This window comes from Aulonocara sp. 'chitande type north' Nkhata Bay, linkage group LG20, assembly GCF_057382095.1.
Source record: "Aulonocara sp. 'chitande type north' Nkhata Bay isolate Kocher_YH1m ecotype deep benthic linkage group LG20, A_spYH_male_GT1.1, whole genome shotgun sequence".
Classification (NCBI taxonomy): Eukaryota; Metazoa; Chordata; class Actinopteri; order Cichliformes; family Cichlidae; genus Aulonocara; species Aulonocara sp. 'chitande type north' Nkhata Bay.
Genome location: NC_141363.1, coordinates 37,138,855 through 37,385,738, shown reverse-complemented (window position 1 = coordinate 37,385,738; position 246,884 = coordinate 37,138,855). Strand labels below are relative to the sequence as shown.

The 246,884-nt window shown below is 40.2% G+C and overlaps 7 protein-coding genes and 1 long non-coding RNA gene across 24 annotated transcripts; 6 read left to right on the top strand and 2 right to left on the bottom strand.

Moving 5' to 3' along the window:
• Positions 1–15,401: 15,401 nt before the first annotated feature.
• Positions 15,402–32,403, top strand: asxl1 (ASXL transcriptional regulator 1). Of its 2 annotated transcripts, XM_086276451.1 has the most exons (10): positions 15,402–15,736; positions 15,912–16,029; positions 16,326–16,527; positions 20,780–20,940; positions 25,941–26,025; positions 26,429–26,595; positions 26,967–27,063; positions 27,888–27,993; positions 28,200–29,163; positions 29,317–32,403. In XM_086276451.1, the coding sequence occupies exons 2-10, from the start codon at positions 15,943–15,945 to the stop codon at positions 31,942–31,944; spliced, it is 4,497 nt and encodes a 1,498-aa protein (XP_086132577.1). In that variant the 5' UTR covers positions 15,402–15,736; positions 15,912–15,942; the 3' UTR covers positions 31,945–32,403. The 2 variants fall into 2 exon arrangements, with proteins under 2 accessions (XP_086132577.1, XP_086132576.1); XM_086276450.1 differs by having other exon boundaries at positions 15,402–16,029.
• Positions 32,404–35,096: 2,693 nt separating this feature from the next.
• On the bottom strand, positions 35,097–136,154 carry LOC147306232 (myelin transcription factor 1-like). 7 transcript variants are annotated; one of them, XM_086278749.1, is made up of 22 exons: positions 135,905–136,150; positions 134,459–134,513; positions 133,340–133,373; positions 133,140–133,208; positions 128,868–129,100; positions 125,495–126,556; positions 125,301–125,420; positions 124,555–124,645; positions 124,126–124,239; positions 123,825–124,042; positions 120,769–120,971; positions 120,413–120,628; positions 113,790–113,938; positions 104,379–104,441; positions 62,045–62,113; positions 61,728–61,790; positions 61,229–61,312; positions 60,530–60,751; positions 43,005–43,096; positions 42,602–42,705; positions 38,201–38,344; positions 35,097–36,191 (listed from the first exon to the last, which is right to left on the bottom strand). In XM_086278749.1, exons 2-22 carry the CDS (start codon positions 134,511–134,513, stop codon positions 36,051–36,053), a joined length of 3,546 nt encoding a protein of 1,181 aa, XP_086134875.1. In that variant the 5' UTR covers positions 135,905–136,150; the 3' UTR covers positions 35,097–36,050. The 7 variants fall into 7 exon arrangements, 6 of the variants coding, with proteins under 6 accessions (XP_086134875.1, XP_086134871.1, XP_086134873.1 ...); XM_086278745.1 differs by having other exon boundaries at positions 35,097–36,194; positions 135,905–136,144; XM_086278747.1 differs by having other exon boundaries at positions 35,097–36,194; positions 133,140–133,205; positions 135,905–136,143.
• Positions 57,693–60,405, top strand: LOC147306233 (uncharacterized). Its single transcript, XR_015126736.1, has 3 exons — positions 57,693–57,905; positions 58,055–58,105; positions 60,269–60,405. It is a non-coding gene; the product is annotated as an uncharacterized LOC147306233 (long non-coding RNA).
• Positions 136,155–138,382: 2,228 nt separating the features above from the next.
• LOC147306231 (protein-serine O-palmitoleoyltransferase porcupine-like) lies at positions 138,383–166,760 on the top strand. 4 transcript variants are annotated; one of them, XM_086276908.1, is made up of 14 exons: positions 138,442–138,511; positions 139,532–139,700; positions 140,508–140,644; positions 142,266–142,458; positions 150,569–150,612; positions 151,764–151,945; positions 152,031–152,161; positions 153,489–153,614; positions 154,112–154,212; positions 158,884–158,960; positions 159,606–159,669; positions 160,801–160,886; positions 162,387–162,497; positions 164,751–166,760. In XM_086276908.1, coding segments are annotated over exons 2-14 (1,356 nt in total). In that variant the 5' UTR covers positions 138,442–138,511; positions 139,532–139,698; the 3' UTR covers positions 164,853–166,760. The 4 variants fall into 4 exon arrangements, with proteins under 4 accessions (XP_086133037.1, XP_086133034.1, XP_086133038.1 ...); XM_086276910.1 differs by lacking the exon at positions 138,442–138,511 and adding an exon at positions 138,534–138,637; XM_086276911.1 differs by lacking the exon at positions 139,532–139,700 and having other exon boundaries at positions 138,383–138,511; positions 164,751–166,759.
• A 639-nt stretch (positions 166,761–167,399) lies between these two features.
• LOC147306230 (organic solute transporter subunit alpha) lies at positions 167,400–172,997 on the top strand. 3 transcript variants are annotated; one of them, XM_086278590.1, is made up of 8 exons: positions 167,400–168,129; positions 168,224–168,318; positions 168,983–169,134; positions 169,269–169,342; positions 169,430–169,585; positions 169,897–170,008; positions 170,624–170,876; positions 171,405–172,997. In XM_086278590.1, exons 2-8 carry the CDS (start codon positions 168,252–168,254, stop codon positions 171,842–171,844), a joined length of 1,254 nt encoding a protein of 417 aa, XP_086134716.1. In that variant the 5' UTR covers positions 167,400–168,129; positions 168,224–168,251; the 3' UTR covers positions 171,845–172,997. The 3 variants fall into 3 exon arrangements, with proteins under 3 accessions (XP_086134716.1, XP_086134714.1, XP_086134715.1); XM_086278588.1 differs by having other exon boundaries at positions 168,224–169,134; XM_086278589.1 differs by having other exon boundaries at positions 167,400–168,318.
• Positions 172,998–174,858: 1,861 nt separating this feature from the next.
• On the top strand, positions 174,859–191,604 carry LOC147306229 (histone-lysine N-methyltransferase SUV39H1-like). 2 transcript variants are annotated; one of them, XM_086276333.1, is made up of 6 exons: positions 174,859–174,942; positions 179,290–179,435; positions 181,243–181,902; positions 187,251–187,397; positions 187,621–187,750; positions 188,478–191,604. In XM_086276333.1, the coding sequence occupies exons 1-6, from the start codon at positions 174,924–174,926 to the stop codon at positions 188,609–188,611; spliced, it is 1,236 nt and encodes a 411-aa protein (XP_086132459.1). In that variant the 5' UTR covers positions 174,859–174,923; the 3' UTR covers positions 188,612–191,604. The 2 variants fall into 2 exon arrangements, with proteins under 2 accessions (XP_086132459.1, XP_086132460.1); XM_086276334.1 differs by lacking the exon at positions 174,859–174,942 and adding an exon at positions 179,076–179,193.
• On the bottom strand, positions 182,855–207,782 carry gpr173 (G protein-coupled receptor 173). The gene is made up of 3 exons (XM_086276335.1): positions 207,062–207,782; positions 206,920–206,990; positions 182,855–200,572 (listed from the first exon to the last, which is right to left on the bottom strand). Exon 3 carries the CDS (start codon positions 200,447–200,449, stop codon positions 199,265–199,267), a length of 1,185 nt encoding a protein of 394 aa, XP_086132461.1. The 5' UTR covers positions 200,450–200,572; positions 206,920–206,990; positions 207,062–207,782; the 3' UTR covers positions 182,855–199,264.
• A 14,947-nt stretch (positions 207,783–222,729) lies between these two features.
• foxp3b (forkhead box P3b) lies at positions 222,730–246,634 on the top strand. 4 transcript variants are annotated; one of them, XM_086278366.1, is made up of 14 exons: positions 222,730–222,955; positions 223,234–223,393; positions 231,711–231,823; positions 232,284–232,322; positions 234,956–235,046; positions 235,489–235,657; positions 241,015–241,107; positions 241,743–241,830; positions 242,245–242,313; positions 242,434–242,587; positions 242,862–242,938; positions 243,797–243,898; positions 244,110–244,231; positions 246,369–246,634. In XM_086278366.1, the coding sequence occupies exons 3-14, from the start codon at positions 231,713–231,715 to the stop codon at positions 246,424–246,426; spliced, it is 1,173 nt and encodes a 390-aa protein (XP_086134492.1). In that variant the 5' UTR covers positions 222,730–222,955; positions 223,234–223,393; positions 231,711–231,712; the 3' UTR covers positions 246,427–246,634. The 4 variants fall into 4 exon arrangements, with proteins under 4 accessions (XP_086134492.1, XP_086134490.1, XP_086134493.1 ...); XM_086278364.1 differs by having other exon boundaries at positions 244,110–246,634; XM_086278367.1 differs by lacking the exon at positions 232,284–232,322 and having other exon boundaries at positions 244,110–246,634.
• Positions 246,635–246,884: the final 250 nt, after the last annotated feature.

The window sequence follows — 246,884 nt, the reverse complement described above, 5'->3', positions numbered from 1 at the left end:
TCCTGAAACAGTGGGGGTTGATACCCTAAGGAGGCTTTAAAGGGAGACATAGCTGTAGCAGAGGAGGTAATGAGTTATGTGCATATTCCACCCAAGGAAGATAAGGTGACCAAGCAGCAGAGGGTGGTTTTCAGTTCTTTATTAAGGCATTCTGTTTGACTGTTAGTTTGTGGGTGATAACCTGAGGTGAGGTAGGGTTTATCTCCAAGAGCGGAGCAGAAAGTTTTCCACACCTGTGATGTGAATTGAGGGCCTGAACACCTGTTCCATTATGATTCAGGCAGTCTCTGTGGTTGTGGCAAGCTTATCTAATGCTATGAAATGCGCAGCCTTGGAAAATCTGTCAATGACGGTGAGGATGGTAGTCTTTCCTCATGAGACAAGTAGCCCTGTGACAAAGTCTAATGCTATTTGCGACCAAGGCCAGTGAGGCGTAACCAAGGGCTGCAACAGACCCGTGCGGTGCTGAGTGGAGTTTTTATAGTATGCGCAGGTAGTGCAGGCTGCCACATAATCCCTGGCATCCTCGTCAACAGTGTCCCACCAGAAGTATCTCCTAATTAAGGAAGGGGTCCTACCTCTTCCTGGATGACATGAGAACATGGCTGTGTGGACCCAGTTCATTGCCACGGGGTGTGCAGCTGCTGCAACATTGTGCCAATTTGCTGGGGACCAGAATGTTGGCAAAGGACTGGCCCTAACCCAGTGTCTAAAGCAGGGCTAGGCAACCTTTCTGATGGCGAGTGTCATTTTATAATTTCCTCAGAGGTCAGTGTGCCATATGATTGCATTAGCAATAAATTTAATAACGCTCTATATTAACAGTTACACACTATATAGAACCACTTTCTAGAATTATATTTGTTCGCAGATGTTGGCAGCTATCAGCGAATAGTTATCAGCTATTTTGAAACAAAAAAAGACACTTTTTATCCATAACAAATAAACTAATTATTTTACATACTAATAATAATGTATAATAATAATAATAAACTAAGCCAATATGGCATGTTTGTTAATACAGAGACACACATGTTAATATGATCTCTGGTCTCCCACTCAGAGACACAGGTCTCCGAGTGTCCAGCATTCAGACAGCTACCTGAGGACACTCATGTGAGAGAAAATCGTGATCCGCCCACGATTATCCCCGAACGTACCTGTGGGTGGAGCCTTTTATACATTTGGAGCAGGAAGCTAGGAGTTGATCAGACGAGCTACAATAAAAACATTTGCAGATGCAAAATCACTGTTCCCGTTCCTCGGGTGAGAGCTGGGACCGGCCAGATTACTTAGGTTATGTGGCTGTATTGCAATAGTGGTTTGCAGATGTGTTCTCCTCCGAGCCCGGATGTGCAAAATCTCATAGAGTGGTATTTTAAAACGCAGCCTGGTGTAACAGTGTGTTCCCTGCCTTACAGGTTACCTGAGGATAAGAGTCAAATTATTCGGAGAGAATTGGCCAAAATGCTGAAAATGGGGGTAATAGAGGAGTCGGACACCGCATGGTGTAGCCCCATAGTTCTTGTAGTACAGAAAGATGGGTCTATATGAGTCCGTGTTGACTACTGCAAGGTGAATGAGGTGTCACAGTTTGATGCCTATCCCATGCCCCGGGTTGATGAGCTCCTGGACCAGTTTTACTAAACTGGATTTGACCAAGAACAACTGGCAGTTCCCCTTCTCTGCAGAGTCCAAGGATAAAGCAGCCTTCTCCACTCCATACGGTTTGTACCAGTTGTCCCAGCCATTTTCCAGCAACTCATGAACTGGGTGCTGCCTCCACATGGTGCATATGTGGCCACCTACTAAGATGACGGTGTCATTCTACCAGGACTGCAGTTGGTGGCTGCAGTCCTGGTGACCCTGAGGCAGGCAGGGCTCACGACCCACCAAAAAAAGTGCGGTTGGACGCAGGAAGGTACAGTATCTGGTGTACCTCTTGGGAGGAAGGCAGGCCCGCCCTTAGATGGCTAAAACAGCACCCATTGCATCCTGCCTACATCCCAAGACCAAAAAAGAGCTCTCTTCTCCTCCTTAGCCACCTTTTGACCCTCTGTTTGGATAATGCCCCTCCAGTGGAGGGTGTAGTGGGAGGAGCAGTGGTGTCAGGGGAGGCTGATCCACTCACCTGACCTCATCGTGTCTAACCCATTTGAGATGGATGCAAGGACCTGAGGGAACAGGTGTGTGTGATGTGCAGCAGAGGAGGAAGCAGCTGAAAAACTGCTGCAAAGAGAAATTCAGCAAATACAGTAAAGTCATTCACCATACAACGCTATATGCGTGGGTCATTGTTTTATCACAGTGTATTTAAACCCTTTGTTTGTCTGTATTCTTTGTTGCGTCATCCCTCATGATTCCCGATGTGTGCCCTTCTGTTCTGTGATTTGGAGGTTCTGTGCTGGCCTCCAAAGTCCACCAGGTTCAAATCAAACTTCTAGAGGTGTCACGCCTCTGCCCCCACCAGGCTGGCTGTGGCACTAAACTGGATTTGCATGCCAAATGAAGAAATATGGTAGTGATCAGCATGAGTTTTTTTTTAATGCAATTAAAATAATTTTTTTATTATATGCAATTTTTTTTCCAGCTTAACCAGTCATGTTTTCCTCCACTTTCAATAAATGTATCATCTATATAAGCAAGTTGTCACAGGGTACATATGCATTAAACAATAATGTTTTCATGTGGTACTTGTGAAGTTTTTTATTGTCAATACAATTATCAAAGTATCAGTGGTCATTTTTATTATTTGATAGATCAACTTTTTTTTTTGTCTAAAAGCACGTTTAAAAAAATATTCCCTACAATGTCACATCCTCAAATAACAAATTCTTCCCTAATCGATCATTGGTTATTTAATCACAGATCCAATGAATTTAAGTGCTCACTTGTTTGTGCTGGCATTTGCCCATTTTTTTTTATTGATATGATTGAATTAGCATTCAAAAACAACAACAAAAAACCCCTAAGTCTCTTTACTTGGAAACATTCCTCAGATATTCTCGTCCATGCTGACATGACAGCATCACATAATTATTGTAAAGTTATTGGCTGCATCCATGATGTAGATCTCCGATTCAACCACATCTCAAAGGTGCTCTAATGGGATTTAGATCTACAGACCGTGGAGACCAATGGAGTACAGTGAACTAATTTTCATGTTCAACCCAGAGGAGAGTGAATGTACAGAGGGCAGCAGCCCCTCTTCACTAACCCCACAGTCATGTGCAAATGCTGTTTGTTGACTTCAGCTCAGCATTCAATATGATTATGCTGCATAAGCTATTGAGCATCACCACCCCCATATGTAACTAGCTGATGGACTCCCTCATTAATAGACCTATGTTTGTGACAGTGGGAAACAGAAGCTTTAGCAGCACCATCTCTCTCTCCATCAGCTCCCCTCAGGCTGTGTCCTGAGTCCACAGTTGTATGTGTTGCGTTGCATATGCTTCTAATCTCATCATCAAGTGTGTAGATGTCACAGTGGTGACAACAGTGGTGGGTCTCATTAAGGACAAGACATCACCACGAACTGTTCTCCCTGCTACCCTCTGGAAGGAGGTTTTGCAGCATCAGGATGAGGATAGACAAATTCAGCAAGTTTAATTCCCCAAGACATTAGACTCTTAATGACACACAAATAGCCCCCAAACTGCACCCCTCTCTCCAAATATGCACAAGGCACATTCCTTGAATTACTCCATGACTGTATACTTAAGGCAGTTGTTCTCTGCTGCTATTATTGCTGTGAAATATATTTATTTCATAATATTGTGTACGGTTTTACATACTAATAATAATGTATAATAATAATGTACCGGTACATTATACCTTGAAATTTACATGTATTTACATTATTTGTTTTGTGCAGTCCAATGACAAGTAAACGCCATGAACTTCTATATTGTGTGTATGTTCTAAATAACAATAAGGTGGCTATTCTATTCTATTCTATCTACTTCAAGATTTGACATGTTGTGCATTCGGAGGTACTCATCTGCAGACTTTGGTTGTAAGAATTAGTTCTTTGAGTTAATGCTATCTTCCCATCAGCTTCAAGCAGTCTGGCTGTCTCTATTGACCGCTGGCATCAACAAGGCATTTTCATCCAGAGAGCTGCTGGTCTGGGTAAAACCCTTGGCCGCGCAAGAAAATTATAACAGATCAGCAGTTTCTGAAAGAATCAGACCAGCCTGTCTAGTACCAAGAAGCATGCCACGTTCAAAGTCACTTAAATCATATTTCTTCCTCATTCTGATGCTCATGTGGAGCTTCAGTAGGTCCTCTTGACCCTGTCGATATGCCTAAATGCATTGAGTTACTGATTAGCAATGCGTGTATATGAGTCTTTGGTACGCCTAATGAACTGGCTACTGAGTGTATATGCACAGTGCAGCAGTGAAGAGGCCAGTTAGGAGCATCTTTCACAAAAAGCTGTGTACATATATTTCTGAGGTATAGGTACAGTATTCTGAAGTACTCTAATACAGCACCCTTGTACCAACTGAGTATCTGTTACATCTTTAATGACTTACCATGGTCCAAAATTAAATCTTAGTGTCCTAATTGTCTTGATTCCGATGTGTATTCATTTGGCTGGAGTTATCTGTTATTTGCAGACACATTTTAACTGAAATAAATAACTGAAACCATATTGAATTAATGATGAAAGGTTATCAATTCACCCTGAATTAAAGATTATTCTGTTCATATGAGCTCCATTACTACGTGCGAGCTTAACTCTGAAAATATCAGATAGTTTGCATGCAAAATCTGGTTAATTGCAGGATATGAAAGCGGAGGGCAGGGCTTGTTTTGTTGCATTCCTGCGGACGGTTTGACCTTTGACCTGGTTGTTGCATTCCAGAGAGGCTTGTCCTGCAGCAGCACAGTCATCCCTTTGGTCCACACGGCTTCTATGCTAGAAAGACTATGTATGTTGAGCTAATTAAGACCGAGTAGCGATTCTGAGAGACTCGCAGACACCGCAGCGTTCAGCCGAGCTAAAAGGAAGCTCTTGACTGGCATCTGCACAGTTATCCCATAGCTTAGTTAGCATTTTTGCTAAACAACTAAACCGCCATCGTATTTTGAGGTTGCTTTGTAGACACACAGCGACTAGCCGCAAACACCAGCGCAGAGGAAATGAAGGACAAACAAAAGAGAAAGAAGGAGCGGACCTGGGCTGAGGCTGCTCGCATGGTAATCTCATTTTTTAATGTATTCAGCTACATGCAAAATATATGTGGTTTAATGTGAATTGATGGGTCTAGATGTGTGGGTTTCGTTATTCTGCTCACGACTACAGCCTGGTTTCTGCTGTAGTATCAGCTAGCTATTGGCACTGTGGCGTTACTCTAACAACTTAAATACAGCCAGAAGGGTTGTGTTTAATATATATGGAAGAACGTAGCTACATTTTCCATCTTTTCCCGTTTCTTTCTGCTATTGACACAAAAAGCTACGTGACGCAGTATGCTAACGCTGGCTAGCATGCTATCGTGCACGTCTCCTGTTTTGAGCTCTTTGTTTGCTAGGGAGCTAGCTTGCTAGCTTTACGCTTATTACCATTCCAGCAACTTGAGTAAAAAACTAAATTAAAATAAAATAAAGAAGAAGAAGAAAAGCTAGGTAAACTCTAATGCAGGTTTACTACCCAATGTACCTCCATATCACTGAATCTGTTAAACCCAAATGTGCACGTTAATGTAGTGCACATTTGGTTCAATGCCGTGAATGTTGTTGACGATAATGCACGCTAACGTTAGCAAAGCTAACAGCTAAGGTTAACCACTAACTCAGCTTTAATTGGAATCCGCGTTAGTGCTGAATGGTGTCTTGTGTAAAGAGCCGTCCGGTACAGCAGGCTAAACGCTACAACGAGCAGAAACAACGTCGGACAGAAACCAAATATTAGTCCCATTATATAGCTACAAATTACACGTTAGGCACTAGCAGGATCTGGGTTGGGTTGGTTATGGTACATGTAATACGTGCACATGAAACAATGGAAATACACAGCTGTGAAACTGGTCGCATGGCAGATAAGGCATATTCATGATTGTAGATTTGGGGTGAAGCTCAGACCGGCTAAGTTAAATGGCTTCGCTAGCTGTGTTTTGGCAAACTAGGCCTTCTTCTTTACTCCTCAAAGCCGGAACATAACATGTGGTGGGCAAAACATTAGAAACAGCGCCCTCAATACTCATGTCCATTTCACCAGTACTGGAAACTGAAATGTCAGGAACAGATCAGTGTTAACGGTGTGTTGATAGTGCCTGTCTAAAGGAGTCTTTTTCAGAAGTTTAGATTGTGGGACTCAGTGGACAGGTTTGATTTACTAGCTGGATTAAAGTAGTCAGAAGTGTATGCAAAAACCTCACACTGTTGACTACATGTTTAAACATATTTTCTCAGGTAAAAGTATGAGAAATGTTCACACTCTTCATCAGGAAATAATCCTTTTCAGAGATGAAAACTGTGAAAATGGTTTGGTTTGGTCTTCCTCTAGGATATTTGCCTCTGTGCAGCAGCAAGCAAGTTGTTTAGCCCATTATGCTAATCCTGAAGCCTTTGTTACTTAGTGTTTATAGCGTTTGGCATTTTAGTGCATCTTTGTAGATATGTTGTCATACTGTACACTTTTACGGACATCTGAGTTGATGTTGGATCATTCAAAACCATTGCAGTGTTTTCTTGGCCATCATGCCTTAGTTATACTGCAGTTTGTGGAGAAACAATGCTGCAGTACTCTGATTTGTTCTTGGTTCACATAACTGCTGCTGAGGTGTTTCTAAACAACAAATCACAAGGCGCTCAGCAATGTGCTTTTTGTTTTGATGGTCTCTTATCTTTTTCATCTGTCCTTCAGGGTTCCTTGTCCAGACTAGTTGAGGAAACTTGAAGCTGTGCGGTGTGGCAGTGATTGACATGTGCAGGCACATTTTATGGATAGCTGGATTTCATTGGCTTTGTTTTTTTTTTTTTGGGGGGGGGGGGGGGGGGGTGGTGGGGGGTGGGGGGTGCACATGTTTTCATTGCTTGTCTCGCCTGTGTCTGATGAAGATTTTCACATCACAACCTGTGTTGTGCCACACAATGTTTGTGGCATGTCGGTTGGCCGTGCACCTCTTGATTTTTGTAACATGGTGTGTTGCGCATGGCCGGCGCTGCTGGGTTGAAGACACAAGTGTATGATTGTGCCGCCATTTTAATGATAAACCTGCATATAAGCTCAGCGACATGCTGACACACAGAGGGAATGTTGCAGTTGTATGAAAACTTGAGTTTGTGCAAAGAACTTTGCAAAAAAAACCCCCACTTGGCAAAGTCTTGGCTTCTGGTTTTGACCACTTCTCCTCCTTATCAGCACATATCATGCGATATTGTCATTTAGGAGACCACTGCAGCGGCTTCTTGCGCCTTAACAGCAAGTATAAATGACTGCACCTGTGTTTAGATGGCATGGTGTGGAGTGAAGCGACCACTGCGGAGGGCATGTTGGCAGCTCTAGAAGGCATTCACAGCTGATGCTTCACATTACTTTTTAAGCTTTTGCCCATTTTTTTTTTTTTTTTTTTTTTTTCAGTCGGTTCCCTGATCTGAAACAAAGATTGAAGTTTTTTCTATAAAACAGTATAAAGTATTTCTAACTAGGGCTGGGCCATATCATACCGTTCACGGTAATACCGGTATAATGTTGGGCAAAGATAAGAAAATGAAATATCGCAATAGAATATGGGTAAAACACGCATGTGCAGTGCCTTTGTTTTCATACGCACATGTCGGAAAAAGCATGGCGGCGACGGAGAATGAGGAGGGCGAAAGCAGATCGTTGAATGAAACAGATGAACCAGAATTGGTTTGTAAAAATGCTGCAAATTCAGTGGTGTGGAACTGGTTTGGCTTTCGTCCGTCAGATACACAACAAAGCACTATTTTTGGTAGAGCATGCTAGCGGGCCATCGTTATTACCATGTTTTTTGGAAAATACGGCACATTTAAAATCAATCCTTTCATTTTTCTGAAAATCAACAGGGCCCTTATAATCCCGTGCGCCTTATGTATGAATTCTGGTTGTTTTTACTGACCTTGAAACGAGTTTATGTCGTACACGGCGCTCGAAAATCTGTCAAATGTTTTAGTATGACTTTGCTAAGCTACGAACCCGCACCGCTTGATGGATTGTCGGAGCATTACGGCTGTCGTAGGCAGGAGCCTCGCAAAGTGTTACGTACTGTGCTTCAACATAATATTACCGTATTGTGTGTGTATAACTTCTTTTTAAGTTTTGTGGATATTATACTGTCAGCAAGGATTTTGCATTTGCACTGTTAAATTTTTATATAACTTTAATGCACATAAAAAACAGCTGCTTGTTCAAGTGAAAATACATTGATGGGGTTTTTTGCGCTAATAAAGTTGTGGAGTTGCAAAGTATTTTGTCTAGTGTCAATTATATATTTTCAAATGTATATTGTGATAAATATTTTTGGTTATAGCGCCCTGCTCTATTTCTAACTGTGGATTTCCAGTATCTGATATTTAGGACTTGCAAACTTGTGGCGAGTTTATAAGCCAAGCCAAGTCAAGTTCTGGACGGTAAGAAGACTGAGATTAGAGACCAGTCGTGGTAGTGCCCCACACCCAGCGTATTCACCTCCTCAAAGCAGTCAGCAGGAGAGGCAGTGTAGAATCATCGCAACGATTCTCTCTATCACTGTTAGCTTTGTAGCTTTGAAAAATAAAGATTCACCATTAAATACTTAAAGTACACTGAAGCCTAGCCTGAACATTGGTGAGGATCTGCCAGACAATCACAGATATTCTGCACACTCAGAATATTAGAATGGGATTTGCAGAAAATCTGCAATTTAAGATGAGAAATACCCTAAACAGATACTAATTGTTTCATTTCAATTCATCAGATTTACAAAGGGGAAAATAAAGCTCTGAACTGACCATTGTGTTATTCTCTAAGAGTTTGATGGGCAACATCTTTTTGTTAATCAAAATTATACAACTTTTCAGGAAACTTTAGTTTTCCAAACAATATATTTTTAGAGTGTCTTTTCATTTCTACTTACTGGAAGCTGGAAAAATGTTTTTGGTGCATGTAATAGACAGAAGCAAAAAGTTATGGGTGTATATAAAGCAAACTAAAACAAAGATCAATTGTCAGTATTTTGATTAATTACTCAACACATTAGTCTTGTGATTTCATTTTTGTTTTTTCCCCTTTCTAAAAACCCGAAGACAGCCCAGCTGTCTAGTTGTGTCAGTGCATTTAAATTTAAAACCTTTATAAGAATTATATGTTACTGTTCTCTGTGATAAGTCTCTGATGCATGTTTTTCATATAGAAAATGTTCACTACGTGCGTCATCTTGGTCAAATTTCTGAATTGATTACATTTTCAGAGTCAAATGAGGATTCGTCTAAGTTTCTGGAGGGCACAGGTGCTGTGTGTGGAGGAAGTCTAGGCTTTTAGGTGATCGTTTGGAGCTCATCATCTATTCCCTTTTTCAAGAATTTATTTTCTCATAAGCCTCACGGTCAGCTGTGATTTAACTGGGCTACTTAAATCTTTAGTTTTGAATAATTCTGAAAGAATAACTACAAATTGACCAACATCCTAGCAACATGAAGGCTACATGACAGAATTGCACGCTCAATACAGGAAATCTCTCATTCTCTAGTACAACATAACCACTTTCGTGTGCTATCCTCCTTTAACGCTAAAACATCTAGGCGTGGCCTTTTGTCAGTGTCCACGCTGCTCCGCCTAAGTCTGCAGCTTCAGCTCCACAGCTTTGCTGCTCAGACCTAAAACTATTTGACTCTGGGTTTCCTTCTTTATTTGCTTGGATTAGTTCTACACACCCTGGACTATTTCTCAGTTCAGCTACGTTTAACCCATTACGTCAAAGCTAATTACCTTACTTCTTAGGCAGTTGCTCTTGACTTTACACAAGTTTAATTTGAGTAAACAGCTTTAGATTCCTCGGTAGTCTTTGTACATTTGCACCCTGATCATTGAAAAGCTCAGAAATGAGCGTACTTGCTATAAAACTTTAGGATGCTGTTCTTATCCTTACATACGTGTGTGTGTCTGTGTGATAAAGATATTTATATCTAATGTAAATTGCACCCAAAATGTCTTTTTGTGTTAGTTTACCTGTTTTGTTTTGCAGCATGACGGACTAAATCTGAATTTAATTTTGTGCTGTTATACAACATAAAATGAATCTATAATTTTATTTATATAATGCCAAATCACAGCAACAGTCACCTCAAGACCTTTTATATTGTAAGGCGAAGACCATATAATAATGCTAACCTTGTATTTAGTAGGGGTGCAACTAGGGCTGAACAATTATGGAAAATAATCTAATTGCGATTTTTTTGCCTCAATATTGCGATTGCGATGCGATATGCGATTATTTTTTAAGGTCTTTGTCTTCTGTATTATTAAACAAAGACAAGCAATACATCATATAGTATGGCCAATACTATATTACATTAATTTTAAACTGTTCTTTCCTGGAAGACAGACCTCTGTTATGATGACATGAGGTGATGCATGAATTGATGACTGACATTTTTATTTAACTTCTTCAATCACAACAGTATATTTGAACATACACAATAGTTTATTTTTAGCTTACAAACATCTGAGCATAAAGTGCTGGCAAGGAACCCTGGTGTAAACATTAAAATGAAAGTCAGTACAATGTGCAGATTGCAGAAATATACATAAAAAAAATCAGTGGCTTTACCACACTCAGTTTTTCGACATCTGTGAACTACTAGACAGTCATTCAATTAAAAAAATAATATTAAATAAATAAAACTAATAAATAAAAAATACACACATCTTACTGATCTCTGCAGTCAGTAACATTACACATAAAGTGCAAACATAATAGCAATTGTATAAACACACACACAAACACGCCTTTAAAATTTAAAGGCGTGAAATTGGACGGTCTAGCCTTCTGATTAGCGTCACCGCTGTCTCGGTGGAGTTTAATAAACTCGGCCGTCTGCTTCTTGCTATCTAAAATATAACCAGACACTGGTGTAAATTCTCGACTGTCTCATACTTCTGTTTAATAAGTTTTCTGTTTGACGTTTAGTCAGCTGTGTGAAAACCAAGGAGGAACCCACCCGGGGGATTAATAAAGTTTTATTTTATCTAATCTAATAACTTTAATCTCAGCCAAACCGATTTACTCACGAACAAACAAAACACTGAAAAAAGCCCAACAATAACATTTTTAGGTTGTCTAAGTGACTTATATATTACGTTTAACCCGAGCAGCGAAACTCCGCGGTGATCTGAAAATGATGTGCCGGGAGTTGTGCCGTTCTCGGCCGCATCAGTAACCCTCGAGCTCCCGGCTAGCTGTCGAGCTGGTGGGTAGCAGACGCCTCTGAAAACGTCGAAGCACTTTTGCAAATATGGGATATCTTGATAAACCGAGCAGATATTTGATGTTTACACAACTACTTTCTCGCCTGAAAATATGTTAAAAGTTTATTTTGTGACCCAGAAAGATTAGTATGAGTAATTTTAAAACTTAGTAGCGGCCGCCATTGCTGGAAACTGGAGTTTGGCTGGGCCGCGCTATGAATTCTGGGATATGGTAGTAATTTGGACAGCCTTCGGCGCGTCGCTGTGACGTAATCGGTCTACAAATGCGGCCTCAGGAGGATGCAGCCCATGAATTGTATAATATAATCGCAGTATAATCGCAGCCTTTGCGGTTAGAAAATTGCACTTGATCATGTCGCGATATTATCGCAAATGCGATATATCGTTCAGCCCTAGGTGCAACGATACACAAAATTCACGGTTTGGTTCGATACTTTTTGTCACGGTTCGATATTTTTTCGATACAAAAAAATGTTCATGCCTTTTTAATTTGTCATTTATTAAAATTATAAATATATATTTTAACTCAAAAGTACAGTTTTTAAATTTAACCCTAACCCTTGTGCGTGTTTTTTATTTTGACAGCGAATGCGCACCTGCGGACCACTTATGTGCAGCCCTGGTTATTTAGCTCATCATATCACAGCCACAGAAATTATTTTGTCCATGAAACCATAAAGCTGCACTTTCTTTTTGCCTTATAGTCTGATTTGTCATAACTTTTCTGTTTTGTGGTAAGCTTTTCTTTGGCTGTCACTTCTTCACCCTGACCTGTCTTATTTGGCTCAGCAGAACTAAAATATATATCCTGCTGCTTTTACACACGCACTCACATACAGTGGGGCAAAAAAGTATTTAGTCAGCCACCGATTGTGCAAGTTCCCCCACTTAAAATGATGACAGAGGTCAGTAATTTGCACCAGAGGTACACTTCAACTGTGAGAGACAGAATGTGAAAAAAAAATCCATGAATTCACATGGTAGGATTTGTAAAGAATTTATTCGTAAATTAGGGTGGAAAATAAGTATTTGGTCACCTCAAACAAGGAAAATCTCTGGCTCTCACAGACCTGTAACGTCTTCTGTAAGAAGCTTTTCTGTCCCCCAATCGTTACCTGTATGAATGGCACCTGTTTGAACTCATCATCTGTATAAAAGACACCTGTCCACAGCCTCAAACAGTCAGACTCCAAACGCCGCCAAGACCAAAGAGCTTTCGAAGGACACCAGGAAAAGTATTGTAGACCTGCACCAGACTGGGAAGAGTGAATCTACAATAGGCAAGCAGCTTGGTGTGAAAAAATCAACTGTGGGAGCAATCATCAGAAAATGGAAGACATACAAAACCACTGATAATCTCCCTCGATCTGGGGCTCCACGCAAGATCTCATCCCGTGGGGTCAAAATGATCATGAGAACGGTGAGCAAAGATCCCAGAACCACACGGGGGGACCTGGTGAATGACCTGCAGAGAGCTGGGACCAAAGTAACAAAGGTCACCATCAGTAACACACTACAACGGCAGGGAATCAAATCCCGCAGTGCCAGACGTGTTCCGCTGCTGAAGCCAGTGCATGTCCAGGCCCGTCTGAAGTTTGCCAGAGAGCACATGGATGATACAGCAGAGGATTGGGAGAATGTCATGTGGTCAGATGAAACCAAAGTAGAACTTTTTGGTATAAACTCAACTCGTCGTGTTTGGAGGAAGAAGAATACTGAGTTGCATCCCAAGAACACCATACCTACTGTGAAGCATGGGGGTGGAAACATCATGCTATGGGGCTGTTTTTCTGCCAAGGGGACAGGACGACTGATCCGTGTTAAGGACAGAATGAATGGGGCCATGTATCGTGAGATTTTGAGCCAAAACCTCCTTCCATCAGTGAGAACTTTGAAGATGAAATGAGGCTGGGTCTTCCAACATGACAATGATCCAAAACACACCGCCCGGGCAACAAAGGAGTGGCTCCGTAAGAAGCATTTGAAAGTCCTGGAGTGGCCTAGCCAGTCTCCAGACCTCAACCCCATAGAAAATCTGTGGCGGGAGTTGAAAGTCCGTGTTGCTTGGCGACAACCCCAAAACATCACTGCTCTCGAGAAGATCTGCATGGAGGAATGGGCCAAAATACCAGCTACTGTGTGTGCAAACCTGGTAAAGACCTATAGTAAACATTTGACCTCTGTTATTGCCAACAAAGGTTATGTTACAAAGTATTGAGTTGTATTTTTGTTATTGACCAAATACTTATTTTCCACCCTGATTTACGAATAAATTCTTTACAAATCCTACCATGTGGATTCATGGATTTTTTTTTTCACATTCTGTCTCTCACAGTTGAAGTGTACCTCTGGTGCAAATTACTGACCTCTGTCATCATTTTAGGTGGGGGAACTTGCACAATCGGTGGCTGACTAAATACTTTTTTGCCCCACTGTAAGCTCAGCGATTCTCTGTGCGATCAACCTCTCACATGTTTAAGCTTGCTGCGGGAGATTTCACTTGTCATGTTTGCGTAGTAAGCTAACGATTGATAAGACGATGTCAGAGGAATTGGTGCGCAAATTATCATCACTCACCAATCAGTGCTGTCGCTCTCTATACACAGTTCGCGCGATTGCAAAGTGAAAGCAAAAAAACAAGCGCAAATTCAAACGCGACTTCAATATGTCACTTATTGACAGTGGCTCACCGATGCCAATGACATAATTACCCAGCTACATTTCCGAAAGAATGCAAAAGCATTGACATATATTTTTCCTTCCTACAATAGCCCGACGGGCAGGGCAGAGATAGATTTTGGTAGCCCGACTGGAAAAATTGCTAGCCCCAAGACGTCGGGCTAGCGATATTGCGAGCCCTGTATCTGATTGAGGAATCACTCATCTTTGGAAAAGAGAGTTTATTACAGAGAAATGTCTCTTTCCAAAATAAAAGCTATACTATACGCTTCTTCTGGGCTATATTCTCAGCAGCATATTAAACATATCAGGTCCCCATAAGGAGAATCATGTGCTAACGGCTGTCTAAATGACTCGGGTAAAGTTTGTAGCATGCGTGCTTGTTGTTTTTGTCTGCTTCCACTTGTCTTTGCACTAGGATGATGTCGGCGTAAATGTGCAGTCATATTAGTTGTGTTCCCACTAGTGCTTTCAGCGTTAATCTCGTTGAAATGACCATAACGCCACAACACGGCAAATCTCCGTTAACGAGCTACCGCCGATCGCCCCGTGCGTGGGGCTAGACAGCCAACACGTTAACGAGCTAACTGCGCTAACACACTAGTTCCCACCCATGTAATTAAGCATTGCGTGGCACATCCAACATACCGTTTTACTTTAGTCCATGACTCGCTTACCTTCAGGGTCATACGTCACATGAAAACCAAAATAATTCCAAACGCCAGATCTGAATGAGGGTGGGGGAGGTTCAATTTGCCATGTTGCAATGAGAGCTTAACTTGCCCTGCGCTCTTCCTTCTGACGATGCGGTCTGTGTTGAGCGCTCAGTGGATCTGCGCTTGACAGTGCAGCCTAGGCGGAGTAGTCGAACGCAGCTTCACTGAGCGCTCAACACAGACTGCATCGTCAGAAGGAAAGTTGATAAAATAAATTACAAATTTTGTATTGTTCAATACATATGTGTACCGAACCGAAAGCACTGTATCGAACGGTTCAATATCGACACGAATATCGTTGCACCCCTAGCATTTAGGTATTTTCTTAGTGGAGTGTTTGACAGTTTGTTTTCTTAAAATCTTTTACAGGTTTTAGAAAACTTTTCAGATGCACCCATGACTCCTAAACAAATTCTGCATGTCATCCAGACCAAGGGGCTGAAGGAGATGAGGTCAGAAACACGCACACTCATGCACACACACAAAAATTTGCAAGCTGATAATAATAATAGCAGGCTGCAAATGTATGCACACACTCACCTGAGAATAACAGATGAGGATCTATGATAAAGTGCAGTGACAGTGACAACTATTTGTCCATTATTTATCCTGATTGAAAAAGCCATATTTATAAGTAGTAGTGTAATCTTAGATGAAGTACTGATTGATAGATGACAAACTATATGTGGTGCTGAAGTTGTAGTAGTAGTTTTTTCTAAAACATTGTGGTTTACAAATTCACAGAATTTTAACCTTATATATTTTTAATGCTCTTATTCTGTTTTTAGCAGGAAATGAACTGATCACGTATTAGCTGAAATGTCACTGTGTTTATAAATTAAGTTTTTTTCCCCCTCTTTACATGGACGGTTTGGCCTGCTGCTGATCTAAACAGAAGGTATGTTGGTCAATACATATTATTGTATATGTTACACATTGATATGCATTTTTTTACAATTGGGTGTTCGTGAAACGTCATGGTGGCACACCAAGTTTTCGATTGTTTGCCATGAAGTACGAAGCTGCTGTAACTGGAAGTGTGTGTGTGTGTGTGTGTGTGTACATGTGTACAGTGGTACAGCTCCTTTGGCCTGCCTGGTCACCATGCTGCATTCCCAAGTGAGAGGGGATCGAGTCAAGAACAGCATCTTCTTCAAGCTACCTGGACGAATGAGTCTTTTTACTCTCAAGGTACTGAATCAACAATTCCCAAAATAATATTCTCCCAAATTCCGATGCAACTCTCAGCTTGTGTTCGTTATATTCACAGTGGTGAATCTTTGCTACAAAAGTACTTGCTCACTGACTTATTACTAAATATTTGTACTAGTAGCTCCTGAAGTGCTCCACTTTTTTCCTAAACACCTGATGTTTTGATTGTTTAAAATTCTTCTTTGCACTGTTGGATTTGACAGCGTACATTATGCCTGCGGAGAATACTGTTATTAAGAAGGGCATCGCCTACTCTGCACTCTTTTGCTCTGTAGAAAAACGCTCCCCAGTGGACAAAGGCAACCTCGGAGTCAGAGACACCATCAGAGCTGGCTGGGGGTACGACACCCCCAGCTTCCAGCAGCAGCACCCCGGCAGCAGGCTCAGCCGTGGCCCCAGTTGGTCCCACTGAGGCCACTGAACAGGAGAGCTGCGACTCCACTGAGACTACTGCTGCTGCCAGTGTGGACAATGATGGTAACATCATTAAGCCATGTGCTGGTCACCTCTTAGTGTGCATACCACATCCAGGGCTCTAGACTAACTTTTTGCCATGGGCGTACCGGTACGCCTAACTTTAAAAAGTTAGGCGTTCGGCACAAAAGTTAGGCGCACACAAATTTTATAATTTATACAATAGAATGTGTTTTTCTGGATACACTGTGCTTTTTCAGCTTTCAAAGATTGATGACACCGTGTCAGAGCACTGGCTATGAATTTCAGAAGGATCAGGCCTTAACTTAACAGAAAAGTTAGCAATAGTTCTTTTCCTATTACAGCTACATCCACTTCTGTCGTGCCTAGGCTGCTCACTAGGGCTGGGTATCATCACTGATTTCTATAATCCATTCGATTCGATTCAACTTAGCCTCAGACAGTCAGAAATATTATAATTCTGATCATTTATCAGTACTGACTTCATCAGAATTGTGAACATCACAGCAGATGCCTTTGTGTGAAAGTAACTGAGAATAAAACAGAAAAACATGAAGGAGATTTTCCTGGTCTGGCTTTTTATAGCAGATAACCTTAAAAATATTCTACAATGTTCTGCATATAAAGTTTAAATTTCTTCAGTATTGAATAACAGAAAAAATGGACTTTCTTGTCCGAGGTCATTTAAGTGAAGAAAAGAAAAAGACAGCAGCCACAGCGCTGTAAACAACGGTAGACTGGTGGGTAATAAATGAATAATACAGAAAACAGAGATTGGAGACAGGAAACTGTTCTTGAAGTACAGAGAGAGATAGAGAGAGAGCTAGCTGTGCATGAAGCATTTTAATAGTGCATTTTAATAGTCGTGGAAGCAAAACAGCAAAATTCATGACGACATTGATCAAATGTGAAGCGCAGTTTGCTGCTTCTTTTGCTGCTGGCTCGGTGAATTTTGGTTGGAGAGACAAAACCTGCAGCTCAGAATCAGCGCAAAAAGACGTAAACACAGCGCGGACCGGACGCATCAGCATCGCTAAGCTCCGACAGCGTGTCCGTCTACGGGCCGTCGGGTGAGAAAGCCGAGAAAGACAAAGCTGATTCTGATGCGTCGGGTCCGCTCTGTGTTTACGTCTTTGTGTGGAATCCGTGTACCTGGGGCCTGTTCTTCGTACCGCGCTAAGTGAGTTAGCTGGATGAGATTGTTGACGATTTCGCGTGATCCTGGATCGTTCGGTTCCCCGAAGCCCATCCGGGACTTGCTGTCATAGCAACAGAGCCGTAAGCGTAAACCCGCTGGGGAGCAGGTTTACTTTATGTAAACAGGATTAGATCGCGGCCACGCAGGTATGCCCGCGTCATTCATACGAAAGCAACAGCGATATTCCACCACTGTTTCACCATAAATAAATAACATCAATGTAACTAAAGACAATGCAGCACCTGATCCTTTTATTGATGTCACACAGATACATACAGGTCATTCCCTAAAAAAGGGAAATGTACTATTAACATTCTATTACATGTATGTGATTATTACAGATGTAATTCATATTTCAGAGTAGTAATTGTAAATTACTTTGTGTAATCAAGATGAGAGACCACGGCTATAAAAGCGAAGGTGGATTTGGGAAGTCTGTCACAGCCATGTCCTGTCCGTTTACGCGAGCAACCCATTGCGGAAGGTGCAAGATTGATAAGGAGAGTCCTCAGAATTCAGCGTATATTGCGGGACAGACAGGATCCTTTAGCTCAGCGCGACAGTGTGCTCATAGAGAGATATCGATTTTCCCGTGAGGGTATTATTTACTTAACCAACTTGTTGACGAGGGGGTGCAGGACCACCACCTGTCTTTTTTTTTGCTCTGCCCTTTTCTTGGTTGCTGTTATAAACAAACAGATTATTCCAGGGTCTCTTTCCAAGAGACTAAAAGCAATATAAGTGATAAATATTACCATTCTGTAGAATATTCTTATATTTCACTTTTACCTGTTCCCATGTTCTAGTGGGTCCTGTCGTGGCTCTAATGTGAAAGAGGATAAAATATAACATATTATAATATAATGTAATGTAATATAATATTGGATAATATAGTGTGATATAATAAATCTACCCTACCGCCTACTGGTGTTGGCCAGAGGGGCCGATGGCGCGATATGGCAGCCTGGCTTCTGTCAGTCTGCCCCAGGGCAGCTGTGGCTACAACTGTAGCTGCTTCCACCAGTGTGTGAATGTGAGAGTGACTGAATAGTGGCATTGTAAAGCGCTTTGGGTGCCTTGAAAAGCGCTATATAAATCCACTCCATTATTATTGTTATTATTAAATTACTTACGAGTTTAATTTGTCAGCAACTTCCTGCCAGCCCTCTCTCCTTGCTTGTGCAGCCTTTGCAGTGTTCCCTTGCGTTCTGATTAAACTCTGAAACTCCTGAAATCCCTCACTCAAGAGTTCTTGCTCTGCTGCCCAAAAATACCGAGCCGAGCGCGCTCCGTCGACATTTTCGCCGACCAATCAGAGGGTTGCCGATCAATGTTTCTACTATCGATGCGTAGCCCCTTTTACGACACCCAGTGATGTCACATTACTGCATCCAGCTGTACTAATCGTCAACAGCAGGTGTGTTCGGGGAACCGGATTAGCGAGCTCACGGTTAGCGCGATGGTTTGGTCTTGGATGTTTCATTTGATCTTGGATGTAGTAAGCGACGTACGAAGCACAGGGCCCTGCTCTCATTTGCTGTTTGGTTGTTGTTGAAATGGTTTTGTGAGCTTTAATCTGAGAATCTGGCGTTTCTGGCAAAACACAGTTATATTTAAAAGTCGATTCAGGATTTAATGAATTGATATGGCTTTATTCAAGCTACTCACCTCCCACTTCCACCTGCACTTTCAACTGGACCACGGCCAATCAGAGAGGTCCCGCCCTGACCATCTCTGATTGGTTTAGTCCACGATAGGGGCATAATGTGTGTCTGTTGTTGACCACAGGGAAGGTTGCAGATTTATTTATTTATTTATTTATTTATTTTTGGCTACCTGTTCAGGTAGCCAAAAAAAAAAAAAAAAAAAAAGTTGGTCGCACAGGTGCAACCAATTTTTTTTTTTTTTTTTTTTTTTTTTTTTTTTTTTTTGCAGTCACACCACTGAAAAATTTGGTCGCATTTGCGACCAAATTGGTCGCACTCTAGAGCCCTGACATCCCTTTGTCTTTTCCTTAATGATGCTATGCAGTCATTCTGTTAGTCTAGTTGTTTGCAGCTCCACCTCAGCAGTGGTGCTTTGCTAGTCAGAGAGCTAAAACAAAAGGTAAACAGTAAATGATGGCAGGATAGTGTCCTGTATACTGAACTGCATATCAGTAAGACGTACCAATTTAGCACATTTATATTCTCAGATGTGTTCGTTACATTGAATTAATTAGGATGTCCGAGTCTGATGTGGCCTTACAGATAAAAAGTGTCTGTCACTCCAGACCAGACCATGTAAATCATGAAGATGACTTGATTCCTTGGCCCCTGTTATGCAGCAGCCAGCAGTAAACACAAGCCCAATGTTTTCCATCAATCAATAAAAACTTTGTTTTATAAATATGGGGGAGTCTGGGCAGTGGGCTACCAGAACTTAAATAATTTTGCACATTTATCATGTAAAAACACTGACATGCACTGTTATATTAAGTTATATTAAGATCTGTCAGGGATTAAATGTGTAGTTACAGTTCTTTTCTTTTTTTTCTTTTTTCTGTCTTATCTCCTGGTCAGTATTACTCTGTGATGCAGTGCCTGTCCTCTGTTTGTTTTCCTGGGGCATTCAAACTATTTGAAACAGACATTTCTGTTACTCAGTCTCATTGTTTCTGATATTTTGTAATCAAAGCTGAGAAATGTAAATGAAATGAGAATCCCCTTTGAGGCTCAGTGCAATAACACTTCCCAGAGAACTGCATGTGGGTTGACTTGATTCATTTATAAATGTGCATAAGAGTCAAAACCACAAGATCTGTTGACAGAACTGTACAAAGACGCTTTTATGTACTTTATTTATTTTAAAGTAACCATTTTACTAGACTGAAAACAATAATGGTGTCATTAATAGAGATTAAGGTCAAATTTGTCAATATTGGGTAGAAGCCACAAATAAGCTTGAGTTTGGGTAGAAGCCATTTCATCGTCTTAGTTAAGACGTAAAAAATGTAAGTTCTTTGCTACTTGCGGCTGCACTCCCACCTTGTAAATGTTAAGTGTATCTGCTGTTTGCAAACATGTGGAATAGTGATTATTTTTCTTTGGCTTGAAGCTTCGGTTGATGAGAGTTCATCCAGCGCCTCCTGCTCCGTGGAGCTACAGGCTCCCAGCAGCCAGCCTCAGACTCGCCTCAGCAGGTCAGCAGGACAGCAGGGTCGCACTGACACACAGCAGACCCAGCACGCGCAGACCAGACTGAGCCGCTCAAGACAGGTAGGGCCCTGCATGACACTATTTGTGGCTCCATGTCTAAAAAGAAATGTGATGTGTTTACTAGTCACACTTTTTAAGCAGTCTGCAATGTCATGCTGTACGGTACTTATACTGTGCTGCTGCCTAATTGTGTGTAACATAGATATACAACACTTCATTCAGTCATTTCAGAATCATTTTTTATATAGCAGAATTAAAAGTAATGTATATAATTTAGCTAAGAAGGTAGACCAGTTTATCTACTAAACAAAAGCCTGGTGGTGTGATTCCAGTCTGCATACCAAATCCAAAGCCTTGAGCAAGGTACTAACCCCAAGGTACTATCAAGAGTGTAAATGTTGGCTAGAAAAAGTTGGTGTGAAGCATGTTGTGTGAAGAGTGCTCAGCTAGAATAGAAAAGCACTATATAGGAAATGCTCCTTTTACCGTTTGGCTTATTTTGCAAAAAATTAAAAACATTTAAAACTGTTGAGTAGGGCTGCCACAAACGATTATTTTGATAGTAGACTAGTCACCGATTATTTTTGTGATTAGTCAACTAATCAGATCATGCATCCATTGGACGTTAAACACACAGCTTATTGCACCAGCATGCGTCTGCTCTTATATGACTATCATTACATTAAACACTTCAAGCTGTAAGCTATGTGCTAACTAAAAATAAAGACAAGATGATAGTTTATTAAAGTTTTAATGAAATTTGCAGATGGTCTCGGTGGAGTTTAATAAACTCGGCCGTCTGTTCTTTCTATGTAAAATATAACAGGACACTGGAGTAAACTCTCGACCATCTCACACTTCTGTTTAATCAGTTCTTATATATCATGTTTAACCTGAGTAGCGAAAGACTGCGGGGGGTTTGAAAATGATGTGCCAGGAGTTCGCTGTTCTCGCCAGCTCTAGTGAGCCTTGAACCCTCTAGCTATCGAGCTGGTGGATAACAGACGTCTCTGAAAACATCGGAGCACTTTTACAAATATGTGATGTCTTGATAAACCGGGCAGATATTTCTGTCTTCGAATTTTGACATGCTTCGCTGCATCCCTGTAATGTAATTGGCCTACAAATGCGGCCTCTGAAGGATGCTGCCGCTGAATTTTCTTCTTATTCGGGGTTTAACGGCAGCTGGTATCCCTGGACATGCAGTGCTGCCATCTTCTGTTTCAGTCCGTTATTACACTCTTAAATCCTACTACTTATTCATGCGTCTTTCGGGATCTTACAAAGCTTCAAACGACGCGTCGATTATGAAATTACCGTATTTCCCGGACTACAAAGCGCACCTAAATATTAGCCGCACAAGCTAAAATCAGGGGAAAATCCTGATGTGTACATACATTAGCCGCACCTGACTAAAAGCCGCAGGTGTTTCAATGTTGACTTATCATATGTAAGAGAATATGCACAAAGGGAATTGTCAGGAAAGAGATGGCTGTTTGGAGACATCACTTTTAGTAATATTTTGAAAAACAAGTTATGGGTACATATTTGCACATGTAGTACATAACAGTAGCCTACAGCACACCAGAAAAATAGATTCGGACTACCTTTTAGGCTCAGGTGCAGTGACACAGCTTTAACAAGAAGAAAAGTCAGTCATTCACCACCATCTTTCTCTTCTTCCTGCGCACTAAAACCACCAAAGTCCTCTTCTCCAGTGTCGGATACAAACAGGCTCAGGATGGCTTCGTCATCCACTCTCCGCTTCTCTCCCTCGTTGTCACTTTCAAAACCAAAGAAATCCTCATTGTCAGTGTCAGAGTCGAACACCCTCAGAAGGGCCGTGGCGGTGTCCTCCTCACCATCATGCAGCAGTCCAGCCCTTCAAAATCCGTTGGTGATCGTGGATGTTTTCACACTTTTCCACGCTGTCAGAATCCACCGGTGGAGTTGGGCATAACTTGCTTTTCGCAAGTTTATCGCCGCTCATCATCCACGCCTCCCGCTGAACGCGTACCGCTACTTTGAAGTTTGTTTTTCGCGCTACTTCGTACAGCACTACGTTGCCTGGCGGACGGACATCAAATTCAAATTCAAATTTTATTTGTCACGTACACAGTCATACACAGTACGATATGTAGTGAAATGCTTGGACAACTGCTCGTGACCTAAAGAAAACAAAAAAGGAAAGGCTATGAATAAGATAGGAAATAAATATGAAAAATTAAAAAGGGTAAATTTAACTAGGAAGGAATAAAATATAAATTAAGGTTAAAAATGAAATAACTGTACAACACAAATTAGAATGAAGGGTAAATTTAACTGGGAAGAATAAGATAAAATATATAAATTAAAGTTGAAAATAAAATAACTGTACAACAAAATACACAATACACAATATAGAACTATATAAGAATGTATGAAGAAATCTAAATATAAATAAATATATACACAATAACAGCAGCTGTACAAGTATTAACTGGAAATGTAGAATATAGTGACCAGTGTTGTGCAAAACCAAAGTCCAGAAAGTCCAGTGTGTGTGTGTGTGTAAGAACCATATGTGTGGGTCAGTACTGTGTGGTGGTGTGATTGAGAGACCGTATCGCCTGCGGGAAGAAGCTCCTCCTCAGTCTCTCTGTGTTGGTCTTCAGGGAGCGGAATCGCTTTCCTGACCTCAACAGAGAGAACAGTCTGTTGTTGGGATGGCTGAGGTCCTTCACGATCTTCCTGGCCTTGGTCCAGCACCGCCTGCTGTAGATTGAGTGCAGGTCAGGGAGCTCGGAGCGGATGGTGCGCTCAGCTGACCGCACAACCCTCTGTAGAGCTCGTCTGTCCTGCATGGTGCTGTTCCCGAACCAGGTTAAGATGTTTCCCGCCAGGATGCTCTCTATGGTGCACGAGTAAAAGTTCCTGAGCACCTTGGAGGGCAGTTGGAAGTCTCTCAAGCGTCTGAGGTGGTAGAGACGCTGTCGGGCCTTTTTCACCACGGTGTTGATGTGACAGGACCATGACAGGTCCTGCGTGATGTGAACTCCGAGGTATTTGAAGCTGTCCACTCTCTCCACTGGGCACTCGTTGATGACGGGGGTCTGGTAGTTCCTCTCCTGCTTAGTGCTGAAGTCCACTATCAGCTCCTTTGTCTTACTGACGTTTAGAAGGAGGTTGTTCCTCTGGCACCAGTTCTCCAGATTCCTAATCTCCTTCACGTAGGCACATGTGACTAACATACCACTCTTGAACCCCGATCCTTCCGCCAGGCAACGTAGTGCCGTACAACAGCGGAACACACAAAACAAATCGTCTTACGATATGACAAAAATCATGGACAATCCATAGAAAAGCCGCACCTGACTAAAAGCCGCAGGGTTCAAAGCTTGTGCAAAAAGTAGCGGCTTATAGCCCGACAATTACGGTAGTCGTTAACGATTTTAATACTCGACGTAATCGCGACTAGTCGACTAATTGTGGCAGCCCTGCTGTTGAGCATACTTCTTACTGTGTTACGTAATTGAGGTTAGTTTTATTTTAATTTTAGTTTTATTTCTATAGTTCACAACACCAGTTTTCTCAGCAGTCTGAGAACGAAATGCTCTTTTGGGGTGATGCGGTACTATGAGGGCTATGATCAAACTTGACCATTTAGTTTTTTGAGATGACAGATTATATTTATATCATCAGAGTTTATTTAATTCTGCGTTTAGCAGGGAGCCGATAGAACTGATGTAATGTGCCAGAGCTATAGTCCGCCTCACTGTTGCGACTGAATCTCTTGAAGGCTTTTCACTCAGCTTTTAGAACAGTCCTACATCAACGTTCAACTATAAAATGAAACATTTCAAGAATTCTCCATTTAGACAAGGAAACATACCAGTCAAAAGTTTGGACACACATTCTCATTTAATGGTTTTTCTTTATTTTTACTTTACTTCTCCTTGCTACATTGAAAACACATACTGGAGACATCAAATACATGAAGCAAGATATATGGAGTTATGTAGCAAAGGTTCCTCAAAGTAGCTGCCCTTTGCTTTGTTGACAGTGCTGCAAACCCTCGGCCTTCTCTCAGTGAGCTTCATGATGTCGTCACCTGAAATGGTTTCACTTCACAGGTGTGCCTTGTCAGGGTTCATTGTTTGTTGAATTTCTAAGACCTTGAATCCGCAGTTGAAAAAACCATCAAGCGTTATGATGAAACTGGCTCACATGAGGACTGTCCCATGAAAGAAAGACCCAGAGTCACCTCTGCTGCTGAGGATTAAAATTCATCAGAGTCACCAGCCTCAGAAATCACAAGTTAACAACAGCTCAGATTAGAGCCCAGATAAATGCCAAACAGAGCTCCAGTAGCAGACTGGAACGTCTTTTTTTGTTTACTACATAATTCCATATGTGTTCATTCATAATCTTGATGCCTTCAGTGAGAATATGCAGTGCGATATGTGAAATTTTTCCAACCGACAATCGTCAGTCCATTAACCGAGGATAGGCAACATATTCACGCAGGTGACTTTTTGATGGAAGAGCAATTAATTTTTTATCTGTTGTTTGGTCGAGTGTGTAAGACAGATAAATACTGGAACGGCATGTAAACATGGTTCCCTCCCCATCATTGTGTGGGGTGTTTTATTTTTTTATTTATTTTTTTTTATTTAAATAAAATATTTTTTTTTCTTACCATAGGCTACTGCCTTTCTTTCTTTCTGTTATGAGTTTGAGTATTATTATTTATTTTTTCCGTTAACTGCTTCTCTTGGCTTCCACCAACATTATTAGCCAACTTACTCATGGGCAAATAAATAAACCGCTCTTGTAAAAACGATCGGTGAAAGGCTCAGCCTATTGTCAATGGTCGATATATTAGTGTAATCGCCCAACCTTAGTAAATAGTCATGAACATAAAGAAAAAACATTAGATGAGAAGGTGCGCTCACAAAGTGGGCTTTAATAAGCCAAACTAAATCAAATGTGACTTACTAAGTAGTCAGGTACAAGCGAACAGTTACATTATTCCACTAGTAACAGCACTTCTGCATATGTCTGCCGTTTGTTTTCTACAGTCAGGAAGGCAGAGGAAGAAAGCTGTTATGATGCCTCGCGTCGTCCTCACCCCTCTTAAGGTGAATGGAGAGCATGTCCCCTCAGGTAAGAGCCTCTCTTGAATTCTCACACAGAATCAAGAAAAACACCCATTGCAAAAGTTGGAATACAGACTGTTGGCCATCCTGATCCAAGAGATATCAGTGTTATTGAAATTCATACTCATTGCCAACAGAATCATGTAAAATATACTGAAAAAAATTCAAGGTTTGATTCACCAGCCATCATATGCTGGATTGTACCAGTGTACCGGTCATAAATGTATGCATGAAGAGTCATATTTTTAAACTTGTTGATTTGTTGTTACACACCAGGGCTGGTACCTGGAAGCTTGTGCTAAGAAAGGTGTTTATGAGCAGTGCATGACTTTGTTGCTTTGCAGCTGAACTACAGCATCTGTCTACATCATCTTGAGTTAAAAGTTTTCTGGGGGGTTTGTCATGAATAGGTCCCATGAAGCGGAGTCGGGGAGGGGTGGATGTAGACTTTGAAACGCCAGGCTCCATCCTGGTCAACACCAACATCAGAGCTCTCATCAATACGCGGACATTCTTAGCTTTCCCGGTACACTCACAACAGCAGCTGCTGCAGCTGCTGCCTGAGGTGGACCGACAAGTAAGCGGTCTTTCTATTCTTTATTCCAGTTTATGTTTACTGTAATATTATATGTGCCAATATCTAGCACAGGGCAAATGAGAAACGAATTAAACTGATATTTTTAACACTTACTGCAGGGAGGAAGAAAAAAAGACAATTTTGAGCTTGTCGATTTTTGATGTACAGCAGTAATTTCAGTAGTGCGCAGTGGTGTGCCTGCTCTGCTACAGACTTTTTGTATTCTTGGAATAATGAAATTTTAAATTCCTTATACAGTTATTTTATATGTGTACTTAAACGTTTTTAGTGTTGTACTTAGGGCACCAAACACTCAACTGTGTACTCATCACTTGACTTGTTGTCTCACGTCATTTTGTCTCTGGTTGTAGATTGGACCTGATGGCATGGCCAGACTGAGCAGTTCAGCTCTTAACAATGAATTTTTTACTCACGCCTCCCAGAGCTGGAAAGAGAGGCTGGGTGATGGTAAGTTTCTGGTCATTCATAGACAGATTGCCATGCTTTACTGACTTCATCACTGTTCTTCAATAGGGTTTGACATAATCAGTGGCCCAATGCCCCAGAGCCAGTAAAACAAGATTGTTAGGCAAGTTGTTGGCCATCTGCTGTTTGCTCCAGTGGCCGTGTTTCCACCTATTGCAATTCCACAACTTCCTGTCTAAAAGGAATCCTCACTCACACGTAGTTTCTTCTTCAATTTAGTATGAAAGAAATAGAGACTTCTTAGTGACTGTGAAAACAGGATAAAAGATCTTCAATGAATTTATACGCTGTATACAACATACCTCATTCACCTGTTCATAAAATACTTTTTCTGTGCCTGAGCATTTTGGATCTAACATTCACACACTTTCTTATTTCACTGAAGGCATGCAAATCAGTTGGTGTTTGGTTCATATTCTGTCTCTCTCCATTTAAATGAAACTACCATAAAAATTAGAGACTGTTCATTTCTACAGACATGAGCAAACTTACAAATTCAGCGGGGGATCAGATCATTATTTCCCCCACCGTGTGAATATACAAAATTAGAGATAGAAAATTAAACTACCTAGCAGTTTATACGGTATTTAAATGCCCGTGAAAATCTGCAAATCACTTTTCACTAATTGAGGCCATTTTATGTGCATAAAAATTCCCTCAAGCATGACTTTAGTGAATAGGTCTATTGAGGTTTATGGTTAAAAAAAAAAAAAAAAAAAGTTGAGATTTTCTGAAGCATTCCTATGACTACTAACACCTTTTTGACTAAAAATGCTAAATCCTTGACAAGTGTTTGATCTGTTTAGGTGAGTTCACCCATGAGATGCAAGTGCGTTTCCGACAGGAAATGGAGAAAGAGAAGAAGGTAGAGGTGTGGAAGGAGAAGTTTTTTGAAGAGTATCATGGGCAAAAGTAAGAGCCAAATCATTTCATCTAAATTTAATGTATTGTTCACGTTTCAGTATTATTGCTAGACATGTAGTATCCTTTTAACTGAAAATGTTTATATTTCTGCCCATACTGTTACATGTAATTGAGACATCAGCCTACAATAGCTTACATGTTATGTTCAGTCTGGTATTCACTGTGTGCTAAATTGTGTTGCTGTGTACTTGTAGGTCTGGCCTAACACAAGAAGAGTCACTAAAGCTTACCATGAGTGAAGCCAGCGAAGTTGCAGCTAGTGTGCTAGACAGTGATGTGACTGTGGTGGCAACCGGTGCCCCCAAAAGACGCAGCGTAGGTCGGCGGAGGCGAGATGGTAGGATGAGGAGACGTACGCGAGCTGACCTGCGCCGGAGGGCTCGCAGAACCATCTGCAAGACCACTCCATCCCTGCAGTCTGCAGAAGCAGCTGAGGCCAATGCAGCTGTGGATATTTCAGCAGTTTCTGTTGGCTCTCCCATGTCCGAAAACACAGTGGTTCAGGGAGAGGTAGTGCTGCAGACCGACTGTGGGGTGGAGCTCCCAGATGAGAGTGGTTTTACAGAGCCAAAGCCTTCTCCCATTCCAGAGCCAGTCACATTGCCACCCCCCACACCTGTTCCAACTCCCAGCCCCAGCCCAGCTTCAACCAGCGCTAATGAAGAGCATGAAGTCACTGCTCGCTTGCTCCCCGAAGAGAGTGCACCTGTGTTGGCTTCCACCACTTCTCCATCCTCGTCCTCGTCCTCCTCCTCTTCATCTGCCTCTTCACCTGTTTCTTCACCATCTTCACCTTCTGATAGACAGGGGACATTTGTTGGAGTCCTGGACTCTTCTTCATCCTCCTCAGCCTCCTCAAGTGCTGCAGTTGCTGCAGATCCCCTGGACGATACCGCTTCTGTGATCACCTCCATCACAGGAGGAACTGCCACCAGCAGCCGTGAGAGCAGCCCATCTGTTAGTCCAGCTGCCACCCCTCTGCCCAGCACCCAGCTGAAAGAACAGAAGAGAAGGCCAGATGAGACTGAAGCCTTTTCTAGCTTCCCCGAAAAGAGGCCACGGCTTGACGACCGTCAGTCCTTTCGTACCACAATTGACAGTGTGTGTTCAGAAAAGCCGCAGCCGACAACAGAAGAACCCAAGGTGCCACCTATCCGGGTAAGTGTTAGTGAAATAATCCAGAAAGGTCCAGGATTACTTTCTGTCACACACAGTTCTTGGTGCACAAAGACAAGTAGTCTGTATAGATGAATGGATAGCTGCTTGTTATCAGATAAATTTTGACTTGCTGTCCCTGTGTTTGTTTCTCAGATTCAACTGTCCAGAATCAAACCTCCCTGGGTCAAAGGGCACCCCACCTACCAGATCTGTCCCCGGATCGTGCCGCCCGGCGAAGGCTCGCGCCGGTCGGGGACAGGGGGTGCGCGCACCTTGGCGGACATCAAAGCCCGTGCACAACAAGCCCGTGCCCAGCGCGAGGCCGCTGCTGCTGTTGCAGCCTCTGCCGACGGGACAAGCCCGGCCAGGGTCAGGCTGCGGCCTGGTGCTGGGCTACCGGATAGCAGCAATGGAAGACGATCGCGAGAGCATCCAGGACCTATCGAGCCCGGAGGAGGAGGAGGAGGTGGAGAAGAAGAAAGTGAAAATGGAAATGAAACAAGGGGAAGTAGTGGGATGGAAGAGCAGGGATCGTCTTCAGGCACTAATTCGTCTGGAACACAACTACAGCTTCTTAATGTAGAGCCTACATCTGAGCCTTCCCCTTCATTGTCCACTACCTCAACCTCCATGTCCTTGGAGCCCCCACAGACGCCAAGTCCTCAGCAAGCGGAACCAGTTGGGGGGGCAGATGGACAGTTAATTGAAGCAACCACAGCTAGTATCCAGAGCTCCTCCAACGGACTCACAGATGGGGCTGCCTCACTTTCTTCAGAGCCTGATGTGTCTGAGTCACCAGCCATGCAGTCTGCCAGAGAAAGCCAGGTAGTTGAAACTGGTGGCAGTGCCCCTACAGAGAGCGCAACTGTTGGTTGTGAAAAACCTTCATTAGCACAAACCTCTATCCCAGATTCCCTTCCGAGGTTTGGGGCTCAGGGTGTGGATGTTATTCAGACGCTGGCCAGTTCTTGTCATGCCAAGGACCAGGAGCAAGGGAAGGAGGCTGGATTGGGTAGTGTTATCCAGCATGGTTCTCACCATGTTGACCCCCAGGAGGCATTCTCCCGTACAGCCACTGAGAGACAGCGATCAGATGGATCTTCACCCCAACATGTGGATTCCTCTAGTGCTGAGAAAGATGAGGCTGGCACATATAGCGACTCAACAGAAACCGCTTCAGACTGTGAGAATGAAAGCCAGGAGGAAGAGCAGCAGCCTGGCCACGAATGGTGTCCTCAATTGAACACTCAGAGAAATGGCCAGCTGGTGATTTGTAGCCCTCCTCAGAAACAACAACCGGTCATCCAGACCCACATGACTAGCCGCCACGGCCAGACCGTCATTCAGCCTTGCTTCCCCAGCAGCATGACTCAGCCACAACACAGCCGTATCCATTCACAAGACTCTAATGCTCTGTCTGCACCCCTGCCACAAGGGCTAAGGGACACAACTGTTGTTAAAACTGAGTCTGGAGATGACTGTAGAGACTCCAGACTGAGCTCTGAAGAGGAGTGTCGTGGAGCTTTAAAGTCTCCTGCCACTCACTCAAATGCTGCATCTGCCTCCAAAAGACTGGCCAGTTCAGTCAGACTTGTGTCCAGTGTGGAGGCCAACAACCCTTTGGTCACTCAGTTACTTCAGGGCAGCCTGCCTCTGGAAAAAGTTCTACCCTTACACTCTGCCAACAGACTGGAGATTAGCAGATTACCAGGAACCCTGCCCAGGCCACCAGCAGCAAGAACCCCAGGGACTCGTAACAGGCCTGAAGTTTCAGCCAAATCTTCAAGCCCAGAGCTGACTACTCCAGTCCAGATCCATAAGTCCCCAACATCCCGCCCAGTTTCCTGTCTGATGGAAGCCCCAGCTGTACCGCAGTATCAGTCCTCCCAGGCCCCTGGAGCTGTTCCAGTCATCACCCCTCTGCCACCTTCCTCCAGCGGTTTATTGTCCTCCAGAGGTAAGCAAGACCTCATGCCTGGGTCTGCTGTGGAGTCTGCAGTTATCAAAGAGTCTCATGGTCAGCAGCCTTCCCAGGGAGCCACTCCAGACAGGCCTCAGTCAGCCCATCGGACCATGTGCAATGGACCCTCTCCTCCTCACGCAGACCCCTGCCCAACAGAGGTGATACCTTGTATTAAGATTAACTGGCGTCCCCCACAATCTCAGCTTCCTCACTCTCTGCAACAACCCCCGTCTCCTGCACCTACTGTAAAGAACGAAGTTGGTGCACGACCCTCTTGTCAAGCTATTGCCAAATCCTCACTCAGTGTACCCTTAAGTGTTACCAAAAAGGAACCTGGGAACTCTGTCGATGGCTATCTAAGCGGCGGGGCAATAGAAGGACTCATCAACATGGAGTTTACTTTGGCCAGGATGGCAAAGAAAGATCACAGCAAAGCTCCCTACTCCTCTGGCTCTCCCTCTTCTTCCTGTTCTCCCTCACCCTCCGCTCCCTCCCTTCCCTTCCATCTTTATGGGAAGCTCCCCAAGCAGGGTGGAGGAGTTGGAGGGGTAAGCTACACAGCCAATGTTTCAGTGATGGACAACAGCAGTTTCTCCCGGAGCATGGCAGACAGTGTGCTGCAGCTGCACCCCCGCTTGGGTCCCAGCCAGACTACCCTCAGCATTCAGGCCTTTACTGACAGTACGGCAGAGGAAGTGGCACTCAAGTGCTCGTGCCGCCTCAAAGCCATGATCATGTGCCAAGGCTGTGGTGCCTTCTGCCATGATGATTGCATCGGGCCCTCCAAACTCTGTGTGTCATGTCTGGTGGTCAGATAGTATGCTGAAGTTTCAGTGCACTGTAGAACTGCTGTTTGTATAGTGTGAGCAGCAGGGCCGCAGCTTTCAGAGTGTTGCCAGAAACCTAAGTATGGTAGAGAACACAGGAGAAGCCAGATGGTCAACATTTGCCTTGTAAAATATGACTGGTCTGTATTGTTGCAGATTTCCTGTTTTTGTTTGAGCTGTACTGATTGTTATTGTTGTTGTTGTTATTATTATTAATTATTATTATTATTATCATTATTATTATTATTGTGCATTGGGGCATGATTGATTGTAAATTGTGCCTTTTTTTTTCTCCTCAAAAACATTTACCTCATCTTATCTTGCTCCACCTGTTATCATTTGGTGGCCATCATTTTTTTTTGGTCCCGTTTGTCAGTCAACGGGGAATTACTGTTGTCTCTGCGCAAAGAAGTATTTTTTTAACCATTAAAATGAGTAAATGACATTGTATCACCAGTTTGTTTTTTTTGACTCATTTTATGATTCCGTTGAGTTCTAGTTTGTAGTTACAGTTAATTACCAAGAACAAATAAAGTGAACGTTATGTGCTGTTAAAATTTGAATCCTTGATAACTTTCAGAGTTTTTACCAGCAATGGGGACTGTGTTAAAATACTGCACCTGCCACGTGGCAGGAGCAGCACAGGACTGGCTGGAAGAACACAATGATTTCAGGGTATCCACGGGATGTGCCGGAACAAGCCAGAGACCGGATGCAACCAACTGCACCCTAAGGATCTGCTGCCAGCATGAAATGGGACCCTGTGCCTTGAAGTGTCAGAGCTGATTGGTGATATGAGACAGAATTTGTATTCATTTTTGTATTTTTTTTTCGCGTTAAAATAAATTGTAGGCACAGAAACTGATAAATCAGTCAGACTGTATCAGTATAAACAGCTATACACACATTTCAGTAGCTAAAGGATAACCAAGGAGTCTGCTTCATACTCCAGAGTTGGTGGTGGGTTTCTACACCGTTCTGTGCTGGGATCTGTATAATGTACTTTCTGCACTGTACATGGCCCCTAAGGTAGTGTTATTAGAAATGTTATGAGAGAACAGTGCATATGTTTTCTTTGCTATGCACATTATCCACACAATCCTGGACACTTGTTCAAGGCATCTTTCAAAGTCAAAGACCTGGAAGCATTATATCTAATGAAACAGACTATAGCATGTAGTTAAGGCTACAGTAGGTGACCCTGAATCCTCCCGTAATTGTGCTGTGGCTGCTGGGGTTTCCCATCATGTACTGAGTGTTTCTTCTTCACTCACCATGTCTTTGTACACCACTCTGCATTGAATTACTAGTTATTAATCTCTGGCTCTCTTTCAGTGTGTGTCTTTGTCCTGTCTTCTGTCCCGCACTCCCTACCAGTCACAGCAAATGGTTGCCCCTCCCTGAGCCTGGTTCTCTAAAAGTTTTTTTCCTGTTTAAAGGGGAGTTTTTTCATCGCACTTTTGACAAGTGCTTTCTTACAGGGGGCCGTTTGATTGTTTTCTCTAGTATTGTTATTGTAAGGTCTCTATCTTACAATATAAAGCACCGCAAGGCAACTGTTGTTGTGATTTGGTGCTATATAAATAAAATTTATATCAGATGGATCTGTATGTTTGATTTGGATTTTATTCCAGATAGTGTTCCTGATGCAATTTACCTGAGGATTGGGACCACTAGCTTGTGATCGCATGGGGTCAGGTTTTTGTATCTAGAATAAAATTTAAAATCCTTCTTTCGTAGGATATGATGAAACCTGATATCTTAAAGACCTTTTAGTACTGTATTACCCCGACAGAGCACTTGCTTCCTCAAATTTCTAAAAGTAGAATGTGAGGCAGAACCTTCAGCTACCAGGCTCCCAGTTTGGTTTTGGCTGAAACCCTTGCTACTTTGAAAGTCACTTGGTTATGCACAGGCACTGTGGTGGACTTTCCTTGTTGCGCTGAACATTTCTTCTCCTTTCACCTCTATTTAATCCTGATGGTTATATATGTCACTACCACACGTCATTAATGTTTGTCTCCTCTCTCTCCTTGTGTTTTGGTCTTGCATCTCTTTCCTTTTGTTTTTCTCTTAACCCACCAAAGTAGTGACAGGCTGCCCCTCTTTGAGTCTGGTTCTGCAGAAAGTCTGTTCATGTTCAAATAAAACAACAACAGAAAACAGTTATTCCTTCCCATTGTTACAAAGTGCTGCTCATGGAAGTTTTTCCGATTGTTGGGGTATCTCTCTTATATTGTATATAGTATAAAGCATCTTGAGGTGACGGTTGTTGTGAAGTGATAATGTATGAATAAAAATAAACTGAACTGAATACAAGAGAATATTGGAAGTATACTAGAATTAGTCAAGGAGCTTGGAAAGAAAAGCGTCTGGACTTTTAAGTTGCTTGAAGATGTTTCAGCTCTCATCCAAGAAGCTTCTTCAGTTCTAGGGTCAAATGGTGGAGAGTCCCAGATTTAAGCCCTATGGGAGTGTCCCCAAGAGGCTCATGGAGCCCCTTATTGATCCTCTACCTACCGGTAATCAGACGAGAGATAGATGGCAAACTGTGTTGTAAGCTGCCCCCTCTTCAAAGGTGGTTGTTCACAGTGGACATAGATGGCTTCTTTCACACCACCTGTTTTCTCTGTCCAAAATATGAACATTGGCATTCTTGAAAGAGTGGCCTTTGTCCTTTAGATGCAGATGGACTGCCAAGTCTTGTCCCATCAAGGTGGCTCTTCTATGTTGTGTCATGCATTTATGAAATGGATGTTTGGCCTCTCCAATGTAGAGGTCTGAGCGTTCTTCGCTATAGAGGATCAATAGGGGGTCCATGTCCCTCTTGGGGTACACTCCCATAGAGCTTAAATCTGAGACTCCACCATTTGACCTTAGAACTGAAGAAGCTTCTTGGATGAGAGCTGAAACATCTTCAAGCAAGTAAAAAGTCCAGACGCTTTTCTTTCAAAGTTCCTTAGAGTACAATGACTTGGATGACTGAGAACCTTCACAGACATATACTAGAATTACACAAAACCTTGACCACACAGGCAGTTCTAACACTGATTGTGGTTTTCCAGAACCTTTAAGAGGTTTTAGCAGTAAAAGACTGTTTTACTGCTAAAAGACCTGGAAGCATACACTCAGTCCAGTCCATATTCATTTTGGGTTGACCTTTATTTCAAGAGCAAACATAAAGACTAATCCATACACAGCCATCATTAACACATAGACAGTACAAAATAAATATTCACCATCACTTTGTTCATCATTACCAGATAAATACTGAAATATGTGCAGCTCAATTTTCCCAGTGTATTGCAATGTACTCAAAATAGCTTGTGGAAAAAAGAAAACTCATATAAACAGAAGCACAAAAGATTTTTTAGAAAATTATTAAAAAACTTTCTGTTACAAAATATTTGCACTTAAAAAGATCCCAGTGTTTTAAATAAATAATAAGATATATAAAACAATTCATAGTTGATATCTTAAAATATTTCCTCTTTGTTAAGCGGTGCAGAGGAAATGACTCCCTTCTCTTAGTTTCCGGTTAAAATCTTCTCAGGTAGCACTTTGAAATAAAATGAAATCAATAATGAATAATAAATAGTCAACATAAAAATATTACCGCAGACATGAATAAATAAGTTATTAAACCAACATTTGCAGTCGACTTAAATAGATACACAGCAATAGTAACAATGAATCTACAAACTAGTCCTGGAAGTGCAACATCACTATGCTCATATAGAATACTATCAACATTACTGAGTGGAGATGGGAAATGTTCACTAACTAAGAATCTGCTCAGCTCAGGCGGGATACTGCACTCCTTTGTTCTGTTCTCTCTGTGCCTGTCTGTGTATACCTTGAGGTGCCGTTGCTTATGGCAACAGTTTGCTTTCAGTGTGCCTTGACACGCTTTACATCCACACATCTGTTCACGCTCACACCTTTATAAAGCAACATGCAAACAGGAAACAAATGCAAAGAACAGAGGACAAAACTCCAATGAGAAAAACTCATGATACAGAGTATCTAAAGGGTTTGGAAAAAAAGATTGGTGGCGTCACCGTGATGCCCTGCCACCTGTCATCCTCCAGTTTCTCTTACACCTCGATGCCCTTTACTGCCTGATTGATGGACTCTAGCAGAGCCCGGTTCTCGGGGTTCTGGTAGCAGTCTTTGTTGGTAAACATGTGGGTCAGGGTGTCCACATAGCTGTCAAAGTTCTGCTCTGATAGTGGCTCCTGCTAAAGACACGCACGTCAAGAGAATAAAAAGGTGTAACACCCAAAACAGTGCTAGTACACAATACTACTCACATGTTTTATCTCTTAAATGTACAGTGGGGCAAAAAAGTATTTAGTCAGCCACCGATTGTGCGAGTTCCCCCACTTAAAATGATGACAGAGGTCAGTAATTTGCACCAGAGGTACACTTCAACTGTGAGAGCTAGAATGTGAAAAAAAAATCCATGAATTCACATGGTAGGATTTGTAAAGAATTTATTCATAAATTAGGGTGGAAAATAAGTATTTGGTCACCTCAAACAAGGAAAATCTCTGGCTCTCACAGACCTGTAACGTCTTCTGTAAGAAGCTTTTCTGTCCCCCAATCGTTACCTGTATGAATGGCACCTGTTTGAACTCATCATCTGTATAAAAGACACCTGTCCACAGCCTCAAACAGTCAGACTCCAAACTCCGCCATGGCCAAGACCAAAGAGCTTTCGAAGGACACCAGGAAAAGTATTGTAGACCTGCACCAGACTGGGAAGAGTGAATCTACAATAGGCAAGCAGCTTGGTGTGAAAAAAATCAACTATGGGAGCAATCATCAGAAAATGGAAGACATACAAGACCACTGATAATCTCCCTCGATCTGGGGCTCCACGCAAGATCTCATCCCGTGGGGTCAAAATGAGAACGGTGAGCAAAGATCCCAGAACCACACGGGGGGACCTGGTGAATGACCTGCAGAGAGCTGGGACCAAAGTAACAAAGGTCACCATCAGTAACACACTACAACGGCAGGGAATCAAATCCCGCAGTGCCAGACGTGTTCCGCTGCTGAAGCCAGTGCATGTCCAGGCCCGTCTGAAGTTTGCCAGAGAGCACATGGATGATACAGCAGAGGATTGGGAGAATGTCATGTGGTCAGATGAAACCAAAGTAGAACTTTTTGGTCGTGTTTGGAGGAAGAAGAATACTGAGTTGCATCCCAAGAACACCATACCTACTATGAAGCATGGGGGTGGAAACATCATGCTATGGGGCTGTTTTTCTGCCAAGGGGACAGGACGACTGATCCATGTTAAGGACAGAATGAATGGGGCCATGTATCGCGAGATTTTGAGCCAAAACCTCCTTCCATCAGTGAGAACTTTGAAGATGAAACGAGGCTGGGTCTTCCAACATGACAATGATCCAAAACACACCGCCCGGGCAACAAAGGAGTGGCTCCGTAAGAAGCATTTGAAAGTCCTGGAGTGGCCTAGCCAGTCTCCAGACCTCAACCCCATAGAAAATCTGTGGCGGGAGTTGAAAGTCCGTGTTGCTCGGCGACAGCCCCAAAACATCACTGCTCTCGAGAAGATCTGCATGGAGGAATGGGCCAAAATACCAGCTACTGTGTGTGCAAACCTGGTAAAGACCTATAGTAAACGTTTGACCTCTGTTATTGCCAACAAAGGTTATGTTACAAAGTATTGAGTTGTATTTTTGTTATTGACCAAATACTTATTTTCCACCCTGATTTACGAATAAATTCTTTACAAATCCTACCATGTGGATTCATGGATATTTTTTTTTTCACATTCTGTCTCTCACAGTTGAAGTGTACCTCTGGTGCAAATTACTGACCTCTGTCATCATTTTAGGTGGGGGAACTTGCACAATCGGTGGCTGACTAAATACTTTTTTGCCCCACTGTATGCTATCATTAGTTTTCTTTGAGAGAGACACTTGCATGGGGTTTAAGTTATCAGCTGCTTTAAGCTGACTGTTCTGTTGTACTATGAAGCTATGCTGTAAAAAATATTCATCGCACAGGGTTGCTTACTGACAAACATTTGATTTGGGTAAAAATGCTAATTTGGAAAAAATGAAAGAAAGGCTATTTGATCTTACTCTATAAATCTTTTCAGACTAAAGTCTTCAAGGGGTTGAACCCAAGTTGAATTTCAAGTGAAATGTTTAAAGCTGCTGAAATGAGGAAGATGCTCAGGTCTCTTTTCTTAAAAAGCAGTAATGCTTACCATGGTAGGCAGGCTGATGTTGGCTAGGCTCCGGATCAAAGCCTGACTAAGGCCAGATAGCTCCAGGAACAAGGCCTCATTCCTTTCTTCTATCTGTTTGTTCTCCTCCTCCATGCTCTTCAGGTTCTTCTCCATAGAAGAAATCTAAAGCAGAGAAGGACGCAACACATTCTTGAAGTAGCACCACCGACAGCTCGAAAACTACAAACTCAATTCCAAAACTACTGGGATGCTTGTAAAATAGAAATGAAAACAGAATGTAATGACTGGCATAAACCCATATGTTATTCACAGCATATTCATAGCTTCTTTGTTGGTTGAATGGATGGAAATGTGTTTACAGACAGTGAAACTGGGTCCGCTGTCATAGACCGGCGAGCCTGGAAGTCATTCTTGCGAATGCCTGTTTTGTGGGTGCCGGGAAAAGCGGTGTTCAAAGACATTTTTCTGGTGCTCAGTGTGAGCTGTGACAGCGTTTAAAATGCAGTTTTCTTGAAATTATGCAAGGACCTCCCCATGGTTCTCTCATCCAATTATTTTCAACTCCTGTCACCCAATCAAAGAAGAAGTAGTGCAAACAACACAAATTCATCACCTGCTAAGTGACTGCTTATGTTTATCTGTTCTGTACCAATCCTTGTCACAGTTTTTACTTGTATACTAATCCCACTATGCATTTTGATGTCTTTAAAGCATAATCAAGCAAACAAACGACAGAATGCTCTGGTGATCTTAACTTTTATCAAAATACAGTTTTGCTCCATTTAAAGTAATGCCACTGTATAATAACCCTCAATTTTAATAATATTATTCACAGCGCCTCAAGAATATTTTTGCCCTTTCAACATGCATGTGTAAAAACCTGATATGCAGTTTGGAATTAGACCTTTATGTATATATATGTACTCACATGTTAACTAAACAAAAGAGTTTGAATTTAGAGATGCCATGTGTTTGTTTGGATGTTTTCTGAACTATGATGTCAATAAGTAATTTAAAGAACAGAAAATGGGGTGGCTGTAGCTCAGGAGGGAGAGCAGGCCATCTGCTGATCAGAAGGTTGGTGTTTTGATCCCTGGCTCCCCTTACTCTGCACGCCAAATATCCTTGGGCAAGATATCAACCCCAAGTTGCTTTAATTAAAATTGCATTCATCGAAGTGAGAATGTGTGTGAATGGTAGTTAGTAAGCATGCTTGTGTAAATGGGTGTGAATGGGTGAATGTGTCATGTTGTATAAAGCGCTTTGAGTACTCTGGGAGAGTAGAAAAGCGCTATGTAAGAATCAGTCCATGTAACATTTACTATTAAACTGGAGATGCCCTTCTCAGTGTTATCAGAGTACTCTGGAAGTCTTACATGAATTTAGAACTTAATACCAGAGGGTGTGACATAACAGCATTGTATGTCACATAACTAGCAGACCTGTAATGTCCTGAAGTTATAAAAAGAAATAATCCACGTACCTTGGTTGTGGCTTCTTTCTGATACCTGTAGATACAAATCGGCTACAGTGTGTATTATCGTGACAAAAGTATAACACACTCTATGCTCCAATGTGATGTGGTGGAGGAATACAAATACCTGGACACCCATATACACAACAGAGTGAACTAGTGTAGTATTCAGCTCATTCACCAACCTTACTCATAAACCAAAATAGGACAGAAGTAACAACGCAGGCTTTGGTAAATGTACCTCTCGGAAAAAAGAAGTCTTGATAAGGCAAGACATTCCATTGTTTTCCCAACGGTCATATAAGTGAATTCTGCATGGATTCATTAAAAACAAACAAACAAAGCCTTGTCAAGATTTTAAGGTTGGCAGTGTAGTGGACATTAGCAAAACTGTATTTTGATAAAAGTTAAGGTCTCCAAAGCATTCTGTCACTTGTTTGCTTGATTATGCTTTAAAGACATCAAAATGCATAGTGGGATTAGTATACAAGTAAAAACTGTGACAAGGATTGGCACAGAACAGATAAACATAAGAAATCACTTGGCAGCAAGGTGATGAATTAGGGTGGTCTGCACTTCTTCTTTGACTTTGTGACAGGAGTTGAAAATAATTGGATGAGCGAGCCATGGGAGGGCCCTGCAACCTTCTGCATTTTAAACGGCGTCATAGCTGGCACTGAGTACTGGGGAAAAAATTTTTTTTTTCTGTCCCCGAGAATCCTGAAGTGAATGGCACTGTTTCTGAGCCATGGCACGGGCGCCAGGGCAGGAGTGCTGGGAGTGAGTGCAGCCAGGACACCTGAAGTGGGAGTGTCTGCTGATTGAGGTGGGACAGGTGTTCCGCATCACTGGGGCTCCGGCACCCTCCCCGGTCCCTGAGGGACATACAGCATCCTCGTAAGGAGTCAAGTCTTTATTGAGTGAGTTGTGACACTCGCACAGAAGAGTGTCTTTGCGTCCACTGCCATAAATGGAGGTCCCGTTTGAGCCTGTTGGCATGGATCTGGCCATTTCACTGGATGCAGTTATCACTTTGTCTTAGTTCTAGTGGTTTATGCAACGTGATACCCAGAAGTAGTGCCACTGCGCACTGCAAAGAGAGTGGTGCAGGTGCTGCTTTTTCAGGTCATTTCAGTCTGTAAAATCCATGATTTGTAAGTTCATTCATGAGAATGAACATAGTTGGGATCGCTGGTTAGACCCTCTGTTGATTGTAGGCCTCCATGGAATTTTCTCCCTTCGAGTTACTGTTCTGCAGGAAGCTACAGGGCTGCTCAACCTAATCAAATAAAACTGGGAGGAAGGTCTGAGTCCCGCTAAAAATCCAATCCATTATTATTATTATTATTATTATTATTATAAAAACGACATTCAGTATGTCCTGGACTTGTGAGCAAAGCTGCATACTTTGGTGTGATCATTTTGAGAGAATTTGCACCAGGCCCAGGAGCGGCAGCAGTGCCAGTACAACAGACAGGCTAGACTTTGGCAAATTTTCACCTGGAGATAAAGTGCTTGTTTTGCTTCCTTCTTCTCGCTTGAAATTACTTGCCAATGGGCAAGGACCCTTCATGGTCACACGGCGAGTGGGGGACGTTGACTATAAAGTGATACGGTCGAACAGGGGAGGTGCCACTCAAACTTGTCACCTCAACCTCCTTAAAGCGTGAAGAGAGGCTGAAACTGATTCTCTGGTGAGCCTGGTAAAAGAGAGAGATGAGTTGGAGCTGGAGGTACCAAATTCCACCATTCCCGCCTCCCTCCATTGTGATAACCATCTCACATAGTCCCAGAAAATGGATGTTGCAGCATTGCAACAGTGTTTTGCAGATTGTTCTCCCTGCTGCCTAGCTGTATGACTCTCATAGAGCACCATTTTGAAACACAGTCTGGCGTGATGGTGCATTTACAGCCCTACAGGTTGCCTGAACATAAGCGACAAATTGTTCAGAAAGAATCGGCTGAAATGCTGAAAATGGGAGTGACAGAACAGTTGCACAGTGCTTGTTGTAGGCCCATAGTTCTGGTTGTGAAGAAAGATGGGTCTATACGGTTCTGTGTCTATTACTGCAAGGGGAACAAAGTGTCATGGCTTGATGCCTACCCCATGTCCTGGGTCGACGAGCTCCTGGACTGCTTAGGCAGGCCAGTGTTATTTTTCATGACACTGGATTTAACCAAGAGGTACTGGCAGATTCCCTTGTCTGCAGAATCCAAGGAAAAGACAGTATTCTCCACTCCGTACAGTTTGTACCAATTCATCACACTTCTGTTCGGCTTGTTCAGAGCTCCGGACACAGTACTGTGGTAACACCTGGGCGAACGGAAAGCATTGTGTGTGCCAGAAACGTTAAATAAAAACTAACCAAACAGTTACAGAATGCTGTGTGGGTAAGAGTCTTTCACATATAGATGACATATTGAAAGATTTGCAATTTTACACAGAGGAACATTATTCTGGAATTGTTTCATAATTGAAAACAGATTTTTGCACAAGGTAACACTCTGTCTCTAAGATGCTCTGATTACACACAGTCATGTTACCAACCTGTGGCCAACTATTCAAATTAAGTGCAAAATGTTCCTGCAGCTGTTCTTTTCTTTCTTTTTTTTTTTTTTTTTAGTAATAATTGCTTTTCCAGCCTTTACATAGTAAAATGTCTCAGCTTAAACATCTGATATGCTTTCTGTGTTCGGGTCTGTAAAATTTGCAGAGATTCACATTTTTTTTAATGCTTTACACGGTGGCTCAACTTTTTAAGAACTTGGACTGTATAAATTATGATGTTTCCTTGGTTGTTATGGAGTTGAATGTTTTACCAGTGTTGGTAGCTGCGTAGGAAGACTGACCAATACACCATATCTGGGTGTAATGTCACATGGCAATATCTGGAATAGAACATGGGGTCCTGCTGGCTGTGCAGTGACTGAAAAGCTGCACTCACCTGAGTGTGCAGGTTTATCATGTCGGCCTCCATCTCTGAGTTGGACTCATTCAGCTCGTTGATTTCCTTATTGAGCTGCTTGATATCTTCATCATTGTCCAGCACTGAGCAAGATCAGAAATTCACTATTAGCAAAATGAATGTGAAGACACCTAATAGTCCTGCTTTGGTAGCCTGTTATTTGGATTACACTCAGCATTTAAACTATCTGATTGTAATCTGATTGTTGGGGTTTTCTCTCTGTTATAGTAGTAGTTTTACAATATAAAGTACCTTGGGGCAACTGTTGTTTTGCTTTAGTGCTATATAAATAAAATGTAACTCTCATTGGGAAGTATAGGAGCAAAAACAAATGTAACACAGGCATAATTTTGAGCAGAGAGGAAACATCACGGTTTCTTACCATCACTGGCTCTGAACTTTGCAGTGATATACTCATCTCCAGGGAACTTGGCTCTTTTCTTGTTGGCTGATGCTCTGGGACAACCTGACAGACTGAGAGAAGCAGCTGATGAGGATCAAGAGCTCTTACATTCTCACACAAGGCTGAAATAGTGGACACATGGATAAGAAGGGACACACACACACACACACACACACACACACACACACACACACACACACGTCTTGAGCAACCCCTCATTTTTTCAGATTTTGCCAGAAAAATGGAAAATAGGTTTTTATTTAAATGTACAAACATACATGAAAATACAGCAAAAATAGAATTTGTACATTTCAAATGAGCTTTATTGTAAATATTTTGCATGGCCACCTTCATTATTTGTCAAAGAACAATTCAAAAAACCCTCATGGAACTGAGTTCTTGGGGCTGGTTAACCTTAAATTGTGGCCCACCATTGGATCCAGCCCTGGGGTCCATGGGGCCTGTGCGGGCACAGCACACAAAAATAACAGTTTTGCCGCCCTGTGGATCCACCACCCATGGATGCAAGCACTGTGGTTGGGTGCAATGTTTCTCTATAGAGACTTCAGTGCCCACAATGAAGTCTCGTTGGAGTTACCTGGTGAGGGATGATTGAGAGAAACAGCTTGCTTGATCTAATCCAGTGGTGTTTTGTTATTGGAAATCTGTGCTAGGCATGGGTTGGTGAAAACAAATGCCATGTTCAAGCATAACATTGAACTTACCAGAGCACCTTAGGTTAATGATGGACATTGTTATTAGATTATCTGATATGAGGCCATATATCAAATCAAAATATTATATATATATATACATATACATATACACACACATATATATATATATACATATATGTATATATATATATATATATGTATATATATATATATATATATATATATATATATTGTTGCATCTTCAAAAAATAAAAATACAATAACTGAGCCTTATCGTTGCACTGGTTTACTGAACCTTACTTTCAGGGCATGTACAGAACATGAGCATCCATTTTCTACTGCCTCCTACAGGACACACTCTTCTTCCACTTCCTTACACATTAATGTAACACAGAACTAATACTGCCTCTCCTGGCATTACCATTGTAACAACACATTCATTCTGTTTCTTTCAGAAGATTAACAGGAATTTAGGATGTAGGTATCTATGAATAATAACTATTATGTATACTCATATATTTATATAACCACTTATTTCTTGCGATACCACATCTCCTCCCCCCTTAAGTCAACAACTCCCTTGACTTACAAAATAACTGTTTATCTAAAGAATGCTTAACAAACAATCAACATGTAATTAAGGTAACCATACAACCATACAACTGTACATAGGTTTCCATGTTTCTCTTTTTTTTTTTTTTTTTTCTAATCAGATCAGAGCGCATTGTTGCTCTATTTCTGGAAGATCTCACACTACCTAACAAAGTCCTTTAAAGTCTCTGGTGGACGTCTCTCTCTCTGGGAAGGTCGCAACACGGGTGTCCCTGAGGAGTCTCCGGGAGCTGGAGTCTCCGGAGCATAAGGCAACTCCATTGCCGGAGGTTGTGGCGATGTGTCCAACTCTGATGGCAAGCAGCACTCAGGCACTGATTCTTTGTCAAGCAATGGCTCCACCTCCCTGTCTGGTGTACTGGGAACAGTGTCAGCCACTCTTGCTCTCACCTGATCCACATGCTGCTTCACAGTTTGACCTGATCCAATGGTAACAATGTAAGACACTGGACCCGATGCTCTCACGATGACTGCGGGAATCCACTTCGGGCCATAGGAGTAGTTTCTGATGAAGACCTTGTCTCCTGGTGTGAAACTTCTCAGTCTTTTCTTGGTGTCATGATTTTCTTTCTGTTTCGATTGTTTGTGCTGCACTTTTGTTTTCACATCAGGCATGAGCAAGTCCAAAACTGATCTGAGTCTCCGTGACATCATCAACTCTGCAGGTGATAAACCAGTAGTGGCATGCGGTGTGATGCGATAACTGAACAGAAATCGGGACAGTCTGGTTTGCAAGGTATCACCTTTGACTTTCTTCATCCCCTCCTTAAAGGTCTGGACCGCCCTCTCAGCCAGCCCATTTGAAGAAGGGTGGAAAGGTGCTGATCTTACATGGTCAATTCCATTCTGCTTCATGAATGACTCAAATTCAGCACTTGTGAAACATGTTCCGTTGTCTGAAACTAACATTTTAGGTAGTCCAAACACACTGAAACTCTGGCGCAGTTTCTCTATAGTTACCTGTGATGTAGAGGATTTCACAGGGTAAATGTCCATCCACTTGGAATGAGCATCCACAATGATTAGAAACATCTCCCCGAGGAAAGGCCCTGCATAGTCCACATGGATTCTGGACCATGGTGACTCCGGCCACTCCCAAGGGTGTAATGGTGCAGTAGGTGGTGACTTGGAGTGTTTCTGACACTCCTCACATGCCTGCACTTCTCTTTCAATGTTCTCATCCATCCCTGGCCACCATACATACGACCTTGCCAAGCCTTTCATCTTCGACATGCCTGTATGAGTCTGGTGCAGGAGTTTCAATATTTTGTCTCGGCCTTTGGTGGGAATAATTACTCGGGCTCCCCAGAGCACGCAACCATCCCTCACACTCAGTTCCAGCTTTCTCTGTCGATACGGCTTTAAACAGGTGTCGGTCTCAGTTGGCCAGCCTTTTAAGGTGTACTCGTGGACTTGCGACAACAAGACATCCTTAGCTGTCCATCGTTTGATCTGTGCAGTGTCCACTAATGTGTCATCCAGTACATCCATCATCAAAACCTGCTCAGCCATCTCTCGCTCAGGTGCTGAGTCTGGTACCGGCAACCGGCTGAGCGCATCCGCGTTTTCATGATGTTTTCCTGGCTTGTACCTGATGTTGTACTCGTAAGCACTCAATGTCACGGCCCATCTTTGTACTCTTGGTGAGCCCATCTGAGGTATAGGCTTCTTTTCATTGAACAGTGAGATTAAGGGTTTATGATCTGTGTAAATCGTGAAAACTCGGCCATACAAGTATTTGTGAAATTTCTTGATGCCAAATATCACAGCTAGACCTTCTTTGTCAAGCTGAGAATACTTTTTCTCAGCAGGAGAGAGTGTGTGTGACATGAACCCCAAAGGTCTCTCGCTTCCATCCTCCATCTTATGTGACAATACGGCACCTACGCCATATGGGGATGCATCACATGAGAGAACCAACTCACGGTCAGCAGAATAATGAACTAACACCTCTGCTGAGTTCAACAGGTTCTTAGATTTCTGGAATGCTTCCTCTTGTCTCTTTTGCCATGTCCACCGTACCTCGTGTCTCAAAAGTTCATGTAAGGGTGCCAACCGGGTTGCCAGGTTTGGAAGGAATTTGTTGTAGTAATTTAGCAAACCTAAGTATGCTTTCAGTTCAGTGACATTTGTGGGGGTAGGTGCGTCCATGATTGCTTTAACTTTCTTTTCCACTGGGTGGAGCCCCTGGGCGTCCACTATGTGCCCCAAGTACTCCACTTTCTCTTGCATGAAGGCACACTTGCACCTCTTTAACCTCAACCCAGCTTCCTCCAACCGGGTCAACACCTCATCCAGGTTCTGTAGATGGCTTACTTCATCCACTCCAGTCACTAAGATGTCATCTAAATACACTGCTACATGAGGTATCCCCTTCAAAAGACTTTCCATGGTCCTCTGGAATATTGCTGGAGCAGAGGCCACTCCAAAAGGCAATCTGTTATACGTGAACAGCCCCCGAGATGTGTTTACTGTCACGTACTTTTTCGATTCGTCATCCAAGAGGATTTGCTGGTAAGCGTGGCTCATGTCTAATTTTGAGAACTGCTTACCCCCGGACAGTGTGGCAAACAAGTCCTCCATTCTGGGTATGGGGTACTGCTCCAGTGAAGCCACGGTATTTACAGTAAGCTTGTAATCCCCACACAGTCTTATTGTCCCTGTGGGCTTCAGGAGTGGCACTACTGGTGCCGCCCATTCAGCATATTTCACTGGCGAGATGATGCCTTCTTTCAACAGTCGGTCTATTTCCTCGTCGACTTTTGCTCGCATAGCAAAGGGGACAGAACGCGGACGGAAGAAGCGTGGGGTGGCATCACTTTTCACATGAATAGCAGCTTTCATTCCTTTCAGGGTGCCCAACTCCTCTTTGAACACATTTTCATGTTTACTTAACACTTGCTGAAGTGTTTTCTCTGTTGTTTTGACTTGGTGCAGCTTTCTGTTGTTAGGACTGTTTTTCATTTCACCCCAGTCCAATTTAATTTCCTCGAGCCAAGCTCGACCTAGCAAGCTGGGGCCGTCGCCTTCGACCACCACCAGGGGCAGATGTTTTTTCTGCTGCTTGTATTTGACGCTGACTCGTGTTGCACCAATCACCTTAACAGGATCCCCTGTATAAGTTTCGAGCTTGATTTTGATGGGCTGCAGGCTGGGGGGCTTGCTGTCTTTCCCTGTTTCTCTGAATGTTGCTTCGTTCATGACTGTTAGGCAACATCCAGTGTCTATTTCAAAGTTCACCTTTTTTCCATCAATTTGCATATCCACAGTGTAGGGGTCTACTCTTCTTAAGTGTACCGCACTGCCACGCCCTAACTTGAACAGTTTTCTTTTGTGCCCTTGACTGCACTTGACACAGTTCAACATAAAAGAGTCATCTTCAGAGCTATCAGTTTTGTTGTTATCTGCTTTCTCGCCCACATTGTGAGTACTGTAGTGTGAACTCTGCTTTTTTTCTTTCTTTACATATGTCGATCCATACTTTTTCTGGTTCAGTTTAGTCTTGCTTTTACAAGCTCTAGCTATGTGTCCCATTTTACCACAAGCATGACATTTTTCTTGTTTGTACTTACAGTCTGCTGCTGTGTCCTTGGTTCCTTTGCAACGATAACACTCTTTATTTTCTGCTTTAAAGGTACGACTCTCCTGTTGTCCTCTAGCGAGACTGAAACATTTTTGCTGACGCCCCTGAGGTCTGCAGATCCTGTGCATTTTTATTTGCAGTCTCCATGGCTACTGCAATTGACAGAGCCTTGTCAAAAGTGAGATCTATTTCTGACAAGAGACGTCTCTGAATTCGGTCATCCTTAATTCCGCAGACGATCCTATCTCTCAACATCTGTTGTAACGTGTTGCCATAGTTACAATCCTGTGCCAGGCGACGCAGCTCCACTACATATTCCATGACGGTTTCATTCGGCTTGCACAATTTCACTGGGCTTCGGATCGAAGTGATTTTTCATCAGAAGCACCAGCTCTTGGAAGGTTTTGTCTTTGGGCTTGGCCGGGCTGAGAAGGTTTCGCATCAAGCTGTACGTCGCTGCTCCGACGACACTTATTAATATCGCTCTTTGTTTCTCTGCATCGTCGATCCCGTTAGCTGCGAAAAACTGCTCGAGTATTTCCGTGTACTCATCCCAAGTCTGATTCTTTGGATCGAACGCTACTAGCGTACCAATTGTAGCCATTTCCGCTTCGAGGTCACTGCCTTCTATTTCCAGCCGAAAACTTTTGCATTCTTTGAAAAGCTAGCCAAACCTGTAGCCGACTCCATCACTTTATTTTCTTCTCTTTTCTTTCAGTCCGATCGCCCAAACTCCTTCCCCCTAAACGTCCTCGTCGCCAAAAAGATGTTGCATCTTCAAAAAATAAAAATACAATAACTGAGCCTTACACCGGGGTATTGTTGCACTGGTTTACTGAACCTTACTTTCAGGGCATGTACAGAACATGAGCATCCATTTTCTACTGCCTCCTACAGGACACACTCTTCTTCCACTTCCTTACACATTAATGTAACACAGAACTAATACTGCCTCTCCTGGCATTACCATTGTAACAACACATTCATTCTGTTTCTTTCAGAAGATTAACAGGAACTTAGGATGTAGGTATCTATGAATAATAACTATTATGTATACTCATATATTTATATAACCACTTATTTCTTGCGATACCATATATATATATATATATATATATATATATATTAGGGGTGCAACGATATTCGTATCGATATTGAACCGTTCGATACAGTGCTTTCGGTTCGGTACGCATATGTATCGAACAATACAACATTTGTAATTTATTTTATCAACTTTTCTTCTGTCTATGCTGTCTGTGTGGAGCGCTCAGTGAATCTGCGTTCGACTACTCCGCCTAGGCTGCACTGTCGAGCGCAGATCCACTGAGCGCTCCACACAGACAGCATAGACAGAAGGAAGAGCGCAGGGCACCTCCCCCACCCTCATTCAGATCTGGCGTTTGGAATTATTTTGGTTTTCATGTGACGTATGACCCTGAAGGTAAGCGAGTCATGGACTAAAGTAAAACAGTATGTTGGATGTGCCATGCAATGCTCAATTACATGGGTGGGAACTAGAGATGGCACGATACCACTTTTTTATGTCCGATACCGATACCGATATCATAAATTTGGATATCTGCCGATACCGATATGAATCCGATATAGTGTTTTTTAATCAACAAAACTGTTTTTTAAATATCTTGCTGCATTTTGTATAAGTTCATACTCAAGTTTAAAACAACAACTACACTAAAGCTATTCTGTTATACCTGTATGCAAAAAAATATATTTCATAGTTCAGCAATACTGATCAATCTAATAAACTTAAACCTACACCATCCTCCCTATTCTGGTATTTTAAAGAGTACTTAGCATAAATATTAAGCAACCTAACTAATAGGGTTCCAACTCCCAGCAACAACAAAAATAAATAAATAAAAAATAGGGAACCACCCCTCACGCTCCACCTCATGATGCTTAATCGACGTAATCAACCTTAATTTGATGCAGTGTGAAAAAAAATGCACAGAAATCAATTATTTTTCAAGAAATATTAAATAGATTCAACATCTTTCTTCAACAAAATTGCAGACTGCACAGACCTTCCCAAAGGAAAAAGTACTATAGCTTACTAGGGTATATATATTAGACTTAATAGTTACTATATACAGTAATTGACTTCTATTCATTTTACATCAAATTAAAACTTTGGGTGTCAGATAATTATTTATTAAAAGCTAGACATTTTAAATGAGAATAAGAAAGAAAAGTATGTCTTTGTGCCCCCTTTTCCCTGTTAATGCCCTATCGGCCCCCCTGGCTAAACTTTGCTAGATCCGCCCCTGCACAGTTACCAGCGTCAGCTACGTAGAAAAAGATCCTGGAGTAGAAAGTAATATTAAATACATTCTAACAACAGCTTATCAAGCTTAAACGTGCTGCTGTTGTTCAGCCGCTGGTTTCCTCTTTCTGGTGCAAAGTGGGCCAAAAGCAAACTAGAGACACGGACTCGCGACAGAAAAGCCGATCAGCTGATCATTAAGCAGTTTCATGATTGAAGTAGCAGCAGGAGAGGCAGTCGCTTGTTAAGCTTAACGCAGGAATCCTTTACAAACATTCAGAGATGGACTTACACACTTGCTTTACTTCTCTCGGGATAACTTTGTCGGAGATGAAATGCCGGGTTGCTAGCGAAGCTCCACATGCTATCCAGACCACCAACAGGTCCCGCATGCCACAGCCGCTCTATCACGTGATGCATACTGCTCCGACGTGCTAACGTTCTGAGGTGAGTTACGGCGTGTTGCAAGTTTTGTGAGGCGTTTTCGTGATATTTAATGGATCGGATTACATTTTTTATTTTTCTCCGATATCCGATCCAGTAATTTAGGTCAGTATCGGACCGATACCGATACGTAATATCGGATCGGTCCATCTCTAGTGGGAACTAGTGTGTTAGCGCAGTTAGCTCGTTAACGTGTTGGCCGTCTAGCCCCATGCACAGGGCGATCGGCGGTAGCTCGTTAACGGAGATTTGCCATGTTGTGGCGTTAAGGTCATTTCAACGAGATTAACCTGAAAGCACTAGTGGGAACACAACGAATATGACTGCACATTTACGCCGACATCATCCTAGTGCAAAGACAAAAACAACAAGCATGCTACTAACTTTAGCCGAGTCATTTAGACAGCTGTTAGCACATGATTCTCCTTATGCTGCTGAGAATATAGCCCAGAAGAAGCGGATAGTATAGCTTTTATTTTGGAAAGAGACATTTCTCTGTAATAAACTCTCTTTTCCAAAGATGAGTGATTCCTCAATCAGATACAGGGCTTGCAATATCGCTAGCCCGACGTCCTGGGGCTAGCGATTTTTTTCAGTCGGGCTACCAAAATCTATCTCTTCCCTGCCCGTCGGGCTATTGTAGGAAGGAAAAATATATGTCAATGCTTTTGCATTCTTTCGGAAATGTAGCTGGGTAATTATGTCATTGGCATCGGTGAGCCACTGTCAATATGTGACATATTGAAATCGCGTTTGAATTTGCGCTTGTTTTTTTGCTTTCACTTTGCAATCGTGCGAACTGTGTATAGAGAGCGACAGCACTGATCTGTGAGTGATGATAATTTGCGCACCAATTCCTCTGACATCGTCTTATTAATTGTTAGCTTACTATGCAAACATGACAAGTGAAATCTCCTGCAGCAAGCTTAAACGTGAGAGGTTGATCGCGCAGAGAATCGCTGAGCTTATGTGAGTGCGTGTGTAAAAGCAGCAGGATATATATTTGACTACGATGACCTGGATGACTGAGAACCTTCACAGACAGATATATATTTTAGTTCTGCTGAGCCAAATAAGACAGGTCAGGGTGAAGAAGTGACAGCCAAAGAAAAGCTTACCACAAAACGGAGAAGTTATGACAAATCAGACTATAAGGCAAAAAGAAAGTGCAGCTTTATGGTTTCATGGACAAAAGAATTTCTGTGGCTGTGATATGATGAGCTAAATAACCAGGGCTGCACATAAGTGGTCCGCAGGTGCGCATTCGCTGTCAAAATAAAAAACACGCACAAGGGTTAGGGTTAAATTTAAAAACTGTACTTTTGAGTTAAAATATATATTTATAATTTTAATAAATGACAAATTAAAAAGGCATGAACATTTTTTTGTATCGAAAAAATATCGAACCGTGACACCAAAGTATCGAACCGAACCGAACCGTGAATTTTGTGTATCGTTGCACCCCTAATATATATATACACATACACATATACACACACATATATATATATATATATATATATATATATATATATATACACACACATATATACATATATATATATATATATATATATATATATATATATATATATATACACACACACACACACACACATATATATATATACACACACACACACACACACACACACACACACACATATATATATATATACACACACACACACACACACACACACACACACACATATATATATATATACACACACACACACACACACATATATAAATATATATATATATATATATATATATATATATATATAGCCTGGTATATACACTCAACAAAAATATAAACGCAACACCTTTGTTACTGCTCCCATTCCCCATGGGATGGACGTAGAGACCTAAAATTCATTCCAGATACACAATATAACCATCCCTCCCAAACAGTGGTCACAAATCAGTCCAAATGTGTGGTAGTGGGCACATCTGCTATATTGAGATAATCCATCCCACCTCACAGGTGTGCCACATCAGGATGCTGATCTGACATCATGAGTAGTGCACAGGTGTACCTCAGACTGCCCACAACAAAAGGCCACCCTGGAATGTGCAGTTTTGTCTCACAGCAAAATGCCACAGATGCCACAAGCAATGAGGGAGCGTGCAATTGGCATGCTGACAGCAGGAATGTCAACCAGATCTGTCGCCCGTGCATTGAATGTTCATTTCTCAACCATAAGCCGTCTCCACAGGCGTTTCAGAGAATATGGCAGCACATCCAACCGGCCTCACAACCGCAGACCTCGTGTAACCACACCAGCCCAGGACCTCCACATCCAGCAGGTTCACCTCCAAGATCGTCTGAGACCAGCCACCCAGACAGCTGCTGGAACAATTGGTTTGCACAACCAAACAATTTCTGCACAAACTGTCAGAAACCGTCTCAGGAACGCTCAACTGCATGTCCGTCGTCCTCATCGGAGTCTTGACCTGACTCCAGCTCGTCGCCGTAACAGACTTGTGTGGGCAAATGCTCACATTCGATGGCGTCTGGCACGTTGGAGAGGTGTGCGCTTCACGGATGAATCATGGTTCACATTGTTCAGGGCAGATGGCAGCTGAGAATGTCCCAGTTCTTGCATGGCCAGCATACTCACCGGACATGTCACCCATTGAGCATGTTCGGGATGTGCTTGACCGGCGTATACGACAGCGTGTACCAGTTCCCACGAATATCCAACAACCTCGCACAGCCATTGAAGTGGAGTGGACCAACATTCCACAGGCCACAATTGACAATCTGATAGACTCCATGCGACGATGTGTTGCACTGCATGAGGCAAATGGTGGTCACACCAGATACTGACCGGTTCTGGGTCCCCAGACCCCCAATAGCGCAAAAAACTGCACATTCCAGGGTGGCCTTTTGTTGTGGGCAGTCTGAGGTACACCTGTGCACTACTCATGATGTCAGATCAGCATCCTGATGTGGCACACCTGTGAGGTGGGATGGATTATCTCAATATAGCAGATGTGCCCACTACCACACATTTGGACTGATTTGTGACCACTGTTTGGGAGGGATGGTTATATTGTGTATCTGGAATGAATTTTAGGTCTCTACGTCCATCCCATGGGGAATGGGAGCAGTAACAAAGGTGTTGCGTTTATATTTTTGTTGAGTGTATATATATATATACCAGGCTATACAGCAATGACATTGGAATGTCGTTCGGACTGGAGAAGTGTAGTCGGATGGTAACAAAGAGAGGGAAGGTAGTCAGAACTGAGGGGATTGAACTACCAGAAGGCAACATTGCAGACATAGAGGACAGTTACAAGAACCTGGGGATCCCGCAGGCGAATGGGAACCATGAAGAGGCCGCTAGAAAAGCTGCAACCACCAAGTACCTGCAGAGGGTCAGGCAAGTCCTGAGGAGTCAGCTGAATGGTAAGAACAAGATCCGGGCCATCAACACGTACGCCCTGCCCGTGATCAGGTACCCTGCTGGGGTAATAGGCTGGCCAAAGGAGGAGATAGAAGCCACTGACATAAAGACAAGAAAGCTCCTTACCATGCATGGAGGGTTTCACCCCAAGTCCAGCACCCTGAGGCTGTACGCTAAGCGGAAGGAAGGGGGCCGGGGACTGGTGAGTGTCAGCACCACAGTCCAGGATGAGACAACGAACATCCAAGAATACATTGGGAAGATGGCCCCAACTGATCGAGTGCTCAGTGAATACCTCAGGCAGCAGAAACCCAAGAAAGAGGAGGGAGACGAGGAACCATCATGGAAGGACAGGCCCCTGCACGGTATGTACCACCGGCAGATAGAGGAGGTGGCTGATATCCAGAAATCCTACCAGTGGCTGGACAAAGCTGGACTGAAAGACAGCACAGAGGCACTAATCATGGCAGCACAGGAACAAGCTCTGAGCACAAGATCCATAGAGGCTGGGGTCTATCACACCAGGCAAGACCCCAGGTGCAGGCTGTGTAAAGATGCCCCAGAGACAATCCAGCACATAACAGCAGGGTGCAAGATGCTAGCAGGCAAGGCATACATGGAACGCCATAACCAAGTGGCTGGCATAGTGTACAGGAACATCTGTGCCGAGTATAACCTGGAAGTCCCGAGGTCAAAATGGGAGATGCCCCCAAGGGTGGTGGAGAATGACCGAGCTAAGATCCTGTGGGACTTCCAGATACAGACGGACAAAATGGTGGTGGCTAACCAACCGGACATAGTGGTGGTAGACAAACAGAAGAAGACGGCCGTAGTGATCGATGTAGCGGTTCCGAATGACAGCAACATCAGGAAGAAGGAACATGAGAAGCTGGAGAAATACCAAGGGCTCAAAGAAGAGCTCGAGAGGATGTGGAGGGTGAAGGTAACGGTGGTCCCCGTGGTAATCGGAGCACTAGGTGCGGTGACTCCCAAGCTAGGCGAGTGGCTCCAGCAGATCCCGGGAACAACATCGGAGATCTCTGTCCAGAAGAGCGCAGTCCTGGGAACAGCTAAGATACTGCGCAGGACCCTCAAGCTCCCAGGCCTCTGGTAGAGGACCCGAGCTTGAAGGATAAACCGCCCGCAGGGGCGTGCTGGGTGTTTATATATATATATATATATATATATATATACATATATCTTGTTCACTCAGCTGAAAAGGTGAACCGAGTTGTAAAATGTTCACCACATCGAAGTAAACTGAGTCAGATGGTGCCCAAGACCGCTGGACATACCTGGAAAACCCAAACAAGTAGTGATGATAAACTGGGTGACTGATAGAGGCCCATGTCTGTCGAATCTTTAACTCCCACATCTGAAAGGATTTCTTTTGCATCCCAGGGGAGGGTGGGGTAAATAAAGTCATAATGGGCCATGTTCAGGACCAATTCGGAGACATCCAGCTCATCTGTACCTGTCACGGCAGTGGGACCAGGGGTGTTCTGAAGCAGTAGAGCAGTATCAGAGCACCAAAAGGGCTGTGGCTTTGGCAATTGTAGAATCATGGGTGTGAGCACCATGTTTGGATGATATTCACCCTCGCATCTCAACATTGACACTGACATTGTGGGGCTGTCAAATTTAACAAACAAATGTAACAAATCTAAGCATGTTTTCAGCAGGTGTTGGATTCAACCCCTTGTCTCTAACGTTCTATCGACAGGATTGCAAGGCATTTCCAGGTTGAGAAGGGTGTGGAAGAGAAGAGTGCAATCTTCAGCATGCACTGGTGCAGTTTGCAACAGAGTATGAAATGTCTGGGATGAGAGTCAGCACACCCAAGAGTCTGAGGCCATGGTTCTTTGCCAGAAAAAGAGTGGAATGGTCTCTCTGGGTCGAAGGTGAGAGGCTTCCTTAATCAAGGGAGTTCAAGTGTCTTATTCATGAGTAATGAGTAACGGAGTACAGGTTGGACTGGCAGATTGGTGTGGCATCAGCTGTAATGTGAGCATTGTACTGGATTGCCATAGTGAAGAGGGAGCTGAGCTGAAAGGCAAAGCATTCAATTTACCAGTCCCTCTACATCACAACCCTTACCGTTGGTTATGAAATCTGGGTAATGGCTGTTTGCAAGAGTTTCCTCTGTAGGATGGCTGGGTTCGGCTTTAGACGAAGGTTAGGGAGCTCAGACATCCAGAAAGATTTCAGAAGAAAGCTGCTTCTGCATGTGAAAAAGAGCCTGGGCACCTCCTTTTGGAAATGTTCCAGGCACACCTAACTTGGAAGAGACCAGATCTCCAACCCTACTGGCTGAAATGTACCACCAAACCATGACAGAGCTCCAGTTTTTTTTTTTTTTTTTTAATACAACTCCCTGTAAACAACTACTATTATACATTTCACCTGACCTTTTCTGAAAATATTTTTTTATAATTCCAAATTTGAACTTATTACTTCATAAGACCTATTGCCTCTGATTGCCTCACCTTGAGGCAACAACTGTTGCCTCAAGGTGCTTTATATTGTAAGGTAGCCCCTACAATAATACAACAGAGAAAACCCCAACAATCATCTATGAGCAAGAGCTTTGGCCTAATCTTCAAAGTGGAGATAGTGTCTCTCTTGAATCGAAATGGAAAGCCGGTTCCACAGAAGAGAGGCCTGAAAACTGACAGGAGGTTCTGCCTCTGATTTTTCTTTTAAATACTCTAGGAACAACAAGTAAGCCTGCAGTGCAAGAGCAAAGTGCTCTAAATGGGGTGATATGGTACTACAAGGTCATTAAGATAAGATGGGGCCTGATTATTTAAGACCTTGTATGTGAGGAGCCAATGAAGAGGAGCCAATATAGGATAAATCTGCTCTCTCTTTCTAGTCCCTGTCAGTATTCTTGCTGCAGCATTTTGGATTAACTGACGGCTTTTCAGGGAGTTTTTAGGACATCCTGATAATAATGAATTACAGTAGTCCAGCCTGGAAGTAAAACATGCATGAAATAGTTTTTCAGCATCACTCTGAGACAGGATATTTCCAATTTTAGAGATATAGTACAAATAAAGCAGTCCTACACATTTGTTTAATATGTGCATTGAAGGACATATCCTGGTCAAAAATGACTCCAAGGTTCCTCATAGCGTTACTGGAGGCCAAGGTAATGCCATCCAGAAGAGCAGTGGGGACAGTACATCTTGTTATTTTCAATTGAATTAAATTTTAATCATACAGTGCTAAATCATAACAACCGTTACTTCAAGATTCTTTGTATTATTGTAGTCTTTACCTTACAATGTAGAGTAAAGCAGAGAAAACCCAAACAATCAGAAGCCCACGATGAACAAGCACTTGGAAACAGTGGAAAGGAAAAACTCCCCTCTACAGGAAGAAACCTATAGATCAGTTGTGGGTGGTGGGAGGGAGTCGTAGGCTTTCTTGTAGTCAATGCAGGTGGTGCTCAGGTTAGTCTGCCTGGTCTTAGGGTCCTGGTGTACTGCTCTGTTTAACAGAAGCTGGTCATTTGATCCTCTGGTGTTGTTTTCAATGCCCAGTGCTCATGTAATGATTCATGTGCTTAATCAGCTTGGTTGCTATGATACTTGAGAGGAGCTACCATGTTGTGAAAAAGCAGGCAGTTGGCTAGTAGTTCAACAGTGTTATACCCTTGTGGAGCTCCTTCATGATCGCTATTGCTCTGCCTTGTGTTAGTCAGTCCAGATGAGTACCTGCTTTTAGCAGCCTATTTAGTTGTGCCACCAGGCAATCATTGAATGAATGTCTTTAGCTTCTTCAGCCAGTAGGCATTGTTAGGACCTGGTGCTCTCCAGCTCTTCTTTCTGGAGTTTTTGGATGCCGGCCTTTGTGAAGGTGACTGATTCTTGTTCTGGGAGGTTATTTTGGTCTGCTCTTAGTCCATGATATTGATATTGTGTGACACCTTTCTTATACATATTCCTCCAGTACTGCTCAGTCACAGCTCTGTGTGGGTCTGATCTTCTACTACTGTTTCTTTGCAGTGGGAGTACACCTTTTCTGTGATGCATCTCTTCAGCCTAGTGGCCAAAGCTGTGAGCCTTTTTTGATGGTTTCAAGAACTTTATTTATAGATATCTTGTTGTATTTCTTATTTGTCCAGGACCTGTCTCTTACGATGCCCTTTTCACCTCTGTTAGCCGACTAACATCCTTCTAGTCTTCCCTGAGTTTGCTTTCTAGCCTTCTTCTTTTTTCTACATGCATTTTTAATCTTATATCCAAGTGTGGCAGTGGCATATATGAGCTTACTGGTGTCTGTGATGCTGGTATTAGAGATGGTGAGCAGAGCTCTGTTCTCTGTGAGGATCTCCTCTGATGAGACTCAGGGAGCCGGGAGAGTTGTGCTCTTGGTTGTGTGGCTACATTAAGTCTGCCCACAATCTTCATCCTCAGCCCAGTAGATGCATCATCTACAGTTACACTGCTCTCTGCCTGAGTTAGCTCATCATATTTATATGGTTAACTGTTCCCATTGTGCTGTAGTCTCGGGATCTCGCAGCTTTGATGGTAGCCTCCGCTTATTGATGTTCTTGCAATGAGCTACAGTGGGGCAAAAAAGTATTTAGTCAGCCACCGATTGTGCAAGTTCCCCCACCTAAAATGATGACAGAGGTCAGTAATTTGCACCAGAGGTACACTTCAACTGTGAGAGACAGAATGTGAAAAAAAAAAAAATCCATGAATCCACATGGTAGGATTTGTAAAGAATTTATTCGTAAATCAGGGTGGAAAATAAGTATTTGGTCAATAACAAAAATACAACTCAATACTTTGTAACATAACCTTTGTTGGCAATAACAGAGGTCAAACGTTTACTATAGGTCTTTACCAGGTTTGCACACACAGTAGCTGGTATTTTGGCCCATTCCTCCATGCAGATCTTCTCGAGAGCAGTGATGTTTTGGGGCTGTCGCCGAGCAACACGGACTTTCAACTCCCGCCACAGATTTTCTATGGGGTTGAGGTCTGGAGACTGGCTAGGCCACTCCAGGACTTTCAAATGCTTCTTACGGAGCCACTCCTTTGTTGCCCGGGCGGTGTGTTTTGGATCATTGTCATGTTGGAAGACCCAGCCTCGTTTCATCTTCAAAGTTCTCACTGATGGAAGGAGGTTTTGGCTCAAAATCTCACGATACATGGCCCCATTCATTCTGTCCTTAACACGGATCAGTCGTCCTGTCCCCTTGGCAGAAAAACAGCCCCATAGCATGATGTTTCCACCCCCATGCTTCACAGTAGGTATGGTGTTCTTGGGATGCAACTCAGTATTCTTCTTCCTCCAAACACGACGAGTTGAGTTTATACCAAAAAGTTCTACTTTGGTTTCATCTGACCACATGACATTCTCCCAATCCTCTGCTGTATCATCCATGTGCTCTCTGGCAAACTTCAGACGGGCCTGGACATGCACTGGCTTTAGCAGCGGAACACGTCTGGCACTGCGGGATTTGATTCCCTGCCGTTGTAGTGTGTTACTGATGGTGACCTTTGTTACTTTGGTCCCAGCTCTCTGCAGGTCATTCACCAGGTCCCCCCGTGTGGTTCTGGGATCTTTGCTCACCGTTCTCATGATCATTTTGACCCCACGGGATGAGATCTTGCGTGGAGCCCCAGATCGAGGGAGATTATCAGTGGTCTTGTATGTCTTCCATTTTCTGATGATTGCTCCCACAGTTGATTTTTTTCACACCAAGCTGCTTGCCTATTGTAGATTCACTCTTCCCAGTCTGGTGCAGGTCTACAATACTTTTCCTGGTGTCCTTCGAAAGCTCTTTGGTCTTGGCCATGGCGGAGTTTGGAGTCTGACTGTTTGAGGCTGTGGACAGGTGTCTTTTATACAGATGATGAGTTCAAACAGGTGCCATTCATACAGGTAACGATTGGGGGACAGAAAAGCTTCTTACAGAAGACGTTACAGGTCTGTGAGAGCCAGAGATTTTCCTTGTTTGAGGTGACCAAATACTTATTTTCCACCCTAATTTACGAATAAATTCTTTACAAATCCTACCATGTGGATTCATGGATTTTTTTTTTCACATTCTGTCTCTCACAGTTGAAGTGTACCTCTGGTGCAAATTACTGACCTCTGTCATCATTTTAGGTGGGGGAACTTGCACAATCGGTGGCTGACTAAATACTTTTTTGCCCCACTGTACCGTCTGACTATCTTTTGACTTTCATTCCTCTTCTCTCCAGAGCATACCTCCACCTTCTTCCTACGGTCACTACAGATCACATCAAATGTTATCTGCAAACAACATGGTCCACAGAGACTCCTGCTTCAGCTCATCTGTCAGCCTGTCCAAGTACAGAAATCTGCTGTGTGTGTGTGTGTGTGTGTGTGTGTGTGTATATATATATATATATATATATATATGTATTTATATGTACATAAACCAAAATAAATCAGAAGTTTGGTTAAAACCACTATTAATGATGCACTGATATTCAGGGTACCTGCGATGTGTCAAGAAGCTGCCGTTAGCATGACCAGAACCGTCACAGCCTGGTGTTGGGCAAGATGGGCCCTCGGTCTTGAAGGCCTTCCAAGAGAAGGGTGTGCCATTTAGAAGACCTTCCTTCTGCCGGCGTGCTGCTAGTGGACATCCATAAGCACTGCGATGAGTGGCGTACTTCCCACTGATGTGGCCCAGGCTATCACAGCCAGGAACAGGACATCTGTAGCCAGGCAGAAAACACTGTCAGGCTAGTTTGGCTTAGGCTAACACAAGACATTTTAAATTTGGTACATGAATTTAGACAATGGCCTCTGAATGGGTTAAAGTAGACAAATGTGTCATTTATCCCATTTGTCCAATCATTGAAATCCTTTCCATTTTTCTACAGGAAAGAATAAAGGCATAGTTTTAAAATAAGTAAGATATTATCCTCTTCACAGGGTCAGTGTGCTGTCCTGTGACAGCCCTGAAGGCGGTGTAAGAACTAAAACTCCATCATTCATCTGAATCATCATAATTCATCTTCTGATACTTAATATCTTGGAAATTAGATTTTTAATCTCAATGAGATTTTTTACCTGGATAAATAAAGGATTAATAATAAAAAAACAATATCTATAATACATTTCTTTTGAGCCAAAGTAAACCAAATTATAATCTAACACACACATGGTGCTAATGAGCTATTGTTGCAAACCTGAGCAGCTCAGAATCTTCTTTGTCATCCTTGGTAGGGGTTGATTTGACTCCACTTTTCTTGGCTCGGGGGCATCCAGACAAACTGGCACAGAGGAAGAAAGTGGACCACACAGAAAAGACAAAGCTTTGCTTAAACACAGGCTAAATAAAATTCTTTAAAAGAATAACCTCAAAAAGTAAAAAAGTCATTTGAATATTTTGAAACATGTAAGCTAATATGGGTGAAGCTGATTCTGTTTAATGCGCATTTTAACAGTTTACAAGGACTCAGTACATTTACAGTGAGTTTATGTGAACATTATATTCTGTTAGCTTAATGTTTGTCACTCAATGTCAGCTTCTGTCTTAGTGAGACTGGTGGACTGTGTAAGCAGTAGGGACCAAGAAAATAAGTCTACACACAGACTTTTTTTTATTATTGCCAAAGTGTGACATAAACACACTGAGTAACTGATGTAGTCTGTAACGAATATGTGATTGGGGAGGCAAACTCTCACCTGCGATGTGAAGCATAGTTTCCAGTGATGTGGCCTGATCCGTCACAACCTGGAGTTGGACACCTGAGACAAACACACACACACACGCACGCACACGCACACACGTGCACTTATTCAATTTGCAAATTTAAATTATTAGCACATTGCTGGCAAAAATGATTTTTTTCCACCAGATTACTTAGAATCAATTTTTTTTGTTTCCAATTTTTGATATATTGTATTATATCAAAAATATTAGTATTTTATATTAGTTTAAAAAGGAGAGCAAGGACAGAGCTGTAGCTGTGGAGGTGAGAGACGGGAGAAAGCACACATACTTTAGTTCTGCTGTGTGGGCAGCCATGAGGGTCCGAAGTGATTTATCAGCAAGAGGACAGCCTGACAGACTGAAAGATAGGTTAGAGAGAGAATGTCAGAACACCAGACAGATCAGAATGTCTGAGTATGAGTGAAGGAAAGAGCCAGAACCTGAACTAGACTTCAGAGCCAGGACAGAATTGAGCAGGATACACAGCAAGGACAGAAATGGTATTATTTTAAATTCAAGTAGTGTCATTGTTAGCTTCCCCTAAATATGTTCTTTGGCATAACCAGAGTCATCTACTCTGAATGGTGTAAGTTGTAAATGTAACAGTCTACTGTTTGCTGAAACATCTGAAAGGTCTCGTTTGTTCAAATGAAGAGAGAATGAAGGGAAATCCTCAAATGTTTCACTGCGTATCCTCTACATATAGTAACCATGTATTAGTTTTCAAAGGAGCTTGCAAAGAAAAGCGTCTGGACTTCTTTAAGTTGCTTGAAGACGTTTCACCTCTCATCCGAGAAGCTTCTTCAGTTCTAAGGTAAAATGGTGGGGAGTCCCAGATTTAAACCTAGTGGGAGTATCCCCCCAAAGAGGGACAAAAGGACCCCCTGATGATCCTCTAATCGCCTGAACCAAAGTGTGAAAATGGGTGTCGGTCCCAATCAGCCAGGGTTTCGGGTGAGCTCATTGTGAAACCTGGCCCCACTTTATCATGCGAATTGCTGAGGTCAGATGGCCCGGGATGTGAGTGTTCGTTAAGGCGTCTGGGGAGGGAACTCAAAACTGGATTATAGATGGCAGACAGTTGGTGTCGTAAACCACCGCCTCTGTTCAAAGATGGTCGCTCACAGTGGAACTTAGAACTGAAGAAGCTTCTCGGATGAGAGGTGAAACGTCTTCAAGCAACTTAAAGAAGTCCAGACGGTTTTCTTTGCAAGCTCCTTTGACTACGATGACCCGGATGACTGAGAACCTCCACAGACATGTATTAGTTTGTTTTCAAAGGAGCTTGCAAAGAAAAGCGTCTGGACTTCTTTAAGTTATTTGAAGACGTTTCACCTCTCATCCGAGAAGCTTCTTCAGTTCTAAGGTCAAATGGTGGAGAGTCCCAGATATAAACCTAGTGGGAGTATCCCCCCACAGAGGGACAAAAGGACCCCCTGATGATCCTCTAATCACCTGAGACAAGGTGTGAAACTGGGTGTGGGTCCCAATCAGCCAGAGTTTCGGGTGAGTTCATTGTGAAACCTGGCCCCACCTTATCATGCGAATTCCTGAGATCAGATGGCCCAGGATGTGAGTGGGCGTTAAGGCGTCTGGGAAGGGATCTCAAAACTGGATTATAGATGGCAGAGAGTTGGTGTCGTAAACCACCGCCTCTGTTCAAAGATGGTCGCTCACAGTGGACATAGGTGGCTTCTTTCACTCCTCTTTCAAAACCATCTGTCCTCTCTGTCCAAAATGTGAACATTGGCATCCTCGAAAGAGTGTCCTTTATCCTTAAGATGCAGATGGACTGCTGAGTCTTGTCCTGTGGAGGTGGCTCTTCTGTGTTGTGCCATGAGCTTGTGAAGTGGCTGTTTGGTCTCTCCAATGTAGAGGTCTGAGCATTCCTCGCTGCACTGTACAGCATACACCACATTGTTAAGTCTGTGTTTTGGCGTTTTGTCTTTCGGGTGAACCAGTTTTTGTCTGAGCGTGTTGCTGGGTCTGAAATACACTGGGATGTCGTGCTTGGAGAAAACTCTCCTGAGTTTTTCTGATACACCGGCTACATAGGGGATGACAATGTTGTTGCGTCTGTCCTTCTTATCCTCCCTCGCTGGTGTCTGATCTTCTTTTCTGTGCCTCTTTGCTGACTTTAAGAACGCCCATTTAGGATAGCCGCATGTTTTGAATGCTTCCTTTACATGTGTGTGTTCCTTCTTTTTTCCTTCAGGCTTAGAGGGAACATGTTCTGCCCGGTGGTGTAGGGTCCTAATTACTCCAAGTTTGTGTTCCAGAGGGTGATGGGAGTCGAACAGGAGGTACTGGTCCGTGTGTGTGGGCTTCCGGTAAACTTTGATGTTGAGGTTGCCGTTCTCTTCAATGTGCACAGCGCAGTCCAGGAAAGGCAAACAGTTGTCCTTTGTGTCTTCCCTGGTGAACTTGATGTTTTTATCCACAGAGTTAATGTGCGCAGTGAAGGATTCCACTTCTTGTGTCTTGATTTTGACCCAGGTTTCACAATGAACTCACCCGAAACTCTGGCTGATTGGGACCCACACCCAGTTTCACACCTTGTCTCAGGTGATTAGAGGATCATCAGGGGGTCCTTTTGTCCCTCTGTGGGGGGATACTCCCACTAGGTTTATATCTGGGACTCTCCACCATTTGACCTTAGAACTGAAGAAGCTTCTCGGATGAGAGGTGAAACGTCTTCAAGTAACTTAAAGAAGTCCAGACGCTTTTCTTTGCAAGCTCCTTTGACTACGATGACCTGGATGACTGAGAACCTTCACAGACATATTAGTTTGTTTCATTACGTGAGGTCAGGTGTGAGAGGTCCCAGTTGTCTGTGCTAATGTGCTGGACAAATACTGAAGCAATGAAGATACAAATTTTACACGAGCCATTTCATTACAACTGAAGAAACTTTTTCAATGTGTGTACCATGCTACCCCTGCCCCCCCCCCCCCCCCCCCGAGACCCCACCCACAAAATGGGAATCTATGTAAAACCTAAATAAATAACAATAAAATTCCAAAGCTATAAACAATTTGAAAAAATGTCTTTAGCTGAGAGCTGTTAGAAAAACTAGTTTTAGTTATTTGCAAAAAAAGGAGATAAGAAATAGAAATCTCTTAAAAGTTACACTTAGTGACACTTTTCATTTCACAATTCAAACATTTTCAGTGTGGTGCTAGATTGCAGCCAAGTATGTGGTTTAGTATTGTCTTGCTGACATAAACAAGGCTTTCCCTAAACCTAGCAAACATACCTGTGTGGGGTCACAGTGGGTAGATGTGGGTGAACTGTGAGACTGTGTTGGCTGGGTTTTAAAATCTATTATGGTTGGGTAGGCTAGCCCAAGTGTTCCCCATAGTGAAATTTTGCCCATTTGTGTCCCCCAGAAGGAATTCTGTGGGCACTTAACTGTGTGGACCATGTGTGGGCACACCCCGTTTAGTGAGTGATAAGCATTGGTTTTGTCCTGCTCACACAGCCCCTCAGTTCATGGGCACATTTGCTGGTATATTATTTATAATACAAAAGTAAAGGTGTTTCATATCTTCTCTAAAATAGATGAAAACATGAAATGATAGAACATGTTTAATTACAATGTCAGAAATATAAGACTGAGAGAAGATGACTGATTTAAAACCTCAGTAAAATTAAAGTTATACTTGCTCTAATTGATATACTGCAAAAGAGCTCAACAAGTAAAATATATTAGGCCAGTATCTGAGCATGCTGTAGATCTGTTGCAGGTCTACAGTGGGACACACTGTGGGCCATTCTCTTGTTAGTGTGGGCAGCTCACAGTCAGCCCACATTATGGGCTGTCCCACTGAGGCCCCGCACTGTTGGACCAAGATATGGTTTGCATTTCATGCTTGAACTGGACCCCTGATCAGCCTACTATGGGCCTTAGTAGGGTAGTGAAATGTAAGCCCCGTGGGTCTATTCCTAGTGGCTTTACACAGCCTCAAGGGGGCATGCTGTCATCATCTGGATTGCAGCATATGATCCTAAAAACTTGTATATATCATCTGGCATATTGCTCTCTTTCTCGCACTTTCTCTCATAAAATTGTATAAAAGCAGATCAGAGTCTGGTCAGAGGTTGAATAGACAGGTCATTATTTAGCACTTTTCTTCTTTATCTGAGCACTCAAAGTGCTTTACACAACCTGCCTCAGTCACCCATACACAAGCACTTTTTTCTATGCAAGTGCTTTCTATCTACCACCTACAGGGTGCAATGGCATTACTTCAGGACTGTTTTGGATGAAGTGATTAGAGCATGTTGTATAATATGTGATACATGTGCCCTACACACTATCTTATGGCACTTGGAGAAAAAGATGAGTTAAGCCAGGATTCTGCTTATCATTTTCTCTTTAGTTTTTAGTGCAATCATCCCACAGCTCTCTCTCTGACTGGATTGAACACCTTACTCTCAAATTGGATTTTGGACTTATTGTCATGATCCTGGGTTTTTTGGCCCAGCATTTTGAGTTTTCTTGCGTTTTGATATTATTTTGGATTCTAATTTATATTTAAGTCCACTTTGTTATTCTAAGGATTTATTCTACAGTACCTAGGTTATTCTGTTTAGCCTTTTGATTATTAGATTCCCCCTTGTGTCTTTGCCCTCTGTGTGTCTGTGTTTATCTATGTTGTGAGTCTTTGTGTCTTGCTTCACTCATGTTTCATTCTGCTCCCCCTTGCCTGTCATATTATCCATGTTTCCCTAGTCATGTCTCTGTTTGTCTGTCTGCACCTCTCTGAGTGTGTTCCCATTATTTCCTGTTTTACTTTGGTAGTCTCCTACACCATGTTTTGCTTGCCTCTCTTACTTTGAAGCTACCTTGTCTCATGTGTAATGTTTAACTGTACATGCTCCATCTCATTGTGTGTAATTTGCCCCAGCTGTGTTCCCCACGAGTTTCCTGTTCCCTCGTAATTCCCTGTATATTTAAGCCTTTTGTTTTCTTCTGTCCAGCGTGGTGATCTCTCTCATTCCTGGCTGTGTGAGTCTCTATGTGTTAGTTTATAGATGTACCAGTATAGTTTTGTGTTATTTCCCCTTTCAGCAAATAAATCTGTCCTATCTTGTTCAAGCTGCACCACAGTGGTGCACCTTGTCAGCTCGTTGGTATGTTGACTGGTTAACTGACAGCAAGGCTCTGCGACTTTTGAACTGAGGATGGATGGTAAGGATGGATGTTAATGCCTTTCTGGAGACCATTTTCAAGGACACAGTAAGATGTATGCCCTCTGCACTGGGAGACACACCTCATACCCCCATCATTAAAAAAATCAGCACCACCCAGAATTTACAATAGCTTATTTCCACAGACAATAAGACTGTTAAACTCACTGTGATATGCAGAACAAAGCCACTTTTGGAAATAGGTATAGTGAAAATGCCAACATTTTATCACTATTTAATCAAAACACCCACAATGAATAGCAAAATAATTGTTTTACCAAAATTTTAAATCCCTCACACAAAATGCTATTTCTATTTTGTTTGAAGTAATTATTTTATCAGCAGTTTCTCAGTTCTTTTTTTTTTTTTTTTTTTCTTGTTCAGTGAGAGAAATCTCACTCATTATGTTTTAGGTTTGAATAAGTGCATTAAAGTCAGGTTCAGTGTTTGAGGTGGAAATAAGAAGGACACTCACATCAACAGCAAGGTCCGCCTTCCCTTCTGCACCTGAGAGCTCAAGGATGTCCTTGCCTTCCTTTTCACAAAACTAGCACTGACTTACAATAACACCTCCTGTCACGATCCTGGGTCTCTGACCCAGCGTTTTCAGTTTACGTTTTGAGTTCTTAAGTTATTCCTTTATTATGTTGAGTAATTGGATTATCTTTTGGTTGCCTTTAGTTTATTTATGTTTCACTTAGGTCTTCTGTGTTAGTCTGTCATGTTTCTTGTCTTCTTGTCCATGTTGTGAAGTTGTATTGTCATGTCTGCTTTCCACTTTGTTTCCTGTTTTATTTTGATAGTCTCGGTCCTATGTCAGTGTGGTCCGCTTTGCTTCCTTTGTCTCAATTAGTGTCAGCTGTTTCCCCATGTGTTTCCACTTCCACTAATCACCCTTGTGTGTATTTAGTATGTGTATTTCTCTCAGGTTGTCTGTTGTTCACGTCATGTTCTCCACACCATGTTTCTAAGTTTCATGTCCAGGTTTTTAATGTTGTTTGTTTTGTTCACCCAGTTTAGGTTAATGTTAGTTTTGCTTCAGTTTGCCTTGCCCTTTGTTTATACCCTTTAACAGCCTCATTAAACATCTCGCTTTTTGTTAATATTCAAGTTTTCTTTCACATTCTTTGTCTGCATTTTGGGTCCTCTTTGCAAATTCATACAGTGTGCTGCCGCATACTGTGACACCTCCTGGTATATAGCACAATGCAAAAACACCAATTTCAGTTCTGGTTTGGACAGCCAATCATAAAACCTGCCGGTTTGTTCCATTTCAGGCCAGGCCTATCTAAGCAGGCAGTCACTTCTATAAAAAAAAAATCACTATATTTGTGGTCACTTTCACTCTTTAATTGTTTCAGTGTACAAAGATGGAATATCGGGCCTATGTCATAGACATTGCAGCTTTAGTCCAGAGACAAGGAGAAAAGGTCTAGCAAAGATTCAAATGTCTGTTCCCACTCTGCATGAGACCAATTGTTGTACTTTTTTGTGTGTTTAACTTCATAATGTTCATTCAAACTGGAATCCTTAAACACAGCTATCTGCTCTCCATAAACTAAGCAGATGGCTTTACCTGACGTCAGTAAATAAGTACTAAGAAGCTCATGTTTACATTCTTCATAAATGTTTTATTTAATGTGAGCTGATAACTTTGAAGGCCAGCTTCTTTCATAAAACTCTGTTCCAACGCATTTAAAGTGAAGCTGCATTCGCTTGTACAGGAAAAACAAACAGTCTCCTTCAAAATAACAATAAAGTTGTATTGTGTGGTGGCTGGAATATGACAAACTATTTGATCTCATGTGGACTGGCCACATGTTGGATGTGCCACAGATGCTGTACAATGTCCAGGTATGTTTCAAATCATTTCATTCTTACACCTTCACTGCTTACTCAAAAAGTAGGTCCATATTATCCAAACATCAGTGACACAGGGTTCAAAACTGGTCTAACGCATTCTAGGACAAGTGGCAGAAACATTCTGTTCCCACTACAACCTCACAGAAGTGGACATCGGAGCAGCCAACCTTAAACAAAGAAATGTGATGCTTGTCAAGTATTGATGAAAAAGAACCAGCTGGCCTGTAGTCGTTATCACTTACTGTATCCTCCAATAAAGACAGATTGGTATGGAATGTGCGAGTCACCAGGAAAGAGGGACCAAAGCTATATGTCAGCCGTGGGAATGAGATGGCCTTGCACACTATTCTCCCAATGACTGAAATGTATTTTAACTTAAAACTTGTTATATAACTATGGGAAACCTCTTCTGTTTGTTTATAAGGAAACCCATTAGCTTCCACAACAGTGGTTGCTAATCTTCCTGGGGCCAAAACCATCAAATACAATCAAATAAAATATTACACAATAAAGTGGATACCAAATATCTGCATAATTTGGCTCTTATATCCACAGTAAATGTTTACAATTAAGAAAATATAAGCATATAAATATCAATGACACTGAAATAAAATACACAAATTTCCATTACAAATGACATTGCCCTCTTACAATATTTACAATGAATTAAAAGCTGCCTAAATAGGCTTATAAGTGATTTTTAAAATTATGAATAGAAGCCAATTCTCTAAGTGCATAAGGCAACTTATTCCACTGAAAAGATGCTCTAAATATAACAGAGGTTTTCAAAAAGTTGCGTTTAACTCGAGGAGTTACTAAATTGCAGTTTGTTGAAAATCGTGTACTATGATTATGTATTTCATCTGGATATTGCAACTGAGCAGAAAAAAATATGGTGTGTTTAACAGTATTGCTTTTTTTAAAAAAAAAAATACAAGTAAGCCATCGTATAATTCAGCTTGTACAGAAAGCCAAGAAAGTTTATCATGCATTTTATCGATATTTGTATAGTATGAACACTTTAACACTAATCTGGCCGCCTTGTTCTGGACTAACTGAAGTCTGTTCAGAGCTGACTCACTGTTACCACTTCATTGTATCCTAGATGAACATGTTCATTTGTTACTTAGACAAAGTTTACTTCTTTGATTCCACCTTCTTGCATGATTTGGGATATGCATGTTTGCAAATTTGTTGCTGTTCAATAATGTCATCAGTAAGTCCACAGTAAGAGTGTTGCTGTTGAGGGAAAGCAAACAATGTTCTTCATGATTGATGCACCTTCTTCAGCTTGAAATTGTCTTTTAAAGCACTGTTGGTATGTAATCTAAAATCTGAGTTTTGCTTCTGTCAATGAAGAATAAAAAAAATTGGCACAGAGTTTAGTAAAGAAAAAAACGAGCGAGTATTTTCTATGTGTCTTGTGATTATTCATTTTTAAGACATGAGAATGGAGGCTAGAATCTTTTCCAGCTGTCATAGGATGAGAAGGCAGGGTACACCCTTGTCATGACTTTATTCCAAGGCTCTCACGGCAATACAGACAGCAATTCATGCTGATATTTATAGATCTGGCCAATAGGAAGAACATGCCCACACAAGAAACCAGCAGGTGGATATTTCCTCAGTTTTGCCCAAGTTCACCTGGTCTAAGTATAGAGAGGCAACCTGAACCCTTCTGTCATTGTGCTTATTCTGAGGAGAGGAAGAGTTTGGTCTGTCTGCTGACTTCAGCCAGGTATTGGATGTAGAGGGCAGTATAAGTAAATACAGTATTTTGGTAATAATGTGTGAGAAGTTTGAATGCTTTGCTTTTCCTGCAGTGAACACAGCTATAGACACACACTAGGAAAGTCACAGGACTGGATGCCATAAAAGTAATGTGTCAGCAGAGATGGGCAGTAACGTGTAATCCGATTACTTTTTTCAAGTAACGCGTAAAGTAAGGGATTACTATTGCAAATTAGATTACTGTTACTTTCCCATAAGCACGCTGTGTTACTGCATTACTAAACCGTGATTTTGTTTGTAAGAGTGTCTCATGACAACGAGCGTGTGATGTCCGTGGCAGCAACAGACGTGTGTAGATCAACAATGGATAATATGGAGGACGGGAGAGAGTACGACCATGCAGCTTTTAAAGCTTGGAAGTACTCACATTACTTTGAGTTTGATTCCGTAAAAAGGGTAAAATTAAACTTCAAATCTGAGCAAGCACTGAGCACGCTGCCACGGGAATGTGAAATTCACAGAGAAACCCCCAAATCCCTCCACTGACATGACCACTGCGGTGGCAAACCTCCACCAGTCCCACTCCTGCTAAACAGGTGAAAGTAGATTTAAGAGTGGCATGACTTAGTGCTGCTGAATCTTTGATTTGAGTTTTTTCTTTTGCTGTGCATTACTTGGATCTATTTGAAAGAGTGAGTGTACACACATTATTTTATTTTATATGCTGAATATGCAGAAAACAGGTTTAACTGTTAAACAATTTTCTTCAAGTCAAAGACAGTTACATATAATAAAATGTTTGCTCGATGCAATGTGCATAAAGTTAAAAGATTAAAACTAATAAAACAATTTTTAAAAAGAGGCTTTTCCATTTGATTCAATTTTATATGATGGATTATGCAGAAAAATGGGCTGAAAGGTCTATTGCTTTATTAGTGTGAATGCTTGAAAAGCATTCACAGTATTGTTATTCTAATCTTTATTATTATTATTATTAGTGTGAATGCTTGAAAAGCATTCACAGTATTGTTCTTCTAATCTTTATTAGTGTGAATGCTTGAAAAGCATTCACAGTATTGTTCTTCTAATCTTTATTATTCCATTTTATTAGTGTGAATGCTTGAAAAGCATTCACAGTATTGTTCTTCTAATCTTTATTATTAGTGTGAATGCTTGAAAAGCATTCACAGTATTGTTATTCTAATCTTTATTATTATTATTATTATATTTTATTTTTCCGTACGTTTTTTGTAATCCTATAACTTCAAAACCGTTCAACTTAGAAAAACCATTCAAACACCGTTAGATTCCTATTCTTTTGAACAACACTGCTTCTATTTTTCATATTTTTAACATTTATATTTTTAATTTTATTCAACTTTTTTCAACAAAAATTTATAATGTATTTCAATGGGGAGACCCTTCAAATCCTCATTCAACTTACTCATTTTTAAACTCTTACTACTTCCACATACATTGACATAGAGCCACCATTCAAACTTTAAAACGAAGACAAGACATTCAACTATTCAACTTGTATTTATCTTTTCAATATCTATTATACTTTTTCTTCAGTTCCAGTTTAAGTTTCATGATGTTTTTTCACCCGTTTCAGAGTTTATAATGGGTGTGTATGGGACGGAATGTTGGGGCTAGAGTGAGACAGCTCAACTGCTAGAGTGAGAGGAGCAAAAAAATTAATCTTAAAATCTTTTTTAAAACTGCTGCTGTGTCCACAGCGTTTGCTCTACAGGTATGATTTTACCCTCAAAACGTAGCCATGGCTGTCCTCTTTCATCCAATGTGTTTACTATTGTCCTAGGTGTTATGGTTCTTTCGTAAATGTCACCAATGCACAGCCTCCTCCCTCCAACTCTTCCATAGACTCTAATGTTAAAATGGCTCAGAAGGTTCGTTTGAAAATCAGAAGAGCATGGTGTCTTTACACTGTCACCACGTCCATATAATAAGCTCCACAGGCATGAAAACTGAGAATTAGGTAGACTAGACATTGCTGTCGCTCACGGTGAAAGAATTTTGTCAATACGACTTTTACTTTTCATTTGGGAACGATTTGTTTCGGCCTGACTTTTCTGTTCATTTTAAGCAGCAAAAGTGAGGCGCATGTCTGTGTACGTGTGTATGGAGCCCTTGGGTGCAGTCACTATAGCAACCAGGCTCACACCTGCCTGCTTAACGAGCTCTGCCTGCCACTGTACCAAGATTCATCTTAAGCACTTCTCTTTCAACTGCTGCTGTGTCCACAGTGTTACAGCCATCATTTTACCCTCAAAACGTCGCTATTATTGTTCTCTTTCCAACACCGTATCTTTCAAAGCTCAGGCATTTAAACTTTTTAAACTGTGTGGATCAAAGTGGAGGGATCACATTTGAGTCATTCAGTGATTCAAAGAATATGACCTTTTAATATTCATTCAGATGTTTTCTGACTCTAAATGTTCTTTTCTCATTTCTTAGGGTTTTCTAATTTACATTTAAAACATTTTCAGTTTTTTTCCAACTCCTTCTTCTGTGTAACCTTCAGCTTTTAGCAGTTCAGGACCTTTGTTTTCAGGTTAAATTCGGTTTTTTTTTTTTATCTCATTCAAGATTTTTAACTTAAATTCAGTAATTGATTCATTTCAGTGCATACATTCAGATTCAAGCATTCACACTGCAGTTTCTTCAGAAAATGCACTTTCTAGTTATTCTATTTTATTATTATTATCTATTCCGTACGTTTTTTGTAATCCTACTCCTTCAAAACCGTTCAACTTAGAAAAACCATTCAAACACCGTTAGATTCCTATTCTTTTGGACAACACTGCTTCTATTTTTCATATTTTTAACATTTATATTTTTAATTTTATTCAACTTTATTCAACAAAAATTTATAATGTATTTCAATGGGGAGACCCTTCAAATCCTCATTCAACTTACTCATTTTTAAACTCTTACTACTTCCACATACATTGACATAGAGCCACCATTCAAACTTTAAAACGAAGACAAGACATTCAACTATTCAACTTGTATTTATCTTTTCAATATCTATTATACTTTTTCTTCAGTTCCAGTTTAAGTTTCATGATGTTTTTTCACCCGTTTCAGAGTTTATAATGGGTGTGTATGGGACGGAATGTTGGGGCTAGAGTGAGGCAGCTCAACTGCTAGAGTGAGAGGAGCAAAAAAATTAATCTTAAAATATTTTTTAAAACTGCTGCTGTGTCCACAGCGTTTGCTCTACAGCCACCATTTTACCCTCAAAACGTAGCCATGGCTGTCCTCTTTCATCCAATGTGTTTACTATTGTCCTAGGTGTTACGGTTCTTTCATAAATGTCACCAATGCACAGCCTCCTCCTTCCAACTCTTCCATAGACTCTAATGTTAAAATGGCTCAGAAGGTTCGTTTGAAAATCAGAAGAGCATGGTGTCTTTCCACTGTCACCACGTCCATATAATAAGCTCCACAGGCATGAAAACTGAGAATTAGGTAGACTAGACATGGCTGTCGCTCACGGTGAAAGAATTTTGTCAGTACGACATGTACTTTTCATTTGGGAGCGATTTGTTTCGGCCTGACTTTTCTGTTCATTTTAAGCAGCAAAAGTGAGGTGCATGTCTGTGTACGTGTGTATGGAGCCATTGGGTGCAGTCACTATAGCAACCAGGCTCACACCTGCCTGCTTAACGAGCTCTGCCTGCCACTCTGCCAAGAATTCATCTTAAACACTTCTCTTTCAACTGCTGCTGTGTCCACAGTGTTAAAGCCATCATTTTACCCTCAAAACGTCGCCATCGTTGTTCTCTTTCCAACATCTTGTCTTTCAAAGCTCAGAGATGTAAACTTTTTAAACTGTGTGGATCCAAGTGGAGGGATCACATTTTAGTCATTCAGTGATTCAAAAAATATGACCTTTTAATATTCTTTCAGATGTTTTCTGACTCTAAATGTTCTTTTCTCATTTCTTAGGTTTTTCTAATTTACAATTAAAACATTTTCAGCTTTTTTCCAACTTCTTCTTCTGTGTAACCTTCAGCTTTTAGCAGTTCAGCACCTTTGTTTTCAGGTTAAATTGGTTTTTTTTTTTGTTGTTTTTTTTAAATCTCATTCAATATTTTTAACTCAAAATTCAGCAATTAATTCATTTCAGTGCATACATTCAGATTCAAGCATTCACACTGCAGTTTCTTCAGAAAATGCACTTTCTAGTTATTATTATCTATTCCGTACGTTTTTTGAAAGCCTACTCCTTCAAAACCATTCAACTTAGAAAAACCATTCAAACATCGTTAGATTCCTATTCTTTTGGACATGATTGCTTGTATTTTTCTCATTTTTAACATTTATATTTTTAATTTTATTCAACTTTATTCAACAAAAATTTCCCATGTATTTCAATGGGGAGACCCTTCAAATTCTCATTCAACTTACTCATTTTTAAACTCTTACTACTTCAACATACGTTCACATAGAGCCACCATTCAAACTTTAAAACGAAGACAAGACATTCAACTATTCAACTTGTATTTATCTTTTCAATATCTATTATACTTTTTCTTCAGTTCCAGTTTAAGTTTCATGATGTTTTTTCACCCGTTTCAGAGTTTATAATGGGTGTGTATGGGACGGAATGTTGGGGCTAGAGTGAGGCAGCTCAACTGCTAGAGTGAGAGGAGCAAAAAAAATAATCTTAAAATCTTTTTTAAAACTGCTGCTGTGTCCGCAGCGTTTGCTCTACAGGTATGATTTTACCCTCAAAACGTAGCCATGGCTGTCCTCTTTCATCCAATGTGTTTACTATTGTACTAGGTGTTATGGTTCTTTCATAAATGTCACCAATGCACAGCCTCCTCCCTCCAACTCTTCCATAGACTCTAATGTTAAAATGGCTCAGAAGGTTCGTTTGAAAATCAGAAGAGCATGGTGTCTTTCCACTGTCACCACGTCCATATAATAAACTCCACAGACATGAAAACTGAGAATTTGGTAGACTAGACATTGCTGTCGCTCACAGTGAAAGAATTTTGTCAATACGACTTTTACTTTTCATTTGGGAACGATTTGTTTCGGCCTGACTTTTCTGTTCATTTTAAGCAGCAAAAGTGAGGTGCATGTCTGTGTCCGTGTGTATGGAGCCATTGGGTGCGGTCACTATAGCAACCAGGCTCACACCTGCCTGCTTAACGAGCTCTCTCTGCCACTCTGCCAAAATTAATCTTAAACACTTCTCTTTCAACTGCTGCTGTGTCCACAGTGTTACAGCCATCATTTTACCCTCAAAACGTCGCCATCGTTGTTCTTTTTCCAACATCTTGTCTTTCAAAGCTCAGAGATGTCAACTTTTTAAACTGTGTGGGTCCAAGTGGAGGGATCACATTTTAGTCATTCAGTGATTCAAAGAATATGACCTTTTAATATTCTTTCAGATGTTTTCTGACTCTAAATGTTCTTTTCTCATTTCTTAGGTTTTTCTAATTTACAATTAAAACATTTTCAGCTTTTTTCCAACTTCTTCTTCTGTGTAACCTTCAGCTTTTAGCAGTTCAGCACTTTTGTTTTCAGGTTAAATTCGGGTTTTTTTTTATTTTATCTCATTCAAAATTTTTAACTTAAATTCAGTAATTATTTCATTTCAATGCATACATTCAGATTCAAGCATTCACACTGCAGTTTCTTCAGAAAATGCACTTTCTAGTTATTAGTGTGAATGCTTGAAAAGCATTCACAGTATTGTTCTTCTAATCTTTATTATTATTATATTTTATTATTTTTCCGTACGTTTTTTGAAAGCCTACTCCTTCAAAACCGTTCAACTTAGAAAAACCATTCAAACATCGTTAGATTCCTATTCTTTTGGACAACATTGCTTCTATTTTTCTCATTTTTAACATTTATATTTTTAATTTTATTCAACTTTATTCAACAAAAATTTCCCATGTATTTCAATGGGGAGACCCTTCAAATTCTCATTCAACTTACTCATTTTTAAACTCTTACTACTTCAACATACGTTCACATAGAGCCACCATTCAAACTTTAAAACGAAGACAAGACATTCAACTATTCAACTTGTATTTATCTTTTCAATATCTATTATACTTTTTCTTCAGTTCCAGTTTAAGTTTCATGATGTTTTTTCACCCGTTTCAGAGTTTATAATGGGTGTGTATGGGACGGAATGTTGGGGCTAGAGTGAGACAGCTCAACTGCTAGAGTGAGAGGAGCAAAAAAATTAATCTTAAAATCTTTTTTAAAACTGCTGCTGTGTCCACAGCGTTTGCTCTACAGGTATGATTTTACCCTCAAAACGTAGCCATGGCTGTCCTCTTTCATCCAATGTGTTTACTATTGTACTAGGTGTTATGGTTCTTTCATAAATGTCACCAATGCACAGCCTCCTCCCTCCAACTCTTCCATAGACTCTAATGTTAAAATGGCTCACAAGGTTCGTTTGAAAATCAGAAGAGCATGGTGTCTTTACACTGTCACCACGTCCATATAATAAACTCCACAGGCATGAAAACTGAGAATTTGGTAGACTGGACATTGCTGCCGCTCACGGTGAAAGAATTTTGTCAATACGACCTATACTTTTCATTTGGGAGCGATTTGTTTAGGGCTGACGTTTCTGTTCATTTTAAGCAGCAAAAGTGAGGCGCATGTCTGTGTACGTGTGTATGGAGCCATTGGGTGCGGTCACTATAGCAACCAGGCTCACACCTGCCTGCTTAACGAGCTCTCTCTGCCACTCTGCCAAGATTCATCTTAAACACTTCTCTTTCAACTGCTGCTGTGTCCACAGTGTTAAAGCCATCATTTTACCCTCAAAACGTCGCCATCGTTGTTCTCTTTCCAACACCGTGTCTTTCAAAGCTCAGACTTTTAAATTTTTTAAACTGTGTGGGTCCAAGTGGAGGGATCACATTTTAGTCATTCAGTGATTCAAAGAATATGAACTTTTAATATTCATTCAGATGTTTTCTGACTCTAAATGTTCTCTTCTCATTTCTTAGGGTTTTCTAATTTACAATTAAAACATTTTCAGCTTTTTTCCAACTTCTTCTTCTGTGTAACCTTCAGCTTTTAGCAGTTCAGCACTTTTGTTTTCAGGTTAAATTCGGGTTTTTTTTTTTTTTTTATCTCATTCAAAATTTTTAACTTAAATTCAGTAATTATTTCATTTCAATGCATACATTCAGATTCAAGCATTCACACTGCAGTTTCTTCAGAAAATGCACTTTCTAGTTATATTTTCTTATTCCGTACGTTTTTTGAAAGCCTACTCCTTCAAAACCGTTCAACTTAGAAAAACCATTCAAACATCGTTAGATTCCTATTATTTTGGACATGACTGCTTCTATTTTTCTCATTTTTAACATTTATATTTTTAATTTTATTCAACTTTATTCAACAAAAATTTCCCATGTATTTCAATGGGGAGACCCTTCAAATCCTCATTCAACTTACTCATTTTTAAACTCTTACTACTTCCACATACGTTGACATAGAGCCACCATTCAAACTTTAAAACGAAGACAAGACATTCAACTATTCACCTTGTATTTATCTTTTCAATATCTATTATACTTTTTCTTTAGTTCCAGTTTAAGTTTCATGATGTTTTTTCACCTGTTTCAGAGTTTATAATGGGTGTGTATGGGACGGAATGTTGGGGCTAGAGTGAGGCAGCTCAACTGCTAGAGTGAGAGGAGCAAAAAAATTAATCTTAAAATCTTTTTTAAAACTGCTGCTGTGTCCGCAGCGTTTGCTCTACAGGTATGATTTTACCCTCAAAACGTAGCCATCGCTGTCCTCTTTCATCCAATGTGTTTACTATTGTCCTAGGTGTTATGGTTCTTTCGTAAATGTCACCAATGCACAGCCTCCTCCCTCCAACTCTTCCATAGACTCTAATGTTAAAATGGCTCAGAAGGTTCGTTTGAAAATCAGAAGAGCATGGTGTCTTTACACTGTCACCACGTCCATATAATAAGCTCCACAGGCATGAAAACTGAGAATTAGGTAGACTAGACATTGCTGTCGCTCACGGTGAAAGAATTTTGTCAATACGACTTTTACTTTTCATTTGGGAACGATTTGTTTCGGCCTGACTTTTCTGTTCATTTTAAGCAGCAAAAGTGAGGCGCATGTCTGTGTACGTGTGTATGGAGCCATTGGGTGCAGTCACTATAGCAACCAGGCTCACACCTGCCTGCTTAACGAGCTCTGCCTGCCACTGTACCAAGATTCATCTTAAGCACTTCTCTTTCAACTGCTGCTGTGTCCACAGTGTCACAGCCATCATTTTACCCTCAAATTGTCGCCATTATTGTTCTCTTTCCAACACCGTATCTTTCAAAGCTCAGGCATTTAAACTTTTTAAACTGTGTGGATCAAAGTGGAGGGATCACATTTGAGTCATTCAGTGATTCAAAGAATATGACCTTTTAATATTCATTCAGATGTTTTCTGACTCTAAATGTTCTTTTCTCATTTCTTAGGGTTTTCTAATTTACATTTAAAACATTTTCAGCTTTGTTCCAACTTCTTCTTCTGTGCAACCTTCAGCTTTTAGCAGTTCAGCACTTTTGTTTTCAGGTTAAATTCGGTTTTTTTTTTTTTATCTCATTCAAGATTTTTAACTTAAATTCAGTAATTCATTCATTTCAGTGCATACATTCAGATTCAAGCATTCACACTGCAGTTTCTTCAGAAAATGCACTTTCTAGTTATTATATTTTATTCTGTATTCCGTACGTTTTTTGTAATCCTATAACTTCAAAACCGTTCAACTTAGAAAAACCATTCAAACACCGTTAGATTCCTATTCTTTTGGACAACACTGCTTCTATTTTTCATATTTTTAACATTTATATTTTTAATTTTATTCAACTTTATTCAACAAAAATTTATAATGTATTTCAATGGGGAGACCCTTCAAATCCTCATTCAACTTACTCATTTTTAAACTCTTACTACTTCCACATACATTGACATAGAGCCACCATTCAAACTTTAAAACGAAGACAAGACATTCAACTATTCAACTTGTATTTATCTTTTCAATATCTATTATACTTTTTCTTCAGTTCCAGTTTAAGTTTCATGATGTTTTTTCACCCGTTTCAGAGTTTATAATGGGTGTGTATGGGACGGAATGTTGGGGCTAGAGTGAGACAGCTCAACTGCTAGAGTGAGAGGAGCAAAAAAATTAATCTTAAAATCTTTTTTAAAACTGCTGCTGTGTCCACAGCGTTTGCTCTACAGGTATGATTTTACCCTCAAAACGTAGCCATGGCTGTCCTCTTTCATCCAATGTGTTTACTATTGTACTAGGTGTTATGGTTCTTTCATAAATGTCACCAATGCACAGCCTCCTCCCTCCAACTCTTCCATAGACTCTAATGTTAAAATGGCTCAGAAGGTTCGTTTGAAAATCAGAAGAGCATGGTGTCTTTCCACTGTCACCACGTCCATATAATAAGCTCCACAGGCATGAAAACTGAGAATTAGGTAGACTAGACATTGCTGTCGCTCACGGTGAAAGAATTTTGTCAATACGACTTTTACTTTTCATTTGGGAGCGATTTGTTTGGGCCTGACTTTTCTGTTCATTTTAAGCAGCAAAAGTGAGGCGCATGTCTGTGTCGTGTGTATGGAGCCCTTGGGTGCAGTCACTATAGCAACCAGGCTCACACCTGCCTGCTTAACGAGCTCTCTCTCTCACTCTGCCAAGATTCATCTTAAACACTCCTCTTTCAACTGCTGCTGTCTCCACAGTGTTACAGCGATCATTTTACCCTCAAAACGTCGCCATCGTTGTTCTCTTTCCAACATCTTGTCTTTCAAAGCTCAGAGATGTAAACTTTTTAAACTGTGTGGATCCAAGTGGAGGGATCACATTTTAGTCATTCAGTGATTCAAAGAATAGGACCTTTTAATATTCTTTCAGATGTTTTCTGACTCTAAATGTTCTTTTCTCATTTCTTAGGGTTTTCTCATTTACATTTAAAACATTTTCAGTTTTTTTCCAACTTCTTCTTCTGTGTAACCTTCAGCTTTTAGCAGTTCAGCACCTTTGTTTTCAGGTTAAATTCGTTTTTTGTTGTTGTTTTTTTTAAATCTCATTCAATATTTTTAACTCAAAATTCAGCAATTAATTCATTTCAGTCCATACATTCAGATTCAAGCATTCACACTGCAGTTTCTTCAGAAAATGCACTTTCTAGTTGTGTGGATGCTTTAAGCATCCACACTATTGAGTTCCTGTTTCTCTTTATTGTGTGGATGCTTTAAGCATCCACACTATTGAGTTCCTGTTTCTCTTTATTCTTTATTATTATTATTATTCTAGTTGCTTCCGTACACTTTTCGCCGTTAAACTACTTCCACAATTTTCAGCCGATTTTCACCGTTCAAATTTTAAACTATTCAGCTATTTTTGCTAATTCCTGCTACGATTTTTGCTATTTTTAACTATTATACTTTTTAAAATATTAAGCTTTTTTCCTTTAATTTGTCCCATTGAAATGAATGGGAAACTTCAGCAATTCTGCTAAAATTTGCTTGTTTTTGAAACTTAACTACTTCCTCATATTTTCACCTAGAACAACCATTCAAACTTTAAAATGTTCACAAATTATTGGGCTATTCAGGTATGATTCAGCTTTTTCAAATCTTTTACTGTTTTACTTTTATGCCTCTTAAAGTTTTGAGTTGCAAAATTGTGATTTTTCACAAAATACATGTGTTGTTATGGTTGCTATGCTCTTGGCTTCCAGTGTGCCACTGAAGGTTTTGCAATTTTCACTTCATGTCCGAACAACTTCCTGCTACTTGCTCAATTTTCACTCAACTTCCACAAATTATACATCAAAACGTAGGTATTTTTGCTGGCTTTCAGAAAATGTCACTATCATTGTTGTGGGATTTATAGAATTTTTGCAAATCTCCTCAGACCAACACAAGGTCTCAAAACTCTCCATATAAAGTCAATGGAGAGCTTGTTCAAAATCATCGCTGGATTTCTGTAATGAGAGGCATATTCGAATCGTCATATCTCCTTAACGAAGCGACTTTAAGACATGAGGCTTGTCCCCGAATATCTTCAGACACCCCTGACGCTCACAATTCAAGAATTTCTTTCTCACCTATTACCGTTCTGAAATGAGTTGGACTTGTTTGAGGGTAGGAAATTCGTCCTTCGCTCAGATTTCTTCAGATTTAAAACTCTGGAAATGAACCACTTTTTTCTCTCGTCATAACTTTTTTTTGGATTTCCACAGAGACCTGAAAATTTCCATGACTGTTCACCAAAGCCTGCTGTCTCTTACGGTGAAAGAATGATATCGATACTCCAAATAGATTTCGAGTTACAAAGCGTTGTTTGAGGGCAAGTCAAGGCAGTTTTTGCTTCGCTCTACTCAGTTATGGTGCATTAGAAGTCAAATATCTTTAATAATTCATATTTTAATGATAAATTGTAAACACTGGAAGATTCCCCCATCTCTTCTGAACAAAACGGTGTAAGAATGACCGCTCTAGCCCCTACGGTTTAGAAATTATGGTCATTTGTTTGAGGCGAGTCCTCACTATGAGAAATAGGCTGCAATAATCCTGTGCCTCTCTCTGCTGCGTGTGTAAAAAGATGCACCTGTTTTGGCGGGAAAAAGTACACAGGCTCTCTGATTGGTGGATTCAAATTCAGCAGCTCCCAGGCTGACCTAGAAACTTACTTCTCTCTCCCTGTGCATTTTTTTGCTGATTTTTTCCATTTAACAAGTATATTTGAGGGACCCTCAGCATGTTCAGCATTTTTTCAGCTGTCCATTTTGCTTTTCCAATTTTTCTGTTTAACTTATTACTATTGTGGTAAATCATACTGTTTCTGCTATTTTACAAGATTTGTGCTTAATATAGTATTTCTGCTTTTAATAGAATTTGTGCTTAATATAGTATTTCTGCTTTTTATAGAATTTGTGCTTAATATAGTATTTCTGCTTTTTATAGGATTTGTGCTTAATATAGTATTTCTGCTAAATTATAGTATTTCTGCTTTTTATAGTATTTGTGCTAAAACATAGTATTTCTACTAAATGTAGTATTTATGCTTAATCATAGTATTTCTATATATTTCTGCCAGGTCCCCAGGCAGCCAATCCTCTGTGAGGACTTAGACATTCAAATTTTCAAATCAGGGCCTGCACGGTTTCCCAGCCAATCATATATGTGTCCTGAGGCATTCAAATTTGCATATTGGGGCCTGCACGGCTTCCAAGCCAGCCAATCATATATGTGGCCTCAGGCATTCAAATTTGCATATTGGGGGAATTCGTGGCTTCTAAGTCAACAAGTCATCCATGTCGTATATCTCTAAAAATTCACATTTTAATGATAAATTGTTAACACTGGAAGATTCCCCCATCTCTTCTGAACAAAACGGTGTAAGAATGACCGCTCTAGCCCCTACGGTTTAGAAATTATGGTCATTTGTTTGAGGGGAGTCCTCACTATGAGAAATAGGCTGCAATAATCCTGTGCCTCTCTCTGCTGCGTGTGTAAAAAGATGCACCTGTTTTGGCGGGAAAAAGTACACAGGCTCTCTGATTGGTGGATTCAAATTCAGCAGCTCCCAGGCTGACCTAGAAACTTACTTCTCTCTCCCTGTGCATTTTTTTGCTGATTTTTTCATTTAACAAGTATATTTGAGGGACCCTCAGCATGTTCAGCATTTTTTCAGCTGTCCATTTTGCTTTTCCAATTTTTCTGTTTAACTTATTACTATTGTGCTAAATAATACTATTTCTGCTATTTTATAAGATTTGTGCCTAATATAGTATTTCTGCTATATTACAATATTTCTGCTTTTTATACTATTTGTGCTAAAACATAGTATTTCTACTAAATGTAGTATTTATGCTTAATCATGCTATTTCTGCTTTTTATAGGATTTGTGCCTAATATAGTATTTCTGCTTTTTATAGGATTTTTGCTCAAACATAGTATTTCTACTAAATGTAGTGTTTATGCTTAATCATCCTATTTCTGCTTTTTATAGGATTTGTGCTTAATATAGTATTTCTGCTAAATTATAGTATTTCTGCTTTTTATACTATTTGTGCTAAAACATAGTATTTCTACTAAATGTAGTATTTATGCTTAATCATGCTATTTCTGCTTTTTATGGGATTTTTGCCTAATATAGTATTTCTGCTTTTTATAGGATTTTTGCTCAAACATAGTATTTCTACTAAATGTAGTGTTTATGCTTAATCATCCTATTTCTGCTTTTTATAGGATTTGTGCTTAATATAGTATTTCTGCTAAATTATAGTATTTCTGCTTTTTATAGTATTTGTGCTAAAACATAGTATTTCTACTAAATGTAGTATTTATGCTTAATCATAGTATTTCTATATATTTCTGCCAGGTCCCCAGGCAGCCAATCCTCTGTGAGGACTGAGAAATTCAAATTTTCAAATCAGGGCCTGCACGGCTTCCCAGCCAATCATATATGTGTCCTGAGGCATTCAAATTTGCATATTGGGGCCTTCATGGCTTCTAAGCCAGCCAATCATATCTGAGGGCTGAGGAATTCAAATCCACAAATCAGGGCCTGCACAGCTTCCCAGCCAGCCAATCATGTATGTGGGCTCCAGGTATTCAAATTTGCATATTGGGGAATTCGTGGCTTCTAAGTCAACAAGTCATCCATGTCATATATCTCTAAAAATTCATATTTTAATGATAAATTGTCAACACTTGAAGATTCCCCCATCTCTTCTGAACAAAACGGTGTAAGAATGACCGCTCTAGCCCCTATGGTTAGGAAATTATGGTCATTTGTTTGAGGGGAATCCTCACTATGTGAAATAAACTGAAAGAAGCAGGTCTATGTCTCTGTGCTGCGTGTGTAAAAAGATGCACCTGTTTTGGCAGGAAAACGTAAACAGCCTCTCTGATTGGTGGATTCAAATTCAGCAGCTCCCAGGCTGACCTAGAAACTTAGTCCTCTCTCCCTGTGTGTGTGTGTGTGTGTGTGTGTGTGTGTGTGTGTGTGTGTGTGTGTGTGTGTGTGTGTGTGTGTGTGTGTGTTTAGTGGGAGAGAGAGGACCCTGCCCTTATTTGACAGCATGTCATTGTAGGATTTAAATTGAACATAGTTAGACTGGTTGACTGGATTAGAGCCTGTGTTTGTGTGTCCCTCTGTGCATTTGTGTTTCAATAAGTTATTACTATTCTGCTAAATCATAGTATTTCTGGTACTTTTCGGTACTTGTGCTAAATACAGTATTTCTGCTAAATCATACTATTTCTGCTTTTCATAGGATTTATGCCTAATATAGTATTTCTGCTAAATTATAGTATTTCTGCTTTTTATAGGATTTGTGCCTAACATAGTATTTCTGCTAAATTATAGTATTTCTGCTTTTTATAGGATTTGTGCTTAATATAGTATTTCTGCTAAATTATAGTATTTCTGCTTTTTATACTATTTGTTCTAAATTATAGTATTTCTGCTTTTTATAGGATTTGTGCTTAATATAGTATTTCTGCTAAATTATAGTTTTTCTTCTTTTTATAGTATTTGTGCTAAAACATAGTATTTCTACTAAATGTAGTATTTATGCTTAATAATAGTATTTCTATATATTTCTGCCAGGTCCCCAGGCAGCCAATCCTCTGTGAGGACTGAGACATTCAAATTTTCAAATCAGGGCCTGCACAGTTTCCCAGCCAATCAAATAAGTGTCCTGAGGCATTCAAATTTGCATATTGGGGCCTTCGTGGCTTCTAAGCCAGCCAATCATATCTGAGGGCTGAGGAATTCAAATCCACAAATCAGGGCCTGCACGGCTTCCCAGCCAGCCAATCACATATGTGGTCTCAGGCATTCAAATTTGCATATTGGGGAATTCGTGGCTTCTAAGTCAACAAGTCATCCATGTCATATATCTCTAAAAATTCATATTTTAATATTAAATTGTCAACACTTGAAGATTCCCCCATCTCTTCTGAACAAAACGGTGTAAGAATGACCGTTCTAGCCCCTACGGTTAGGAAATTACGGTCATTTGTTTGAGGGGAGTCGTCACTATGAGAAATAGACTGCAAAAATCCTGTGTCTCTCTGTGCTGCTGCGTGTGTAAACAGAGGCACCTGTTTTGGTGGGGAAAAGTGCACAGCCTCTCTGATTGGTGGATTCAAATTCACCAGCTCCCAGGCTGACCTAGAAACTTACTTCTCTCTCCCTGTGTGTGTGTGTGTGTGTGTGTGTGTGTGTGTGTGTGTGTGTGTGTGTGTGTGTGTCTAGTGGGAGAGAGGGGACCCTGCCCTTATTTGGCAGCATGTCATTGTAGGATTTAAATTGAATATAGTTAGACTGGTTGACTGAATTGGATCTTGTGTGTGTGTCTCTCTGTGCATGTGTGTTTCCTCATGTGTACATATTTGTAATTGTGTGGCTGTCATAAAATTTTTTTCAGATTTTTGTCATTTAACAAGTATATTTGAGGGACCCTCAGCATGTTCAGCATTTTTTCAGCTGTCCATTTTGCTTTTCCAATTTTTCTGTTTAACTTATTACTATTGTGCTAAATCATACTATTTCTGCTATTTTATAAGATTTGTGCTTAATATACTATTTCTGCTTTTATAGGATTTGTGCTTAATATAGTATTTCTGCTAAATGTAGTATTTATGCTTAATCATATTATTTCTGCTTTTCATAGGATTTGTGCTTAATATAGTATTTCTGCTAAATTTAGTATTTCTGATTAATTATAGTTTTTCTACTAAATCATAGTACAGTATTTCTGCTTTTTATGGGATTTGTGCTAAAACAAAGTATTTCTACTAAATGTAGTATTTATGCTTAATCATACCATTTCTGCTTTTTATAGGATTTGTGCTTAATATAGTATTTCTGCTAAATTATAGTATTTCTGCCAAATTATAATATTTGTGCTAAAACATAGTCTTAATTTAAAATTACAATATTCATAGTTCATCACAGTGTCTCTGGTAAATCACAATATTTCTGCTCTGTTGTACTATTTTTCTAAATCATAGTGTTTCTGTAATGTTTAAGTATTTTTGGCTAAATATATTCTTTCTGTTATCTTATACTATTTCTCCTAAATTCTTGTATTTTTGAGAAGTTATCATGTTTCTGGTAAGTTACAATATTTCTGCTAAATTCTGCTATGCTATTGTATCTCTGCCAAGTATTATGTTTCCTCTAAGATATTGCAGTTCTGCTAAGTTATTCCATTTTAGCAAACTTCTTTTGCTTCTGCAAAGTTTTTACAATTTCTGCAACTTTTCAGCTTTTTCAGCTACTTTTTGCATACAGCTTCAGCTTTAAAGCATCCACACTGCATTTTCGCAGGAAATGCAAATTTTTCTAGTTGTGTGGATGCTTTAAGCATCCACACTATTGAGTTCCTGTTTCTCTTTATTCTTTATACTTTATTCTAGTTGCTTCCGTACACTTTTCGCCGTTAAACTACTTCCACAATTTTCAGCCGATTTTCACCGTTCAAATTTTAAACTATTCTGCTATTTTTGCTAATTCCTGCTACGATTTTTGCTATTTTTAACTATTATACTTTTTAAAATATTAAGCTTTTTTCCTTTAATTTGTCCCATTGAAATGAATGGGAAACTTCTGCAATTCTGCTAAATTTTGCTTGTTTTTGAAACTTAACTACTTCCTCATATTTTCACCTAGAACAACCATTCAAATTTTAAAATGTTCACAAATTATTGGGCTATTCAGGTATGATTCAGCTTTTTCAAATCTTCTACTGTTTTACTTTTATGCCTCTTAAAGTTTTGAGTTGCAAAATTGTGATTTTTCACAAAATACATGCGTTGTTATGGTTGCTATGCTCTTGGCTTCCAGTGTGCCACTGAAGCTTTTGCAGTCTTCTCTTCATGTCCGAACAACTGTTTGCTACTTGCTCAATTTTCACTCAACTTCCACAAATTATACATCAAAACGTAGGTATTTTTGCTGGCTTTCAGAAAATGTCACTATCATTGTTGTGGTATTCATAGAACTTTCGCAAATCTCCTCAGACCAACACAATGTCGGAAAACTCTCCATATAAAGTCAATGGAGAGTTTGTTCAAAATCACGGCTGGATTTCTGTAATGAGAGGCATATTCGAATCGTCATATCTCCTTAACGAAGCAAAGTTAAGACATGAGGCTTGTCCCCGAATATCTTCAGACACCCCTGACGCTCACAATTCAAGAATTTCTTTCTCACCTATTACCGTTCTGAAATGAGTTGGACTTGTTTGAGGGTAGGAAATTTGTCCTTCGCTCAGATTTCTTCAGATTTCAAACTGTGGAAATGAACCACTTTTTTCTCTCGTCATAACTTTTTGTTGGATTTCCACAGAGACCTGAAAATTTCTCTGACTGTTCACCAAAGCCTGCTGTCTCTTACGGTGAAAGAATGATATCGATACTCCAAATAGATTTAGAGTTAGAAAGCGTTGTTTGAGGGAAAGTCAAGGCAGTTTTTGCTTCGCTCTGCTCAGTTATGGTGCATTAGAAGTCTAATATCTTTAATAATTCATATTTTAATGATAAATTGTTAACACTGGAAGATTCCCCCATCTCTTCTGAACAAAACGGTGTAAGAATGACCGCTCTAGCCCCTACGGTTAGGAAATTATGGTCATTTGTTTGAGGGGAGTCCTCACTATGAGAAATAGGCTGCAATAATCCTGTGCCTCTCTGTCCTGCGTGTGTAAAAAGATGCACCTGTTTTGGCGGGAAAACGTAAACAGCCACTCTGATTGGTGGATTTAAATTCGGCAGCTCTCTCCCTCTGTGTCTGTCTGTGTGTGTGTGTGTGTGTGTGTGTGTGTGTGTGTGTGTGTGTGTGTGTGTGTGTGTGTTTGTTTAGTGGGAGAGAGAGGACCCTGCCCTTATTTGGCAGCATGTCATTGTAGGATTTAAATTGAATATAGTTAGACTGGTTGACTGGATTAGAGCCTGTGTTTGTGTGTCCCTCTGTGCATTTGTGTTTCAATATGCCTCCATATTTGTAATTTTGTAAGTTATTACTATTCTGCTAAATCATACTATTTCTGCTTTTCATAAGATTTGTGCCTAATATAGTATTTCTGCTAAATTATAGTATTTATTATTTTTATAGGATTTGTGCCAAACATAGTATTTCTGCTAAATTATAGTATTTCTGCTTTTTATACTATTTGTGCCTAATATAGTATTTCTGCTTTTTATAGGATTTGTGCCTAATATAGTATTTCTGCTTTTTATAGGATTTGTACCTAATATAGTATTTCTGCTTTTTATAGGATTTGTGCTTAATATAGTATTTCTGCTAAATTATAGTATTTCTGCTTTTTATAGTATTTGTGCTAAAACATAGTATTTCTACTAAATGTAGTATTTATGCTTAATCATAGTATTTCTATATATTTCTGCCAGGTCCCCAGGCAGCCAATCCTCTGTGAGGACTTAGACATTCAAATTTTCAAATCAGGGCCTGCACGGTTTCCCAGCCAATCATATATGTGTCCTGAGGCATTCAAATTTGCATATTGGGGCCTTCATGGCTTCTAAGCCAGCCAATCATATCTGAGGGCTGAGGAATTCAAATCCACAAATCAGGGCCTGCACAGCTTCCCAGCCAGCCAATCATGTATGTGGGCTCCAGGAATTCAAATTTGCATATTGGGGAATTCGTGGCTTCTAAGTCAACAAGTCATCCATGTCATATATCTCTAAAAATTCATATTTGAATGATAAATTGTTAACACTGGAAGATTCCCCCATCTCTTCTGAACAAAACGGTGTAAGAATGACCGCTCTAGCCCCTGTGGTTAGGAAATTATGGTCATTTGTTTGAGGGGAATCCTCACTATGTGAAATAAACTGAAAGAAGCAGGTCTATGTCTCTGTGCTGCGTGTGTAAAAAGATGCACCTGTTTTGGCGGGAAAACGTAAACAGCCTCTCTGATTGGTGGATTCAAATTCAGCAGCTCCCAGGCTGACCTAGAAATTTAGTCCTCTCTCCGTGTGTGTGTGTGTGTGTGTGTGTGTGTGTGTGTTTAGTGGGAGAGAGAGGACCCTGCCCTTATTTGGCAGCATGTCATTGTAGGATTTAAATTGAACATAGTTAGACTGGTTGACTGGATTAGAGCCTGTGTTTGTGTGTCCCTCTGTGCATTTGTGTTTCAATAAGTTATTACTATTCTGCTAAATCATAGTATTTCTGGTACTTTTCGGTACTTGTGCTAAATACAGTATTTCTGCTAAATCATACTATTTCTGCTTTTCATAGGATTTATGCCTAATATAGTATTTCTGCTAAATTATAGTATTTCTGCTTTTTATAGGATTTGTGCCTAACATAGTATTTCTGCTAAATTATAGTATTTCTGCTTTTTATAGGATTTGTGCTAAAACATAGTATTTCTACTAAATGTAGTATTTATGCTTAATAATAGTATTTCTATATATTTCTGCCAGGTCCCCAGGCAGCCAATCCTCTGTGAGGACTGAGACATTCAAATTTTCAAATCAGGGCCTGCACAGTTTCCCAGCCAATCAAATAAGTGTCCTGAGGCATTCAAATTTGCATATTGGGGCCTTCATGGCTTCTAAGCCAGCCAATCATATCAGGGCTGAGGAATTCAAATCCACAAATCAGGGCCTGCACAAGCCGGCTTCCCAGCCAGCCAATCATATATGTGGCCTCAGCCATTCAAATTTGCATATTGGGGAATTCGTGGCTTCTAAGTCAACAAGTCATCCATGTCATATATCTCTAAAAATTCATATTTTAATGATAAATTGTCAACACTTGAAGATTCCCCCATCACTTCTGAACAAAACGGTGTAAGAATGACCGTTCTAGCCTCTACGGTTAGGAAATTATGGTCATTTGTTTGAGGTGAGTCGTCATTATGAGAAATAGACTGCAAAAATCCTGTGCCTCTCTGTGCTGCGTGTGTAAACAGAAGCACCTGTTTTGGAGGGAAAAAGTGCACAGGCTCTCTGATTGGTGGATTCAAATTCAGCAGCTCTCTCCCTCTGTGTCTGTGTGTGTGTGTGTGTGTGTGTGTGTGTGTGTGTGTGTGTTTAGTGGGAGAGAGAGGACCCTGCCCTTATTTGGCAGCATGTCATTGTAGGATTTAAATTGAATATAGTTAGACTGGTTGACTGAATTGGATCTTGTGTGTGTGTCTCTCTGTGCATGTGTGTTTCCTCATGTGTACATATTTGTAATTGTGTGGCTGTCATAAATTTTTTTTCAGATTTTTGTCATTTAACAAGTATATTTGAGGGAACCTCAGCATGTTCAACATTTTTTCAGCTGTCCATTTTGCTTTTCCAATTTTTCTGTTTAACTTATTACTATTGTGCTAAATCATACTATTTCTGCTATTTTATAAGATTTGTGCTTAATATACTATTTCTGCTTTTATAGGATTTGTGCTTAATATAGTATTTCTGCTTTTTATAAGATTTGTGCTTAATATAGTATTTCTGCTAAATGTAGTATTTATGCTTAATCATGTTATTTCTGCTTTTCATAGGATTTGTGCTTAATTGTAGTTTTTCTACTAAATCATAGTACAGTATTTCTGCTTTTTATGGGATTTGTGCTAAAACAAAGTATTTCTACTAAATGTAGTATTTATGCTTAATCATACCATTTCTGCTTTTTATAGGATTTGTGCTTAATATAGTATTTCTGCTAAATTATAGTATTTCTGCCAAATTATAATATTTGTGCTAAAACATAGTCTTAATTTAAAATTACAATATTCATAGTTCATCACAGTGTCTCTGGTAAATCACAATATTTCTGCTCTGTTGTACTATATTTCTAAATCATAGTGTTTCTGTAATGTTTAAGTATTTTTGGCTAAATATATTCTTTCTGTTATCTTATACTATTTCTCCTAAATTCTTGTATTTTTGAGAAGTTATCATGTTTCTGGTAAGTTACAATATTTCTGCTAAGCTATTGTATTTCTGCCAAGTATTATGTTTCCTCTAAGATATTGCAGTTCTGCTAAGTTATTCCATTTTAGCAAACTTCTTTTGCTTCTGCAAAGTTTTTACAATTTCTGCAACTTTTCAGCTTTTTCAGCTACTTTTTGCATACAGCTTCAGCTTTAAGCATCCACACTGCATTTTCGCAGGAAATGCAAATTTTTCTAGTTCTTTATTATTATTCTAGTTGCTTCCGTACACTTTTCGCCGTTTAACTACTTCCACAATTTTTGTGCTATTTTCACCGTTCAAACTTTAAACTATTCAGCTATTTTTGCTAATTCCTGCTACGATTTTTGCTATTTTTAACTATTATACTTTTTAAAATATTAAGCTTTTTTCCTTTAATTTGTCCCATTGAAATGAATGGGAAACTTCTGCAATTCTGCTAAATTTTGCCTGTTTTTGAAACTTAACTACTTCCTCATATTTTCACCTAGAACAACCATTCAAATTTTAAAATGTTCACAAATTATTGGGCTATTCAGGTATGATTCAGCTTTTTCAAATCTTCTACTGTTTTACTTTTATGCCTCTTAAAGTTTTGAGTTGCAAAATTGTGATTTTTCACAAAATACATGTGTTGTTATGGTTGCTATGCTCTTGGCTTCCAGTGTGTCACTGAAGGTTTTGCAATTTTCACTTCATGTCCGAACAACTTCCTGCTACTTGCTCAATTTTCACTCAACTTCCACAAATTATACATCAAAACGTAGGTATTTTTGCTGGCTTTCAGAAAATGTCACCATCATTGTTGTGGGATTTATAGAATTTTTGCAAATCTCCTCAGACTAACACAAGGTCAGAAAACTCTCCATATAAAGTGAATGGAGAGCTTGTTCAAAATCACCGCTGGATTTCTGTAATGAGAGGCATATTCGAATCGTCATATCTCCTTAACGAAGCAAAGTTAAGACATGAGGCTTGTCCCCGAATATCTTCAGACACCCCTGACGCTCACAATTCAAGAATTTCTTTCTCACCTATTACCGTTCTGAAATGAGTTGGACTTGTTTGAGGGTAGGAAATTCGTCCTTCGCTCAGATTTCTTCAGATTTCAAACTGTGGAAATGAACCACTTTTTTCTCTCGTCATAACTTTTTGTTGGATTTCCACAGAGACCTGAAAATTTCCATGATTGTTCACCAAAGCCTGCTGTCTCTTACGGTGAAAGAATGATATCGATACTCCAAATAGATTTCGAGTTAGAAAGCGTTGTTTGAGGGCAAGTCAAGGAAGTTTTTGCTTCGCTCTACTCAGTTATGGTGCATTACAAGTCAAATATCTTTAATAATTCATATTTTAATGATAAATTGTAAACACTGGAAGATTCCCCCATCTCTTCTGAACAAAACGGTGTAAGAATGACCGCTCTAGCCCCTATGGTTTGGAAATTATGGTCATTTGTTTGAGGGAAGTCCTCACTATGAGAAATAGGCTGCAATAATCCTGTGCCTCTCTGTGCTGCGTGTGTAAAAAGAGGCACATGTTTTGGCGGGAAAAAGTACACAGGCTCTCTGATTGGTGGATTCAAATTCAGCAGCTCCCAGGCTGACCTAGAAACTTACTTCTCTCTCCCTGTGCATTTTTTTGCTGATTTTTTCATTTAACAAGTATATTTGAGGGACCCTCAGCATGTTCAGCATTTTTTCAGCTGTCCATTTTGCTTTTCCAATTTTTCTGTTTAACTTATTACTATTGTGCTAAATAATACTATTTCTGCTATTTTATAAGATTTGTGCCTAATATAGTATTTCTGCTAAATTACAATATTTCTGCTTTTTATACTATTTGTGCTAAAACATAGTATTTCTACTAAATGTAGTATTTATGCTTAATCATACTATTTCTGCTTTTTATGGGATTTGTGCCTAATATAGTATTTCTGCTTTTTATAGGATTTTTGCTCAAACATAGTATTTCTACTAAATGTAGTGTTTATGCTTAATCATCCTATTTCTGCTTTTTATAGGATTTGTGCTTAATATAGTATTTCTGCTAAATTATAGTATTTCTGCTTTTTATAGTATTTGTGCTAAAACATAGTATTTCTACTAAATGTAGTATTTATGCTTAATCATAGTATTTCTATATATTTCTGCCAGGTCCCCAGGCAGCCAATCCTCTGTGAGGACTGAGAAATTCAAATTTTCAAATCAGGGCCTGCACGGCTTCCCAGCCAATCATATATGTGTCCTGAGGCATTCAAATTTGCATATTGGGGCCTTCATGGCTTCTAAGCCAGCCAATCATATCTGAGGGCTGAGGAATTCAAATCCACAAATCAGGGCCTGCACGGCTTCCCAGCCAGCCAATCATATATGTGGTCTCAGGCATTCATATTTGCATATTTGGGAATTCGTGGCTTCTAAGTCAACAAGTCATCCATGTCATATATCTCTAAAAATTCACATTTTAATGATAAATTGTTAACACTGGAAGATTCCCCCATCTCTTCTGAACAAAACAGTGTAAGAATGACCGCTCTAGCCCCTACGGTTAGGAAATTATGGTCATTTGTTTGAGGGGAGTCCTCACTATGAGAAATAGGCTGCAATAATCCTGTGCCTCTCTGTGCTGCTGCGTGTGTAAAAAGATGCACCTGTTTTGGCGGGAAAACGTAAACAGCCACTCTGATTGGTGGATTTAAATTCGGCAGCTCTCTCCCTCTGTGTGTGTGTGTGTGTGTGTGTGTGTGTGTGTGTGTGTGTGTGTGTGTGTGTGTTTGTTTAGTGGGAGAGAGAGGACCCTGCCCTTATTTGGCAGCATGTCATTGTAGGATTTAAATTGAATATAGTTAGACTGGTTGACTGGATTAGAGCCTGTGTTTGTGTGTCCCTCTGTGCATTTCTGTTTCAATATGCCTCCATATTTGTAATTTTGTAAGTTATTACTATTCTGCTAAATCATAGTATTTCTGGTACTTTTCGGTACTTGTGCTAAATACAGTATTTCTGCTAAATCATACTATTTCTGCTTTTCATAAGATTTGTGCCTAATATAGTATTTCTGCTAAATTATAGTATTTATTATTTTTATAGGATTTGTGCCAAACATAGTATTTCTGCTAAATTATAGTATTTCTGCTTTTTATACTATTTGTGCCTAATATAGTATTTCTGCTTTTTATAGGATTTGTGCCTAATATAGTATTTCTGCTTTTTATAGGATTTGTACCTAATATAGTATTTCTGCTTTTTATAGGATTTGTGCTTAATATAGTATTTCTGCTAAATTATAGTATTTCTGCTTTTTATACTATTTGTGCTAAAACATAGTATTTCTACTAAATGTAGTATTTATGCTTAATCATAGTATTTCTATATATTTCTGCCAGGTCCCCAGGCAGCCAATCCTCTGTGAGGACTGAGAAATTCAAATTTTCAAATCAGGGCCTGCACGGCTTCCCAGCCAATCATATATGTGTCCTGAGGCATTCAAATTTGCATATTGGGGCCTTCATGGCTTCTAAGCCAGCCAATCATATCTGAGGGCTGAGGAATTCAAATCCACAAATCAGGGCCTGCACAGCTTCCCAGCCAGCCAATCATGTATGTGGGCTCCAGGTATTCAAATTTGCATATTGGGGAATTCGTGGCTTCTAAGTCAACAAGTCATCCATGTCATATATCTCTAAAAATTCATATTTTAATGATAAATTGTCAACACTTGAAGATTCCCCCATCTCTTCTGAACAAAACGGTGTAAGAATGACCGCTCTAGCCCCTATGGTTAGGAAATTATGGTCATTTGTTTGAGGGGAATCCTCACTATGTGAAATAAACTGAAAGAAGCAGGTCTATGTCTCTGTGCTGCGTGTGTAAAAAGATGCACCTGTTTTGGCGGGAAAACGTAAACAGCCTCTCTGATTGGTGGATTCAAATTCAGCAGCTCCCAGGCTGACCTAGAAACTTAGTCCTCTCTCCCTGTGTGTGTGTGTGTGTGTGTGTGTGTGTGTGTGTGTGTTTAGTGAGAGAGAGAGGACCCTGCCCTTATTTGACAGCATGTCATTGTAGGATTTAAATTGAACATAGTTAGACTGGTTGACTGGATTAGAGCCTGTGTTTGTGTGTCCCTCTGTGCATTTGTGTTTCAATAAGTTATTACTATTCTGCTAAATCATAGTATTTCTGGTACTTTTCGGTACTTGTGCTAAATACAGTATTTCTGCTAAATCATAGTATTACTGCTTTTCATAGGATTTATGCCTAATATAGTATTTCTGCTAAATTATAGTATTTCTGCTTTTTATAGGATTTGTGCCTAACATAGTATTTCTGCTAAATTATAGTATTTCTGCTTTTTATACTATTTGTTCTAAATTATAGTATTTCTGCTTTTTATAGGATTTGTGCTTAATATAGTATTTCTGCTAAATTATAGTATTTCTGCTTTTTATAGGATTTGTGCCTAACATAGTATTTCTGCTAAATTATAGTATTTCTGCTTTTTATACTATTTGTTCTAAATTATAGTATTTCTGCTTTTTATAGGATTTGTGCTTAATATAGTATTTCTGCTAAATTATAGTTTTTCTTCTTTTTATAATATTTGTGCTAAAACATAGTATTTCTACTAAATGTAGTATTTATGCTTAATAATAGTATTTCTATATATTTCTGCCAGGTCCCCAGGCAGCCAATCCTCTGTGAGGACTGAGACATTCAAATTTTCAAATCAGGGCCTGCACAGTTTCCCAGCCAATCAAATAAGTGTCCTGAGGCATTCAAATTTGCATATTGGGGCCTTCGTGGCTTCTAAGCCAGCCAATCATATCTGAGGGCTGAGGAATTCAAATCCACAAATCAGGGCCTGCACGGCTTCCCAGCCAGCCAATCACATAAGTGGTCTCAGGCATTCAAATTTGCATATTGGGGAATTCGTGGCTTCTAAGTCAACAAGTCATCCATGTCATATATCTCTAAAGATTCATATTTTAATATTAAATTGTCAACACTTGAAGATTCCCCCATCTCTTCTGAACAAAACGGTGTAAGAATGACCGTTCTAGCCCCTACGGTTAGGAAATTACGGTCATTTGTTTGAGGGGAGTCGTCACTATGAGAAATAGACTGCAAAAATCCTGTGTCTCTCTGTGCTGCTGCGTGTGTAAACAGATGCACCTGTTTTGGTGGGGAAAAGTGCACAGCCTCTCTGATTGGTGGATTCAAATTCACCAGCTCCCAGGCTGACCTAGAAACTTACTTCTCTCTCCCTGTGTGTGTGTGTGTGTGTGTGTGTGTGTGTGTGTGTGTGTGTGTGTGTGTGACAGAGAGATAGAGAGATAGAGAGAGAGAGAGAGAGAGAGAAAGGCTTTTAATGGGATGATCTCATTCTAAGATTTAAATTCAATATATTTAGACTGGTTGACTGAATTGGATCTTGTGTGTGGGTCTCTCTGTGCATGTGTGTTTCCTCATGTGTACATATTTGTGATTGTGTGGCTGTAATAAATTTTTTTGCAGATTTTTGTCATTTAACAAGTATATTTGAGGGACCCTCAGCATGTTCAGCATTTTTTCAGCTGTCCATTTTGCTTTTCCAATTTTTCTGTTTAACTTATTACTATTGTGCTAAATCATACTATTTCTGCTTTTATAGGATTTGTGCTTAATATAGTATTTCTGCTAAATGTAGTATTTATGCTTAATCATACTATTTCTGCTTTTCATAGTATTTGTGCTTAATATAGTATTTCTGCTAAATTTAGTATTTCTGATTAATTATAGTTTTTCTACTAAATCATAGTACAGTATTTCTGCTTTTTATGGGATTTGTGCTAAAACAAAGTATTTCTACTAAATGTAGTATTTGTGCTTAATCATACCATTTCTGCTTTTTATAGGATTTGTGCTTAATATAGTATTTCTGCTAAATTATAGTATTTCTGCCAAATTATAATATTTGTGCTAAAACATAGTCTTAATTTAAAATTACAATATTCATAGTTCATCACAGTGTCTCTGGTAAATCACAATATTTCTGCTCTGTTGTACTATTTTTCTAAATCATAGTGTTTCTGTAATGTTTAAGTATTTTTGGCTAAATATATTCTTTCTGTTATCTTATACTATTTCTCCTAAATTCTTGTATTTTTGAGAAGTTATCATGTTTCTGGTAAGTTACAATATTTCTGCTAAATTCTGCTATGCTATTGTATTTCTGCCAAGTATTATGTTTCCTCTAAGATATTGCAGTTCTGCTAAGTTATTCCATTTTAGCAAACTTCTTTTGCTTCTGCAAAGTTTTTACAATTTCTGCAACTTTTCAGCTTTTTCAGCTAGTTTTTGCATACAGCTTCAGCTTTAAGCATCCACACTGCATTTTCGCAGGAAATGCAAATTTTTCTAGTTATATTTTATTATTTTTCCGTACGTTTTTTGAAAGCCTACTCCTTCAAAACCGTTCAACTTAGAAAAACCATTCAAACATCGTTAGATTCCTATTATTTTGGACATGACTGCTTCTAATTTTCTCATTTTTAACATTTATATTTTTAATTTTATTCAACTTTATTCAACAAAAATTTCCCATGTATTTCAATGGGGAGACCCTTCAAATTCTCATTCAACTTACTCATTTTTAAACTCTTACTACTTCCACATACATTGACATAGAGCCACCATTCAAACTTTAAAATGAAGACAAGACATTCAACTATTCAACTTGTATTTATCTTTTCAATATCTATTATACTTTTTCTTCAGTTCCAGTTTAAGTTTCATGATGTTTTTTCACCCGTTTCAGAGTTTATAATGGGTGTGTATGGGACGGAATGTTGGGGCTAGAGTGAGGCAGCTCAACTGCTAGAGTGAGAGGAGCAAAAAAATTAATCTTAAAATCTTTTTTAAAACTGCTGCTGTGTCCACAGCGTTTGCTCTACAGGTATGATTTTACCCTCAAAACGTAGCCATGGCTGTCCTCTTTCATCCAATGTGTTTACTATTGTCCTAGGTGTTATGGTTCTTTCATAAATGTCACCAATGCACAGCCTCCTCCCTCCAACTCTTCCATAGACTCTAATGTTAAAATGGCTCAGAAGGTTCGTTTGAAAATCAGAAGAGCATGGTGTCTTTCCACTGTCACCACGTCCATATAATAAACTCCACAGACATGAAAACTGAGAATTTGGTAGACTAGAAGCTGCTGTCGCTCACGGTGAAAGAATTTCGTCAATACGACTTTTACTTTTCATTTGGGAACGATTTGTTTCGGCCTGACTTTTCTGTTCATTTTAAGCAGCAAAAGTGAGGCGCATGTCTGTGTCGTGTGTATGGAGCCATTGGGTGCAGTCACTATAGCAACCAGGCTCACACCTGCCTGCTTAACGAGCTCTCTCTCTCTCTCTGCCAAGATTTATCTTAAACACTTCTCTTTCAACTGCTGCTGTGTCCACAGTGTCACAGCCATCATTTTACCCTCAAAACGTCGCCATCGTTGTTCTTTTTCCAACATCTTGTCTTTCAAAGCTCAGAGATGTAAACTTTTTAAACTGTGTGGGTCCAAGTGGAGGGATCACATTTTAGTCATTCAGTGATTCAAAGAATATGACCTTTTAATATTCTTTCAGATGTTTTCTGACTCTAAATGTTCTTTTCTCATTTCTTAGGTTTTTCTAATTTACAATTAAAACATTTTCAGCTTTTTTCCAACTTCTTCTTCTGTGTAACCTTCAGCTTTTAGCAGTTCAGCACTTTTGTTTTCAGGTTAAATTCGTTTTTTTTTTTTTTTATCTCATTCAAAATTTTTAACTTAAATTCAGTAATTATTTCATTTCAATGCATACATTCAGATTCAAGCATTCACACTGCAGTTTCTTCAGAAAATGCACTTTCTAGTTCTATTTTATTCTGTATTCCGTACGTTTTTTGTACTCCTACTCCTTCAAAACCGTTCAACTTAGAAAAACCATTCAAACACCATTAGATTCCTCTTCTTTTGGACATGACTGCTTCTATTTTTCTCATTTTTAACATTTATATTTTTAATTTTATTCAACTTTATTCAACAAAAATTTCCCAAAATTTCCCATGTATTTCAATGGGGAGACCCTTCAAATCCTCATTCAACTTACTCATTTTTAAACTCTTACTACTTCCACATACATTGACATAGAGCCACCATTCAAACTTTAAAACGAAGACAAGACATTCAACTATTCAACTTGTATTTATCTTTTCAATATCTATTATACTTTTTCTTCAGTTCCAGTTTAAGTTTCATGATGTTTTTTCACCCGTTTCAGAGTTTATAATGGGTGTGTATGGGACGGAATGTTGGGGCTAGAGTGAGACAGCTCAACTGCTAGAGTGAGAGGAGCAAAAAAATTAATCTTAAAATCTTTTTTAAAACTGCTGCTGTGTCCGCAGCGTTTGCTCTACAGGTATGATTTTACCCTCAAAACGTAGCCATGGCTGTCCTCTTTCATCCAATGTGTTTACTATTGTCCTAGGTGTTACGGTTCTTTCATAAATGTCACCAATGCACAGCCTCCTCCCTCCAACTCTTCCATAGACTCTAATGTTAAAATGGCTCAGAAGGTTCGTTTGAAAATCAGAAGAGCATGGTGTCTTTACACTGTCACCACGTCCATATAATAAACTCCACAGGCATGAAAACTGAGAATTAGGTAGACTAGACATGGCTGTCGCTCACGGTGAAAGAATTTTGTCAGTACGACTTTTACTTTTCATTTGGGAACGATTTGTTTCGGCCTGACTTTTCTGTTCATTTTAAGCAGCAAAAGTGAGGCGCATGTCTGTGTACGTGTGTATGGAGCCATTGGGTGCGGTCACTATAGCAACCAGGCTCACACCTGCCTGCTTAACGAGCTCTGCCTGCCACTGTACCAAGATTCATCTTAAGCACTTCTCTTTCAACTGCTGCTGTGTCCACAGTGTTACAGCCATCATTTTACCCTCAAATTGTCGCCATTATTGTTCTCTTTCCAACACCGTATCTTTCAAAGCTCAGGCATTTAAACTTTTTAAACTGTGTGGATCAAAGTGGAGGGATCACATTTGAGTCATTCAGTGATTCAAAGAATATGACCTTTTAATATTCATTCAGATGTTTTCTGACTCTAAATGTTCTTTTCTCATTTCTTAGGGTTTTCTAATTTACATTTAAAACATTTTCAGTTTTTTTCCAACTCCTTCTTCTGTGTAACCTTCAGCTTTTAGCAGTTCAGCACCTTTGTTTTCAGGTTAAATTCCTTTTTTTTTTTTTTTTTTAATCTCATTCAATATTTTTAACTCAAAATTCAGCAATTAATTCATTTCAGTGCATACATTCAGATTCAAGCATTCACACTGCAGTTTCTTCAGAAAATGCACTTTCTAGTTAGTGTGAATGCTTGAAAAGCATTCACAGTATTGTTCTTCTAATCTTTATTATTAGTGTGAATGCTTGAAAAGCATTCACAGTATTGTTGTTGTAATCTTTATTATTATAATATTTTATTATCTATTCCGTACGTTTTTTGAAAGCCTACTCCTTCAAAACCGTTCAACTTAGAAAAACCATTCAAACACCATTAGATTCCTATTCTTTTGGACATGATTGCTTGTATTTTTCTCATTTTTAACATTTATATTTTTAATTTTATTCAACTTTATTCAACAAAAATTTCCCATGTATTTCAATGGGGAGACCCTTCAAATTCTCATTCAACTTACTCATTTTTAAACTCTTACTACTTCCACATACATTGACATAGAGCCACCATTCAAACTTTAAAACGAAGACAAGACATTCAACTATTCAACTTGTATTTATCTTTTCAATATCTATTATACTTTTTCTTCAGTTCCAGTTTAAGTTTCATGATGTTTTTTCACCCGTTTCAGAGTTTATAATGGGTGTGTATGGGACGGAATGTTGGGGCTAGAGTGAGGCAGCTCAACTGCTAGAGTGAGAGGAGCAAAAAAATTAATCTTAAAATCTTTTTTAAAACTGCTGCTGTGTCCGCAGCGTTTGCTCTACAGGTATGATTTTACCCTCAAAACGTAGCCATGGCTGTCCTCTTTCATCCAATGTGTTTACTATTGTCCTAGGTGTTATGGTTCTTTCATAAATGTCACCAATGCACAGCCTCCTCCCTCCAACTCTTCCATAGACTCTAATGTTAAAATGGCTCAGAAGGTTCGTTTGAAAATCAGAAGAGCATGGTGTCTTTCCACTGTCACCACGTCCATATAATAAGCTCCACAGGCATGAAAACTGAGAATTAGGTAGACTAGACATTGCTGTCGCTCACGGTGAAAGAATTTTGTCAATACGACTTTTACTTTTCATTTGGGAGCGATTTGTTTCGGCCTGACTTTTCTGTTCATTTTAAGCAGCAAAAGTGAGGCGCATGTCTGTGTACGTGTGTATGGAGCCATTGGGTGCAGTCACTATAGCAACCAGGCTCACACCTGCCTGCTTAACGAGCTCTGCCTGCCACTGTGCCAAGATTCATCTTAAGCACTTCTCTTTCAACTGCTGCTGTGTCCACAGTGTTACAGCCATCATTTTACCCTCAAAACGTCGCCATCGTTGTTCTCTTTCCAACACCGTGTCTTTCAAAGCTCAGACTTTTAAATTTTTTAAACTGTGTGGATCCAAGCAGAGGGATCACATTTTAGTCATTCAGTGATTCAAAGAATATGAACTTTTAATATTCATTCAGATGTTTTCTGACTCTAAATGTTCTCTTCTAAATTCTTAGGGTTTTCTAATTTACAATTAAAACATTTTCAGCTTTTTTCCAACTTCTTCTTCTGTGTAACGTTCAGCTTTTAGCAGTTCAGCACCTTTGTTTTCAGGTTAAATTCGGGTTTTTTTGGGTTTTTTTTAATCTCATTCAATATTTTTAACTCAAAATTCAGCAATTAATTCATTTCAGTGCATACATTCAGATTCAAGCATTCACACTGCAGTTTCTTCAGAAAATGCACTTTCTAGTTCTATTTTATTATTATCTATTCCGTACGTTTTTTGAAAGCCTACTCCTTCAAAACCGTTCAACTTAGAAAAACCATTCAAACATCGTTAGATTCCTATTATTTTGGACATGATTGCTTCTATTTTTCTCATTTTTAACATTTATATTTTTAATTTTATTCAACTTTATTCAACAAAAATTTCCCATGTATTTCAATGGGGAGACCCTTCAAATTCTCATTCAACTTACTCATTTTTAAACTCTTACTACTTCCACATACATTGACATAGAGCCACCATTCAAACTTTAAAACGAAGACAAGACATTCAACTATTCAACTTGTATTTATCTTTTCAATATCTATTATACTTTTTCTTCAGTTCCAGTTTAAGTTTCATGATGTTTTTTCACCCGTTTCAGAGTTTATAATGGGTGTGTATGGGACGGAATGTTGGGGCTAGAGTGAGACAGCTCAACTGCTAGAGTGAGAGGAGCAAAAAAATTAATCTTAAAATCTTTTTTAAAACTGCTGCTGTGTCCGCAGCGTTTGCTCTACAGGTATGATTTTACCCTCAAAACGTAGCCATGGCTGTCCTCTTTCATCCAATGTGTTTACTATTGTCCTAGGTGTTACGGTTCTTTCATAAATGTCACCAATGCACAGCCTCCTCCCTCCAACTCTTCCATAGACTCTAATGTTAAAATGGCTCAGAAGGTTCGTTTGAAAATCAGAAGAGCATGGTGTCTTTACACTGTCACCACGTCCATATAATAAACTCCACAGGCATGAAAACTGAGAATTTGGTAGACTAGACATGGCTGTCGCTCACGGTGAAAGAATTTTGTCAGTACGACTTTTACTTTTCATTTGGGAACGATTTGTTTCGGCCTGACTTTTCTGTTCATTTTAAGCAGCAAAAGTGAGGCGCATGTCTGTGTACGTGTGTATGGAGCCATTGGGTGCGGTCACTATAGCAACCAGGCTCACACCTGCCTGCTTAACGAGCTCTGCCTGCCACTCTGCCAAGATTAATCTTAAACACTTCTCTTTCAACTGCTGCTGTGTCCACAGTGTTAAAGCCATCATTTTACCCTCAAAACGTCGCCATCGTTGTTCTCTTTCCAACATCTTGTCTTTCAAAGCTCAGACATTTAAACTTTTTAAACTGTGTGGATCCAAGTGGAGGGATCACATTTGAGTCATTCAGTGATTCAAAGAATATGACCTTTTTAATATTCTTTCAGATGTTTTCTGACTCTAAATGTTCTTTTCTCATTTCTTAGGTTTTTCTAATTTACAATTAAAACATTTTCAGCTTTTTTCCAACTTCTTCTTCTGTGTAACCTTCAGCTTTTAGCAGTTCAGCACTTTTGTTTTCAGGTTAAATTCGGGGTTTTTTTTAATCTCATTCAAAATTTTTAACTTAAATTCAGTAATTATTTCATTTCAATGCATACATTCAGATTCAAGCATTCACACTGCAGTTTCTTCAGAAAATGCACTTTCTAGTTACCTATTCAGATTGTGTATCATGTTTTTAAACTAAGTAATAAAATAATAAAGTATATAATTACTGTTGAAAATAAGTAATCAGTAAAGTAATGGGATTACTTTCATGGAGAAGTAATTAGTAACTAATTACTATTTTCAAGTAACTTGACCAAACTGTGTGTCAGTAATGGTGAACAGTGTTCTGACTGCTGTCTGACAGACTTAGTAAAGACAGGCTAATGAGATTTTTCTTTCTTTTTTTTACAGGCCAAAATGAAAGTTTTTTTTTTTGCTATAATCACACTTTGAAAACAGCAGAAGCAAACACTGGACATTACTTCTAAGCTAGATTTGAGGTCTTACCTCCGATGTGATGCGTAATTGCCAGTAATGTGTCCACTGCCATCACAGCCTGGAGTAGGACACCTAGGGTCAAGAACACATTCACAGATCAGTGTAGTGCTTCTACAGACTTTTCAGAAAACAAAAGCTTTCTTGTGCACATATCCTGTGTCTTGCATTGTCTTTTGCTCCCATGTTTTCATTTCATTTCATTTAAATACTCTCCCTTTCTAAAAGAGAAACTCATAATTACATATGCAATAAAGCAAGCAACAGAAATCGACTGGTACTTAACTATAACACTTTTCTTTATATATATATATATATATATATATATATATATATTTTTTTTTTTTTTTTTTTTTGGTTTTTTTTTCCATTTTCACAAATAGTACATAATTACATAACATAATAATGTGTACAGTTCAGAGCCATAAACCCCCCCCCCCAAGCAACCCCCCCCCCCCAAAAAACACCCCACAAAGCAATAACAACCCCCAAAACAAAGCAAAAACAAAAACAAACAAACAGACTGAGAACTAAACACAAAACAAAACACCAGCTCAGATCCATCTAAAAAGTAAATAAAGAATATAATACAGTACAATACCTGTGGTCCCAGTAGTACATTGCAGTTTGAACACTCAAGAGAATCCTTGTAACATAATACTAGAGACATCAGGTTCCACATAATTCAAGTATGGTTCCTACACCTTGAAGAATTGGTCTGTTTTTGAGTGCAGTACACATGTAAGATATTCCAATGGCACTAGATCCAACACTACTCTTTTCCAACCTTTAATAGTTGGTGCTTTTTCATTAATCCATTGGAGTAGTATATTCCTCACCGCATAGGTGAGAATACAATACAACCTCCTATTATTCTTGGATATTAACCGCCGGCTGGGGAGACTCAGTATGAGAGACAAAGGGTCCATCTCCAATTTACAACCCAAAATCTTCTCCATTTCAGATAACACATTAGACCAATATTCTTGCAATTTCAAACATGAACAGAAGCTGTGAGTTAGGGTACCAATTTCTGTCTTGCATTATATTGATTATATTGATGTTTAGGGGCAGGGATAGCTCAGTAGGTAAAGTGGTCGCCCCATGATCGGAAGGTCGGCGGTTCGAATCCACTTAACGGCTACCCTGAGGTACCCCTGAGCAAGGTACCGTCCCTACACACTGCTCCCCGGGCGCCTGCTTAGTGGGCTGCCCACTGCTTCACTGAGTGAATGGGTCAAATGCAGAGAAAAACAAGTAATTTCCCCATGGGGATCAATAAAGTATCCATTATTATTATTATTATTATGTCTGCGAAATATGGATATATGCATTCTGTGTATGATTTTTAACTGTATTGCTTTGGTACGATTACAAACTGAGATTGATTTGGCATAACTCCAGACATGTTTCCACTATTCATTATCAATTATTATACCTAACTCCTTTTCCCGTGTGCCTTTAAGCCTCTGTGACATCACTGAAGGTACAGAATATAAAGCCGTAGAAAATATCTTCACAGGTACCTCTTTATCTGTTAAAAATAATAATTTCTTAACATGAGAGACTTCATGACTCTCACTGAAGTTAGTACTGTGCAAGATATAATGCCTTATCTGTAAATAATGGAAAAAGTCATGTTTGGGGAGAGAATATTTCTCAACCATTTGGTCAAATGGCATAACCACATTGTCGGAGAATAAGTCCCTCAGTCTGTGAACTCCTTTGTTCTTCCATTCCTTAAAACCTATATCAAACATCCCCGGTTGAAAGTGAAGATTATTCACAATAGGGGTGAACATAGATGTTAACTTCAACCTTCCCTCAATTCGACATACTGACCGTCAGGCCTTAAGTGTATTAAGTGTGATTGGATTATCACAGCCCGATCTAATATCTTTAAAGTTCTTAAAGAACAGTTATTAAGGGACAGTTAGTCCCTTAATGGATACTTTGAAAGAGAGGTTTCAATCCCCAACCAGATAGAGTGTGAATTATTTGTGACCCAGTCATGAATATAGCACATGTGAGTACTCAATTGATATGTACTAATACAGGGGTGGGCAACTCCAGGCCTCGAGGGCCGGTGTCCCTGCAGGTTTTAGATGTGTCCTTGAACCAACACAGCTGATTTCAATGGCTAAATTAGCTCCTCAACATGTCCTGAAGTTCTCCAGAGGCCTGGTAACGAACTAATCATGTGATTCAGGTGTGTTGACCCAAGGTGAGATCTAAAACCTGCAGGACACCGGCCCTCGGGGCCTGGAATTGCCCACCCCAGTTCTAATATTTGGTAAATCTAAACCCCCTACTGAACCTGGGAGCTGTAGTGTGGCCATCTTAAGTTTTGGTCTGCGTTTGCTCCATATAAAAGAGCTTAGCCAGCTATTCAGATCCTTCATCACCCTATTTGAAATTATAACTGGAATAATTTGAACAGGATATAACAGTTGAGGCAAAATATTCATCTTAACCATTGGTATACGTTCTAGCCAGGAAACAGGTAGGGAATTCCATCTCTCCAAATCCTGCTTTACCTTCTTGAACAGAGGGGCAAAATTTGCTTTATACATTTGTTTAAATTTTGGAGTTATAAATAGTATACAAAATCTGTGGGGGACCTCATGAAGAGGAAAGAAAACAGTCCAGTTGGCACTGAATTAAGGCTCCCAGTTGGCATAGCCTCCGACTTAGTCAAATTTACTTTATAACCAGAAAACTGACTAAATGTATCAATATTTATTTATTTATTTATTTATTGTCATTGTCAGAGAACAATGAAATTGCATTTGGGGCTTCCGTACAACCCGTAAATAAAATAATGAAGAAAATAATAAATACCCCTTAAAACCCAAGTGTAAATATTTAACCCAGTGTGACTCCAGTGCAATAAGACAATCCTTAGCAACAACATGAGAACATGACAAGTAAACATGAGAACCTGACAAGTAAGTTCAGTGCTATTAAGAAGTTGGATATGGTTATTGTCCGTGAGAGGGGGGCAGAGAGTTCAGGAGCCTCACAGCCTGTGGATACAGGCTGTTGGCCAGTCTGGATGTTCTGGCCTGTATAGACCTGTACCTTCTCCCTGAGGGCAGCAGATGGAAAAGGTGGCGCGCAGGGTGATGTTGGTCCCGCAGAATACTGTGCACCCGTCTCAGACAGCGAGTGGGGAAGATATTACTAATCTCTGGCAGACTTATTCCAATAATTCTGCCAGCTTCTTTCACCACCCGCTGGAGTGCTTGCTGATCGGCCTTGGTGCAGCTGGGGAACCACACTAGAAATCCATACGTCAGAACGCTGCTGATGGCACAGTTGTAGAAGTTCAAGATCAGAGATCTGGGAATGTGTGCGCTCCGCAGTCTCCTCAGGTAGTAGAGGCGCTGTTGGGCTTTCCATGCAACTGAGGTGATATGGTTGCCCCAGGACAGGTCCTCGGTCACAGTTACCCCCAAGATAATAATGTTAAGTAAAGCCGGTACTGATGTCTTGCATCCAGAGAAAGCACCAAACCGCCCATGTTCCTTTGCTGAGCAGCCTGAATCAGACTGAGAAGGGGCCTGACATTGTTACGGGAATTACGGCCTTTTATAAAGCCTGTTTGCTCTTCTTTAATAATTAGAGGCAGGAGAGTTTCGAGTCGAGTAGCTAATATTTTAGAAAGTATCTTCTGGTCCACATTTAGAAGAGCTATCGGTCTATAAGAGGAACAAGACTCTGCACACTTCCCCTTCTTCAAAATAAGAGAGATATTAGGTTCCCTTACAGTCTGAGGTAATCTATTACGCAAGAACGAATATCTAAACATATTAAGTAATGGGTCTATTAACAGCTCACTGAATTCTTTATAAAATTCTCTACTAAAACCATCAGGTCCTGGGGCTTTTCCGTTCTTTAAAGTTTTTATAGCGTTTAGTACTTCCCCTCTAGAAATGGGAGCATTGAAGGTGGTCTGTTGTTTTGTTGCTATGGTAGGCAGATTGAGCCTGGAGAAGAAATCCTCCATTAATTCCAGTGCGTCAACTGGTTGTTCAGATGTATATAGTCTACAATAAAATTCTTTGAAGATGTTATTTATGGTTTTACTATCATATACACGCTCATTCTGAGCATCACAAATAACTGTAATAACTTGTGTTTCGGATCTTTTCTTGGTAAGATATGCCAAGTATTTTCCGGGTTTGTTTCCATGTTCATAAAATCTTTGTCTACAGGGAGTGCAGAATTATTAGGCAAATGAGTATTTTGTCCACATCATCCTCTTCATGCATGTTGTCTTACTCCAAGCTGTATAGGCTTGAAAGCCTACTACCAATTAAGCATATTAGGTGATGTGCATCTCTGTAATGAGAAGGGGTGTGGTCTAATGACATCAACACCCTATATCAGGTGTGCTTAATTATTAGGCAATGTCCTTTCCTTTGGCAAAATGGGTCAAAAGAAGGACTTGACAGGCTCAGAAAAGTCAAAAATAGTGAGATATCTTGCAGAGGGATGCAGCAGTCTCAAAATTGCAAAGCTTCTGAAGCGTGATCATCGAACAATCAAGCGCTTCATTCAAAATAGTCAACAGGGTCGCAAGAAGCGTGTGGAAAAACCAAGGTGCAAAATAACTGCCCATGAACTGAGAAAAGTCAAGCGTGCAGCTGCCAAGATGCCACTTGCCACCAGTTTGGCCATATTTCAGAGCTGCAACATCACTGGAGTGCCCAAGAGCACAAGGTGTGCAATACTCAGAGACATGGCCAAGGTAAGAAAGGCTGAAAGACGACCACCACTGAACAAGATACGCAAGCTGAAACGTCAAGACTGGGCCAAGAAATATCTCAAGACTGGTTTTTCTAAGGTTTTATGGACTGATGAAATGAGAGTGAGTCTTGATGGGCCAGATGGATGGGCCTGTGGCTGGATTGGTAAAGGGCAGAGAGCTCCAGTCCGACTCAGACGCCAGCAAGGTGGAGGTGGAGTACTGGTTTGGGCTGGTATCATCAAAGATGAGCTTGTGGGGCCTTTTCGGGTTGAGGATGGAGTCAAGCTCAACTCCCAGTCCTACTGCCAGTTTCTGGAAGACACCTTCTTCAAGCAGTGGTACAGGAAGAAGTCTGCATCCTTCAAGAAAAACGTGATTTTCATGCAGGACAATGGTCCATCACACGCATCCAAGTACTCCACAGCGTGGCTGGCAAGAAAGGGTATAAAAGAAGAAAAACTAATGACACGGCCACCTTGTTCACCTGATCTGAACCCCATTGAGAACCTGTGGTCCATCATCAAACGTGAGATTTACAAGGAGGGAAAACAGTACACCTCTCTGAACAGTGTCTGGGAGGCTGTGGTTGCTGCTGCACGCAATGTTGATGGTGAACAGATCAAAACACTGACAGAATCCATGGATGGCAGGCTTTTGAGTGTCCTTGCAAAGAAAGGTAGCTATATTGGTCGCTGATTTGTTTTTCTTTTGTTTTTGAATGTCAGAAATGTATATTTGTGAATGTGGAGATGTTATATTGGTTTCACTGGTAAAAATAAATAATTGAAATGGGTATATATTTGTTTTTTGTTAAGTTGCCTAATAATTATGCACAGTAATAGTCACCTGCACACACAGATATCCCCCTAAAATAGCTAAAACTAAAAACAAACTAAAAACTACTTCCAAAAACATTCAGCTTTGATATTAATGAGTTTTTTGGGTTCATTGAGAACATGGTTGTTGTTCAATAATAAAATTATTCCTCAAAAATACAACTTGCCTAATAATTCTGCACTCCCTGTAGTAAACTTAAGGTTAAGTTCTTAATCTTGTGTAAAAAGGCTATCTAAAGTTGATCTGACAGCAGATATCTCTTGCAGTAAGGCAGGAGTTGGGGAATCAGCATAAGTACTTTCTTTTGTTTTAAATTCTGTCATTAACTGATTCTGCTTCCTCAATTTCTGCTGCCGCTTATTGGTATAATTTAATAGTTTCCCACAGTAGGGCAGAGTCATTTGTTGACTGCCGGTTGATGTACAAAAAATATCTAAACTCAGTGTTGAAGTAAGATATAAATGTATGGTCCTTTAGAATAGTTGTATTTAACCTCCAGTATTTTCCTCTGTTTACCATATCTTTGAGAGAGAGATCCAGCATTACATTGGCATGGCCTGAGATTAGAATACTACTAATTTCACACGATAAGACTAAGTGCAACAATAGCCCTGGTAAAAAAAAAAAAAAAAATCAATCCTAGTTTTATTCTCCATACATCTACAAATCTCAAATCTTCACAGATAGAATTAAGTGCCTTAGCTTGTGGTGAGAGAGGCAAAGGCTTGTGGGGGAGCCTGTCAATAACAGGATTCAGTATACAATTGAAATCTCCCCACACTATAGAAATGTCAGAGTTAATCTCAGCGAAGTCTGTAAATACTGTGGTCATAAAATCAGACGAATGAGCAGGATGGTAGTAAACATTCAATATAGAAACAACCATACCCAATAATATTCCCTTGACTATAACATACCTTCCATGCCTGTCCTTGACACACTCTGTATTTGAAAAAAGGGGGCTTTTCCTCACAAGGATTGCACCCCTCTACTTCTTGAGGTAAATGACGAGAAAAATACCTGTCCAATTCCACCTTGCGGTAATTTAAGGTGTTCTACATCATATAAATGTGTTTCTTGCAAAAGTACAATATCAATGTGTTCTTTTTTCAGAAAGGTGAGTATTTTTCTCCTTTTAATACGATTATGGACCACTCTTACATTCCATGTACACAAATGCAGCTGATTACTTGCCATATTATTTAAGTCACCTACTGATAGACAAGTTACTGACGAGTAGTGTCTTCCTGCCTCTGTTCAAGTGAATGAAGCAGCGAAATGGCCTCCTTCGGGGTGTTAAATCTCCTCTGAGTCCCGTTCACCATTACTCTCAAGGTAGCTGGGTATAGTAATGCATAGTCCACATTCATCTTCCTCAGCCGCACCTTTACATCATCGAAAGGTTTCCGTCTTCGAACGACCTCAGCTAATCATTAAAGAAGGAAATCCTAGATTCCTTACATGTGGGGCTGTCCTTGTTAGATCGGTGGGGTCCGAGCCGACGAGCCGCCTCCATCACGCGTTGTTTATCTGCATAGTTGTGAAACTTCATTATAAGTGGCCTGGGATGTTGATCAACGCCGGGCTTCGGTGCTGAGGATCGGTGTGCTCGGTCAAGTTTCAGCCTCCCTGCCTTTGTGTCCATCTGGAGGTACTCCGGGATCCACTTTTCAAGGAACTTAACTGGATCTGGGCCCTCCGTGCCTTCAGGTAAGCCGACTATACGTACGTTGCACCTGCGACCTCGGTTGTCAAGTTCATCTTTATGTTCTAGCATCTCATGTATTTGTTTCTCGAGTTGTGCCAGCTTAGCCTCTGATAATGTCGCCGTGTCCTCCACATTAGCAATCCATTTCTCCGCCTCATTCATTCTGGTGGCGATCGCCTGCAGCTGTGAGGTCTGTTTTTTAATAGCTTCGAGAACAGTAGAAATCTTGGAGTCAATTACTTTAGTAAGATTATCAGTTATTCTATCCAAAGCGTGAACAATACTTGGTTCCATAGAGCCGGGACTAGCAGACATGCTCAGTATCTCCGGTATGGTGCCTAGCTCCTCTTTGTTTTCAGTATAACTGGGAGTTTTCCTCAATGATTTTTTTGTACTTCTGTCCGAGATTTTTAGGAAGTAACTGTTCAGGTTCATGTCAAAACACTCCCCTTTGGAAATTCTGTACTTGACGCCGTTCAAATATAAAGATATGAGATAAATATTAACAAATACCACTGGAGCTCACTCAGCCACAATGTCTACTCTACGGCGCCATCTTGAATTCCCCCCTAACACTTGTCTACTCTGAGTACTCTTTTGTGCTTTTTACTACAAGCTTCATTCACCCAGCCACACACATGTTCAAACCTTGGTGCCCGCTCTAACATTCACACACACCCTCCAGTTGTGAGTCAGGAGCATTGGGAGGAACTTGAGTTCAGTACTTGAGGATACTGACCCACCCATATTCTGCTTGGTAGATGACCTGCTCCATAAGGTGACAGAAAGTGACAAACAAGAGACAGAAACCTTCTGTCGCTTGTTTCTTGCTCACCCTGGCTAAATAATAGAACTTGTGGTCTTCAGCATGCCTGTTGAAAAGCAGAGCAGCTATGAAAGACCACGGGTTTGTTTGTTTATCAAACAATGAGACAGTGAAAGAGGCTATTTTAACAGAGCGTTATATATTTATCAGTGACTTTGTAGATAAGATGAAATTATCTTTATGTTCCTCCCATTATGAAGATGATCACCAGTGTCCTGAGTCATGTATCTCCTTCTCTCCAATAAAAGTGAATGACTTAGTTACAGTAATGGGAAAGATGAAACCCTCATCATCCTCGTTAGAGATCTTGCCTCCTTCTGTCCTGTTTGGAACTTTCACAATCACTTCATTGCTGTCTATTATTAGCAACTCACTGAGAAAAGTTTGTGGGTTCTTTCAACACATCACATTCGATCGGGGACCCCAGTTTACATCCTGCATTTGGAGAGAGTTCTATGCCATTGTCGGTGCCAAGGTTAGTCTTTCCTCTGGCGTCTATCTGCACATTAACAGGAAAACCAAACGAGCCAACCAGGAGTTAGAAGCACTGTCCACCTGGAGCAAGCAGCTATCCTGGATCAACAACACAGTACCGTGACGTCTTTGGCTATGGTGTCTCTACATTTAACATCTATCAACCTCCTCTGTTTCCACCAACTGAAGCTGAGAGTTCTGTCTCTTCTGTGCAGCAGCATCTGGTTAGCTGTTGGCACCTGGAAGGCCACTTAGGCTGCTCTCCGCAGGACAATGAACCAAAATACGCACATTGCTGACTTGCTGACGCCAGGTTTCTGACCAGCCTACTGACCTGGTCAGAAAGTTTGTTTTTCCACAAAAGATGTTCCACTCAGAACAGAACCCAAAAAAATATTACAGTTGCTTATTAACCCTTTGAAACTGAGGCCTTGAATAATCCTTTGTCAGTAGTTTTACACTTCTTATTTAATATGAGGATACACAAAGTTTTCCATCTGTCCCAATTGAACCCCCACAACCCAAATTTCAAAATTTCTTTGCGAGCACTAATTTGCATGACATATTTCATTGATATAATTTCTCACATGCACACGTCTTCCTGCCCTACTGACATAATCCCTCTTAAATGTATTAAACATTTAGCTATAATTTCCTATAAACCCCTCTTGAGATTCCACTGCTTTAGATCATTACAGACCAATTTACAAACTGCCATTCATTTAAAAAAAAATCTTTGCAACTGGGTTTGTTTCTCTGCCACAGCTCTTAATTGTACAGCTGGTTTTCATCACACAAGGTTTGTAAAAAATATTAAAGACTTACACAAGAAGCTCTTTTTTGCTGTCTTTGGGCTGAAACTTGACCTTGAAGCTGGTGGTGGTGACCTCACCGGGGTATTTCCTGTCCTCCAAGTTCTCTTGGTCCTCTTCCTCACCTTCAGATGAGGTATATGAGGGAGCTGTGTACTCCACCTAAAGCAAGGTAAGACATAAGGTGCTTGTAGCAAGGACCCAGGCTGCCAGACAGTTTTTCCCAAATGTGAATTTTTTTTATTTGTGCAAACAATTTAGGAGACAGTCTGCTCCATGCTCTCACGGCTTCCTGCCAAACAATAACCGAAAGGGAGGAATCCCGTTGAGGCCTGGGGCACCTCCTGCACTGTAAACAACAGAGGGGTTGGTGGGGTGGCTGAAGAAGAATTTAAAATTCATGTTTCGTGCAGTTCTTTTAGTGTACAAGACATGAACAGAGGCCCCTGGCCAGTCAGTATCTCTTTTGGGATGCTGGTTAACCAACTCCGGACACTCCAGGCAGGACATGTGCCATCGGCGCACATAATCCGCCTGGAAAATCATTTTCCACGGCTTCTTCTTTCGTGCGAGTGTTATGAATCACTTAATAAATCCATCAATTTTAATCACTTGGTCAAAGGCTGAGCATAGGATGTCATCGCAAGACTGTTATAATAGGAAATCGTGTGTGGAGTGAATTACTAGAGGCAGCGGGGCCTCAAGTGAAGTACCTGCCATCTCCTCCTCCCCAGAGTCAGCATCAGATGACCCGCATCACCAGTGAGCACAGACACTACACACCGCTAAAGGTCGTGAATGCATCCCTCATACTGCCCCAAAAGGTTAATAAACCCTGGCCAATCTGTCCCCAGAATTAAGGGATGTGTCTGGTGCGAGCTAACTGCAGCCTTTACTCCATGCATTTTTTCACCTGTATTTAATTTGATTGATTGATTGATCATACTTTGTTCATCACGAGGGAAATTGGGTTAAGGCAGCCAGCCATGCCAGCGCCATCTTACCCTTCCGACCATACATACATTACACAAAGATCATATGGGAAAGACAGGTCAGAGAGGTATAACAATGGTAAATACACAACATGAGGAAATACGAGGAGAAAAAAGAACTCCCCCCAGACTGAGCTCCAACAGGGAGATCAGTTTGAGAACAGAAAAAAAACAACACCTCAGCGCCTACAAAAAGCACATGACTATCAATACACTATAGAAACACGAGACAAGCAACAGGGGAGGGTAAAGGGTAATAGAGAGCCGGTGTAAACAGCGCATCCGGTCCTGCAGCATGTCTGCGTTGGTCCAGTCGACCGCTATCTTCCCCGGGAGGGGACAAGCATCGAAGGCGTTTGGAAAGGGAGGGGGGATGAGTGTGTATCAGTGTATGTGTATGTGTGTGTGTGTCCAGAGTTCAGCTGAGACAGTGTCCTTCGCCCTGCCAGGCTAAGTAAACAGTCTTCCAGCCAACCCAGGTGGCCTTGCATAGGGGAGGAACAGTCTAAGCACCGTCTGTTATCAGGGTGTTTTTGTTCAGCTCCAGCCTTGAGATCACAGCTGGTGCTGAAGTGGTAGCCGCATGAAGTGATGGTGGCTTTTACTTTAGTGCGAACAACTCTTATTCTGAGTGCTTCTCCAAGGTGTAATCCAATTTGCGCTCAGAGGTCTTATTCTGAGTGTTCACGGCAGCTGCAAGCTTCTCCAAGATCTTATCCGTGCTGCACTCAATGAGCCCATTTTGAGAACTCACGCCTCGTCCCATCGTTTCAATCCCAGCGGGCAGCCTTGTGGGGGTTTGAACAGCCGGTTTCGCTTTCTTAATTCTTCGATAAGCCAGGGCCAAGCCAGCTCCGATCAGCAAGAACCCTGTTATCATGGTTCCGAATAGATAGATATCTTCAGCGTCTTCGATCGACAGTCCCGCCAGGCACACAACCCTCGAGTAATGCCACCCGTCCATCAAGTATCCAGCAGGGAAAGTACCTCCAGGACACTCAGGCTCACCCGAGCCCAGACTTCTCATTGAGAAAAGGGTGTCAATTGCATTCAGGGACCAGTTGATCAAATCCATAATTCCTCTCTGTGAGAGACTGTTCCAGGGAAAAGTAATACAAAAAACACAAGACTAGACAAGGACACAAGAGGCCAAGCAGGGAAGCTAAGGGAGAGGAGGAGAGGAGAGGAGAAAAGTGTCACGGTCCTGGGTCGGTGACCCAGCGCTTTTAGTTTGTTATCATTTTTTAGATGATTGTTTAGGTTCTGTGTTATATTCGGTCTGCCTCTGAGTCTGCGTCTGTATCTGTCTGTCTATGGTGTCACCCCATCTGTTTGTGAATCTGTCTGTTTAGTTCAATGTCTTGTCTGGTTCCATGTGTCTGAGTTTCCTGTTTTATTGTGAAGGTCCGTGTCGTATGTGAGTGTGATCAGGTTACGTTTCCCCTGTCCCGTCAGCCCAGATTCCTCCCAGCTGTGTTGCCCTCCTGTCTCTCACCCCCTGATTACTGGTGTGTGTATTTAAGCCCTGTGTGTTTTCCTGCCTGTTGCCGGTTCGTCTGTGTTCCTCCGTGTCAGTCTGTGTTATTCGGTGTCCAGCTTGTCTCTCTGCCTCTCATCCCCTTTTGTATCATCTCAGGTTTGTCATTTAGCTTTCCCAGTTCAGGTCTTTAGTTTTGTCTTCCCTCTTGCCTGTTTGCCTTCTCACCCCTGTATAAATAAACTCACCGGCATCTTATCCACTGCCTGCATCTTGGGTCCTTCTTCTAACTCCACACGGCTCGCCTCGGCAGCCGTGACAGTACGAACCGGCCACTATGGACCCAGCAGCATTCAACCCGCCCAAGGAGCTCCGGGAGGACATTGTTTACTCCGTGGACAAATTAATTAACGCGTGGCTGGAGCACGAGGGGAGAGAATTTCGCCAAGCCGTGGCTAATCGGCTACAGCGCTTGGTTTCTGGTCTCCCCTGGCTGCTCAGCTCACTTCACCCGCTCGCACAGAATTTCATTCTGAATGGACTCCGTCTTCACCCCCCGGCTGTTACCACCCACCCTGCAACTCATGCTTCACTGCCCGGCCCGTCAACCCAGCCTTCAAGGGGGAAACGGCGCTCACGCTGCCGACGCTCCTCGCCACAGTCGGACCTGGGGATTTCCGAGCGGGCAGCTGTGGTGAGTGGACAGGACAGTATTATTGGTCTGAACTGTTTACTCAGGGGTGATGTTCTGTACGGCACAGGACAAAAACTGTTTATGGCCTGAAGCTCAGTTAGCCGCCCGGCCAGAAGCTCAGTTAGCCGCCCGGCCAGAAGCTCAGTTAGCCGCCCGGCCAGAAGCCCAGTCGCCACCTCCGCCACATTCAGCCTCACAATCCATAGCTCAATTACAGCCACAGCCAGACTTATTACAAACCCTGTTACAATCCATGGCCCAGTCAGTAGCCCGGTTGGCAGAAGAATCATTAGCTTTATCCTCAGTTCAGCCTCCTGTTCAGCAGCCACCAGCCCTGCATCCTGTGTCAGTTGCTCCACCACCTGTTCAGCCATCACCTTCACCTACTCCTCCTGTACAGCAAGCCATGTCAGTCCAACCCATAACGGACAGTTCAACAACTTCGTACTCTAAGCAGAGAGACAAACCCAATAACAATGGAAACATTCCTCAAGAGCTGGCCAGTTCTGAGACTGAGACACACTCCAGGGCCTCCCGAGAGGCTGGGTTTCAGCCCCCAGCTGACTCTGGACCCCTGGAGGTTAAGAAGCCAGCTGAGGACTGTACCGGACTGTCGCTGCCTGAGCTGAGTCACTGCTCAGTGCAGCTGCAGTCTGTTTTATGTTTGCCAGAGGCCCGTGTGCCTGCTGGTTCTGTTGCATTCCTGCCAGAGGCCCGTGTGCCTGCTGGTTCTGTTCCGTCTCTGCCAGGGGTCTCCGCACCTGCTGGTTCCGTTCTGTGTGTGCCAGGGGCTCCGGTGCCCACTGGTTCTGAGACTGTTTTTGCTGGGGGGCCCGAGGAGCCCGTCCAGCGTCCGGCCTCGTCAGCTGGGGGGCCCGAGGACCCCGTCCAGCCATCAGCTGCAGTCTCATCACCAGCTGCAGTCTCATCACCCTCGCCCGCTGCAGTCTCAGCTTCAGCTTCAGCATCCTCATCAGCTGCTTCGCCTAGCCCAGCTTCAGCATCCTCATCAGCTGCTTCGCCCGGTCCAGCCTCCGCTTCTGCTTCAGCCTCGCCTGGTCCAGCCTCCGCTTCTGCTTCAGCCTCGCCCGGTCCAGCCTCTGTGTCTTCATCCTCATCAGCCTCGCCTGGTCCAGCCTCCGTGTCTTCATCCTCATCAGCCTCGCCTGGTCCAGCCTCCGTGTCTTCATCCTCATCAGCCTCGCCGGGTCCAGCCTCCGTGTCTTCATCCTCATCAGCCTCGCCGGGTCCAGCCTCCGTGTCTTCATCCTCATCAGCATCGCCGGGTCCAGCCTCCGTGTCTTCATCCTCATCAGCATCGCCGGGTCCAGCCTCCGTGTCTTCATCCTCATCAGCATTGCCGGGTCCAGCCTCTGCTTCCGCCTCGTCTGGTCCAGCCTCTGCTGGTCCAGCCTCTGCTTCGCCTGGGGCTGCAGGGGCCACGCAGCCTTCAGGTCCCTTACTACCACCTCCACATCGTCGGTCATCTGCCAGGCCGCTTGTTGGGCATCTCCGCCACCGTGGACGCCCTCCTGAACGCCGCCACTGCCTTCCGCGTGGCCGGCCTCCGGACTTGTTTCCACGCCGCTGTTGCCGTCCGCACGGTCGGCCCCCAGAACTGTTTCCACGCCGCTGTTGCCGTCCGCACGGTCGGCCCCCAGAACTGTTTCCACGCCGCTGTTGCCGTCCGCACGGTCGGCCCCCAGGACTGTTTCCACGCCACTGCCTACCACGTGGCCGGCATCCAGACCTGCCCCGCTGCCATTCGCATGGTCGGCCTCCTGAACTTGACCATCTGGGCCTTTTTGGACTCTGTCCCTCCGTCCTGGGCCCCCTCCGTCCGCCCTGGTCGGGTCCTTTTCTGTTTTGTTTTGGTCGGTTTTTGTGTTTCTGCTGGGCTGTCTGGAGCCAGCCCTTGAGGGGGGGTACTGTCATGGTCCTGGGTCGGTGACCCAGCGCTTTTGGTTTGTTATCATTTTTTAGATGATTGTTTAGGTTCTGTGTTATATTCGGTCTGCCTCTGAGTCTGCGTCTGTATCTGTCTGTCTATGGTGTCACCCCATCTGTTTGTGAATCTGTCTGTTTAGTTCAATGTCTTGTCTGGTTCCATGTGTCTGAGTTTCCTGTTTTATTGTGAAGGTCCGTGTCGTATGTGAGTGTGATCAGGTTACGTTTCCCCTGTCCCGTCAGCCCAGATTCCTCCCAGCTGTGTTGCCCTCCTGTCTCTCACCCCCTGATTACTGGTGTGTGTATTTAAGCCCTGTGTGTTTTCCTGCCTGTTGCCGGTTCGTCTGTGTTCCTCCGTGTCAGTCTGTGTTATTCGGTGTCCAGCTCGTCTCTCTGCCTCTCATCCCCTTTTGTATCATCTCAGGTTTGTCATTTAGCTTTCCCAGTTCAGGTCTTTAGTTTTGTCTTCCCTCTTGCCTGTTTGCCTTCTCACCCCTGTATAAATAAACTCACCGGCATCTTATCCACTGCCTGCATCTTGGGTCCTTCTTCTAACTCCACACGGCTCGCCTCGGCAGCTGTGACAAAAAGTGCGACTGCCTTCGTCAAGAGCAAGAGAGCAGCAGCACTATGGCCTATTCGTGATGTTCAGGTGAAAGTCAGCCCAAGCAACCAGACATTCGACTACACTTGTCCCATGCTTGGAATGATCCCGCAGCTTATCTAGGAGATGGCGATGCACCACTGCCTGCTCCCGGTGCACAGCTACCAGGTCAGCCAGCAACTGGGTTAGCACCTCCACTGGCTGAAAAGAAGTGACTGTAGCAAGGACCCAGGCCGGCAGGACGTTCTTCCTGCGTGTGAAGGTCTTTTTTTAATTTGTGCAAACAGCTTATAAGACAGTCCGCTGCATAATTTCTACAGCCCACTCTCTCTGCAGCTCAGTGATCCTCTCCCCTTAGGTCCAGGGATCCTACTGAAGTAGGGAGCCATGACCAGGTGATGGAGAACAGATATGTGGGGCAGCTTCACCGCTCCCCTGCAGCTGAGCCACAAACCATGCCACCTTATTAGACCACCACCCAATGTAAGGGTAATTGAACAGTACTACTTGTTCCCTAAATCATTTTTTATGGTTCTGTAATGGTTAATCCACCATGTGCATCACTTTAATCAAACCAACAATTTAAAGCTAAAATATAATTATTTCTGTTATCAATGAACTTTCTAATGTATTATTTTTCAAGAAAGGAGAAAAAGCAGTAAAGTACATTATTGTTTTTTGATTAAGATGTCAAATTGAAAATATTTACTGGCGTTCCAAATTAAATTTTTAATGGTTTAATATGACACTAATAATAATTTACGACTTCAATCTTGACAGATTTCTAAAGTATTTGTGTTTTTCTTGTTTTTATTGCAGGTGCTCTAATACATTTATTAAGAACTGTAGGTTCCCAACAAATCAGCTCTGATTCGCTTTCATTTTCTCTAGCTGTCCTCATTTACAGTAGATCTCTACTTACCTCTTCGTGGTCTTCTTCTTTGACACCACCCATTTTGGTGAAGTCAAGTGGGCCTTCCCACTCTTGCTGAGTTTGGCCCTGAGATGCAATGGCTCCCACATGTTGAGAGGAAGAAGACAAAGAAGATGAAGGCTCTGGAGACTGTACTCCCTCCCGCTTGGTCTTCTTCATGCTAAGGTCCAAGGTGCCATTCTCATCCACCTCAATATCCGCCTCCTAAGTGAGGACACAGTGTGCAAATGTAGTGACTGCAAACTCAAAGAGCACGAGTTTCATACACTGTTCATTGTTAGGCTATTTTAAACCGTAGTTTTAAAAAAGAAGCTTGCGTCTAAATGAAATTCACTGTGCATCACCTTGGTGCAGGGCTCCCTGGTCTTGGTGCTGAGTGTCTCTGGTCTCTCCCAGCAGCGGGTGGACAGGTTGAGAATAGCTGTTGCTGCCATGTGGGCTGCCTCTGCATCTTGGCTATAGTCATAACCGCTGGAGGACAAGGTGCTCATAGAAAAGCTTCCTGACATGCTGTGACTGGGGGAGGATGCCTTGGGGAATAATTTAGCTGCGTACAAGTGGAACAAAATGATTTCCTTGAGACATGAAATTGGGAGGAGATTACTGCATATTCTACGACTATATGAGTGCAACATATGTACTAGTTCAGGTTTGCTTTTAGTTATAGCAGAACCTCATACAATTTTATACAGAGCTTGGCAAGTGAAAAAAACAAACTTTTATGTATAAATTATTTAAAAAAGTAAAACATTTTATACAAAAACATACAGTTATTAATACAAATTTATAGACGTTACTGACAAAAATTGTTTTTTGGTATAATGTCATTTATTGATCAGAATAATTGTAGAATGACATATTCCATTTGGATATAACTCAGGTGGTTCTCTGCCCCTATAATCTCAGGACTGCGCCTTAAGTTGCTTCTGATACAGGTGTCACGCATGGCAGCTCTGCCTCTTTAGCATGTGAGTGTGAATGGAAAACATTATAAAAGCCCTTTGCAGAACCTAGCTATGTTTGAAAGGTGGTATAAAAAATGTGAATAAGACCATTTCACATAGAATGGTTAGCACTGTCACCTCGCAGCAAAAAGACTCCTGGTCTAAACCAGGAACCAAATGAGGCCTTCATATGTGGAGTTTGCACGTTTTCCCTGTGCCTGGCATCTTCCAGGTAGTTCGGCTTCCTCCCACAGTTCAACTGATAGGTTACCTTGTGCTTGATGGATGTGAGGAGGGTAAATGTATAACAGAATTAGAATTTTTCCCCATCTGTCTCTCTTCTCATGTTTGGTGTGTGTCTTCTTGTTTCTGTGTTTGGTTTCTTTTAATTGTTTTAATGTTTTACTTTGTAGCTTAGTTTTCTTTTGTATCATGTGTTACTTTTACTTATTCACTGTCACCTGTATTGCATTGTGATGGCTGCAGTTACAGCCACACAGTGGTAATGTCCACCAAACATCAATGTTACAACAGAGGCTTACACATAACACTACATTTACATTTTTCTTCCTTTAGATATAGGATTTCATTTACAGGGTAATAAAGAATTGGTTTTGGTTTAGAATTAATTCATTTATATACTCACATAATACTGTATTTTAAAATAAGTGAGGATATTTTAGTTTACACTGTTATGTATGTATGATTTAATCTTTCTTCTGTTTTCTTTACCTCAGTGACAGCTGCTGGGGTCCCTTGGTTGATGAGCTAAGAGGTGGAAAAGGGGCAGAGCAAGCTTATATGGAGAACTGCAAATTGGGTCATACCACAATTCTGGATCATGGGGGGGAAATGGAATTTGTTATGTTAGTCTCAGTTGGGTTTTTGTGTGTTTTATCCCTTTTTTTGTTTTTGTGGGCTGATCAGCCACTATTTAAGTTTCCACTTGTCTGTTTAGGTAGGTCAGTTTGTTTCAGTTGTTGTAGTGCTTGTGTAGTTTTGTTACTTTGACCTCTTTTATGGGCCCAACATTTAGATTTTTCTGTGTAGTTTAACCGAGTTTGTTTTGGGGTTGAATAAAAAAACTTTTTTGGATGTTAACCTGTACCTGACTTTCCTTCACTGCTCGGTCCATCATGCATCCTTAATTTGGGTCATCATTTCCAGCCTTAACTACATAATCTTTTTCTTTTTGTATTATTCTGTGTTTAAATTGTTTGGAGATTGCAGGAGTGCTTGGTTCTAAAATATATTCAAGAATAAGACAGTGAAGGAAAGTGCTTAATGCTTATCAGATTCACCAAGTTTTTTTCTTTGGTATCTTTAAAGGAGATAAATATTGCCTTTGTCATTTGAAATATCTCATTTAAGCCTTCATCTACTTGTAATATGGATGTATTATAACACTGCAATTGATCAGAAGATACCAAACAAATAACAATTTGCACAGAGGGAATGCGGTTCACAAACAGTGCCATAGAGAGTTTATGTTAAAACCATAACGATACCTTGGAGTAAAAATTGACACAGCTCTTAAAATGGACAAATAGGTAAATGCAGTGGTGAGAAAAAGCTTTTTTCAGCTGAGGCAGCTCTCTAAAGTAAAACCTTTTATTTCTTTTTGTGACTAGGAGAGAGTTTTACATGCATTTGTGACCACTCGGCTTGATTATTGTAATGGACTTTATATTGGTGTTGATCAGGCTTCACTATCACGCTTGCAAATGGTCCAGAATGCTGCAGCTTGTCTGTTGACAGGGACATGCAAACGTGAGCACATTACCCCTGTTCTTGCCTCTTTACACTTGGTTGCCTGTCCATTTTAGAATTCATTTAAAAATTTTATTGTTTGCTTTTAAAGTTTTAAATGTCCTGGCTCCTTCTTACCTGTCAGACCTTCTACACCAATACAGTCCACAAAGGTCTCCCAGATCAACTGACCAGTCACTCCTTGCTGTCCCCATGCCGAGACTGAAACACTGGGGGGACCCAAATTATGGAATAAACTGCCCCTCCATATTAGGCTGGCCCCAACACTTGAAATGTTTAAATCACTTTTAAAAATACACTTTTTTTCAAAGGCTTTTTAGGAGTTGTACCAGAGTCAGCTTGTAGTCAGTTTTAGTCAGCTGTTGGTCACTCTTAATCTTTTTATTTTGTTAATCTTATTCATTGTATATCTTATTGTCTATTTTACTCATGTTTTAATATTTAATATATATACTGATTTATTTTTATCTTCTTTTTCATTTATGTATTTATTTTATTGTTATTTATATTTATTTCTTTGTCTGCTTAATGTATGTTTTTTAACTGCTGTCTCTGTTTTATTATTGGAAAGCACTTTGGTCAACTTTGTTGTTTTTAAAGTGCTATATAAATAAAGTTGGATTGGATTGGTTATAAAAAGCCTGTAAGTTGTTAAGAAATAAAAGCAAAGTGAAATTGTGTCTTACTTTTGAAGGCTTTGGGTGATGTTTCAGCAGTGCTAGGTGTCTTTGGAATGAGCGTACGCTTTCCAAAAACCTGACCATCAAAGCTTGCATAGTCAAAAGACACCTTGGAGTATTTCTCCAGCTCCTTGGCCAGGTTTGCTCGAGGTGTAGTGGTCACCGTGTTGGGCCGGTAGCTGCCATACTGAGGGATCTCCAGCTGTTTGACAAAACACATGGGCCTAAAAAAAGAGCCCTGATTTAGGTACTGATACTTTAACATTGTATGAATCAATTAGTTGAAAATTTTTCTTGCATGTCTCACCTGAGCACTCTGTCAGAATTGGAAGAGGGTTCACTGGCTGAAGCCTGTAAATGAACCTGTTTGTCCTGGTTCTTGTTCAGCTTAGCAGCTGCGGCAATGGGGCAGCCGGACAGACTGATGGGGAGGCATGCCAATGATATTGCATTTAAAGAAATAAAATGCTCATCAATAGAAACTCACTGAATTGCTGGGAAAGCAGTGTAAGCAGATGTGAGCACAATGAAATGTTATGCAGTATTATTTTGCAAATGTGTGTGTGTGTGTGTGTGCGCAATCAGATCTAGGATCTTTAACACTAAACTATTTAAAAAAAACCATCAGAATACAAGCCTCTTTTTACAAGTTCTTTTCTATGAAGTAGTGACAGTCAATTTCTGTTTCATATACTGTTGTAAAAAGTGTTCAGAGTGTATCGAGTGCTTTATTAACCTGCGATGTGTGTTGCGGTTGCTGTTAACATGGCCTTGGCCTGTGCAGCCAGGAGTAGGACACTTCAAGACGTTCTCATGCATGGCCAGGACTACAGACACACAGCAAGTGCAAACTCAGGTCAGTGCATTTATCTTGCATTAGGTGGTTTCACAGCAGTAACAGTAGTAATGTACGTGTACACCTGTATGAGCTAGAAAAGGACAAGTGGCAAAGATACAGAATTTACAGCAGTAGTGGAAGTAAGAGTAATGGTAAAGCTGGTAGAGTTAATAATAATATTTACAACCTGAATTCCAAAAAAGTTAAAAGCCTATGTAAAATAGTTGACTTAATATGCTGAGGATGTGACGTCTAATGCTGTGGAACACCTCACAACTAATAAACAAACATACAGGTCAGGGAAAAAAAAGCACCCCAAAAGTAAAGATAGGGATTCACCCATCTGTGAAAACCTATGATGATATTGTATTCCGAAATAACATTACTAAATATAAATTTGCAGGATGCTACCTAGAATTTGGTGATTTTATTATCTAGTCAATTCAGTGTTGGCCAGTCATATAGCACCAATCACCTTAAGGCACTTTAAATCGCAAGGTAAACACCCTACAATATTAGGGACACTTTTTTAGAAACAGGTTTGTGTGTTAGCATTATTGGTCAGTATTTATTAATCATGGTGATAATTCAAAGTGCACACATTTGAATGTTGGTCAATGAAGTTAATGGTAAGCTATACTTACTCTCTGGAGGGATTCTGTCTTTGTGAGGACATCCAGACAGACTGCGATGATGGGGATACAGCCCAGTCACATGACCCGTCCCATCACACCCTGGCGTTGGACACTTGACTTCCTTTTTTTCTGGAATTTTATTTAGATAGTGATCACCTACTTTCTATGCAAACACGTTCACATTTGACTTTGCTGTTTCTTACCTTTGCTGTAGTGAGTGGTGCGGCGGGCTACAGCAGCAGCCTCTGAGCTCTTGCTGGATGATGTGTATGGTTGGTAGTCCAGGGAGCTCCGGCTCTCCTGGCCTTCCTTCACTTCCTCCGCCTTCAGAGCAATAGCCTGCTCCAGCAGCCCCAGGTTCCCCCGAGTCATATCCCAGTTCTCTGAGTCGTCTGTTATTCCCGAGCCCTCTGAGACACGATCCTGCTCCTCTCCTTCCTCTTCTTCCTCCTCCTCCTCCTCTTCCTCCTCTTCATCTTCATCATCATCATCATCATCATCCTCAGAGCGGACCTCTATAACCACTGTTGTTGGAGAGGCTTTACTGGAGTCTTGGTCCTCCTCTTCCTCCCCCAGGATCTCACTGTCTTCCTTCTCTTGTCTGTGATCCTCCCCCTCTCTCTCCCCTTCCTGTTCTTCATCCTCTTCTTCCTCAGTCATGGGAGTACAGATCTTTTCTTCCCTGAGTGACACCTCAGTTTCAGATCCCTGAGTGCGTGGACTCAAAGTGTAAGGAGTGTCAACCTCTTGGAGGACCTCCCTGTCTGTTCCATCCTCCTCTTCTTCTTCTTCCTCTTCTTCCTCTTCTTCCTCTTCTTCGACCTCTTCTTCATCAGCTTCCCTCTTATGCTGCTTTGACTCTTTGGCCAGATGGCCGTAATCACCACTTGAATACTGATGATCTGAGTTTTTCTGGCTTATCACTTGTCTTTCTATTACCCTCTCTTCTACAATATTCTCAGGACTTTTTTGCTGTCCATTTTCCTCCTGTTCTTCTGCTTCCTCCGCCTCCTTTGTTTCTTTTAGATCAGGAATGCCTGTTAGCTCTGCGGGTTCCGCAGATGGCTGATTCTTTGTCATCAGACAAGCATCCTTCACATCCTTTGTCTCTGTTTCCTCCTGCTGAAGGTCATCAGCAGGTTTTACTTCCTCACCAGCTTTCTCACTCACAGTTTTGTTCTCAGCCTTTGCACTGATGTGTTTGTTCATGTCAAGGTCAGCTGAAGGACACACTGCTGTTACTTTTGTCACCTGTGAGGCCTCTGCTGTGGAGTTCAAAGTACAGATAAATGTCATTGCCACAGATTGTTTTGTCTGTGTCATCTCACAAAAACAAGCATTGTGACTGATCTTGCAGGTGACTTGATGTGATTTGTTTAGCAAGAGTGAAGTGAAGCATGCAAACCAAACTGTAGACCAAAGTCAACTGTTCTGGAAGTTGGCTTTGGTCTACACTCATGCCAAACTCTCCGCTATCTTGAAACGGTTCTGTTCGTCACAGTCACTGAAATACTGATTATGTTTTTTAATGTCCTTGTTTTTATACAAAGCTCATTTCTGTGACACTGGATTACATATGCTTTAATGTGTCTATATTTCAACTACAAAATGGAAACTCGGATCAGTTTCAGGTTGAAGTAAGGAATTACAACTACATGTACCTTTATCAATATTTTTCAAAGTCTACAATGTTACTTTTATGTAAGTAGGCATTACATTTTAAGATCTACTTCACCCACATCAGAGTAACATCAGAGTTGACAGTGACAGAAATTGTAATTTTGTGTCTGTACACCACAAACAAGATTGATGTTAACAAAGGTCTTGCGCTATCTGTTTAGGAACTTTTATGCACAGCCCTCCATTTTCAGAGGCTTTACAGTTTATTATTCCATAACAAATTACAACAATAAAAGATCTGAAAAACCATTCAATGAGAAGGTGTGTCCAAACTTTTGACTAGGAAATAAGTATTTGATCCCCCATCAATCTGCAAGATTTCTGGCTCCCATTTATATTTTATACAGGTAACAAGCTGACATTTGGAGCCTTTTCAACTCGTTACCTGTATAAAAGACAGCTGTCCATAGAAGCAATCAATCGATCCAGATTCCAAACTCTGCACCATGGCCAAGACCAGAGTTTTCCATGGATGTCAGGGACACGATTGTGGACCTACACAAGGCTGGAATGGACTACAAGACCATTGCCAAGCAGTTGGGTGAGAAGGTGACAACAGTTGGCGCGATTATTCGCATATGGGAGAATGATAAAATAACTGCCAGTCTCCCTCGGTCTGGAGCTCCACACAAGATCTCACCTCGTGGAGTTTATGAGAATAAGAACGGTGAGGAATCAGGCCAGAACTACTCAAACTTTGAAGTTTGTCACGAAATATCTCAATGTTTCAAAAGAGGACTTGGTGAAGGTGTTGTGGTCAAATGAGACCAAAACCGAGCTATTTGGCATCAACTCAACTTGCCATGTTTGGAGGAGGAAGAATGCTGTCAATGACTCCAAGAATATTATCCCCACCGTCAAACATGGAGGTAGAAACATGCTTTGAGGGTGTTTTTCTGCCAAGGGGACAGAACAACTGTATCACATCAAAGGGAGGATGGATGGGGCCATGTACCATCAAATCTTGGGTGAGAACCACCTTCCTTTAGCCAGGGTATTGAAAATGGGTCGTGGGTGAGTATTCCAGCATGACAATGATCCAAAACACACGACCAAGGCAACAAAGGATTGGCTCAAGACGAAGCATATTAAGGTCTTGGAGTGGCCTAGTCAGTCTCCAATCCCACAGAAAATCTGTGGAGGGAGCTGAAGGTTAGAGTTGCCAAACATCAGCCATGAAACATTAATGACTTGGAGAGGATCTGCAAAGAGGAGTGGGACAAAATCCCCCCTGAGATGTGTGCAAAACTTGTGGCCAGCTACAAGACACGTCTGACTTCTCCAGTTACCAAAAAAGATTTTGCTACAAAGTACTAAACCACGTTTTGCAAAGGGATCAAATATTTATTTCCTTCATGAAGATGCAAATTAAGTTGTAACTTTTTTCAAATCCATTTTTCTGGATTTTTTGGTTATTGTTCTGTCTCTTACTTTACTTTACTTTACTTTACTTTACTTTACTTTACTTTACTTTACTTTATTGATTTCAAAGGCTGTTGGTAGTCCCCCGAACACGTTTTAAAACCAGAGCGGTGGCCCCAAGGTTGTGGAATTCTCTCCCTCCATCTTTAGACTAGTTTTTAATTAGATTTGTGCTGTATATTTGATTGTACTGTTTTATGTTTATCTGTTTTATATTATTGTGAAGCACTTTGTGGTTTTTATCCTGTGAAGAGTACTATATAAATCAATAAAGTAAAGTCTCTCATTGTTCAAATAAACCTGCCATTGAAATTATAGACTGACCATTTCTTTGGTAGTGGGAAAAGTTACAAAATCAGCAGGGGTTCAAATAATTGTTTTCCCTGACTGTACATACTTAAAATAACTATGTATACAGGAGCCAGTTTTGCTTGGCGGGTAAGGAGGCAACTGCTCTAGTTTGGATTTACTCACGTTTTATTGACTCTGGCCTGCTTGTTGTTTTGGCCTTCTTGTCCTTGTTTTCTTCATCCCCTTCATTCTCTTTCTGCTCCTCCTCTTCCTCTTCTGCTGTGTCACTGTCTGCAGTCAACCCTCCATCTGCTGCCTGTTTAGCAGACTGATTCTTTCTCTTGGGAGCGGACTGGTTCTCCCCGGCCTCAGCCTCCTCCAGCTTCCTTTTCTTCACAATTGGGCAACCAAGTATGCTGAAAAGAGAAACATGGTTACTGATGTGTATAATGTCAGAAAGAAACCTAACAAGTAATTAGTGTTCTGTCACATACTATATTGAGGTGTGTGAGCAACACTGGAGAGTCTAGATACTACTAGCAACAAAGTTTTTTCCTTCAGGTACTCTGGCTTCCTCTCGCAGTCCAAAGTCATGCTTGCTAGATTAATTCGTAATTCTAACTCGGTTTTAATTGTGAATACAAGTTAGAGAAGGTGCTTAATCCCTAGCGCTTTATGTTTGATAGTGTGATAGTTTTGAGCTAATGTTTGTTTATGCCATAGTTCCAAGGTCATTGACCCAGCGTTTTGTGTTTAGTGAACTTATTTGGGGATTTGTTCTGTGAAGACTTTCTAATTTTGTTTATCATAATATTTCTAGTCTCAGTCGTTGTGTCCTTGGGCAAGACACTTCACCCGTTGCCTACTGGTGGTGGTCAGAGGGCCTGGTGGCGCCAGTGTCCGGCAGCCTCGCCTCTGTCAGTGCGCCCCAGGGTGGCTGTGGCTACAATGTAGCTTGCCATCACCAGTGTGTGAATGTGTGTGTGAATGGGTGGATGACTGGATATGTAAAGCGCTTTGGGGTCCTTAGGGACTAGTAAAGCGCTATATAAATACAGGCCATTTACCATTTAGTAATTCTGTCATAGTCCTGTTTTTTTTTTATTTTTGTCTAAACTCTTAATTAAAAATGTTAGTTTTAGTTTTAGGTCAAGTATATTCAGTTTATGTTTTGAGTCCCTTGAATTTTTGCCTCCCTTTTCTCCTGTGCCCTTGTCTTGTCTGTGTTTAGTCCTCAGTCAGTCAGTCTTGTTTCAGTGTTTACCTTTCTGTTTCTATGTCAAATCTGTGTTTCTGTTGCCATGTCTAGTTTATATATGAATCTGTTGCCTGCTCAGTTAGTTCCTGTTTTATTTTGATAGTTCCTTGTCTCTTGTTGTGTTGGTATAGTGGTAAAGCTACACACACCTTTGGAGCGATGTCTGCAGCCTGTGCGCAGCTCAGACGCAAGCATTTCGCTGCATGTTATACTGTGAATGTGACAAAAAAAAAATGAATTGAAAGTACACTATGTTCAGTTTTGCTTCCCCTGTCTATTTAGTCAGATTCAGTTCAGCTGTGCTCTTCAGGTGTCTCCACTTTGCCCATTTGCTTTTTTGTATTTAAACCCTCTGTATTGCTTGTTGCATCATCCCTCATGCTTCTCCTGTGTAGTCCTCTGCTTTACGTGTCCTGGTTCAGTTCTGACCTGGCTCTCTGTTTATCTCTCTTCCTTGTAGGTTACAAATAATAAAAGTTAAAGGCTTTCACGTCCTGTCTCCTGTATCTTGCACGTTGATGCCAAAACCTGGCTTCAGCACAGCAACACATGACAGAATATTTGGCTAGACAGAGCTCTGGCTTTTTGTCATCCTGACTACATTGCGAAAAAATACAAATAATGGTCACGGGTAGGGATGGGTATTGATAAGATTTTCACGATTCTGATTCCATTTTCAACTCTTTAACGATTCGATTCTTTATCGATTCTTTTATCGATTCTTTTTAAAAAAGGAGAACACTAAGGTTGATTAGCTTAGAACTTTGTTTTATATCTTCTCTATATCTTCAGGAGTAACATGGCCTTACAAACCCAACAGTGAGATCTTAAGAGATCCACAGCCTACGGCTCTTCAATGGGGTGTCACAGGGTCCCCAGGAAAAACAATTATAAATGTAAAATAATAAAATAAATATTCTTCTGTAGCAATAACAAAGTACAACATAAATGATTCAGTAGCAATTACCCAAGAATATCCAGTAATGTCCCTGCCTACAATTAAACACATTCACTTACTGAAAATCGGGGGCATCTGCTGGCAAATGAGTGCAAGCCTTTGACCACAACCTTAGTCACTGCTTGGTGACATTCGTCTATCCTGGCCTGAAAGGAGACGCTACCGGTAGACAGCAGTGAGAACTGCCAGCATCTGAGCCAGCCAGACTCTGTCTCTCTCATCATGGTAACCTAAATGCACAGTAATGGCAGGTTTTGTAATAAGGCAGATCGCGTATTCGTAGTGTTTCCTCCCTTAAATTAAATATCTACTTTTCAAGTATTGCAAGTTGCCCTGTTGTCATCCGTTCTCATAAAATATAATCAAACTTTTGAGCGTTAGGCGCCGTGTTTCCTGCCAGGTAAATGACGCTCTGCAACGTGGTGACGTCATTCGGGGCGACTGGAATCGATAAGGGAATCGTTTGCAAAACTGGCAAACAATTCCAAGGAATTGAAACAGTGGGAACCGGTTCTCAACAAGAACTGGTTTTCGATACCCATCCCTAGTCACAGGGCCTCAGACCCAGGGTTTGAGTTTCTCTGTGGGTGTGTGATTCTCTGTCTAAGTAAAACAAGTAAAACATGGGGCTTTTTAAAATCGTTCCTCATCTTGTGAAGGCTAAATGGTAAATGGTAAATGGCCTGTATTTATATAGCGCTTTACTAGTCCCTAAGGACTCCAAAGCGCTTTACATATCCAGTCATCCACCCATTCACACACACATTCACACACTGGTGATGGCAAGCTACATTGTAGCCACAGCCACCCTGGGGCGCACTGACAGAGGCTAGTCTTCACAGATCGGATGAGCCTCCATTTTGCCCACTTTGGTGTTATTCTAAGATTTTTCCACAATTTGCATTTTTTTTCCTGAATGATGAACTTTGCCTATTTTTACTTCTGAGAAGCACTGCCTCGCTAAGATGCTGTTTTCACAGTAAGTAATGTTACTGACCTGCTGCCAAGTAACCTAATTGGTTGCAAAATGTTCCTCTAGGTGTTTCTTTTTTAGTACCACTTACTTTTCCAGCCTTTTGTTGTGCTCTTCCAGTGTTTTTAAGATGCGTTGCTGACATCGAAATTCAAAATGAGGTTATATTTTTCATGAAATAGTAACGTTTAAACATTTGTTTTCTATATTGTATTATGAATAAAATATGAATATATGAGCTCTACAAATCATTGCCTTCTTTTATTTTCCTCTTACACAGTGTGCCAATTTTTTTTTAAAATTGGGATTTTACTTGCATTTTTTCACCTTGCTCTCTGTCATTTTGTGGAAAATGCACATGAACCTGCTGACATCAGCTCTGCAACAGTTTGTAATACAGTTAGTGAAAAACAATAGTTTGTCAGTGCAGCAATATCATCAAATATGCTTGGCAAGTTGAATCAAAACAGTGGAGCTCAAAATAAGAAGAACAGAATACGACAGCACGAGTTCCAAGACTTGGTGACATGTAGTTTGTGTTTTTGTAAAGAACTGAAGCATTGTTACCATTTATGTATTGAATGTATGCATTCATACTGTAATATGTGTGTGTAACATACCTAGAAGGGCTTTCTAAAATGAATGTGCTTGTTTGGTATGATAACCCTGTCTAGCCAGTCTATGAGGACCTGTGGTCAGTGTGTTTTCCTCATTTCTTCCATTGTTATATACATTAGGGTACAGTTACGTCAGCATGGCTAAACCTGGTTTAGGTTTACGGTTGTCTAGTTGAAGAAGATGGCATGAGTTTATAGCATAAGCTTAAATAAATATGCCTGTTACCCCCAACCTCTGACTAGGGTTGCTGTCCATGGTGCTGATGAGAAGCCGAAATGATGCTACTGATAGTTACTATTATAACTATATGATTCTATTTATTCACTGTATTCATTGTGTGTGTGTGTGTGTGTGTGTGTGTGTGTGTGTGTGTGTGTGTGTGTGAGAGAGAGAGAGAGAGAGTGTGAGAGAGAGAGAGAGAGAGAGAGAGAGAGAGAGAGAGAGAGAGAGAGGGAGGGAGAGCGTGCAAGACTGAGAGAGAGGGGTTTTTTTTGCTCGGCATGTCCTAGGGGTAAGGACCAAAAACATGGCACCAGAGCCTGTCACTGATTTGTTACACCTAAGCTTTCATATACACACTATGTACTAGGCAGCATACAGTCTTTTATGATGACTGACTGATTTCTTATATATATTTAACAATCTTACCTCCTGTGTCGTGAGTACCTTCCACTGACATGGCCTTTACCATCACATCCAGGAGTGGGACAACTGCTACTGACACACATCAAGTCAAAAGAAATACAATTTTTTTACACACATTATATATATATATATATATATATATATATATATATATATATATATATAATTTATAACTTTTTATGCTGAGTTATAAACTCGTTTACCTTAAGTCTTGCTTCATTTCTTGTGCCACCAGTTCTGATGAAACAGGAAGACATGTTAGATACTGATATAACAATAATTTGGCTTTAACTGAAGTGAAAACTCTGAGCGTATTATCTTGTGAGCTCTGCTTATAGTCGACATGATTTGCTTACTGTAAGAGATAGATGGCATCTTCTCCATTACAATGTAAGTTGGAGAATTAGAGGACATCTTGTCCCACAGAGTGACGAGATGTACTATTATATTTTTACACATAGCATGCCAATTTTTTGTTTCGGTGTCAATATTTAAGATTATATGCAGGTTAATGACACATGATAATTTAAAATACTAATGCACAACAAGCATTTGTCACAAATGATAATGGTTTGGAGAGAGTTCTATCCTTCAGCATGCATGGCACAGGAAAAATTGTTAAAATGTGTTTGGTAAGTGCTGAGAACTGCTCTGAGGAGTGTGCCAAGGCAAATGAAAAAAACAAGATAATGATAAAAGAAGAAGAGATAAAAGTGACCATCTGCTTATTATCAGCACACAGTTCAATGCCAGCATCCATAGGAAGCCTGCACCCTATGAGTAGACCACAGGGTATGTGGTGGCTGTAGCTCAGGTGGTAGAGCAGGTCACCTGCTGATTGGAAGGTTTTTGGTTTGATCCCTGTCGCCCCCAGTCTGCATGCACGATACTAACCCCAAGTTGCTCTCTGATGCATTCACTTGAGAATGTATGTGCTAGTTAGCTTCTTTTTTTCTAAAAAGCATAGAAGAAGGTCTTGTGTGAATGGGCATGAATGGGTGAATGTGACATGTTGTATAAAGCGCTTTGAGTGCTCCGGGAGAGTAGAAAAGTGCTATGTAAGAATCAGTCCATTTACAACAGTAAAGATACGTCCAAGCAACACTCCAAAAACGAATTTCATCTACAACAGCTACAGCTGTCTTGACTACTGTTGTAAGTAGGAAGGTCTGGTAAGCAAGTGTGTTAGTGCTTTCTCAGTACTCCACCCTCTTTGTCATGGTGAAAATGATAAGAGCTTTATGCAAACTATAGCGTTCATTTCAACATTTTTTTAATGTATTAGAAATTTTATTTGTGTGTGTGGGTGTGTATATACTGACCCCGGATGCCTTTGGAGCGGGTTCGTGTTCGTGTCTCTGTAGTGTCTTGACTCATCTAAGTAACAGAGGGACATGAGTAACATTCACAAGTGAGGAAGTGTAGACAGACAGTCAGACAGACAGACAGGCAGGCAGACAGATAGGTACATTGTCACTGAGGCTTGTCCTCTCTGGTTGACTGGTTCTGTACTGGTCCACCGCGGGCTCAGAGTCTGAACTTTGAACTCATTTTTGCTGGCTAAAACACACAAAACACACAACACCACCTTACAGTCAGCTAGTGTTGTAGGACAACTATGTTATACACTATATTAAGCTGCTTGCTTATATTCTAACTAAAGATCTTTAATCTTTCTCTTGTGAATCCCACAATTTTATGGAGGTAGAAATGTGAAAACTCTACTTTTCTAAAAGAAAATCTTTCCAAAGGTACCAGAAAATGTGTATTTTGGAGAAATATGTGGGTGCACATGGGTCTAGTATACTGTACATGCTCAGACAGCAATGTAGCATGTCACTGGGAACACCAAACATTAGCTGTTGCTGTTGTGTGTTGTATGTTTATATAGTGAGCGAATTCCACATCCAAACAGATTTGACCAAAATCTGTATTTTGATTCTCATATCAGAAAACATCAAAATCAAATGTAGACAAATATATTTCTTACGTAATGATTTACTGCTATCTATTTAGCTTTGGAAAGATGAGCTTGAATTATTTCAACGGTCTTGTTGCAGATTGAGCCACTTTTCTTGGCTAAAGTTAAAAATCATTGGACGGCAAGAACAATACAAATATCCATTAGTTCAAAAGTATGACTAAATTATTTCGTGAGGGGGGAGCCCCGTTTTGACACTTACAGTATCCAATGCAGACATGTTGTGTGAGCGTACAGTCTAACTATTCAAATATTCCATCAGTAAACAGATGGACTTTCTGATCAATGCTCGTGATTTTGGAGCTCAAAGTAAAGCAGGCTACGTCCTAGAAGGCAGTCGACAGCAGTCAGCTGTAGACGTGACAGATCGGGATTTCAGGATGACTAAAGTTTCAGGTGACCTCATCCTGCTGAAAGCTTTTTTTCACGTTGACAGCAATTGACAAAAAGAGAAATGAGAACACAGAATGAGCTACAGGCCGATCGGCTGAGCACCACCAGGCCTGCGGCCGGCGGAGGACGGGCTGTTCCCGTTTCGGGCTCTCACTTCTGGGGCCGCCAAAGAACCGCCGGAAACGCCGAGCGGCCCATAATAATAATCGGATGAAAAGGCAGATCTCCAATGATTCTCCGTGGAAGGAAACGAGTTAAAAACATGGAAACCTAAATACGTCCTCGCTTCATCCGCACCGCTCGGCACCAAATCCAGCGTCACAGTCTGCAGCCGAGGCCTCACAACATCCACGCATACGCTGCTCTTTGTCACGCAGACACAGCTCGGCCTTACCTTACGCTCAGACTACTGCCCTCCCCTCCCCCCTCGCAGACACATCTCCGGGCAGAAGGACGTTCCGGTAACGCTCCAACGACTACGAGCCCGAAAGAAGTGCGGAGCCAAGCCGGACACAGGGGGCCGAGTCTGCGAGGCGGCAGCAGCAAACCGAGCCGTTCAGCACCCCGGACAGAGACTGCCGACTCTCCAGCACCACGGACAGAAACCCCGCTGCAGTGCCTCCTGCAGGAGCCCAGGAGAGCTGCAACCGGCCCACCGGGGCTGGGCTCCCCCCTCGGCCGGCCGCGAAGTGCCGGAGGCAGCCAGTATTTAAAGAGCCAGAGCCAGCAGCGACGACACGCTCCTCTCAGTCCCCGCGCAGCTGAGGCTGCAGCACTCCTCTGACAGAACTGCATTCTGCTGGACATTGTTAGCTGCAGAACTCAGCTCACAGACATCAGAGACAAAGATTTTGTTCTCCCTTAGTCTTGAAACAGACCTCATTGCTTCATTCATTGCTGATGAACTAGGTGCAAAGATCTATCAAGACCTGGGAAAATAAAATAAGACAAACAAGCAAACTCCAGTTTCCACAGTCCCAACGAGCTTGAAATTCAGTGTTTGACCACCTTTAATCTTTACACAGGCTGAACTCTCTTTTAGGAACACTTTCCTGTAACTTCTGTAAGTGTCTTCACAAATAGTTCTCAAGGGTTCTTGAACAACATTCAAAGCTCATCTCTGGGCCATATCGTTACATAATGGCAACATGTTAAATAAAAATATCAAATTTGATTAATCTCTACATAAGTCCTGTTGCCTCTGGTTTGCCATTTCTATCAGTTTCCTTCTTATTAATGGCTTCTTGATACGGTACAGTATACTTTATTGTCCCCTAAGACAAATTTTACAGAAATGTGTAAAGTGCTGTCACAGAAACTGCTTTTTAAAAGAGCCAATAAACATTAAAAGAAAGACTAAAGAAATACCAAATAGAAGTGGATCGATAATGACAAACCAAGCAGCTTAAAAGCAACCAATACTCCACAGAAAACCCCTGTGCTACACAAAGCTCTGATGTAAAAGCTTAATTGGTGTAGGGACAAATGAAACGTTAATGCTATTCAGCCACATTTTAGGACTCTACTTTCTGCCAGAAGCCAAGAGCTCATACTTAGGATGTGGAATAGAGCCCTGTGTGCCTGACTGAGTACAGACTGCTCATAAATGACTGAAGGGAGAGGTCTTCGGCCCTCGGCACTCTAAAATTCAATTTTGCCTGCACAGAGAAACTTTCATGATACTCGATGGTATCCCATGCCATGAAAGCCACTTTTCCTCTGAGACAACTTCTAATGAGTCTTCAGTGAACAACAGATTGGATGCATCTCTCAGGTCCTGTGTCAGGTCTTTGCTGGATCTTTTCCAGTTTTTGACTTTCAGATACTGTTCATCTGCTGTAGAGTTTTTAAAAACTCTAGCTTTCTCAGATGTTTTAGAGACTCCCTGCACACCGTTCTGAGATATGCCAAGTGTTCAACAAAAAGAAAATGGTCAAGCTAAGCCTGTTGATACAATTATTAATTAGTGCCTGTCAAATTGTGTTATCTTTGGCATTTTTCATAGATTTAACTCAAGAAATGGGGACAAATTCCTTGTTTTCATTACAGGCTGCCCAAAACAAAGTGTCTAAAGATATCACTGAAGATTGGTTCTTTGCTATGTTTTCTGTTATGTGTAGACAACACTTATTTATTCCTTTCCTGAATTTCCCATAATTTTCTGCCATTGTTTACGTCAATGTGTGTATACGAGTGTGTATGTTGGGTAGGAGTGGGTGTAGGTGTGTCTTTTGATGCTGAAATGATTGATAGGTCAGAATTAATGATTGAACAAACAAATAAAAAAAGCATAGGTGTGAAAATGTTGATTTTTTGATTTTTGAATGTCTGGCTCCTGGAAAGCAAAATGGAAAGAAATGAGAGGTGACTCAAAACCTTTGCACAGTATTGTAATTGTGCATATCACAGACAGATGAGCTTGTAACAGCTGCTGTTCACAGTGAAGCAGATTGAAAGTATGGCGGTTTTATACTTGAATGTGGAATGGCAGGGTTACTTTATAGTATGATCTCATACATCATATGAGATTAAAAACCCAAAATATTTGGAACTATTTCAGCTGAAATGAAATAGGTTTAAATAATGTTGCAAACAGGGCAGCAGTTCAAAAAAAATGAAGAAAGAACAAATGTGTTGGCTTTGTGCTCCATTTTCACACATTTGTATTTCACTTGAACATTTACACAGACGTATGACTGTAGCTCTTATTTCTCTAGTTGTTTGCGTGGTCTGGAGAGACTGCTGCCGAGGCTTCCTAGCTTGGTTAAATGCCTGCTGCCTCCTCTGGTCACGTGTCTTCGACTGGAAGAGCCGCTGAGAGGAACGGAGGATACGCATTGAAGAAGCTGCCGTAAAACCAGCAGGGGGCAGTGAAGGAACGGTTTGGAAGACGGGAATGAGTAGGAAAGTGTGGAAGACGAAGAAGAGTAGAGGAGCTGTTTCCGTGCGCCAGCTGGTTGGACCTGGATCTGGGGTCTTTGGCTGTGCTTCAACAGTTCAGGTGAGCCCGCTCTCTGACCTTCCGAACCGGATTGCTGGAATTGATTTAGCAGAGCTAGCGCCACCTGCAGGCCACCTCAAATTGTTGTTACGTGTGGGAAAGGTTGGTGCAGCAGAGCTAACGGAGGTAAGTGAACATGAAAGCTAGTTGTTGCTGGATGACGTGTGCGGCTAGCTCCTGTAGGCCAGTTTCTTAGTGCAGTCTCCGTGGACCTTCGGATGATCCAGTAATGAAACGGTCGCTTTGGAGTAACTTTCGGCGAGGCTGCAGTGCGTGCGGCCGATTGTCATCACTGTCACATAAAGCACAGTAGTCAGTAACCTTCGTGGATGATAAAGTCAGAACCATCGTGTCATTCTTAGCCATCAAGCTCACTCACTTCTTTTTTCTCACTCCAAGATGGTCTTAGATACTTTTCCATGTGCAGATGGGCTCACGGCTCATTTTGATCGATTTCTTTGGAAAGATCTAAGAAGCTTAATGTGTGGAGATATTTCTTTTTGCAGAGAGAAAGAAGCGCCCAATGAAACCAGGACTGATTACTTTAATTCATAAACCTGGAGAAGTTCCTAAACCTGGCCTTTTAAATAATTAAAGGCCAATTACACTGTTAAACGCAGATTATCAAATTCTTGCCGTATCGATTGCTGCCAGATTAAAAAGAGCTCTTTCATCAATAAATCTGTGAATCAATCAGGTTTGTTGAGAGGACGACATACACAATACACAATAGCATACGACTCGTTTAGGATCTGATTGTCTGGAGTGATTTACTAAATGAAAGAAGATTTCTTTTTTTTTTTAGATGTTATGTACTTTCATTGCAAACAGCGAAGTAGACGCGATTAATGTAACGGGAAGTCAGTTGGCTGATGATACTATTTAAAAAAAGAAAACAAATCAAATTTCAGCATCATTAAGAACTATAAACACTGTTTTAAAGCTTTAGGGTTACAGTTGAATATAGATAAATGCAGGAGTGAATGTGAGTGCGAATGGTTGTCTGTCTCTGTGTTTTAGCCCTGCGATAGACTGGCGACCTGTCCAGGGTGTACCCCGTCTATTGCCCTATGACAGCTGGAATAGGCTCCAGCGCCCCCCGGGACCCTGAAAAGGAGAAGCGGAAGCGAATGGGTGGATGGATGAAATCTTAACTCTGCAGCCATTGTATAACGTAAAGGTTAAAAATGTAAGTGAAATATTTGGGGATATTTCTAAAGATAAAGCAGTGTCCAAGGAGAAGAATATTATGAATAATATAGAAAAATGCCAACAGTTGCAAAGAGACATCACTGTTTTTGGTCGAATCCTACAAACTAAAATAGAAAGTCTGTCTAGGCTTATCAAGCCAATATTTTCTTTGCCCATGTCACCTGATGTTGTTAAAGCTTGGTTAGGGAAGATTTGCTGCAGTCAAACATTCTCCTTGTTTGAGGTGGCTCCACATTAAAAATATCGAATTTAGTGACAGAAAAATCCATCCATCCATCCATCCATTCGCTACCGCTTATCCTTTTCAGGTTCGCGGGGGGTGCTGGAGCCAATCCCAGCTGTCATAGGGCGAGAGGCAGGGTACACCCTGGACAGGTCGCCAGTCTGTCGCAGGGCTAACACACAAGGACAGACAACCATTCATACTCACATTCACACCTAGTGGCAATTTGGATTATCCAATTAACCTGTCCCCACAAACTGCATGTCTTTGGACGGTGGGAGGGGGCCGGAGTGACAGAAACATCTCCAACAAATTTATTAGACTAATCTTACAGAAAGAATGTTTTCCTAATCAGATTAAAAGTCATCATGTTAAAAAAAAAACCAACCAAACAAAAAACCTACTTTTTCCTCCATCCATCCATTTTGTTAATGCGCATGTGCAGTTTTTGTGTAAAGCCTACAGAAACATTACAGCCAAGCACTGAAAACAGCACTCGGACTCTTTGACCTTTGTGAACATATTGTGATATTGCTGTGTTGTGTCTGTCTGTGTGTGCAGGATGGACATTCCCAGCAGGTTGGAGGTGTGGCAGGAGCTGGTTGAGAGTTGCGGTCTCATTACTGTCCAGCAAGGCCTCCAGCAGGTGTGGAGGCTGTTGCTACTCTGCCTGCTCTGCAGACTCTGTTTCACACTGGGTGAGCTTCACTCGCTGCACAGGAGCACACGTCCCAGCTGCTGATTACAGTTATCGCTGGACGCAAATGGGTAGTCAGAGCTGCAGAACATCTTCTGCTCAGCCACCTGTGATTTGGCTGAAAATGTTATGGTTTAAAGTTTGGACATGTATGTTTCACATGTTCTCTGTAAAATGTCATCATCATATGACAAGTAGTTTTCTAAATATTCCAGCCTTTTTGACACACTGGGAGGAACAAAAACACAAGTGCCAATGTAAACATCTTCATCCATACAAGTAAATACAGTAAACCAGTTAAGGGTAATGACAGGGGAATAGTCACTTATTTCACACGAGTGTGTGTGTGTGTGTGTGTGTGTGTGTGTGTGTGTGTGTGTGTCTGTGTGTGTGCATATAAAAGTTTGACACGCCTTCCTTTTTAATGTTTTTTTCTTTATTTTCATGACTATTTACATTTTAGATTCTCACTGATGGCATCAAAACTATGAATGAACACATGTGTAAATAACTTAAAACATGTTTTATATTTTAGATTCCTCGATATTTGCCACCCTTTGCTTTGATTACTGCTTTGAACACTCTTGGCGTTCTCTCCATGAGCTTCATGAGGTCGTCTCCTGAAATGGTTTAACAACAGTCTTGAAGGATTTCCCAGAGATGCTGAGCACTTGTTGGTCCTTTTGCCTTCACTCTGCGGCCCATCTTATCCCAAATCATCTCCACTGGGTTTAGGTCAGGCCATCTGGTGCACTCCATCACTCTCCTTATTTTATCTGGGCTCTAATCTTTGCTGCTGTTAACTTGTGGTTTCTGAGACTGGTGACTCAGATGAATTTATCCTCAGTGGCAGAGGGGACTCTGGGTCTTCCTTTCATGGGACAGTCCTCATGTGAGCCAGTTTTGGTGGTTTTTGCAACTGCACTTGGGGACACAATCAACATTTTTGCAATTTTCTGGACTGACTGACCTTCTGTTCTTAAAGTAACGATGGGCTGTTGTTTCTCTTTACTTAGCTGATTGGTTCTTGCCATAATATGAATTCTAACAGTTGTCAAATAGGGCTGTCAGCTGTGTACCAACCTGACTGCTGCACAACACAACTGATGGTCCCAACCTTATTAAGAAGGCAACAAATGAACCCTGACAGGCACACCTGTGAAGTGAAACCATTTCAGGTGACGACATCATGAAGCTCACTGAGAGAAGGCAGAGGGTTTGCAGCACTGTCAACAAAGCAAAGGGCGGCTACTTTGAGGAATCTGTGATATAAAACATATTTAGAATTATTTATCAGGGTTTTTTTTTGCTACATAATTCCATATATCTTGCTTCATATATATGATGTCTTCAGTTTGTATCTACAATGTCGAAAGTAATAAAAATAAAGAAAAAACATTGAGTGAGATGATACATATATATATTCAGCATTAGTCAGAAATAAGCTTATTGCTGTTTTGATTTGTTTAGAGCCTCAGACTAGCTATTAAAAATTATTTTAAAATATTAAAAATTAAAACCTTGTGTGACCATGTTTAACTTTATTATGCACTGCAGTGTCTGCAACAACAACAGGCTACTTGTGATTACGTTTCTAAGTGCGTCCTGCTTTGCTTCCTCAGGTGTGGTGTCTACTGTGAAACATGTAGTGTCAGCGCTGGCTGGGATGTTTGGCCTCTTCCTGTTCTTTGAGCAGCACATGCAGTGGATTCTGCTGCTCACTGCTCTCTGTTACTTTATTCTGCTGCTCTGCCGACACTCGAGCAGCCACGGCCTCTTCGTCTCAGGTGTCGTCCTTATCTATATCCTAACAGGGTGAGAAACGCAGACAAAAACACTTTTGTACCAGGAAAATTGCTCCTCAGTGTTTTCTAAACATTTGCACAGAGAAAAGGCTGGCAGTAGACAGTAGGGCACTCCTCTGGAGGCTAACGCTCTGTAACTTGTTGGCTGCTCCTTATTTTGAAAGCTTTTTTATAACAAAGAGTTTTGCTTACCTTCCAAACCAGTGTCACATACAATACCAGTCAAAAGTTTTAGAACACACTAATTTCTTCCAATTTTTTTTTATTAAATATTACGCTGTTTAATGTCTCATTGCACTCTGTAATGAAAGCATAATACAAAAACGCAATTACAGCTGGAAACTCTTCTGTCCAGTTCATCCCAAATCAGCCCGGTGGGGTTTAAGTCTGGAGACTGTGCTGGACTCCATGTTTTCAAGCTCACCACCTTGTTCTTTGTTCCTGAGGTAGTTCTGGCACAGCTTGGATCTATGTTTTGGGTCTTTATGTTGCTGTAGGATGAATCCCTGACCAACTAGGTGCATACCAGAGGGTCCTGCATGGTGCTGCACAATGCTGTGGTTTTGGTTCAGGGAGCCTCTCACTCTGTACAGTCACTGGCCCTGGATCCAGTAAAACAGCCCCAGACCATCACACTTCTTCCTCCATGTTTGACCGTTGATGCCACACACAAAGATCCTGTGTGATGAACCGAGGATTTCAAATGTTGATCCATCAGTCCATAATACCTTCTTCCAGTCTTCAGTAGTCCAATGGTGGTGTTTCACGGCCCAGCCAAGCCTCTTTGTCTTATTCTGACGTCTGGCTTTCTTGCTGCAACTCGTCCTGTCAAACCTGCAGCTCAAAGTCTTCTCTTCACAGTTGAAACTGAGACTTTCTTACTACGACCACTATTAAGCTGCTTGAAGCTGTTGTCCTGTCAGCCGCCTATCACACAGCTGGTAACTTGGCCTCTGATTCAGTTGTGTCTTTGGGTCTACAGACTTTGTTTCTGAGCCTTTGGATGATGAAGCAAACTGGACTCACTGACACCTTGACTTTCTTTGCAGTTTCTCTGTAGGACAGACCGACAGTGTTATGATGGTCTGTCTCTCTTCCATTGTTAATCACCTTTTTCCTCTCCATTCTTGCACCATCACACTACCTTCTGCAGTACAATACTGTTCAACTGATGCTCATGAGGGTATGGTACCACAGTGTGTTCCAACACTGCTTTTATGCAGACAGAGGGGATTGGAAGTAAATCAACAGAGTTCTCATAATTAGTATGAAAGCAGTAAGGGTTAGAACTTCCATACAAATTGATAAATAAGATAGTAATTAAGTTAAGTCAGTTGATGCCAATCAAGTGCTCTTAACAAGTGTCACAGTCTTCCCAGGAGTGGACGGTCCTAGCAAAATTCAGTTAGGCTCAGGCCCAAAGTGCTCAGGAAGTGCAGACGACTCTGCTGCTCTGCAGGCTGCATGTTCAGGACTGCAGGATTTCACAGGGGTTTTTTTTTCATCACACTTGGTGTGCAAACACCTTAACTGTTAAAGTTCTCGACAGTACAATTAGAGAAATACTGAACAAGTGTGGCTTGTTGGGAAGGTTTGCCAGGAAAAAAATCCTCTTCTCTCTAAAAAGAACATTGCAGCATGGATTAGGATTGTACAATTGCATCTGAACAAATCACAAGACTTCAACAACATCTTTTGGGCCGATGAGACCAAAGTGCAGACGTCTGGCCACAACGCACAGTGTCACATTTGGAGAAAACCAAACATAATACATGAGCACTCAAGTATTCTAGAGTCATATGTTAGGCTGTCTGTCTGACAGCTCAAGTTGGACAATGATCTCAAAGTGATGCAGACCTTAACCTGACTGAACCTTCAACTTTGTAATGGGGCCCAAAGCTCTGTAACAAAATAAATAGCATCAGTGAGATGTCACTAATGAAGAAGATTATGTAATAATAAAAGAACTATGTGGTACAGCATGAAATGAAACATTTTTTAGAAGGCAAGAAGATTGTAGCTGTTATCTCACAGTGCTGGCTGAGCCTGCAATTACATTTACATGGAGCCTAATACAGCCGTTTCAATCCAAATAAACAGGCCCAAGCTGTACAGAATTTCAGTCAGTTGAAGATGTTTTTTTTCTCAACTTTTCCATGTAATAGTCTGAAAATAATCCAGGTGATTGTTTTCTTGCTGTGTTCTTCCTGCGTGTCCTCTGACTTCACATACCAATAAGGGGACATATGTTATCAAGATGAACTGCTTTTAATCCATACTCTTAAACACTGATAGACTATGTACAAAATAATGGCTACCCCCTGTTATGTTATAAGATGGCTTTATCAGAGACCCAGGCAGAGTTAGATTTAGTTAGATTTTTTTTAAAAGCCTGACTCTAATGCAAAAAGTCAAAAAACAATTTTGTTGTCATCTATGGTCCTCCTAGCCTGTACTCAGATTTCTTATAATTATTGTGGGCATTTTTTAGCATCCATGTAGATGCTGAAAATGAAAGTCAATGCAACATGTTACTTTTTTTTTATTAGAGTTGATTGGCCTCTCTCAAAGTGTACATGATCCCACTGATTGTTTTAATCACACTCTGAATCTCATCCTGACCAGGGATGTACAGTATCCCAATACTGATACTAGGTTGTGTTATCATGCTAACACAACCTAGCCAAGAAGCCCAATACTGAGCCTGTCCTGGCCTAAGAAATAAAAATGTCTGATAATCTGATGCATTAAAAATTGCAAAAATGCTTCACAAAACTTAATGGAGCTGCGCTATGTGCTGCCAAAGCAGCATTTCATCAGCAAAATGCCTGTCCCAGATACGTACAAGCAAGTACAGTGGCTTGCAAAAGTATTCGGCCCCCTTAAACTTTTCCACTTTTTGTCACAAACATGAATCAATTTTATTGGAATTCCACGTGAAAGAACAATACAAAGTGGTGCACACGTGAGAAGTGGAACGAAAATCATACATGATTCCAAACATTTTTTACAAATAAATAACTGCAAAGTGGGGTGTGCGTAATTATTCAGCCCCCTGAGTCAATACTTTGTAGAACCACCTTTTGCTGCAATTCCAGCTGCCAGTCTTTTAGGGTATGTCTCTAGACTCCAAGAGGTTTTCTTCCAAGATTGCCCTGTATTTGGCTCCATCCATCTTCCCATCAACTCTGACCAGCTTCCCTGTCCCTGCTGAAGAGAAGCACCCCCAGAGCATGATGCTGCCACCACCATATTTGACAGTGGGGATGGTGTGTTCAGAGTGATGTGCAGTGTTAGTTTTCTGCCACACATAGCGTTTTGCATTTTGGCCAAAAAGTTCCATTTTGGTCTCATCTGACCAGAGCACCTTCTTCCACATGTTTGCTGTGTCCCCCACATGGCTTGTGGCAAACTGCAAACGGGACTTCTTATGGGTTTCTGTTAACAATGGCTTTCTTCTTGCCACTCTTCCATATAGGCCAACTTTGTGCAGTGCACGACTAATAGCTGTCCTATGGACAGATTCCCCCACCTGAGCTGTAGATCTCTGCAGCTTGTCCAGAGTCACCATGGGCCTCTTGGCTGCATTTCTGATCAGCGCTCTCCTTGTTCGGCCTGTGAGTTTAGGTGGACGGCCTTATCTTGGTAGGTTTACAGTTGTGCCATACTCCTTCCATTTCTGAATGATCGCTTGAACAGTGCTCCGTGGGATGTTCAAGGCTTGGGAAATCTTTTTGTACCCTAAGACTGCTTTAAATTTCTCAATAACTTTATCCCTGACCTGTCTGGTGTCTAAATCCAATCAAGAATTTGTGGCAAGATCTGAAAACTGCTGTTCACAAACACTGTCCATCTAATCTGACTGAGCTGGAGCTGTTTTGCAAAGAAGAATGGGCAAGGATTTCAGTCTCTAGATGTGCAAAGCTGGTAGAGACATACCCTAAAAGACTGGCAGCTGGAATTGCAGCAAAAGGTGGTTCTACAAAGTATTGACTCAGGGGGCTGAATAATTACGCACACTCCACTTTGCAGTTATTTATTTGTAAAAAATGTTTGAAATCATGTATGATTTTCGTTCCACTTCTCACGTGTCCACCACTTTGTGTTGGTCTTTCACGTGGAATTCCAATAAAATTGATTCATGTTTGTGACAAAAAGTGGAAAAGTTTAAGGGGGCCGAATACTTTTGCAAGCCACTGTATGCAAGTTCAGGTCCTTGAGGCAACTGTTGTTGTGATTTGACGCTGTATGAACAGAATAGCCCTTTATTGACATTTTAAATAGAATTGAATTACATTGAATTGAACTGAATTACGGTGGCACGGTGGTTAGCACTGTTGCCTCACAGCAAGAAGGTCCTGAGTTCAATTCCAACATCAGGCCGGGGTCTTTCTGTGTGGAGTTTGCATGTTCTCCCCGTGTTTGCGTGGGTTCCCTCCGGGTACTCCGGCTTCCTCCCACCGTCCAAAGACATGCAGCTTGTGGGGATAGGTTAATTGATTAATCCAAATTGTCACTAGGTGTGAATGTGAGTGTGAATGGTTGTCTGTCCCTGTGTGTTAGCCCTGCGACAGACTGGCGACCTGTCCAGGGTGTACCCCGCCTTTCGCCCTATGACAGCTGGGATAGGCTCCAGCGCCCCCCGCGACCCTGAAAAGGATAAGCGGAAGCGAATGGATGGATGGATGAACTGAATTACTCTCTGAATGGTTGGAGAGCATTCCCACTTTAAATGTAAGAACTGATATGTGGAGCTCAGTGTGTTCTTAAAAGTAATACAGTATGTTACTTGTTGGAGAAAGTAATTTGCTACACTACTTGTTACATTGATTTCTCAATTCTCTTTAGAATGACCTGAAACACATGTCACACCCATATGGAAAAGAAATAGAAAAAACTTATAAAAGATTTGCATAAGATGTGGCTTACTTCATATAGTGAATCATATGAGGCTTATATGATTTACTCATGAAAGTGGCCACTTTCTCATTACTTTCATATATTGTTTTAATAAGTATCCAAAACATACAAGTTTCATTTATATACTTTTTCAAGGGATCTTATATCTGTTTTCACTCTTGTATGCTTTTCATACAAGTTTCACACAAGACAGATACAAACTTTATAAGATTTATATATATCCTTTCCATATGGGCATAATTACCATGTAACTGTATACACCTTGGGCTACAAACCCACACAAACACAAATCCATATCCTAATGAGGATACAGTATTTGGGTATGAACAGGAAGCCAACAGCACCGAAAGATTTTAAAGTGATCGGCACGGTGATGCTACTTTAGAAAAATGAGCCAGTAGAAACAGAGATTGCAACCTGACTGATCATCAGTTTGTTACCTGGTGAAGTTCATGGCTGGCTGGGCTGGGGTTGGCATTCACTCAGCTTGAACATCACTCTGGGTTCTTGGCTAGGTTGTGTTAGCATGATAAATGGACTGCTTTTCTACTCTACCTCTACACTTTATACAAGATTTTTCTACGCGTAAGTAGCATTGGAGAGGGTTAGTGTCTTATCTTTTGGCATGCAGACTGGAGCAGGGATGGAACCACCAACCTTCCAATTAGTAGATCACCTGCTCTATTCCTCAGCTACCCATGCTGTTTGTGCAGATGCTTGCAAAGAGCTGAAGGTGTTTTAGCAGCATAATGTGTTGCTTCTGTCCTGGGTGCACTTTGATTACAAAAAATTCTCGACACAAATTCTTTCCTTTGTGTAATGCACGGCTCTGTAGCGCCGATGTCTTTAACAATGTAAACACGAGTGTTTCACCCACATTAGCAACTAAAAATAGACCTGCAATGGAAATGTATTTAGGAGCAGCGTGTGAACAAAAAGTCTGACAACATTGAGCCCACACAGCCCGCAGTTTTCGGCAAACAGACTGATAACATAACAGTAGCAGTGATGACGTTCCTGGCACAGTTAAACATGGAGCCGGAGTCTGTTTACACACCACGAAGAGCAAAGAGACGGAGCCGTTACTGAGCTCAGGTTGAGTGAAACAAAACGTGTTTCTAATCCAAAACAGCAGTGCTGTTCCTGTGATCACCATTAAAACCTTTACTGGGAAACACTATCGGGAGTCCTTCATCCAAGCACCTGATTAACAAACTCTGACGTGAAGGAAAAACAAACTTTGTAGCTGCTCCATCCACCACTGATTGTTCTGCAGTAAAGCTTTTAATAAAAGTGTTCTATTTAATATGTGAAATAATTAGTTTTTTGAGTAACCTTTTTTTTTTTTGACCTACAGCTGTGCAATTAGTTTGCACAAATGTCTTTTTTATTGATGCTTCGTAATGGTAGTTACTCTCAAAACAGAGTCAGTGAGAATCGATAAGTGATTATGGAACTGGAATTGCTAATTTTTTTTTATCTATTTCCATCCCTATGCATTACTGAAAAATGGGATTACGTCCAACACTATTTACAAGACACCGCCAGCAATTATAACAAGTCAGTAGGAAACGCTGTGAAACTTGTGAAAATACAGTTAAAAGTCAAAAATATCTGCTTGTTTGTGGTGAGCAGCAGATCAACCAAGTTAAGAATTTTAATGGCATCATGCACACATTCATTTAGACACGTAGACACTGAGCCATGGCTCTGTGCTACATATTTCTGCAGACACTTTTATATAATTTATTTTATGTAATATTCAATACTGAACTGTGAATTTAGTCTTTATCAAGGTAGCAAGTTTTTTTATTCTGTTTTCATAAAACTTTACTTTTATACACTATATTTACGCATTTTATACATTTACTACTACTACTGGGTTTACACGAGGTTTAAGTCCTTTACAAGTTTGAAACTTTTTGTCCTTCATAATGGAAAATTGCTGAAAATAAAAGTGGGTATCACTTCAGCTAGGTCCTAATTTTATAAATTCTACACTCAGGTTTGAGGTTATCACTGAAATGCATCCAGATGCATACAGAGTTTACGTTTTCACTTGTTTCTTCATTTTTTCTCAACACGCTTGCATTTAAATCTCTCTGTGTACCTGGCCTGTACCAACACACTTATTGTCTTTTGAACATCTGCCCCCTTCCTTCTTTCACATAATGTCTTTGAATGTGATTGGCTGCATGGTCTGTCCATCAAAGTAAAGTCCCACCCCTGCCTGTATATAATAAGTGTGCACTCAGACAGTGCACTCCTGTGCAGGCAAGTCAACCAACCTAGATCTGGTTTCTGCAGCAGCCATATTTCTCTGTGCACCTACAACAAGTGTGCAAACCAGGAGACTCGCTATCGATAAAAGGAGAACCAAGCAGACAGCTGAGAAGGCTCAAGTGCTGTTTTTTGTAAAGAAGAAGCTGCAGCTAATCTTAACGTGAACGTCACTCTTACAGTAGAGTTGTGAAAAGAAAGAGTCTTGCAGTCTTAGGCCGTGTCTTATCTTAGGGTCCAGCTAAAACCAAACATCTGAGGTCAGTGTGTTTGGAAATGTTTTCATGTTAACCTTCCCTTTAGTTAAAAACATTGTTGAAAGGTTAGTTGTCAAACAGCTAAGAGAGCATCTGCAGAGGAATGATTTATATGAAGACTTTAATTCAGCATTTCGATGCACCACAGCACAGAAACAGCTTTAGTGAAGGTTGCAAATGATCTTCTCATGGCCCGTGACAGTGGACTCCTCTCTGTGCTTGTCCTTTTAGACCTCAGTGCAGTGTTCAGTACTGTTCACCATAATATTCGATTACAGAAATCACAACACTACACAGGTAATAAGTGACCTATCTGTTGAAACATTGTAGAGCAGATAAAGTTTTCCTTGTGGTGAGATTTTATTTCATTTTAATAAGTATATCCTTGTAAACTGGATGTGTTCCAGCTAAATATAGTCTTAATATAGTCTTGGTTTTTAATACACCATCATTATTTAAAGCAGTTGTCAATGATGAAAAGTACAGTTGCAGTCTGAGTTCTCATGCCTAAACTTAGAGACAAATAGAGCAGTTGTACATGTCTATCTAGGAGCTGCAATTCCTATAATAATTTAGTAATTCATTTCCTTTAGTGCTGCACTGTCCAGCTTCTAGAGTAGCATTGATGGCTTATCATGTTACTTTTCTGCCTCTTCTTTTTAGAGAGTTGCATTTAATTGACACGGTGACCTGGCACAAAATAAGAGGTAAATATTACATCAATTTTTTTTTGTTCCTAGTTAATCTTCTGTAATTTTTTTTGCAATTTTCATTTTGTGTCTTGGAGAAACATTTAAAGGTTTATTTTAGCCTTTGTACTGTTTATCTTTTGTTCCCTGTACGTCAACCTTGTATGGCAACAAATTAAATATATTCTTCTTATTATTATTATTATATTTACACCCAGTCATCATGGGCATGAGTATCATTGTAATTTATGTCTTTAAATTATTTCTTTAAACCCCCTTTTCCAGGTTGGAATCTGTATAGCATAGATCTTTAATTTGGGGGATAAGTATGACTTCCTCTAGTCCACACAGGGTTTAAAATGGATACAGGCTAAATGCTGTGAAAACATTTTTCCCTAGGTTTCATATCATCAAACACATTTTTAATATTAGACAAAGCCTGAGTAAATGCAGAATGTCTGATTACAGCCACATCTGCTAAGTCAAGACGTCACTTAATAAATAGGTCTTGTCTGAAAACGTGAAGGAGGATAAAAGATCTCAAAAAGCAATATTTCCTGCTACGATGTAATGAAACAGCTGAGAAACAAAGTCAGTATGGAAAGGGTTACATGTCTAAAGCTTTAGGACTCCAGTGAGCCACAGAGAAATTGGTGCGGTGCCTACCAAAAAGCATCTGGTTGAGGTCCAAGTATTAGTGCAGATGTATGTATACTTTCAACCTGGTGTAGCTTAGAGAAAATCCTGATTAATTCATAATAAAACTTGTGCACCCAGTTGTTGTTTTTAAAGTAATTAAAGTTGTATGCTTTAGACTCTACCTTGGAAAAAGAACAGTTTGATAAATTACCATGGCATTCATGCCCCTAATACCTATACAGCAAATGAAAGCTCAGTCCAACATGTTAGAAAGACTTGATAGCACATATATGATGCAGCTCATAGACTGAAAAAATGACCATTGTGAACTATAGTATATTGGTCATATATATGTACATCTGTAATGTATAGATCAAGCCTCACAGCAGACACCTTTTACTCTTAATAAGATTATATTCAGACTATGTTAGCTTATAATAGTGACTTCTATGAGGAAGTGATTCCTCATAAAATGTGAATGTAGTATCCTGTAATGGTAACAAATTACTTTATTTTTGTGTCTCTTTGAGGCTCTCAGATGGTGGTGGCCATGAAGGCCATTTCTGTGGCCTTTGACTTGGACAGAGGTGCACTGAGCAGCCTGCCCTCGCCAACTGAGTTCCTGGGCTATATTTTCTTTGTGGGTACTGCCGTCTTTGGCCCTTGGATCAGCTTCTCCAGTTATAAGAATGTTATTGAAGGCACAAAACTTGTGAGTAACTGCCAGTTCTACCTTAATCTGCATGCTTTCTAGTCCTGTATGGCACTGTGATGGTAATGATGGATTTGGGTTTCAGAGCTGGTTGTGGCTGCATACCTCTAGCGGCAGTCTAGTGAAGAGTCAGATCTGTTTGCTAATCTCCACCTGTATTGCCCCATACCTTTTCCCGTGGTTCATCCCGATCCATGGAAACTCTGTCACAAAGAAGTAAGAGATTTTAATTCAATCGTTGCTCTTTTTACACCCAGAGCACTGTTCCACTACACTGCTTTGACACTATACTGTCTGTCTTTCTTTCTCTGCTTCCAAGATACATTTGAGAAAGGTAAGGCTTTGCCCCAAGTATTAACATTTGTTCAAATTCCCAAGTATAGAAACTATTTAGTCATGTTCTGATGATGGTATCATAGTGTAGTGTCATACTTTTCTCACTTCTTGAAATTGGCACTGTAGTCTTTGTCTTCTCACACACATAACAGTATATCTTCAGTTTGTTATACAGAAGATTAGAAGCTAATATGCATCTGCACTGGTTTTAATTAGTATGACTTGAGAGTCTTCCTTCTGGTGATTTCAGACACCGAAATGAAGGCATGACACACAAGCATATCATACTCATATCAAATGTAATAGAAGTGTTTAACAGAGACAGATGAAATTTGGCAGCTGTGAAAATAAAAAGGGAAAAAATGATGCACCGTTTCTTATATTAAACTCAATAGGGCCGATTAATCAACAGAATGGTGCAAAGTAGGGATACTTTCCCAGGAAAATATCGGACAGAATGTGATGAGGAGCTCTGATGAGAAGACAGCCAGTTTAGTGTTTACTGAGGAGTCTAATCTTAGAGGGTTTAGATTATAAACGGGAACAAATGTCACACAGTAAGTCAAAATATCATAACATCTTGGTCATGAGAACAATCCTGTGACACTCGATAGATATGTGTGTCTGTATTTGTAATTGTTATGTGATCCGTGATGTATGACTTTTAACCCCATTTATGATCTAAACCTTAAATGATTAGACTATGGATTAAATAATTATGTTTTATTCTATTTTAATACTGTTTTTATTTTATTTGTGCTCCATTGCTAGTCTTTCTTTTTTACAGTTATGAACTGAATACACTGTTATCCAAAACATTTTTGCATATCTGTTTGTGCAGCTGGCTAATTCCGGTTTGTCTTATTCCCATTGCTTTGATAAGGAGCTCTTACATACAGTGACTCAGGTGTACGAGTTGTTTAGATTATCTGCATGCTTGAAGAAAAAAAATGACGTCGGTGTATCAATCATAGTGTCGTAAGAGGAAGCAATATGAGATCAGCAGATGAGTAGTCCAGTCAGAAATCAGTCCACCTCTGACGTTTTATGGAAATGAATAACTTGCTGGGTGAGAACTAGCACTAGAAGTCTGATTGCTCGAGTTATTTGGCTTTAACGTGAATTGCTGTAATTATTTGTCGTGTGCCAGCCAGAGATTATTTAATGATGATGTGTGTATGTGACTTGATTGTGGTGTGTTGCATAGGTGGCTGCATGCTTACGAGAATGCAGTGTCCTTCCACTTCAGTAACTACTTTGTGGGTCACTTGAGCGAAGGCACCAGCATGCTGGCCGGAGGAGGATTCACTGAAGATAAAGACAACACAAGATGGTAAGATTAGCTGATCTGCGATTAGCTGATCTGCTATCAGCTGCTCTGCTCTCTTCATCCTGGAAACTGTTTAATCAACAGTCAAGTTTTTCAACCCTCTAGAATAATCTACTGTAAAACAAGGCAGAATTGAAGAGCATCATTGGGTGTAATGGCAGGCTTCCAATCTAGCTTATTATATGATAGCAGTATAGTGCAACAGGCTCTGCACAGCAAAATGCCCCAGATTGCTTGAACCAAACGTTGCTAAGACAATTCTAGCTGGAGCGGACAAACAAAGATTCCTGAAGAAGGGAAGAAAAGTCTTGCACAAAGCAACTGGGAATAACAAGGCAGGCTAGTAGCAACACAAAGAATGACATGCTGCCAGAGACTGACTCGGTGCCAGTCCAAGAAGATTCACATTAGAAATCTGACTGTGATTCAAAATTTTTTTAAAAAGTGGAAAAAAACAAGTTGTGTGTGTGTGTGTGCGTGTGTGCGTGCGTGCTGTGCAGGGATATGAAAGTGGTGAAGCCTCTCAGTGTGGAAATCCCTCGCTCCATGGTGATGGTGGTTACATGCTGGAACATCCCCATGTCTCGCTGGCTTAAAACCTGTAAGTCTCAATCTTCTCTGTCTGTTAAACTTTCCAGAGTGTCGAATTTAAGGATGCCAAAATTTGTTGAACCGACAGAAGCAGAAGCAGACGGCTTTTCTAGCGTGTACACACTGAAAGGGAATTGCAGCAATGAAAGAACTGTAGAATGTGAACCATCTTTGGCGACTAGAGCAGGGGTGTCAAACTCAAATACACAGTGGGCCAAAATTCAAAACTGGAACAAAGTCGCGGGCTAACGCTAATATTTATTGAAAAAAAAATCTTCCTCTAGATATAAGAATGAATCTTTTCTTATGGACTCAAACAAGTTTTGCTGAAAAACTGAATATGGAACAAGCAAAGCTTAATACTAAACAATATATATATATTAACTGTATAATACCAGTAGGCCAGCTCTGATAGTAATTTGGTATGGCTTCATGGGCCAAATGTAATTAGGCTGCAGGCCAAATTTGGCCCGCGGGCCAGAGTTTGACACCTATGGACTAGAGGCACCATAAACAAGTACTGAGAGTATTGTCAATTGTTACATTTGTTTCTATATATATATAAAATCAATGTTTGTCTTTTAATTTCTTTGAAAGATACAATATCTAATTAACAGAAATAACAGCAAACAAGATCTTAGTTAGCTTAACTCTAGCTTTTATTAAAAGGTGTAACTTGAACCTTACTGGAGTTGTTCACAGGCTCAGTGAACACAGGCCTGCCTCTTACTGCAGGGACAACAACTAACACTGTTACTGAGTGATGAACGTTTAGAGGTTTTAGTAACAACATATTATTCTTAATATATCTCTCTGGGTTTCTGTTAACTCCTTGGCTAGGTTTAAGAGGATTAAGACAGGCTCTGAGTGTTAGTGAAGAGTTACAGATGACTAGGAAAGTACAGCTGGAGTCCTGAGGGAAACTGCAGAGGAGGTTTTTGATGGAACCTCTGGGAAGTAGACAAGGAGACTTTGTGCTGGAATGAGAAAGAAGAGTATTTAAAGAAGCTGGCAAAGAAAAAATGACATGAATACAATATACAGGAGTAGCGTACAGTAAAAAGAGGTGCAGGGCTCTAGACTAACTTTTTGCCACGGTTGCACTGGTGCACCTTGATGCCCACCAGCACAAAAAAGTTAGGCGCACCCAAATTTTTCAACTGCATCGCTTAACACAGCAGTTTTACATGTGCACTTTTGGGGGGGAAATTGCTGTCCATACAGACAATATTGATTTGTAAATGATTAATTAACAATCTTGTCAATACAAAGTTCTTTATTTGGAGCACATTTCTACAAGAAAGATAAGTTACTGAAAAAGTGCTTGTGCTTAAAGTGCGTTGGCACTCTTTGGTGATATTGTAGGCAATGTTAAATTTAATTATCACATCGGCCCCCTCTGATGACCTGTTTTGCTGCTGCCTGCAGCAGTGGGTAGAGGGGACACTTGGGCCGTGCGTTTATCGTGTTTTTGGATACACTGTGCTTGTTCAGCGTTCATGGCTCCGTGTCAGAGCACTGGCTATGAATTTCAGACGAATTAGGCCTTAACAAAAAAGTTATCAATAGTTCTTATTATCTTTTCTCATTACCCACAGCTACATCCACTTCTGTCAGGCCTAGGCTGCTCACTAGGGCTGGGTATCGTCACTGATTTCTATAATCCATTCGATTACGATTCACGAGGTCCCGATTTGATACAATTCAATTTTGTTAAAAAATTAAGTTAAAAGTTCCAAGTTAAAAGTAAAAAAAAAAAAAAGGAAGAAGACAGCGTCCAACAGTGCTGTAAACAACGGTGCACTGATGGGTACTAAGCGAATGAATAATGCAGAAAACAGAGATTTGAGATGGGAAACTGTTCTTGAAGTACACTGAGAGAGAGAGAGAGAGAGAGAGCTGTGCATGAAGTTTGATTTTTATCGTGGTGGAAGCAAAACAGCAAAAGTAAGAGAAGATTAATGACGACATTTATGAAATGTGAAGCATAGTTTGGATATTCTTTTGCTGCTGGTTCAGTGAATTTTGGTTGGAGAGAGATAAAAACCTGCAGCTCAGAATCTAGCACAAAAAAGACGTAAACACAAAGCGGGACATATCAGAATCTGTGAGCTGTCGGCTTTCGGCCCCGAGGGCGTGTCCGTGTACAGGCCGTTGGGTGAGAAAGCCCAGAAAGACAAAGCTGATTCTGATGCGTCGGGTCCGCTCTGTGTTTATGTCATTGTGTGAAATCTGTGTACCTGCTCTCATTTGCTGTTTGGCGGTTGTTGAAATACTTTTGTGAGCTTTAACCTGAGATTCTGGCGTTTCTGGCAAAATACATTTATATTTAAAAGTCGATTCAGATTTAATGAATTGTTATCGCTTTATTCAAGCTACTCACCTCTCTCTATCCACCTGGCACCTGCACTTTCGAACTTACACACAAAGTACTACAGGAATATCTGGACCAAGGCCAATCAGAGAGGTCCCGCCCCTGACTATCTCTGATTGGTTTATACCACGATAGGGGCATAATGTGTGTCTGTTGTTGACCACAGGGAGACTTTCAGGGTTGCGGAGACTTTTCCCCCCCACTCGAACAGCTAGACCAGTGTGACCTAAGATTTTTTTAGTGGCACCATCGAAAAATTTGGTCAGACTCTAGAGCCCTGATGTGGAAAAGGTTTCTGGAGGGTTGAATATGAGGCTCAACACTAAGGAAAGAGAAAAGAACCTGTGGATTGGCAGAGAGATTGAGCTCGTGAGCATGAAAACTGCAAAGGTGGTTGGTCCAGATTCAGTTCAGTTCAATTCAATTTACATAGCACCAGCTCACAACAACAGTCACCTCAGCGCACTGTATACTGTAAGGTAAAGACCCTACAGTAATACAGACAACATACCTGTGGAGGTATGGCGATGTCTAAGAGATAGTGGAGTAGGGCTGCCACGGTTAGTCGACTATCAAAATCGTCGACGACTGATTTAATAGTCGACGCCTCGTTTGAAGCTTTGTAAGATCCCAAAAGACGCAGGAATAAGTAGTAGGATTTAAGAGTGTAATAACGGACTGAAACAGAAGATGGCAGCAGCAGTTTTAATATTACTCTTATTATTCTTTCTGGGTCACAAAATAAATGTTTAACATATTTTCAGGCGAGAATTTATCTGTGTAAACTTAAAATATCTGCTCAGTTTATCAAGACGCCACATATTTTCAAAAGCGCTCCGACGTTTTCGGAGACGTCTGTTACCCACCAGCTCGATAGCTAGCCGGGGTTCAAGGCTCACTAGAGCCGCTGAGAACACCGGACTCCCGGCAAATCGTTTTCAAACCCACCGCCGTTTTTCGCTACTCAGGTTAAACATGATATATAAGTCACTTATATTCAGTATTTTATTTGTTCCTGAGTAAATCGGTTTGGCTGAGATTAAAGTTATAGTTTTTACACAGCTGAATAAACGTCAAGCAGATAACTGATTATCAGAAGTGTGAGATGCTCGAGAATATACTCCGGTGTCCTGTTATATTTTAGAAAGCAAGGAGCAGACCGCTGAGTTAATTAAACTCCACTGAAACAATCTGCAAATTTCATTAAAATTTAATAAACTACCATCTTGTCATTATTTTTAGTTAGCACGCACCTTAAACACTTAAAGCTGTAAGCTAATGATAGTCATATAAGAGCAGATGCATGCTGGTGCAATAAGCGGATACATGATATGATTAGTTGACTAATCGCAAAAATAATCGGTGACTAGTCGACTATCAAAATAATCGTTTGTGGCAGCCCCATAGTGGAGACTGTTAAACACAATCTTAGAGAGTGAGAGGATACCTGAGAAATTATGTTCAAGAACATGAGTGATGTGCAGAGTATCTACAGAGGCATAAAGCAGAGTGTCACTGGAGAAGTACAGAGAACACAGATCATGTTGTACCAAAGGAGGCACTGTGGTATTGTATGAGGAAGTCAGGAGTGATAGAAAAGTATGTGAGGGTGGTCCTGGACATGTGTGGGTGTGCAGTAGTGACAGATGGAGTCATGGTGGTGCTGCAATTATGTCAGGGATCTGCTCTGAGCCCTTTCTTATTTGCAGTGGTGATGGACAGGCTGACAGATGAGCCCAGGCAGGAGTCTGTGGGGATATGACGTTTGCAGATAACACTGATCTGTAGTCAGAGTAGCGTGCAAAGGGAGGTATGTGCTGGAGAGAAGAGGGGAGTCAACAGAAGCAAGAAAACACGTGTGAATTAGAGGGAGAGAAATGGAAATTGGAACGTGCAAGGAGCAAAGGTAGTGAAGGTGGAGGAGTTTAATATTCTGGGATCAACCGTTCAAAGCGGAGGAGGAGTGGATGAAGATGAGTGTCAGGAGTGTTTTGTGAATTGAAGATGGAAGTGCCTGTTCAGAGGGCGAGTGGATACGTTAAAGAAATGATCATGATGATGATGATGGTGGTGGTGGAGCTGCCAGACAGAAGGAAAAGAGGAAGACCTTAGAGAAGATTCGTGGATCGTGTAGGAGGACATGCAGAGGGCTGGTATGACAGAGGAGGATGACGATAGAGATCGTTTGAGCAGATGATCCGTTCTGATGAGCCGTAAAGGGAGCAGCAGGTGATCTTGTATGAGCACCATGTTGTCATAATGTTGTTTTCAGTGAGTTCATTGTGGTTTGTTCTCCATCTTTTTCAGATGTCTTTAAAAACGCCATGAAATTGGGAACTTTTCCAGCTATCCTGGTGACATACACAGCCAGCGCCTTACTGCATGTTAGTAAGATGATGCACACTTCAACACTTGTATCCAGAGTCTATACAGTATACTAAATCCATGCTTAAACTTCACTGTTAATTCAATTCAGTTTTATTTATATAGCACCAAATCACAACAACAGTTGCCTCAAGGTGCTTTATATTATAAGGCAGACCCTACAATAATACATACACTATTACCCACTGTGTGTGAGATTTCACTGAACAACCAGGTCACTAGGCTTGGGCAGTGTCCACCTTATGACATTTCACTGAGGTGTTTGGTATATGACGGTATTTGTTTAAAATGATTTTCTGAAAGTTGAAATACTGGTGATAGAAGTCTTTGTCAAAAATGACCACAGGTACCCCAAGTGGACACCAAACATTTATTTATTTTATTTATTTATTTTATTTAGGACAGTGCATGTTAATGAACATAAATGTAAAAAAAAAATTACATGAATGTAAACATACCAGATTATAGCCAAGGGCTAATTTCCATCTGTTGTCCTTTAGCATAAAAAATAGACATAATAATTCATAAAAATACATCATTCATTCATAATAAAAACTCCATCACCAAACTTACACATACACACCATTCTGTTCCACTAGTTGTACGTAGTTTACTGCTTAACCTAATTGTATTATCTTCTCCAGGGTCTCAGTTTCCACCTGGGAGCTGTTCTGCTTTCACTTGGATTCATCACATATGTTGAACACGGTATGGATAACTCTGTGCTCACACAGAAGAGTGATTCGCTGGTGAAAGTGGAACAAGTGACACATGATGTGATCTGTTGTGACCCAGGTCACACACAAACACTGAAGAACTGCTTAATAGATTTCTATTAAGGATCGTCAACAGGGCTGAAAAGTTCTGCCTCAATTATCTGTCACAGTCATTCTTAGATTTTAGTGACAAAAATTTTTTTATTGCACTGTCGTGCAAACTGGACACTGACTTTGATCTCTGTAAATTCAGTTGATCTCTTCAAAGAAAGATGAAAAAAACAAACAAATATTATTGATTTCATATTGAAACGTTACACAGAATTAAATAAACAGGGCACAGACTGTGCTATGTTCTGTTAATTACAGAAAAGTTCTTAGCATCAGTGCATTTCTTACACGTAATCTAAAGTCTTGTGTTTCATATGCATAATGACCATGACTAAAACTTGTGGCAAAGTCGTCGACAGCTGTGAGTCCCCCCTCTATCTGTACCGCACAGGTGTTTCCACTTCGGAAAACTAACCACATGAGGGGATAACATGTCTTTTATCCTGTATGTGAACTATTATCCTGCACCTTCCGTACTCAGTGTCATTAGTCTTTGGCCAAACAGAATGCATTTGTGTTTTTAGTGTACCTTTGTTTGGATGGATACACTGACATGCTGTATGGACTTCTGAGTGAAGTGGAACCTTCTACTTGGCCTTCATGCATTAGTTATACTGCAGTTTATGCTGTGTTTTTAGGAGGTTGAATAAATTACAGAATGCTTTGCATATGATTTGGTCTTGATTAACATTGCTTTCTCAGTATATCCAAACGACAGATAATGATCCACATTGAGGAACAAGCTCGTGTGAATTTAGTTGTTTATCTGTCTTTACTCATCCAGAGTAGTCTGCATGTTGCAGGGGACAGCTGTGATCCAAAGGCTGTTTGAGGGAATGTTTGATTTTTCTTTTGCTTTGTTTTCTGTAATTGGAGCACTCGTCGTGTCGCTCTATTGTGTTCATTTAGTGGTAGAAAGTCAGATTTGTGGACCCCTCCTATTTTCCTTTTTTACATTTTCATGTTTAAAGTTTTTTAATTTAATGTAACTGATTATTTTTGTCATCCTCAGTTCTGAGAAAGAGGCTTGCTTCTATCTTCAGTGCCTGTATCCTGTCTAGGCCTTGTGCCTCTGACTGCACCCATCAGCACAAAAAGGTACAGCTTCATCCCTACTCAGCTAACAGATGGAGACAGTGAAAAACAAAACACACACACAGACACACACAGAGACACAAACAGACAGACATAGATGCAGAGCCAAAGTTTGGTTAACCTGTGTTGTGTTTAAATGTGCAGTGTAAAAAGGTGACTTCAAAGTGCTGCACAGCTAAACAACACAGAACAACAAAGATAAACAGGGCAATAAAGTAACTGAATAACTCCAAATAATCCTTTTTCTTTTTTTTTGGTCATTAGGCCATTTGAAACTGACTAATGAATCACTCAAGCACAAACAGACAACAAAATCAAAAGATGAACCACATAACAGAAGACTCATTTTAAGTTGTGTCTTGTATGTAAATTCAATGTCACTAGCAGCCTGTGTTGCACGTTCTTTTTCTCGAGGATAAAGAGAGATAAAGATAAAGAGAGCACCAGTCCAATTCAAATTCAATAGATTTATTGCCTCAAGCAGTTCAAAACCATACATGTACATGGATCTCTTCAGTTCACAGTCTGCAAGCAGTTAGCTGTAGCCGACTTCTGGAAGAGTGCGCTAACTTAGCCGTACACAAACTTAAATATTAAAAAATCAGCTTTCTGAGTGGTCAGAAAACCATTGGGGAGGGCCCTGGTCTAGACTTAGCTCTCCCTGGTTGGCACACAAGTTGGTCCCAACCTCTTGTCGCTTTCCTCCTCCTGCATTTTGGGTGCTTCACCTGCCTGTCTCAATATTTTCTTCTCACACACTAGCTGTTTCATTTCCCGTCATCTAGTTTCATATCCAGGCAGCAACTGTTTGTGAGAACTTACTGTTATTTGACCTTGCCCTGGTTCACGCCCACATTCCTGCACACAGCCCTCCACTAAGTCTGCACAAGCTACTCTCAATCATGTGACTCTAGAACTTTTGTACTTATATTATTTTGAGTCTTCAACCTTTCTAGTCCAAACGTCTGTTTCAAAAAACTGTTTGCTGTTGTTAGCTTGCCACGTCTCAGCATTATGTGCAGTGTGTCCATTCAGGACATGGTCCCAGTGAAACTGAGGCAGCCAGGGAATGAGATGAAAAGCCCGTGGATTACAGTTACATAAGAACTAAACTGAAAATTAGTGGTAACAGGACTGATGAATGGATGAATCCAAATGTGACATTTTTGGTTCAAATAGTGATCAGTATGTAGGAAGGAGGTCAGCTGTGAAACACAGTGGAGGCTCCGCCCCAAACCATGAAAACAGAAAGGCACCATCACATTTTGATCCATTAAAAAACACCTGAAAAACATCTGATTGGCACCATTTTTTTTATCATGAGAACGATTCCATCCTGTCAATGTAGTCAAAGCAAAGATGCATAAAAAACCATAGAATAGAACACTAACAGTCATTGTTAGCAAGTTGTTATTTCTTAATATTGAGTAGATTGACGGAGAACATGCAACTTTTGTCTCTATTTTTTCTTTTGTCTTTTATTCTCTCCTCTGCGGTCTATAGGATTATTGGGTGATATTGCTGAACCTGGTTTTCAGCTTGCTGGCCATCTTCCATCTCACTTACCTAGGCTCCATGTTTGACCCAGGAGTTGATGAACAGGAGGTAGAAGAGGTAAGAGCACCATGAGGGCCAACCCCACCTGTATATGTTGAAGATATTATGACAGAGTGCAAATTTATACCCAGTCTCAGTTTGGAAATAAAGCAAGTGACAGCTTTCATACAATAATAACACTGAATATTCTCACTGAATATTTCTCATAATTGTAATTGTTTGCAGAACATTCATTATTTTTAATGGTCTGATTGCTTTAAACTGAATTCTGTGGTGAAAATTGTGTCTCAAATCAGCACATTTTTTTAGAATATTTTTCATTCAACCAACTCTGATTTTCCTTAAAATCTGGTGAATGGTTGAACATGATTGCAGTCAAGTTTTCATACATTATATATATTTTTAAAAAGTTTTTAAACCATGGTCAATCAAACAATTTTCAGGCTATTTTTTCACAGGGACAATTTTTGAACATGAAAATGTGAAAAACGTAAAGATAAAAGCATGAAATTCTTACTAGTCTCAGAATCTGCCATTTGGGACACACCCATTAAAAATGTCTGCGTATTGGCTAAAGATGGCACGATCCCACTTTTTTATGTCCGATACCGATAACATAAATTTGGATATCTGCCGATACCGATATGAATCCAATATAGTGTTTTTTAATCAATAAAACTGTTTTTTTAATATCTTGCTGCATTTTGTATACGTTTATACTCACGTTTAAATAAACAACAACACTAAAGCTATTCTGTTGTACCTGTATGTAAAAAATACACTGCACCCAAAATATTTCATAGTTCAGCAAAACTGATCAATCTAATAAACTTAAACCTACTCCATCCTCCCTATTCTGGTATTTTAAAGAGTACTTAGCAGAAATCTTAAGCAACCTAACTAATAGGGTTGCAAACTCCCAGCAAAAAAAATAATAATAGGGAACCACCCCCCAACCTCCACTTCGTGATGCTTAATCGACTTAATCAACTTTAATTTGATGCAGTGTGGAAAAAAAAAATGCACAGAAATTAATAATTTTTCAAGAATAATTAAATAGATTCAACATCTTCCTTCAACAGAACTGTAGACTGCACAGATGGCATCTTCCCAAAGGAAAAAGTACTATAGTTTACTAGGGTATATTAGACTTAACAGTTACTATATACAGTAATGGACTTCTATATATTTTACATAAGATTAAAACTTTGGGTGTAAGATTCAGATAATTATTTATTAAAAGCTAGACATTTTAAATGAGAATAAGAAAGAAAAGTATGTCTTTGTGCCCCCATTTTCCCTGTTCATGCCCTATCGGCCCCCCTGGCTAAACTTTGCTAGATCCGCCCCTGGACAGTTACCAGCCATCAACTGCGTAGAAAAAGATCCTGGTGTAGAAAGTAACATTAAATAAATTCTAACAACAGCTTATCAAGGTTAAACGTGCTGCTGTTATTCAGCCGCTGGTTTCCTCTTTCTGGTGCAAAGTGGGCCAAAAACAAACAAGAGACACAGATTCCCGACAGAAAAGCCGATCATTAAGCAGTTTCACGATTGAAATAGCAGCAAGAAGGGGCACTCGCTCCAGGTATTGGTTGTTAAGCTTAAGTGGGAATGCCTTACAAACATTCAGAGATGAACTTACACACTTGCTTTACTTCTCTCTGGGATCACTTCCTCGGAGATGAAATGCTGGTTTGGTAGCGAGGTTATAAATACACACAGCCGCTCTATCATGTGAGCACACTGCTCCGACGTGCTACGGTTATGAGCCGAGTTACACCGTGTCGCAAGTTTTGTGAGGTGCTTTTTTATATTTAATGGATCGGATTACATTTTTTTATTTCTTTCCAATATCCGATCCAGTAATTTACGTCAGTATCGGACTGATACCGATACGTAATATCGGATCGGTCCATCTCTAGTATTGGCTAGTTAAAATATGGGAAAAAATTAAAGCCAACTAATGCTCATAATAAACTTCACATTGCAAAAGACAACTATAGTGACAATTTCTGAATGGGTGAATGTAAAGTGCTATGATTGCTCAGAATAGAAAAGCGCTATATAAGAGCCATAAGTCCATTTACCATTTATTTGTTCAAACCAAGGATATTTTTTTATGCACATTGGAGAAAGTTGAGTAGCAGGGCCATTTTAATTTGAGAAGGAATTACCCTTTGACCTTTTCTGGTTGCATGTGGACATTTAGCTGACAGCATGCAAATTCCTAATGCACATGTGTACCTTGTGTATGATTCCCTGGGCTGTGCAGGGACTAACAGCGTCCATGTTTGTTATTGTTTTCAGGATTTCACAGCCATCCACACCATCCAGAGGTGGTCTGAACTGAACTGGGCCAGCCACTGGGTTGTGTTTGCTTCCTGGGTATTCTACTGTTTAATTAAATAATGTTGTCTGGGCCGATGAAAAGGCTGACAGACACCTTTGTTTCAGTGTATACCAGACTGTTTTCTGATTATGAAAGACAGAGATATGCTTAAGTGGGAAGGACGTTGGCACAGGGGGATGACGGTGTGTGCGCTGTGGTGATTCTCAAAGATGTCAATGAGTTTCCAAACAAGTTTTCCGGCCTGTTTGAAAGAATGACTGGTCTCTAAAGGATTAGTAAAATGAAAAGTAGAAACTGGCCCGTTCATATGAATGACCTTTGACATGTGCAGGTCCAAATACATTTCAGCTTCTAATCATGTGAAGAAAATGAAATGTAGCTTTGTTAAAATCTCTTGTCATGTTTTCCTTTTTTTTTTTTTTTACTGCTGTTGTTTTTGTGTTTGTGTTTTTTATAAATTTTTAAATAAATGCTAAATACAATAATTTTCAAAAAGCGTATATTTATTTAACATATTTATAGTTTGGATCTTGTTTCACTCATTTAACTGAAAATAAGGTTCTCTGCTACTAGAGGTTCAGATAATTAACTGAAAATGAGCTGCTGTACCTTTACCTGACATTTTACCCTACCAATCAAAAGCAGGTCACCTGATGGACATAACAAACAATTCAGGATCATTTCCAGTATCTTTAAGAGATAACAGGACATTGAGTCCATTATCTTTTTCACCATCTCCATAATTTACCAGTAAGACAAATTGTAAAAAGTAATTCTTGTTAGACTAATTGGTCATTCTCAATTGGTTGTTGGTGTGGGGTGGATATAAAAAGCTTAAAATGGTGTAGAATAAAGTGTTTCATGAATCGTTTGTGCTTTTTGTGGTCAGTACGACCAAAGGTGTTACTATGAATCAACAGTAAGGCAGCAAGCAGCAGGCAGCTGCTCCAAGGGTGTGGAAAGTCCTATGCATCCTGTTGGACTCTGCTGACCACTCCTCGCATCTGCAGAAACTTACATTTTCTCTTTCATTTGACACCTGCAAAAGCTGATGGCAATAATTTTCAAAGTTTGTGGTCTCTTTTCAGGTGTAAAAAAAACTGGTTGATTTATTTTTTGCATCATTATTCTAAAATGAGGAGTATAAATACTGTATATAACCTGTAATTATAGCTTTCATTTATTTCCTAGAGATTGATTGTGCCCATGACAGATTGTAAGCAAAGGGTGAAAATAACATCCCCTTAGCATAAAAAGTATATTCCACCCTTTAAAACTATCTAATGGTTAAGAATTGTTTCATTTAGTAGAGAGCTTTTATTGTGAAAGAAAGTGTTTTGATTGATGTTCCTGAGGTTGACCAGCCTGGATACTTATGAAAAGTGAGCTGGGAAGGCTTTGGGGTGAACAAAGGTAGCTGTTGCATGTATCTCCTTTGCCTTGGTGATTAATTATTATTAATTATGCTCTGTTCAGTTGGTCTATCAGCTAATGACATTACTGTAATGTGAAGGCTGAACTAAAACCCCGTCCTGATGTCGCAAAGTAACATTAAACTAAAACTTTCACTTTTTGCGTGTTTTTTGCTGGTAGCTTTGCCGCTGTTTTCTCAAGATGCTTTTTTAGAAACAAAATGTTGTTTTTAACAATTTGCCTAGGGTTAGTGAAGTTGATATTAGATGAAAAACAGCCCCAGTGGAGCTTCAGTTAAAATCTTTTCTATACCATATACACTCCCGATTGAAAAATGGCAAAAATCATATTTTGGATTGGATCGTAACTAGGTTCTAAGTAGAAATTCAGCATGCACCATGAAGAAATGGGAGTGACAGAAAACATTTTTTGATCATGCAATTTATTGAAAACAACGCTTAAGCTGAAAGAGGCTGTTTTACAGCTGATCAAAAGTTTAGGACTACACCTCCAAAAAACCCTTAAACCACCCAAAACAGAAATCAAAGGTCCAAACATGAACTCTGTTATGAGCCGCTCCACCGTTATTGTCGATCACTTCAAAAATTCATTGCGGCATGCTTGTTGCAAGTGTTTCCATGTGGTGAGTGGGAGCATTTCTCCAAGTGGTGAAGACGGCCGCACGAAGGGCATCTACTGTATGGAGCTGTTTTCCATTTTTGTAAACTTCCCTTGCCATCCATCGCCAAATGTTCTCAATTGGATCTCTCCCCTTTGACCCTACAATCCAACTGCTATACACAGAATGTGGACTTACTCACTGAACATAATGTGCCTCCACATGTCCAGCTTCCAGTGCACATGTTGCCGATACCAGTGCAAACAGGCTTGACTGTGAAGAGTAGTCATGGCAGGCCTCCTGGCAGCCCAGTGAGACCAGAGATTGTCTGTGAGGAGAGCCGTCGGCCATATCGTCTTGCAAATCAGTAGGAAACTGCTTGTGGTTTTTGAAGCTGACAGGGTGAGGAAACTGTTTTCTTGGCATGTCTTCCTCACTTTGAAGCCCATCCCTAACATCCCCCACTATATGGCACATTGCTTTTAATTTGGTGATGGTACTAAGGCTCACTACGATTATACCGCAACTTGGGTTTTGCGGAACACAAGAGTTCTGACAAGAGTCAATCGCAGGATTAAGCTGTTTGGCATTGGCACAGAAGATATAGCAAGTTTTTAATGGGCACATCCCACATACTCAACTCTGCTTCTCAACCCACAAATGCATTTTCTTAAAAATGTGGTACCAAAAAGCATTGTTACAACAGTGACATAATTGACCAAATACAAATTTCCTTACTTTTTAAACAAACTTTATATATAACTACTAGGTAAAACACTTTTCACTGTGAATTATTTACAGTAAGTCCATATTCTGGGACGTCATTTAAACAAGTTTTGATAAGAGTCTGCCAGATATACTCGGGGCAGTTATTTCTCCTGGTCTGACAGATTTGGGACACTGTGGGCCCAAGCTGTTTTGACTGTGTGATTATTGTATGCTGTTTCTGTTAAAGGGGTCGAGGTACTAGCTTTATCACTGCATGAGAGATCGTTCAAATTGGGCCAGAATATTTAGGCTAAAAGTGACAAAAGTAGTCATATTTCACATTTAGCCACATGATCCTCAGTTTATGAAAAATGTTGATTAGTGGCACCTGCACTAAATATTGGGTGTATTTTTAAATATTTGTTCTTCTCACATAAACTGTTGGCTGTTCAAGATGAACTTGGATCCCATACCTGTCCCCTACCTGTATCTATCAATGATTAACATCTTTAGTCAGACAGGAAGTGTTTGGGTCAACACGGAAAGGACAGGAGAGGCCTGGAAGTCGTTTTACATAAAACTACAGCCTCTGGAAGGTAAAAGTTTGGTGCTGGGATATTTGGTTGGCTACGAATTAAAAGAGGTAGCTGACTGTTGTAAATTATGCTATTTCCTATGTATTTGCTCTAGATGCGTGGTGAATAGGATTATATAGAGGATGAGAAGTAGGGCCAACTGCAGCTGGATTGGGCCTGAGATCCCTCTGTCATCACAAATTTTTACTGGTAAGTACAATTTTCTACTTCCACTGTAGCAGAATATTAAGGATTGCATTTATTATCTCCCCTTGTTAATGCCCACTAAGTGAGATGGAGTGATAAACTATCTCAGATTCAACTCTTTTTGGCATGAGCTGTAGCATTTTAGTTTAATATTTTAGTTATAATGCTCAAAAAAAGTTTGATGTGTATTCTTTTCTGATGTGTATACAGAGAAAAAATAGACTTTAATAAATATTATAAGAACTTTGTTGTTGCTTGTTAGAATCATTCAGCATTTTTAGCCATTGATAGATAGTTATAGAAATCTGTTAAAGAAATCTGCACCTGAGACGATGTACATTTTCATTCTCCTTACTCAATAGATGAAATGTTACATTACAAACATTCATTTTCTAAAAATGCTGAAAATTCTGAAAGACTGACGGAATGTATCCTGAATAATTTGCACAGTTGCAAGAGGAAAAAATATTGTCGCAGGACTTAATTATCATAAACTACGTATGATTGACTGGAGAGAATCCAACGAACTTGATGTATAAGAAACTGGAATCAAAATGGAAGCTTGTGTGTATGTGTGTTGATTTCTCACCAGTTTCTGGCAGTATTGTGTACTTTTTTGCAAAAATTCTCTTGTGCTTTTGTGTGGTACTGTGTTTTTTTTTCTCAGCCATTAAAAATGAGCTGTGGCTCTTCCTCATCCCAGCCGGCCTGGCTGTCATTTTACTTGGGGTGTTTCTGGAAGAGGTGGGCTTCTTCTTGCGCAATATTTCCTCATTCAGACGTCAATTTCTCTACCTTTGGATATTAGGAATGTATCCGGTAACTGCAGTCTCATCTCACACCCACACAAACACAGAGCTCCTTTTATGAACTGAGCTGAAATTGCATGCTGATGTGCTCCAGTCCAGCATGCACTACAGCTGAATCTTACTGCTGTTTTCTGTTTCCTTTAGGTGTTTGCCTTCACATCTCTGATAGCACTATATGTGCCCCGTTCCTCTTCTCTGTGTAGTTTCATTGCTTCTTTGTAAGTTACCAAGAATGGACTATAAAGACTTGCTGTGATCACGGGTTGGTTGTATATATCCTGTCCGAATGTGTGTATTTGGCACAGGTATCACTCTATCACCTTGTTGAAATTCATGGGACTGATCACAGACTTTTTTGGAGGGAAAGTGCGTATGCTGGCTATGTTGTCTGGACAGCAGGTAACTCCAGATCCTTTTCCCTGCTGCTGCTGCTGCTGCCTCCCAATGGTGACCATCAACAGGTACACAGCAGCAGCCACAAATCTGAGTAAAACACTGCCACAGCACGTAGAGTGAAATGATTAAGGTCTTATTAGGCACCAGGTATCATCTCATGGACATTGTAGAGGTGTCATCTCATCAGATCATGTGCCACTAATGTCTATAATGGCTTTTAGTACTTGTGTATGTTACCTGGATGGGAATTTGCACATATATTGCACACACTTCCTGCATGTATATCCTTTGTGTTGGTCTAGCTGTGTTGTGTAAAATGTGGTCGATACAGTAGCAGACTGTCATGTGAAAGTCTTGTCCCTTCTCATGTGTGCAGCAGCAGCCGGGCCTGGATGATGGCTGCTGTCCTGCAGCTCTCTGTGGTCCGCAGCATCTTGTTCTTTGTGACTTTGGTGCTGTGGACAGATGAACAGTATGACTATGGTGATGTGAGTTGTTTATAAAAATTTTGATCTATGCTTATTTTGCCAGTAAGGATAACTTCATGAAGCTCAATCCAGTGCTGGTGTTCATTTAATAGAAGATATACATTATTTGTCCCAAAGCTGGGAAATTTGTTACAGCAACTGGGTTTAACACAACAAAGACAAAACACTGTCAGAGTAGTGTCAGTTCCCAATCTTGTGCAAATATTTTCTTTCTGAAAGTAACTTGTTTCAAGCTAGGTTCATATATAATAGTCATAATGGTTGTAGATGGTTACTGACAAAGGCTGCAAAAAGGCTTCTAAACTGTACAGGGGGGAAGGTCATGGAAAACCTCATATGATTCACATTTCTGCAGAACCACTGCACATTGTATGCACTGATTGTTCATTTTTATAAAGGTGGTTTGAACACTATGAAGCTCTCTCACACTCCAAATAGCTTTAAGTAGAGACTGCCTCTGTAGTTATACTATGTTTAACATTTGAAGTACAATGAGGCTTTGAGCCCAGTCTTACATGTTCAGTCTATTTCAGATAACAAATCATCTCATCTGAACTGAAAAGCACTGGATAGACTGAAGAATAAAAAGTGTAACTATCGTCTTATTTTTTCCAGGTGGGTTCAGTTGACCCCAACCTGTATGTGAACAGCATCATAGGTGTGTCAACTTTCGTGTCCTTTTATGGCCACCTATTGTTTTACAAAGCAACAAAGAGTGTGTTGCATGGCTATGGACTGAGAGCCAAGTTCATCTGCATCATCCTGGTGCTGGTCCTGTGTGGCCTGCAGAGTGGCATCTTAGAGACTATGGGGGCTCTGGAGGTTATCCCCTGCACACCACCTTTCTCTGTCTTGGCCCGGTCTCAGTGTAAGTGACAGCACATCTGGACTCCTCCAGTCTTTTGCCTCCCAATCCGGTTTTACTCAAATAATTCTGCAGTTATTCTTGACATGATCAGTCACAACACTCAGACAACATTTTTCAAACAAATCTATCTTGAAAAGTATTAGATTTTATTTTCGCAGGGTACACCCTGGACAGGTAACAAGCATGCAGAACAGGTCTTACACTAACATGATGTGTCCTTGACTGAGACAGAATTCTAGTGCAACTGAGATTTCAGTTCTCATTAATACTAGATAAGTGCTCAACAATCTAATGTGAGCAAATAATAAGATTTAAGACTATAAACCGGAAATATAAAAAAATTCTGTCATCACTTTGCTAAAACTAAAGTTTGATTTCTTTGAGTATGGTTATTGTATGGTTATATTGTTACATCGGCTATAGTTTTGAATGAAAACTCACTATCTCACAAAGATGGAAGCACTGTTGTTTCACCCAAAGCACTCTACACTGCTTGTCCTGTATTGTGCGTTTCTTGTCCAATCTTAGTGATCTACCACTACAGCGTGATTGTGGAGATGTTTTGCATTGGCCTGTATGCCCGCCACACATTCCGTAAGGTGGAGCCGAGTGAAATGGAGATGGAGGAGCCGCTTGATGTATGGAGAATGGAAAAGGCCGTCCAAACGGAAGAAATTCAGGCGATGCATCAGAAGGCCAGCGTGCTATCAGAGGAGGTTCGGCCTGGTGGATGTCTCATCAACGCCTCATATAGTCCCAGTTATGACAGTGACAGCGAAGACAGCCTGTGCAGGATAGAGCATGCACCTCTGGATGGTTTCCACTTTCCTAAGGCCAAAGGTCAGCACTCAAGGAGTTCAGAGACAGTGGAGCCCAGGTGTGCGGATGAGCCCGGCGTAGCTCTGACGCACATTACTGTCAGGGCTAATGTAAATGACCTGGAGTCAAAAGATGTCACTGTGGTTTGACCAGTGGAATAGAAAAGCCCATAAGATTAAGCTTGACTGCTGAAGATGCAAAAACTAGCTAGGAAAGGGCACTTTGAGCAAAATATACTGCTAAACGCTTCAATTATACATCAGATCCTGATGAGCAAAATATTTAACTTAAAATTTGATGAAGAATGTAACAACTGACATAACATCAGTCAGTGCAAACTGAAATCATCGAGCCTTTGAGGGCTGGATTCAAGATCAGGTGAAAAATAAAAAAATATTCCCTTAATTTGATGATATTTTGCAACATATTATTGGATATTCTTTAAACATTGCACCTCACCCCAAACTGCTCTGAAATGGTTGTGAAGTGCTAGTTTTACCTTACACACACTTTGCACTGCCCTTCCTTTTGTTCTACACATAACATTTTGATCATTTTAGTCATTTTTGGCATTGCATGCTTGTTCTGTTTCTGCAGTACTGTCTAAGCATGATACCAAGTAGTTGGCAGCTTTTTCCATTTTGTTGAATATTGGTTACTGGCAAACAGTTCGTAGGTACATTACCACCACACTGCATTACTAATGCATAACATCCTACCAGGCCTATGTTTAAGACAAAAAAAAAGGCACATCAACTATTCACTTGAATTTCAAGACTACTGAAAAGTGATGACCATCCCTAGTCCTGGCTTGGTTGTTTGTGGGGATGACCAATAAGACAAACACTTACACACATAATTATCTCATTTAGGATAATTAGGAGACTGTGCAGAGATATTCATCTAATTTTAAATGTGGTCCAGAAACTTCTTATTCATGTGTTTTAGGGTTTGGACTAACCAGGCTGGCTTATAAAGGTCGCCAAAGATTATGTGCTTCTAAAATCTTTAATATATATTTTGTTCTCTCTATTGTTCTTATTATTATTACATATTATTACATTGTTGTACTTATTAATCCCACACGTACTAATTGTTGTGACCTGAGGAAAATGAATGAAATAAATATAATGTTACAACATAATTGAAGTATTTTAAAGCACTTCAAACCCGTGCTCTTTAGAACTGTGTATATATGTAGAGATTTGTTGCTTCTGTTTTTTATCTTTAATTAACAGAGTCTCTGAGTCTACAATTAAACGTGACATGTAGGATGATATATGTATATATGTGTGATATATAACCACAATAAATCCCTGTCCAAATTCAATTCAAACTGTCAACAAATTTAATATTTTTCTGTGGAAATAATTTGGTACATCAGGAGCTAGTAATGTACCAGTAAGTAGATGCACATTCTTGCAGGTGTGTACAGCTGTTTTGCTAACTTTGACTTGACCTCTAGAACCATCTGTAGCAGGCATAATTTGAAGTAATGGTTTTCTGTGCAACGTCATCAGTCTTTCATGTAATTGTGGAGGATCCTCAGTCCACTCTTCTTTATAGTGTGCCTTCAGTTAATTGAGGTTTGAAGCACTCTTTTATGCATCGTTCTCTGAACACCCAGTGCACTCCAGTCAGGCTGAGGCCTGGACTTTGACTAGGCCGGCACAAGAACAATTCTTTTCTTTTGCAGCCCTTCTGTTGGCAATTTGCTGCTGTGCTCAGGATGATTGGGCTTCATCCACACACAAATCTGTGTGTAAACAAGTGTGCACAAATACACCTCGTTTGATTCATCAGTTTTCTTAGCTGTCCTTGTTGACACTATATGAACAAATTTTTAGCTGTTGTGGATCATAGATATGAAAACTGCTTGTGTGCTAGCTAAAAGTCCAGCTGCTGTATTTCACAGGGAGAGAAAAGAAAGAGATCTAACTTGACTCAGAGATGGAGAAAGATGAGAAAGACAGGACAGGAGAGGAAGAGGAAGAGGAGAAGTTAGATTTGAAGGCAAGGACTGCTCAGTGGTGTTTGATAAACTGTAAATGTAAGTCCTCGTGTTTTTAAATCAGATTGGGTCTCTACATGTCTTATTATGGTTTTTCATAATGTAAAACATGCTGCAAAACAAACTAGGGTAGATTAACTGTGTTATGTAAAGGCTGATAAAAATACTGTGCAGGTTAGTTTACTGTGATGTAATGGATTTAAGTAAAAAAACTGTAACTGGTGCACAGTGGCTATGGTTTCACAGTCAGAGTTAGGTTACATAAAAGCCAGCAGAGGTGAATTTGAAGTTAAAGTGATGATGCTCATTCACTGAATTCCACCAACTGTATAGTGTCTAGTATGAAAACAGCATAAACAGAATACTGTCAGTGTAGAAAATGGAAGTCAGCCAGGACAACTCATGAAACATCTGCTGACATCTGGTTGAATTCAGTTGTTTACATCCACAAAGAGCAGCAGGTTAATTGATCACAGCCTTTACACTAAGAAAATCTACTGGACATCTCCATAGACATTTTTGTTATTTAGGATTCTTTTCTCCACACTGAGGCATTAGATTTTAGGGTCTCCCCCACCTGCTAAATCCCATTTTGACCTCTTTCCTACTTATTTCCCTTTTAAAGGCAAAGACGCCCTCTATAATGTAGACAACAGAAAATAGAGCTACAATTTATTTTCATTTTTTTTCTCTGCTCATATTCTACTTAACTGATTCAAGTTGAGTGCATTTATTAGAAATAAAAGTTAGACTGAAGTAAAGTTTGTATTCCTATCTACTAATATGATTACATTATTACATTAATATAGCACAGGGTTCAGCTTTGCATAAAAATTGCTCGTAGAAACGTTTTCCAAGGACCTACTTTTACTTTCTTACTTTAATTACATTTCAGAGCATGTACTTTTTCGCTTTTACTTAAGTAAATAAGTTGAATCGGTACTTTTATTGGAGTATTTTTCAACACTTAAGTACAGAATGTCTGGACCGGAGAGAAGAAAAAGGAAATCAGCTCTGGCAGACTCACTCAAATGTGAATCCATTGTACTGGCTGTACTGTATCTGTTGTCTTCCGGCGTGCCCGCCGGACTACTTCTCTAAGCCAATCAGAACGCTCACAGAGGGCGCTCATCCAATTAGCTGCCGGTACGATCTCTGTGACGTAAGGCCTTTCTGACCAATGTAGCTTATCCTATTTTGGCGGCTGTGCGGAAAACATGGCGGAAAATTTGAAAGGTAATACATAAAGACTGTTATTTCATTTAATTTTACACTATCTAGTTAATATCTGCGGTTACCTGGTTGTGTCTATGTCCTTTAAATAGCTCGAATATGCACATTTTTCACCTTCGGATTTACGCAGTTTTAACTTAAGCGCTGGGCTTTTACATCGCGGTTATTCTATGAAAGCCAATAGTTCGAAGTACTGGGTGCAGTATAATAAAAGCGGTCTTTTTGTCCAAATAGTCAACTTGTGAACTCAGTAACTTGGATTAAGCTCTTGGTGGAGTTTTCTGTGTATTCCAGGTAGCAGACCGTAGCCGCTGTGTTGAAGTGAGCGGAGGAGTTAGCGGTGCTATTGCACGGTGCTCGGTAGCGTTGAGCTTGAGGCGCCATGTAACGCTTCGGGAATGTTTAAATGGCACACTGTGGGTCTTTGGACGAACGTGGATGCAACTCTTTAAAAGGATTCTAGTTTCGGGCCCCCTGTACAGGTGTTGTGCCAAAAAGTGATTGTCTGCCAGAAACTGATTGCCGTCCGCGGGAGCGCGTGCAGCTGCTTAAAGCTGCAGCGCCCGGATTACTTGCGTTGCCAGCTACTTCCGTGCAACTGATATAACGTGGGGGAAAAAAACCCAAACACATTTATGCCTTTGTTATTAGGCAAAGGTATGCATTTATGGAGCTTTGACGTTTCTTGTAACCGAATTATGACGCTTATCAGAAGGTTGCTTTCAGTGTGTAGCGCAGTCACGAATGACTACACGCATCACGATGGAATAATTAATGCCTACAGGTTTAGTATGTCTACTCTCGTTGTTCATATTTGTTATAAGACTGTCGAATAGTAGTTAAAACAATAAAGACCTATTGTGCCAGTATCACCATGACTCTTTCTTGTTTGTTCAGAATAACGACTGAGAACATGGCATTTTAGCGCTACCAAAAAGTGATTGTGGCCTATAACTTGTCACTGAAACAATATTTCGGCTTCAAACTTGTTGGATATATTCCAGAAGGGTTACATGTGATATATTATATCCCAAAACCTCTCCATGAATTGCTGAATAACTTGTACAGGAACAATAAAACTGACAATATGCCATTTTCAAGCTGCCAAAAAGTGATTGTGGACTATAACTTGTCACTGAAACAATATTTTGTCACATCAGTGACAAGATATAGGCGGCAATCACTTTTTGGCAGGTTGGAAATTGCGTATTGTCAGTTTTATCGTTCCCTTAATGTAGAGGAAAAACATTATATATATATATATATATATATATATATATATATATATATATATGTATATGTAGTATATACATATATGTAGTATATACATTGGGTGAATGTGCAGTAGTAGCAGCAAGCAGGTGAATTCTGTACATTAATATGAATAGACATCTGACTATTTTACAGGATAGACAATATAAACATATTTAAAATTAAAGGAATTGAAATGTACATTGTGCCTTGGTTTAGTGTCTGGAAGAGTCCTGACTCAGTCAATTATAGATGATGTGAGAGGGCGGGTGTGTGTGTTTAGGGCACGGATGGCTTGGGGATAGAAGCTCCTCTTGAGTCTCTCTGTCCTTGCCCGGAAGATGCGGAACCTTCTACTAGGGCTGAACGATATATCGCATTTGCGATAATATCGCGACATGATCAAGTGCAATTTTCTAACCGCAAAGGCTGCGATTATACTCTGGACATGTCCAAATTCATGGGCTGCATCCTCCTGAGGCCGCATTTGTAGACCGATTACGTCACAGCGACGCGCCGAAGGCTGTCCAAATTACTACCATATCCCAGAATTCATAGCGCGGCCCAGCCAAACTCCAGTTTCCAGCAATGGCGGCCACTACTAAGTTTTAAAATTACTCATACTAATCTTTCTGGGTCACAAAATAAACTTTTAACATATTTTCAGGCGAGAAAGTAGTTGTGTAAACATCAAATATCTGCTCGGTTTATCCCATATTTGCAAAAGTGCTTCGACGTTTTCAGAGGCGTCTGCTACCCACCAGCTCGACAGCTAGCCGGGAGCTCGAGGGTTACTGATGCGGCCGAGAACGGCACAACTCCCGGCACATCATTTTCAGATCACCGCGGAGTTTCGCTGCTCGGGTTAAACGTAATATATAAGTCACTTAGACAACCTAAAAATGTTATTGTTGGGCTTTTTTCAGTGTTTTGTTTGTTCGTGAGTAAATCGGTTTGGCTGAGATTAAAGTTATTAGATTAGATAAAATAAAACTTTATTAATCCCCCGGGTGGGTTCCTCCTTGGTTTTCACACAGCTGACTAAACGTCAAACAGAAAACTTATTAAACAGAAGTATGAGACAGTCGAGAATTTACACCAGTGTCTGGTTATATTTTAGATAGCAAGAAGCAGACGGCCGAGTTTATTAAACTCCACCGAGACAGCGGTGACGCTAATCAGAAGGCTAGACCGTCCAATTTCACGCCTTTAAACTTTAAAGGCGTGTTTGTGTGTGTGTTTATACAATTGCTATTATGTTTGCACTTTATGTGTAATGTTACTGACTGCAGAGATCAGTAAGATGTGTGTATTTTTTATTTATTAGTTTTATTTATTTAATATTATTTTTTAATTGAATGACTGTCTAGTAGTTCACAGATGTCGAAAAACTGAGTGTGGTAAAGCCACTGATTTTTTTTATGTATATTTCTGCAATCTGCACATTGTACTGACTTTCATTTTAATGTTTACACCAGGGTTCCTTGCCAGCACTTTATGCTCAGATGTTTGTAAGCTAAAAATAGACTATTGTGTATGTTCAAATATACTGTTGTGATTGAAGAAGTTAAATAAAAATGTCAGTCATCAATTCATGCATCACCTCATGTCATCATAACAGAGGTCTGTCTTCCAGGAAAGAACAGTTTAAAATTAATGTAATATAGTATTGGCCATACTATATGATGTATTGCTTGTCTTTGTTTAATAATACAGAAGACAAAGACCTTAAAAAATTATCGCATATCGCATCGCAATCGCAATATTGGGGCAAAAAATCGCAATTAGATTATTTTCCATAATCGTTCAGCCCTACCTTCTACCAGATTGCAGAAGTTGGAACAGTTTGTTGCCAGGATGGGACGGGTCCTTCAGTATCTGCGCTGCTCTAGTCCGGCATCTACTGGTGTAGGTGTCCTGAAGCGGGGGGAGAGCAATCCTGCAGCAGCGTTCTGCTGTACGGATCACTCTCTGGAGAGCTTTTTGGTCCTTCACACAGCTGTTCCCAAACCACGATGTCATGTTCTGTGTGAGGATGCTCTCCACAGCGCCTGTATAGAAAATCCTGAGGATCTTTGGAGAGACCCTGAACTTCCTCAGTTGTCGTAGGTGATACAGGCGCTGCCTAGCCTTTTTGGTCTGGACCTGAATGTGGGCAGCCCATGTCAGGTCTGAGGAGATGTGGACACCAAGATACTTGAAGGACTGCACCCTCTCCACTGGAGCTCCATTGATGATAATGGGCTTGTAGTCTCTGTGCTGACCCCTTCTGAAGTCCACCACCAGCTCCTTGGTCTTGCTGACGTTCAGCTGGAGGTGGTTGTCCTGGCACCACGATGCCAGATTCTTCACTTCATCCATGTAGGCCGCCTCATCGTTGTTGGAGATGGCACCCAACACCACTGTGTGTTATAGGCCACAATCACCTTTTGGTAGCGCTAAAATGCCATGTTCTCAGTCGTTATTCTGAACAAACAAGAAAGAGTCATGGTGATACTGGCACAATAGGTCTTTATTGTTTTAACTACTATTCGACAGTCTTATAACAAATATGAACAACGAGAGTAGACATACCAAACCTGTAGGCATTAATTATTCCATCGTGATGCGTGTAGTCATTCGTGACTGCGCTACACACTGAAAGCAACCTTCTGATAAGCGTCATAATTCGGTTACAAGAAACATCAAAGCTCCATAAATGCATACCTTTGCCTAATAACAAAGGCATAAATGTGTTTGGGTTTTTTTCCCCCACGTTATATCAGTTGCACGGAAGTAGCTGGCAACGCAAGTAATCCGGGCGCTGCAGTTTTAAGCAGCTGCACGCGCTCCCGTGGACGGCAATCAGTTTCTGGCAGACAATCACTTTTTGGCACAACACCTGCATGACGTTTGATTTAAAACATACGCTGTTTCACACAGCTATTCTTTGGCTGTCCATTTGCACAAATGCACAAAGCCCAGCAGTAAACCGTGTGTGCTGTCACCGTGCGCTGTTTGGCGGTAGGAAGCTGAGTCAGATTAAAAATGAATTTTTCCTTACTTTCCACTGTCAGAAAAAGACTGGGCACTGTCAGTTAAAGGTGTGTGGTGTGTTAGATTGCAGCGTGCCCTGCAAGATGTCCTGGGATGAGCTGGAAGCCATGTGTCGAATGGAGAAACTCCAGTGTCAAGAGCTTGGAGTTAGCAGAGCCAACGTCAATGAATACGAGGTTGAATTCCTATGTGACTACAAGAAGACTAAGGTATGATATCAACTAAGGTATGATATGGATTGTTGGCAACTTAGACTCTTGTTAGTGTGAAGTTAGGGAAGGTTTCTGGGTTTGTTTTCGAAGAAAAATAAATTCCTAGTAAATATTTTGGCAGTATTTTTAATGAAATCAACCAGTTTAATTGTTGGACAGGGCATGCATTCACTGTTAGACATCACACAGACATGTTTGAAAGGAGTTTTATTGCAAGTACTAAAAGTACAAAATATTTTACATTCATCTACTTTATAGTGAAACATTCTGCTAGTGTGTATTCATTGTATTGTGGCATGGATAAGAGTCATTTTTCCTCTTTGTTCCACTTTGAAGGCAAATGGTCTAACCTGACATTAGAAGAAAGAAGATGTTATAATACAGCAAGTGCTGCATAACAAACATTGTTCCTAATAGTACAAGGTAGATACCACAAGACAGTGTAACTTTGGACTGCAAGAAACCATGCACTGTGGTGTAAATTCCTTAAATATCTTATCTATAATATTTTGGATTTTTGTATCATTTTGCATCATTGTATCATTTTACTATTTAGTTTGTATTTAATGTGCTCATATACACTATCTTGCATATGTACAATATTACTCATGTTTCTCACTTCTTATCCCTGTTAGTTAAGTATACACGCATAAGCGTCTGTACGAGCCCGTCTCAGAACAGATTAGGTGTTGCTAGAAGAAAACCTTTCATGTATGTGCGGTGGAAGTTTTGAGCAGGCACAATTGGATTTGAGGTGGCACTCATTTAGTCTTCTCCAAATAGTTAGAATCAATGTAATCTCAGCTAAAACATTCAACTCGATATGCTCATGGTTTCATTGTGCCTTACCTGCCTTTTTAATGTTGTTTTGTCTAGGATTTTTTTTTTCTGTAAAGCATTTTATGATTCCTGAGTGTGAAAAGCACTATATACATGGAGTACTGTGCAAAAACTCCGGAGCCACCCCTCATTTTTGTATATTTTGGGAGGAAAATAGGAAATATGTGTAGTTATTTATTCAAATGTGTGCTAACATATGAGGTTGAATGATGAGACTGAAAGTACTCTCACTGCTGGAGCTCTCCTGGCCTCCTCTGAACCAAAAATGTCACATTTCCTGTCATCACACTGTCAGTCTGTAAGGGGCCTTTTCTTCGTTATTCTTTTTATTTATTTATTTTAAAGCACATGCCTTTCACATAATAAACTATCTACTACAGATAGTTTTTTTTTAATTTTTTTTTTTAGGGCTGATACTTCCTGTTTAATCTCCTTGTGTCCAGTTTCCTCAAACAAGGATGCTGCACATCATGCTGAGAGTTGCCAATTTTTCAGCTAATAGCTCTTTGACCTTGTTGCTAATAGCTATTAAATTGTCTAATGCCTGTCAAACTGTGTTACCTTTGGTATTTTTCCATAGATTCTACTCAAGAAATGGAAAATGTCTTTCTGTAACAGGGTGTCTCTGAATGAAATATTTGGGTATAAGGACTAAAAATGAATAAAAAGTCAACCATGTCTACAGAAAGACAAACACCTTCAGAAAACTGGAGAGCTACTGCTCAAGAGCACTTTAAAAAAATTACAATAAACTCTGGCTGGTTGGGAGAAAAACAAATATGAGGGGTGCTTCCAGACTTTTGGACATGCTGTACGTATTGTATTGTACGTTTGCTTTGTGGAGATTTAGAACATCTGTGAGGTGGGACAGATGTTGCCCTTGGTATACATGGTAACAGAATAAATTAAGTTTAGGCTGAACCACTAATTGCCCCCAAAACTGACGTTATTGTGTGTGTTTCAGGAAGAGGAGTTGTACCTTGTAAAATGGAAGGGCTTTCCAGAATCAGATAACACTTGGGAACCCAAGAGGAACCTAAAATGTCCCAAACTGATGAAGCAGTTCCATCTTGACTTGGACCAGGAGCTGAGGCGCCACAAGCGACGTTGCATCCCAAAAAAGCTAGATAAAGAAGTTTCCTCATTTCTGGTCCAAAAAGCCAAACTTCGCCAGAGTCTGCAGCGCTGGGAAGACCATCTGAATCATACTCGCAATCATCCAGGGCGCATTTTTGTCATGAACGAAGTGGACCTAGAGGGTCCTCCGAAAAACTTTACCTATATCAACAACTATAAAGTAGGTCAGGGCATTGTGTTAGATGAGATGGCAGTGGGTTGTGAATGCAAAAACTGTTTAGAGGAGCCAGTGAATGGCTGTTGCCCTGGGGCTTCCCTCCAACGCATGGCCTACAACGACAGAGGACAGGTCCGGATTCGGCCTGGACAGCCAATATATGAGTGCAACTCCCGCTGCAGCTGTGGGCCTGACTGTCCCAACAGAGTTGTGCAGAATGGCATCCAGTTCGATCTGTGTATCTTTAAAACGGGGAACGGCCGGGGATGGGGAGTCCGCACACTGCAGCACATCAAGAGGAACACATTTGTCATGGAGTACATTGGGGAGGTGAGACCTGTTAAGTATTTTTTTTTTAAGTGGCGTATCATGCTTCAGTGTGAAGTGTAGAGCATGACAAAAGCAGCCAGTAGCTGCTTGATGATTTGACAGATGTGATACATTAATTGAATCGGTTTAAAGTTTAATGATACAAGTGACAGCACTTGTTTCTGGTAACTTGCAGCTAGAAAGCAAATGAAAAGAAAGGTGTGGTGCACTAAAATAGAATCTGAATACTACTGGTATCTTTTCATACTAAGAAAATGCCCAAAGGGGTATACTTACAAATGTGAAATTGTGTATGTGCACACACACGTACATACACAGTTGTTTTCATGTCCTTGTGGGGACATCTAATTGACATAAGGCTTTCTCTAGCCGCTTAACCCTGACCATGACCTAATTGTAACCCTGACACTAAAACCACATTTTGAGTCTCAAAAATGGCTTCAAACTCCTGGGGATGGTGATTTTGTCCCAATAAGGGCTGTTGGTCCCCACAAGCATAGTAAGCTTCCAATTTTTGGTCATCACAAAAATATGTACACAGGGTACACACACAATTTCGCATTTGTATGCATACCCCTTTTGGCATTTTCTATCCATATCTATCTACCTGTAGATGTATAGATCTATATGCCTATATATATTAGCTGATTAGTTCTTGCCATATATGAATTCTAACAGTTGTCAAATAGGGCTGTCAGCTGTGCACCAATCTGAATTCTGCACAACACACCTGATGTTCTCAACCCCATTAAGGGTGTAAGAAATTCCACAAATGAACCCTGACAAGGCACACCTGTAAGGTGAAACCATTTCAGGTGAAGGGTTTGCAGTGCTGTCAATAAGGCAAAGGGCGGCTACTTTCAGGAATCTATAAGATATAAATAGTTTGTGTTGACAGGTCGGATTTCTCAGCATGTCTTTTTGCTCTCATATGAAAGAGTAGAAACGTATGCATTATTCTGGGTGTTTTTGCTATTTCTTAATAGAAAAGGCAGACTGAGAAAACCTTACTGAAGCCACTGATATCAAAAGTGTGCTTGTGCAGTCTGAGCAGAGCTGAACAAAGCTTTTAAGAGATGGTCCTTCAGCATTGGGAACAAATGAGCTGCACAGCTGAATAGAGGTTAAAGTACTACATTTACTAAGAATATTACAGTGATGAGACTACCATGGCTTCATTGTAGGACTTTTTTTTTTTTTTTTTTTTAAAGGGATGTCATTGTTTTTAATATTGTAGTGGACTGAAACTCTTGTTCTCCATGGTTTAAAAAGGGTACACGCACTTTTTAAACCATGCACTTTTTTCTGTGCTTAATTACATAATCAGATAGGAAATACTTTTTCTTTTTCTTTTCTTAAGAACGAGGAATAGTAAATAGGGATGGGAGTCAAGAACTGGTTCATGTAGAGAACCAATTCAGTAGTTCAAGTCCTTGGAATTGTTAGTCAATCATCAATTCTGCTTATTGGTTAGATTGCACTCACGCGCAGACAGCATTCTAACAAAAACCTAGCCAAGAACCCAGATTGATGTTAAAGCTGAGTGAATGCTAACCCCAGTCCAGCAGCCAGCGGTTGAACTTCAACAGGTAACAAACTGACGATCAGTGAGGCTGCAGTCTGTTTCTACCCGTTAATGTTTCACAGTGGAATCGCCGTGGCGATCACTTTAGTCTCTTTACTTTAAAGTGCTCCTTTCATCTTTTGATCTCTGTGGTCAACAGTAGACCTTTAACAAAGAAAAGATCATAGCAACAAAACAGGATATCAACCAATAATTCACGAGACAAAAACAAATGAAATTAAACAGGCGCTCTTTTGTGCTTATAAAAATTGTAAAATAAAAAAAATGGTATGAACTCAAAAGTCTAAATAGTGTCTATAAAAATGACTGACCAAGAACAGTCTCATTCCCTGGCTCGTTGGAAAATCCCACTGTTGCCATATTTTTCCCTGTATATAAACATACATACGCAGTGTACCAGGTAAAAAAATTTCCATTTGGGAGGGGGATTTAATGATGCATTTGCAGCATGCGATTAAAAAAAACAAAAGCCTCAGTGAATTACTTGCAGCTTAATATTTCCATGGGAACTTATAATACTCCAATGGTTACGATAAACCCATTTTAACCATCGTACATGGAAAAACCCGCGGTACATCGAGGATATTTGACATGTTGCCCAGACCCAGGATCAATTAACCAAAGAGATGAAAAGGGGTGCAGGAAGGGTGGAGTGGTAGATTAGGATTGCAAATTGAAGATGGAAGTACCTGGTTAGACAGTGTTTTGTTTTTTTTGTTTTTTTTCCCCTTTGCTTTAATGAGAGAGGACATGCAGAAGGTTGGTGTGACAACAGGATGCTGTGGTAGGGTGAGATAAAGCCAGGTGATCGACTTTGGTGAACAGCAGCATTGAAAGCAGTAGCAATATCAGTCCCAATGATCCCAAACAGACAGTATAAAACATCCACTTAGCTTTCTGGTCAGAAAAACAGTGCCTTAGACCTGCATAGGGCCATCAGACAGTCATAGTTGTGGTCCTATAGAAGTGTATGGGAAAGTGGCTTCTGTTTAGACCTCTGTAAACACTTTACAGTTCATAGGCTAAGTCACTCAGTCCGGTACTATAAGGTCATTAAGATAAGATGGGGCCTGATTATTTAAGACCTTGTATGTGAGGAACAGGATTTTGAATTCTGGATTTAACAGGAAGCCAATACAGGAGAAATCTGCTCTCTCTTTCTAGTCCCTGTCAGGACTCTTGCTGCAGCATTTTGGATTAACTGAAGGCTTTTCAGGGAGCTTTTAGGACATCCTGATAATAATGAATTACAGTAGTCCAGCCTGGAAGTAATAAATGCATGAACTAGTTTTTCAGCGTCACTCTGAGACAGGATATTTCTAATTTTAGAGATGTTGCACAGATGGAAGAAAGCAGTCCTACATATTAGTTTAATATGTGCATTGAAGGACATACCCTGGTCAACTGATTCCAAGTTGATTGATTCCAAATCAAGGCCAAATTATAGTAAATAGTCAGTAGACATGGGAACACAAATTCTAGCTGTCATTCACGTTCACATAATTTTATTCTAAAAGTTGTAATTTTGAGATTACCAAAGTATGTTGGTAAATGGACTTGTTCTTATATAGTGTTTTTCTACTCTGAGCACTCAAAGTGCTTTATACAATTAATTAATTCACTTGTACTTGGGGTCAGGAGGTGTTGGGAAAGCTGAGCTTACTTTCTCTAGCCACACCCAGGCCTGATTACTGCCACACCTGTTCTCAATCAAGAAATCACTTTAATAAGTCCTGCCTGACAAAGTGGAGTAGGCCGGCAGATCCTCAAAAGCCAGACGTCATGCTGTGATCCAATGAAATTTAGGAACAAATGAAAACCAAATTGAGATCTCTCAGTCTAGAAAAGTTTATAAAATTATTTCTGAAGCTATGGGAGTCCAGCAAACCACACTCAGAGCCATTATCCACAAATGGCGACAACAGTGGTGAACCTTCTCAGGAGTGGCTAGCTGACCAAATTTACCCTAAGAGTGTAGTGGCGACTCATCCAAGAGGTCACAAAAGGCCTCAGAACAACATCCAAAGAAATGCAGGCCTCACTTGACTCAGTTAAGATCAGTTTGCGTCACTCCATCATAAGAAAGAGACTGGGCAAAAATAGCCTGCATGGCAGAGTCACAAGACAAAAACCACTACCGAGCAAAAAGTAACATAAAGGCCCATCTCATGTCAGAAAACATCTCGATGATCAAGACTTTTGGGAAAATACTCATCTGGTGTAAAGGTAACCCAGCATTTCAGAAAAAGAACATCATACCAACAGTAAATTATGGTGGTGGTAATGTGATGGTCTGGGGCTATTTTGCTGCTTCAGAAACTGGAAGACTGGGTGTGGTAAATGGAACCATGAATTCAGCAAGTCCACCTCTGAATGTGCTAAACACCTTCATTTAGAAACTGCATTTTGTGTTTGTGTTATCTTTGTTTAATATTTACATTTTTTAATGATTTGAAACATTTAAGTGTGACAAACATACATAAAAAGTTGGAAATTAGGAAGAGGGCAAACACTTTTTCACACCACTGTGGGTGCTGTATATGATCAGCACGTCATAACCATCCTCATTTGTTAAAGATGTTTGAACCCTGCCTTGCTATAAAGCAGTATTGCCAGCTACTGCCACCCTGGTTTCATCCCAAATCCAGCATGTCTTGTTCTTAGTACAGGAGTACACGTCCGCTCGTCATACATTGCCACCTAGTGGCAGAAGTTTTAGTTCATTTATGTACATAGTTTTTTATTTATTTACTTTTCCTCCAAAGAAGCTACAACTTTTGCTTTAGCATCATGTTCACGTTTTTGTCCAACATGTGACACACACGTGTTTCCAATCATGTTAATTCAGATGCCAATATAAATAAAAAAACAAATTTAAAAATTAATTTGTGACATTATAAATTATAACCTCTGATGTATTAGCAGAATTATTCTGCTATCTAAACAGTGTATAGTGATGCTATCCATAAAGAAATGTAATGCTGGCAGTTTAATGCTGATACAAAATGTTGTAAATTGTTTGAATGTACAAAATTATCCAAAACCATGCAAAAATATTAGTAACCTCTTTTAATTTTACAAAACACTCTGAGCCTGTTTTGGGTTAAGTTTTGAATGTTGGTGAAATTCTAGATTACAGAAAGATTCTGCTAAATCTGTGTGTTAACATTACAGCCCACACCTCAAAACTACAGCCTGAATCACAGACAACTTGAGTTGACTGTTGTCTTTAATTAGCACTAGATATATAAAAATTGAACTGAAAAATAGAACTCTGTTGGTTTATATGTCATTTTAATCCAACTATGCTCATTTGCACAGTAAATAAAACTGTGCTGTATACGGAGCAGCAGCAGGAGACAGATATTGATTAAATATCTATTCACTCATGCAAATGACAGCTTTCTATTAAGAAAAACAACTCCTCTTATTTCTTAGCAGGTTACAGTCATCTTGTGGTTACACTGACATGGTGTTTTCAGAATCAGAATACTTTATTAATCCCTAAGGAAATCTGGGTTACAGTTGCTCCAAGACAGTAACAGTAAAAGACAAAACTATTTAAACAATGCAATATGTTACAGATTTACAAATGTAAGAAATGGCACTAATATTTACAAATCACTCAATTAGAGGTGATTATTGATATGAAGAATCTTATCAGAATTAGTTTTAGCACGGATGCATCAACCAGGCATGCAGCCTGTTACAGTTGCTCCTGCTTTTTCTTTTCTTTCTTATGTCTTTGTTTTGTTTCCACAAGATTATCACCACAGACGAAGCAGAGAGAAGAGGTCATATATATGATCGCCAGGGCTCTACGTACCTCTTTGACCTGGACTATGTCGAGGACGTGTACACAGTGGATGCAGCTCACCTAGGCAACATTTCTCATTTTGTCAACCACAGCGTGAGTGCCTATGAACATGTGTCTGTCTTTGTCCATTCTCAGCCATTTGTAAATGACCACAGTTTCTCCAACATGTTTCATTAAAAACAAAAGCTCTTAATATTGATGTATATTGACCAGCATGCATAGCAACGCATGTACTACCAGACTGCAATTTTTCAAATATGAAAGCAGAGTCTGTGCGAACAAAAAGCTCCTGAAAAACCTTCTGTTCCTTTTGCAGTGTAACCCTAACCTGCAGGTATACAACGTGTTCATTGACAACATTGACGAAAGGCTTCCAAGAATTGCGTTATTTTCAACACGTGCTATCCGAGCAGGAGAGGAGCTCACCTTTGACTACAAAATGCAAAGTAAGTAAACTGACTGAGCAAATTTGAGTCATATGTATTTTGGCACAAATACTGACCTTAACCAGACTTTAAGGTGCACTCAGAAGACTACAGAACTAAATAAATCAAGTTCTGTCACCCACTGGTGAAATATGTTTATATTTAAGCTCACTAGCCTCTCCTGGAATTTACATAGGAACTCACAGTGTGAGTTGTGGTGCCTGGTGCCCGAACATTTTAATCCTGTAGCTTTCAGGGTGGGGGCTGTATTGATCAGATTGAGGATTTATGATCTAGAAGTCTCTGAAGCCTGGTCAGCCTCTCATACTAGTTTGTTTTTCTTGCACCGTTCAGTTTTTGTGGCGTGGAGTGGCTGCCACCAGGGGAAACTAATGTGTGCTTAATCTGCAGTAGTTTTTGGGTTCATGTCATTCAGTAATAGGATCCAAGCCTCCCCAAATGTTAATCACACTGATCTCATTGTTCTGAGATCAGTGTGATCAACGTATATGCTCTGCTGGCTCACATCAGTGTTTCTTAACCATGTTTTTTTTTTGCTTGTTGTTTTTCATGTATATGAGTTTGATGTGTTAAATGTGGATAAATCTGTCATTTCTTTGTGTGTGTTTGTTTCACTTTTTCCTTTGTGCAGCACTTTGATCAACCTGTGTTGTTTTTAACTGTGCTTATATATAAACCGATTAATTTCACATGGGAGTTAACCAGCCTGAATTCTGTGTCTTTCTAGTTGATCCAGTTGATACAGAAAGCACCAAAATGGATTCCAGTTTCAGTCTAGCTGGGCTTCCTGGCTCTCCAAAGAAGAGGGTTCGAGTGGAGTGTCGGTGTGGATCAGACTCATGTCGAAAATATCTGTTCTGACAAGGACCTGTGGGGGAAAATGTACAGTTATGTTTTGTTTTTTTTTATTATGAAAGATGAAATCACAACTTCACTTTTACATTTATGAACAAGGCAGACTCTTAAGATGGAAACCACAGTCCAGCTTCAAATCTGTGAAGTGTGTGTGTATTACAAGTGCTTAATTACAGCGACATTTTTTATTTATTTATTTTTGTCCTCTTTTAGCTACAAAATAGATTTGAAACAAAAAAGTGATTAGCTTGTATTCTAGTTCATGAATGTACAAGTTCCTCTGTGACTGTCTGCAACAGGTTTATTACTGCTTGGCACTGGCCAAGTCTGGTGGGCAGAAAGAGCAGCAGTCAGTCTATTATTTCTTTAAAATCTGGATCATTCTTTTGTCTTTTTTTCTTTGAGTCAAAATTATATATAGGAACAAATGTTAGGAATCTGCACACTGTTGACGAGCTGTGAAATGGCTGCAGTGTAAAGCTGACAGGCTCCGGCTGGTATTCTTTATGATGGTCTCTACACTTCCACGCTTTTGCGTGTGCTGGTAATCAAAACATTGGCTCCAGTGCTTTAGGATATACCATTTATTTATTCTGCGTTTTTTGGTTCTGTTTGACTAAAGAGGTATGCAATCACGACAGGTTTCAGACAACAGTGACCACAGTGAATATATAATAATTGAGATGGAACACAACCGTAGCCAAAACTGGGTTTGGTTTGGCTGTACTGCAGTTTGTTCTGAGCCATGTCCGTGTTCCCTCATGCTGTTTCTTAATATGCATGTTGTTTATTTCAGTCATGGTGTTTGACGCTCCAGATGTTGGCCGAGTCAACAGTGTACAGTGTATAAGGCTCGATCCTACTGTGTTTGCACTGCTGCTAGGCCAAGACCAATAATGGCCTGCCAACATGGAGTCGCATACAGCTGGTAGATGGGTTTTCAGTAAGCTAGAACAACAGATGCATGCAATGTGTTGTCAAAGTGTCTGTGACTGTTCTAAATGTGTGCACTAGACGCTGTGGAGGTATATGTGCAGTTCTGCTTGCAACTGCTTTATCTTAAGTCTCCCTTCATGAACTCTCCTCTAATCTAAATAATATGAACTGTATAAGAAAGAACAGTAGAGGAAACTTTACTTTTTGCTTTCAGACATTTATGGTTTAATCGGATAAAAGGACACATGCTTGTAAAGAGAGCATGATGCTGTGTTTTCTCTATCAGTCTCACCACTATGCACAGGCTGACATGGTGGCTTTCAGCACAGCATGCTGTGCGCATCTTCCCATTAACAAGGTAAGTTAAATCTGCACCTGTGCACAGAACGAGAAGCTCCGTGCTTCTTTCACTAACAGTTACACAGGTGGATGAAGGTTGGGACAATACACTGGTCTGTTTTCTGGATATGGTTTATTATTTTATGCCTGATTATTTTTATTGTAAAGAATCTTTGTATGGTTTTACACATGTCAGTGCAAATTCTCTACTTTCTGCCAAAGAAACGGATTCCCTGGAAACTGGTTTATAGACATTATTGAATAAAGTACTCATGTACTGGGGATACATGAGAGCATTTTAGTGAACTGCTCTTCTGGCAGCCCAGGGGTATTGTAACTCTCAGTGTACTTTTTTTTTTTTGTTTTAAATGGTCAGTAGCTGATTATTTTACAGTTTTGATATTTAAGCGTTTTAGTTATCAATACTTGTTTTTATCATTGTGACATTCTGATAGATGGAGAACAAAAGCCGTGCTAATAAATGGTGCATTTGTATCCAATGGGAGTGGTTCGTTCCAGGATATTAATATTTTGATGAGAATATAAATTATGTCCTATAGAAATGTGGTTACAGTTCCTCCAAGGCAATAAGAATAGCAACACTGAACTAAATTGAATAATATATTGCAAAGTTACAAAATAGAAGGAATATCTCTAGTTTATACAAATAGCTCAATTATAAATATTCAGAAAATTGCAGATATATAATATAAAGAAGAAGCCAGCCAAAACACATGAGATAGCAATGGAATGCCCAGGATGTCCTCTATTTAGTACATCAGGACTTCGTACGGTAGCTCACGTAAGTCAAAAGATATAGGCCAAAACAAATGTCCATTACAAAGGACATAAATAAATAGGCTGGTTCTCAGGAGGATCACCCACTAAAAAAATCAAAACATCCTGGGATTCTGCCTATTCTGGTCGAATGACACAAATTCTAAAGACTGTTTCTGCTATGGCACAGGCAGCGCTTTCATTAACATCCTGTAACAAAACAAATTAAAATAAAAAAAAATTAAAGAATTATTTTTCACTAATGCATACCATTTAAAGCAGTCAATTTAATAAGGTATAATTTGAAACTAAGGGGAAAAGTGTTGCATGGATTTTCTGAGTGACTAAGTTGTAAAAGCCTTATTTTTTTTTTTAAATGCATGAGAAAATCCCATTAACTTAAACTGAAACTGTGCATGATTCAGTTCTGTGTGCACCTTAACCAGTTTCTGTAGATCTTAATTGATCCAGTGAAAACCAGTGAAGTTGCACACAGAATTGGATCACGCCATACTTTACAGCATACAACTCAATTTTTGTTTTAAAGTTAGGACACAGGGTGAAATTTAAATAAAATAAGAATACATTGATTTACAAATTTCATAAACCCATATTTTGTTTAGAAATAAACAAACTACATCAAACATTGTGAGTGAGAAAATTTACCATTATAAGAAACATATTAGCTCATTTTGAACTTGATGAACTGTCCTGCCTATGGTCTACACCTTTCACTAATTGATACCACTTGATTCAATACAATATGAAAAATACAACGAAGACAAAGCAGGACTTTAGGGCAACTAGAATTCTCCATCAGACAAAACATTATCAGCTGCTCTCCTTAGTCCATGGATATTTCCAGATGGGATGCTACACAATAGGAAACTTTGTACCTTTGTTGTAATGTTTTTCTTAAAATAAAAATGTAAAGAAGAAGATATATTTTGTGGGTTCTATAGTGAATAAAACATGGGTTTATCTTACGGTGAATGTCCTGTGTTTAAACCCAGCCTCTGGCCTTTCTGTTTGGAGTTTTCATGTTCTCACCGTGAATGCGCAGGTTCCTTCTGGGTACTCTGACACGCCTATTATTTCTGTTCAAACATGTACAACAGTCAGCAAGTTCCCAAAACAATCCAAAATCCTTTGGAACAGTGGCAAGGACAGCTAGTCTTTACTGCTAAACACGCACCAGCAAATCCATCCAACATAGTTTTATATGTGAACAGGATAATTGTGCAACACAGTTATTTTGAAAGTTAACTTTTTAAAGGTCAAATAATGTTGCCTCTGTGTCAGACTAAAACACATTTATTACCAATTTGGTAACTTACTTTATTATTCTTCAAAACAGAAATTGACCATCCAATAGTAAAGTGTCTTTAATTCTTAATCAAAAATATAATAAAAGTATAAATCTAATTAATATGATTGATGAGAAATTTAGTTTGAGCAATGAAAATTATTCTAGTGTCTGGATTTTTTGTGTGTAGACATGATCACACACGATCACGTGATCATCCTTGGCTGATTAGTGTTCCCTTGAGGCCACTGAATTAAACCTAGTCAAAGCACTGATCTATAGTGGAGTTACTGGAACACGCGTGGCTGGTAGAAGACAGGGCCTGGAAGGGTACTCACTATGTTCTTCCTTTTTTTCTTTTTTTTTTTTATCCGAGTAGGTGGGGTAGACATCCGGAGGACAGAGGCAGAATAAACTGGGCGAGTTCCCTTGCCTATCAGCTCCATCCAAGCTCTGTGCTGCCTACTCGATAATACTCCTAGGATCAGAGAACAAACTATTTAAACAGAGAGCTGATTCAGACTTCCTGTATTCGGGTGCTGGTTCCACAGATCAACAAAAGTTAATTTAACCTTTGTTAAAGTTAAGTTATTTTGTTAAAGTTAAGTCAGCAAAGCTACTAGAATTCACAGTGCAAGATGGAAACCACTGACTACACTAAAGAACAGGAAAATATGTAAAAGCACAGCTCTCAAAAAAAAAAAAAAAAAAAACCCCAACAAAGACAAACTTTGAGCAGATGAAACCAAGTTTCGGGAACAGGATATGATTACATCACTTACAGGCGAGTTTTACCACTCCATATTAGGACTCACATCTTTGGAGGTTTTAAACAATTAGCTGAACAAAGTGTAAAGTGTTAGCTTAAAACACAAATTCTCAGCAAATGAAACTAAATATATTTGCTGGTTTTTATAGTTTTTGATGAACTGTCAGAACAGTTGTGCTGCCCACGATGATCACCACCATCACTGTTCGTCAGCTATAGCAAAGCTGAGCACAGTATGAAATCATCACATCAGAGCAAACTGTGTTGATACCAACTACTCATAATCATAACCATGTTCTCATTGTTTCAAGTATATAATTTATTCTCATTACAAAACCAACAACAGAAATCATAACTTGCCAGAGACATGCATATGGCTCAATCACCTATTTTTCCTCTTTTAAATACAGAACATGGGAAACCAACCACTGTGCCACATGATTTGTGGTGGTCAGAAGAAAAATCCTTTTACAGCCTTTAAGTATTTTAATTGTAAGATATGAAGAAGAACCAATCAGGATAATTTGGGGTCATCTTTCAAAGATAGCAACCTTTTGACCCCTTTTTGATGTAAAAGTGATGCCATGTGTATATTTTAGAATTCTAGTTGAAAATGACTTTATAATTAAACATTCAGGATAAGGCCAGATTTGTGCACTGGGAATGACTGGATGCTTGATCTTGAGCTCAAGCTTCATAGATTTTTCCTAGATACATACACAAACAAAAAACAAAAAAAAACTAAAAAACATTCAATTAATAACATGTTTTGAAAAAGGACTTAAAAGTCATTGTTTTGAAAACACATTCATATCTTTGTGACAGGAAAAAGGTCAACAGAGAAGTTCTGAGAAAGAATTCGCAGAAGTGATATTTCTGAAATGCGCTATGCATATGGTATGTGTTTCCTTTGTGACTTTCCTATTACATCCATGCAACCAATACATTACACATACACCCATTCACACCTGCTGAAAGAAATAAACACACACACACACACACACACACACACACACACACACACACAGTAAAACTAAGATAATCAAGAAGCTTTTTCGCTGCATTTCAAAGTTACCTGTCAGTATAATACACACCAAATAGTTCAGAAGTCATAGTAAATTTACAAAAGATAATTTGCCCAAGGCAATTAAAAACAGACATGATGCACACTTTCCTGTGGCTTTGTCAAAAATGGAAATGGAAAGAGCAATCATTCCCCTTCATTCCACGGGTTGATATTCCAAAGGAGAAGAACATAGAAAAACTGCAACAAACCAGATTAGACCTCACTCGTATCAACAAGTTGCAATAGAAAAGTCACTTTTCATTTTTGATGCTCTCACTTTCTGCTGGTGACTCCACCAGCTTTTGATGGAAAGTGCAAGTGCCCAGAGTATTCCCTTTCCTTGCTCAATAACTTCAGAAGAAGAAACATTTTTATACTCTTGGCTACTCAGTTGCATTGGTTTGGTGTTTGTATGGAAGTAAGGCCATATGCCATGACAGAAACAAAGGGCTAACCACAAACACGCTTTTTACCCTCACAGGCTTAACGGTATGCTGTGATTTTAGACATGCACTGACAACACCTCTGCCCTGTGATCTCTTTCCACCTTCATAAGTTGTAAAAAGTTGCAGAAGACGCATAGTTTAATTGATTTATCTAGATTTAGGCAAAAATAAAGCAATAGCTATGTCTTCCAGTGTACGCTCTCTTGTAATGACTATTAGATCCAATCAGTTTTGCAATATAAATATAAAGTGGATGCTGACACTGTTTGTATCTTTCTTTTTCAGCTGCTTTAAGGTCATTGTCAAAACGAAAATAGGGATATGAAGTGACTAGTGATACTAACATTTATACAGCGCTTTTCATTCATAGCATACATTCATATGACACTTTTTTAAATATACATCAAGCACTTTATTGTTCTCACATGCTGTATGTGGGCAATTTAGAATCCTCAATTAACCTAACATTCGTGTGTTTAAACGTGGGAAGAGAGGAATGTTCTTGTTTAGCATGCCAACTTGCTATGACTTTGTGTCCTGTGTTTAAATGGGTGTCCTTGATAACTCAGCATTGCAACTAAAAATATTGACTTTGTTCTACATTTTTAAACATAAGAAATAATGAATAAAATGTTACTTTTGAGTTACTACCTCCTGATTGCAATTTTAACCTTCAAGTGACCAAGTAGATTAACTGACGAACCTAGTGCCTCAGGGTTTGTCACACTGTGATTTTTTTCATTCTAAAAATGTTTACATTTTTCATAAAGATCGATTGAGGCTAATGTCTACCACAACAGGAAAGACCCCAGGTGCAGGCTGTGCCAAGATACCTCCGAGACAATCCTGCACATAACAGCTTGGTGCAAGATGCTAGCAGGCAGGGCATACATGGAACGCCAAAAGCAAGTGGCTGGAATAGTATACAGGAACATCTGTGCCAAGCATGGCCTGGAAGGTCCCAGGGTTAAAATGGGGTACACACCTTAGGGTGGTGGGGAATGACCGAGCTAACATCATATGGGACTTCCAGGTATAGATGGATAAACTGGTGATGGCTAACCAAGAGGAAGATGGCTGTAATGAAATATAGTTATACCAAGTAATAGCTACATCAGGAAGAAGGAACATGGGAAGCTGGAGAAATACCAATGTCTGAGAGAGAAGCTCAAAAAGATGTGGAGGGTGAAGGGAACAGTACCTGTGGTAATTGGAACACTTGGGAAAGTGATCCCTAAATTGGGGGAGTGGCTTCAGCAGATCCCTGGAAACAGATGTGAGGTCTCTGTTCAGAAGGGCGCAGTCCTAGGATCAGCACATGTACTGTGCAGGACCCTAAAGATCCCAGGGTTCTGGTACAAGACCCTAGCTTGAAGGATAAAGATGGTCCGCAGGGTGAGTGGGATTTTATATACACTACTGATCAAAAGTTTTAGAACACCCTAATTTTTCCAGTTATTTATTGCAATTCAAGTCGTTCAAGTACAATGAATAGCTTGAAATGGTACAAAAGTGAGTGGTGAACTGCCAGAGGTTTAAAAAAAAAAAAAAAAAAAAAAGGTAAGGTTCCCTAAACTGAAAAATAATGTACATTTCAGAATTATGCAAAAAGGCCTTTTTCAGGAGCACAAAATGGATTAACAATTTAAAGCTGTTCTGCAACAATGGAGCTTGATCAAGCCTTGAAGCTGGTGCTACTAATTCCTACAGCTGTTCCAACTTTTCTGGATTACTTCCAACCCCCTCTGTCTGCATATAAGCAGTGTTGGAACACACTGTGGTACCATACCCTCATGAGCATCAGTTGAACAGTATTGTACTGCAGATAGTAGTGTGATGGTACACAAATGGTGAGAAAAAGGCGATTAACAATGGAAGAGAGACAGACCATCATAACACTTATAAATGTTGGTGTGTCCTACAGAGAAATAATAATAATAATAATAATAATAATAGATTGCATTTATATAGCGCTTTTTGAGACCCTCAAAGCCCTTTACAATTCCACTATTCATTCACTCTCACAATCACACACTGGTGGAGGCAAGCTACAGTTGTAGCCACAGCTGCCCTGGGGCAGACTGACAGAAGCGAGGCTGCCATATTGCGCCATCAGCCCCTCTGGCCATCACCAGTAGGCGGTAGGTGAAGTGTCTTGCCCAAGGACACAACAACCGAGACTGTCAATCCAGTCGGCTCGAACCGGCAACCTTCCAATTACAAGACGAACTGCCAACTCTTGAGCCACGATCGCCCCAATGCAGAAACCGCAAAGAAAGTCAAGGTGTTAGTGAGTACAGTTTCCTTCACCATCCAAAGGCTCAGAAACAAACTGTGACAGGAAGAGGTCTGCAGACCCAAAGACACAACTGAATCAGAGGACAAGTTTCTGAGAGTTAACAGCTTGTGTTATAGGCGGCTGACAGGAAAACAGCTTCATGCACAGCTTAACAGTGGTCGTAGTAAGAAAGTCTCAGTTTCAACTGTGAAGAGAAGACTTTGAGCTGCAGGTTTGACAGGACGAGTTGCAGCAAGAAAGCCAGACGTCAGAATAAGACAAAGAGGCTTGGCTGGGACATGAAATACCACCACTGGACTACTGAAGAAGAAGGTATTATGGACTGATGGATCAACATTTGAAATCTTTGGTTCATCACACAGGATCTTTGTACACCGTCGAGTAGGTAAAGGATGGTTCCACAGTGTGTGGTATCAACCGTCAAACATGGAGGAGGAAGTGTGATGGTCTGGGGCTGTTTTGCTGGATCCAGGGTCGGTGACTTGTACAGAGTGAGAGGCTCCCTGAACCAAAACCACAGCATTGTGCAGCACCATGCAGGACCCTCTGGTATGTACCTAGTTGGTCAGGGATTCATCCTACAGCAAGATAATGACCCAAAACATAGATCCAAACTACGCCAGAACTACCTCAGGAACAAAGAACAAGATGGTGAGCTTGAAAACATGGAGTCCAGCACAGTCTCCAGACTTAAACCCCCCAAAAAAATCTGTCCAAACTACCAAACAACGGCTCGAAACGCTGGCCACTAGGCTAAAGTGGTTAGATCTATTCAGGGTGTACTCTCAGGACAGACCCACCTAGGAGCAATAAATTGGCTACTAACAGCAGACACTTATCCAGATGAGCTAATAATTCAGATCATAAAGAATCCCCCACATTTTGTGTCAAACTAAAACCAAACAATAAATAGATATCCTTAATGCCAACTTCTGCACTGTAATTTGTCACTGATCACAAGAATTATGGCGTTGAAATTATTTTACTATATTGTAAAGCATCATTCACATAGTTCATATAGCTTAAACATCCTTCACTTCCATATTATTATTATTTTTCTAACATCACTGAAACCAAAAAATTATTTCATGTATGTATTTTAAGAAATAACAGACAAGGACTGTTTAAATGTCATTTTGTTTGTACAACATGTATTTTAAATCTTTTTTGCATAAAAATGGTTGAAAACAATACTTGATGACAACAGAGCATTTCAGAATATCTAACATGGATAAAGGAAACAGTAGTAGTGTGAAATACACAAACAAATCATAAAAAAGTATTCCTGATAGCACACTCGGTCATTAGAATACCAACTGAAATGGCTTGGTCGCTTGAGGGTTAAAAAAATCCTGGGTTGCTATGCCTGGTAAAGCTAATCGTCTTTCTGCTTTAAAATGAAGGTGAAGCTGCTCAAGTAACAGATGCAGATGTAACTTCAGATTTGTCCTTAGGAAAAAACAAAACATGAAAAAACAAATAATTGTTCTATCTGCAAATGTTCAAAGCTTGAAAAGCATCCCCTACTGCACATTTTCTGTTGAGCTAATGAGCAACAACGAGAATATGTTTTAGGCAACACAGATTGAAGGTTTGCTTTAGTGACTAGCAAACAAACAGTGTGTTTGAGGAAAGAAAATCCTTCTGTCTGCTTTGAGATTCTGCATCAATTCTTTACGGTACATTTACTCTGCAGCGCCTGTTTTACTTTGGTTTTTAGTCTGTTAGCATGTTTCTGCAGCTCCCTTTATTCTGACTTTTACAAGTCCTGCTAAAATCTGTGTTCAACAGCACACCCTCGTCATCTTTATGCGTCCTCACTGATGGTTAAATCACAAAACTGAAACTTGAAAACACATCGACACCCTATAATGTGACGGCATTTTGTTGTGAGGATTGGATAACAATTCTTGGTTTCTCCAGTCTCAGTTTGTTATTTATTTATGTTTTTAAGTCAATCTAAAATGTTTCAGTTGTGAACGGTGCCATGTACCGTACCACTACAGGGGCACTAAAAGGTGTTTGTGGGGTCCACTGTACCTCCATTTGATCATAAATGACCTGTTGATACTTGATTAATATGACTCAGCAACAATGTAATCACCAGCTAAATGCATTAAACAACCTTCCACATCTTTTCTTGAACTAACGTTTGTATTTCTGGAAACTTTATGTTGTTGTGAACTAAAACTGACATTCTAATAAAACTGGTGAGTCAACACGAATGCTGGTTTGAATCTAGCTGAGCACTTTTTTACTCTCATCAGCCACTGCTGCTGGACAATCATCAGTTATTCCAGTATAATGATGACATTAAGATTCCGACTAAAAGCGGATTTATTACGTCCTTTAGGATTCTGTTTGTCACAAGCCCAACATCCTTTGTATTCAAGACTTTTCTAAATGGCATTTTTTTTTAAATCTTAAGCTTAGTTTATTTGTCTGTCTTGGTTTTCCCAGTGACTGCATATTATTTACATGTATGTTTCTCCTGTTATCGAAAGTCAAGATCTGACCTCATGTATGCTGTTGAATTTAGAGTGAAAATTGGTTGACAGATGGAAATACATGCTTACCATTCCAGTGTTTTAACACTACACTCACAAGTTGCCACTCACTGCTTAAAAATACCTTCCATTGCATCAAATGCCACAATAACTCAAGCACAATATACAATACATCTGTAGGCTGCCCATTGTTTTTTTTCTTCATCATCTCTAGTTACATGACACAGTAAGGCTCTCGTGGCAGATGAGGTTTAGTCCTGCAGCAGGCTGGTAGGTGGGAAAGGAGCCCTTTCTTCAAGTCTTTATTAAGGAAGAAGCAGACGATAGGATTGACCCCTGCTTGGGCAAAACTCATCCACACAGTGGTGGAGAGGTACCGGTGTGGTATTGTGCAAGCCTTGACAAACACCCTCCAGTAGCAAGCTACTATGTAGGGAGACCAGAGCACCAGGAACAGTAATGTGATCACATAGAACATCCTGCCAAGCTGCTTCTCTGCTTTAAACTCCTCCATGCCTAAGAGTCGCCGGTTCTGGTTGTGCAAGTTTTGCCGTATTCCCAGCAGAGTGGGTGGCATCGGGCCCCTACCAAAACCCGCAATCCAGTTAGCAGCTGCTTGGCCTGTAGCTCCTGGCCCATGAAAGGTCCAATTCTGACTGATAGCTGGCACCATCTGGACTGGCTTCATCTTGCGGTGCTTGTACTCAAAGAGAAGTAACTTCATGTAGACGACATGTGTGGCTAGAATGAGTACAGCAAGCATTAGCATGAAGCCCAGTGTGTCATTAGCCTTGAAGTAGCGATGCTCAAAAATGCACTGGTCCTCCTCACGAATGAATTTATAGGTGCCCACATCAAAAACAGGCGGGAATGCCATTGCCACAGATAGCGTCCATACCATGCACACTACCGCCACACATGTCCAGAATGTCATGCGCTTCGAGTAAAAACGGTGGTGTGCAATGGCCATGTAGCGTGTTACACTGATGCAGAAGAGCATGAAGGCAGCATGGAAGCAGAAGAGCACTGCCATGAAGGCTACCACCTTGCAGCTGAGCACACTGTAGGTCCACGCTGAGCCATTTTTTATAGACACCAGCACAAAGGGGAAGCAGATAGCTGAGCGAATGCTGTCTGCCAGGCACAGATCCAAGAGGAAATAGTAAGGTGCCTTATGCAGAGCCTGGTCCCGGAGTACAAGCAGAGAAACCACCAAGTTCCCCACCAGACTAATGCATATGATCAGCCCAAGTAGCACCAGTTTAATATACGTAGAGATAACGGAGGATGAACTGTCTGCTACCATGCCTTCTGCAGTAGCCACCACTGCTGCCATTGGCCCCACAGGCCCTTCACTGCTCTCATTTCCATTTGCCATCCCAAATGCCCCCCCACCCATAACACCTTTTTTTTGGACAACAAAGTCACCACTCCACCACCACCTCCCCACATTGCTCCATTTCGAGCAAAGTCCCTTCGTTGTTGTGACCTCTCCTCTTGCCTCTTAATCCTCACACGGGTCCTGAAAACAACCAGAGGAGATCAAGAATTAGGCGTTTGATGGCTCTTCATCAGAAATTAAAAATCATTTCAGTCACTCATGTATTACTAGCACAGATTAAAAGGACAAAACAACACATGGCTTCTTTTTCTCTAACGCAGAAACCGCATTTTTGGTGGCAACGTCAAAAACATACTTAAAACATAATTCAGAAATGTTCAACATGACTTCGCCCGGAGTTTTCACGTGTTAGTCTACAAATGAGTACTGAAAATCATGACGATTGGGCCATTTCATATATAATCAACCAAATTTGAGGAATAAAATCTCACCTGACCCCTTAAGAGTCAATTTTTAAAAAAATATTTTTTTAATTTAAGAATTGAAGTGAAATCCCCTCCCTTTTATTCCTTTTACTGAACTTTAGTGGCAAATATCCATTTGCTGTGACACTTGTTTAATTTTTTGGTTAAATTTTAGGTACATGACACTGAACACAAGGTGTGAAAAATCATTTTAAAAACGATAATAACAGTTATGAAACAAACCAGTGCTAGCTGGATTGGGACATGTAAAACTAATTGAATTGAAATAAAAATATACATAATATCTTTATCAGTTTGGTCAAATTTCACAACCTTTATTTTTGACTAGGGATAACTAAACACTGTGAATAAGCTGTATTTATATTTTAACATCTACACTGAAATTCTGAAAAAGATCTACTACTAAACACTAAAGAGAAACATGATCAAATAATAAAAAGCAATAAAACTACTCAGAGTGTACAGGCTTATACTAACTCTGATCGTCACAGTGTCTTCATACTTCTGATACCCTGTGTGATGTTCAGCCCTATAAAGTTTATGTTATTGTCTTCTGCAATTAGGAAACTAACTAAAATAATGAAAATGAAAAGGTGAAAAAGCGGAACAAAATATTGTCTAAGGATTCAGAGAATCTGGACAAATGTCTGTAATCATCAGACCCTCGGGCAGCACTGTATTAAAAACAGACATCACTCTATCGTGGACATCACTGTGCTCAGGAACACTGCCAGAAATCACAGTCTATGAGCACAGGTTGCTGTGGTATCCACAAATGCAGGTTAAAGCTTCGCCATGCAAAGAAGTCACATGTGAATAGGCTACAGAAATGCTGTTGCCTTCTTTATGCAAAAGGACAGAGGCAATGTGGAAAACTGTTCCTGGGTTCTTGCTGGAAAACATGGACCCTGGGTTAAAAAGGAGAGAGACCATCCACCTTATCAGTGTTCATGTTTAAAAGCCTGGATCTCTCATGGTTTGGTCGTGATCTAGTGGCTATAGAAGAGGGGACCATCTTTGCAGCCATTCCCAAACTCTCTGTGAATGGTACTCATGGCCATTGATCAGTGGTCTTTCATCAATGGTCATGACAATTTGCACATTATTGATCAAGAAACTGACCTCACAGCCCATTGTTCGCCAGTGGTGCTACTTTCAGCCATTATGTACTCTTTGTAAGGTTGCGGAAACCTGCAGTCAGCTGAGGCTGGATGAGTGATGAAAGGTTTCTCACATTGAAAACGCTATGTCCAGATGAACAGAATCAACTTTTGGGGGTTTTAAGCATAATCTTAAGGTCACGGTATAGAGGCATACATGCCAACCCTCCCGATTTTCCGGGAGAATCCCAAATTTCAGTGCCCCTCCCGAAAATCTCCTGGAGCCACCATTCTCCCGAATTTCTCATGAATTTCCACCCGGACAACAAAACTGAAAAACCATATCCCAGACTGGCCCAGCCAATTCCAGTTTCCAACAATGGCTACTACTACTGCAGCTACTTAGTTTTAATATTACTCTTATTACTCTTTCTGGGTTGCAAAATAAACTTTTAACATATTTTCAGACTTTAAACTTCAAATATCTGAGCCGGGGAAATCAGCAAATTCCCAGCACATCGTTTTCAATTTTTTTCGTGGGGCGGCATCACGGGCATTGGCAAAAAAAAAAAAAAGGAAAAAAAAAAAGATCGTGCTCATGCTGCCCCGACGCCAGCCAGCGCATATTGGGAATGGCATAGGCACCGATCGGTTTTCTATTGCCCATTTGCTGGGAGTAAGGGTGCCCTTCGTTTGCGAGGTGCGCCTGCTGCTTGCGGCGCAGAAAGGAGAGGGCGGGGTGGCGGGGGATTCACTGACCGGCTGGAGCAGCGTCTAATAACCAACTCGCAAAATAAAACAAAATAAAAACAAACCAACAAACACGAAAACACCAGACATCATGATACAGACTTATAATTTGCACCGATGTTTTTTTGAAATTCTATACACGAAAAGTGAGCGCGAGAGCCCTCGGTGCACCTGCTTGCTGCTGAAGTCAAAGTAAACTTTATTGTCATCTCCGCTACAGTACAGTATACAGGGAGTGCAGAATTATTAGGCAAATGAGTATTTTGTCCACATCATCCTCTTCATGCATGCTGTCTTACTCCAAGCTGTATAGGCTTGAAAGCCTACTACCAATTAAGCATATTAGGTGATGTGCATCTCTGTAATGAGAAGGGGTGTGGTCTAATGACATCAACACCCTATATCAGGTGTGCATAATTATTAGGCAACGTCCTTTCCTTTGGTAAAATGGGTCAAAAGAAGGACTTGACAGGCTCAGAAAAGTCAAAAATAGTGAGATATCTTGCAGAGGGATGCAGCAGTCTCAAAATTGCAAAGCTTCTGAAGCGTGATCATCGAACAATCAAGCGTTTCATTCAAAATAGTCAACAGGGTCGCAAGAAGCGTGTGGAAAAACCAAGGTGCAAAATAACTGCCCATGAACTGAGAAAAGTCAAGCGTGCAGCTGCCAAGATGCCACTTGCCACCAGTTTGGCCATATTTCAGAGTTGCAACATCACTGGAGTGCCCAAAAGCACAAGGTGTGCAATACTCAGAGACATGGCCAAGGTAAGAAAGGCTGAAAGACGACCACCACTGAACAAGACACACAAGCTGAAACGTCAAGACTGGGCCAAGAAATATCTCAAGACTGATTTTTCTAAGGTTTTATGGACTGATGAAATGAGAGTGAGTCTTGATGGGCCAGATGGATGGGCCCGTGGCTGGATTGGTAAAGGGCAGAGAGCTCCAGTCCGACTCAGACGCCAGCAAGGTGGAGGTGGAGTACTGGTTTGGGCTGGTATCATCAAAGATGAGCTTGTGGGGCCTTTTCGGGTTGAGGATGGAGTCAAGCTCAACTCCCAGTCCTACTGCCAGTTTCTGGAAGACACCTTCTTCAAGCAGTGGTACAGGAAGAAGTCTGCATCCTTCAAGTAAAACATGATTTTCATGCAGGACAATGCTCCATCACACGCATCCAAGTACTCCACAGCGTGGCTGGCAAGAAAGGGTATAAAAGAAGAAAAACTAATGACATGGCCACCTTGTTCACCTGATCTGAACCCCATTGAGAACCTGCGGTCCATCATCAAATGTGAGATTTACAAGGAGGGAAAACAGTACACCTCTCTGAACAGTGTCTGGGAGGCTGTGGTTGCTGCTGCACGCAATGTTGATGGTGAACAGATCAAAACACTGACAGAATCCATGGATGGCAGGCTTTTGAGTGTCCTTGCAAAGAAAGGTGGCTATATTGGTCGCTGATTTGTTTTTGTTTTGTTTTTGAATGTCAGAAATGTATATTTGTGAATGTGGAGATGTTATATTGGTGTCACTGGTAAAAATAAATAATTGAAATGGGTATATATTTGTTTTTTGTTAAGTTGCCTAATAATTATGCACAGTAATAGTCACCTGCACACACAGATATCCCCCTAAAATAGCTAAAACTAAAAACAAACTAAAAACTACTTCCAAAAACATTCAGCTTTGATATTAATGAGTTTTTTGGGTTCATTGAGAACATGGTTGTTGTTCAATAATAAAATTATTCCTCAAAAATACAACTTGCCTAATAATTCTGCACTCCCTGTATAGAGAGACGAGACGACGAGGCTCCAGTTACAACAGTGCAAGTAAACAAACAATATATATAAGAAGAGTAAGAAAATAAATATACACTTTAGGACTAGGGGTAAAGGGATCAATAACAATTTAAAATTTACAGTTTGTTGATTTAAAGTCTCACACACAACCCGTCGAAAGGGGAGGGGCCGGCTGCTTCCAAATAGAGCACATTTCATTTATAATGTTGTAAATCCAAGCCCATTATGTATTCATGATTTGAATCCTGGGCTGTGTGAAATCTCAGAAATGCACCTTAGACAAAGTGAATCTGTGAACTAAGGTGTAGGTGTGTTAGATTATGTTGTGGTGATCCTCGGGTTGAGGGATGGCTGTTCATACTAGAGTGCAAAATTAAAACCAATGGAAGATGGACAAGAAAAGTTCAAAGCCATCAGGTCCTCAGTTTAGAAAAAAGAGAAAAGAAGAGGAAGAGAAACGAGAAAAAGATACAGGTAAGCAGATGTGTCATTGGATAATGGCAGGTCATGTATCCTGAAACAATCAGAATAAGAATACTTTATTAATCCCTAAGGAAATTATGTGTGTTACAGTTGCTCCAAGAAGAAATGGTAAAAATAGCAACAGTAACAGACTTAACTCCAAACAATACATTATGTTACAGATTTTAATATTAATTAGTCATTGTCAATTGTTGATTTGTCCTGTTCTCATTGTATTACGAATTATCATGGCTGTTTTGTAGCCGTTTGCATACTATGCATACTCTCTCTGTCTTTATATGTGTGTGTGTACAACAGTTTTATGTTAATGTACAATCCTTAATATGTTTTGTCTGTGTGTGTGTGTGTGTGTGGGTGGGGTGGGGGCCCAGGGCGCCAAACAGGCTAGGACCACCACTGCTCTGGAGGGTTCTTCCAGGGTTTCACACAGCTGAATAAATGTCAAACAGTAAACAGGGCCGAGTACAATAACCTCAGTTTGATGAGAAGAAGAGTAAGAGAAGAACACTGAACAAGAATGGCATCCATACCACGGCTGCAAGAAAAAAAGCTTTGTTCTCAAAAAGAACAGTGCTACCACGACCACACGGAAAGAAGACCAGAACACTCTTAAATACAGTTTTGTGGATATGTCAAACTAAAATATCACTTTGTGGTTTAAATGATAACTCTTCAATGCAGAGAAACCAGAGCACTGCATTACAGTGGTGACTTAATTTCAGCACATTTTATTTCTGCTTCGGGAAGGCTAACCGTCATTGATGACACTACATTTAAACTTGTATTAGCAAATTCAATCCCAAACCCACTTTGTAAAAACAAAACATCCCGACACTTCAAACTTTAGCTTTGTTCAAGACTATATCAAAAAGTGAAAAAGCAATGCTGCTCTTCCCTGTTTATTTGGTAGAAGAGGATTAGAGCAGAGTTTCAAATCCCTGGCTTCACTAAGTGGCAGGAATAACTGTTCCTTATGAGTTTAACTGTTTAACTGGATGTTTCTAATTTAGCACTGAGATGACAGTTTAAAACAGCAATTTGACAACCATCGGAAAACACACATTACCGAAGGAATTCTCTTGCTGACGTTTTAGGATTTATGTTGAAGTTAATTTGATAGGATTTACAAAAATACAGAGCTAAGAGCACACTGTCAACACGAATTGAAGCCCTGCTAAGCCACAGGCTGGGAGCTGTGGTGAATTCTGTGAGAGAGGCTGTGCATCTTAAAGGAGGGGCTTTGTCAAGCTGAAAGTTGGTTGGCGGCGGAGGGCAGAGTCACTGTCAGGAACTGGGTAGCAACAGCAACCCAGTACCTCTAGCTTTACATCGGTGGGAGGAGGCGACAAAGCTCACTGGATGAGATGTACATTGTTGGTTTCTGACAGCTGCACCCAGCATCAGGCTTCCCTACATGGAGTCTACAGATCTGTTGAGGACATGGGGGCCACCGGGTGCTACAGTCCAGCCTTAAGGAGGGTGGCTGTCTCAAAACCTGAAACAGTGTTGTCTATATGCCCCCAGGAGTTTGTTCTGTGTTCTGTGAATGGCCCAAACATCAAATGATACTAAATAAGTTGGCAGTCCCAGTGCTGATCAAGGTTGTATAGCTGCTGGAAATCCTGTATTATTTATCATCAACATCATTTATGCTGCTCTGAGGCATGCTTCAACATTCTGATTTGTTCTACATTCAGAGGCCCTCATTTGGTGCTCACCCTGTAGAGGCTGGGGCAGACAAAGGGCAACAGTCTTAGCAAGCTGCAATTGTCTGGGCCTAGAGGATGCTAGAAAAATGCCAGCAAGAGCTTACTGCACTCAGATAAATATACAGGCACACAGAAGCAGAAAGTGTGACATTTTGTGTAGGCAATATTAAATGGCAGTCATACTGAGCTCCTTACCTGCCGTGGGTTGCTTGTCCAGACGTCTGTTGCAGTCTACATGAAATACGGTGATGCACCTGGCTTCTAGCCTAAAAACAGAAGCATAGGTAACGTTGCCGGTGGACCAAATCTGTATTAAAAAAAAAGTGTTGCACACTACCTTTAAAAATCAAAAGGTTTAAAGAAGCAAAAGCAGCTTTCCTCTTTTTTCTTGTGCATGTCATATCTCGGTGCTTTTCACACAACCTGTGCCGGTGGCCAGTAAGCGCCTAGTCCCATTCACAGCACACAGTGTGTACGCCGCCATTCAAACACTTTATGATGCGTATGCTGTCAACTCGTATCTCCTGTTTATATGTTAGAAATCTGAGGCAGTAATATCCTGTAAAAGCAGCCGTAAAGCCATGTTTGGTAGGGGCTGTCAGACAGCAACAGACGCCCTGTGGATCCTCTGCTTCTTGCGGTCGTCGGAAACCTTGACGATTCCTCGCTGCACTTCCGTGCGCAGTATTCCAGTCAAGTCGGAGGAAACCTCCCGTGTGTTGTTCATGAAATCCTTTAGCATGTCGAAGCAATGCAGGGCTTCTGCTTAGAAAAAATTGGTTAGCTTGCTAACGTGCTGAGGCCAGACAGCTCCAGGCTGCGCGATGACACGGATACCAGTCCTCATTGTGTCCCGCAGCCTGTCAGTACCCAGGCATGATAAACAGGAGCATACGTGGGATTACAGCATAGATGGAAATATCTCCGGCCGTGAACTGGCAGATGGAAATGCAGTATGCAAAGGACAGCTTCTGTGGGCCCAGCTTCGGTAATGAGCACCAAAACAGGCAACTCCTCCTGGTATCGCAGTGATTTTAATCCCGTTAGTTCCACGGACAGGGCCGATCTGAAGCACGGGGATGAGGGCACCCTTCCCCCCATTGTATTTAAACTAACATCATATGAGTGCTACTTTTCATCTGTAAAGAGTAAAAATGAATAAATGCATTTTTTCACAATTAATCTAAAGAAAATGACACACTAAATCAAATCCTTTTGATGAAGCTTAAAATTGACATGAAATCTCGTGTATTTTTACAATATACCGTAATTGCAGATCGTATCTTATTATGATTCCACATAGCAGAGTAGCACTTAATAAAGTAATGGCGTCACTTCTATTAATAATCTCATAATAGTGTCATAATGATGCTCCAATATAACATTACTACATTTAAATTTGCAATGTTTGTCCTTAAAATATTTAAAATGAAAAATCTACTGTAAGAACAAGATTGCTCTTCCTGCAGGAAATACATTCTGACGGTTTGAGTAAGTAATTACTGAAGTTAACTCAATAAGGGAGAAAAGATTCTAGATAAATATGAAAGAAGCTGTACATAATACTACATTTGTGAGATGGTTATGAGCATTTTTTTCTAATAGTTAAAAATTATTTGTGAAGAACTTCATGAAGTCATTGCTAGTTAAGGTTAAAGGAATGGTTGACTCAACAGAGCTCTGACTTTTTGTCGGCCTGACTGCAGTGGTAAAGACAAACCTAGGGTTGTTCTTATTTTGTTTAATTAGTGATGAATAGTAAGATGTTCCAGGTTCATGCAGGTCTTTTAATTTTTTTTTCAAACCAACAAACAATTTTTCCAGGTTAAATGATGATCTTCTAAGTTAATGAGATGCTATTTTCTCTCCAGCTTACGAGTTATCTGTGTCATGATTCGGCTGTGTGGCAGGCAGGAAGTGGACCCAAACGCAAGCTCACAGAGGCAGGAATGAACTCAAAACACAGCTTTATTGCTGGAGGGAAACAGCGAAACAAACTGATAAGAAACTACACTGGGAAGCAATACACTAGCACACAGAGAAACACACAGCCATGAATGAGGAGAATGCGACACTGAACAGAGGGAGACGCGGACATAAATACACAGAGGTTTAACGAGGAAGGTGGGAGCACACGGGGAACACAGCTGACACAAATAATCGTAACGAGACAGGGCAGGAGCAACACAACATGACGCATACTGACGGGAGACTGTCAAAGTAAAACAGGAAGTACACAGAGGCGCAGACAGGAGGAGAGAGGGAGCACGGGGAGAGCACAGACATAACGGGCTGGGGAAAACATGGAATAAAACACAAGGGGAAACGAGGGCTCACAGATACACAGAGGGGCACACAGGGGGTAAAAGTCACAAGGGGAAGTCAAATAAGGAACAAAATACAAAAATACATGAAACTAAGAATGCTGGGCCAACATGGCCCAGGATTATGACAATCTGCTTTAAGATGTGTATTTGAAAGTTATACCAGGGAGTCGAGTACTTCTAATTTTAAGGCTTTCTTTTTCAGAGGAGCTACAGTATCCAGAGTTTTAGGTAGTGACGAAATAAAATTATTAACAGTGTAACCGACCTGTGGAGTAGTGTTCAGGTCATTGCTCTGCACTGTGTTTGCACAGGGCGTTGAAGAAGACAACAGTGGATAAATTATATCTTTAAACTTAGTTGTATCCAGGGCTGGACTGGGACAAAAAATTGGCCGGTTTCCTCTTTCTGGCGCAAAGTGGGCGATAAACAAACAAGAGAGAAAAGCCGATCAGCTGATCATTGATCAGTTTCATGATTGAAGTAGCAACAGGAGAGAGAGAGGGGGAAAGAATGAGCAAAGAAGAGGCAGCTGACAGCGTACAGAAGCCGAATAACTCCAGCTTTGTGTCTTTTTCCATTCTAGCTGAAGTACGGGACACAATACAAAGCGCGTAATATTTTCTCTGAATGCGGGACGATTCCGTTTTTTATGGGATGGTTGGCAACTCTAATAACTAACCTTATGAATAAAATATAGTTCACTATCAGTAACATCATAGCACCCGCCCAGACATGCTAGCTAGTATGCAGTACGAGTTATTGTAACTGATTGTAAAAAGTTAGCACAACGAAAATAGCTACAACTAAACTTGGTTTATATCTGACCCAGATAGACTGCAGGTCATAACTTCTTACCTGAAGTTCAGTTCACCTGACACTCGGACCGGCGGCCGCCTCGGGTCTCTCCTCCTCCTGCCTTCCCTTTTCCTCATCCACCTGCTGGCCTCTGTGAAAGCTCCACCATAGCCACCACCAAACAACTGAGTTATTTTTACACACCGGCCAGCATCTGGCCAATCCACCACCTTTCATTGTTTATACTGTTACAAAACAAACAAACAAAACAAAACCCATCGGCCCATAAAAACGAAGAATCACCATCGGCCCACTGGGCAAATACCCGGTATGCTCGATGGCCAGTCCAGCTATGGTTATATCCCTTATGGAAAGAAATCTACTGTGATGATATCTATTCCCCACTTCTGTGTAATTCATTATTGTAAAGTGAAATGTTTCTAAGACATGATCAAATAAAAAAGGTTTTCAGGAAATACTGTTAAATATTCTGTTTGTATTCAGTATGTCAGGACAAGAGTGTTAATAAAGTGGTGGGTGGGTTCTTTTACATTTTGAAGGAACTGTGTCTTAATTCCACTAATTTCACATACAAGTTATTAGACAGAAACATGGGTGTGCCATGGGTTCCCCAATATCAACCATTGTGGCCGACTTGTAAGTGGAAGAAGCGGAAAAGAGGGCTTTGTTATCCTACCCTGGAATACCACCAAGTCATTGGTTCAGATATGTTAATGACACCTGGGTGAAAATCAAATCGGGGGTTCCCTGACACAGTTCACTGTTCATTCATTGGGCTGGTTTCAGTTGTTGTGCAATGTACTGTTTATTGTCCAGAACCAGAAAATTAGAGGTCATCCACGTCTTTATTTCTGTAAAACATTCCTGCAGTTTAACTAATTGGTGTGTGTTATCTGGCTTTATGGATAGATAGAGTTGGGTGTCATCTGCATAGCAGTGAAAATGTATGGTATGTCTTCTGACGATACTGCCAAAGGGAAGCATATATAATTGGTCTAATAGTTAAAATTTATTTGTGAAGAACTTCATGAAGCCATTACTCGTTAATGTTAAAGGAATGGTTGGCTCAGCAGAGCTCTGACTGTTTGTCAGCCTGGCTACAGTGCTGAAGAGAAACCTAGGGTTGTTCTTATTTTCTTTAATCAGTGAAGCAACAAACTATTTCTCCAGGTTAAATGATGATCTTCTATCTCTTTTGTGATAAGCCATTTCCTCTCCAGCTTACGAGTTATCTGCTTTAAGGTCCACGTTTGAGAGTTATACCATGGAGTCAAGTACTTCTGATTAGAGGCTTTATTTTTCAGAGGAGCTACAGTATCCAGAGTCGTTCGTAGTGAGGAGGTGAAATTATTAACAAGATAATTGACCTCTGTTGGAGTAGCATTCAGGTAGCTGCTCTGCTCTGTGTTGGTACAGGGCATTGAAGATGCTAACAGTGGGAGAATTTTATTCTTAAACTTAGTTACAGCACTTTCAGAAATGTATCTACTGTGATGAAGTCTACTCCCCACTGCTGTATAATTCATTATTGTAAATGTCAGTTTATGAGGAAGCCACTGAATGCATTGGAGAAGCAATGGAGAGAGATAAAACAGGAGAGATGCCCTGGATCTCTGCTGTCACATGAAATGCTGCCAGAAGGGGGCAGTATTTCAAGCCAATACAGGCTCTAGTGGTGGAAGATCTCTGATCTGCACAAACACAGACTTTGCTATAAACAGAGTTTTGGCTCGGAGTAGAACACATAACCATTTGAAGCAGAAACATAAGCTGACAGAGAAAGAGGCAGTCAGACAGTTTCTTGGAGAGTGTCTCTGTTTGCAGATTCATGGAGACTGAATGCTAAAGTTAGTGTGTTGTGTAGTTAGTGTGTAGTGTCAGAACAATGAGGCGACTGCTGAATGTCACAGTTGCTGCCAAAAAGCCACCAAAGGCAGGTTATAAAGTAAACTCTGATGTGCTCCTTCATCTTATAGCAGTGGTCCCCAACCTTTTTTGCACCATTGACCGATTTATGTCCGATAGTATTTTCACGGATTGGCCTTTAAGGTGTCGCGGATGAATACAACAAAATAAAACCAGTACTGGTACCAAATAAAAAAAGAAAGCACACGGGAAAAGAACGAGACACCAAGTTAATGATTAAAATGATATATAAAAAAAAAAAAAAAAACCGCTAAAAACAATAAAAACCCTGAATTTCACATCGGAGCCTCAACTCTTGTGGCCCGGTAACAAACAATTCCGTACCGGTCTGTGGGGTCCGCTGTCTTATAGTGGACAAAAATTATTTTTTGGAGTGGCACAAATAATTTGTGTGGCATCTTATTTGATGCAGAACACCTGATTGTAAATAGTTTTAAATGTTTATTTTAAAAAAAGAAGAAGCCTTGGCTGCATTTTTAGATAAATAGCTGCATATACCTTTGTTGTTTACAAAACTCAGTTACTTTTTTGAAGAAATACACAGCATTACTGGAGGCCAAAGCAATGCCATCCAGAGTAAGAATCTGGTTAGATACCATATTTCTAAGATTTTCAGGGCCGAGTACAATAACCTCAGTTTGATCTGAATTAAGAAGCAGAAAGTTAGCAGCCATCCAGGTCTTTATGTCTTTAAGACATTCCTGCAGTTTAACTAATTGGTGTGTGTTATCTGGCTTCATAGACAGATAGAGCTGGGTGTCATCTGCATAGCAGTGAAAATGTATGCTATGTCTTCTAATGATACTGTCTAAGGGAAGCATGTATAATGTAAACAGAATTGATCCTAGCACCGAACCCTGTGGAACTCCATAATTGACCTCAGTGTGTGAAGAGGACTCTCCATTTACATGCAAAAATTAGATAGATATGATACAAACCACTGCAGCGCAGTACCTGTAATACCTACAGCGTGCTCCAATCGCTCTAATAGGATATTATAGTCAACAGTATCAAACGCTGCACTGAGGTCTAGCAGCATATTTAAGATTGAAGCATCAATTAATGGCAGGACTTCTTTGAACAGTTTTGTAAGAATGGGGTCTAAAAGACATGTTGATGGTTTGGAGGAAGTAATTATTGAAGTGAACTCAGAAAGATCAATTGGAGAAAAAGAGTCTAAATGAATATCAATGGTTCTGAAAGTAGCTGTAGGTAATATTACATCTGTGGGATGATTATTGGTAATTTTTTCTCTAATGGTTAAAATTGTATTTGTAAATAAATTCATGAAGTCATTACTAGTTAACGTTAAAGGGATGGTTGGCTCAATAGAGCTCTGACTTTTTGTCAGCCTGGCTACAGTGCTGAAGAGAAACCTGGGGTTGTTCTTATTTTCTTCAATCAGTGACGAATAGTAAGATGTTCTGGCTTTGCGGAGGGCTTTCTTATAAAGCAACAAACTATTTCTCCAGGCTAAATGATGATCTAAATTTGTGACACATCATTTCCTCTCCAGCTTACAAGTTATCTGCTTTAGGCTACTTGTTTGAGAATTATACCACGGAGTCAGGTACTTCTGATTTGAGGCCTTATTTTTCAACGGGGCTACAGTATCCAGAGTCGTACGTAGTGAGGAGGCAAAGTTATTAACAAGATGATCGACCTTCAGGTAGCTGCTCTGCTCTGTGTTGGTACAGGGCATTGAAGATGATAACAGTGGGTGGATTATATTCTTAAACTTAGTTACAGCACTTTCAGAAAGACATCTACTGTGATAAAGTCTACTCCCCACTGCTGTGTAATCAATTATTGTAAATGTAAATGTTATCAGGAAATGATCAGACAGGAGAGGGTTTTCAGGAAATACTGTTAAATGTTCAGTTTCTATTCCATATGTTAAAACAAGATCTAGAGTGTGGTTAAAGTGGTGGGTGGGTTCTTTTACATCTTGAGAGAAGCCAATTGAGTCTAATAAGAGATTAAATCCTGTATTGAGGCTGTCATTTTTAGCATCTACATGGATGTTAAAATCACCCACAATAATTATTTCATCTGAACTGAGCACTAAATCAGATAAAAAGTCTGAAAAATCAGACAGAAACTCTGTAAGAGTCAGGTGGACGATAGATGATAACAAGCAAGACTGGTTTCTGAGTTTTACAGCTGGGGTGGACAAAGCTAAGCACCAGGCTTTCAAATGAATTAAAAGTCTGCCTGGGTCTTTGGTTGATTGATAGGCTGGTGTGTAAAATTGCTGCCACACCGCCCCCTCAGCCTGTGCTTCGAGGTTTCTGATGATTAGAATAACTCGGGGGTGTTGATTCATTTAATCTAATATAATCATCCTGCTGTAACCAGGTTTCTGTAAGTAAATCGATTTGTTGATCAATTATTAAGTCATGTACTAGCAGAAGAGAGAGACCTAATGTTTAATAATCCCCATTTCACTGTTTTACTCTTTGGTTCAGATGTGGATACAGTATTGTTCTTTCTTTGTGATTTTTTTATATTTAAGTCATTTTTTGCTGGTTTTTAGGGTTTGTTTTTTTTTGTCTGTTTGGGAGCTGACACAGTCTCTACAGAGATGAGGTTTTGGGGGGATAGCCGGAGGAGAGAAGCTGTAAGACTGCAACTCTGCTTCCTGGTCCCAACTCTGGATAGTCATGTTTTGGGGGTGTTTAATAAATTTGGCCAGATTTCCAGAAATGAGAGCAAGATAACTGCTAAGATACAGACGGACAAACTGGTGGCTAACGGCTAATGGCTAACCACCTGGACATTGTAGTGGTAGACAAGCAGAGGAGGACGGTCATAGTGGTAGATGCAAGTATACCAAATGGAAGCAACATCAGGAAGAAAGAAAACTCAAGATTATCTGGAGGGTGAAGGTAACAGTGGTCCCAGTGGTAATCTGTGCACTCGGTGCAGTGACCCCCAAGCTAGGCAAGTGGCACCAGCAGATCTCAGGAACAATATTGGACCCTCAAGCTCCCAGGCCTCGTCAGCGCGTTAACGAGCTAGCTGCTATATATATATATATAATTTATTTATATATATAGCTGTGAAAGTAAATCTGACAGCTTGTTACTATCATACGTATCTGAAAAAACTTGAAACAATTTGATTGAAAACACTAATGCAATGCTTAACAGCAATTAGGAAAGTGAGAGAGCAAGACTTCTGACTGAGAAAAGTTCAGTGTGCTGTTGTGATATGCAACTCGTTCTCACTCCCAAAGCGTAACATTTTACGCTAGGTGACAAATCGTCACCATATTACGTTTTCGGCTACCCAACACGTTCCTAAATGACGACCTCGGAAAAAAGAGGACATATGAGAACCGTCTGGACTGAATCTACACATGTTCGCTCTTTTTCTTCAAATCGCTTAGAAACACGCTATTTAACATCATTAAAGACCTGGTTAAGGTCAGGAATAAGGTTATGGTTAGGGCTAGGGATAAGGTTAGGTTTAGGGCTGGAATACAGGGCTGGAACGTCTATTACCGCGGGAGTGTCATTCACTGGATTCCAGCCATAACCCGCCGCGTACCATAAGAATGCCGAAGGTCTCCTTTCGCGTTCCCCAGGAACGCCGCGGGACGTGACAAAACGTCGACATGTTACGCCTCGGGAGTGAGAATGCTTTGTGATATAATAGTGTGTATAAAAACAATGAGAACCCATATGGAAAAGAAATAGTAAAAACTTATATGATTTACTCATGAAAGTGGCCACTTTCTCATTACTTTCATATATTGTTTTAGTAAGTATCCAAAACATACAAGTTTCATTATATAATTTTTCAAGGGATCTTATACGTGTTTTCACTCTTGTATGCTTTTCATACAAGCTTCACACAAGACAGATACAAACTTTATAAGATTTATATATATATATATATATATATATATATATATATATATATATATATATATATATATATACATATATATATATATATATATATATATATTAGGGGTGCAACGATATTCGTATCGATATTGAACCGTTCGATACAGTGCTTTCGGTTCGGTACGCATATGTATCGAACAATACAACATTTGTAATTTATTTTATCAATTTTCCTTCTGACGATGCTGTCTGTGTTGAGCGCTCAGTGAATCTGTGTTCGACTACTCCGCCTAGGCTGCACTGTCGAGCGCAGATCCACTGAGCGCTCAACACAGACAGCATAGTCAGAAGGAAGAGCGCAGGGCAAGCTAGCGAGACAGAAGTTAAGCTCTACTTGCAACAGGCAAATTGAACCTCATTCAGATCTGGCGTTTGGAATTATTTTGGTTTTCATGTGACGTATGACCCTGAAGGTAAGCGAGTCATGGACTAAAGTAAAACAGTATGTTGGATGTGCCATGCAATGCTCAATTACATTGGTGTGAACTAGTGTGTTAGCGCAGTTAGCTCGTTAACGTGTTGGCCGTCTAGCCCCATGCACGGAGCGATCGGCGGTAGCTCGTTAACGGAGATTTGCCGTGTTGTGGCGTTAAGGTCATTTCAACGAGATTAACCTGAAAGCACTAGTGGGAACACAACGAATATGACTGCACATTTACGCCGACATCATCCTAGTGCAAAGACAAGTGGAAGCAGACAAAAAAAAGCAAGCATGCTACTAACTTTAGCCGAGTCATTTAGACAGCTGTTAGCACATGATTCTCCTTATGCTGCTGAGAATATAGCCCAGAAGAAGCGGATAGTATAGCTTTTATTTTGGAAAGAGCCATTTCTCTGTAATAAACTCTCTTTTCCAAAGATGAGTGATTCCTCAATCAGATACAGGGCTTGCAATATCGCTAGCCCGACGTCCTGGAGCTAGCGATTTTTTTCAGTCGGGCTACCAAAATCTATCTCTGCCCTGCCCGTCGGGCTATTGTAGGAAAAATATATGTCAATGCTTTTGCATTCTTTCAGAAATGTAGCTGGGTAATTATGTCATTGGCATCGGTGAGCCACTGTCAATATGTGACATATTGAAGTCGCGTTTGAATTTGCGCTTGTTTTTTTGCTTTCACTTTGCAATCGTGCGAACTGTGTATAGAGAGCGACAGCACTGATCTGTGAGTGATGATAATTTGTGCACCAATTCCTCTGACATCGTCTTATTAATTGTTAGCTTACTATGCAAACATGACAAGTGAAATCTCCCGCAGCTTACACATGTGAGAGGTTGATCGCGCAGAGAATCGCTGAGCTTATGTGAGTGAGCGTGTAAAAGCATTTCAGTTCTGCTGAGCCAAATAAGACAGGTCAGGGTGAAGAAGTGACAGCCAAAGAAAAGCTTACCACAAAACGGAGAAGTTATGACAAATCAGACTATAAGGCAAAAAGAAAGTGCAGCTTTATGGTTTCATGGACAAAAGAATTTCTGTGGCTGCGATATGATGAGCTAAATAACCAGGGCTGCACATAAGTGGTCCGCAGGTGCGCATTCGCTGTCAAAATAAAAAACACGCACAAGGGTTAGGGTTAAATTTAAAAACTGTACTTTTGAGTTAAAATATATATTTATAATTTTAATAAATGACAAATTAAAAAGGCATGAACATTTTTTTGTATCGAAAAAATATCGAACCGTGACACCAAAGTATCGAACCGAACCGAACCGTGAATTTTGTGTATCGTTGCACCCCTAATATATATATATATATATATATATATATATATATATATATATATATATTTCTTTTCCATATGGGAAAGGCTGAATTTTCTCCTCACTCCTCATATCCAGATACATAAAAGTCATAGTTGAAAATGGCAAAAATGCTCAAAGCAGGCTAACCAGTTATTTTATAGATACATCTGTAAAATAACTGGTAGCATTATGGCTATAAAATTCACCTGTGGAACCTGGTGACCATGGTCATTCAGACTTCTTCTGTTTCACAGCTCTTGAGTAAATAGGCGATTTGGCTGGAAAATGTAAAATGCAGTGTAATGTTCAACCACATTTATTTTCCACATACATCTAACATTCTTCTTAGATTGGTGGTTCTTCTTCACATACTTTTGCGCTTTCCTTTTACACTACCATCACACAGAGAATATGGTTTAAGAAGCGTTTCACAGCAGCAAAGTCTAAGCCTAGTCTAAGTTATGTGACACTGATCAGCAGTTTTGGAAAGGTCACTTATGAAACGTAATAGCTCACAGTTTTCTAGTTTCCCTGATCAAAATATAATTTTTAAGACAACTAATTATTTCATAGAAGTCAAAGTGAAATATTATGGACTCTTTAGCACTGAAGGTCTCTTTCTCTGTAGTTATGACATCCCAGTTTGGTTGTGTTGACTGCTTACAGGCATGACAAACCAAGAGTAATATACATTTGACTGGCTGAACTCAGCAGCAGCAACGACGGTGTTACCCTCTGATTTGTCTAATCATTTGGTTTGCTGACCTATTTTTTTTCTGAAAGTAGCCAAAAAGAAGACATTCCTGTATGAAAAAATGTACACAATGAATGGTATATTTTATATATCCCAAAAATCATAGACAGACTCTATTTTAGTAAGGGAGGATATAATAATGGAGGAATAAACAAATGACCTACAGCAATATGCTCTTCTTTCTCTTTTCGGTATTGCCACTAATAAGCTGTATGTTGGTGAAGCAAATACAGCAATGCAAAAAGTAGTAGCATATATATGTTCACACAGCATGGTAATGTTTATGTAATACGCGTATTGAAACGCTAGACTTTGTACCTTGTAGCAACAGATTATGTTTAAAGTAACAAATGAGTTAAATAATTAAATGAACTTATGAAATGAACTGAACAGAAATTTTAAAATAAAGATGGATTTAAAAAAAAATAACTGCATCAGATGTGATCAGTTTAATTTAGAAAAAAACAAGTGATAAAAGCTGCCTCAGTCCTGAGGCACAGGTTACCTAATAAGGTTAATAATAATGACAAAACCTTCTAAAGAAAATAAAGCTTTGAAGGTTCTTGAGCTTCCGTTGTGCCTCAGTGGCATTCTGTTAGGTTAGATGACCTTTGACAACACAAAAAAATAACCTCAGAATGAGCTGTTTACACCTGTTAGAATGTCATACAGCATGTTACTGGGCTTTCCCCCCGCTTACTGCTTTAATACTTCCTCTCCAAAAAAATCTATTCGTGTACCATTTGAGGTTGTTGATACTGAAATGATTACAGATTTACACAGAACAAGCATTCTGACACAAGGAAATAAAATTTCCGAGCAGTTTAAAAACAATAAGTAATTATTCATTACTAAATGAATTTTCATATGAACAGACTGGCACTGCCACCCAACCAGCTCCTTTACATTATAGTGAAAAACAAGTTCTTTTTAACTCTGTCATCCAAAGAGGCGCTTAGACACAGAGCATGAACACTGAGCGGTCGATTATGACCGATTCAGCTGCTGACAACCAAAAAGCACGGAACAGAAAGTCACGCAGCCAGAAGTAGAAAAGACTTAAATCCACATGAGCGCTGTATTGGTAGGATTAACATAAGTCCACTGAAAAGATTTATGGAAGTACAATGTTTAATTAAGACTTTGTTCTTTATAACGTTGATTTAATCACTTGGTTGTGTCATTAAAGTTTAAATCTCTTTTGCAAAATAAAAATGTGTGTATTTCTTTTGCAATTGATTTCTGTGATGATGTCCTTTTGTCTTTTCTCATACAATATATATTGATCAGCAGGGTTTTTTGTTTTGTACGCCAACTTCAGTCTACATCAAGCTCCTATGGTCTCCTAGGTCTAATGAACAGTGTTAATATACAAGACAAATGCATGCTCACAGAAACAGTTTGCTATCTAACTAAACAAATTCTATTACAGCAGCATTATGTGTATGAATGACAAAAAGATGGTCTGTTAGAATCTGTGTTCACTCCAAAGGAAACCAAAAGATACTAAATATTGATAAATGATGCCTACTAGACATGTTAGTAATAATGACTCTATACTAGCTAAAGTTCTAAGATGACAGCTGAGAAAATCTGTCCTATCCTGCTAACATTATTTATCCTGTTCAACCTTTTTTATCAAGTTACCTAGTTACGATTAAGTTGAGCTCATGATTACGATTAAGTTGAGCTCATCTGCCACAGAAATTAGTAAGAAAACTGAAAACAGTTTGGCTTCATTTAGTTCTCTTATCTTATTTGTTCAAATCCAGAAAAATCCACATTTTATTCAGTCAAAAATTGTATTTTATTTGGCTTTAATCCCGGCGGCCACCAAGTTAATGCACACAGTAACACAATAACAGTCCAACATTGCTGCCAATAGAATTAAATAAGATAATATGAAAGTATGTGGGTAAATGTAACATGACTAACTGTGACCTCATATGACTGTATTTGAACGCTGACTTACATGATATATTACTTTGTATGAGTATATGATTCCTGCTTGAGTCAGATCAAATCCAGATAAAATTTCAGCGAAGAACCATGACTGCATTTCGACTTCCTGACATCATAAATGGAAGATTATATTATTGTGTTTACGATATTACTTTCATTAATTAAGATGCCAAGTGAAATAAAATGTATATTTAGTATATTTTAGCTCAACCAAGCAGATCATAGATCTGCTGTCAGGGTGGATGCTCAATTAGGGACTCTGCATGACCCTTACATGCCCAAAAAGTATAAGCAGTCCTACTGCTCTATAAGCCACAAGTATTATCACACACACACACACACACACACACACACACACACACACACACACACACACACACACACACACACACACACACACACACACACACACACGCGCGCGCAGGGTTAGGGTTACCTGGGTTACACTAAGAAAAGAAGGTGCTGACTGGTTCTGCATATTAAAGGTGCCATGGCCAAATGTGCATTAATAATGCTGGTTAGAGTGGATATTCTAGATGTGAAGGTTTAAACACTGTCATTACCAACACCCTGGTACTGTACCTGAAAAAAGTCAGAGTAATGCAGCAGTGTTTTATATTCTATTTGGCAGTGTCTCAAAAGGTGGATTTAAAATCAGACCTAAAAATTAAAAGGTCAAAATGCTTTTCTTTTTCTAGCTGTAGAGAACCGGAGAGAGCGAATACTTCATATATCCATGCATTTTGTTCTTCCAAAACTTTAAACTACAGGAGATAATATGCCAAATCTAATTTCTTTGAAATTCTGAATTCAGGACTTTCACTATAAAATGTCAGCTTCACACTGGTAGGATTTGACCTCGATTGAAACACACAGTCAGCCCCATTTTGGACTGAATCAGCTGAATCAGCCTTAAAATCCAACACATTTGTGAAGGAAGAACTGAATCACTAACACATACTAACAATATTTTTGTTTTCGCTCTGAATCATACAGACACATCATCAGTAACAGTACTCAGAACAAAAGCTTGTCAGCAAAAAAAAAACAATTAAAAAAAGAAAGAATTTTCACCTCATCACAATGACATGTGTGGAATGAGAAAGTACAGTCATCAAAGCTTTTCTCACTCTGCCAATATTCACACGAGAACATTACTCACACAGTAAGAGATGGTACTAACTCATATTTGAGCTCAGGTATAACTGCAGCATCAGGTATACGTGCAAAGCCATACCTTTCAGCAGATATCTGTATCACTGAGGAAGGACAAATAAGCCAGTTCCTTCAGGTGTTCAGACCTGAAGGAACTGCTGAGTCCTTTCATTGCTGTCATCTGGCTACACTTTCTTTTTTGAAATGAAAGACCTCAAGTTGAGTGTGAAAATCGATGGAAACAAGAAAAACCCTTCAAGCAGAAATGGTCTGCTTTTTGGAACCTTAACTGCTTTACTTTCACGACAGACAGAGGAATGTACATAGTATGTACCGGGAAAAAAAGCCTGTGGTCTTTCAGCACTGAGACAATAAACAGACATAGCAGCTCAGAGAAACCAGGAATTCCAGGTAGTGATCAACAAAGTGCTGTATAGATTAGAGTAAGCTGTCAAATAAAGCATGGATGGCACTCCCATGCTGCACACATATGTACTATTACTGGAAGGAAACACATTTTCTAGTCACACATCATTGACTTACAGTCTGATGTAAATCGAAATGTCAATTTTCAATTTCATGAGCCCTACTTTTAGTTTTTTAACTTAAATTTGAAGAAATATTTTTAAAAATCTGCATTCTTCTTGTGTTACTTTTAAGACATAAACAAGGAATGTGGTCTTGATTCCATGTAGAAACTAAACTAATAAATGCAAATCTCTGACATTTTGCAGTACATGTTTGCTTTTTCAACTTCACCGAAAACCCTGTTCCAGTGTTATAGACACGCTGTCCAGAGTCCTGTAGGCTTCAAGAATATCACACCAATCTGAACCAGTGAAGAATTGATTCACACTCACAAAATAGGAATTATTACTTCTATAGATGTATTTTCAGATTGTGTGACATGCTTCTTTGTGATGAAACAATTTTAGATTTCTTTCTTTCTGTTTTTTTAATAAATTTTTTTACTTGAATTCTGCTCTTTGGCATTTTGCTGCAAAGACCCGATGTGGTTTAGATATCTGCCTCACGGATGGGCCGTTGGTCTGCCTTCCAGACTCAGTGGATGCCCAGAAGGCAGACACAAAGCTGGGGTTTGATTCATTGAAATTGTCCATTAAGAAGAAGAGAGGTGCTTCCTTAGAAAAGCAGTTTTTCACTTTTTTCCTGTTTCATTCGTGCCTCATAGATTTAGATTGAAAAACACTTTTAAATGTCACTTTTTAAAATTTGCACACTTGTATTGCAGTTCTGGTGCAAGCCTAAATTGAAAGACCTGTCATGCTGATGTGCTGTTGACTGGTGAATAAAGACATAACCTGCGTGAAAGAATGGACAGAAGAAGGTGAGCTATGTGGGAAGACGGAAAAAGTTGTTATTTTGTCAAAACTGTCGGAACCTTTCATAAATCCGTTTGCACTTTTTGCTCAGGTATAAAACAGTTTACTTTCCAACAGACAGATTTTTTTTTAGGTTGTCACAGCAGAGTTTGGAAATGTTTTTGTTGCAGTTTCTTGGTGTGTTTTGATTTGCTGACTACATGAGCTTTACATTACCCCATCTCCTGCTCTGGGTATAAATATAAGTTGATGTTGTGCTGCTTTGATGTGTCCTCGTGCTCTCAGATAGTCAGGTGAGTGCTGAACACGTATCTTTTTATTCTGGTCTTTGTACATAAAGCAGTACCAGAAACATTCAGGTCAAGATGTCCAAGATTGATTCTGATATTTAACATTTAATTATATTTTCCTTTAAAACAAAAAAGCACAGCGCTGCTGAGTAAAATTAAACATTAAGCTGAAAATTGTATGTGCTCTTTTTGTTGTTGGGTTGTTTGGGTTTTTTGTGAAATATAACTTCTTTTTTTTTTTTTTTTTACTTTTTTCTTGTGTTGCCAACCACACTTTGCAGTCTTCCTCAAAATAAGGTGTATCTGTCATACATCTTGAAGTCGTAGTTGCTGAAAACCATATTTCCTGTGGAATTACTCCCCCCTTGAATCATTTCTCCCTCGAAGTACCTGAGAAAAGGAAGACTGTGGCAAGGAGGAGGTTCTGCATACGCTTCTCCGGTAAGCACAAATCGTACTGTTTTACAATAAATTTTCAAAAGTTATTTAATTGGACTCAATGCAGAGTGAGATGTTCAGAGCATATTTTAAAAACGTTGCGATGATGGCAACACTCAGTCAACAAGGATGTACAGTCAGTCCAAATATTTCAAATCAAAATTTTATCAAAAGCAGCATATACACAGATACACAGATACACAGACACCGAAAACAGAGAGGGCATCTCGTTAGGATGAAGGGCCCAGAAATCTTTGGGAAGCTATTTAAGATGATAATTTTGAGATTTATCAAAGGTGACGATTTCATACTACAGTGCATTTAACTTTGATATGTTAATATATGCATGCGGTTTAAAAACGCACACACTAAAACATTTGGCACTATTAAAGCTTACGATCATGATGAGGTAAATCAAATGGTGACAGAGAGGTCCTGTTGCACAGCGGGACGTGTGTGGCCAAGCTCTCTCTTTTTATAGACCTGAGCCCATTTCAGTTTCAGAGATTTGAACAGTTTAGAGCAATTTCACTCATCCATTTTCCCCAAACTGCAGTATTAATCTTTTAACTTTTTTTTTTCATCTACAGAATGTTTCTAGAAAGAGTTTATGGTCATTTTACTGTGCAGTTTCTCAGCTATGAAATAGTGAACAGAAAAAGCATTTTATCTTCTCATTTGTAGGGTCAATACATAAAATATAAAATATTAATTTTTTTTAATGTATTTAAATGTATTTAACATTTATTTATTTAAAAGTATACAAAACAGATTGAAAAAATCTTGTTCTTTACTTTTTGTGAAGTGAGGACTCTTCAGGCCACTAAAATGACTCTGTTTTTTTAAACAATTGTGCCCTCAGGGACTGAAGCATTCAGTTGGACTTTTTTGTCCTAGTGTTCATGTAATAAATGATTAAAGTTCATTTCTACCTCACTCTCAGTCTTTTAGCATCAGAATGACATCCTCCGTCATTTACTGCACGTTAGTGGCACCAAGTACATCGAGACGTTCATAATGTTTATTAAACACGTTTTATTTATGTGTTGGCTAAATGTGTGTGTGTGTTTGTGTGTGTGTGTGTGTGTGTGTGTGTTAAGGTTTGGAAATGATTTTGGTGTGTTGTATTACATTAGATGTTTGTTTTTTTAATAACTAACATAACCCAGAGCATGTTCTTTGTTCTGTCAATATGAGGTGTGTTGTTGTGGAACTTGTAGACTTGTATACAGTGTTGGACGTATGGATGAGGAGAGTTACAAGAGTTATTAATAAAAAAAGGCACAAAAGTGAAAACTCCTCTCCAGACTTTTGTAAAAGCTGCAGCCATCTTGTTAGCTGAAACCAGGAAACAACAGTGCAGTGGTAAAGAGTGTATTACCGCTGTGAAAGGCTTAGAGCATCTTTCTAATAACACATTTCATTCTGCTCTTCTATCTTAGTCTGATTTATTGCTAACTGACCAATAGAACTGCTGAAATCACAAGTTATATGCTAGCTAGCGAAACAGGAGGATCAACTTAAAAGCCCTGCGTTAACTGAACATGAAATCACATGAAATTTACAGTCGATGTTTAAAATGTAGTGCAGTTTCTATAAAACAGGGTATGCCTCATACAAATATTCTCTTCAAGGCATTAATATTTTAAAAAAATAGTCATATTTACATCTTACATATGCAATATGCAATACTGGTTTCTGCATACTAAATCATGTATTAATCTTGTAATCATTATATAATAATCTAATAATTGCTGAGCTATGGAATAGTGTCAGAAAAGTGAAACATACAAATATCACATTTGGTGAAACTATAACACTGGGGAAGGTTGTTTTGGGGCTTGAGCCATTCTTTGCTGCTGCTGGGAAAGAGGCTGATTCTATACTGGACAGGTGGACTGCTCACAATTTCAAAGTCAGTCGGCAGGAATCGGGAACACAAACACTTCAGCATTTGCAATTTTCCACATCTGTTATATACGTGTGTGTGTGTGTGTGTGTGTGTGTGTGTGTGTGCTATCTAGTGCCGCGATGAGGCTATCAGTGCTATTGTGCAAAAACTAGAGCTTTAGTCATGACAATAATATTCTGTGTAGGCCTACTTCCTTTTCCTCCGTTCATTTTAAATCTGTTTATCTGCATCACACCTCTTGGTCTGAACGTTGAGAGGAACAAGAAAACCCACTCTGATAGAAAACTGAAGTCTTGAGATAACGAGTCTGTTATAATAGAATCTGACTTTCTGATGATATGTGAAAGAGTTTTGACCAGTTAGTCATTTATGTTAAAAAGACCTGACTTAAGATTTTATTAGTGTTTTTTTTATTATTATTTTTTAAATTCAGCCTGCTGTATGAGGCAGGCAGAGAATAAAAAAGCACTGGATTTATTTCCAGTCTCCCATTCACATATTAAAACATCATCTGACATTCAGTTATTAGGTCTGTTTTTTACTGTCAAGTGTGTTTCAGGCAAATTCATGTGAACGCAAAGATGGGAACTTTGCCATTTTAATGAATTAAATAAAACAACAGGAGATGCTAAATCATTGTACTTACTGATACTAATACAAATGATTAACCCTTCACCAGTCTCGCTGATTTCAGTGTATCAATGTAATTGAGAAGTTTTATTTCAGATATGGGAGTATGAGAGTAGTAAACCCACACATTCATAGTAGTACCAGTATGAGGCATCTGCAACTTTCCATGCTATAATGTGGCCGAATGAAATATCCAGACAGGAAATAGCAAATATGAAGCATCATATCTCTTATATTTAGTGTGGGGTTATGACTAAAATTCTCCTCACTTTGACAAAACAGATGCAGACTATAATGGTCCTCTCCAGGTAAGATGAAGCTGAAAAAGAAAACAAGAATGAAAGGTGACACTGAGAAGCCACAAACCTGCTGCTCTTACTTTCTACTGAATTCCTGTTGTTGTGGGTGTGCATTTGCATCAGACATTCAGTATGTGTGCTGTTTTGGCTCATTGTACAGACGCTTCCCTTCAGTCTGATACAATAACTGAAAGAAAGGATCAGACCCCCCCAAAATGTGCGTACCTTATTTCCGTGTTGATTGTAAACATTACTTGCTTCACTTAAAAATATGTCATTTCGATAAGAGTCCTGTGCCAACGTAATTTATTAAGATTTATTCCAGTGGTAAATCTGGAAGTATGGAAGAAATTAAAACCAAAGAAATGTCTTAGAAATTTAAATACCGAGGCTCTGACTGTATTAAACATTCTCAGGAGAAAGCTTGTGAAAAATCAAGCATGCCTAAAAAGACTGACTCGTTTTCCCAGTAACTTATCATGATACTGTCTTTTGACCCAAACTGAACATGCAGAACTTGCAGAAGGGGAAAGAATATATTTAACAAGATGTTCATCTTTGAGACTGGGTTTTAACACTGTAGGGGCTTTTGGCACAAGTTCACCCACTTGAAAGAAGTACAGAGAAGAACAGAGAAGAACAGAAAGACAGAAGATGTCAAAACTCAAGCATGCTTCTAGGTTGTAGAGTAACTTAATTGCCTGATGAGTTTGGCGTGTGGCCTTCATCGCAACTTAAATAGACAACATATCTGTGACTTGGTATGTAAATCCTGGTGGTTCAATTCCCAGCTCCTCTTGTCCAAGAATCCTTGGGTTAAGTACTGAACCCTGAATTGTCCCCCAGTGCAGCTGCATGAGTGTGCGTGACTGTTACCTTAAAAGTGCCTAGGCCTAAAAAAAGAGTGTGTGAAAGAGGCTTGACTAAAAGATACCAGTCTATTCACTGGTATCAAGACTGTCCTACATGGTCCACAAACTGGACAAGTGTCTGAATTTTGCCACTTAGTGTGTCCACTCTATGCAAAAATATAACCACAGTGATTTATTTTTACACATGTCATAAGAAACAACAACACACATCCATAAATTATACTTAGTAAAAGTGAACACTGGCGGGCCAGTACTACATAGCAAGTCATTTTATTCTTAGTCAGCAAATTCCATTAAAATGCTCCAAAAAGCACCAACAACATAAAAGAATAGGTTCAGTGACTCAAATATAGCTCTTACTTTAATTTTTAACAAAACCAGATGAAGTACAGTTCCATAACAACTTCTGTACCCGTCTATTTAATGCTGTTTACAGAGGTTATGGTGATGGACTCACTTTCACACAGAAACGCTGACACAGAACTGTCAGTGGTTCTGTGTATTTCTCCACTTACCAGATTTGTATACACATTCAGCTATAGGGCATAGTGATATAACACACAAAAGCCAGATATGTTGGCTGTTCACACAAGAGGCAAAAAAATCAATTCTAGAGTTGACAGAAAATAACAAGAAAGAGGGGGTGAAAACCATCAACACTGAACTTTAAAGGGTAGACCAATATTCAATATTTCCAGGTGTGTGTTATTGTAACCATGACCATGTAACCAAGCTACGGACTTTAAAAAGGTTTAAATTAAATAAACAAAGGGTGAAATGAATGACAGTATTTTTCAACATTGATTTGAAACAGTTTTTAAAAAAAAAACATTCAGACATTTGCTGAGTATCACGTAGTGAAGTGCTGCTCCAGGAAAAATATTGTCTGATTTGAAAAAAGCAGGTCCCATTGCTTGCAGGTGATATGTCACCATGCAGCATGAAAGTAGAACAGCTTCCCACTCGTTCTGTAGACTTCTTTGTTGATGCTATCTGTGTGTGTGTGTGTGTGTGTGTGTGTGTGTGTGTGTGTGTGTGTGTGTGTGAAAGAGAGAGAGAGAGAGAGAGCGAGAGAGAGAGCACCTGCGAACAACCACAGCCTGCTGCAGGAAAGACTTTACATACTTGAGCCTTTAATGTGTTCATGGCTGTATTGCCTGGAGACTTTTCACACAATCACACGCTTCTGAGATTACATTCAAACTTCTTTGCTTTTCTATGTGTTCCTACTTAATGCAGAAGCAAAAGGTAGAAATACAATAAAAATGTATACAACACACCAAAATCATTTCCAAACCTTAACACACACACACACACACACACACACACACACACACACACACACACACACACACACACACACACACACACACACACACACACACACACAAAGGGTGCCACAAAATGATACAAACTGTCAAAATCCCTGAAGTATTGTCCAAGTAGGAAGATTGTCAGCAATCTTTTACTCTGACTTGTTTATTCCAGGGTTTTTAGCAAACAGTTGAATAACCTTGAGACAGGATTTGTTGTAATATTATTAATTGAATTTAACTTCATTATTTTTAACAGTCTCTGTTAAATATAACTGAGCACAGGCACGTACACACAGTGTGTTTATGTGTAGGTCCTCCTAAAGTCGTCTCATGTCCTCTACCAGAGGTCTGACATTTTTCTCTTCAAAATCAAGTCTAATAAAAATGGAACTTACTCATGAAGTAGCTTAGCTTTTTTGAGGATTGCTATAATTAATTTTTTTTTTTAAACTTTTATCAAAACCCTACTGACTTTTGACTGTGGTTACTCAAGATATGTAAATGATACTTGTAAAACTAAATGTATCAAACTATCTCAGAAATTCAAAGCATTTCGGCATGTAGTCATGTTCAAGACAGTCTAGTGAAGTTCAGTCTGAATGAAATCTGATTGAAAGCAGCCTGGTTGTTGATGCCTGATGGCTGGTCTGAGTATTTTATCTGATACAGTTCTTTACATGCAGCAGTTTTGGTTAAAATGACTCTTCACCTCACAGTGGAGCTTTAGAACAAAAGAGATATCTGTAGTCTAAGACATTGGAGTCTGTCAATGGGGGAAGAGACTGTGGCATGTGTCTCTGAAAATACAAGACTGGCAGAGCCTGTAAATCTGTAAATCTGATGTGTAAATCTGTAAATCTAATTTTGTTGAACATCTGATGTCGTTAAACATCAGATGTTCAACAAAATTAGAAGCCATAAATAAGCACAAGACTCACAAATGGTAGGAGCGCTATGGAGTTCCCTCCTGTGCATGAATGTCACAGACTAGAGACAAGGGACAACCATGGGAGAGTCCAGTACCCACTGAAAATATGGTTGATTTTGTGCCAAGCATGAGGGCACAGCTCTCACTTTGATTATAGAAGTATGTAAGTGGATGATTAAGTGGCCGTGATACCTCTAATTTGGTATTCTTCTTGACTATCAGAACCAACCAGGGCTCCAGTCTGCACCTCCACAAAACACTGAAGAGGCATGCCCACTAAATAAGCTCCAGAGTATCCAGAGCGTTTGGTAACTTGGGATGACTCTCATCCAAATGTGGCTCCTTTTCACAAGGGAATTTCTTACCTATCCCAGTGACCTTTTTCAGTTTAACTGACGTGGCTTCCCACAATTCTTTAGGTTGTACTTCCTCCAGCAAGGAAGTTGCAGACTTCCAACACTCGCCTGAGATACAGGTGAAATTCTTCTGAATGTCAGAGTTAAAGACCGTATGGACAGGGGACTCTGTCAGACCTCACTACTTTACAGGTCTGACTGGCAGCTGTGCCTGCCAGTTGGATGCAACTCAGTTGAAAGTTCTGCTCCTCTCTTTAGCTGAGTGTCAAAGATATAAGACCTCATATAACAAAGTCAGTGACTGATACAGGAACTCTTTACCAACTCATCCCACTGCTCCTACAATAATTTGATATTTAAGCTTCTTAGTGTATCATATCATATTTTGATTTATCGAGGTGTCATTTTTGTATTTTATATTTAATGGGCTGCTGCAACACAATACCTACCTAACTTCTGAGGTAAATTCCCTATCCTAAACCCATTCCAAGATCTGACACAAAGACTCCAAAGGTATTCTGAACTGCTTTGGGGTGCATAAGCACAGGCAGACATCAGAGGCTTTCCCTCTGGAAGTTGAAGTCACATTGAGGTAATCCTCTTGCTGGATGTGCTCAGCTGGCTGCTTGTAAAAATGCCCACACACAGGAGCAACCCTTTGTTTGGGAGTTTGATTTGTTAAATTTAGAGGTGAGAGCAGCATAATCTTCATTCATTCATTTTCATTACTGCCTGTTTTGCTACTTTGACCTACTTATTCTCTTCTATTTCACATTTTTGCTTGTGCTACTCATCTTTACTATTGCTTTGAAGAATTTCACAAATATGTGCACATATTAAACTGGACAATCGGCTGTAGGCCTCCTGCACCAAAAATATCAGAGCCAATTTTTCTGTCCCAGTACAGACCTGTCCCACTGCTGTGTGCTAAAAAGTCTCCAGGGCACCTTTGCACAGTCTGAAACGTGGGTCCTGTTAGCTTGGGGTGACTCCTGCCTCTGTGGAAATGGTGCTCATCTTTTGACATCATGGGCATCTGTCTCCTGATGCTGCTGATCCAGCTGAGTATATAGATGTGTAATTGGCTGATTTCCTGTCCTCTAGGAACTTTCTCATTGAGATGAGCAAGGCTTATCATTGGTTGTGTAGTGATCTTGTTTCAACCAAACAGCCATACTGCTCAGTATTGTTCCCACTTTGCTGTAGTCTTTGTATTTCTAGTGTTGATATTATATTTCCTTTGTTGATGTTATAGCACTCACCTTCCACGTGCTTCTTGATCAGTGTGGACGTTGGTATTCTGCTCATCCAAAGTTCCTATATGCTTTGCGTGTAACCTCTCCTGTTGTGAACAGTCCTTATAGTAGCACTCCATCAATTCCATGTTCTCTGTCCTTGTCAGTGTTTCTTATTCCAGTAGTCTATTTTCATTAATATGACCTGGTTCCCCAACATTTGTTGCAGAACTTGTTAAGCTGGGAATTGCCCAAGCCAGAATGGTGTAAGTCATATGACTGCCGTTAGAATCATGTCACATTCTAAAAATGATTAAATAATAAATAGTGTTTTACATAGCTATTAAAAAACTTTGGTGGTTTGAGTTCTTTGAGTACTGAAGAAGTTCCAAGCACTTTGAATCTTTGATCACTCAAACAATTTAAACTAAAACCAGCTTCTTAGCATCTTATTGGGATGCTTGCAACTAAAGAAAAGAATCCACACCTAATATTTAACAATGGGAGTGCAGTGATTTAAAACTTGTTCAGAGCTGCAGTTTTCTTTCACTGTTATTATGTGTTAATTCTACAGATAATAGCCAGAGTTTGTTTATATGTCAGTATGTCTCCCAGATATATTAAATTAAAGGAACATTTTGTAACACACTTTACTTATTTGTAGCGTTTGAATCTACCCTCATGGAGTAGAGAAAATGACAAAACTTCCATGATAAAATGTGGTTTTCTAAGTCTTTCTAGTGAGGCATTAATGTGTCTTCTGTGTCTTAAGAAATGCCAGAGACTTCTGATGAGTACATGAAATTTGGACAACAAAAAGTCGAACGCCAACTTGATAGCATCAAACAGATGGAAGAGCCACCCATGTCTGTGTCAGGAAGTCAGGTATGTAACAAATAACATCACTTAATTGGAATAAACTTGTTTCAGTAACTTCAGTTACTAAACATTTAAAGCCTACGTAACATAAACAATACAAAGATGACATTTCAAACTTTGAAACTAGGAAATGTGATTTGTCTTGTGTCAGTGTTTAAATTCTGCACAGCGTCAAAGCTTTTTATGAAATCTATTATTATAGTGTCTGTGAAAATAAGCTTAAAATAAACAAGAGAAAGTTTAATGATGTTTTATTATTATCAAAAATCTGCGTTTTTTATGTTCCAGTTGGGAGCTGTAGTAGTTGGTTAAACTGTATACACTGGATATAATGTTAGATAATGTTTATTTTAAAAAGTTATATGTTTCTTTATCATAATTATTTTTAAATTATTGTCGCATGAACTTTCAGAAAAAAGCAGAAAAAATGTTAATGCACATGTATGATTAATTTCTGACATCTCAGGCAAGTCCAGAGTGCCGGCTCAAATTTGGATCTAAAACTGTGAGTTGAGTTTGTTATTTGCCTAATAAATAAGAATAATTTTTAGTTTAAACTCATTTCTGACAAATTACTATTTGTGTTTTCTTGTTTTTATGACAGGTGGTCTAATGAATTTATTAAGCACTGTAGTGCTAACTAACATTTATAATAATACACACAAATTTCAGTCAGTAAAGTTGAAAGACTGTCTTCTTAGACAGTTTGTAAAATTACCAAAAAAGGAAGCTCTATGATTTCTCAGATAATTCCAGAAGCCACCAACAGCAGCACAATCCAACAAATCAGGTTCAGCGAGTCTAGTTAGCTGAGATGAAGCAAAGTGATGGCACCCAGTCATCAAGGAAAGTAGGGAAACCTCAAAAAACTGATGATTTAAAATCAGCTGATGAGGCTACAGGGGTGCTTGGGCCTAATCTAGTTGCAGACTTCACGCCCTGCTGCATACTGCCCTTCCATGCTGGTCAGGGAAATTACAGAAAATAACAATGAAAATAAACACATTTTACTAGTCTGTACCTGTGATTATTTCTACTGTAAAATCCCAAATTTGTCCAGTTAGACAATTCCAATTCCAGAGCTTGGATTCATTGGAATAACCCTAAAACCCCTATATGAAAAGAATGGTGCAAACCTAATGAGAATTTCATTTTTCATTAAAAATATAACATTTACATTTATATTTGCAATTTTAAGAGTATTGATTGAACAAATGATGATATCTCAGAATGTACTCATCCTGATACATGACACACAAAAAAAAGAGGATTTAACTACATTTTTTATGTGATGTGACTAAATACAGTGGGGCAAAAAAGTATTTAGTCAGCCACCGATTGTGCAAGTTCCCCCACTTAAAATGATGACAGAGGTCAGTAATTTGCACCAGAGGTACACTTCAACTGTGAGAGCTAGAATGTGAAAAAAAAATCCATGAATTCACATGGTAGGATTTGTAAAGAATTTATTCATAAATTAGGGTGGAAAATAAGTATTTGGTCACCTCAAACAAGGAAAATCTCTGGCTCTCACAGACCTGTAACGTCTTCTGTAAGAAGCTTTTCTGTCCCCCACTCGTTACCTGTATGAATGGCACCTGTTTGAACTCATCATCTGTATAAAAGACACCTGTCCACAGCCTCAAACAGTCAGACTCCAAACTCCGCCATGGCCAAGACCAAAGAGCTTTTGAAGGACACCAGGAAAAGTATTGTAGACCTGCACCAGACTGGGAAGAGTGAATCTACAATAGGCAAGCAGCTTGGTGTGAAAAAATCAACTGTGGGAGCAATCATCAGAAAATGGAAGACATGCAAGACCACTGATAATCTCCCTCGATCTGGGGCTCCACGCAAGATCTCATCCCGTGGGGTCAAAATGATCATGAGAACGGTGAGCAAAGATCCCAGAACCACACGGGGGGACCTGGTGAATGACCTGCAGAGAGCTGGGACCAAAGTAACAAAGGTCACCATCAGTAACACACTACAACGGCAGGGAATCAAATCCCGCAGTGCCAGACGTGTTCCGCTGCTGAAGCCAGTGCATGTCCAGGCCCGTCTGAAGTTTGCCAGAGAGCACATGGATGATACAGCAGAGGATTGGGAGAATGTCATGTGGTCAGATGAAACCAAAGTAGAACTTTTTGGTATAAACTCAACTCGTCGTGTTTGGAGGAAGAAGAATACTGAGTTGCATCCCAAGAACACCATACCTACTGTGAAGCATGGGGGTGGAAACATCATGCTATGGGGCTGTTTTTCTGCCAAGGGGACAGGACGACTGATCCGTGTTAAGGACAGTATGAATGGGGCCATGTATCGTGAGATTTTGAGCCAAAACCTCCTTCCATCAGTGAGAACTTTGAAGATGAAACGAGGCTGGGTCTTCCAACATGACAATGATCCAAAACACACCGCCCGGGCAACAAAGGAGTGGCTCCGTAAGAAGCATTTGAAAGTCCTGGAGTGGCCTAGCCAGTCTCCAGACCTCAACCCCATAGAAAATCTGTGGCGGGAGTTGAAAGTCCGTGTTGCTTGGCGACAGCCCCAAAACATCACTGCTCTCGAGAAGATCTGCATGGAGGAATTAGCCAAAATACCAGCTACTGTGTGTGCAAACCTGGTAAAGACCTATAGTAAACGTTTGACCTCTGTTATTGCCAACAAAGGTTATGTTACAAAGTATTGAGTTGTATTTTTGTTATTGACCAAATACTTATTTTCCACCCTGATTTACGAATAAATTCTTTACAAATCCTACCATGTGGATTCATGGATTTTTTTTTTTCACATTCTGTCTCTCACAGTTGAAGTGTACCTCTGGTGCAAATTACTGACCTCTGTCATCATTTTAGGTGGGGGAACTTGCACAATCGGTGGCTGACTAAATACTTTTTTGCCCCATTGTAGTGTATGCAGGATATTAGTCATTCGCTATAATTCACAGAAACAAATGGCAAACAGTTTGTTACAAATATTTGTTAGTAAACTATCAAATGTTAAACATCACTTCTTCCTAAAAAATGAAAAAAAACCCCCAAACAAATAAAAAATGTTTTTGAATGAGGCCTAGCGATTAAAAGGAAACTGTATTATGTTACAGCCAAAACAATATCAATACTTTTTTCTTTCCAGTGCTGGAGCAGTATGGAAGGCATTAGACAGAAGCAGCAGAGACCATCAGTTCTGCGTCACGTTTCTCCAGTCGCTTACAGGCAACGACGTGGTATACAGATATTTAAATGTCTTTTGCTTTACTTTAGGAGAAGACGATTTGCATTTGATGCATGCAAATCGTCTTACAATCGTTCTCTAAAGTAAAAGATTAACTTATAGAGACAAATACAGAATGTATTAAAAATGCAGAACTTATAAGCTCCATATTTAACAAAAAAACAACATATGAAATACTGAAACTAAGGATATTTTTGTCTGTTTGTTTGTTTACAAGTGTTATATGCTAATTTTTTGTTATGACATTGTGACACATGTGTTAATTCTATGATTTGCTGAGTGTAAGATGCTGGTGCTCTATTTTAGGTCTTAAGAATTTTTTTTAGTATAGTAATATACCAGTTAGGTAGTGTAGCACCAGTGGCATATAGTATTAGGTTTCACTTTGTATGGCAAGAATCTACATCAATCTTTTCTTCCCCTGCTGCATCCAGAAAGCAGTGCAGCAGTCTCCATTTGCAAGGAAGAGGTGGATGCATGCCATATTCTTCAGGAACCTTCACCTCACATGGGCTCTTCTCCCACATCGAGCCATCATTTCCTCTCCTTGAGGAGGGGAGACATTCAAAAGCAGACCTCTCTTGAGGCCCGGCTTCATGACGGGTAACAATTAATTCAGTTCAGTTCAATTTTATTTACATTGTGCCAAATCTCAAAGATGCTTTAGACTGTAAAAATAAAGACCCTACAATTTAAGAGAGAAAACTCCAACTATCCGACAGTTACCCATGGGTAGTATTTTACAATAAAGGGATAGAAAAATTCGCCTTTAACAGGAAGAAATTTCTAGCAGGAGCAGGCTCAGGAAGAGGCAGCCATCTGCTGCAACCAGTTGGGGTAAGGAGAAAGAAAAGAGACCAGGGAAGCATAGAGAGACAGGTCAGGAAATCAACGATGGGAAAAAGAAGACAAAATTTCATGACATGCAGTAGTGGTGTATAGTGGAAAAAGGTGAGTGTCCCCCAGCTGCAGGCGACTAAATTTACCTAATCCAGCCTTAACTGTAAGCTTCAAAAAAGCTACTTTTAAGCCTAATCTTAAAAGCAGAGAGGCTGTCTGTCTCTTAAATCCAAATTGGGAGCTGGTTCCACAGAAGAGGGGCCTGGAAGCTGAAGGCTCCCATTCTACTGTTAAATACACACAGGTAAGCCTGCAGTCTGAGAGCAGCATGCTCTACTGTAAGATAAGATGGGGCATGATTATTATTGTATGTAAGGAGGAAGGATTTTAAATTTGATTTTTGATTTAATAGAGAGCCAGTGAAGAGAAGCCAGTATAAGAAACATACAATGTGTAAAACAAGTATTGAACACAATTCACCAATTTTCTAAGTAAGTATATTTCTTAAGGTGCTATTGACATAAAATTCTCACCAGATGTTGGTAACAATCCATCCAATCCACACATGCAAATTGAACAATAGATGTAATTAAATTAACTTATGTGTAATAATGAGAAATGACAAAAAAGAAAAAAGTATTGAACACATGAAGAAAACAGTATGGAATGACATCAGCTGAAATCTATGAGTAATTAGTAATGAGCCACTACAAATTTATATCAGCGCTGGTTCGGCCCCAAATGATGGCCTATAAAAAGGTGTCTTATTACCAAGGTGTCATACAAGAAACATCTCATGATGGGTAAAACCAATGAGCTTCACAACTACATTGTTGCAGCATATGTACCACTGACTACTGAAGAATTTCTAAACTACTGAAGGTTCAAGTGAGCACTGTGGGGCCATAATTCAGGAGTGAAAAGAACATCATTCATCATAAACTGGCCACAAACAAGTGCTTCCTGCAAGATTTCAGACAGAGGAGTGAAAAGAGTTATCAGCAGAGTTGTGCAAGAGAATCAGCAGGTACTATTGTTTCAAAGAAAACAATAAGTAATGCACTCAACTGCCATGGCCGTATGCCATGTGTGCATGCTCACCACTGCTGACTGTCACTGCTACTGTTTAATAATAATAATAATAATAATAATAATAATAATAATAATAATAATAATAATAATAATAATAATAATAATAATACATGCAATGTCTGCAGGTCAAAACGCACTGAAAAGCTCCCCAAAAACACCATACTAACAATGAAGCTTGGCTGTGGGAACATCATGGGGTGGGGCTATTTTTCTGCATTTAGCACTGGCACACTTCATATAATTCAAAGAAAAATATATAGAGGTAAACTTGACAAAAATCTGCTGCGATCCACCAGGATGATGAAGATGAAGCAAGGGTGGACATTTCAGCAAGACAGTGATCCCAAACACACAGCCAAGGAAGCTGTCAATTGGTTTCAACCAAAGAAAATAAAGCTGCTATAATGGCCCAGTCAGTCACCTGACCTGAATCCAAATGGAAACAACTAAAGCTCATAGACGTAACCATCAGGATTTAAAGACTGTTGGTGTGGAAGAATGGCCCAAAATCACTCTTGAAAAAAAAAAGCTCTTCTATGAAGTATTAAATACATTTCACTGTGTTTCATACTCATGTTTCATTTCTTATTATTACATATGTCTTCATTTATGGACATCTACTGACATATGGTTTTATTTCATTGCATGTTTTTGGAATGGTTGTTACTGACATCTGGTGAGAATGTCATCTCAACAGCACCTTCAGAAAATATTTTGTGAAGTGTTCAGTACTTACTTTACCTGCTGTATGCTCTCTCTAGTTCCTGTCAGCACTTTTTCTGCAGCAATTTAGATCAAAGGTTTTTCAGTGAGCTTTAATAACAGGGAACTACAGTAGTCCCGCCTAGAAGTAACAAATGTGTGAACCAGCTTTTTAGTTTTACTTTGTCTGCTTTGTTAAACAAAGATTCTAGATCTTTGTTTAGTGTTCATATCGAAAGGCATATCATGATCAAAAATAACTCTAAGATGATTCGCTGTCTTCCAGGAAGACTGGAGACTTCTAGGTCCGAGTACAATAACTTCAGTTTGTCTTAATTTAGAAATAAAAAATTAGAGGTCATCTAGGCCTTTATGTCTTTACAACTTGACTATTGTTTAACTAACTGATTCTGGGTTCATAGATAAATAAAACTGGGAATAAGCTCAATTTTCTATAATAATGTGAGAGACTGTTAAAGTCGTACAGAAAACAATTACTCAGTTACTGCAAGTTACTACTGCTAAAGGTGGTTGTAGAAGCTGTGGAATTGTCCCATTATTTGACAAATCAACAGTATCTCATACCCCAGGTCTGAGAGTGAGCGGGGTACCACTTGCACAGCAATCATGCACAGTTGTTGTTATCCATCCATCTTCTTCTGCTTATCCAGTTTATGGGTCACAGGGAGCAGGAGCCTACGGCAGCTGTTGTAGCATGATTTTACATCATAAAATCAAAATCACATACACTACCTGTCAAAGGTTTTAGAACACCCCAATTTTTCCAGTTATTTGTTGTAGTTCAAGTCATTCAAGTACAATGAATAGTTTGAAATGATACAAAGCTGGTGAACTGCCAGAGGTAAAAAAAAAAAAAAAAAAAAAAAGTAAGGTTACCCTAAACTGAAAAATTAACATCTGAATTATGCAAAAGGTCTTTTTCAGGGAACACAAAATGTATTAACAATTTAAAGCTCTTCTGCAAAAATGGAGCTTGATCAAGCCTTGAAAGCTGGTGCTACTAATTCCTACAGGTGTTCCAGCTTTTCTGGATTACTTCCAACCCCCTCTGTCTGCATAAAAGAAGTGTTGGTCAGCATCAGTTGAACAGTATTGTACTGCAGAAAGTAGTGTGATGCTGCAAAAATGGTGAGGAAAAAGGTGATTAACAATGGAAGAGAGACAGACCATCACAACACTTATAAATGTCGGCCTGTCCTACAGAGAAACTGCAAAGTCAAGGTGTCAGTGAGTACAGTTTCCTTCAACATCCAAAGGCTCAGAAACTTTGACAGGAAGAGGTCTGCAGACCCAAAGACACGACTGAATCAGAAGACAAGTTAACAGAGAGAGCTGAGAGTTCTCAGCTGTGTGATAGGCGGCTGACAGGACAACAGCTTCAAGCACAGCTTAATAGTGGTCGTAGTATGAAAGTCTCAGTTTCAGCTGTGAAGAGAAGACTTTGAGCTGCAGGTTTGACAGGACGAGTTGCAGCAAGAATGCCAGACGTCAGAATAAGACAAAGAGGCTTGGCTGGGACATGAAACACCACCATTGGACTACTGAAGACTGGAAGAAGGTATTATGGACTGATGGATCAACATTTGAAATCTTCGGTTCATCACACAGGATCTTTGTACACCGTTGAGTAGGTAAAAGGATGGGTCCACAGTGAGATGATGGTCTGGGGCTGTTTTACTGGATCCAGGGTCGGTGACTTGTACAGAGTGAGAGGCTCCCTGAACCAAAACCACAGCATTGTGCAGCACCATGCAGGACCCTCTGGTATGCACCTAGTTGGTCAGGGATTCATCCTACAGCAAGATAATGACCAAAACATAAGTCCACGCTGTGCCAGAACTACCTCAGGAACAAAGAACAAGGTGGTGAGCTTGAAAACATGGAGTCCAGCACAGTCTCCAGACTTAAACCCCATTGAGCTGGTTTGGGATGAACTGGACAGAAGAGTGAAAGCAAAGCAACCTACAAGGTCCACGTTTATGGGAACTTCTGCTACAGATATGGGAGAATATTCGATTTCTATTGTAGAAAGAATGCCAAGGCTGTGTTCAGTTGTTATATCAGGTGCTACTTTGATGAGTCAAAAGTTTAGAATACATTTTGGTCTATAAATTGATTTTGGCTGTAATTGCTTTTTTGTACTATGTTTTCATTTCAGAGTGCAATGAGACATTAAACTGCATAATTTTCAATAAAAACTGAAAAATTGGGGTGTTCTAAAACTTCTGACTGGTAGTGTATGTTGATGAAAAGCCAGCACATTAAAAAAATAGACTTTTGGTTCACTAAAATGAGCACTTGGCTGTGGTGAAAATGAGCCCAAAGACTGGAGGTAAGTTGAGCTGGTGGTTCATATTACACCAAGACAAACATGTGATCTCTTGTGACTGACATTATATTTCATGTTTTAGATGTAGCATAAGAGTTGTTGTAAATTTTTATCTAATTTTAGTGGGTGGAGCCTGGTCTTTAACTCTCATTATGTAACAGCTATTTTTTCAATAATCATGATTCTAATTTATATTATTTTGTTTTCAGTTCCAATAGATATGGCCGATCTTTATAACCCTGGCTACAAAGTTTGTAATTTTTAAAATATTCACAGCATTTTAGGACAGTTGAAAGAGTAGATTGAAAAAGTAAAAAGCAAATCATCCCTGGATGTTCATGAATAAAGAAAAAGTGTTCATTTTTGTAGGTTTTCAGTGTCCATTTCTTAAATGACTTGTGATTACTTTTCCGTCTTTCAAACTGGTAAACAACTTAATTATATATTTATTTGGTGATCACCAAAGTCAGGGCTTTAATAACGATTAATTTTTTTTTCATTTAAATTTGGTTCATAGACTTGTTAGTAAATTAGTTGTCTCTAATTGCTCATCACACCCTGTCAGCTGGCTATGCTGATACCTAACCCTTGCTAGTACTTGGAACAAGTTGGTCCACAAGAATTATTTTTTGAACCTCATATTAAGACGTCAGTTTATAGCTATCATTTTTGAGTTCTGTCTGTCTCACTTTTATTTCTGTCTCATATTTCTTTACCTATAGGACAGCTTAAGAAAAAAATGGCTCATACCCTGCTCCGAAAACAACAGTCCTTTGTATCTGCATATTGCAGTTAGCATATTTTATGCAACACATAGCATTGCAATGCATAAATCCTGAATATACGGGTTAGAAAACTTTTCATATCAAAAGTCAGATTGGCAGAAAATGGTTTGGAAGTCTTGGTTTTGGTGCGTTATGTTTTTACACTCTTGACTGTCACACTCACATCACTGAAACATTTCTGTTTCCTCCAGCATCCCACAGGGGACCAGTGTTCTGCTCATGAGTGGGCTCTGCCGATGGCCTGGCTGTGAAGCAGTATTTGAAGACTTCTCTAGTTTCTTGAAGTAAGAACTGTGCATTAATTCAATGAATACATTTTTTGTGTGTGTGTGGCGTGGCAGGGTTGGAAAAGGCTATTTCCTCATTTCTGGACACAACAAAACTAGTAGCATTTATTAATTCAATCCATTTCAGTTCAGTTCAACTTATATAGCACCCATTCACAACAACAGTCAATGATTTATTCATTGATTGGCATTGGCATACTATGGGCTCACTGCAGGTCTGCATGGGCCCCACAACAGGCCCCTATGTGCTTAGTGTTGGCAGCCCACAGCATGGGCTGCCCATGGTGGGGTCATTGGGCCTGAAATGTCATGCCATTACTGGGGCCCCACAGTGAGTTGCCCACTGTGGACCGTGTGGGTTTTATTTTCCAGGATATTCTACTGGATATTTGCATTGTTTTAAAAAGGACGATTTCAATCTTCTAAATTTATATTTATAGAAATTTATAGAAATTTATTTACAATAAATTTGGTTTCACGTAGTTTGTGTTTTCAAAAGTCTAGTTTTATTTCTTTGTCTTTACACAACCAATTATTCGATTTTGAGGCCTTTTTACAAAGGGCAGGAAGCTCTGGATATTTTTAAACCCTGTATTAACCCTGAATATACCCTGTGACAATTTGTCTTTTAGGCATCTTCATTCTGAACACGGACATGGTGACAGAAGTATTGCTCAATGGAGGGTCCAGCAGGATATTGTTCAGTACATGGAAAGTCAGGTAGAACCCAGAGAAACAAAGCTACAGCAGCACTATGCTGTATGAATGCTCATGTGTAAATATGTCCAAAAATAGATACAAGTTTCTTTTTCTTTCGAACCTACTCAATCTCGCAGTAGCTATAAGCTTAAAAGGAACATCTTAGTTAAAGTTGAAGTTTCAGCTAGATAACTGAGGGCTCTGCATCCTATTCTGCTTTTAGAAACTTCTAGAACCATAAGTGAGCCAGCATTCTGATAGTGAAGTCTTCTGTTATGTTCTATATTTTACTATGTTATTATGAGATCAGTCTAAATGAATCTGAGACGAAGCATTTTAACACAGAAGCAATGAAGAGTAGACACATGAACCTGGTTATCCAGACTCCTAAAAATAGAAGTAATCCAGTGATATATGGGAATTCTCTTTTTTCAGCTCATTCTGGAAAAACAGAAACTCATTGCAATGCAACTTCATCTCTCAGAGGACAAATACTCTGACTCGGTATGTCTACATGCTAAGACAGTAAAAACAAGAATTTCCTTGAAATATTGCTTTATTTTTCTTCTGGAGAGAAAATAAATGGCTGTGTCTGTTCACATCCACCTTCATCATTATATGCAGAAGGCAGCTTCTGAGTGGCAATACAGCCTTCCTCTGTTCCTGCCGCAGCCTCAGGTTACCAGTGGAGACAGAGTGCAACAGTGGGCCACCAAACATCTGGAAGAGCTGGTCCAGCATGGCAACAGACCTACTGCTTCTGATCATCTCCTCCCAGGTAACAGTGAAATTCACTAGGATTCACACACAAATGGACTTTTTTACTATTTTATGCACATTACGTTTTCACCATAACATATGTTCTTTCAGATAAAATGCTATTAGAGCTTATTAGCTAATATAAATGATTACATTTGACAGTTGAAATGTGCAGTACCTGTATATTTGTTGCATGTTGTGTTTTATCTCTAAATATGTTTCAAAAGCACATTATCCAAAGAAGTGTGTTTGATGGGACAAACTGATGAGAAACGCCCACTGTTCTTTTATAGATTTGGTTCCCAGTATTGAGTGTTACAAATACAACAACATCAGGCCTCCTTACACCTATGCATACTTGATAAGATGGGTGAGTTTGTCTAATGTTTTATTTTCATTTGTGAAGTTGGTCTGATCTGAACTGGTCCCTGATTTCTCAAGGCTCTAAAGCAGGGGTCGCCAATCTCAGTCCACGAGGGCCGGTGTCCCTGCAGGTTTTAGATGTGTCCTTGATCCATCACAGCTTATTTAAATGGATAAATTACCTTCTCAACATGTCTTGAAGTTCTCCAGAGGCCTGGTAATGAGCTAATCATGTGATTCAGGTGTGTTGACCCAGGGTGAGATCTAAAACCTGCAGGGACACCGGCCCTCGTGGACTGAGATTGCCGACCCCTGTTCTAAAGTATACACTTCTATACACACTCTCTGGATGTGTGTTTTTTTCCAAGTCACTGCAACATTTGATTTGATTTGATATACCTTTATTAGTCCCACTAGGTGAAATTTCATAAGGCTGCCGACCTATTGCACGCAATGGCGGCGCCATCTTACCCTCATATTCAGATACTTTACAAAAGACCTTGGAAAAAAAGGTTTCATGCTTTAAAATTGTATCTTTAGGCACTTTATTTGTAGCCTGTCACAAAATCATTGTTTGTTTCCATTTCTTTAGTTGCATCAATAGTTGCAACACACTTTGACAGGCTTAAAATGATATTTTGTATGAACAAAAGGCAGCCAACATCCAAAGAAGAGCTTTGAATGTCTTACCTATTTCCCATTTTCCTACCAAATATAAATAAAATGAAGGGTGGCTCAAGGCTTTGTAAGTCTTCCTCAAAGGTTTACAGTAGGAATCAGGTTTTATCTGCAAACTGTAGCTATTTATGACTAATTTGCCAAATATTGCCACTGCTTACCCTTCCATGTGTGTGACTGGTTGCAGTCTATCCTGGAGTCTCCAGACAAACAACGTACTCTGAATGAGATTTACAACTGGTTCACTACCATGTTCTTCTACTTCAGACATAATACTGCCACCTGGAAGGTTTGTACTATTTGGATGAAATATTAATTGTGATGCCTACTTGTGTACAGAATACAAGTGCTTTTTATTGTAATAAACTGAACATTTGGGCACAGTTTAACATAGAAAAAAAACTGTGCCAACCAGAACATCTCACTATACTGTACTGTTTTTAATAGCATGGCTTCCATGTTGATAGAACTGTTTCCTTGTATCTGTATCCTCTCTCCAGAATGCAGTACGTCACAACCTCAGCCTTCACAAGTGTTTTGTGCGAGTGGAGGGAGGAAAGGGAGCTGTGTGGACAGTCGATGAAATGGAGTACCAAAGGAGGAAGGGTCAGAAGTATCAGCGGTATAAAAATCTTCAACACGAACACACAGGAGAGCAGAAGTGTACAATAGGAAGCAAATTAACAAACTCTTGATAACTTTCTGTTATCTTGTTTCATTTACCCCAACATCAGCAATCAGGCTATGTGGTCAGCTTTGTAACTCAACCCATTGTTTAACAGTGTAGAGACATGGTAAAGAGAAAGGACAGCCTGAACACATCAGGACATAATAACAATCAGGGGGTCATTAGCAGTTCTTCAAATGATAATTACAACTGCAGATGAAGAACACATGACATGTTACACCATGTAATTATATAGATACATATATATATATATAAAAAAAACTAAGCCAAAATCCAGAAGCAGCGTATAAAAAACTAAGTAGCAGCCATGTGCTGCTAATCAAATCCATTTCATTAATGAATCATCTGTAAGTGTGAACACATATATAAAAGAAGAGGATAGGAAGGTTTGCAGTGCAGGTCTGGAGATTTCATCTGTGTCCTAGAACATTACGAGTGATCCTAAAAAAACAATTCTTGTTGCCCTTTTATCTGGCAAGAGTTAAAAGGCCAATTTCAAATATTTTACACTGATTATTCACAAGTAGAAAACATTCAGTACTGCTGCAAACTTTCCCTAGGAGTAGATATCCCATCACGCAAGTTTGGTCTACTACACAAGTTACTATACCAATGTGTGGATATTTCCCATTCCATTCGCTTCCGCTTATCCTTTTTCAGGGTCGCGGGGGGCGCTGGAGCCTATCCCAGCTGTCATAGGGCGAAAGGCGGGGTACACCCTGGACAGGTCGCCAGTCTGTCGCAGGGCTAACACATAGGGACAGACAACCATTCACACTCACATTCACACCTAGTGGCAATTTGGATTATCCAATTAACCTATCCCCACAAGCTGCATGTCTTTGGACGGTGGGAGGAAGCCGGAGTACCCGGAGAGAACCCACGCAAACACGGGGAGAACATGCAAACTCCACACAGAAAGACCCCGGCCTGATGGTGGAATTGAACTCAGGACCTTCTTGCTGTGAGGCAACAGTGCTAACCACCGTGCCACCGTGCTGCCCTAATGTGTGGATATAAGAAGTGAAAACACCTAGGATTTACTGAATAATCCAAAATCTTGCTTTATACTACAGACCTCTGTTCTGTGCTTTGCTGAGGAATTAAAAAAAAAAGAGCTATTCTTTAGTAAACGTCCTAACTGTTGAGATCTGTAAGGATAAGACCAAAATGCAAGACTCCAGCAGACATGATCAAAATCAAGCATTTGATGGAGTTAAAAGCAAAGACCAATAAAAAAATCCCAATAGTGAGGAATTCAAAATAATCACACAGACCCAAGACAGGCCTGCCTACACAAAGTCAGGATTTATAGATAAGTGCAGACAGGTGGGGAAAACGACACAGCTAAACATAACGAACACAAGTGCGAATAATCAGGAAATGAAGGTCAACGTAAAACACACTGACACGGAGCCAAGAACATTCACATCGGACATGAAGACAGAGAAAAGGGGACACCAGATGATAAACACAGGAAGACCACTTTGACTTTGAAAGTGGTCTTTCTGGACCACTTCCTAGACTTTGAAGCAAAATGTGGAATTGTCCAGGAAACTTCCTGGGCTTTCAATATTACAGAACTAATATTGATACTGGCAGCTTTTGCTGCAGATCTAACCTGTTCAACAGCAGCTGATGTTTGAGATTGAAGATCATCATGTACTACACCACTTCCAACTTAATGATAGAGTTGTGAAGTTGATAAGTCTGTTAGCTTGCATGGTTGGCATTTCTACAGCTTTCTTTCCTAGACAGGCCAGACTTTGTAACTTGCGTCACAGTACAGAGCACAAGCAGAGAAAACTGAGAAAACAAACTTAAGTACTTAGAGGTAGACACTAGACGGTAAACCATCTTGAAAGGCTTAAACAATCCCAAATCCTACAGATAGAGCAGGTATTAAGGGAAAGGCGTGTAAAAATATATTTAAGTCAAAAGAAAAAAAAAGAAAGTGGGACGATAGAAAAGAAAAGGGAGTTTGAGAAATCCCTACTGGCAAACATAAAGTGAGTGGGTGGTGTTAGTGTTACTCCATTGTGCTTGCGAATCACATTGTGTTTGATTTTAGGGATTGCCCCGTGAAGTGGCTCACAGCCTACTCCCATTACTCTCCTGGAAACCCCTGAGCACCAGCACTGAGCTGCTCACATCCAGATATCATCAGATAACGAGCAGCAGGAAGAACATCTGGAGGATGAAGAATCTTTGAAGTTTATCTAGTTTGTGTTCAGATTGAAGACTTGATTATGATTTATAGGTTATTGCATTATGATATTTGTGCCCCTGTCTGACAAATGTTTTTGTGCTCACTCATTCTAAAAATAAATGAATCTAACCTTTGTGGGTGTCAAACCATTGTTCTCATTTTATCCATTCATGAATTAGTTTCATGAGTTTCCTCCAATTAGTAGGTAAGGGTTCAGACGTCTCTTGCAGAGACTCCTTACATTGTATCACCGCGGAAGCACTAGCTGGTAGTCGGGCCGTACGCGTGTCTTAGTGCAGTTGAACATAATCCACAAAGTCCGCTTGTAGTCGAAAAGCAAACAGGCAAACATTTATTTCCACAGTTTTGAAATACAGT

What these genes read in the sequence shown, in the direction of transcription:
- asxl1 (XM_086276450.1), top strand. Translation starts at nt 15,739, where the DNA reads ATGTTGGTCAATACATATTATTGTATATGTTACACATTGATATGCATT. An exon ending in TGAGTCTTTTTACTCTCAAG is followed by an intron (nt 16,030 to 16,325) that starts GTACTGAATCAA and finishes TTTGCTCTGTAG; the next exon opens with AAAAACGCTCCCCAGTGGAC. An exon ending in TGCCTGAGGTGGACCGACAA is followed by an intron (nt 26,596 to 26,966) that starts GTAAGCGGTCTT and finishes CTCTGGTTGTAG; the next exon opens with ATTGGACCTGATGGCATGGC.
- LOC147306232 (XM_086278745.1), bottom strand. Translation starts at nt 134,513, where the DNA reads ATGAGTCAAGACACTACAGAGACACGAACACGAACCCGCTCCAAAGGC. An exon ending in CAGGCCAGAGTCAATAAAAC is followed by an intron (nt 126,557 to 128,867) that starts GTGAGTAAATCC and finishes TGAACTCCACAG; the next exon opens with CAGAGGCCTCACAGGTGACA. An exon ending in ATCACCCAAAGCCTTCAAAA is followed by an intron (nt 120,972 to 123,824) that starts GTAAGACACAAT and finishes ACTTGTACGCAG; the next exon opens with CTAAATTATTCCCCAAGGCA.
- LOC147306231 (XM_086276908.1), top strand. An exon ending in GGAAACTCTGTCACAAAGAA is followed by an intron (nt 152,162 to 153,488) that starts GTAAGAGATTTT and finishes TGTGTTGCATAG; the next exon opens with GTGGCTGCATGCTTACGAGA. An exon ending in CAGCCAGCGCCTTACTGCAT is followed by an intron (nt 158,961 to 159,605) that starts GTTAGTAAGATG and finishes TATCTTCTCCAG; the next exon opens with GGTCTCAGTTTCCACCTGGG.
- LOC147306230 (XM_086278588.1), top strand. Translation starts at nt 168,847, where the DNA reads ATGTATAAGAAACTGGAATCAAAATGGAAGCTTGTGTGTATGTGTGTT. An exon ending in TGTAGTTTCATTGCTTCTTT is followed by an intron (nt 169,343 to 169,429) that starts GTAAGTTACCAA and finishes TATTTGGCACAG; the next exon opens with GTATCACTCTATCACCTTGT. An exon ending in CCAATGGTGACCATCAACAG is followed by an intron (nt 169,586 to 169,896) that starts GTACACAGCAGC and finishes TCATGTGTGCAG; the next exon opens with CAGCAGCCGGGCCTGGATGA.
- LOC147306229 (XM_086276334.1), top strand. Translation starts at nt 179,076, where the DNA reads ATGACGTTTGATTTAAAACATACGCTGTTTCACACAGCTATTCTTTGG. An exon ending in TCATGGAGTACATTGGGGAG is followed by an intron (nt 181,903 to 187,250) that starts GTGAGACCTGTT and finishes TGTTTCCACAAG; the next exon opens with ATTATCACCACAGACGAAGC. An exon ending in CTCATTTTGTCAACCACAGC is followed by an intron (nt 187,398 to 187,620) that starts GTGAGTGCCTAT and finishes TTCCTTTTGCAG; the next exon opens with TGTAACCCTAACCTGCAGGT.
- gpr173 (XM_086276335.1), bottom strand. Translation starts at nt 200,449, where the DNA reads ATGGGTGGGGGGGCATTTGGGATGGCAAATGGAAATGAGAGCAGTGAA.
- foxp3b (XM_086278364.1), top strand. Translation starts at nt 231,713, where the DNA reads ATGCCAGAGACTTCTGATGAGTACATGAAATTTGGACAACAAAAAGTC. An exon ending in TTCAGTACATGGAAAGTCAG is followed by an intron (nt 241,831 to 242,244) that starts GTAGAACCCAGA and finishes CTCTTTTTTCAG; the next exon opens with CTCATTCTGGAAAAACAGAA. An exon ending in ATGCATACTTGATAAGATGG is followed by an intron (nt 242,939 to 243,796) that starts GTGAGTTTGTCT and finishes GACTGGTTGCAG; the next exon opens with TCTATCCTGGAGTCTCCAGA.